This window comes from Mastigoproctus giganteus, chromosome 2 (genome assembly GCF_048544385.1).
Source record: "Mastigoproctus giganteus isolate SK-2022 chromosome 2, ASM4854438v1, whole genome shotgun sequence".
NCBI classification, from domain to species: Eukaryota; Metazoa; Arthropoda; class Arachnida; order Uropygi; family Thelyphonidae; genus Mastigoproctus; species Mastigoproctus giganteus.
In genome coordinates this window covers 167,124,468-167,397,305 of record NC_143576.1, presented here as the reverse complement: position 1 = coordinate 167,397,305, position 272,838 = coordinate 167,124,468, and the positions used below count along the sequence as shown (strand labels likewise).

The 272,838-nt window shown below is 38.5% G+C and overlaps 2 protein-coding genes and 1 non-coding gene across 4 annotated transcripts in view; 1 reads left to right on the top strand and 2 right to left on the bottom strand.

Moving 5' to 3' along the window:
• Positions 1–29,372: 29,372 nt before the first annotated feature.
• LOC150089728 (methionyl-tRNA formyltransferase, mitochondrial) lies at positions 29,373–193,843 on the bottom strand. Of its 2 annotated transcripts, XM_090368768.1 has the most exons (9): positions 193,432–193,843; positions 186,643–186,697; positions 132,381–132,529; positions 110,375–110,497; positions 91,451–91,553; positions 78,755–78,830; positions 60,293–60,384; positions 41,865–42,035; positions 29,373–29,595 (listed from the first exon to the last, which is right to left on the bottom strand). In XM_090368768.1, the coding sequence occupies exons 1-9, from the start codon at positions 193,629–193,631 to the stop codon at positions 29,458–29,460; spliced, it is 1,107 nt and encodes a 368-aa protein (XP_090224894.1). In that variant the 5' UTR covers positions 193,632–193,843; the 3' UTR covers positions 29,373–29,457. The 2 variants fall into 2 exon arrangements, with proteins under 2 accessions (XP_090224894.1, XP_090224896.1); XM_090368770.1 differs by lacking the exon at positions 41,865–42,035.
• A 19,902-nt stretch (positions 193,844–213,745) lies between these two features.
• TRNAV-GAC (transfer RNA valine (anticodon GAC)) lies at positions 213,746–213,818 on the top strand. Its single transcript has one exon. It is a non-coding gene; the product is annotated as a tRNA-Val (tRNA).
• A 29,086-nt stretch (positions 213,819–242,904) lies between these two features.
• Positions 242,905–272,838, bottom strand: part of Smu1 (Smu1 spliceosomal factor) — a 255,576-nt gene continuing 225,642 nt past the window's right edge. The window contains exons 10-11 of the mRNA XM_090368767.1: positions 266,991–267,143; positions 242,905–243,046 (exon numbers count right to left, since the gene is read on the bottom strand). Of these exons, the coding sequence (XP_090224893.1) occupies positions 242,948–243,046; positions 266,991–267,143 (252 nt within the window). The 3' untranslated portion in view covers positions 242,905–242,947. The remainder of the gene's footprint in view (positions 243,047–266,990; positions 267,144–272,838) is intronic.

The window sequence follows — 272,838 nt, the reverse complement described above, 5'->3', positions numbered from 1 at the left end:
TTTCTTGTACGAGTATATTGCAGTTTTCTTCATCTGGCCTGCCACAGCTTTGGCCCACTGTGCATTGATCTGCATGAAGCTGATGCCCTTGTGGTTATATTGTTTAGGCAGAGCCCCCATATTCAATTCTCTGCTGGTGGGTACTCTTGGCTTTAAGGTATACTGGGTATTTACTGTCATGAATGGAATGGGTGTGTGGGAGTTTCAGACTTTTGCAGTTTGCGCATGTTGGTTTTTGTTCTTTGTTGGGACAGTTTGCAAAGTTGTGCCCCTTCTTTGCACAATGGCCGAAGGTCAAGATTTGGGCACACGTGTGGGTTGTGTGTCCGAAGCGACTGCAGCAGAAGCACTTGGGTACTGCTACATGCTCTCTGTACCAGTGCGATCCCCAGTTTATGAAATTCTTGTCTGCTGTGTGAGAATCTTCCATTCGTGTGGAGTAACTCTACAACCCAGTTTATGGAGTTGCCATACCTGCTTCTTGTCTGATATTTAGCGATAATAACACTCACGGGGTCTTCGTTAGGTAGGTCCTGCTGTGGGTTGCATCTGTATATTTCATTGCAGATTGTGGCTGGACTAAGGTCTTTATCTATGTCATAGATGGCTATGGAGTGTCCTTTCTTCCTGGGTGGTTCTGCCATGAGGCCAAGTGTTGGGATCTTAGTATTACTCAGGACAAGGTTGGCGTCATGGCTGGATTCAGTTTCAATAATCACCCCAGTGGTGTGAGTCTTCCATATCGATTTTATTTTGGCTGTCCTAAAGTCCTTGGTTAGGGAGTCCATCACTGTCTTTTTTACTTCCTCGCTGGTTTGGTCAGTCTGGAGTAATGGGTTTAAGAACCACTAGGTGAGGTTTGGGGAGTAGTGTCTTTCTTGCCTCTGGCTTTGTATTGTTTGGTTTCGCAGTGTTTGTCCTCAGCACTTCAGCAAAAGTGGGAGCACACTGTGGCATTTTGTTCACCCCACTTTACAGATAGGCATCGAGTCCGGCCACTATTTTTTCATTTTCCAGTTGGGTTTGGTCCAAAATTGTTTCCAGTTTAGTCCACAGGGAAACTATTTCGGCTGTTAATCCTGTGGTAACTCTGCTTCTTGAATAGGTTTTCAAAGGTGGTTCGCAGGATCGATTTTTGTTGAGGGACAGTGCCATCAGGCAGAGTTGGGTCTAATGGTGTATCTTGTTTCTCCTCGGTGGAATTCCGTTGCGATGGGTGGGTCTCTTGAAATTCTCTCATGTCGGTTTGTGAGCGGGTTTCCCGCTCCAACTTGAGAATAGTGGGTTTATAATTTTTTTCTTATTACAGAAGAAGCTCCCACACGACGGTCTGCCGACCCTTCGTGATGCTCTATGACTAATGTCATCCTTGCTGGTTTCCTGCGTCGTGGTTTGAGCTTTGTCAGTTTTTCCCTGTATGTTGGGATTTCAGATAATCGAGGTAAGTTCAGATTTCTGAGACTGTGGGATGTTGATATGATAGAGCTTTGCTATTGGTGTTGAAAGACACTCACAGTTCGTAGCCCAATTTGGTGAATTTCTGTGCACTAAAGAAGATTTAGGCTGTTCCCCACAGTCACGTGGGGGAGGGGGGAACAGCTATTCACGAAAGAACCCCTAGAGGACCGGAGAAACTTTCTCCTGCGGGTTTTCAAGGATGGTGAGCACGAAGGTGATGTTTTTTCCGTAGGAGCAATAATTGTGGAGATCGCTTTGCATCATAGAATGTTTATGGAAGGGGGGGAACCAAATCATGTATGTTCTCTTCGTTGTATCCATATGGAAATCTTTGGGAATTGTTGGAGCAGTCTTTGCCCAAAATTCACTGTTTTGGATCACCTCCCCAGTCAAGAGCTGGATCCAAGCGCGGCAGCCAGAAATAATTGGACGCACTCTCTATTTCCCTGTTGTCGGCGGCATGAACAGTACCGTCTGGCAAACAAAGGAAACAGATAAACGCTTGTATCCAACTAATAAGCCCAGACAAACAGAAAAGTTTCTCACCTGGAGAATCCACTGGAATTTAAAATTTAATTGATGTACTTTTCCTGAAAGGAAACACACTTAATCCACATGTTATTAACTAAAATGACTGAGCGATGAACATGTCCGACATGGTTTGCAGCCATATTGGCAATCGTGAATGCAGCCATATTGGCGTAAGCATGCGCTACATACAAGCACAACACTATCATATATAGGAATTAAAGGCTCACATAAATTCATTAAATCCACACACAATTTTACATGTCACCTGGTGATCCAGTATCTTTAGTTCTTCGGGTTCAAATCTTTGGTGAACGGCAAATCCATGATTAATCAGTACTATAATCACTTAATCATAGCACATAGAAACGTGACCGCACGGTCAAGGCATAGGCGGCGTTCCTGATGTTTAGGTAGAGTGTGTTTAGTGTCAAACGGCACCGGGGGTTCCCCCCCATCTCCACATAGTATACATTGTGGGTGTGAAACAGACCAATGGCAGAGGTTTAAAAGTGTATGGATTATGTCATTTAGCTGGGACCCAACATTGTCCCCACTGCCTCGTGGAGGCAGACCAGGTACCCGGTATTTCAGATATTTACTCTGACAAGTCCTGCCACCTAGTTTCCTGAGATTTCAGTGGCTAGGACCTTAAAAAAATAATAAATAAATAAAATAAAAAATAAAAAAAATGAAAAGGGGGGAAAACGCTGGAATTGGTAGGTGGTACATATCAGAGTGCCTAGCACATGGATGACCGGACCAAGCGTATCCCAGCAGAACATCGCCCGAAGCATGACGCCGCTGCCACTGGCTTGTTTTTGTCCCACGGTGCACCCAGGCACCATCACTTCCCCAGGTAGACTCATGCGTACCTGGCCGTCCACGTGGTGCAACAGGAAACATGGTTCATCAGACTAGATGACCTTCCAATCACTCAAGGTCTAGTTTCGATGCTTGCGTGCCCATTGTAGTCGCTGTCGCCGGTGAACCATGGTTAGCATGGGTACTTGGAGTGGCCTGCAGCCACACAGCCCCATTTTCAACAGGGTTTTATGTACTGTGTTGTGACACATTACATCCCATCACCGTTGAGTTGCATCACAGTCGCCCTTCTGTTGCCACGTATCATCCGGGAAGGACCTTCGCTCACCTCGAGCATCGATCAGCCGTGGTTGTCCTACCTCTTGTGGGTCAGTCAATGGCCGCTGTAAAGTGTGCACGTGCGTATAACAGTTGTGATCTGATTTACTAGTTTAAAGTTAGTGCCACACTGTATTTGTGTTGGATCAAAGACATTAAGGAACTGGAACACCTTGGTGAGTTTTGTTTGAACTTTCTTCGGGTAGAAGTGAGATTCTGTTTGCGTCCTTTATCCAACGCTAATGACAATGGTCTATCGTTAAAAGCACCATTGTCTTAGAATTGGAGAGTCACCATGCCTGAATCATATTTATAGACAGGATTAATGCGCTCCTGTATGCTACTATAGTGTAGGATTATGTTCCCTCCACTCTCCGTGAAAACAACATAGTGAAGTAAATGTGTCTTCAAGTTCTCCCTACTAATACACATTACATGGGCGAGTTGCAACTTTTCTTCCATTGCTCCCACACCGAAATAACTATAATTTCTGTGATTGGCGTCACCCCAGCTCAACCAAACTGCACCATTTCAGTACTCCTGTTTCTGCAGGAGCATTTTCACCCCATGTGACCTGGGGGATAGCTGAAAACTTCAAAACCTCATTGCGCATCTCCAAATTTACTCGAGCTTGTGAAAGGGGACGTTCGAAAGCTCTTGAAGTCTCTACAAAATGGATAAACACTTAAACCAGACAACTCGATAATCTGAAATGTACGTGAAATAGAAGCAGAAGACAGAAATAATGAGGAACAGAAAAAATCAAACCCAGCTAGGTACCTTACTGACAACCCAAGACAGATAAACACACATTAATGAGAGGGCAGAAAACCCAGAAGAATAAAACCAAAACTTATTTTGGCTAAATCAGACCAAGAAACAAAAAGCACCAGAGAGGCTAAGGGCGCCAGGGACCTAGCAAAGGAGCGGAAGAGCAAAAACAAGGGGGGAAAGGGGGACCCCCATGACCTCACCCTCCCGCAGGGAACAGTACACGATCAAATGCTGGTACTCAGAGCGGAACTAAAAACCATGAGAGACAACAGCAGCAGTAGAATTTACTCTGAGATCAGAGCTAAAATAGTCCTACAATGGACAAAGCTCGAGACATTTCTACTGAAACCAATGTAGAATATCAGAAGGCTATTGCAGCTCTGGAAATGTACAAGGCTGATGGAGGTATTCAAATGCAACAACACGTCCCAGCCTATACCAATGCATTGAGGAGCACACCGCAAGAGGTAGAAAATACGACCAATGTTCAGACTCAGAAAAGGAAAACGCTATTACACACACCAAACCTAGTAACCTATATCCCACGGAGTGGGAAAACAACAACAGTGAACAAATTAAGCAAAGGTAATAGACAACATGAAGAGAGATTTTGAAAACACAAAGATTTAAGTCAATAAGAAAAACTAGAAACCCGGGGATATTAATAGAAAGGCAAGTAAAGAAGAAGCCAGACAGATCCTAATAAATACCAAAATAACAATCTCAGGTTAAGGGTGGAGATCCCGAAGAAAAAGGGTCCCTCCACAGTTGCATTTGACGTTGACTCTGAGATTACAGCTGAAGTTGTGTTCACACAACTGACCTTAAATACATGATGCACTCACTCCCAGACCTTCATTCAGGGTCCTAACTATAGGAACGGGTTTGCAATCCCGAACTACCCGAGTCCAACTACTTATCTCTACTTCATTCATCTTTCTGCTTTACTAGCCACTACTTCTTATGTCCTGTGAGCCATTAGTCTACCGAACGCAATATGCGGGACACTATCTTCTTACTTTACCCAATCTATTTTTTACCTTAACAAAGTTTAGCTGCTTTTCACTGCTACTTTGTAAGCTATTATATTTCTCAACTATCCTGGGCAGTTTTGACATGTATTTAATTGCGTTCATCACCACTTATTTCATTTCAATCTATACAGACACCATACCATAATTATTATAATTTTTTCAACACCTTGTAACGCTAGGAGCCACTAGCATACCCACACATAAATATACAGCCACGCCGCCATCTTGGTTAAATTCGTAATTTAACCACTTTTATTGGCACAATCTATTAGATCTTACTCTTACTGCAAAATTTTAAATAATTTTAATATTTCGTTCTCAACACGTGGCAACAGCTCACTTGCACCACAGCATACAGGACATGTCGGTAACAGAAGCAAGAACATTGCGGTCTTTTTCATAATTTCGGTGGATGGCCTCGGATGATGACACAGATTGTGAAAGACACCGCAATGTTATCTTATTTTGGTCGCCTTTTCACTTATCTTTATTTTCAATTTCCTGTCTATTTCTTCTTCATACCATATATCGCTACATTCCTTATTCATTCAGTCGAGCTCACAGTGTATACCGTATATTCAATAGGTTTAAATCAAAATCTTCACATTTCTACATACAATATACTTTATATTATATGTAGAATTGCTGTAGGGTACGTTTTGCTAATGCAGCTATGGCTGTACTAGCCACTTCTTGTCCTGTGAGCCATTAGTCTACCGAACCCAATACGCGAGACTACCTTAGCTGTAGGGTACGTTTTGCTAATGCAGTGTCCCTGATCCATAAGCTATGTTATCTTTCTTTTCGTACAATCACATTCCACCCCCATGATTAATTAGCTTCTTAATACAATTATTCTTTACTATATATATATATATTCCCCACTCAAGTTGTATAAATGTGTGAATTCCAGGTCAGCTGTGTAAACTGTGAGGTGGCCGAGTGAATATTTAGTGACTAGTATTATAAAAATAAATTTTTTAAAAATGTGATTTTTTCAGTAGTTACTCATATTTAGGTGCCACCACTTCCTGTCTGTTTGCATGAGGATGAGTGCACGATGGCAAATGGTGAGGAATGTAGTCTCGTGCTGAAAATCTGTCTGCCGCTAAATGTTTTGATAAAAAAAAGTGTACTTGTGTTGTTTTTCTGATAGCCCCTCCAATTAGACTGCAGTGGGGGCAACCTCTCAGGAATCCCCCCAGCCTTGAAGGCATTATTCCTCCTCATTTTAAGGCTTTGGCTGACCTGGTCAGTGTGGAATTTGAAATAGAGAAGTACTGCACATCTACAGTGCAATCTCCCCTTCCCACACAGAGCACTCTGGCCCTCTGAATTCCTTACCCTTCAATACCAGTTTTCTTTCCCCACCTATCCAAACTTTTTGCCTAGTGGACTCAACCACCACCAAACTTTCTCTGTTCTTAACCCCCCCCCCCTTTGGAGGTTAAGCTCCATTCACAGATGACCCTCTAACTTCTGTTTTCTAGGTGGAAGGCTTCCTACAATACACTGTCTTTATTTTCACCTTTTTCTCCAAAACTCGAACTGTCACCCCTGCATTCCTTTCCAATAAAAACTTCCATTGTTTTTTATGAGCCTTCCCTGGCAGGCTCAGGTGACAACCAGGGACTATTTGCATCCTTCTTGTTGCCTGCTTCAGGGAAGTAGGCCAGGAGTAGTGTAGATAAAAGGGACAACGGTGACTCCATCGGGGGCCCCGTGGCTAAATGGCTGGACAAAAAACAGACCACACAACCGAATGCTATGCTACACTACAGTACACAGACTATACTAAAACACATCATCCCTGGCCTTTAGAGAGTTTGTACTGCAACACAGTATACTCATATGTTGGGGGAACCCAGACTGCTTGATATTAAACACTGATGCTCAATATTTGTTTTTTAAAATTAATTTATTAAATTTGGCAGTCACAGCCAGCTTTCCTGGCAATCCCGCCATCTATATGAAATAAATTCCCGTTTTTTACGGTTTCCCATAGCATCCTCAACAAGCCTGCAGCATCAGCTAATGCATAGTGCAGAGATGGGAGGCACACGACTTCGCCGACTGTAAACTCACACAGAACACTTGGAGACGATCCATCGGTGGTCTTTAGTCTTACTAACTAGTGCTCATTGATATTCCGGACAAGCAACATCGACAAAGTGGTTACGTTCATGGCATCTCCTCTTGCAGTTTACACAACTTTGGTTTTCATCCTGATTAGGGCACTTATCATGTACATGACCACAGTAGTCACAGTGACCACAGGAATGGGAAGTGTGAGTGCAGAATTGTGAAGCAAACTCCAAAGCAAAAGCAGAGGAAACACCTTGCCACCACTGTAAAAGGGCAGTACTTGTGAGCGCTACATCCAAAGAAAATTCTGTCAAGTGACAGAATGCATTTGTACAGCCGTGGAGGGTGATAACTCTGCGGGTAGTTGTACTTAGTGAAGATGAAGATGATTTCATGCTTTACCTTGTCTAGAGTATCTGAAGTCAGCAAGATTTTTGTATTAATGGTCCTCCAGGAGTTCTTCGCCAGAGAACCTCGTAGTTGTTTAACTTTGACCTGTCTGAAGTTGCTTTTTCGGCGCATTCTCCATGAGCTCTTTAATTCAGAATTCTCTGTGGCACGTAGATGATGGGTTTCTTTGGTGGCCACTATTGGCCGAGGAGCTGGAAGTAGTCTCAGGAGATGGGATTGGGAGATCAGAGTGCAGCACACCAACATATGAGTTAACTGCAGATAAGAATTTTCTCCTTCAGGGGGCTCCGAGGATTTCGGGAGCTTTGAGGTATTAATCACTTTTTCTAGGATGGCAGTTCTGGATTTGAGCTCTTCACTCACCACCTGAAGCTTTTCATTATCAATGAGCAGAGCGGTGGTGGTTTCCAGTCCTGCCCAGAGCACCTGGACATAGCTGTCAGCTGACTTGGTAAATCTGTTATTACAGTTGAGGAATGCTCTCAGATTTTTGTGCAGCTTCCAAATGGCTTGATGAAGAGCAGGAGAGTCCTCAATATTTTTGCAGTTGATAAGCTCTGGAGCAGAAGGAATTCCAAGAGAAGTGGAGGGTTGAAGTCTGGAGGCAATGGACTGGTCAAGAGCAGGATGCCACAGGAATAGCCAAAAGAGCTTGGAGTTCGGAAGGAGCAGCTGGAAACCCAGAGTTGCAGCTTGGCAGCAGGGGATGGGATGGGTTTAGCATACAGTGACCTGCAGCTTTCTTCTGTCTTAGAAGCCCGAAGAGGTGGTAAGAAAGGGATTTCAACCCCTCTTTACTTTTCATCTCATTTATCATGGATCTGTTGAGTTTTCAAGAGGTTATTTAAAGCAGAAAGCTACGGGAGTGGCCAAAGGAGCAGAGAGGTGCAAATTCAGTGCCTTCAAATTAGTCAGTGGGGAAGTCTGAGCTATCTCTGGAACTCATGTTAGAAGCAGTCTGATGGAAAGCCAGGAAGAAAAACCGGTGGAACGGAATCGATTCTAAGGTTTATATGGCGAATAGAAATGGCAAGGCCGCTTATTGCAATAGTTGGTCAGTCAACAGAGTGCACAACTGAGGACTCAAAATTGAGAGGATTTTTCACTTCATGCTGCTTAGAATATGCCATGGAAAAAAAAACAATTTCTCCTGAATTATAGTACTACTGATTTTTTGTAAAGCTCCTGAAAGTCATTTTGTTAGTCATTTATTTGTTATTTGGTTTTTAGGAGCATTAGCAACTAAGGCCATATTGCTCCGGGAATATGCCGTGGTCGTTCCCTTGACCTTTCTGCATCCTCCGTATTTGGTGGTGACGGGGTAGAATCCCGGTCTAATCAAGAAGCGTGTGCTATGCACTCTTGCTCCTTCCCACCTGGCTATGGAGATGCCGAAAAAGTAGTGCTCAAGCAAAAGCTGGCAGGGGCACTGTGAATTTGCAGGGTCTGCCAGATGTAACAATAATTTCCGTTGAGCACTTAATTAACATCAAGAACCATCAAACTAAAATTGTTTGATGGTTCTTGCTGGAAAAACTAGGAAAATGTGTGCACATAGTGGTTTTATTAATTTACCAAAAATTCGCTGTTATGATAAAAATAAGCAGCCTCAAAGAGGGAGGTTGCCAGAGCTTCTGTACATTAAAAACAAGTGAGCCGTCTTTGGGAGTCACCATATTACCATATACAAATGGATTGACACAAGGAGTCAACGAGTGAAAATTTAAAATCAAAATAACAGTGCAATTCTCTAACAGTCTGACACAAAAATGATATCAAACAACTCCCCATTCACTACGAAAGCAAGGTTTCATATTTATATTTATCCACTATGCCGCAACTGGAACAACATTAAAAACAACTTTTGCATAGTACACAAATCACCACACAACAAACTAAGCCACCTGGCAGAACTCTTGGTCATTAATATACAAGGGGAAAAGAATGGGAGAAAGAACCTTGGGGAACACCAGCATTAATGAAGAAGTTAGAAGACAGAGTCATCTACCATCATCCGAAGTGAGCAAGCAGAGAGAAAACTGGATACTCAATTAAAAAAATAGTTGGCAAACGATAAAATGGAAGCTTATTTAGACGACCTTTATGCCAAACATGATCAAAAGACTTTGAAATGTCAAGAGCATCTGCTTGAGTTTCACCAACCTTTTTCACTAAATTTATCCATAGAGGGATGTAGAAACTGGCTAGATATGAGCAAATTTCCAAGCAGAAGGAAAAACACCATTGGAATAAGAAGGGGAAAAAATACCATCAGGACCTGTAGCTCTTTTAACATGAAGATTGATCAAAATCCTTCTGACGGAAGACCACTGGAGGCAATGTATGGAGTACACTGGAAATTGTGGGAAGTAGTTTACCAAGATCATTAATACATGAGTTGAAAGAAAAGTAGGATGCTTGCAGGTCAACTTTATCTTGGGATGAAGTAGCAATAAAACCATCTGGTTTTGACAGAGGTAGGAACAGAGACAGGAAAAAGTTGCATCCAATAGCTTTGGCAAGAGACGGGAAAAAGTTGCATCCAATAGCTTTGGCAAGAGACAAGAATGCTCGGCTACCATTAGGGCAAAAACCAAGTTTCTACTCTTAGCCTGTTCAAAATCTAGTTTGGACTGATTAATAACTGCTTTACAATTTTTGCAAGCTTTGGTGTAGGCAGAAAATGAACCTGAAGATTTGGAAACAAGCCAATTACGATATGCGGCATTCTTAATTTGAACAGCCTTAGCACATTTTATTGGATAAAGGATGAGAATTTAAGGTGGAGTGTGGAATAAATCCATAAATCCAAAATATTCTTGTATGGATTGAATCCATACAAGAATAATTTCACTTACATGATCTGACCAAACGTTGACATCAGAATATTTGAAACTGTAATCCAACCAAGGAAAAGAAATCTTGCAGATTCTATTTTGCATTATTTTAATGCGAAAACAACAGGAGGTTGAGAATGAACATGAGAGAAACGGACTGGAAGGTCCAGGAGAGTTGGACCACATCCGCCCACCGTGCCATCACTTTCAACATGCACAGAACAATACATCAGGAGCCCATTACCAGCTATAAGCTTCAGAGATATGCTGTGAAAAGGGCAGAGTGGAAAGAGTTTGAGAAAGCGATCATTACAAACGCACAGAGACTGTCGACTGAGCACTACCTGACCTCCACCAGCGTACAGTCACCAACGCAATTGTAGACGCAGCAAATCAGGCCATCAAGAGAAAATCCCCACGACCAAGGGCCATTCGCTGGTGGTATAGGGAACTGGATGCCCTGCGCAGAGAACTCAACCAAAAGAGACTAGCATTCCAAAGAGCCAGGCATTCCTGGCCTCCCCCAGAGCTGGAGGCCCTCAGGCAACAATACCGGGAAACCAGAAATGTCTACACTACAATGATCAGGCGGCGGAAAAAGCTATCGTGAGAGCACCTGGTCTCCACGGTGGGAAACTCAGACCCCCGGGCATATAGACTATATGCCCGGGGATCTGAGTTTCTGCCCAGAGGTGAGGTGACATCCCCTACCAGGACGCCCCAAGGAAGCATGACGAAAAATTGGAATAAATCAGTTAACAGCATCCTAAACACCATATTCAAAACACTGGACTGCCAAAACTCCCCTGAGAAAGAGCAAATCTGCTGGGAGAATGACATATCACACCATCCTTACAGAGGCACCCTTCACACAGCTGGACCTAATATCCGCAGTTGGCAAACTAAGAAACAAGAAATCTCCAGGAATGGATATGATAGAACTTGAAATAGTCAAAAAGGTGGCAGAGCTTGCCCCAAATCTCTTGGGAACCACTGTCTCCTAAGCGGCCACTTTCCCACAGACTGGAAAACTGTCAACATTCAACTGATTCTGAAAAGCTCAATGAAGCCACAACACAGGCCGATTCATACCACCCAATCGCTCTTCTCTGCGTACTAAGCAAATTCTTTGAGCAGGACCAGGAGCTATGTCTCCTAGACACAGTAGAGGAATACAGGGCACTGTGTTTAAGTGTCCAAAAAAGCAAGTACGGGGATATCCTATTAAATACAAAAATGTGCAGTACACAGATGAAACCCCATGAGCAATTGTGATAATCAGAAACTCCCATATCACGGTCACAAAAATCCCACAATTCTGCACTCCCTGGGCAGCATGTGCCCACCTGGTCACCTCCATGGGAAGTCTTATGTGGTTGCCCTATACTGCAGGCCAGGGGGCAGAAATCGACTACGTGAATACATACCTGGAGAATCTTCAAACTGCACTAACCAGACACAAGATACTAGTGGGGGGGGGGCGGACGTCAACTGCAGGTCCCTCCTCTGGCACAGTACCACACCCGAAAGAAGAGGCTCAACAAATGGGCAAAGGCTCGAGGAGCACCTGGCCAACTCCATATTTGTTGTTAAAAACCAACCCTTCTGCCTCCCGACCTGCAACATCTTGTGGGAAGCAAAGGTTGACATAACATCAGCCACAAAAAACATAGACACCCACATTACAAATTGGACGGTTAGAAACGCCTGAACGACCTCAGACCATCATACAATAACCTTCACATTAGGAAGGAACCTGCCAAGAATGACAGGCACGTGCTAAATAGATTCACCCTCAGAAAAGCAAACTAGGACACCCAAGAGACGCTACGCACAGCAGGCCACCAATACCTGCACACACTGAGGGAGCAAAAACCCAGAACAGCTCCAGAAGCATGTAACAAAAATAACTGAAGCAGCAGAAAAAGCCATGAATAGAAGAATCCCCACTGCAGGGGCCATGCCCTGGTGGACTCCAGAGCTCACATGAATGAGGAAATTAGTACAACATAGAAGGAAACAATTTCAGAGGGCTAGGAGGAATTGACCGCAACAAGAAGTCACTGAACTCAGGAACCAATATAGAATCACTGGAAATTATTATACTGAACAGATAAAGAAAAGAGAACCATGGGAGAGGCTGGTACAAGGGTCAGGGAACAGCAACCCCTGGGGGGGGATACAAAATTACCACTCAAATTCTTCAGGGGGGGAGGTCATGATAACCACCAAAACAGCACAAGGAAACTTAACCATAATCTGGGAGGAGTAGATTGGTGACATCCTGGACAACTTCCTTCAGGAGCTGCCAACAACACTAACAGATGTGCAGTAGGCTATCTGCCAAGCAAATAATTGCTATAATAATGACCAAATAGACCTTCACCTTAGAAGAAATTCAGGATGCAGCAAGCTATGCGAAAAATAAGAAATGCCCTGGAGTGGACCTAATCAAACCGGAGATGGCAAAAGAAGCAAAGGAACATATACCGGAATTACTGCTAAAACTATTCAATTGCTGCCGGAAGTAGGTAAATTTCCACTATGGTGGAAAACGGCAAATTTAAAACTGCCCCAAAATACCCAACAGGGCCACCGGAGATACCTAATTCCTACAGACCCATAGCCCTGCTACCAGTCCTTTGTAAAATATATGAAAGGCTGTTACATACCAGAATAACAAGGCATTATAATGAAGTAAATCCTAACATGACAAAGCAATACGGATTTACTCCTGGAAAATCCACTATCGAAGCAATACAGAACCTCCTCTCTAGAGTAACCCATTGTAAAAGGAAATACTTCCTCGTCATAGCAGTGGATTTTGCCGGGGCGTTCGACACCCTCTGGTGGCTGAGCGTCTTGACAAGACTCAGAGTTGCCAACCTTCCATTGAATCTATACAATTGCATGAAGGATTACCTGGCTGACAGAGAAGTGCATATAAATGCCAAATTTGCCCATTCTGCAGGGGCTGCCCCCCCCCCCTAGGGTTCTGTCCTGGGGCCGCTCCTGTGAAACTTTGTCTTAGATGAATTCCTCGCCGTGGATCTGGGTGGTGTGAAGGTCCAGGCCTATGCAGATGACTTTGTCTCGACCATCGAGGCTGACAGCAGGTCCTCCCTAGAAATGCAAGTAAATGATGCCCTGCAAAAGTTGCTACATTGGACGAAGCTACACTTGCTCAAACTAGCACCCGACAAGACAAAATTGGTGATGCCAAAAGGTAATCTAGACTTAAGGAGACCACTACAAATTAAGCTTGAGAACAAAACAGTTAAGCTGTGCAAACAGATTAAATACCTAGGAACAATCCTGGACAGAAATTAAATTTCAAGCCACACCTAATATATATTAAACAAAAGATAAGAAGCTACACGGCCATCGTCGCTAGTCACTCGCAGGGACTGGGGACTCAGCCGTACTACCCTGTCCATCTACTACAAAGCTCTCTTCATCCCTGCCATCACATATATGGCTCCCCTGCCTGTTACGTGAGGGTGGGGCTAGAAGTGAATAAACAGATCCTCGAAACCATTCAGAGGACCATCCTCCTTACCATGTCGAGAACGACTAGCACGCCTGCCCTCCAAGTCCTAGCAGGTGTTCTCCCCCTGGACCTCGAGGCTACCCGCTGCAGTCTGCTCTACCATCTTGCCAGAAATACATCGGCTACAATGTATGACCTCACTAATGACTGCAACTGTGAGAAGAGAAGAATCACCGACCACTTAGCCCAGATTTGACAGAGATGACACAGAAAAAGGCGCAGTGACAAAAGATTCCTCCCCACTGTCACCAAGCTGTACCCTAAGGTGCCAGCATGGTTTCACCCCCAGTCGAAATACCACCTTCGTCCTTACAGGACACAGTCCATTTAAAGCTAAGCATCATCAACGCGGACTGTCCCTGTGGCAAGCCGGAGTCCTGGAGACACTTAATGTTGAGTGCAATCTGTATGATGGATGACCTATGACTACGCCTAATAACGGCAGTCCAATATATATCAGACAACCAAGAACCCAGACTGTTAGACACTCAAGAGGACTACAAGGCACTCAGTCAATATGCCCAGGATCTATTTTCCAGAAGGAAATCAATGATAGCAATACACCAAAGGCAACCCAACTAGAATGACTGCACAACTCAAACAAGTACGTAATATACAAAAAACTCACCATACCACAGAAAGACAAGACTTTAGTGTGATTTGGATGGCCCAATTTCAGCAGAAATTGTGCGGCTTTGGTTTTTTTTTTTTTTTTTCTCGTATTTCCCGGGGAGGGGTGGAGGGTATTTGCTCTTCTTCCCTCCCCATATTTTCACTCTAGTGGGGCATGCCCATGCCCCACTGAAAATGGGGGCACTTTCCTATCCAACCCCTTCTTCCTATTTTATCCCCTCAGTCTTCACCCTCCCCTCTCAACACTTTCTCTTGTACAGCGACTGCCCCACATGTCCAAATTTAAATCACATCAAATTTTGCCTGACCTTTTAGGCTCTCTAGAAATAGTTCTTTCAGTGTAAAACCCATGCAGGGCTTTCTAAATGCAATTTTACTGAAATCAACCGCGATCACTCCAACCTTTATTTTAGGTCCTAGTCACCGAAATCCCAGGAAAGTAAGTGGCAGGACCTGCCAGAGTATAATTGGTCTCTTGGTACACCCGGCCGGCATCCCCATCGCTAGGTATGGTAATGCCGGGTCCCACTAGGGCCCCATTGGCCAACAGGCCGGATGAACAATGGGCACAACAAACTATACACCACATGACCCATACATTATTTAAACCTCTGGCATAGACAGTGTACTGTCACTCGATACATAGCACATGCATGGAGCCATCTGACTCTCAACATACCTATATCTATACCCCCCCTGTGAGAGTACAATCATAGCTGAAGGTCATTTACTGCTTTGCGCCACCGTAGCCAGGTGGGAAGGAGCAGCAGTGCATAGCACACGCTTCTTGATTAGACCGGGGTTCGAGCCCGTCACCACCAAATACGGAGGATGCGGAAAGGTCAAGGGAATAACCACCGCATATTCCTGGAGCAATATGGCCTTAGTTGCTAATGCTCCTAAAAACCAAATAACAAACAAACAACAAACAAACATTTACTGCTTAAGCTTCCCTTTAGCGAGCACTACTTGGGCGCACTCTATGCCTCTAGCAGTAATTGCCCTCCCGCGACCACCTGCTTCTCACAGCATTTATCTTGCCAGTAAATGAGAAAACAAAAACTTAAAAGCCATAAGTGAATGTCGTGTGCCTCTGCGCTACGACGAATATAGTTTCTTTTGTGATAAGGAAGTCGTCGGCGACACATTCGCAATATACCAAGATACTGAATGTGAACGCTAATTTTGTCCCTACAATTTCAGCAGTAATCAAAATTGTGCCGCCACCACTCACTTTGGTGGCCAAGCGTCCTGGTGAGGCTGAGGAAGGCCCGAGTGCCGATAAACTTGTATAAAGTCATCGAAAGTTATCTAACCCAAAGAAGAGTGGAGATAAACGTGCAGTACCAGAAACTTACGAGAGAGGTGCACAGAGGATGTCCGCAGGGGTCGGTTCTGGGGCCACTCCTGTGGAACATGGTCCTCGATGAGTTCCTAGAAATGGACCTGGGACCCGTGGGAGTGCATGGGTTCGCAGATGTTACCTTGACAGTGGAGGCGGACTCCAGGGCCCAACTGGAAGTGTTGACAAACCGGGCACTACAGCAGCTACAACAATGGGCTTCCAAAAACCAATTAAGAATTTCACCAGAAAAAAGCTCATCAATCCTCCTCAGAGGGAAACTGCAATTGCGGCGGCCCCCGCAAATAAAAATTGAAAATGTCACCATAAAATTCGCGAGCGAGCTAAAGTACTTAGGCGTAATCCTGAATAATAACTTGTCTTTCCAGCAGCACCTGAAATACATCCGGAGAAAATCAGGAGCTACTTGGGATGGTAGCCAGGATCACAAAGAAAGACTGGGGTCTCAAAAAGAGAACCCTGTCAATATACTACAAAACAACTTTCCTACCAGCAATCACCTATGCAGCAGCGGTGTGGTTTCCCAAAGTGGCACCAGTTGTGAACAGAAGAACACTTGAAACGATCCAAAGGACCATATTACTCACAACAACGCGAGCTTGCAGCACAGTAAGCACCACAGCACTGCAGGTGCTTGCCGGAGTGCTCCCCATGGATCTGGAGGTTATCCAGGCAGGGTTGCTGTTCCTGCTGTCCAGGGGAGTGGCTGCCACCCACCAGGGCTACACGACTGATCCGGCGAACAGCCTAAAGAATGAAAAAGTCAGGTTACAGACCCACCTCCTAAACCTTTGGCAGAGAAGGTGGACTGAGACCATCAAGGGAGAAGTGACAAAAAAATTCCTACCAGATATCTGCAAGATATATCCAAAACAACCGGTGTGGTACTTCCCAGGGTACCACATGACAACACTGTTAACAGGACACGGCCCCTACAATGAAAAGCTTTTCGGGCTGGGTCTCACCGACGATCCCAGCTGTACATGTGGGGAGAGCGAAAGCTGGAGCCACATAGCTTATGAATGTCCACAATATGAGGACCTCTGAGGGATTCTCATAACAAGGATCAGATACCTTCCGAAGGGATTGGAGTCCCACTTCCTGGACTCAGAGGAAGAATACAGGGCACTCTCCCTCTTCGTTCAGGATCTATTCGCTAGAAGGAAAATGTTAATTGCAATCTACAGCAATCAACACAGAGACTGACAAGAAACGATACCAGATGAAACAGAAAATCGAAATTTGCGGGATACCAGACTCGACCAAATGGAACGTTTACAACTGGAAGAGACGTTAGGCCAGGGATTACCCCATGAGTGACATTGAAAACAGAGAAGAGACAAAAAGCAGCATAACTGCCAACAGACTGATGGCGACCTGAAGAGGGCACTCTAGCCCCTTCACCTTTTATTCCCACATCCTTGGAGAGGACGACCTTCGCTCCCTCCCTTCTCACCACCCTACATCTTCTACTCTGGTGGGACATGGGCATGCCTCACTGAAAACTGGGGCTACCTACTCTATTGGTCCCATATTTCTGTCTCTCACCCCCCAGTCTTCTGTCTCACCCCCACTTCTATCTTTATGCTAACGAAAGCCCCACACAACAAAAATTAACGTGCCAAAAATCCTTTGAGCCCAAATTCGGCATAACCTTAGCAATCATACCCCCACGCATATGTGTATGTGTACATGCGTATGAAATTGTACATGTGTATATATATATGTGTGTGTGTGTGTGCATCGTCACTAACCTAATGGATTTTTTTTTTTATAGGTCCTAGCCGCTGAAATCTCAGGAAAGTAAGCAGCAGGACCTGCCAGAGTAAAACTGAGTCTACTGGGTTCCCGGTCTGCCTCCACAGGGAGCGTAAGTGGGGCAACGTTGGGCCTCAGCAGGGGTCTAGCGGCTAAATGACCAGATGAACAACGGTACACAACACTACACATGAACAAGTCCCTCACACTTTTAAATCTCTGCCATTTCCCAGTGAACTGGTTCACCCACAATGAAAGCAACACGGAGATGGGGGAAACCCCTGGTGCCGTATGACAATAACACACTTTACCACAAAGAAATATCCCCCAATATTCAGTCTCCCTCCCCCTACTCTAACTATATGCAAGCGAAAGTCTCACACAATCCAAATTTAATAATGAAAATAAATTTCGCCCAAAACTCTCGGCTTCTCATTCTAGCGCCTTCACCACGCAAACTAACCAATTGATGTATATGCATTTTTTGTATATACTGTCAATGTAAAATGTATGTACTGCCAATGTAAAATTTAAACAAAAACTATTATCAATACAAAGAATAATGTTAACTATTTTGCGTGTTTGTAAGACCGCTTTGACTAATGCTCTACAGGTGATTGCAGGGGTATTGCCTTTGGATTCAGCAGTCGTGTATAGAGCTTTTTGTTATTTTATACGTAAAGAAATACAAATTACATTTATGGGGATTACTAATGAAGTTTCTTCTGCAATCAGCAGACAGAAGAAAGAAATTTTGGTGAAATTAATTAAATTATGGCAGGACCGTTGGGATTCTAGTAGTACTGGTAGAGTAAATTATTTATACCTAGTGTCGAATTTAATTTTAATAACAAATTGCATTAATGGTTTTATCCAAGTATGGAATGCTCATATTTGATTACGGGCATGGTTCCTTAAAAAGTAAGTTGCATCAGTTTGGTTTAGTGGAAGATCCTTACTGTGTTAGTGGAAGGTTGGAAACATGGGATCATATCTTATATGAATGCAATTTGTATGATGAATTTAGATTAGACTTATTTAATTTGGTACCTAATTTTATTAGGGGTTCTGAATTAATTTGGCTGTCTAATGAAAGGAATTTTGCAGAATTTCAACGGTTTTGCAGGTTGATATTTAATAAAAGGAGTATACCTGTGGTTACTAATACTGACTAAAGACCTGTACTTTTTTTTTTCCTCTCCTTCTCGCGTCTCCGTAGCCAGGTGGGAAGGAGCAGCAGTGCATAGCACACGCTTCTTGATTAGACCGGGGTTCGAGCCCGTCGCCACCAAATACGGAGGATGCGGAAAGGTCAAGGAATGACCACCGCATATCCCGGAGCAATATGGCCTTAGTTGCTAATGCGCCTAAAAAAAACAAACAAATCCTCTCCTTCTCTGGATGGATAGGCATTCTGTCTTGGAGGCGGGGAGAAAACTTTTTTTTTTGTAGGCTTTGTGGAATAACCATGAGGCGGGATTGTTGCACTCACTAGTAAGAAGTATTCTCTTAGTGGGTGCATGTTTTTTTTTTTTTTCTGGCTCTTGGGTGTGGGCACCCCAGTAGCGGGACTGCTGGCACCCACCAGTCTTGCACCCTCACCGGTGGGTGTGGGATTTAGGTGCAATATGCACCGCCAGAGTTAGTAGACTCATGCTTAACTCCTTGTGCCAGGGATGGGCACAGGTGTTAATTGCTCAATGGACTATCACCTGGTGGCAGAGTAGCCTGTTTCACTTATAATACATTACACACACTTACACATGGTATTATATGATAAATTTGTGGAGATGTATGTATGTCCAGGTGCCACCCTTAGACAGTTAAGTACATACCACAAAGAAATATCCCCCCAATATTCAGTCTCCCTACCCCCACTCTAACTATATGCAAACGAAAGTCCCACACAATCCAAATTTAACCATGAAAATAAATTTCGCCCAAAACTTGCGGCTTCTCATTCTAGCGCCTTCACCACGCGAACTAACCAATTGATGTGTATGTATATGCATTTTTTGTATGTATATATATGTGCACTCTCTCTTTTTTTTTTTTTTAGGTCCTAGCCACTGAAATCTCAGGAAATTAGGTGGCAGGACCTGCCAGAGTAAATAATTATAATACTGGTATACCTGGTCTGCCTCCACGGGGCGAAAGTGGGGCAACGTTGGGCCTCAGGGGTCCAGCGGCTAAATGACCAGATGAACAATGGTACCCGACACTACACACATACAATATCCATACACTTTTAAATCTCTGGCATTTCCAGCAAACTGGCACACCCATCACAATGTAAACAACGTGGTGGGGGAAACCCTTGGTGCCGTATGACCCTAAATACACTACACTCTACCACAAAGAAATGGGGAAGTATCCCAAGCTGAGTAACCTTGGACAGTGATCCCCCCCCCCTCAAAACCAGTGGTTCTATTTGTTTTATTTTAAAGAAGTTTTATTTGTGTGCCTACAATATAAGAAACAATGACTTTGGTGCTTCCTCCCCTCTTCCATAGACTTAAGATGGACAACTTGGATCTTCGTAAACATGCATGTAATACAAAAATATGAAACCACCACGCTATCTGCGTCTTAGAAAACCCTCATAGAAATTAGTCCGACCTCTCTAGGGCTATTTTCACCCTTGGGTCCCCCCCCCCTAATCATTTGGTGGGGAATCAAAAAGTTTAGATTGACCACTGCTAGGCCCCCAAATTGTGCCCCAGACTTACGGTTGGCAACATTTGTAAACATTTCCTAGCCGCTCCTTGACTGTGAGGATCCGACCTTGATAATCCGGAGTAATCTCGATAAACCGAACCTATGATAAAATGAGTACCCAGAGTTAGAAACTGACTAAACTTCAGTCAGATGAACAATAACGAAGAAGGCAACAACCTAGAGCAAAATGATGATTTGCAAAGAATGATCATGACGAGGGAGCACAGTCACAACAAACTTCAAAAAAGAAGTGCAGGAAATATGTCGCCCCAAGTACGGGAAGGGAGACAAGATCACAAAGCGAATCAAAAGGCCAGCAAAACAACAAGGAACCCCAACCAGAGGACAGTGAAGAATTAAGTAAGCAGTCCCAGCCTACCATAGATCCCAGATTGCCAGAAGGAACGGTACTGGACCAGGTTTTAGCTCTCCAGGTGGAGCTTGAAACCTGGGGAGCTTGCAGAGTCTTTCAAACTGAAAGACTCTGCAAGTAGAATCTCAGCCACCCTTAGGGCAGATATTGTACGAATATGGACCAAGCTGGAGTTGGTCCTCCACAAGGTTCGCAGTGAGGAACCTTGTGGTCCACAAGGTTCGCAGTGAAGGAAATGCAGCCAAACTGGAGGCCTACCAGGAATGTAAGGTCATACAACAAATGCAACAGTGTGCCCCTACCTACTCAAATGCGCTGAGGAACCCACCAACTGTGACACAGATGCCAAGAAATGAATAGCCAAAGAAAAAGACACTCCTCCCAATGCCAAACCTGATAATACTAAGGCCCAAAAATGCTGATGAAATAGGCACAAGTGAAGAAATTAAGGCAAAACTAACAAACCCAAATCAGAGGAACAGGCAAGATGAGGAGCATAGGCCTAATAATAGAAATTGAGACAAAGCAAGAGATGCAAGGGATAATATAAAACCCCAAAATAGCCACTTTGTGGCTAACAGCTGAACCACCCAAAAGGAAAGGCCCATCCGTAATAATATAAGGCGTAGATAAAGACATCACACCGAACCAATTAGCGTACGAACTCTACCATAGGAACCTACAGGGTAAAATCCCTGACAAAAATCCACGAGAGATAGCAACGCCCAAAACTCCATTAAAGCAAGGGATGTGTCAAACATGTGCTGTGAAAGCTAGAGGGAAAAATTGTGTCATGATTTGTTTATTAGAGATCAGTTGTATCAAAGCAATATTAACTGATTAACTGACTATTCTGAACTACATAAACATGAAAAATCTGCAAATAAGATATAATTTCATTTCAATTGGATGGAATTATATTGTCTGGTGAATTCCAAATCACTGAAGTGTCTTCTTTCAGAGACATTCCAAAGTAATCTTCAGAATGTCTCTGAAAGCCAGACCTGAAGATTATTGTAAATAAGAAAAATACCTGTTCCTTTTTATTACAAAAAAAAAAAAAAAAGTTCAGAATTGGCATCATGGTTTTTAAATAAAAGGTTCTGATATTGTTGAAGATGACAGCTCCCACTTATTTTAGTCTAGTGAACCGTCCACAAGAAAGTCTTAAGCATGTTTCAGAGTTTTTATCTGTATCAGTATCTTTCTTACAACTCCAGTATGAAAATTATCTGAATTTTGATGCTGGAGTTGTAAGAAAGATACAAAGAAAGCAAAGCATATCTCTCAGAAACAGCATATCATAGCATCTTTACGGTTTATGAAATCAAGGATTGTATTGAAGACTGTGACACAGTGCTTTTTTATTATTAATTTATTTGTTTATGTTGCTTGTATTGGGCATATAAGTCTTGCTTTTAATTTTATGACAAATCAATATGCTTTTTTTATATATATATTACAGGAAAGTTCATGTGATATTACTATTTCAATTTACAGAAGACAACATATAATTCAAATCTTTCATATTAGGATTTCAAATTCCAAATTTCAAATTCCTTTCATAAAAGGAATTTGAATAATAAAGTGTGAAGTTTGTCCTTTTTTTAGCTAACTCAAATAAATAGTGATCTAAATGAAAGAATGTTGAAATTTGTTAAAGAAAATTAGCATTAGTAGAGGCATTTGATGCAAGAAAGCAAGCTTATGCGGCATCAGCCAAAAAAAATAAATAAATAAATAAAAAATAACCACTTCCACTTCACCCCTCTGTTCATTCGAAATACCTGTCCAGCTGAGCCTTAAACTTATTGAGGCTATCAACTTCCACGACAAGGGATGGAAGTCTGTTCCACCAACCAAGCACCTGCTGGCTAAAGGCAAATTTCCTCACGTCTATCCCACATCCGTCCTATCCTACATACGTATTTTCTAAATAACTAACTCAGCAATAAAACAGTCAAAATTTAGTCACATAATTGTATTCCAAATTTTTCATTGATTCCAGATTCTTTGTATTTTTGTGTAGTATACAAAAAAAAAAATTATTAGTGGCTATGGTTAGCAGCTATATGATGCACAGGATGCCATAGCAAAAGTAATAAATAAATAAAGGAAAAAAATTAAAATTAAATATCTGAAAACATGTAAATTACCATATGTATACTTAAGAAATTAAATTATAAGGGAGAAAAAAATGAGGGAAAAGAAAAAGGTTGTGGGGCGAAAACAGAGGGGGAAGAAAACGACTAGCTTTAGCATTTCCACACTGCTATCATAACATTAATTTAAAATTTGCCAATATTTTTTCTTATGTTTATATTTTGTTATTCTTCCATCTTACACTGTCTTTTTTTTGTATTTAAACAATAATTAAATGTGAATATTTCATACTAATAATTGGTGAATTGGTATATTGTCCATTGCAATTACAAAGCTGTAGAAAATTCTCCACGCACTCTTCGCAATGTTCCAGCCTGTTTCTTAGGTCCGAAATTGATGATGCCACTTTCTATGCATTTTAACGTATAACCAGAATTAACATTATCATCTATGGGAGTTGACACTGTATCTTCTACTCTGTGGGGTATCCATCTCTGAATCTTGACCGTATATTTAACGTATTTTACATTTAAGAGTCATCAGCAGGCATTAAAAAAGTTTAACTTTTCAGATATTAATAAAATTCATGGATAATAATACAACAGCATTTTTATTTTATTAATAATTACATATCAGTTACTGAAAGTATTGATCTGTGATGACTAAAGTAGGATATATCATTTTTACATTGAAGAGTTCATGACTAAATACACTGAATATCATTACGTGTAGTATTAATTGAAAGATCTGATGGCATGTCCAAGTTGAAGAATGTTTTCATAAATGTGCAAAACTCTTTTCCAGCCTCAGAGTTTAATTGTAAAGAAAAAATTACATTCAATCTGAAAACACCAGATGTCTTGAAACCAGATGCATTTTCAAATTAACACATTTCCCAGTTTTCGAAAGTTTTTGTATCTTTAAACCTTAATATTTTTGTTTCTCAACTCCTTAGCTTTCCAACGATATGCTATACATCCACATTATCCCGTTTATTGTGTGAGAAAATTTCCTTGATCACTTGTTCACATTTTTCACTATCCTGGAAAAACTACTGTAATTTTCAGAGGGTTGAAAGTCTTTCCTCTAGTATAGAGCTAAGATCTACCTCCGTGCAAACTTTCATTAAATTTGGTCCAATAGAAGATAAATTATTGTTGCCATCTTACAAGTATGAGTGCAACAATACAAGTTACAATAATTTGTTTATGGCTGAAGGTGATGTCACTTCCGTAAAGCTTTTTGCATGATGGTTTTTCGTTACAAAATTTTTGGAATAACGCCAGTAAAAACGTTTTTAATGTCAAAATTCCACATCGATCTTCATGGAAATGAGTCCACAGCATTCATTGTGAGTAATGGAAGGCTAACACGTTTTAAAAAGCGGCATGGAATAACCAAAATGGCTATATCAGGTGAGATATGTACATTCAGACTATGATGAAGCTGCACGCTCTTTCCCAACCCAGTTTCCGAAAATAATTGAAGATGGTGACTGTACCCAGAACAGGTATATAACTGTGATGAGACCGGACTTTGTATTATAAAATGTTACCCAATTTCTCTCTGGCTTGTAAGAATGATGCTCAAAGAAAACAAGGCTTCAAGCAAATGAAAGACAGAGCGACTGTGCTTTTCTGTGTAAACCAAACAGGAAATCACAAACTGAAGCTACTTTGCATAGGAAAGTTTAAATTAGCAGCATCCATCATAATCTCTATGCCATTTGCCTATGACTTTATAGCAAAAATGCATGGATGACCCAGTATTTTTGAAAACTGGTTTCATAAGCAATGTTTTACGTAAACATTTACAGCAACAAGGGCGGATAACAAAGCTCTCTTGCTGCTGGATAACTGTCCTACCCCTCCTCCTGATAAACTAATAAGCTGAGATGGTAAAATCCGAGTGAGCTATCAAAGAACGCATCACAGATACAGCCTCTAGATCATGGGATTATATTGTTTAAAATAAACTTCCACAAGACTCTGATACAGTAGGTAATCAATATCTCATTTTTAAAGAAGCTGAACTTAAAGGAAGTTTTTTACATTGGTGGTGAAGCGTGGGAAATCATGACGAAAACATTTATTTCCAAATGTTGGAGAAACATATTGGGTGCAAGACTGATAACCCAGATAACTCCAAGTAGCCAGTGATGAAGGGAATGACTTTGAGGGCTCTATAGAGGAAGGATGTTGCTGCTACTGACCAGTTCTTCGAAAGGTACACTAATGAAGGTCTGACAGATGATGTGGCCAATTCCGAGCGCGTACCGGCACATTTCATCGATAGAGAAAGAGGGTGCTACAACAGAATGTTGGATAGATGTGGACAACTCCTCCATATGAGCATGACTGACTCAGAAATAACTGAATATGCTACTGGCAAAAGTCATGATCTAGATGCAACTGAAGACGAAGATGAGGAGCCAGAGCAATCGAGGCACTTGCTGATTTGCAAACTTGCCTTCAATTTCTTGAAACAGAAAAGGTAGATTCCTTTCAGTTTTACAGTTAAAACACCTTATTGAAATTGTTAAAAAAAAAAAAAAGATGCAATGAAGCAGTAATAGTTTTTTTTTTTTTTTTAAATTTGAAAGTAACAACTAAAATGTGTAAAAGTTTTTTCGCTAATGTCTACTTAGTAGTTGAAAGAACACAGTGCATTATGTTTTTGTTTTTCTCCCGAATTTTTGACATTTTCTAATTTCAAAACACAAACGTAACAGTCAATACAATGTGTCAAAGCAGTTTTTTTGAGTATTGATTTGTTTTTGTGAAAAATGTGTTTTTATGTATATTTAGTGACATGAATATTGGTTTTTTAAATACTTTATTGTATTTATCAGTGCATCAATAAAATATTGAAACAACGCAATTGCATATTATTTCCATTATTCTTTGCATGGTTTTTCTTAAACGTAGTATTGCAATTATCATGCAAAAAAAGAGATGAGCAATATCGATAGTGTGTATAAAGTTTGGGTGACGAGAAATGGCTAGAATTTCCTAATGCGATCCCGCTTAGCATTAGCATTAGTAGAGGCATTTAATGCAAGAAAGCAAGCTTATGCAGCATCAGCCAGAAAAAAAAAAAAAAAAAAAACCACTTCCACTTCACCCCTCTGTTCGTTCAAAATACCTGTCCAGCTGAGCCTTAAACTTATTTAGGCTATCAACCTCCACCACAAGGGATGGAAGTTTGTTCTGCCAACCAACCACCTGCTGGCTAAAGGCAAATTTCCGCACGTCTATCCTACATCTGTCTTTCCTCAATTTGAATTTATGCCCTCTCAGGTGATTTTTCTGAGCTAGAGGAAGAATCCCATCAGCATTGAGCAAGCTCAAACCATTCAAGGCTTTATACACCTCTATCAGATCACCTCGCTGGTGCCTAGTCTCCAGACACTGTAATTTGCAAAACTTAGGCCTTTCTTCGTAAGAGCACCCCTTTGTTCCATTCACTAATCTTGTTGCCCTTCTCTGTACTCGTTCCAGTAGCTCTACATCCTTCTTGAAATGAGGCCTCCAGACCTGTATACAGTACTCTAGGTGTGGCCTGACCATCGCCTTATACAATGGAATAATCACCTCCTTATCCCTGCTGGAAAAATTCCTGTATATCATTGACAATACTCCATGAGCTACTCTTGCAGCCCGTCTGCACTGCTCAGAGAACTTCATATCTGCCTGCACAACCACCCCCAAGTCCCTTTCATTCTCTACCACTGTCAGTGTTGTATCACAGAGTTGATACGTTGCTCTGGGGTTGCTGTTTCCCATGTGTAGTACTTTACATTTGTCAATGTTAAACTTCTTATATTGTGATGTGATTGTATCCCCAACATCCTGTTATAATGGGTTCCACCTCTGTGTGTGTGTGTGTGCACGTAGAACACATTTTGACACACATGTATACATATTTTTTTAATATACAAATTCATATTGGATGCATTTGGATATCTTGTGAAGCAAAACAGTACTCTGTCAAGACCAGATAGTGTATGTTCGTGTTTGATTAGCGTGGGTTACGTTGTTCATCTGACCGCTTAGCCTAGAGTTTGTGGAGCACCACAGGCCGCTAGTTACCATCACTAGCACGAGAGGAGCGAGACCAGGGCAGCAGGAAGAGAACTTTGGCTGGCCAACCATGGGGATAGCCCATAAAAAAAAATAATAATAATAGTGAAAATAAATAAATAATAAAAAAATAAAGAGTAACAGCCTGAAGAATTTGAGTTATGGTAAGGGCAAAAAATGCATGCAGAAGGAAAGCATCTTCTGACAGAAGAGATGGGGGATGAAAGGGGATAGATGGAGTGAAAAGTGGGGGAGATGAAAAAGGCATCTTCCAGATAAAGAAAGATAGATAGGGATAAAGATTGGGTTCCTGAGATGATCACACACCGGGTAAGAGCCCAGTGTCAGCAATTAAATCTTCATCAGCCATGGGGAATTTGTGAGCAGTGTTCCTCACTGAGAAGATTTGAGTCATCTTCTCAATGTATTAAATGAGTGGTGACACAGAGATTACTGAGGCTCGAGGATTGTTTGGAGTTCTTGTTTTCCATGTAGTGAAGTTCTTCTGAGGTGGTGGGTTTGTAAGATTATTTCCTATGAATGTAGAGGGATTCCTGTTGTGGCAGGATAAAGATCAGTATCCTGTTGGTGGTTTGTTTGTTCCTTTCAGAAAATGTTCTGTAGGCTGGGTTTAGGGTCCATTATAAGATGGGAGTACACTGTATAGCTTGCTGTATGTGGACTTGATGCATTTCAAATATGTCTGAGCAAAAGCAGTGAAGGCTTTGTAGCTAGTTTCATCAATGACATAGAGATGTTCCTGCCAGCAGGATACATTTCTAGTTCTGGTAATTAGGAGACTTCTAGGTTATTGTAAAGAGGGAAATCATTAAGAGACAAGATTTCCCCTTAACAAACCCATGCTGTGTCTGAACTATAACTGCAGTCTTGTCTAGATGATGCTGAAGTGTGGCATGCTCTGGTCACAGCGAGTAAGATATTGCGTTACAAGTTAAAACTGTTAACACTTATTGAGCATTGTAATGCACTAAGGCCAGTCTTCATTGTCACCACAACTAGCAGGCACTGCATACATGAATGAGAAACCAAGAGCATCATAGCCACATTTCCAATAAGTCTGTTCCAGGATCAAAGAGAAGGAGACCTATTGGAATGCAGCTGACCCTAGCAGTAAGAACTGCCCAGATTTTGGGAATCTTGCCAACTCTTCTAATCCTTTCTGGGTGTTTGTTGTTTGTTTGTTATTTGGTTTTTAGGAGCATTAGCAACTAAGGCCACATTGCTCCGGGATATGCAGTGGTCATTCCCTGACCTTTCCGTATTTGGTGGTGACGGGCTCGAACCCTGGTCTAATCAAGAAGCATGTGCTACGCACTGCTTCTCCTTCCCACCTGGCTACGGAGGCGCCTCTTTCTGGATGAAGAAGGGTTACATTTTTCTGAATGCCTACTCTCTGGTGGAATGGAGAATGAGGAAAGGTAGTGTTGATGATGTATCATCTGTTCTGGATCTTTTTTGCATTGGTGTTATCACTTTCATCTGATCAGCGAGCAGGTGAACTGTATGGTTTGAATGAAAACAGGACAGTAGCATTGGTGTCGTGGTTTAGGAGATGTTTTCATGGACATCACTGGATCCCCTCATCCCCACTGAACACACCTTCACTGCTAGATCCTACCCTGGCAACATTTTGGACCAAGTTTTGCCCTACATGGTGACTGTGTATACAGATGGCACTGGACTCTACTCTTTCAACAAGCCAATGCCTCGCATCACAAGCCCCACATTGTGTAGGAACGGCTTGAGGATCATGTACAAGCATTTTGTGTGCTCCCCAAGACACTAAATTCTCCCAACATCAATCCCACCGAACATTTGTGGGACACAGTGGAATGCAGCATTTGCCAGTCCACACCAATGCCTTGCTCCACTGTGAACTCCAGATGTCCTCTTGTCCAGCTGGACACCTCTCGTGGCCTTGTGGAGTTGATGCCATCTCAAGTGCAAGCAGTGGCCCAAAGTGCTATTAGATAGGCTGTCATGTTTTGACTCATTAGTGTGTATAATTAAAACAAAACAAGATATGAAGTAACAGCAAGTAACGTTATGTAAATATAGAATACTATTATATAAAGTATATTTAACAGAACTGATAAGTGCCATTGAAACAGCAATTAAACATTAAACATTATACCTATAAACATTATAGGACTGTGATATAAGAAAATATGGAGAACTAAATAAATGTGTAAGGCAATGTGCATTAGAGAGAAGCATGTAAGCCAAGAATGACAATAGAAGATATCAGTACCCAGCAAAATAATTATACTGCAGGGAGAGGTAGGAGTGATTGAGCTAAAACAATGAAAAAGCCCTAAAAAAATATATTAATAATAAATAAATTAATTATTTGAATTTTAATCTGTATGCCTCTTCAGAGTTGATCAGCAACTAAAAGTCAGTCAGTATATGAATTTCAGATTTCACTTTTGTTTTTTTCACTCCATTGTATATGAATATTAGGGGGAAAAAAAAAAAAAAACCAATGCTGAACCAAGTCATTACATAAATTTCATTTAATGTTTTGCCTCAAAATTACTCCTTAAACTTGTTGTATACTACTGCTTTCCTTTCTTGCACAATCATTTAACAATCATTTTTCTGTTCCTTGCCTAAACTGTGGTATTCTGAAGGGACTTTTGAGAGAAAACCATTGTAAAAATCTTGAGCTGAAAGTTTTCTTCCTCCTGATATTACTAGAGCTTTAAATCCAACCCAGTCATCCTAAAATGAAGGAAATCAATATTAAAATTAACAATTATCAAATTTAATAAAAGAATAGGCTAATATAAATCTCCAGTCAATGTCTATAAAAATATAACATCTTAAATTATCATATGTGGTAGTGTTACATGTTTCAAAAATTTCTATGAGAAAATCATCCCATATAACTTATGAAATAAACTAAAAAATTTGTTGTCATTATATATAAGCTAAGTTACTAATGTTAGTTTTGAGTAACTGTTTGCAAAATTAACTTTCAACATTTACTCAACCAGCTATAAAAAATTAAAATCAATAATGAAGATCTTGTCTCCTTTGATGCTGGTAACATGAAACATTCACTAATGTCCCATTAGAAGAGCATCCTCCACCAAATACTACCTTCCCTTACCAACCCTGGATATTTCAGATATTCTTGACTTAATAGATTTGTCAACAGGAGGAAGTTACTTCAGTTTCAAAAATAACCTATATAAACAAAAACAAGGTTTAAGCATGGGTAGTCCATTCTCTCTCTCTGCCAGTAGGGGGAGAGAGTGGAACACCCCCCCCATTAGCAGAGATTTTTATGGATTCCTTTGAAAAGAAGGCCATAGAAAAAGCAACCTTTAAACCTAAAGTATGGATTAGATATTTGGCTTGCTTCCATAATTGGCTTGTTTCCAATCCTTCAGTTTCATTTTCTGCCTACACTAGAGCTTGCAACAAATGTAAAGCAGTTATTAATCAGTCCAAACTAGATTTTGAACAGGCGAAGAGTAGAAAACTTGCTTCTAGCCCTAATGGTATCCGAGCATTCTGGTCACTTGCCAAAGATTTGACTGCAACTTTTGCCCATCTCTGCTCCCACCTCTGTCAAAACCAGATGATTCTATTGTCACTTCAGCCAAGAGTAAAGCTGACCTACTAGCATCCAATTTTTCTTCCAACTCATGTATTAGTGATCTTGGTAAAACACCTCCCACCATGCTCCATTCAATGCCTCCTGTGGTCTTCCGTCATAAAGACGTCAGAAGGATTTTGATGAATCTTGATGCTAAGAAAGCTCCAGGTCTTGGTGGTATTTCTTCACTTGTTTTCAAAATCTGTGCTCCTGAACTTACTCTTGTTCTTTGCTGCCTTTTTTTCACTTTCTCATTCCAAAGGTGTTTTCCCTTCTGCTTGGAAATTTGCTCATATCCAGCCAGTTCCAAAAAAGGGTGACAAATCCCTCCCATCTAATTATTGTCCAATTGCAATTACTTCTACTCTGGGCCGACCGGGCTAGCCGAGTGGGTAAAGTACCTGCCCGGCAACCCGAAGGTCGCGGGTTCGATTCCCGCCTCGGGCTTGGATCAAAGTACTGCAGAAACCTTGGGAGGTGCAATATGGCCACAGAAGCCGATGCGCCAACAACTACCAAATCAAAAAAAAAAAAAAAAAAAACTTCTACTCTTTCTAAAGTAATGGAGAAATCAATTAACTGCCAACAACTCAAACTATCTAGAAACCTTCCATCTGATCAACGATTTGCCAGTAAGGATTCTGTCAGTGTCGATCCACAGGTGATATTCTGGCTTATGTTACCCATTTATGGACAAATTCAATGGAAAAGTTCGGTGAAACACAAGCAGTTGCTTTTGACATCTCAAAGGCTTTTGATCGTGCTTGGCATAAACGTCTTCTAAACAAGCTTCCATCTTATGGTTGTTAACTACTTTTTCTAATTGGTTATCCAGTTTTCTCTCTGATTGCCCACTATGGATGATGGTAGATGGCTCTCTAACTTCTCCACTAATGCTGCTGTCCCCCAAGGTTCAATTCTTTCCCCCTTGTATATTAATGATCTTCTTCCATTGACTGGAAATCCCATCTATAGTTTTGCAGATGATAGCACATTGCATTCCACTTTTCAGTTTGAGAAAACTCACCCTGCTCAATCAGCTTCAACTTCTTGAATATCTGCTACCAATTCCTTAAATGCCGATCTCCAGGCAATTTTCCAGTGGGGCAAAGACAACTTAGTGTTGATTTCAATCCTTCTAAAACTCAATCCTGTCTTATATCTCGCAAAAAGGATTCTTCTGCTCCTATACTTATCTTTGGTGACACTCCAATTTCTAGGAAAGATGCTATATCTCTTTTGGGGATTACCTGACTTTTAATCTCTCTTGGCACAAGCACATTACAAATATTGTTTCCTCTGAATCTAAGAAACTTGGTTTTCTCTTTCGCTCTCGGCATAACTTTTCTTACAAACAGCTGTTCACTCTGTACAAATCGAAAATCTGCCCTACCATGGAATATTGTTCCCACATCTGGGGCGGTGCCCCCAAAACCTCTCTCAGGCTTCTAGATTCCATTCAGAAGAGGGCAGTTAGGTTAATTAATGATTCCTCTCTAACAGAGTCTCTCCACTTGCCATCTCATAGATGTTCTGTTTCAGCTGAATGCCTTTTCTGCAGATACTTCCACGGGCACTGTTCTTCTGAATTGGTTTCTATAATTCCTGTTCTCTCTTTCAAAACAGTCCGAACACGTGCCGCCACCAGCCAACATCCATTTACTGTCCAACTTCAAACCCACAGAACCAACTTTTCATCGTCCTCATTTATTCATTCAACTGCTGTTTTCTGGAACAACCTTCCTTCCTATGTATTTTCTGAAAATTACAGTCTACAGAAGTTTGAGTCTAATGTCAACAAATATCTTTTTTTGTCGTCTCAACCTCTAACCCATGCATGGTACTAAGTACTATAGGTTCTAATACCTCTCTTGTTCAGGGTTTTCATTAAAAAAAAAAAAAATAGTTTGAGAACAAGTGGAGAAATACCATCAGATTCTGCATCTTTCTTGGCATCAAGATTGTTCAAACATCCTTTTGATGGGAGACCACAGGAGGCATTGAGTGGAGTATACTGGAAATGGCAGGATGTGGTTTTGACGAAGATTGTCAACAGAAAAGTAGGATGCTAGCAGGTTGGCTTTATCCTTTGCTAAGATAGCAATAAAACCATCAGGTTTTAACAAAAGTGGAAGTAGAGATGGGAAAAATTTGCAGCCAGTTTTGGCAAAATACAACAATGTTCAAGTACTATTCGGACAAGAAGCATGTTTTACACTCTTGGCTAGTTCAAAATCTAGTTTGGATGTTTAATAACTGCTTTACAATTGTTGTGAGAATTGGTAAAGGCAAAAAATGATACTGGACAGATCTGATTATAAGCCATCTATGTTATACAAACATTCTTATTTCATCAGCCTTAGCACACTTATTGGAAAACCAAGGTGTACATTAAGAACAAGATTTTAAGTTGAAGTGTGGAATAAAGGACTTAATCCCTATAAGAATAATTTCCCTGACACGATCTAAGCAAACATTGATATCATAATATTTAAAACAGTAATTCAATCAAAGAAAAAGAAATCTAACAGACCATCCCATTCTGCATTCTTGTAATGCCCAACAACATGAGGCTGAAAATGGTCACAAGAAAAAGGCTCCATTGGAGAAAAGACCATTGCAAAGTTGTGATCAGAAGTGCCTAAGGACCACTCACCTGAACCATGTACTTTGAGCGGTTGTTTACAGAAAAAAAGATCAAGAGTGTTGGCTGTGAAGGATTGTCTGTTATTCTGGTAGGTAAATGAACAATCTGTGACGTTATTAGTAATTGCAGGAGCATCAGCATCTCAACTAACTGGATCTATGTGACTAGAAAACCAAAGCTAGCTGAGGTTGTGAACATTAAAATCACCAAGGAAAATTACCTCATTGGTAGGATAGCTGGACTGGATAAAAGTTTCAAAGAAAGGAAGTCAAAAAGTTCCAAGTGATTAGTGGAACTCGGAGATCAATTATTAGGTCTCTGACAGGGAATATCAAAGCAGACGTGCACAAGTACCACCTTTGAAGAGAAAGGAACAGTAGAGTGAATAATTAGGACAACTGAGATGGGCCGTTGTTGAATCAAGTGATAATTGGGATTATGTCATAAAAAGTGGGGATTGGCAGACTAAGTGGAAATGGACATCATTAAGGTTGGAAGTGAGACCACGTATATTTATGATATGAACAAGGAAGTGTTTGATTTGTTAGATCTTTTTTCAGATAAGTTTGTTCTATAAATATGTCTATTCACAATGTATTCAATAATGGTAGAAGGAAATGGTAGAGGAGGTGACATGAATGAAGTAATGAAATTTATGGGTATGGTGTACATACAGCAAAAATATATCCAGCTCCTTGAAATAATGTTCATTCGAAAATGCCTCCACACCTGCACACACTACTAAGACTCCCTCCCATTACTATCTAGCAGAGTAGTGGCAGTGAGAATACAGACTAGCTGATCTGGATGTCTTTTAGATAGTTACCAATAGGTGCTGAATGCTGTTATAGCACTGTACCCTTGAAATATAAGGAAGATTAGATCTTGCCATGGTGCCCATAATAACCTCAAAAGAAAATCATACTACATGATGGGGGAGATGGGTGGGGGGGCTGCCAGAGTTTTTCTCTGGAAACAAAACTGTGCTTCACCTCTTTAAGCCTCCATTAAGCAAAGTGGTGGTATCGCACCTTGATGAGAGTCACCTTCCACCTAGTACTGCCTGGGTTGCATTCCTTTGTGTGGTGTGGATGCCACATCTTGACCCCCTGCTTACATTGGTTCACACCTGGGTGTGTTCACCACCAGGTGCTGTATTTCAGGACTTGCAACACAGGGATTACCCCAGGATTACTTACAGTGAAGGTGCAGCCAGAGGACAACCAGACTTTACAAAATTCAGTCCACTTCACTCAAATGTCACTGAATATTAGTTCCATCAGCATTTTGGCCTCCCAGGTAGCAAGAATACCTGGTAGCAATTTGAGATAGTACACTAACGACCAATGAGAGAATGTCTGTGACAAGCCACGTATATTCTGTTCTACAGCTGTAGGAGAACTTTGAGTTGTAATCTGAGAAGCTCAGTCATTACATAGCAAATTCTATCATTACCTGCTGCAGTATATTTTGACTCTCTGTGTGTGGGGGGGGGGAGCTGTTGCACAGTTCAGCCATTGTTAGTTAATTGCGGTAGTGAAGTTTACCTTGTATTTTTCAAATTACGTCTCACTAGTGGTCATTAGTGTAATATCTCAAATAGAGAGCTTTAAGGTAACTAAAAAAAAGTTTCTAGTACCCCGACTAGAAACTTTTTTTCAGTTTAAAACTAGGAACTAATGAAAACGTTGTCTATTTGAGTCTTTCCAGTTGTGAATGACAAGGGTGGGAGAAGCAATTAAAGTCTTGGGAGAAAAGCAACTGGCAGGTGAGGACCATGCAAGATTCTGTGCAGGTGCCTCCCCACCACCGCTGCCTCAACACTGACTCTCTGAGTACCTCCTTGCCGAGGCAATTCCAGCTTTGAAAATTGTTAAAAAATACTTCTTGTCGCAAAATTTATAAATGACCTTTATAGAATTATTAACTAACTATTTAGCAACCTTTTTGTCATCAAAAGGACAGTTACTTAGTACAAAGAAGAAAGCTATCGAATTGCAATAAAAAAATTGTTTTTTTAATTTTAACACAAAAAGTAAATGATAGATTTCAGTCGGAATGGTTTTCTCTTGATAAGCATCGAATAAATCATGGCTAATGTGATTTTTAAATTTTTAACTCCATTAGCAATGGAAATAGAGGAGAGGACACAAAAATTATTCACATTTTCCTATCTGGTGCCGCCATTTTTAATTTAAAAAATATTTTAAATTATATTTTAAACCTACTCATTGAGCTCTTTCCAACAGTGTATAATAAGCTATAGGTTGTCGACATTTTTGTCCCCCCCACATTTTTACCCACCCATTTCTCAAACAAATTTTTGTCAACAACGATCAATATGCCATTATGTTGGCCCACATGCTGTATAAACCCATGCAAAATTTCAAATCAATAGGTTGAGTGGTTCCAGAGATACAATGCTGTAACAGACAGATGGTCATACAGACAACTGAGTGACATTATAGGGGTCCTTTGTTAGACTACAGACCCTAAAAAAAGGCAAACTACAATTTCCCTGAGCAACAAATTATTTATTCAAATAAATTTCAGAATAAATTAGAGCCAAATATTTAATATTTAAATATTCTTCATGCAGAACTTTCCATTTTCGTTCATTGTCAATATCATTAATGACCTATCCGAGGATACGTAGTTGTCCTTAAAGTCCTATCTAATCCTATTAAAGCAAAATATGCAACAAATTATAGAAAAATATTTGATATTTAAAATTTTAATTAATATAACAGACATGTGCATACGTGCCCTTCAACTTTTAGTTCCTAATTCTCATTGATGGAGGAATTTATCCAGCGTACCCTGCCATGTTCTTATGATTGATTGTGAGTGAACAAAATCAGCACAGACATCTAGTGCAGATAATGGACTGCCTTTGTTGCCTTCCTGCATGAAGTATCTTCGTAACCCTTCAAAGAATTTCCTGGCATCCTGTGTAGTAATTTGTTCTAATTTAGATGTGTCACTTTCCTCGCCTTCTGACTCCTTGTCTTGGTGTTTTGATAGAATGCTTCAAAAATTGCATCCGCACAATCTTCATTTTTGTTCTAACATTCAATATTACTGTCAATACTTTCAAATTCTTCATAGTTCCTAACTTTTTGCCATTCTGAAAAGGCATCATATTCACTTTTGGTTGTTTCTGGCATCTCCAAGCCTGAAAGCTTAAAACTGCAGTGAGAAAAACAATTCTGAATTGTCTTACTGCTTATTTCTCACCAACTAATGGCAACAAACAGTACTACCTGAAGGTTAACCTTTGTACTCACATCCTTGGCTGTGGAAGATGATGTCAGTAGACAGTGTTACATGACTAGCACAGAAAACCATCTGGCATGGCACAATAAAACAGGCTTGTTTCACCAACACTATAAATATCATCTGCACAAAATTTCTGAAGTAAGAGGGGTAGTTTCTTGGATTTCCATTCTTCTGCATTTACAGCATTAGAGCTATCTTTTTCACCATGTGCTTTCTTGAATTTAATCTCATGCCTACACTTTCATTGAGACAACCGACCATCTGTTGCTTTAAAATCATCATGACTTAGCTTCTTAGCTAGCTCCTCTGACCTCTTTTTCAACGTTGGACCACTGACTTGCACTACTCGGAGAATAATTGATTTAGGGTGTCCTCAACGTTAGGATCCTTATCTCAATGTTCATGTTTTGGAAGGTGTCCTCAGGTATCCTGGACCATATGGACAGAAGAATGTCCCAGAGTTTGGCAACAGAGAAGGTCCTGGCACGAACTGGCAAACGCTGCATTCCACCGCGAATTCCACCTTGAACCAATACTGCACAAGTAGGGCCTTGTGATGCTAAATACACAGTCACCATGTAGAGCAAAACTTGATCCAAAACAATGCTGAGACAGAATCTGGCAATGAGGGTGTGTTTAATGGGTATAACGGAGTGGTGGTGAAAGGGGAGATCAATGCATCAAAGGTGGAAATTGTTGGGACATCAGAGACATGGTGACACACAGATATAAAGAATGCCAAACTGGAATTTGGTGAGTCAATGTGTACAGAAAGGATAGACAGGATAAGAAGTGAGGAAGGGTTATGCTTTTATTTAAGAAACACAAAATCAAGAGGAAGTACATCCAGTTGACAGAGATGGATAGTGCAATGTTGAGTCAGTTTGTGACATAAGCAATGGGAAAGTAAAAAGGGTAGGAGTTTGTTATAGATCTAATAACTCTGATGAGTACAATGAACAATTATACAGAGAAACAGAGTGGGCCTGACAATCAGTGTCTTATAATGGGGGATTTTAACTTCCCAGATAGGGACTGGAACTTGTGGTTTGGTCACTCACACACTAGCAAAGCTTTAGTGGATTTACTGGATGACTGTTTTCTACACCAGCATGTTAGAGAGGCAACCAGGGGGAGTAAAAATCCTGTTCTGATTATCAGCAGTGATTATTCATGCATTAAGAATTTACAGATAAAGGAACCACTAAATGGCAGTGATCACAGTGTACTGATATGGGATTTACTTAAACATATAACTACCATCAGGAGTAAAGCGAAGGTTGCTTTCATAAAGGTGACTACAGTGCTCTCAGAGATTTTTTAAATTCTATACAGTGGGACCAACTGATGAAGTTACCAACAGCAAATTCTAAATGGGAAGCATTCAAGGAAGTAATTTTTGAAGCTACTAGGCTTTTTGTTCCAATTAAGAAATACCATTCTAGGTTTAAGCCCAAATGGATGTCAGATGAACTAATGAGGCTTGTGGCAGAGAAGAAAAATGCACAGGATGCATATAAATTATCTGGCGACACAGAAACCTATCGTAGATATAAGCTAGTCTGTAATCAAGTCACAAAGGAGATTAGGCAAGCAAAGCCAGATTATAAGAAATCTTTGGCAAAGGATGCAAAGAAAAACAGCAAAGACTTCTTTACTTAAATAAACTCTAAAAGGAAGGGGATGAATCAGATTGGTCTACTTGATATCAATGGTTTGACTGTAGATGATTAGTCTCAGATAGTTGCCAAACTAAATGAGTATTTTGCAAGGAAGAGAGGGCCAGATGTTTATCAAACTCTAACAGGGAGTTAATGATTTTGTAATAACAGAGAGAAAAAGTGGAGGAGAAATTGTTGAAGAAAACCATAAGAAAGGCACCTGGGGTGGATGGGATCTATCCAGTTATATTAAAGGAGGGCAGCAAAGGAAGTAGGCAAACACTTAGCCATAATTATGAGAGCATCCTTGGACTCAGGGGAAGTCCCCACGGACTGGAGATGTGCAAATGTATCCCCAATTCACAAAGGGGGATCAAAGAGTGACACGAGTAATTACAGACCTGTTAGTTTGACTTCTGTTCCAGGGAAAATAATGGAGTCACTGGTTAAAGAAGTGACACAGGATCATCTAGACAAGACTGCAGTAATAATTCAGACACAGAATGGGCTTGTCTTGTCTGACCAATTTGATTGAATACTATGATGTGATCACAAAGGCAGTGGATGCAAAAAAATAATTTTGATATCATATACTTGGATATCAAGAAAGCTTTTGATACTGTTGCACATTGAAGACTATTCTACAGATTGGAGCAGTATGCCTTTAAGGGCAAGTTGCTACAATGGATAAAGGGATGGTTGAGTTCTAACCAATGGACACTGCTCTTCATGGACTAATGTTATTAGTGGTGTCCCCCGGGATGTGGTTTTGTGCCCATTGTTGTTTTGTATATTTATCAATGATATTGATGAAGTATATCAAGCTTAATGTCAAAGTTTACAGATGATACTAAGGTTGGAAGGGTTGTTAATAATAGTAATGACAGTATGCTGCTGCAACAAGATCTGGAGAAGTTGGGTAGATGGGCTGAGAAGTGGGAACTGAAGTTTAACATTGACAAATGTAAAGTACTGCATATGGGTAGCAGTAACCCCAGAAAAAATGTACCAACTGGGTGGTGTTACACTGAGGGTAGTGGAGAATGAAAGAGACCTGGGGCAATTGTGCAGTCAGATATGAAGTTTTCTGAGCAGTGCAAACTGGCTGCCAGAGTAGGTCATGGGGTCTTGTCAATGATATACAGGAATTTTGCAAACATTGATAAGGTGGTGATTATCCCCTTGTATAAGGCACTGGTCAGGCCACACCTTGAGTACTGTATATAGGTTTGGAAGCCTAATTTTAGGAAGGATGTAAAGTTGTAGAACGAGTAGAGAGAAGGGCAACAAGACTGGTGAGAGGAACAATGGGGTGCTCTTACGAAGAAAGGCTTAAGTTCTGCCAATTGCAGCGTCTGGAGAGTAGGCACCTGCGAGGTGATCTGATTGAGGTGTATAAGGCCTTGAATGGATTGAACAGGCTCAATGCTAATGGGATTCTTCCTCTTGTTCAGATTACAAACCTGAGGTGGCATAAACTGAAATTGAGGAAAGACAGTTGTCGAATAGATGTGCAGAAATTTGCCTTTAGACAGTGGGTAGTTGATTGCTGGAACAAACTTCCATATGTTGTTGTGGAAGTTGATAGCTTAAATAAATTCAAGGCAGAACTAGATAAATATTTGGAACGAATGGATGGGTGAAATGGGAAGGGTGTTTTTTTTTTTTTTTTTTTTTTTGCTGATGCTGTAAAGTTTGATTTTTTGCATCATATGCCTCTAATGCTAATGTATGTGCCAACCACTATTCCCTTCGACTCTAAACCAGTGGTGAACTCCCTATCCTAGCATGTTGTGGTGGTGGTTGTGTATCAATTTTTGGACCATTCCACCACACCATCACTAAGGAGGCCCTCAAACAGCCAACAATCCCTGTGCGGAGATTCTGGCTGCTGCCTTCATGGTACAGCAAATCTATCCCTGTTCAAATTTCATCAGTTCCTTCCCTTTCCCCATTGTATGGTCATCATAGTGACAATGACAGGTACTACCCATGCCATCACTCCTAGGTGCTGTGGTATGCATGCACTCGTGGAGACAGGGGTGGTCATAATGTTTTGGCTCGTGAAATCACATATCTGGGGGAGGAAACAGAAACATCTGTATGAATTGCTACTGTATCAACTTTTGATTGCTACTGCATAGGTTCAGATACTGTTAGGTAGTGATATCTGTTTTTTTGCCTCCTGATAAGTTATTTTATTCTTAATTTTATACATTTTATTTTTTTTTCTATATTTTCCAGTGCTGACATTCTTTTGAGTAGATAGGGTGGCCTTCTCCACAATTTGAGCATTTCTGTGATTCTGCAGAGCAGTATATAGGTGTATTACTTAGACCCACATTAGGCACATATAGCAAAGGCCCCTACAGACTGTTTGAGTGAACAAACATCTGACACTTAAAGCATCTAACTGGATTCAGAATATAGGGTCTAATTTTATGGCAGCCTGCTTTTGACAGATAAGTTCAGATTTCATTTACCAAAAGTTAGAATTATGATGCATGTAGGGACAAGCCCTCCATCTCTTTTAGTTATTATTCTTTTGATTTGGGCTAAGTTTTGGCCTAGGAGCTTGTTATTTATTTCTTCTTCAGTCATATCAAGTAATTCCCATTTGGTTATTACACCTTTAGAGGTATTTAAAATGACATGAGGTGTGGCTTAAGTGTGAAATTCCACCTAAAGTAGAAATTTTCAATAGCCACTCTGAATGAAGTTGGTTTGAGTGTAATAGATCATCTGATTATGGACTAAAGACTATTTGAGAAAATCCAGCAATATACTCAACATTTCTGCAACAAGAATGGTGATAATTTGCTCAAAGAAGATTCAGTTTGTGTGTGTGTGTTATTGAGGTTAAATGGTGCATAAGCTTCTGGGGCTATAGTGCACCTCAGTTAATGAGCACAGAAAAAATAAATGTTGGTTTTTACTACACTGTTGGTTGGTTTGGCATTAGATCTTTGATCAGATCAAGAAATCCATGTTGTGTATAGGGCTATTATGATCTATGTTTTCTCCTGTTAGCTCTGGCGATTAACTTTACCTCCCAGGTTTCTGGCCTTGCCACAGGGAGGTAGAAACAGTGTTGCCTACTGACTGAAAGTTAATGGATTACATTAGTGGTTAGTTTTGACCGGAAGTTAATGGATTAGTGGTTAGTTCTGTTAACGAATGAAGAAAAGCAAAAAAAGGTGGTTTTCCTTTTTAAGCCTCTGGGTTACTTGTTCATTAGCTATTAGACAGGGAGAGAACAGACTTTAAATTCTCTTCTGGAATAATATAGAACATTATTATATAGGGAGCTTGCAATATATTTTGCTCAGTCACCATAAATTGCTTAGCATTCAAGGCTGGTGGGTTAAGAATGCAGAGGGCAGAGTACCCAAAGCAGTTAGTGTTAATGAATTCATGGAGGCTGGGATTATCAGCTAACCAAAGGAACTCAAGAAGATAAAGATATGGACAAAGAAAATATCACACCTGGTCTTTCCTTTTAATTTGCTCATGCCTTTCATCTGGCTAACAAAGATAAGGAATTTGATATATATATTTTTTTGATATTGAGTAACGATTATATTAGCAACCTGTTAATAAAACTATATTCTTAAATTATTGTGCTTAATTTTTGCCAGGTGAAACCATAACTAAGCATAACATGGTTACTTAGGAGAATAATACAGCACAAGTAATAAAAAGCAGGCTTTTTATTACTTGTGCTGTACTATTGAACTATTGAACTGTTTTGTAGGAAGAAAACAATAAAAAAGATACTGTTATAAATCAAAAGTCTTACCTTACATTTGACAAAGAGAATTCTGCGTTTCTTATGAAAGTAGCAAAACCCAGGACATATAGATTTACTATCTTTTAACAAACTATTCACATTTGCTTCCCTTGCTGCTTTTGGTTTTATCATCTCTAGAAGTTTCACATGTGATCCCTTCCAATCACTATGTATTTTAACCTAACATTCAAATTGAAGTGAAATTAATATGCAACACTTAATAGAGGCACTTTTGATAATGTATAGGTCTACTAACTTCCTATTCAAAGCATGATTATATAATCAAATGTGCAAAAGCATCATTTTAACGTAGTTATCTACCAAAGTAGTTAAATTAATTAATTAATTAAATTGGCATCGTTTATGGTTATATCTCATATTGTGAATGCCTTCACAATGAGTTGCCATGGTATTGTACTACCTCAAATAAGTAACACTTCACCAGTGGAGAAGACTACTGTTATTTATTCTCAGCGGATACCACCACCCAGATGGCACCGTTTAAAAGCTTGGTGGCTTCTCTTCGGTGGTGGGTGTGGGCAGGTACCCTGGTTTTGCAATAGTGACAACCCAGTTATGAAGTATAACTTCACAATATGAGAGATGCCTGATGGTGTGTAGTGATATAGACTATAAAATATTTAAGGGCAAAGGCCTCATGCTATGAGGTAGAATGAGTAACATATAGGTTAGTGCAAAAGCATCATTTTAACATAGCTGTCTACTAAAGTAGTTAAATTAATTAATTAAATTGGCATTGTTTTGGTTATATCTCATATGAGATATAACCAAATTGAGATATATCATATTGAGATATAATATATAATAATAACCAAAATGATGCCAATTTAATTAATTAATTTAACTACTTTGGTAGATAGCTATGTTAAAATGATGCTTTTGCATTAACCTATATGTTACTCATTCTACCTTGTAGCATGAGGCCTTTGCCCTTAAATATTTTATAGTCTATATCACTACACACCATCAGGCATCTCTCATATTGTGAAGTTATACTTCATAACTGGATTGGCACTATTGCAACACCAGGGTACCTGTCAACAAACTTTGAAACGGTGCAATCTGGGTAGTGGTATCCGCTGAGAATAAATAGTAGTCTTCTCCACTGGTGAAGTGTTACTTATTCGAAGAAGTACAATACCATGGCAACTCGTGAAAGTATTCACAATATGAGATATAACCAAACCGATGCTTTTGCACTAACCTATATGTTAGTCATTCTACCTCATAGAATGAGGCCTCTGCCCTTAAATATTTTATAGTGTAAGCTTGATTAATGAGATATAAAATTATCTCACCCATCCTCCTAATTCCAAATGGATATTTCTTTAAAAACATTCAGAAATACCATCTCTTCACATTGAAAAGGTTCTCTCTTTTAAATACGCTAACTAATGTAATCTAATGCAACTAATCTAATGCTTAAATGAATCACTTCTAATCAATGTTCTTACCCGGCCCACATTTTCATCAGTTTTCACAAATACTGGACGGCCTGGTATCCATTGTCATCCACATTCGCTCTTCCTTCTTCTAAAAATCTCTTATGCCATTCAACACATGACAAGCCTCTTGCCATTCAAATGCACAACAAGCCCTTGACATATATTCCCCATAAACTTGACATAATAACTCATAACTTTCAGTTGATGTTTTCTTTAGTTTTGTTAAGAATTCAAGGTTGATTCGTTATTTGCTTCCTTTACCTGTCATTTTTCTGACAAACTGCAAAAACAAGATAAGTGAAAATGTGTCTCAATGAAAAGCAAGTGGATGTCTTGGAACATGACTTGGGAGATGAAAAGTGAAGTACCTCATCTTTCAACTACACTTAATGTGGTGGAAAATAAAAAGCATCTTAGCAAATGGTGGGTGCAAAAAATGTTCCAGTAGACAGAAGCCCTTTAAAAACTAAGGCTGAATTGTTTGCATATCAGATGAATAATGAAGATTAAGATTAAAAAATGTTTTGTTGGTATTGGGTTTAATGACACAAGGTTGACATACCTGCTTCCGGTTAAACATAGTTAAAGGTGAGAACTGTAGTAATGAAAGAGGAGTCTCACACAGTACTACAATGTAGTACTACACAGTTGGTACCACATTGAGTGTAGTACCAACTGTGTAGTACTACACTTAATGTGATGGAAAATAAACAGCACTTGGGGATAATTGTGTAGTCAGATATGAAGTTCTCTAAGCACTACAGAGAAGGTGTCTTGGCAGCCTGTTTGCAGTGCTTGTCAATGATATACAGAAATTTTGGTAATCACAGATAAAGACGTGATTATCCCCCTTTTTTGACTTGCAAACCCCTAAGCCTATATTCTCTGAAATCATATAATAGTTCTGAATTTTTATTATAGAATATTTCCAGTATTACGTTTTTATAAGCAATATTGCGTAATATTATAAAATTATTATTAAGTACCTATACACATAACAATGGGCTTTGAGAATGAAAAAAAATTTAGTATGGAAAACATTTATTTAACACGATATACTGTTGTTATGTTGTTGTTATTTGGTTTTTAGGAGCATTAGCAACTAAGGCCATATTGCTCGGGGAACATGCGGTGGTCATTCCCTGACCTTTCTGCATCCTCCGTATTTGGTGGTCACGGTTTTAAGGAGCATTGGTAACTAAGGCCATATTGCTCCGGGGATATGCGGTGGCCATTCCCTGACTTTTCCGCATCCTCCGTATTTGGTGTTCACGGGCTCAAACCCCGGTCTAATCAAGAAGCGTGTGCTATGCACTGCTGCTCCTGCCCACCTGGCTACAGAGGTGCCATGATATACTGTAAGATAATAAACTAATTATAGGCAATTGTAGATGTGGTTTCTTTTGTTGGCAGTGCTTTACTTTATATTTAATTTTATTTTACTTTTTTCTACCTTTGTTTATTATTAGTTATAATTTTTTATAACCCTTTTACCACAGCCCACAAGCTACCTGACTGCTTTGTAATGATCAGAAGGTCCAAGATATTTGGGTAATAAATGTCATTTACTACTTCTTTTTTTGGAAAAATGTGTATATCAATGGCTTATTTGCAAAAGAATAAGAGAAGTTTACCTCAATATGATATATAGAACACTTCCGTATTGTTAATTATTTCTTACTGTAATGTAAGATTTTCGATTTTTTAATTGTTTTCATTTTAATTTCTGCAGAGTATCGTATGGAAGTGTTCTACGTATCATATTGAGGTAAACTTCTCTTATTATTTTACAAATATTGATATCAACATAGAACGTATTTAGCATTATAGCTCTGGTTCATACTATCAAAATCAATAGCTTATGAAAAATTACGAGGACACCAATAATGTTCAACAAAACATCTATTATTAACACAAAATTTTACACATTTTTACAGAGCAAGAATTTCATAATATCTCATTCAAAAATTTTACAAGGTTTCTCTCTTCCTTTTCAAATGAAACACTCTTAATTTAAGACTAAAATTGTCCAATCATCACAAATTTAAATACAGTCTCTTTTGATTCAGTCCTTTGTCACAATAAATATTTTAAACTTTCATGATGAAAAATACAACTTTTGATCAATAATTCCTGTTTCATATATTGCTCCTTTCTAACATACTATCTTAAACAATCTCTTATACTGTTTTAAGTTGCAATATATCTCTATGGTTTATCATCCTAATAACTTTATCGCTAATAATAATAATTTTAATCAACTTAATAATTAAGTTAATCCTTTGTACCATTGGTTTCTTAACTTAGTTCAACATAAAATTATCCTGAAAAGACATTAGTAGAACTTTAATTCTTTTAAGAAGGTCCATTCCTAAATGTATGTTCTTCCTTTTACTCTCGATATGACTTCTACAAATGGTACGGAAGGACCTGAATTAAGATCACTCCAGCCGTGATGGAAGAAAATGTCACCTTCATAATGGCTATATTATATTTTCCAATGCACCAGGTGGCTCCTGTAACACTGCCGGATCCCATATTTACTCCAATTTTTACTTTTAATTATCTCACTCATTAAAAAACTTGACTATACTGCACAAGGTAAATGTAAGAAACTTATGGCCGTAATGACTTGGCACTATATCTATATTTTTGAAGCTTTCTTACCGAGCTCAACTCCCCGGTTAGCAGCTGAACTCTCTCGATCCTTCTACTCTCTCCTTTTTTCACACACTACTCACCTTTGTGCCAAAATTTCACATAATATTCCATATGATTGGCACGGAAGAAATACATTATATTTCTTCCATGAACCATTTCCCCCTTTTTACATGTCACAACCTGAGCAATCAAATCTCTCTCTCTCTATTTATTTCGCCTCATTTCTTCTTGCCTTTGTTTATTACATTTATACAAATTTATTTGTCAGCTCCTAGTGCAAAGTATCTTTCCTTCCCTACCTTTTTCACTGAAAACACTTCCCAAAGCTTTCAACTGTTATCCTTTATGATTCGTTTCAGTTAAGGGCACTCCTTTCTCTGGGAAACATAGAACTAAAATTATATCTAGTACTCATTAAGCTTGAAGAGAATATCATAGGTGGAGATATAGTTATCATGGGTGAACTGAATGCAAAAGTCGGAGTGGAGAGACAAGGACTAGAATACGTTATGGGTCTGCATGGTTGGGAACCTAGGAATAATGATGGTGACAGGCTGTTGGATTTCTGTTTACAGAACAGCTTGATCATAAGAAACGCCCGGTTCAAGAAGAGAAAGAGTCACAAAGTGACAAGATACAGTTGGGATGGTCAACAGGAATCCCTCCTTGACTAAATATTCATGGATAAAGAGCGACAACCATAGAAGACTAGTGGATTTCAAGGTCATTCCTAGTGTCTCCTCGGGTAGTGATCACAGGTTAGTTGTTGGAGTTTTAAGATTCCCTAAATTGAAGAGGATTATATATTAGAGAAAAGACATTATATACCTTGACCTACAGAAAGCCTTTGACTCAGTACCACACAAGTTGCTTTGTCTCAAATTAAAGCACATAGGTTTATCAAGTATTGCCTTATCACTTATGTCGAACTTCCTTGAAAACAGGAAAAGCAGAGTTCATTTTGAAGGAAGATACTCCTCCACTTTCCATATACAAAGGGGAGTCCCACAGGGTTCTCCTCTGGGGCCACTACTCTTTGCTGTATATATTAACGACATGCAACATGCTGACATCAAAGTGCTCTCATATGCAGATGACCTTAAAATATACAAAACCATCAAAACAACACAAGACTGTGAATCACTGGAAAATGGACTAGACACCATCACCCGATGGATCACAAACAATGGTCTAACACTAAACTTAAACAAATGCTGCACCATGTCTGTTGCAGACTATCACAAAAAACACAAGATTAATTATCCCTATAAAGCTAATAATCATGAGCTACCGAGAATACATGAGGTTTCAGATTTGGGAGTATGGTTTCTGAGAAGGGAAACTTCAACACACATGTAAATAAAACTACAGCTAAGGCCTCCGAATCCCTCCAAAACAGCTAAGGCCTCCAAAAAGAATCTGCTTCGATTTCACCAACGTACAGCTCATAAAAACAGCTTGCATAATGATAATCAACCCAATTCTAGAATATGCCTCACAAATCTGGTATCCTCACACCAAAATTCTTATAAAACAACTGGAACGTATTCAGAAATCCATAGAAAGATTCCTGATGTACAAATCTAGGTTGGAATTGAACACAAAATTCTACAATGAATGGTGCATTCACTTCGGGATTGTACCACTCTACCAAAGAAGAGCTGCGGCAGACTGCAAATTCCTAATTTTTGTGGATTTATTGGATGATTGTTTTCTACATCAGCATGTTCGGGAGGCAACTAGAGGGAGTAATACTCTTGATTTGATTATCAGCAGTGATTCTTCATGCATTAAGAATCTGCAGATAAATGAACCACTAGGTGGCAGTGATCACAGTGTGCTGAAGTGGGATTTACTCAAAGAGGTAACTACCATTAGGGGTAAAGGGAAGGGTTATTGCTTCCGTAAAGGCGACTACGATGGACTGAGACAGTATTTAAATTCTATACGGTGGGACCAACTGATGATGTTACCAATAGCAAATTCAAAATGGGAAGCATTCAAAGAACTTATCTTGGAAGCTACTAGGCTTTACATACCAACTAAGAAATATTGTTCAAGGTTTAGGCCAAAATGGATGTCAGATGAACTAATGAGGCATATGGCAGAGAAGAAAAATGCATGGGATACATACAAATTAACACATGACACAGAAGCCTATGATAGATACAAGTTGATATGCAACCAAGTTACAAAGGAGGTTAGGCAGGCGAAGGCAGATTACGAGAAATCCTTGGCAAGGGATGCAAAGAAAAACAGCAAAGAGTTCTTTACTTATGTAAACTCTAGAAGGAAGGGGATGAATCAGATTGGTCCACTTGATATTGATGGGTCAAGTGTTGATGATCCTGCTCAGGTAGCTAACAAACTAAATGAATATTTTGCATCGACATTCACACATGAGGAGTTATTCAGCGAGGGGAATGCCAGAGGTGTATTCAACTCTAGCAGTAAGCTACAGAATCTTGAAATAACTGGGAGTAAAGTGGAGGAGAAACTGTTGAAGATAAACACAAGAAAGGCACCCGGGGTGGATGGGATCTATCCAGTTATATTAAAGGAGGCAGCAAAGGAAGTAAGCAAACCCTTAGCCATAATTATGAGAGCTTCCTTGGACTCAGGGGAGGTACCCATAGACTGGAAATGTGCAAATGTGACCCCAATTCACAAAGGAGGATCAAAGGCTGACACAAGTAATTATAGACCTGTGAGCTTAACTTCTGTTCCAGGAAAATTAATGGAGGCACTGGTTAAAGAAGCACTGCAGGATCATTTAGACAAGACTTCAGTTATATCTCAGACACAGCATGGTTTTGTTAAGGGGAAGTCTTGCCTGACCAACTTGATTGGATACTATGATGCAGTCACAAAAGAACTGGATGCAGGGAATAACTTTGATATTATATACTTGGATCTTAGAAAGGCTTTTGATACTGTTGCACATGGAAGACTGCTACACAAATTGGAGCAGTGTGACATTGGAGGCAAATTGCTGCTATGGATAAAGGGGTGGTTGAGGGGGAGAAGACAGAGAGTGGTAATCAATGGACACTGCTCATCGTGGACTGATGTTATTAGTGGAGTCCCTCAGGGCTCAGTGTTGGGTCCATTATTGTTTTCTGTATTTATAAATGATATTGATGATGGTATATCGGGCTTAATGTCCAAGTTTGCAGACGATACAAAGGTTGGCAGGGTTGTCAAGGACACTACTGACACTATGCTGCTGCAACAGGATCTGGAAAGGTTGAGCAGATGGGCTGAGAGGTGGCAAATGAAGTTCAACATTGACAAATGTAAAGTACTACACATGGGAAACAGCAACCCCAGAGCAACGTATCAACTCTGTGGTACTACACTGACAGTGGTAGAGAATGAAAGGGACTTGGGGGTGGTTGTGCAGGCAGATATGAAGTTCTCTGAGCAGTGCAGACGGGCTGCAAGAGTAGCTCATGGAGTATTGTCAATGATATACAGGAATTTTTCCAGCAGGGATAAGGAGGTGATTATTCCATTGTATAAGGCGATGGTCAGGCCACACCTAGAGTACTGTATACAGGTCTGGAGGCCTCATTTCAAGAAGGATGTAGAGCTGCTGGAACGAGTACAGAGAAGGGCAACAAGATTAGTGAATGGAACAAAGGGGTGCTCTTACGAAGAAAGGCTTAAGTTTTGCAAATTACAGTGTCTGGAGACTAGGCACCAGCGAGGTGATCTGATAGAGGTGTATAAAGCCTTGAATGGTTTAAGCATGCTCAATGCTGATGGGATTCTTCCTCTAGCTCAGAAAAATCACCTGAGAGGGCATAAATTCAAATTGAGGAAAGACAGATGTAGGATAGACGTGCGGAAATTTGCCTTTAGCCAGCGGGTGGTTGGTTGGTTGGTGGAACAGACTTCCATCCCTTGTGGTGGAGGTTGATAGCCTAAATAAGTTTAAGGCTCAGCTGGACAGGTATTTTGAACGAACAGAGGGGTGAAGTGGAAGTGGGTTTTTTTTTTTTTTTTTTTGGCTGATGCTGCATAAGCTTGCTTTCTTGCATCAAATGCCTCTACTAATGCTAATACTAATCTCGTGGCTGGAAAGTTCGATGCCCCCGAGCTGCTCTACCTCATCAACTTCAGCTGTCCTCCAAGAGTCTTGAGAAGACAAAATATGCTGACACAAGAGCCATTTAGAACTGATCAACTCAGATTCCATTACTTCAACAGAACTGCAAAATTGCTGAATGACTCCAACATTGATATCCCTAATGAAAACATTAATATCAAAAAAGAGCTACAAAGGTTTTACAATCAAACTAATAGAGAATGAAAATAAATGACTAATTTAATAATAACAACAATAATAATACTATAAAGATAGGTATACTTAGCTTTAAAAAAAAAAAAAAAAAAAAATTCTTTTTCTTCAATGAACTAAGATAAGAAACAACAATTAGAAAAAAAAAAAAAAAAAAAAAATAGGGATAACAATAAGAATAATAACACGAATCAATCAATGCAACTACTTAATGTGAACTATCAAGAAAAGAAAACAACAAAATGCTTAGAAATACAAATTTCTCTGTTACCACAGCTTTGCTAAAATGCAAATCGCTTGTAATGCATGATATGCATTGTATATGTTGTAAATTGACCTTGTATATTTGAAATTGTATATTGATACCTGACATTGTGTACAGATTGTAAATAGAATGATTACTATATTGCTACTGTCAAATTCCTCCTCTGTAAGGCTTCGGCTGTTTTGGAGTAATAAATAAAAAAAAAAAAAAAAAAACAATGTTCAGAGAAGAGTTCAGGAAGGTTGTACCTAAGACAGTGGTGAACAGCGTGGAATCAGAATGGAGAGCATTCAAAGACTGTATAGTAGGACTGACAGAGCAGGTTTGTGGAAGGACAGGCAATAGGAGATGGAAAGAAACCCCATGGTGGAATGACAGGATGAGATGACTTGAGGCTGTGAAAATCAAGAATGATGCATTCAGGACCTACTTTCAGAACAGAAATGATGAGAATAAAGAGAGATATGAAACCATGAAGAGCAAGGATAGGAGGATAGTTAACCAGGAGAGAAGACTGTGGTTGGAAAAATGGAGCGAATCTCTACAACAAGATCGATGGTAATAAAAAGATGCTGTATGGTGTGGTGAGGAATAGAAGAAGAGGTGAACAGAGCAAGTACTTGATGGATGAGAATGAGAACCTAATAACTAAAGATGAAGCGAGATAAGAGAAACATGGAAGTATTTTGAAAGTCCGTTGAACGTGCAGGACAGCCAGCAAAAGGGACAAAGGCAGGTTGATCATAGAAGGGGGATGAAAGAAAAGATATGGAGAGAGAGAGAGCAGACAGACTTGACATGGAATGATGAAGTGCAGGCATGGAAATACAACAAGACAGGTAAGTCTGCTGGTATGGATGAGATAAATGGAGAGATGCTGAAGGCTACAGGCGAGGCAGGGATAGCGTGGACATACAGACTGTTCCATAAGATCTAGGATGAGAGACAGGTGCCAAAGGACTGGAAAGAAGGTTTGATCATCCCGTTATTCAAGAAGGGAAAACAGGAAAAAGTGTTCCAATTATAGAGGCATCACACTGACATCACATGTGAGTAAGCTGTATGAAAGAGTGTTAGAGCGGAAGATAAGAGGAATGATTGAAAATAGGATGACAGAGGAACGGTATGGCTTTAGGCCTGGCAGATCGACGGTGGATCTAATTTTCTGCTTCAGGCAACTGATGGAAAAGTGTTATGAACACAATAAAGAATTATGGATGGCATTTTTGGATATAAAGAAAGTGTTTGATGCCATAAAGAGAAAGTTTGGGAGGTTTTGAGAAACTTGGAGATAGAGGAACATCTTGTGGAGAGAATCGAGAATATGTGCACCAATACATTGAGCAAAGTAAGAACAGTTATGGGGGTTGATGGAGAGCTTCGAAATAACATCAGGGTTGAGGCAAGGAGGCATCCTGTCACCACTACTATTCATAGCTGTCATGATTGATGTGCAATGTAGAGTGGTGGAACAACTTGGACAGGACCAGATGAAAGTCATGCCCTTCGCAGATGACCTCTGCATATGGGGAGAGAGTTGTTGTTGTTTTGGTTTTTAGGAGCATTAGCAACTAAGGCCATATTGCTACGGGATATGCGGTGGTCATTCCCTGACCTTTCCACATCCTCCATATTTGGTGGTAATGGGCTCGAACCCCGGTCTAATCAAGAAGCACTGCTGCTCCTTTGGGGAGAGAGAGAGAAAGAGAGCAGGGGACCAGTGCAACGGCAAGTTGATATATGGGCTAGTATGGCCAATGAATTTGGACTGGTTTTCAGTCAGGAGAAGAGTGAAGTAATGGTTCTAAAGAGGAGTGGAAAGCTTGATGGATACATTGCAATGGAAGAGAAACAGCTAAAAATGTTTAACAACTTCAAGTATCTAGGAAGCACCATTACAAAGACTGGAGTGATAGATGAAGAAATAAGTAGAAGGATACAAGCGGGTGGGAATTTCTGTAGGCAGACAAGAGATCTGATCTGTAACAGGAACATACCACTGAAGTGTAAGAAGGCATCAGGCCTATTACGTACCAATTCTGAAGTATGTATCTGAAACTTGGACTATGAGGAAAAAGGATGAAAGCAGATTTCAGGGGGCAGAAATGATATTTGTGAGGAGCATAGCCAGAAAGACAAGACGCGACAAAATCAGGAATGATGTGATTAGGGAGAGAATTCAGGTTGAAAAACTCCAGAAATAGGATTGAAAGGTCTTGTTTGAAATGGTTTGGACATGTCAAGAGGATGAACGAGAGGCGTTTGCCAAGAAGACTATTTGATTTACAATTAAGAGAAAAAAAGACTAAGGCAAGACATGATAAAGACCGATGTCATTAAGAGTGGAGTGAAATCAACAACGGAGAGAAGTACACTGACAGGGCATGGTGACGAGGCTTCATACGTTGGCCTGTGGAATAGCAGAACAATGACAGATGATGATGACTCATTAAGTTACTTATTTTTCACTATCCAAAGTCTATTCTTATCCTACAACTTGTCTTAATCATTCTGCTCTTTTCATTTCAAAAGCTTGTTTCTTCAATCTTAATTGTTCCTTAACTGATCTATCTGTATTCTTTAATCTCATTCATTACACTTTTGACATTGAATAGACATTGCTCCTTCTGAGTTCTGAGAAGTGTTTCCTAAATTCTAGCTAAACTTGTATTGCATTCCTTTTCATAGAGATAATCAATTAGCTTTATTTTTACCAACAAGACCTTTCCTTTATTTCACTGATAACAATTTCAACTTTTGCAAGACTCTGTGTATTACAGAATGTATGTAATAAAATATTTAAACATAAATTAACATGTAGTTATAAATCATAAATTTAATGTGATTGTTGGCTTTTTTTTTTTTTTTTTGCCAAACAAAGTGTAGCAATATTTGGTTTGATGGATTTTCACAGCTTTTTTGCTACGTGATGGATATTCTGTTTTTAATCCAAGCCAAAAGATTTTCAGTCTTGAATAAGTTTGAAGTTCAAATGCTGTTGATATATCAAAAAAGGTTTTCTTTTCCTGTCTTTAGGTCAGCTATTGCCACAAGAGATTCATCAAATGGATTATGAATCCAGTTCAGATTTTTTGATATTTGTGGAAAATACTCTCTAAAAGTAACCTGTAGGGAGTTGAGATGCTCCTTAATATATTTTTTAACAACTCTGTCCAAAGTCCGTTCATTTTCAGTTAAAAAATCGTGTAAAGTGCTAAAGCAATCGGTACTGTTATCAATAACGTCGTCCTAAAATTTTAATTTTTTTATCATGCTTTCCACTCAGTCTTGAACAATGAAAACCGTCATATTTGCACCTTGTAATGATAAATTGAGTTCATTTATCTCAGAAAATAGATCTGACAAATAAGCTAAATTTTGAAGCCATATTTGGTCTGTTGTACACCCACTGAGATGAAGAGGATGATCCACGAAGAAAAGAATTACTTCTTTTCTTAATTCAAATAAACGTTTATTTTGCCACGTGACAGCCATCTGTCCATGCTCAGTTACATGCTCACTGCCCATTTCTTTACATAAAGAAGTGAAGCCTGGAATTTGTTGGTCTCGATTTTATAAAGTTAACTATTTTGACAGCATCATCAAGTATACTTTTAAGTTGTTGAGACATTCACTAGATCTTGTGTATGAATGCTACATGTCCATGAGATATTAGCACATATATTTTTGATGAGAGTAATAAGACCCACAAATTTTTCTGTCATTCATTTTGCTCCATCTGTACAAATTCCACAACACAAAGACCAATCAATTTATTTTTATTCAAAATACAAGTTAATTAAATTCACCTATTATACGGTACGCTATGTTAAAGGACGACAAAACAGCATATAGTATAAACAAGATCATTTGTTTATTTATATTTTCCTCCACTTTACCTTCATTCAAGTAGCGTGCAAATACAATTAAAATGACTAGATTGGAACCATCAGTGGTCTCATCTAATTGCAAAGCATAAAATGTATTTTTTTTTTACCATTTCTATAATAATGGATTCAACATCTTCAATGTGTCCAAGAGATATTAGCGCATATTCCTGATGTGAGTAATAAGGACCACAAATTTTCAATTCAAATTTGAATGCTCAATTTAGACCAATCGCTCTATTGCTAAACTTTGGAAAGTTGCTGGAGAGACTAATGTCACTTCACCTTGATAGTATTTTGGATGATAATAATCTTCATTCTCCTTATCAGTATGGATTTTGTCATGGACGGTCTGCTGAGGATGCTTTAGTAGATTTTGTCTATAACATCACAAATTCAACCAGTAAGTATACTCTTGATATCTTTGTTAATTTTGAGGGAGTGTTTGACTCCCTTTGGTGGGAGGGCCCTTGATCGATTTAGACTTGCTGGCTGCTCCAGACAGTTATTTCTCCTATTTAGAAGTTACACTATGGATTGAGCTATCTTTGTTAGGTCAAGTTATAATCAAGTACAAAGGAAGGTTTGTTGTGGTTGTCCTCAGAGCTCTATACAAAGGGTACTAGGAAAGTTTTGCAATATGACGCAACAATGAATCACAGGAAGCTGCTTGTTGCTGCATGTTGAGACATGTTCATATGTGCATAGTAGCCGCCGCGCCAAGTCGATGGGCTCAGTTATTCATTAGTAGTGAGAGTGTAAAGTGCTTGCGATGGCATTGTGGTCACGAAATGAGATAAGGACAGTTTTGCGGTATAATTTCGTGCATGGTTTAACCATAGACCAGTGCTTAGAAGAAATGACTCTTGCACTAGATGATGATTGTCCACATCGTACAGCGATATTCAGGTGGTATAGAGAATTCCAAAGGGAATTCTGGAGGATTCTGAGAGGCCGGGAAGGCCACGAACGTCAGTTACGGAGGAAAACGTTACTGCTGTGAGGAAAATGCTTGACGAAAACAGGCGAGTGACCTACCAACAGATAGAGGATACTTTGGGCCTAAATGCACCAGCAATTCGTTCGATTCTGCAAGATCATTTGCACGTGAAGAAACTTTGTTCTCTCTGAGTGCCGCATCAAATGACTGAAGAGCAGATGACACGACGTGTGACTTGGTGCCGGGAGATGTTAAAAAAGTTTGATAAGGGACAATCTCGGTATGTGAACAACATCGTGACAGGTGACGAGACTTGGCTGTACTATTACGATCTGCCGACCAAGGCTCAAAACAAAGTTTGGGTCTTTGATGATGACGACACACTCGTAATTGTCAGAAAATCCCGATCTGTAAAGAAGAAAATGATAGCTGTATTTTTCAAATCGAGTGGAATTGTGGAACGTGTCGTTTTGGACATGCAGAAGACAGTCACAGCTAAGTGGTATACTGAACAATGCCTGCCTAAAGTCATTGGATCTATGAAGAACCTGCGGCCAAAGTCAAGAATGGACACCTGGTACCTCCATCACGAAAATGCTCCAGCTCACCGCGCCAAAGCCTGCACCGAATATTTGACCATGACAGGACTGAAACTTCTCGAGCACCCTCCCTACAGTCCAGACCTTGCTCCCTGCGACTTTGCACTGTTCCCGCATGTGAAAATGAAGCTAAAAGGGAGGCGGTTTTCCAGTGATGAGGACCTTCTACGGGCTTGGGACAACGAGTGTGCTTTACTCCCTAGTGAAACTTGGCAGAACTGGTTTAAAGATTGGTTTCGGAGGATGGAGAGGTGTATTGAATGTAGAGGAAATTACTTTGAAAAAATTAAATAAACAAAGCTGTATTGCAAAACTTTCCTAGTACCCTTTGTATTAGGTCCTCAAATATGGAACCTTGTATTGCATCAGTGGATTTCAAGACCATTCACGGATGTAAAAATTATTGCACACACCAATTTTTCAGAACAATTCTTATTCTGGGAAATACTCATTTGGTACCTTGCTTCAGAGAACTATGCTGTTATCTGTGTTGAGAATGTGCAGAACTGTTTCTACGGTGGCTCTGCAGGTTACAGCTGGCCAAATGCCTCTAGATCTTTATGTGGCTTACAGGGGTCTTTGTTACCGTATCAAAAAGAGAATACCTACCGACTTTTTGGGCATAACGTTAAATTTACAGATGGATGTTAAAAAGAATGATCTTGTTGCTGGAATGAATGTGAACATTTCTGGTGACAAGAACATTTATTCCCGAGGTTTCCTTTCTTATTAATAAGAAGCAAAATTGTTGGTTTACTCTTGACATCTACTTATCTTACATCATAATGGGGCATGGATCCTTGAAACAGAAACTTTTTCAGTTCAGACTTTTCAGAATGGACTTATGCAGCTGTGGAGAAAGCAAGAGCTGGGAGCACGTATTTTATCATTGTCCTTTGTATGATGACTTTAGGGAGGAATTAAGATCCTCAATAAACGACTGTCACTAAATAGCTTTGCTCTGCACGATGAATATCTACTCATTCAAGATGCCAGCTCTTATCGGTCTTTGCACTTTCACCAGGAACACTTTCTAGTATAGGCGTGCTTTTCTGGTCAACACAAATGACACTAGTATAAGTAACGAGGTGTAATAAAGTTACTTTGTATCATAAGCTTTAAGTGGCTTTTACCTTGTAAATAACTGTATATTTCATGATTTTATCTTACTATTTATACCCGTGCATTCAATTCAGTTGCCGAATTAAGTATATAAAGGATGTAAGCATTTATGGTTGTGCAATTGATGGCTATGTATTCACAATTTCTATAAAGGTTAGATACACTGTTGAAATCAAATTTAGCTTTGATTTCAGCATTCATTTTGTTAGTAGTCATGTATCTATTTGTATCTACTTGTAAATTTTGATAAAGTTGTAAATAACAATGTCAATAATGTTAAATTTAAAGAAGTTGTTGTTACAAAGCTCTCTCTTTTTTTTTTTTTTTTTTTTTTAAGTTAACTTTAAAATGTTCAGTTAATAGTACACTGTAATTTTGTCCTCTATTTTGAGGATTAAGTATTAGCTGCTGATAACTATGTCATTGTTACTGTTAAATGTGGAGATTTCATTATTGTTAAATAGATTTTATTTTTTTGTGAAACAAGGAGGATTTGAACTAATGTTCTAGGAGCTGCCCTATCCTAAAACATACTTACTTACTTTTGCACATAGGAAAATTCAAATTTCCACATTAGTATGGGCTTCACCAGCTTTTGCTATTTCACAGCTTGCTAAGTATGATGCTTCAAGTGTCTTTTCACTGTCTTGATTTCTTGCAATTTCTGCTCAAAAAAATCAACTGCCCTTTCTGCATAATTTTCATGTTTTGTTTCTAAATGACAAGACAAGAGGGAAGGTTTCAAACTATTATTGGCCAGAACGTCTCCACAAATGACACATTGTGGACGTGGGTAGTCCTCATCGCCAAGAAATGAAAAACCAAATTTAATATAATCTTCACTATATTTCTTATTTTTACTATTTGTTTTCATGCCAATAATTTGAACATCTTTATGTAGTACTTGGGAAATTTGGCAAGCTGAATGGATTTTACTGGTTTTTTGAAGGTCATCTTGGGACAAATTTGAGGGATGATTTTGATTTTCATGCTTCTCATTAACTTGCATTTCAACATTACTGTTCTTCATGCTTCCAGTCTTCAACCAATGGTCCATAATGATTTTTAAAGTTTAAAAATATTATGAATAAACAATTTAATACTGCACAACATTCAGGCATGGCGCAGTGACTAGCAATGCTTACCGGAGTTTGTATGACATGTGACTGAACTGTGCGATACATATTGGCACCCAATCTCCCCACTAACACCTGTCGTGCATGCTCGCTATGTGAGGGCGCATGATCCAAACCACAACTAAATATAAATTTTGAACCAAACCACATATAAATTAATATTAAACTATTTTGTAGTTTACAAAAATATACCTATGTAAATCTAAGCAGATGCCATTACAGAATTTTTAGTGTGAACCCCCTGGAACACTTTTGTGAACCCCCAGGGGTTTGCGAACCACTGGTTAGGAACCACTGGTATAAGGAAATGGTCATCTTGAGTACTGAACCTGAGTCTGGAGGCCTCATTTTAGGAAGAATGTAGAGCTATTGGAGTGGGTACAGAGAAGAGCAATGAGATTTTTGAGGGGCACAAATGAGTGTTCTTACCAAGAAAGGTTTCATTTCCACAAATTGAAGTGTCTGGAGACTAAGCACCTGCAATTTGATCTGATTGAGGCATTTAAGGCTTTGACAAACTCAGTGCTGATTCTTCCTCTTATTCAGACTATACACATGAAGGGACATAAATTCAAATTGAGAAAGGATTGTGTATTTTGCAGAATAACGTGTTGTCTTCAGCAATGGGTGAATGATTGCTCACACAAGCCTCCATTCATCGTTATAAAGTGGATAGTTTGGATAAATTCAGGAAAGAACTACACAAACTATTGGAGAGGGGGATAGATAGGCAACATGGATTTTTCTGGCTGATGCTGTATAAGCTTGTTTTCTTGTATCATTTGTCACTACTAATACTAAAGCAAGGAAGTATTCATCTGGTGTTGTACAAGAAAGAGAAGAATGGTGATATCCAGCTCAGGACCCTGGGTTTGCCAGGGTCCTGAGCTGGATATCATCATTTCTTCTCTTTCTTGGTGATCCCTTTCTGCTTCTGACTCTCACTCTCTCTCTTAGGGTAACTCGGGAATTTTTTTTTTGGCTGGTGCAGCATAAGCCTCAGGCTTCCTTGTACCATATGGCTAATATTACTAATACTAAGTGAGTAGTTTGAATAAATTAAAGAACTAGGCAAACTTCAGTGGGAATAGGTGACAGGAAAATTTTTTTTTTTTTTTTTTGGCTGATGCTGTATAGCTTTCTTGAATTAATTGCCTTATGAAGAATTATACTAATGCATTACCCAGTTCTAAACTGCAACAAATTGGCTAATAACAACCCATTTAAAAACTACTCCAGGAGATTGGCTAGACTTTCAGCAAAGAAAGATGATACTGCATTTAAAACAGGGGCATATCATATGAATATACAGATAGGTGCGTATGATTCTGGAACACTGTGGTCCATGCTGAGCTTTTTTCAGTGAGCTCAAGTGCTTTTTTAGCACTTGAGCTCACTGAATCAGTAACATACCCAGGATTCAAAGCCAGTATTTAAGTGTTTGTAAAATGAGGCTTTCCCCAACAAATTTGATTAAAGGGCAAATTTCACCAGCACTCAACTTTGCTGGGCCAAACCACATGCTGAACCTCCTTTTATCCCAATGAACTGTACTAATTTATTTAAAAAGTTTTTGTTTACACGCCATTGCAAGATGAGTGGTAATAATTTCATTATTATGGTAGCCAAATTTAGTGCAGAGATAACAATGGGCAATTCATTTTATTTTTTTTTTGACTGCATGAAGATTTAAATATGAATATTCATCTAAAATCTTTAATTTTCAAAACAAGATAACATATTACTCTAAAACACAAATCTGGAATACCTAAAAATCTTTAAATAATTGCCCATTTTTATATTAAAAATCCATATTTGGTGATTGAAAGAAAATATTAAGAAAATTGAAAGAAAATAGTAATTAAACTATAATACAGTCAAGCATGTTTATAATGAATCTGAAGGGGCTAACCAAACTTTTTTCTACCTTTTAATTTGTTATAAATGTAACCAAGAAAATTAATGAAATAAAACTAATTCATTATATCCATAAATTCACTAAAAATGACTTTGTTATAGAGACTTAACTTTATATTTCATAATAAATAAGAAACTTACATTATCACAGAAAGCTCTATATAATCTGTATATGTCATCACATGTTTGCCCAGACCAGTTTATAAGCCCCATCGCTGAAGTAATTTTCGGTGCTGGAAGTTGTTTATTGTTTTATAATGTAGTTCATATTTGGGGGGGAAAAAAAACAAAACGGAAATTCTGAATAATTGCATAATGAAAAAACATCATTATCAATATTTTTATTGTCCTTAATGAATTAAATAAAATTTAGTAAGGTATTCTAAACAACTTACAAGGAAAGACTGCAAATGTAAATGAACTCAGAATATGCCTCTTTGTTCACCAGTGTAATTTTTAATTACAGTAGTAAATGAAACGTATAGTTTTTTTCATCCAAGAATAAACAATTTTCTAAACCAGTTTTGCATGGCAATTTCAAATATGTTTTTTTTTTTTTTTAGCACATGTACTTTTTTTAATATAATACAACTTCTGATAATATCAGAACAAGTTAATTACGATGATATCATTACAAAACACTGAAGACTGGTTAGAATTACATTTTATCATTTATTATTATTATTCTTAGCAACTTTTATGGTTTAAACCCAATATACTTTATATACAAGTTAAAATAATATGGTACACAATAGCAAAAGAGATATGTACAATTTAAAAATATTTTGCAGACAATTTCCTCTGGAATGTCAGGGTACACTTTGTCTGGAATGTCAGGGTACAATATTTAGCTGCAGTCTACCAACATATGTCTTGATGGAATTGTTTCCCTGTTTGTCACTCACTGTGCCAAATGAGTGACAAACAGGGAAAAGGAAGTTTCAGTAACACATGACATCGCATTTCTTAATGTGTATTAAGCAGTTTTTGAACTCCATCTTTATATACAGGAGGCCTGCGGTTACCCAAAAAAGTTTCCACAAAGCCAACTGAAAGCCTGCCATCCTTTTAGTTCTAATACACTGGGACATTTTTCATACTGCAGGTCTCTCATTTGAGGGCTCACAAATATTCCCCCTTTCACTTTCACGGCACTGACCTTTGGAAATTTTTCACTTAAGTAATGAAATCCTCTTGAATTCATCTTAAACATCGCTTTCACAAAACTCTTCACCAGGCCAAGTTTAATGTGAAGAGGTGTAACACCCCCCCCCCCCCGCTGAATACACATTAACATACTGATTAATCTGAGGTCACACAGATATCCAAATGATGAGTGCTGTACTGAATTGCTTTGAGTGGTGTCTTCATGCTATAGTACATGCCCTTTGGGTAAACAGAGTGGGATGGATGGCTTTAAGTTTCCACCATGCAAGAGAACATTTTTCAACCTTTTCTGTGAAAAATTTGAAAAATATTCTCAGTTGATGAAGAGGTGCCTTTCAGATAGAAAGTGTACTTGTGAAAATTCCATAAAAACTCCACTGATATCATGGCAATAGCAGAGCAGCAGACTTCTTACTGTAAAGAATGTTGCCAAAACTTGGTTACTTTTTTTAGATAGTGAGACACTAATGTTCTTCTTAATCAAGTTAAGAAGAACATCAGTGTCTGCATTAATCTTGAGGTGAGAAGTACAACTTTATTTCTGGAGAGGGCTAGATCTCTAATAAGGTCCTTTAAATCACCTTGAGTAACAGCTCATGCTACAATTCCTTTTCATTGAATGTGTACACAGAATCAGCTTGTTAGGTTTCTGCCAATCACACCTTCATCATATTCAATTTCATATTCTAAAGACTCTAGTCCATGCTGTAGTTACCAGAATGGGCACACTGTCATTGTGAGGGATTGGTAGTAGTAGTAGTGGCATGTGATGCAAGAAAGCAAGTGTATGAGCTTATGCAGCATCAGCCAAAAAAAAAAAAAAAAAAAAATCACACCATTCCCTCCAAATGCCTGTCCAGTTCCTCCTTAAATTTATTCAACCTATCAACTTCCACAACGACAGATGGAAGTTTGTTCCAGCAATTAACCACTCGCTGGCTAAAGGCAAATTTCCGCACATCTATTCTACATCTGTCCTTTCTTAATTTGAATTTATGCCCCCTTAGGTTCGTAATCTGAACAAGTGGAAGGATCCCATCAGAATTCAGCGTGCTGAACCCATTCAAGGCCTTATACACCTCAATCAGATCACCGCGCAGGTGTCTAGTCTCCAACCACTGCAATTTGCAGAACTTAAGCCTCTCTTGATAAGAGGATCCCTTCATTCCCCTCACCAATCTTGTTGCCCTTCTCTGTACACGCTCAAGTAAATCTACGTCCTTCCTAAAATGAGGCCTCCAGACCTGTACGCAGTACTCAAGGCGTGGCCTGACCATTGCCTTATACAGTGGGACAATCACCTCCTTTTCCCTGCTAGCAAAATTCCTATATATCATTGACAAAACCCCATGACCTGCCCTGGCAGCCTGTCTGCATTGCTCAGAAAACTTCATATCTGCCTGCACAATTACTCCCAGGTCTTTTTCATTTTCTACCACCTTAAGTGTAGTACCACACAGTTGGTACGTTTCTCTGGTGTTACTTCTACCCATATGCAGTACTTTGCATTTGTCAAGGTTAAACTTCAGTTGCCACTTCTTAGCCCATCTGCCCAAATTATCTAGATCCTGTTGCGGTAGCACACTGCCATTACTGTCATTAACAACCGTGCCAACTTTTGTATCATCTGCAAACTTCGACATTAAGCCATCAATATCATTGATAAATATACAAAACAACAGTGGACCTAACACCGAACCCTGTGGGACCCCACTAATAACATTAGTCCAAGAAGAGCAGCACCCATTGATTACCACCCTCTGTCTTCTCCCACTTAACCATCCTTTTATCCATTGTAGCAACTTACCCTTAATACCATTCTGCTCCAATTTGTACAATAGTCTTCCATGCGCAACAGTATCAAAAGCTTTCCTGAAATCCAAATATATGATATCAAAATTATTTTTTGCATCCAGTTCCTTTGTAACCACATCATAATATCCTATCAAATTTGTGAGACAAGACTTTCCCTTAACAAACCCATGCTGTGTCTGAATTATTGCTGCAGTCTTGTCTAGATGATCCTGCAATGCATCTTTAACCAGTGACTCCATTATTTTACCAGGAACAGAAGTTAAACTAACTGGTCTCATTGCTAAGAATCCAGTTACATTCACATTACAATTGCCAGCGTGGTCTTTCAGCTTCCTCCATATTATGAATATGGCAAACGCATTGACATTTTCCATTTGTTCAAGCAGTCATGTAATCCATTCAAACAAACAGTACAGATAACATGCAATGCCCAAGCCTTATTCTAATCATTTAGAGGTCAGCTAAAGTATAGCTGGTAAATTTTCCAAATATCTTTTTGATTGTACACCATTATGATTTATTTAGGAAAGAGCTGCATGCATAGCAAAATTTGTTGGGGCAATTTTTAGACTTTTGAAGTATAATGATGTCTGGGTTTTAATAATTCACTGGACCTTAACTGAAATTTATAATCACATAATTAAATAACAAAAATATAGATATATTCAAACAATTACATATATATGAATGTATAAATAATAATAAATACCCCCAACAAATTTTGCTATGCATGCAGCTTAGCAAATGATGAGACATTACATTGCAGCTTTGCAAATGACATATTTATGATGAGATTAATTACATTAAGGCTGATTGACAAGTATGTGAGTAGTATGATCACTCTCATCATGTTCAATGTTCATGTAATTAGTCTCATCATAAAAACCAGACATACTACAGGAAAGTTGAAAATAGATTTGAAATCAGTGTTTAAAGATCTATCCATCCTGAATATTTTTTGCCAGTGAAAAAATAATTGTTGACATTCCTTGTTAGCTCTTTTTGTTTTTTTTTTTTTAATTTCCTCTTGGAAAACTTGAGTTTTGATTAGAACTATTCAGATATCTTGAAATGATGTATTGTTATATATGCAGTTTTATTATTTATTAATGTGTCTTGAATAAACATCTCTTGCCAGCTTTTGTCTTCTGATTTCTTTACTTAATATGCAAAGAGTTATTTCACCCTCATACATTCAGAACAGTTCCACAATTAAACTAAATTTTAACTTTCCAAATGGTGATTGGAATTTGTGGGTTAGTCATTCACACACTAGCAAAGACTTTTGTAGATTTATTAGAAGACTGTTTTCTAAGCAGCATGTTACAGAGGCAACAATAGGAAGCAATACTTGATCTGGTTATTAGCAGCAATTCTTCATGCATAAATAATCTGCAAGTAAAAGGCCAACTGGGTGGCAGTGATCACAATGTACTAATGTGGAATTTAACATGTTGACTGCCACGTTGGCCGTATAGATCTGACACCATTAGGTTTTTCAGGCACTGTTGGACAATATATTTCCGACACCCTCTGTTTCAGTGGGAGCTGTGTTGGCTGTATAGTGCTGACAACTGTTGGAAATTTACATTATTTTTGAAAAGAATGGCCTCTGGTGATACATGTGATGAAATTTGCATGGCACTATGAGAAAAAATAAGCAAATAACTGCTTGTAATTTAAAAATTCTTTATTACATGAATTTTACAATTACAAAATTATGTAGATTTATGGTGTTGTCCAAAACACTCTAAACATATGAAAGGCTGATGAATACAGTCTGGGCAATAGGTAGAAACTCTTTTCACCTTTCTTCTAGCAACTGATCTTCCTTCACACTTTCAATTTTGTATAACAAAAAATGCACATTCTTTTAACTTTCTTGTTGTTTGCATAAATTTTTTAGTTAGCATATGAGTGTTACCACATTTTGGTTTTTCACGTTTCTCTTTCTGTTCTATATTTAGCAAATCTGTAACTATCTCCTCCCGAAAGCTTCTTATTTTTATAATTTTTTGCATGGCACTCTTGTACACCACGTATGCATTGACAAGTGATATACCAAGTATATATTCTATCAATAATTTTCGGTACCACTATATCCCCCTTTCTTAATAGTGTGGCACATGAACCCATTTGGTCCAACAGATCAATGGCTGCCGTTCCCTTAATTATATGCTAAAATAGGAAGTAGTTTTTTGTTTGGCTTCTTTTCATCTTCCAGCCGACCGGGCTAGCCAAGTGAGTAAAGTACCTGCCCGGCAGCCCAAAGGTCGCGGGTTCGATTCCCGCTTCGGGCTTGGATCAAAGTACTGCAAAAACCTTGGGAGGTGCAATATGGCCACAGAAGCCGATGCGCCAACAACTACCAAATCAAATCAATCTTTTCATCTTCCTTTACTGGCGGAGGGTTCACAACCACTTCTAGGGCATGCTTTGTTGTTAGTAGTCTCACACCTTGAACATCTCGCCACTTTAGAACAATAATTCCATTTTTTTCTTCCTTGGCGATCATCTCCCCTTTATTTAGCTTTGAGTACATGACTTTTTTAGGCATAAATTTTTTACTGGCTCGTAATATACCAACAACGTGAGTTTTTTGATGAAGAAATGATAATGCCAGATGGTAGCTAATATAAAAATTGTGTATGTACAAGGTGCGACCTTCATTTAGAAGTCCTTGCAATAATTCTTCGCAGACGTTTGCAGCTAAACCTATGGATTTTCTATTAATCTTACTAGACCAAGTATATCCTTCAGTGGAACATAACTTGAACAGCTTGATTCCATATCTGTGCACTGCATGCAATAAATTAATCACAAATGACCTTCATATGTGTGCTGTAATAGTATCACACATGTGACCGACATGGCTTCTCAAGAAATAAAAAGTAACCGACTGGGCCACATATATGTGAAAAAAAAAAATCTCTTTTTTGATATTTTAAGCGAAAAAACAATATGACAAAGAAATTACAATATTTATTTTAGAATTACCAATCAAAATTTTTCTTAAACTAGCTTGGCAGTCAACATATTAATTAAAGACTTAACTACTTGTGTTATGTTTTTAAATAAATAGTGCTTAAGGTACTTTAAGTACTTCGAGGGTAAAGGGAAAGGCTTTTGCTTTCGTAAGGGTGACTACAGTGGTTTCAGACAGTTTTTAAATTTTATGCAGTGAGACAAACTGATGATGTTACCAACAACATATTTTACATGGGAGCCATTCAGGGAAGCAGAGAAGCTACTATACTTTTCACACCAATTATGAGTGTTCATGGCTTAGACTTAAATGGATGTCAGATGAACTGGTGAGACTTGTGGCAGAGAATAAAATTGCATGGGATGCATATAAATTATCAGGTGATACAGAAGCCTATATACATAAATTAGTCTGTAATCAATTCACAAACGAGGTTTGACAAGCTAAGACAGATTATGAGAACTCTCTGGCAAAGAACAGCAGCAAAGACTTCTTTGCTCATATTAAAAGTAGAGCGGTTGAATCACATTTGGCCACGATGTCAATGTTTACATGCTGATGACCCTGCTTAGGTTGCTGAAAAACTGAAAAGTATTTTGGATCTACATTCACACGAGGAATTCTTTAGAGACGGGATGCCAGAAGTTTATTAAACTAGAGTTTGATAAACTTCTGGTACAGTGATAAACTAACTCCCTGTTAGAACAAGGAGCTATATTATTTTGTGATAACTGAAAGGAAAGTAAAACTATGTTTTATATTGAAGCTGAACACAAAAAAAAAGTGCTGGATGGATGAAATCTCTCCAATTATATTAAGGGAGGCAGCAGAGGAGGTAAGCAAACCCGTAGCCATAATTATAAGAGCATCCTTGGATTCTTGGAAGGTCCTCATGGACTGGAGATGTGCAAATGTATACCCCAATTCACAAGAGAGGATCAAAGGGTTACATGGGCAATTAGAGACCTGTTAGCTTAAAATTGGTAATATACCAAAGAAATGAAGTCCAAGGATAACACTAAAGTCCAAGATAATGGATTCACTGGTTAAAGAAGTAATGGAATTATACTGCATTACTAGACAGGAATGCAATTATACTGCAATCACAGACGGTATTTATTAAGGGTGGTTGTGTCTAACCAATCTGATTGGATACTATGATGCAGTGACAAAGGCACTGGATGCAAAAAATAATTTTGATATCATATACTTGAATTTCAGAAAGGCATTTGATACTGTTTCACATAAAAGACTGCTGTACATTCTAAAGCAATGTGGCATTAAGGGCAAGTTACTGCAATGGATAAAGGGATGGTTGAGGAAGAGAAGACAGAGAGTGGTTATCAATGGGCATTGTTCTTCGTGGACTAATATTATTAGTGGAGTTTCTGCAGGGTTCAGTGCTTGACCCCATTGTTGTTTTCAAAATTTATTAATGATAATGATGAAGGTATATTAGCATTAGTTGAGGCATATGATCAAGAAAGCAAGCTTATACAACATCATCAGCCAAAAAAAACAAAAAAAAAAAAAACCATTCCCAATTTCACCCATCCGGTCACTCCAGATATTTGTCTAGTTTAGCCTTAAATTTATTTAAGCTGTCAACTTCCACAACAACAGATAGAAGTCTGTTCCAACAATCAACTACCCGCTGGCTAAAGGCAAACTTCTGCACATCAATTCTATAACTGTCTTTCCTCAATTTGAATCTATGCCCCCCTCAGTAATCTGAGCAAGTGGAGCTATCCCATCAGAATTGAGCCTGCTCAAACCATTCAAGGCCTTATACACACACCTCAGTCAGATCACCTCACAGATGACTAGTCTCCAGATTCTACAACTTACAGAATTTAAGCCTCTCCTGGTAAATGAACTCCACTTGTTCCTATCACCAATCTTGTTGCCCTTCTCTGTACTTGTTCTAGCAACCCTACATCTTTCAAAAATGAGGCCTACAGAACTGTATGCAGTACTCAAGGTATGGCCTGACCATTGCCTTATACAAAGGTATAATCACCTCCTTGTCTCTGCTAGCAAAATTCCTATAAATCATCGATAAAACTCCATGACCTGCTCAGAGAACTTCATATCTGACTGCACAAATAACCATAGGTCTTTTTAATTCTCCACCTCCCTGAATGCAGAACCACACAGTTGGTAAGTTTCCCTTGGGTTACTGCTACCCATATGCAGTACTTTGCATTTGTCAATATTAAACTTCAGTTGCAACTTCTCACAGCCCATTTACCTAACTTTTCTAGATACCGTTGCAGTAGCATACTGTCTTTACTATCATTAATAACCCTGCCAACCTTTGTATCATCTGCAAACTTGGACATTAAGCCTGATATACCTTCATGGATACCATTAAGAAATACATAAAACAACAATGGCCCCAGCACTGAACCCTGGGGGCTCCACTAATAACATTAGTACACGTAGAGCAGTGTCCATTTATTACCACTCTCTGCCATCTCCCACTCAACCACCCCTTTGTCCCTTGCAGCAATTTGTCCTTAATGCCATACCGCTCCAATTTGTACAGCAGTTTTCCATGTGCAACATATCAAAAGCTTTCCTGAAATCCAAGTATATGATATCAAAATTATTTTTTGCATCCAGTTCCTTTGGGACAACATCATAGTATCCAAACAAATTGGTCAGACAAGACTTCCCCTTAACAAACCCATGCTGTGTCTGAACTATTACTGCAGTCTTATCTAAGTGATCCTGCATCACTTCTTTAACCAGTGATGCCATTATTTTCCCAGGAACAGAAGTTAAACTAACAGGTCTATAATTATTTGTGTCGCCCTTTGCACCTCCTTTGTGAATTGGAGATACATTTTCACATCTCCAGTCCATTGGGATCTCCCTGCCTCCCATAATTATGGCTAAGGGTTTGCTTACTTCCTTTGCTGCCCATTTAATATAACTGGATAGATCCTACTGACCCCAGGTGCCTTCCTTATGTTTAACTTCAACAATTTCTCCTCCACTTTGTTCTCAGTTATTATAAAATCACTTAGCTCCCTGTTAGAGTTGGATAAACTTTTGGCATTCCCCTCCTTGAATAACTCCTCATGTATGAATATAGATGTAAAATACTTTCAGGTTATTAGCTACTTGAGCAGGATCATCAATAGTCGAACCATCTATGTTAAGCGGACCAATCTGATTCATTCCCTTCCTTCTAGAGTTTACATAAGTAAAGAACTCTTTGCTGTTTTTCTTTCCATCCTTTGTCAAGGATTTCTCATCCTTTGTGACTTGATTACAGACTAGCTTATATTTGCCGTAGGCTTCTGTGCCACCTGATAATTTATATGCATTCCATGCATTTTTCTTCTCTGTCACAAGCCTCATTAATTCATCTGACATCCAGTTAGGCCTGAACCTTGAACAGTATTTCTTAGTTGGTATGAAAAACCTTGTAGCTTCCCATTTAGAATTTGCTGTTGGTAACATCATCAGTTGATCCCACTGTATAGAATTTAAAAACTGTCTGAGACCACTGTAATCACCTTTACAAAAACAAAAACTGTTCCCTTTACTCTTGCTGGTAGTTACATCTTTAAGTAAATCCCACATCAGTAAACTGTGATCACTGTCACCTAGTGGTTCCTTTATTTGCAAATTCTTAATGCATGAATAATCACTGCTGATGATCAGATCAAGAGTATATTAAGCCACCGTAGCCTAGTGGTCAGGCGCGTAAGTGCATAAGTACACGTGCCTTGAGTGACCGTGGTTCAAGCCCGTGACTGCTGAATACGGTGCTGTTTCTTGTATTCAATCTATCATGTGAACTCCTCTGACCGTTTGGTCGTCCCGGAGTATAAACAGAAAATTTATTTTATTACTCCCTCTTGTTGCCCCTCGAACATGTTGCTGTAGAAAACAATCCTCCAATAAATCCAAAAAAGTCTTGCTAGCATGCGAGTTATCAACCCACAAGTTCTAGTCAATATCTGTAAAGTTAAAATCCCCCATTACAAGACATTCTGATTTACTAGCTGCCCAACTGTTCATTGTACTCATCAGAGTCACTTTCATACTACTCTCATTTTCCAATTCCCAGTGTTTATGTCACACCAAACAGACTCAACATTGCACTGTCCACCCATGTCAACTTATACTATATTGATAGGCTTAACATCCAATAGTGCAGGTGATACAGATGTTGGCAGGATGGTTAACGAATGTAATCATAGAGAGCTATTGGAACAAGATCTATAAGAATTAAGCAGACAGGCTGAGAAATGGTAAGTGAGGTTTAACCTTGATAAATACAAGATACTGCAGTAATCCAAGATTAACATAACTACCTTAAATGTAGCACCAACTGTGTGTTGCTACACTTAAGGTAGAAGAAAATGAAAAAAGACCTGGGCAGTAATTGCGCAGTTAGGTATGAAGTTCTCTGAGCAGTGCAGATAAGCTACCAGGGAAGGGCAGCTCATTGGTTTTGTCAATGATATACAGAAACTTTTTATTAGCAGGGATAAGAAGATGATTATCCCAATGTAAAAGGCTATGATCAATACATATCTCAAGTACTATATACAGGTCTGGAGGCCTCACTTTAGGAAGGATGTAAATCTTCTGGAACTGGTGCAGAGAAGGGCAACCAGACTGGTGAAGGGAACAAAAGAGTACTCTTACCAAGAAAGACTTCAGTTTCACAAATTGCAGCATCTGGAAACTAGTCACCTGCAGGGAGATCTGATCGAGGTGTTTAAGGCCTTGAATAGATTGAGTAAGCTAAATGTTGATGGCATTCTTCCTTCTGCCAAAACTACAACACACGTGAAAGGGCATAAATTCAAATTGAGGAAAGTTGGTTGCAGAATAGATGTGCACAAGTTTGCCTTAAAGCAGCGGGTGGTTGATAGTTGAAACAAACTTCTGTCTGTTGCTATGGAAATCATCATCATCATCTATCATCGTTACGCTATTCCACAGGTCAACGTATGAACCCTCGCCACCACACTCTGTCCGTGTACTTCTCTCCGTTGTTGATTTCACTACTCCTCTCTTAATGACACTGGTCTTTATCACATCCTGCCATCTCATTCTTGGTTCTCCCCTTGGTCTTTTGTCCCTTAATCGTAAATCAAACATTCTTCTTGGCAAACGCCTCTTGTTCATTCTCTTGACATGTCCAAACCATTTCAAATGGGACCTTTCAATTCTATTCTGGAGTTTTTCTACCTGAATTCTCTCCCTAATCACATCATTCCTGATTTTGTCACATCTTGTCTTTCCGGCTAAGCTCCTCACAAATCTCATTTCTGTCCCCTGAATTCTGCTTTCATCCTTTTTCCTCATAGTCCAAGTTTCAGATGCATATGTCAAAACTGGTATGTAATAGGCCTGATATACAGCCTTCTTACACTTCAGTGGTATGTTCCTGCTACAGATCAGATCTCTTGTCTGCCTATACAAATTCCCGCCTGCTTGTATCCTTCTACTTATTTCTTCTCTATCACTCCAGTCTTTGTAATGGCACTTCCTAGATACTTGAAGTTGTTAACCATTTTTAGCTGTTTCCCTTCCATTGTAATGTATCCATCAAGCTCGCCACTCTTCCTTAGAACCATTACTTCACTCTTCTTTAGAACCATTACTTCACTCTTCTTCTGACTGAAAACCAGTCCAAATTCATTGGCCATACTAGCCCATATATCAACTTGCCATTGCACTTGTTCCCTGCTCTCTCCCCATATGCAGAGGTCATCTGCGAAGGGCATGACTTTCATCTGGTCCTGTCCAAGTTGTTCCACCACTCTACATTGCATATCATTCATAACAGCTATGAACAGTAGTGGTGACAGGATGCCTCCTTGCCTCAACCCTGATGTTATTTCAAAGCTCGCTGTCAACCCCACCACTGTTCTTACTTTGCTCTCTGTATTGGTGCACATATTCTCAATTTTCTCCACAAGATGTTCCTCTATCCCCTAGTTTCTCAAAACCTCTTCTCTCTTTATGGCATCAAACGCTTTCTTTATATCCAAAAATGCAATCCATAATTCTTTATTGTGTTCATAGCACTTTTTCCATCAGTTACCTGAAGCAGAAAATTAGATCCACCGTCGATCTGCAAGGCCTAAAACCGTACTGTTCCTCGGCCATCCTATTTTCAATCATTCCTCTTATCTTCCACTCTAACATTCTCTCATACAGCTTACTCACATGTGATGCCTCTATAATTGGAACACCTTTTCCTGTTTCCCCTTCTTAAACAATGGTATGATCAAACGTTCTTTCCAGTCCTTCGGCACCTGTCTCTCATCCTAGATCTTACGGAACAGTTTGTATGTCCACGTTATCTCTGCCTCGCTATGGAAATGGGTGGTTTTAATAAAATCAAGAACTACACAAATCCTTGGAGGGTATGAAGGGGTGAAGACTAGTTTTTTTTTTTTTTTTTGATGATGCTTTAAGCTTGCTTTCTTATATAATTTGCTACTACTAATATACTAAAGCTGTATAATAATAATAACACAGTCAATTCTGCTATAACACAGTACATGTATTCCTAAAAATCTCCGCGTTATGGTATTTTGCATTTTAAAAAAACAAGGCTTATAGGAAAAATAGGGATAGGGGAAGAGCAATCAAAAAAAAAAAAGTTGATGTAGTAAGCAAAACACTAAAAAAAGTTAGAAACCCAATAAAATTGTTAACACAGGTTTAAACATCCAAAATTTCTAATAAATAAATAAATATTGCAATAAATATAGCACTTTACCTTGAAAAGATATGTTTTGCTTGAACTGCGTAAACTTGTCTGACAAGTTTACGCAGTGTAAAAAATAGGAATGAAGAGAAGATTCTGAAAATTTATTTGTTTTTTATATAATTGAAGATTTCACAGAAGGGGAAAAACATTTCACCATAATAATGTAAAAACCCACAGAAATCCAGCTCTTGGTATTATCCCAAATGCAGTAAGATCGAGTTTACTACCCATTTATAATTAGATTGCTCTAACAGAAAAACCCAATAAACCGAGAACTGCAAATTTTTTTTATTTTTTAATGGCAGTGACTTCCAGAAATGTGTTCTTCTGCTCACGCTATATCCCGCCTCACGATATTTCTGTTCTATTAGTTAAGAAATACATAAAATCCAAGGAAGTGAAGCCAGTCGACATTGCTGGACAGTGCAGTGTTGAGTTGATCTGTAACCAAGTTACAAAGGAGGTTAAGCAGGCGAAGGCAGATTACAAGAAATCTTTGGCAAGGGATGCAAAGAAAAACAGCAAAGAGTTCTTTACTTATGTAGACGCTAGAAAGAAGGGGACGAATCAGATTGGTCCACTTGATATCGATGGGTCAACTGTTGATGATCCTGCTCAGGTAGCTAACAAACTAAATGAATATTTTGCATCGACATTCACACATGAGGAGTTATTCAGCAAGGGGAATGCCAGAGGTGTATTCAACTCTGGCAGTAAGCTAGAGAATCTTATAATAACTGAGAGTAAAGTGGAGGAGAAATTGTTGAAGGTAAATACAAGAAAGGCACCTGGGGTGGATGGGATCTATCCAGTTATATTAAAGGAGGCAGCAAAGGAAGTAAGCAAACCCTTAGCCATAATTATGAGAGCTTCCTTGGACTCAGGGAGTCCAAGGAAGCTCCAAGGGAGTCCAAAAAGGAGGATCAAAGGGCGACACAAGTAATTATAGACCTGTTAGTTTAACTTCTGTTCCCGGAAAATTAATGGAGGCACTGGTTAAAGAAGCACTGCAGGATCATCTAGACAAGACTTCAGTTATAGCTCAGACACAGCATGGTTTTGTTAAGGGGAAGTTTTGCCTGACCAATTTGATTGGATACTATGATGCAGTCACAAAAGAACTGGATGCAGGGAATAACTTTGATATTATATACTTGGATCTTAGAAAGGGTTTTGATACTGTTGCACATGGAAGACTGCTGCACAAATTGGAGCAGTGTGGCATTGGAGGCAAATTGCTGCTATGGATAAAGGGGTGGTTGAGGGGGAGAAGACAGAGAGTGGTAATCAATGGACACTGCTCATCGTGGACTAATGTTATTAGTGGAGTCCCTCAGGGGTCAGTATTGGGTCCATTATTGTTTTCTGTATTTATAAATGATATTGATGATGGTATATCAAGCTTAATGTCCAAGTTTGCAGACGATACGAAGGTTGGCAGGGTTGTCAAGGACACTACTGACACTATGCTACAGCAACAGGATCTGGAAAGGTTGAGCAGATGGGTTGAGAGGTGGCAAATGAAGTTTAACATTGACAAATGTAAAGTACTACATATGGGAAACAGCAACCCCCAGAGCAACGTATCAACTCTGTGGTATTACACTGACAGTGGTAGAGAATGAAAGGGACCTGGGGGTGGTTGTGCAGGCAGATATGAAGTTTTCTGAGCAGTGCAGACGGGCGGCAAGAGTAGCTCATGGTGTATTGTCGATGATATATAGGAATTTTCCTAGCAGGGATAAGGAGGTGATTATTTCCTTGTCTAAGACAATGGTCAGGCCACACCTAGAGTACTGTATACAGGTCTGGAGGCCTCATTTCAAGAAGGATGTAGAGATGCTGGAACGAGTACAGAGAAGGGCAACAAAATTGGTGAATGGAACAAAGGGGTGCTCTTACGAAGAAAGGCTTAAGTTTTGCAAATTACAGTGTCTGGAGACTAGGCACCAGCGAGGTGATCTGATAGAGGTGTATAAAGCCTTGAATGGTTTGAGCATGCTCAATGATGATGGGATTCTTCTTCTTGCTCAGAATAATCACCTGAGAGAGCATAAATTCAAATTGAGGAAAGACAGATGTAGGATAGGCGTGAGGAAATTTGCCTTTAGCCAGCAGGTGGTTGGTTGGTGGAACAGACTTCCATCCCTTGTCGTGGAAGTTGATAGCCTAAATAAGTTTAAGGCTCAGCTGGACAGGTATTTCGAACGAACAGAAGGGTGAAGTGGAAGTGGTTATTTTTTATTTATTTTCTTGGCTGATGCTGCATAAGCTTGCTTTCTTGCATCAAATGCCTCTACTAATGCTAATGCTCGAACAGAAAAACATGAGCTCCTAAAAATTGAGTGAACCTACAATACAGTGAATGACAACAGTGTCTCTCCGACCAATACAACTACAGTAAATGGGAACTATAGCTCTCGCACATTTTACATTTGACATTTTTAAAGCTTCGTAAACTTGTATATATTGCTATGCAGGTTGGCACCAAGCTACGCTCAGCTTGGTGCCAAGTTTTGTGTTCAAAACTTGGTGTTACTCGCAGACGAAATTGCGCATGAGCCAACGTGAAAATCGTGTTATACTCGCACTGTTCCCTAATATATCAGTCGCATTTGGAGCAAATTCACATTGTGAAAATGCATGTTATAGCAGAACTGACTGTATCTACAATTCACATCTTGTTAGTTTCCCATCTGTTTTTCAATTTTTGGCTAAGGTAAAGAAAGCCAACATGAGAACGACAAGAAACGTCAGGTAACTTATGCAGAAAATTAGTTTCCCGACATTGGGCTCTAGCGCTGCTCATTCGGTAAACAGACGGTAGGTGCTATCGGTCTAAAGCCAAAATCGAGAAGGATATATTGATTGACAGGTAGGTGTGGCAAACGATGACAAGCTACCGTGCAGTCATTGGTTGGCATTATAATGTCTATTTATGAGTAAAGAACGGTGCATAATAGTTTTGTGATGAACAGTAAACAGGTAATAGCAGCGATGAATCTTTTAAAGATGGAAGAAATTTGTAAGGAAAATAAAACGTTGGTCGATTTTTTGATGAAAACTGAATTAATAAAAGTTTCATTCCGTTCATTTTTATGTTCTTCATTATGTTTTTTATTCATTATTAAAAGCAGATTTTTGGAGTTCATGAGTGTTTTTACTATATTGTTGATTTAGGTTTAGTTATGAAAAAGGAAAAGGTTTATTTTTTTTCGTTATATTTTGTAACCTGACCTTAAACGTTAGGTTAGGAAATAATAGGAAAAGAAAGAAAGATTCTTTCTAAATATATAAGCTAAAATAGGATATCTGCCTTTTATCGTTGATATTGTTTTTTATCTCTCCATTTAATTTTGGATTAATTGGATTATATATATATAGTGAATAGCTATTAAGGTGTTGATTGATGTTATGATACATCCTCCATCCCAGTAGAACTTACCATCACATGGGCAAAGCAACTCTTAGATAATGACGAAACCCTTGGTAGCAGAACCAAACTAACACCAGACGATATCTCTACTGCCCTCAGACTGTGCTTAACAGGTGGTGCAATCATGTTTAACGACTCCATTTACCAACAAGTACACGGCAGCCATGAGTTCCCCGGTTAGTTCGGTCACGGCAAACATCGTGATGGAGGAATTAGAGGGTCATGCATTTACAAACGTACCAGATCCCATTGCCTTTTGGTGTTGCTATGTGGACGATGTGTTCGTAGTTATCCCCAGAAATTCAGGTGACCAAATCTTAGACCACCTCGATTCTGTCACCTTTCATAAAATTCACGATCGAGCTAGAGTCGGACAACACCATACCATACTTAGACACCCTTGTCCAGCACGAGGGCACGTGCTTGAAGACAACTGTCCATCGTAAACCTATGTATGCTGGCCAATTTACCAACTTCCGGTCAGCACACACACAAACATTCATCTTCTTGCCACTGCACATACCTTGCTAACTCGTGCCTGGACACACTCTAGCTCTGTAAATGAGAGTCGCACCGAAATCACTAAAGTCAAGGCGGATCTTACGAGGTGTGGCTATCCCATCAATACCCTTAACAGGTGTGATCTACAGACATGCGACCAACAGAAACATCCAAGGTGATGACTCAGCCATGAGCACCTTTATCCCATACAACCCAAACCTATCACAACAGGTTTGTAGAATCTTAAAATCACATGGGATAAAATGTGTACAACTCACAGGCAGAAAATTACAATCCCTCATCTCTAAGGTAAAAACACCTGTCCCCACCCTACTACAAAGCGGATTGGTCTACCGCATCTCTTGCTGTGACTACACTAGCTGCTACATCGGGGAAACTGCGAGATGGCTCGAAAAATGCCTTTCCGAACACAAAAGAGCAATCCGCTTAGTGGATGTGGAGCACTCAGCTATTGCCAAATAAGTTTGGGCAACCCACCACGACATTGACCCACACCGTGATGTTGTGATTGTGGATAAGTCCCGCCATTATCGGCGATGCACCTGGTTGGAGTCGTTAAACATCAAATGCTCCAATACCTCAGTGAACAGGAACAGTGGTTGCCAAGTCCACCCTATCACCGAAACAGCAATCCTGTCCACTGACAAATGCTGGCGACATCCACATACATCACAGCCACAGGCTTCAACATCCAACAATTAATCACGCACTTCACGTACAAGATTAGCAGTACACGCCCTCATGCTCCATTCTAACTGTCAGTTTAACTGAAGAAGATTGACTAAACAACCAAAAGCTTTATTTGTATGTATCTAATCTAATATATGTATATTTCCTATTATTAAATTTGTCACAATCTATATTTTTGTATCCCTTTCACTCTGGGCAACTGCAATTTAATAACGATAATAAATCCAGAGCGCACAGGCCTCTTTAATCATAATGTGAGGTTTAGCCAATTATGGACAGTAATTTACAAGTGACTAATATTCACTAATAGCAAAGCTATAACATAATGTGTTAATGTTTTTGGTCATAATGTATCCCATAACTCTCACAGATAACTTAATTCTCAGTGTATGAATGAGAATGATAAGCAGAAATGTCTGATATACTGGTTGATCTTGCAGATTCTTTGGGGCATTGTTTACTTTAGTGCATAGCTCATCACAGATTTTGGTAGTAATTACGATCTTTGATCTTACTGTCCATTTGATCTTGTATATCATAAATTCACAGTTCAATATGATGACTGATGTACTCAACACTTGTTAAAGAAATTAAAAAATTATGCTGAAGTAACAAAATTAGTGAAAGTTTAGGAGAAATTTTTCACTTATTTTGCATAATCCCAGCTACTGCTCTTGAAACTACATGCATACTTGCTTAATGAAAGTTCCCTTAACAACACTATGATAATGCTTTTGCACGTATCTTAATTCTCGGTGTGTGAATGAGAATGATAAGCAGAAATGTCTGATATATTGGTTGATCTTGCAGATTCTTTAGGGCATTGTTTACTTTAGTGCATAGTAAGATCAAATGCACAATAAGATCAAAGATCATAATTACTACCAAAATCACAGATTTTGGTAGTAATTATGATCTTTGATCTTATTGTGCATTATATTTGTACAAGTGTGTATTCATTAGTTGTCTGCATGTTATATGAGGTAAAAAAAAAAAAAAACAAGAATAATTAATGATATGAAAAGTCTACTCCCTTCACCACTGCTTGAATCTTCAGTCTCCAATGGGGGAGTGAGCCTCTATTTCTCTAAACAAGTGACGAATCCATTATACTGTTAGAGAGGAAGTATCTGCATCAGGCGTGACCATTACAGTCTGAGTAGAATGAGTTAAAAAACAATCTGAGATACACAATGCTAATTAAGTGAGATTAGTTATTAACTTGACTTTCTTTACCTTGTGTGATACTATCTTGTGGCTGAACCCAACTTCTCTCAAAGTGGAAAGGCAAATCTTGTAAACACTGCAAAATCTAATAAATTTAAGGAAAGAATCTGAAATTGTTGACAGATAATATTTTATCTTATTTATAAAAAATACTGGTTTTGATAACTACATGATGTACATGAAGACTAAGAGTACAAACTATTTTTGCAGTTTGCACCTTTATATTAAGGGTGTTCAATTAAAATGTGTTGAATGTATGATAGCTCATAGTAGCATGGGGTAAATGGACATGCCTATGTGCTTAAACCAACATGTTGATATTGTAGCTCATAACAAATACTAAAGATGACTTAAAAAATTTTAAAAAATATATACAACTTTAAAAGACTTAAACAGTTTTAACTGAACAACTCTTGTACATAACATATTCAAACAGCCAATTAAAATAAAATATAGATAATTATTTCAATGCTCTTGATTGAAACAGCGGCAAAAGTTTCACACAAATGGCTAAAAAAAATCTGCATATAGTATAAGTTAAAAGAAACCCTATAAAAAAGAACTAATATTAACAGGATGTCTCAGTAGGTCCAGCCATCAACAAATTTTTGATGGTCAGCTGAAGACTGGGTTGCATCTTCTATACATTGGAAGAAATTAGTCAACTTATCTAAGTCTGTGGGCAACAAAGCTAGGGAGAAGGATAGACTTGAAGTGCACAAGAAACCCTCCTAGCACACTGCCCAAACAGTTTGAGTTAATGCTGCCACCTTCAGGATTTAACATCTTTAACAGGATTTTTGCAGAGCAAAAATCCTGTTAAACTGGTTTGTATAAACCAGTGAGCAAACTGATATTCATAAGATATGACTGTCTTGAAACAATCATATCAGAAGACATGTAGGCATTGTTTAGTATGCCAGCACTGCCTTAACTTCATGACAAAATCTAAGCTTGGTATCAGAGATAACCTTAAGTTCTTGAGGAACCATCAATATCAGAACAGCACTGTAGAATCTCACGGTAATGGTATGTGTGTCTACTATAAGGTATAGTCTGTGTGCAAGATTTGAAGTGCAGTGGACTCTTGGCTAGCTAACATGAATGAGGTGTTATATTTTCAGCTGATAAAAAGAATAATTTAAAAAATGTTTACAGTGCAAAATTCATAACTAGATATTTATTGTATATAAATAACTAAACTACCAAAATTTATTTTGCACCTCTCTTCTTATTTTTCTTTACTTTCTCTCTCTAATGAAGATCCCAAACAAAAGGCTGTAAGATTTTATAGTACTTTAGAAAAATATATGGATGAATGTTTTACAGAGAACAGAAAAGAAGGGTAGAAAAAACAAGTATAACTGAATAGTTAGAGTGATTAGTTTGGAGAAACTGCAAATAAATACTGACTAGTTGATGCCTGTATCTGGACTGGTTTTAAGGAATGAAATGGAATTACAAATGTCAATTCAGAAGAAGTGCATCCATGGAAATATCTGCAAAAATTGAATGCCTCTTTGATAGGAAGTGAAATAAGTTGAGAGAGAGATGCTGGAAACAAAGGAGAAAGCCTAGTTGAAGGATGCAGAAAAAGCAATATTTGATATATACTTATTCAAAAAGAAATCAGAAGTTTAGGTTACTTCTGGTAAAGAATGTGCTCCTTTCCTAAAATCTTGAGTGCTTAAGATGTGCATGGGAATGGAGAATTATATCTCTTTTGCAGGGTTTTGGAAAGACTACAGTTAAAGGTGTTAAATGACTTGAGAAACTGCATGCAGAATATCCAACATTATGCAACAAGTTAGTTAAAAGTATATAGTGCATTACATTTCAGGCACATTAGCAATAATTCATGATTTATAACAACAACAACAAAAAAGAAAATGAGTGAGAGAGAGCAAATGTGTGAACCGAGAACATTGCTTCTGCATATCTGCCATGCTGCCCATTCATTACTCCAATCAGTGAATGGCAACAAACAAAAATCCATCACTTTAGCTCAATATATGGTATATGGGTAGCCTATGTGATATGCATAAAAACAAGTTAGTTAATGTATACACAGTGTGTTTGTTAATACATTTCAGATGCATTAGCAAATAGTAATAATTCATGAATTATATTATATATATATGTATTAATAAAAAAAACAACAACTTTTGTGTGCAAACAAAAACATTTCATTTCTTTGCATCCACCATAGTGGATGCAAAGCACATGGCTACAAATCCAATGCTTCAGTTACTACAATACACAGCATATGGATAGCTTGTGTGACATCTATGCAAAAAATAAATAATAATTTCTGTATTTCCACTGGTTTTATTTTAATGAAATTTGATAAAATTTCACAAATTGTTCTAAAAAAGCCAAATATAAAATTTTGCAAAAATCCATTCACTGAGAGTTAAGTTCATTACATGCAGACAGATGGATAGACAGACAGACAGATAGATCTGCTGGAATGGCTGCAGAGAAGAACAAGACTCGTGAAGAGAAGGAAAAGAATTTTACCAAGAAAGGGTTCAGTTCTGCAAATTGCAACATCTGGGGACTAGGCACCTTCAAGATGATTTGATTGAAGTGTTTAAGGCTTTGAATAGATTGTGCAAGCTCATTGCTGAAGGCATTCTTCCTCTTGCTCAGAAAACACACGAGGGAACATAAATCCAAATTGAGGAAAGATGATTGCAGGATAGATGTGCGGAGGTTTGGTTTCAGAAAGTAGGTGGTTGACTGTTGGAATAAATTTCCCTTTGTTGTGGAAGTAGACAGGTTGAATAAATTCATGGAAGAACTAGACACGTTATTGGAGGTGAAGGACAGATAATGTGGGAAAGTTTTTATTTTTTTCCCTATGCTTTGTAAGCTTGCTTTCTTGCATCTTATGCCACTCCTAATACATGGATTAGAAGAATTAAAAAATTTTCACAGTTATCTAGGTACTTTACACCCACATATAAATTTAAAATATAGAGGAAGACAAAAATATACCATTCCATATACAGAAAACCAACAGACACTGGTGCTATTATAAAATTTACCTCAAATCACCCCATGAATACAAAAGTAGGCATCCTTAAAAATTTCATTCTTAGAGCTTTCAGACTATGCAGAGATCAAGCACTCAAAAAAGAAATAAACAGGATTTCCCAAATATTTAGAAACAAGAGATATCCACAAAAAACTCATAATGAAAGCGATTAAAACAATGGAAGGGAGATATTTCAATGCATATTCATCTGATAAAGAACGATAAAAAGAAAATGAGTACATTACCATGCACTATATACCCCAAATTAGTGAATAGATCAAAAAAAAAATGTCTGTACACCAGAAAGTAACACCAACAAAAATATGGTTAAAACTCCTTTCCCTGCTTTACCCCTGATAAAGTTCCTTTCCACTAAACACCCAGTGTAAAAGCTACAATGCAAAAATCATATACTGGGTAAACTGTAGAAGATTATTCAAAAATGCTTAAAGAACAAAGATTTTTTATTAGGCCCACAGCCTAATAACAAATTGGATCTTGCATCCTATACCTGATATGAGTATCAATAACACTTCTGTTCTAACAATTGAGAGGTGCAGGAAACAGAGTGAGTACAGAAAATCCTTCATTGCTGGTATAACTAACTGTAAGCAGCTAGACATTAACCAGTACATATTTTCAAAAATAGAGTAATAGAACAGATAAAAAACAAAAACAGAAACCATGATAATTATATCTCAAAAAAAAAAAGAAATCCTCCCTTCACACATAATTTTAAGCCCACCCACACAAGGTGCTCACAAAGATCAGCTAGCCACTGAACAGATGTCTAATTCTACAACATCCAAATCTCTCTCTCTCTCTCTCTCTCTCTCTCTCTCTCTCTCTCTCCAAGTTATTCAACAACATTCTTGCCTACAGTGTGGAAACATTTTGACCTATACAGACCTATTGCTGATCCAAAAAAACAAAACCTCATCCCCTCCCCACCCTTAAAAAGTAATCTTGAACTCATCCACACGAGGTGCTCACAAGATTATATGCCAAGCAGATGTCTAATCCTACAACTTCCAAACCCCTATTTCTCTCTCTGAATATTCTTATTCCTCATTCTCAGGTACAAACTGTGATTGGCCTGAGGAGACCTTAACCAGAGTTGTGATTAAAAAATTCTTATTAACTAATTTAGTTAATAAGATTAACTGATTTAAAAATTTATTTAATTTTTACCAGATCTGTACTAATACCCTTTTGTTGACTAAATCAGGTTCTATTACGCATAAAAACTAAAGGCCCACGGGGGCTCACATCTGGTGAGTGTGGACTTGGCACACCCAGGGTCCTGAGCTGGATATCATCATTCTTCGCTTCCTTGGTGAATCCCTTCCCTTCTATTTCTCTCTCTCTCTCTCTCTCTCAGCGTAATTTGGAAATTTTTTTTTTTTTTTTGGCTGGTGCAGCATAAGCCTCAGGCTTCCTTGCATTATATAGCTAATAATAATAATAATAAGGGGCATGATGGCCCAGTGGTTACAACACTGGACTACCAGCCTGAAGGACCCGGGTTCGAGTACCGCCTTGGCGGAAGCGAACGCGGCTCCATCAACGCTGGGAGACCGGTATAATAATAGTAATAAATTTGAATAACAATAATAAATAAATTAATAGTAATAAAAAAAATTAATAAAATAAACATCGTGAAAGCTGCTCCAAGGGACCTACCTACCCCAAGATCAGGGTGGTGGCTGAGGCAGATTGTGGTGCCATCTGGCATCACTCACGAGACCCACCACTGGACATAAGCCGAAGCTAAACAGGTCCACCTCCATAGATGGATGATGTTGCAGAGAAAAATTAATCATACTGCAACGAGTGTGGTGCAGGATAAAGTCACTCACATTCAGGCCTTAGGCAGAGGGGCCAGTTCAAAAAGTTGGAGACAGTCTCCCGAGCAAGACAGTGGAGCGAGTGGCGCTGTCACCCACCACTCGCTCACTCGACAGCAATGGTCTTGCCCTTCTCTTGTGGTATGGCTACCACAAGAGAAGGGCAAGACCATCCGCTCCACCAACTGGAAGTGCTTCCTGTGCAAATGCACTAGTGACCACCCCCAGGAAGGAAGAAAATACCAACGCATGAAGTGAAGCATCTAAATGAATACGTACATCATGCAAGCATACTACAAAATAACGAAGCTGGAGACCGATATGACAACTTACAGGGCAAGACTGCATACCAAGTGGCTGGTATGATTCCCGGATATTCAGGTCACTGAACAGCGTATAGCGGACCAGAGAAGGACCATCATCACAAAGAACCTGATAGCTCCTGCAATCTTGGAAAAAAATCATGCAGGATGTGAGCGATCAACTGCAAAGGATAAAGAATAGGGAACCAGAGGAGGAAGAACATGCCACCACCGATCCAAAGGAGAAAGATCAAGAAGAAATATAACTCATATCAGCTGAAGTGGAAACAGACGAGATCATGATATCCAGAATAGAGGACGAGTCGAAGAAGACCTTAACAGAATTCGAAGGAATGGATCCCACAAAGACTCACATGATACCGAAGCAGAGGCCGAATAGAACTTTGTGGAGAGTCACAGACTACCTGAACCGGCACATAATACCGCATTACCTCGACAGCAATGGTGCAACACTGGAGGCCATCCACACAGCCGTGTATTGTGCTGCGGTAGCAGCCAGAGATTAATAGAAGAGAAGCGAGAGACCAGCAGCAGAAGAACCGAAAACAGAAGGAACCACCAGCTTGGGAAAGAAGACTTCAACAGAAGAATTAAGATAGGCAAATTGACCCAGTACCAATGGGGTAATAGAAGTAAGAAATTGATTGGAAAAGTGAAGAGCATCCACAGCAAACATGAGACAAAGAATGAGAGAATAGGGGAGTACTTGGACACATTGAAGCAGAACCTCCTTGCACTCAGCAAGAGACTATGCCGACACAGAGAGCTCCCAGAGGAAAATAAACAACAGAATCTTCGATGAGGACTAAGGAGGCTTCTACGAGTCTCAGAAAAGATGGGAAAGAAGGGAACGGAACATCCGAACAGAAGACGATTGAGGAGTTCTGGGGAAACACATGGAGCAGGGAAGTAAGACATAACAGCCAAGACCCCTGGATAGAACTAGAACGCAAGAAAACCAAGGACATGCAAGAAATGAGAGGGTGGGAGATTCATGAAGTAAAACAGATGATCAAGAACTCTCACAACTGGCGAAGTCCAGGAATAGATAAGGTCCACAACTACTGGTACAAGAAGCTCACTTGCACACACACAAGCACCTGGCTGAAAGGCACCCAGAGACAGTTCCGAAGTTTTTCACTCAAGGAATCACATATCTGAAACCTAAAGACGAAGATACAAGAAACCCAGCGAAATATAGGCCAATCACCTGCCTCCCAACAATGTACAAGATCCTGACCAGCTGCATAACCAGGAAGATATCAGACCACTTCGAGAGCCAGAACATAATGGGCAAACAGCAGAAAGGATGCAAGGAGCAATTAACCATAGATGCCGCGGTTATGGAGCAAGCATACAAGTGCCGCAACATGTACATAGCCTACATCGATTACCACAAGGCCTTCGACTCTGTGCCTCATAGCTGGCTAATAGAGGCGCTGAACATCTACAAAGTCAATCCGATAGTGACAAACTTCCTAGGCAAAACGATGGTGAAATGGAGTACCACCAATAAGGTCGAAAACGTCACAACCAGGCCAATCCCCATCAGGAGAGAAATCTTTCAGGGAAATGCCCTGAGCCCATTGTGGTTCTGTCTAGCACTTAACCCGCTATCTACCGTGCTCAACGGCAGCAAGTATGGATATAACCTCAAAGAAGGAAGGAAAAACCTGTACACCCTCACCCACCCAATGTACATGGATGACATCAAGCTCTACGCGGGAACTGAGAAACACTTTCAGCAACTACTCCAGATCACCGAAGAATTCAGCAATGATATTAGGATGGAATTTGGTCTAGGAAAATGCAAGACCTACAGATTGATTTATTACCTACAAATACTTGGTAATTAGACTCAGAAACCTGCTGAAAGCAAAGCTGAACGGAGGGAACACAGTTAAAGCCATAAACACCTATGCAGTCCCAGTGCTAACATACCCCTTCGAGGTCATAGATTGGACTAACACCGAGCTGGAGGATATCATGAGAAAGACAAGGACAATGATGACCAAGGGCCGCCAACACCACCCAAAATCTGCCGTGGAGAGACACAATTGCCCGGGAAAGAAGGAGGAAGAGGCCTGATAGACCTGATAGAGCAACAGAAAACAGGGATAGTTAGCCTCAAGGATTACTTCCAGAAACACACGGCAGCACTCCACCAGGTCATAAGGAAGATAGACAAGCAGTACACCCCACTGAACCTAAGTGAGGATCCCCCCCAACCAGGAGGTACAAACGAAGATAGAAAGATGGGCAGAGAAGACACTCCATGGCAGACACTACAATAATCTCCATCAAGATCACATAGATAAAAGTGCTTCCAATGCATGGCTCACATGTGGGACGCTCTTCCCCGAGACTGAAGGATTCATGCTCGCCATCCAAGACCAGGAATCAACACCAGGAACTATAGAAAATACATTGTCAAGGAGCCTGGAGTGTTCGATGACACGTGTAGATGATGCCACCTGACCTCCGAAACGATCCAACACATCACTGCTATGAATACACTCATAGACATGACCAGGTAGCCAGGATAATACATCAGAAGCTAGCAAGGAAATACCAGCTGGTGGAAGAAAGCATACCTTACTACAAGTATGAACCCCAGTCAGTACTGGAGACCCCAACCCACAAGCTGTACTGGGACCGCCCAAATAATAATGGATAGGACAATCCCACACAACAGACTGGACATAACACTTGTGGACAAGAAAGAAAAGACTACCTATCTGATTGACATAGCAGTACCCAACACTGGCAACCTGCAGAAAACCCATGGGCAAAAAATCAGGAAGTACGTGAACCTAAGACAGGAGATCAGAGAGATGTGGCATATGCAAAGTAACAACCATCCTGATCATCGTGTCAACCACAGGTATGGTGCCAAAGACCCTACATAACAGCCTAGCAGCAATAGGTCTCCCAGTGAACACCTACAAGGAACTCCAGAAAGTAGCAATCCTGAACACCTGTAGGATAGTCAGAGAATTCCTCAACCAACAGTAACAACAACCACCCTGTGTACTTGGTAGCAATACCCCCCAATCAGGGAGAAATAATATAAGAGAGCAACAATAATAATAATAATAATAACAAGAAATGTGTAATCAAATTAACTCTATGTAAATAAAGTCACCATAATTTACTAGTTATTCAGTCACTGAAGAAGTGATACAGGAAATACTGTGAAATGTCTAATAATTCGTTACAGAAATACAACACAATTGAAATAATACAGATTTGCTACAGAATTGAGATGTAAACTTCTGTATTTGCTACAAGCCGATAAGTTTTCATTAAGATTTTATCATATTTTTGATTAGTCAGCAGATTAATTTGTGTTTTACAAATAGATTAAATAGGCTTAGTGGCATTCATTAGCTTATTTTTTAAATTTAGCCAATGATTTTGTAAGTTACAACTCGCTACTCCTACCACTATCATAGCGGTGTTTTTGGCGGTAATATTGTAGCAAAGAATAGTAGGATTTAATTTGTAATAAATAAGTATTTTGATAGGTTTAATCACTTTGGGCATATATCTGTTGAATTTTTTGATTAATTAACGGATATTAGTTAATTAAATGTTATATGTTAATATAACATCTCAGATGTTAATATAACATCTCAGTTATATTAACTTTCAAGTGACATTTGGTGAGAATGAAGTTAGAAAATTGAGAATTAGGTTTCACTTAAATGAAAAAAGATACAATTTGTGGATTTTGGGAATACCTAATTGAACAGACTGTTTTGGACGAATTGAAGCATTGGATGAATTCCCTGAGTACAATACCAATTTCATCAAGTGAATGTGAACGAGGATTTTCACAAATGAATGTGATTATCAGCCCAACCAAAGCTTCGTTGATGACAAAAACAATTTCTCCATTACTATTTCTTAAAATTGTACGCCCACCGCTGACACACTTTGATACAGCAAAATATGTTGATTCATGGCTGATTCAGAAACATCATTCAGCAACAGACACAAACAGTAAGAAAAGAAGTCAGCATAGTGTGTCAGATGAGAACTTAATAAAAATTTGGAACAGTCTATAAAAATTTTATTATGAAATTATTTTTACTTATTTTTTTACTTATGTTTACTTATTACTTATTTTACTCACATTTTACTTATTGTTTTATATACTTGTATAATAAATTTATGCTTAATAAACTGTGTTAATATATTTAATTTGTTGCCCTTATTCCAAAAACATTACTACTGAAGTAACAATATCAGGAAATAATTTTTTAATTTACTTTTCTTAACTTTTTAAAAAAAATTTTTTTTTTTTACTTTTAATTAATTTACTTTTTTTAATTTTTAATTTTTCGTGATAGCAAAGAATGAATTCCAGCACCTATTTTTTTACAAAGAATGCACTGATAATAACAATAATATTATTATCACTTTATTGGTCATTGGGCTCATAGGTACAAAACACATACTGAGCAAGAGGAGACCTGTTCTGAACAGCACACACAATTAGAGGGGCTAACAAATAAAAAAAAATAATAATAATTACAAACACCTACCAATCCATGAATAGACAAATCATTACTGCTCATTTTCACAAAAATAAAATAATAATAAATAAATAAACCAATCTTAAAAATGTCCAGATTTCAGTTGATTCCCATTTTTGGACTGCAGAATTTCAGACAATCTACCTGTATATTGTTATAAGTTCGTTTTGGGCAAGCTAAGGCAGATTATGAGAAGTCTCTGGCAAAGAATGCAAAGAAAAGCAGAAAAAACTTGAAGGAAGGGGTGAATCACATTGATAGTTGTTAACAGTTTAACTGTTGATCTGCTGAAGCTGCTAACAAACTAAAAAGGTATTTTGAATCTACATTCATGCACCATTAGTTCTTTAGGGAGAGGAATGCCATAAATTCGTTAAAATCTAAAAGGGAGCTATATAATAAATGAATCTTGACAAAAAAAAGTGCCTGGGGTGGATGGGATATATCCAACTATATTAAGGAAGGAGGTAAGCAAACTCTTAGCCATAATTATGAGAGCGTGTTAGGATTCAGGAGAGATTCCTATGGACTGGAAATGTGCAAATTTATCCCCAATTCACAAAGGGAGATCAAAAGGTGACATGAATAATTACAGATCTCTTAGCTTAATTTCTATCCCAGGGAAAATAACAGAATCACTTGTTAAAGAAGTAATGCAGAACCATCTAGAGAAGGATTCGACATAATGCAGTCTCAGCATGAATTTGTTAAGGTGCAATCTTGTCTGACCAAACTGACTGAATACTACAATGTGGTCACAAAGGAACTGATGCAAAAAATAATTTTGATATCATATACTTGGATTTTAGGAAACTTTTGATACTGGTGCACATAGACTGCTATATAAATTTGAGCAGTGTGGTGTTAAGGGCAAGTCACTGCTCTGGATAAAGGGATGGTTGAGTAGGAGAAGATAGAGAATGGTTATTAATTGACACTGCGCCTCATGGACTAATGCTATTAGTGCAGTCCCACAGGGTTCAGTGCTGTTTTCTGTATTTATTAATGATATTGATGATGGTATATCAGGGTAAACTACTGCAACAGGAAGTAGAAAAATCAAACATATGGCTGAGAAATAGCAACTGAGGTTTAACCTTGACAAATGCAAGGTACTGCATATGGGTAGCAGTAATTCCAGAATAATCAATTATATTGTACTACACTCAGAGTGGTGAAAAATGAAAAAAACCTGAAGTTCTCTGAGCAGTGCAGACAGGCTGCTAGGACAGATCATTGGGTTTTGTCAATGATATACCAGAATTTTGTTAACAGGAATAAGGAGATGTTTATCCCATTTTTTAAGGCAATGGTGCATCTTGAATACTGCATACAGGTTGGGAGACCTCATTTTAGGAAGGATATAGAGCTGCTGTAGCAGGTACAGAGAAGGGTAGCGAGATTGATGAGGGGAATAAAGAGGGTGCTCTTACTAAGAAAGGCTTCATCCTGTAAACTGCAGCATCTGGAGATTAGGCACCTGTGAGATAAATCTGATTGAGGTATTTCAAGCAGTGAATGGATTGACAATTTCAATGTTGATGGCATTCTTCCTCTTGCTCAGAGTATACATGTGAGTGGGATAAATTCAAATTGAGGAAGGATGGTTGCAGGATAGATGTGTGGAGTGTGCAAAACTTAAGGAACAACACTATTTCTAAAGGTCACAACCACAAAATCTTTACCTTAAGATACTCTTTACTGATGAGAGTAGATTCAGTCTCAGCAGCGATTCTGGATGTCAGCTAATCTGGCGAGAGGTTGGCACGCGGTATCATCCTGCAAACATCACTGAAAGGGATCAATATGGCGGTCGAGGTGTTCTCGTCTGGGGAAGCATTATCTTGGATGGACGTACACAACTCCAGATACTGGAAGGCGGTACTGATGGGGTGCACGCTACTGTACTGAGGTAATCCTTCCCCATGTGTGTCTGTTCCGAGGTGCCATTGGCCCAGAGTTCGTGTTTATGGATGATAACGCCACGCCCCATCACATTGCAGATGTTGATATGCCTTTGGAAAGTGAGGACATTGTTCATATGGATTGGCCTGCCTGTTCCACCAATCTAAATCCCATCGAACACATATGGGACATGCTGAGGAGATGCCTAATGGCACGTCCACACCTGCCAGAAAATCTTCACCAGCTGAAGATGGCGCTGACAGAGGAATGGATGATGTTACCGCAAGAACTTATCAACAACATTGTTCTAAGTATGGACAGGTGGTGCAAAGCCTGCATCGACATTAGGGGTGGCCATATCTCCTACTGAGGACCAGCTCTTCCCTTTGTTCCATCTTTGGCAGTGATGCATCTGTATCATGGCAGCCAGTGCTATGTTGCCATTTTTGAATAAAGTCCCCCTGTACCAATTTGTTTCCGTTGTTGTGTCCTTCATAATTTCTGTACCTCACAAAGTTCCTTTGGTATGCTTTTCCCATATCCAGGTCACTCCTATGAGAAACTACAGGTGAAAACCTGACTGGTCCTTAAATTTTGCACACCAGTGTACTACTAATAATATAATAATGACTAATTTGGAGATGCATGCTCAGTCTGTCTCTGCAGGCCAGGAAAGTTAGATATCTTGCATGGTCTTGTTGCTGTATTAAGCTATATTCTTTTGTGTTGGCAAAATATTGTATCCTGCTTTCCAAAACCATCAAACTCCCTCTATCTACCTCTTCTAGTCAGTTCCTATTTCTTTGAATGAAACAGTTTCCTAAGACAATGACTCAAGTCTACATAGAAGATGGAACATGGTACAATGGAGAAATGAGGTAAGTTAAAGGCAGGAATGCTCCTGGCAATGTTCTTTCCATTAGCAGAATTGCAAACACTGTAAGGGAACTCTAAAATGGCAGAAGTTCCAGAACTTTGAAAGTCTATTACATATTCATATGGGGAAAAAAAAAAAAAATACAAACACCCAAGCCCTTTGCTCAACTTACCATTTTTCCTGCAAGGGGAGCAAGTGCCTTGTTTAAATCTTCTGAGGTGGCATCAGTTGGGATTTTGTACTTTTTTTGCAATAAGATTCGTCCAACATCAAAACTAGAAATAACAAAAGTCTATATATTCATTTACACTTCAAAACTATCAGAGTAAAAAAATATATATACCACATTAGCATTAGTAGAGGCATTTGATGCAAGAAAGCAAGCTTATGCAGCATCAGCCAAAAAAAAAAAAAAAAAAAAAACCACTTCCACTTCACCCCTCTGTTTGTTCAAAATACCTGTCCAGCTGAGCCTTAAACTTATTTAGGCTATCAACTTCCACGACAAGGGATGGAAGTCTGTTCCATCAACCAACCACCCGCTGGCTAAAGGCAAATTTCTGCACGTCTTTCCTACATCTGTCTTTCCTCAATTTGAATTTATGCCCTCTCAGGTGATATTCTGAGCAAGAGGAAGAATCCCATCAGCATTGAGCATGCTCAAACCATTCAAGGCTTTATACACCTCTATCAGATCACCTCGCTGGTGCCTAGTCTCCAGACACTGTAATTTGCAAAACTTAAGCCTTTCTTCGTAAGAGCACCCCTTTGTTCCATTCACTAATCTTGTTGCCCTTCTCTGTACTTGTTCCAGCAGCTCTACATCCTTCTTGAAATGAGGCCTCCAGACCTGTATACAGTACTCTAGGTGTGGCCTGACCATTGCCTTATACAAGGGAATAATCACCTCCTTATCCCTGCTAGAAAAAGTCCTATATATCATTGACAATACACCATGAGCTACTCTTGCAGCCCATCTGCACTGCTCAGAGAACTTCATATCTGCCTGCACAACCACCCCCAGGTCCCTTTCATTCTCTACCACTGTCAGTGTAGTACCACAGAGTTGATACGTTGCTCTGGGGTTGCTGTTTCCCATATGTAGTACTTTACATTTGTCAATGTTAAACTTCATTTGCCACCTCGAAGCCCATCTGCTCAACCTTTCCAGATCCTGTTGCAGCAGCATAGTGTCAGTAGTGTCCTTGACAACCCTGCCTACCTTTGTATCGTCTGCAAACTTCAACATTAAGCTTGATATACCATCATCAATATCATTTATAAATACAGAAAACAATAATGGACCCAACACTGAGCCCTGAGGGACTCCACTAATAACATTAGTCCACGACGAGCAGTGTCCATTGATTACCACTCTCTGTCTTCTCCCCCTTAGCCACCCCTTTATCCACAGCAGCAATTTGCCTCCAATGCCACACTGCTCCAATTTGTGCAGCAGTCTTCCATGTGCAACAGTATCAAAAGCCTTTCTAAGATCCAAGTATATAATATCAAAGTTATTCCCTGTATCCAGTTCCTTTGTGACTGCATCATAGTATCCAATCAAATTGGTCAGGCAAGACTTCCCCTTAACAAAACCATGCTGTGTCCGAGCTATAACTGAAGTCTTGTCTAAATGATCCTGCAGTGCTTCTTTAACTAGTGCCTCCATTAATTTTCCTGGAACAGAAGTTAAACTCACAAATCTGTAATTACTTGTGTCAGCCTTTGATCCTCCTTTGTGAATTGGGGTCACATTTGCACATCTCCAGTCTGTGGGTACCTCCCCTGAGTCCAAGGAAGCTTTCATAATTATGACTAAGGGTTTGCTTCCTTCCTCTGCTGCCTCCTTTAATATAACTGGATAGATCCCATCCACCCCGGGTGCCTTTCTTATGTTTATCTTCAACAATTTCTCCTCCACTTTACTCTCAGTTATTACAAGATTCTCTAGCTTACTGCTAGAGTTGAATACACCTCTGGCTTTCCCCTCGCTAAATAACTCCTCATGTGTGAATGTCGATGCAAAATATTCATTTAGTTTGTTAGCTACCTGAGCAGGATCATCAACAGTTGACCCATCGATATCAAGTGGACCAATCTGATTCATCCCCTTCCTTCTAGAGTTTACATAAATAAAAAACTCTTTGCTGTTTTTCTTTGCATCCCTTGCCAAAGATTTCTCGTAATCTGCCTTCGCCTGCCTAACCTCCTTGGTAACTTAGTTACAGATCAACTTGTATCTATCATAAGCTTCTGTGTCATGTGTTAATTTGTATGTATCCCATGCATGTTTCTTCTCTGCCATATGCCTCATTAGTTCATCTGACATCCATTTAGGCCTAAACCTTGAACAATATTTCTTAGTTGGTATGTAAAGCCTAGTAGCTTCCAAGATAAGTTCTTTGAATGCTTCCCATTTTGCATTTGCTGTTGGTAACATCATCAGTTGGTCCCACTGTATAGAATTTAAATACTATCTCAGTCCATCGTAGTCGCCTTTACGAAGGCAATAAGCCTTCCCTTTACCCCTAATGGTAGTTACCTCTTTGAGTAAATCCCACTTCAGCACACTGTGATCACTGCCACCTAGTGGTTCATTTATCTCCAGATTCTTAATGCATGAAGAATCACTGCTGATAATCAAATCAAGAATATTCCTCCCTCTAGTTGCCTCCCGAACATGCTGATGTAGAAAACAATCATCCAATAAATCCACAAAAGCCTTGCTAGTGTGTGAGTGACCAGCCCCCAAATTCCAGTCAATATCTGGGAAATTAAAATCTCCCATTATAAGACTCTCTGATTTACTGGCCCACTCTATTTCCCTATACAGTTTCTTATTATACTCATCAGAGTCATTAGGCCTATAGCACACTCCTACTCTCAATTTTGATCTCCCAATGCTTATGTCACACCAAACTGACTCGACACTGCACTGTCCAGCGATGTCCACTGGCTTCACTTCCTTGGATTTTATGTATTTCTTAACTAATAGCATAACCCCTCCTCCCTTCCTATCCAGTCTATCCTTTCTGTAGACGTTGTACTCCCCAAATTCCAGTTCTGCATTCCTTATATCTATGTGACACCACGTCTCTGATATCCCAACAATATCTGCCTTTGATGTTTTGAGCAATACCTCAAATTCATCAAATTTATTTACTAAACTCCTAGCATTGGTGTACACGCAACTATACATGCAACTATTTCTATTCTTAGCTACCCTAACACAACCCATGTGTTTACTTGTACCGCAATGACTCCTAGCAGTCTCTGAAATATCCTGCATCTTGTTTTTCAGGCTTCTGCTCATTCCAATAGAAGCAGTGCAAGAATCTCTTTCACCTCTGCCAGTGGCTACTGTTAATCTATTCGTCTTTGTCTATTATTATTAGATACCACATTATTATTATTATTAAATTATTAGTACATTATTATTAGATACCACATTATTAAAAAATAAAAAAAAACATAACTTGTTCTAAATAGGATGATGATAGCTATTTTAATCGCTTGTTTTTAGTAATTATCACTTGGAAAAACACATTACAAAAGACATTTCTTTAAATTGTTATTATCAGCGTATTTTAAACAAAATTGATTTCTAAAATGTATTCTCAGAGTTGAGTCATATTGGGCAAATTATGATGGACCATATTTTGATATTCCACTGATACCACATTATTAAAAAATAACAACTTAGATTACAGGTATCCCATTATTCATATAAAATTAATAGATTCCTAACATATTGGAAGTGTTTTTTTTTTTTTTTTTTTTGGCTGATGCTGCATAAGCTTGCTTTCTTGCATCAAATGCCTCTACTAATGCTAATACTAATATCTCAGAATATTATTTTCCCATATAAAATAATGTAATAAGGGTGGGTTACTTTATTTTCTCCCATGGATGTACTTGTTCATATTAATGTTTAAATTAGAATTTAATTATAATAACATAAAAAATCATATAATAAGACTGAATACTTAGTGCATATATTAAAACAAAAAAATAAGTTTTAGGCCTATTTTCAACAAGAACTGTTAGAATGCAAAAAGCTAATTATTAATATGGAGGACACAATACAAATTATGAATAAATTAAATGAAGGATAAAATCACAGTTGTGTATGTGTACTCCAAGATATCAAAACTTGACGAATGCCTAAAAACAGGCAAATGTGTATTACCTTGCAAACATGCAGTTGATCACTTGATAATCACAAGCTGACAGGGTTTTTTTTAACAAAAAAGTCCTACTCCAATGTGTCTTTCCCAATGTTTTTTCATCTAAATGTGTATAGTATGCACAGCTATGAAAATTTCTTAAAAAATGTCTCAATGGAAAACTGATCAGACAAGTTAACTCAAAATGTGATTACATAGCTCTTTATTCCAATGTACTTCACATCCATGTACAGAGGTCATTACTTGTATTTATGCTGAAGAAGAATTGGTAAATAAATTTGCTGTGTGCAAATTTATTTACCAATTCTTAAATCTTTTTATTTCGGAAGCTGATTACCATTGCAGACTAAACCAGATAATTCTGACTAAGTCATTGACAATTCTACTGCAATGGACAGATAGGCTAAAACAAGAGAAGATTCTGTTCTTTTGTTCAGTGAGCAAATACTTTATTAGTGGATGTGACCACATGGTGCACAAGTTCCAAATGACTAATTTCTTAGAAATGCCGTAATATCACAAATTTCATCAACTAGCAGTGCATCATTTTCAAATTTGAAATTTTTTGGACATGTTTTCGGTACTTGGCATTGTTAGAAATAGAGATACAGATGAAAAATAGATGTTTTGCAGCATCAGTCCATCAGTTTCAATGTGGAAACCTATGACATGCTATTACAAAAGAAGAAAGAATTGATCTGGAACTGAAAAGTGCACTCATAGCAATTTTGAGTGCAAGAGAATACTCAGCCAGGTTAGGAAAGCAAAAACTAATTTCAAATCTCTTTCTGCTGAAGCTTTCAAAATGCTGCTAGCAGCCAATTCTAGATATATACGGCTCATTGTTATGAATAAAACTGTGACTCAACATTTCTGAAGTCTGAAAGTCTGAAGTTTTCAACAAAGTCTGAAACAGTATCTTTCTTGAAGCAATCAAAATCAGTTGATGTCTAATAGAATATTCAAACAGAAAAATCATAGGTAAGCTAATGTTTGAAACCTTATTGTACTGGTAAACAATCCTTATTGTATATGTTATATGAAATGTATCTACTGTTAGTGAAATTTAACTTCAAGTGCAATGTAGACATTACAAAAATCTTCTGCTTTTCTGAAAAATCTTTTTTCCTCATGCTTTTTGCAATAAACTCCTGTTGTTTAAAAAAAAAAAAATCTGTTTTTCACTTGTTTTGGTCCAAAAGCATCCTGTTCTCCTCCTGCTTACAAATGCCTGATCTTCAGCTTTTGATATAAGCAACAGTAACTTTTTAGAGCAGTGTGATATATTCATTTTGATTTAGCATTTCTAGCATAGTGCTACAATTGCTAAACCAAATTTACTATAGTGGGGTAGTATAATTCCCTTATACTTCTAAATAATAATAATATTTAGAAGACTAAATGCACAAGGCATAATATTATTATTACCTACACCATTTGGCATCTCTCATATTGTGGAATTAACTTCACAACCGTGATGGCATGTTTGCATTACCAGAGTACCTGCCTGCCCACCAATGAGTGAGCCAACAAGCTCCGAAATGGCACTGTCGGGGTGGTGGTGGTGCCCACTGAGATAACTAATAACAGTAGTCAGATAATAAATAACAGTAGTCTCCTCTATTAGAGAAGTGTTGTTTATTCAAAGTAGTGCAATACCTGGTATCTCGTTGTGAAGGTAGCCACAATATGAGATAAAATCAAATGATGCTTTAAGACTAACGTTAACACTAACTTATGTAATAAAACTTATGGGTAAACTACGGTGTATTTACACCAATATTATATAATTAAATTTAGACTAAACCATATACTTAGGGAAGAAAAGAAAACAACTCAAAGCAGCTGTAATGATTTAGCTTAGGAGAGAAATGCCAACAGCAGGTCTCTTACAAATCTGGGCTTTATAATGTGCACTACTTGTTGCACAAATTGCTAACTATCTGTAGTGAGACATGATACAACCGAAGAGAATGCTTTTGTGTGTGCGTGTCCCTTATAAAGATTTAAGTGCAAATTCAGAATTCCGATGGGGTTATTATTATTATTATTATTATTATTATTATTAGCTATATGGTGCAAGGAAGCCTGAGGCATATGCTGCACCAGCCAAAAAAAAATTTTTGATTTTCTGATTCTCCTAACACTGTTAAGACAGTGTTAGGAGAATCAGAAAATTGTTAGGTTTTTTTTGGGGAGGGGCGGGAATATAGAGACTAATATATTAACAGAGGTGAAAATGATTCTTGTGATGTTTCTTGCTGGGACATGCAGCAGCCTGAAAACTTGGGTTACAAAAACAGGGACTTAATGAATACTTAAATTTTATTAAATTTGATTGCTGTACTCCTAACATTGGTGTTCAAGCAAGTATACATGCTTGAACACCAATGTTAGGAGCACAGCAATCAAATTTAATGAAATTTAAGTATTCATTAAGTCTTCAATTGCAAACACCATGATATTGGAAACATGGTGCTACTCAAATATAAGAGATGCAGTATTTGAATATGGTGAGTACAATGTGTATGGAAAGGAAAGACAGGATGGTAGGCACCCCATCTTCTCTCACGTGTTTGAGCCACCTGCACATATAAAGGTCGTTCCATGTCAAGTGTCTCAAATTTGAAGATGATCCTTGCCTGACCATCATCAATTTTTGTTCAAACTGTTTGTGCAAAATTTCAGCTCCATATATATATAGTTCAGGTGCTAGGGCCTTTTCTGTGGAGGTCATCCATGAAATGTTAATTTGACTGTGAAGAATTTGCAAATTTTTTCATGTTGCTATTCCACAACTACAGCATCTAGCACCCTGAAATTTGGTAAACTTTTTCAACTTCTCTGTGTTGAACAAGAAAATTCCAGGCAAAATTCACAAATCAATGTATTTTTTTAAAATTAGGTCTGAAAGTAGCCCCAAAAATTCACAAATATGAGCTATATTCTAGAAATCCATAACTTTAAAATAAAAACCTCTTGTAATCTTCTGTTTGGCCAGTTTATTAATCATCTCCATGCAACAATACTATGCAAGCTTCAGTCCAGAAGCTGGTTTCCTCGTTGAGATATTTGCCCATGAACATGTGGCCAAAATTTGAAGCACCAAATTTTACCTATGTTCAGAGTCAAATATCTCAAAAGTTGTCTCCTCCAATTTTTTTTCTAGTACCAGTGAAAACAGCAGTTTTATTTTATTTATTTATTTTTTATTATTATAAACCAGTTTTTCCATTTTGGTGACTTTCCATTTAAGGTATGAAAAAAAGCTTTAAAGATCATGCAATTTGTCACATGGTAGTATTAATTGAATTGGAAAGTTTAACATGTCATGCAGCCAAAACCCCAAAAGCTAGAAGCCTGATATTTGGTATACTTACTCAGCTTTTTGTGGCGAACACAGAAATTGCACTGCCAAAACTTCCAAGCATGTATATTTACCAAAATTAAGTATGAAAGTGGCCATGAAAATTCACTGTGAGCCAGGCAGGTGCAGCCATAGGTGGGTGGGCACCTAAGATTCCAAGCCTAAAATAGGGTCTTTATCTAGGATCCTAAGCCTTCGAGTTTTTGTCTAGGATCCCAAGCCTATGGTCTTTGCCTAGGATCCAAATCTGAATACTGCAAAGTATTATTGCTTTGAAATGAGCCGGAACTTCTCACTGATGCTTAACGTAACTTTTTCAGATAAACTGCATTGTTGTCCATTGCTGTTGCTGTGGGAGCTAGAAGAATGGCAATAATGTGCTGTTCAGGAATCCAGCAGGTGTCTTTTCTTGGAGGCCAATGGAATGAATGAGCAATTTCAAGAGGATGCATGAGGTTGATTAAAGCAACATGCTCCTCTCCTCAAGTGAAGTTTCACAAACATTGCCAACCCATCAGTTGTTGTCATAAATGCAGGCTATGCATTAGCATTAGTTGAGGCATATGATGCAACAAAGCAAGCTTATACAGCATCAGCAAAAAAAAAAAAAAAAAAACTTCCCATTTCACCCATCCGGTAAATACAAATGTTTGTCTAGTTCAGCCTTAAATTTATTTAAGCTATCAACTTCCACAACAACAGATGGAAGTCTGTTCCAGCAATCAACTACCTGCTGGCTAAAGGCAAACTTTGAATCTAAGCCCCCTCAGGTTCTTAATCTCAGCAAGTGGAAGTATCCCATCAGCATTGAGCCTGCTGAAACCATTCAAGGCCTTGTACACCTCAATCAGATCACCTCACAGGTGCCTAATCTCCAGATGCTGCAACTTACAGAACCCTTTGTTCCTCTCATCAATCGTGTTGCCCTTCTCTGTACTCATTCTAGCAACTCTACATCCCTCCTAAAATGAGGCCTCCAGCCCTGTACACAGTACTCAAGGTATGGCCTGACCATCGCCTTATACATAGGTATAATCACCTCCTTGTTTTTGCTAGCAAAATTCCTATATGTCATTGACAAAAGTCCATGACCTGCTCTGGCAGCCCGTCTGCACTGCTCAGAGAACTTCATATCCGATTGCACAATTATTGTCCAGTTTCAAGATTTAAAACCTGTAAACCAGTAGTGTCTAGAGAAGGAGTGGCGAACCCATGGCATGCGTACAAATTTTTTGGGCACACGGAATTTTCAGAGCATCCCAAAAAAATTTCAAACTTCGAAACAACATCACTCCAGGAATCCACCTTGAGGCATGACTTGCACATGGCCGTTCTCTCTGCCAGGGATGTAGTGACGTCACACCATTCAGTAAATAGCTGTATTCATGCAGTGAGTTGTTTGAAGTAGAAATGGTGAGACATACTGACAAAATTGTGTGATAATGTGTCTTGAATATTGCCTTCCGGGGGGGGGGCACACGAGGGTAGTTTTTTTTTAAAAGATTTAACCAATTTTGGCATGCACCCTTAAACAGATTCACCACCCCTGGTCTAGAGATTTCTTGATGTCAGCTATAAATGAGACTGCATCATTTCCCACTCTGCTGATCCAAAGGTACAAAGTAGTGGTTCCCCTTGTTCCAAAAACAGCATGATCATCTTTGAAACTTTCTTCTTGAAGTGGCCTGTCTGCCTCAATTTCATCCTTTGGAAAAAAGAAGAATTTAATTCCATTCAAATTCTCATCATAAAATGTGAATAAAGTCAGCTGGAGTCAGGATTTGATTTTTCAAAGGGTACTAAAGACTTTTCATGTTCAGTGCAAAAGGTTGAATAAATTTACCAAATTCCAGGCTGCTAGAAGCTGTGGAATAGCAACATGTGAAACTTTGAAAATTCTTCACAATAAATTTCACATTTCATGGATGACCTCCACAGAAAAGGCCCTAGTGCCTGAACCATATTATATATGGAGCTGAAATTTTGCAGAAGTTCATAGGACATATGTATGGAAAGCCATACCAAGTTTGAACAAAACTGAATATGGTGTGGAGACCCTTTGGTCACTTGACATGGAATGACCCAGAATGGAACTTGTGGGGGGGGATGACTTGCACAGTAGCAGAGCTCTTCTGGATGCAATGAATGACTGCTTTCTCCACCAGCATGTTAGATAGTCAACAAGAGAAAGCCATACTCTTTATCTGATTACTCATTCAAAATCCCCAGTAAAGGATCCATATAATGGCAGAAATCATTACAATATATTGATGTGTGATTTATTTAAAGATATAACTACTGTCAAGGGTAAAGGGAAGAGATACTGCTTTCATAAAGGTGATTACAATGGCCTCAGCCAATTTTTATATTCTTTTTAGCTGGACCAACTGATGACATTACCAACTACAATTTATAATTGGAAAGCATTCAGAGAAGTAATCATAGAAGCTACTAATAATTTTAATACCAACTAAGACACAGTTTAATCAATTTTGGACATGGATGTCAGATGAAGTGAAGAGCCTAGTAGCAGAGAAAAAAAATGAATAGGATAATTACAAATTATCAGAGGTCATAAAAAGCTACATTAAGTGCAAAGTAATCTGCAATCAAATCACTAATGGGTGGGAAGGTTAGAAAAGCTAAGGAAAATTATGAGAAGCCTTTAGCAAAGAATACAAAGAAAAGAATTCTTTCTTATGTATTAATGGGTTGAACCATATTGGCTTACTAGATATGAATGGTATAACTATTAATGATCCTGTTCAGTTTGCTAACAAGCTAAACAAAATTTTACATCTACATTCATGCATGAAAAAGTTTTTAGGGTTAGAATACCAAAAGTACACACAGTTATAACTGGGGATAAATGACTGTGTTGACTGAGAAGAAAGTGGAAGAGAAACTGTTGCAGCTAAAAGTAAATAAAATATGTGGGGCAGATGGAATCTACCCAGCTACATTAAAAGAAGCAGCAAGAGAAGTAAGCAAACCTTTGGCCATAATTATGAAAACACCCTTGGATTCAGAGCATGTTCCTATAGACTGGAGATATGCAACTGTCTCTCCTATTCACAGAGAGAGAGAGAGAGATCAATGGGCAAAGTGATGAAATTCAAACCTGTAAGCCTCTTCTGTTACTGGGAAAATAATGGAGTGAGGGTTAAATAAGTACTGCAGGATCATCTTCAAAGAAATATGGTTATAAAGAAACCACACTGTGGCTTAGTTAATGAGAGAGCCAATCACATTGGATGACCAATCTGATTGGCTACTATGACAGTAAAAAAGAACTGAATGCAAAATATAATTTTTACAATGTAAACTTAGACCTGCTATGTGGCATTAGAGACAAGATACTGCCATAGATAAAGGAATGGTTGCAGTGGTGGGATTCAAATAATTTAACAACCGGTTCGCTGCTCTAATGACCTTTCTAAGTATAAAAAAACTATATACCGAAAGGTAGTTTATTATTTTATGCAGTTAATACTTAAATAATAACAATAAAAGAGGTCCACAAAACTAGAGTATGTTATAAGTAAGAATTTTAAAATATTAATGAAAAAATATTAAATAATACCTGACAAAAAACAATAAAACTGTTATTTAAGATATTTCCATATTGCTTCTTGATTGGCGTCCTCACTTGCAATTTTCTTCACTTTTATCCGAGCATCATTGGCTGAGTGATTTATCCTTAACCATCTTTTCACTGTAGGAGTAGGATCCCATTCCTTTAGAGGTAGGCCGATTAGTCTAATAGTCATTGTGTTTGATATATTAGAAACAGTTAGGCGACTTCTCTTCTCTGAACACATTATGTTCATCTTTGAAAAACCCCTTTCCGCTTCTGCTGAACTTACAGCAATTGTTCTGACAATATTTTTAGCTCTTTGAACACTTTCAGGAATTGCATAATTCTGGGAATTTTTTAAAACGTTTTCCACTAAATCTCGATAATCATTAATATCAATTTGATAATTAAAAATGTCATTAAATACGAGCAATTGTTCTTCAGCTGCTTTCCATGGAATTAGTACTTCTTCAATATTCCAGTAATCTGGCTCCAAAAAATTGAGAAATTGTAATTTATTCCTATCTTTAAATTGGCTACAAATGCTCTTAAATGCTCACATTCCATTAGTCTTAAATGTTCACAATCCATTAGTCTTTTTTTTTTTAATTCGTTACGATGTTTTCTAAAAGTCTTCCCCGAGGAAGCCCAAATCGATGATTTTCTACAAATTTTATATTTTTGAAGGTTTCTGAAGTAATTAATTCATCAACTTTTTTTTCGTATGGACCCTTTTACTTTCCAAGCATTTGAAATGCTTTAATAGATCTTATCACGAGTTTTTCAGCCTTTATTATGTCTATATTTCTTGCTTGCAGTGCATTTGAAAGAAGAGAAATTTCGTTTAAAATATCAATCATCAATGCCAAATCAGTTATAAAATATATATTTTCAAGACGGGCAGCCATACCTAAGTACTTCTTATTTGACCTTAAACTACAGGCAGCCCATCTTGGTCCCAAAACTCTACCAATCTTTATAATTTCAATCCCAAGTTGTTCGGATATTTTGGAAAGTTCAATTTGGTTCTTATTGGATTGATGAAAAATAGTATATATCTTATCAATAAATATTTTAAAATGATTTACTTGCTTTATTTCCTTTATCGAATCATCTAAAACAAGATGGAGGCAATGATTTAAACAGTGCCATATTATTATGTTTGGAAACTCTTTTGCAATCCTAGTGCTCATTCCAGATTTTCTCTCAAGCATAACGCTGGCACCATCGGAGCAAAATCCTATTAAATTTTTTTCTAGGTAGTTCTTAGTTTTTTTCCATAACTGAAGAACATATTGTCTCTGCATCTTGTTTTTCCAATTCAACTAGTTCAACGAAAATTGTTTGTTGGTGATGTAACTGAATCCAAGGCCAATTCTAATACAACAAATTCTGATTTTGGTTTCTTATTGAAAAAATCTGTCAAACTCAAACTTTTCATCCTTTTAAGAGCTACTGCAAAAAATTTTAAAAATGTTTTATTTTAATATATTATTGAGCAGGAGCGGATATGTGCCTATATATTTGAATATTTTTACTGGTTCTGTCCACGTGTGGTCATATCATAAACTTTTATAAACAAAGCACTATGCTTATACCATTGATAAACATCAGTCAGAACATACATTTTCTTCATTTTATCGATACTAAACGAAATTTCTTGCTGAATTAATAAATGGCATAGGCTATGCGGATTAAATACGATAGAATACCAGGCGCCCACCTTAGAGAGAACCCTGATCACAAGTGCCATTTTAACAACCGGTTCGCCGAACTCAACAAAAAATTAGGTATCAGTTCTGCCGAACCGGTGCGAACCGGCTGAATCCCACCATTGGATGGTTGAGTGGCAGCAGGCAGAGAGTGGCTATTAATAGGTGCCGCTCTTCTTGAACTGATATTATTCATGGAGTAGCTAAGGGTGGGCCTTAAGAGACCCCACTAATAACATTAGCAAGTTCACTGTTCGGTCTCCTTACTATTGTTAAAATTTATTAGTCATATTCATGAGGGCATATATCAGACTTAATGTCTGCAATGATTAATGAATCAGGGTATGCTACTGTAACAAGGTCTAGAAAAATTAAGCATATGAGCTGGAAAAATGGCAATTGAAGTTTAACATTGACAAATGCAAGGTGCTGCATATTGGTAGTGCTAATTCCAGATAAACATATCTGGAGTTAATGCTACCAATATGCAGCACTTCTCTTGAATAGTCAGATATAAAGTTCTCTGAAAAATTCAGCCAGACTGCTAGGACAGCTCATTTTGTCAATGATACAGGAACTTTTTCAGCAGAGGAAGTGACTGTCCCATTGTACAAGGTAATGGTTAGGCCACATCTTCTGAGTGCTGCATACAGGTCTGGAAACCTCACTTTAGAAAGGATGTGGATCTGTGGGAACATTCACAGAAGGGAAACAAGTTAGTCAAGGACACAAAAGGTTACTCTTACCATAAAAGACTTTGGTTCTGCAAATTGTGTTTGGAAACTAGGCACCTAGGCAGAGAAATGATTAAAGTGCTTAGGGTTTACATGGATTCAGTAAACTACATGATGGCATCCTTACTCTCTCAGACAACAAAAATAAGGAAATGTAAATTTAATTTCAAGGATGGTTTTAAGACAGATGAGTTAAAATTTTCTTTCAGCCATTCAGTAATTGATTGCTGGAACAGACTTCCATCTAGTGCTGAGGAAGTGGGTAGTCTGAATAAATTTAAGGAAGAATTAGCATTAGCATTAGTAGAGGCATATGATGCAAGAAAGCAAGCTAATTCAGCATCAGCCAAAAAAAAAAAAAAAAAAAAACACACACACCACTCCCATTTCACCCCTCCGTTCGTTCGAAATACCTGTCCAGTTGAGCTTTAAATTTGTTTAGGCTATCAACTTCAACGACAAGTGATGGAAGTCGGTTCCACCAACCAACCACCCGCTGGCCAAAGGCAAATTTCCGCACATCTATCCGACATCCGTCCTTCCTCAATTTGAATTTATGCCCTCTGAGGTGATTATTCTCAGCAAGATGAAGATTCCCATTGGCATTGAGCATGCTCAACCCATTCAAAGCCTTATACACCTCTATCAGATCACCTCGCCGATCAGATCAGATCACCTCCAGACTCTGTAATTTGCAAAACTTAAGCCTTTCTTCGTAAGAGCAACCCTTTGTTCCATTCACTAATCTTGTTGCCCTTCTCTGTACCCGTTCCAGCAGCTCTACATCCTTCTTGAAATGAGGCCTCCAGACCTGTATACAGTACTCAAGATGTGGCCTAACCATTGCCTTATACAAGGAATTAATAATCACCTCCTTATCCCTGCTAGAAAAATTCCTGTATATCATTGAGAAGACACCATGAGCTACTCTTGCAGCTCGTCTGCACTGCTCAGAGAACTTCATATCTGCCTGCACAATCACCCCCAGGTCCCTTTCATTCTCTACCACTGTCAGTGTAGTACCGCAGAGTTGATACGTTGCTCTGGGGTTACTGTTTCCATATGTAGTACTTTACATTTGTCAATGTTAAACTTCATTTGCCACCTCTCAGCCCATCTGTTCAACCTTTCCAGATCCTGTTGCAGCAGCATAGCGTCAGTAGTGTCCTTAACAACCCTGCCAACCTTTGTATCATCTGCAAACTTGGACATTAAACTTGATATCCCATCATCAATATCATTCATAAACACCGAAAACAACAACGGACCCAATACTGAACCCTGAGGAACTCCACTAATAACATTAGTCCACGTTGAGCAGTGTCCATTGATTACCACTCTCTGTCTTCTGCCACTCAACCATCCCCTTATCCATAGCAGCAATTTGCCTCCAATGCCACACTGCTCCAATTTGTGCAGCAGTCTTCCATGTGCAACAGTATCAAAAGCCTTTCTAAGATCCAAATATATAATATCAAAGTTATTCCCTGCATCCAGTTCTTTTGTGACTACATCATAGTATCCAATCAAATTGGTCAGGCAAGACCTGCCCTTAACAAAACCATGCTGCGTCTGAGCTATAACTGAATTCTTGTCTAGATGATCCTGCAGTGCTTCTTTAACCAGTGCCTCCATTAATTTACCTGGAACAGAAGTTAAACTAACAGGTCTATAATTACTTGTGTCAGCCTTTGATCCTCCTTTGTGAATTGCGGTTACATTTGCACATCTCCAGTCTATGGGTACCTCCCCTGAGTCCAAAGAAGCTAAAGAAATTAGACACACATTAGAGGAGATAAAAAGATGTGGTGGTTCCCCCCACAGGCTAATGCTATATAAGCATACTTCCTTGCAAAATTTGCCACTACTAATATAAGCAGATAAATTACTGAGTTTCTCAGAAGTTAGAAGCATCAAGTGCATCATTTCTGTAAATTACACATGTTCTAAATCTGGTTAGCAAGTGATAACTCAGTACTGAGTTTCTTAAAAGTAACACAATTAAAACATGATGGTTCTATTGCATCCTCAGCTAAAGATAATGCTGACATACAAGCACATACTTTTCTTCTGACTTTTGTATTGACAATCCTGGTAAACTACCTCCTAGTATTCCAATTAAACTCCATTCAATGCCTCCTGTAGTCTCCTATCAAAAGCATATCAGAAGAATTTTGAACAATCTAGATTCCAAGAAAGCTCTAGGCTTAAAGTGTAAAATCCTGTTTGGTACAAATAGGAAGTGGAAAACAGCAATAAAATTCTAACTGCCTTTCCCAAAATTCATTTTGATCCAAAATTTGCTAATATTAGTGTTATTAAAGTGAATTTCCAGCAACTGGTCACTATGGATCTTAACCAATTTTTCTTCCTCTTGCAGATCGAGTTCTAACATTGGAAGGTTTCTTGTTGCAAATGGGTCTCATACCCACAAATATTCGGTATCAAGGGTACCAATAGTAATGCTCAATTTTTGTCTTCAACAGCTCTAATGTTTTGCTTATTAAATCAATTTAGTATAATTCGTTTTCACAGTCAAGGAAACATTTCTAAATTTTTTTCATTTACATATTTTTTCCATATATTCAACTTTTCTTTAAAGGTGAACAACTTGTCAGTAGAGGCGAGTAAATTTTCCTCTGAGCCTTGCACACATATTTAATTTATTAAGCTGCGTGAATAAACCTGCTAGAAAAGCTAATTTACAGCACCAAATTTCATCACTTAAATAATCAAAAAATTCTGAATGCTCCAGTGAAAAAAAAAAAAAATATGAGCATTTCCACATACAACTAGTGCACATGTATAAGTACATTTCCTTTCGATAGTCACTGAACTTCGATATGCATTATTAAAAAAAAAAAGACCACACTCCAGTTCCTGGCATCATTTTACAAAACTACATACTTTTTGTGGTCTAGTTTTGATATAATTGACCATTTTAACCACTTGATCAAGTATGAGTGTAAATTGGGTACAACTGTCTTTGCTGCTACTAGACCTTCTCTGTGTATAAAACAGTGTGTTGTAATAATATTTGAATTGTGTCGTTTAACTTAGTTTACAAATCCGTTTAGTGCTCCTGTCATCGAGGGACACTGTCAGTACAAATGCCGACACATAACTTTCATATATACCACACTTTTGTAAATAATTATTCATTATTTCGAAAATATCTTAGCCGGTTGTTCTTTAAGTGAGTTCTTTGCAAAAAAAAAACAAAAAAGATTAATAATTGTGTTGTTTTCAATAAACCTGGCAAATGCTATTAATTGGGCTTTCCCACTAATATCTGTAGATTCATCTACTTACAATTCAAACAGTCGCCCAAAATTATTAATATGTTGAACAACTTATTACACACCATTGGAAAGAACTCAACAAGTAGGTTTAAAATATAATTTTAAAATATTTTTAAAATTAAAAATGGCAGCGCCAGACAGGAAAATGTGAGTAATTTTTGTGTCCCCACCCTCTATTTCTGTCGCTAATGGAGCTAAAATTTAAAAATCACGTTAACTATGTTATTCGATGCTTATCAAGGGAAAACTATTCCAACTGAAATCTACGATTTACTTTTTGTGTTAAAATTATAAAAAAACAATTTTTTATTGTTTTATATTGCACTTCGATAGTGTGCTTCTTTGTACTAAGTAACTCTCCTTTTGGTGACAAAAAGGTTGCTAAATAGTTAGTTAATAATTCTATAAAGGTCATTTATAAATTTTGTGACGAAAAGTAATTTTTAACAATTTTCAAAGCTGGAGTTGTCCCGGCAAGAAGGTGCTCAGAGAGCTTGTGTTGAGGCAGTGGTGGGGAGGTGCCTGCATGGAGTCTTGCATGGCCCTCACCTGCCAGTCACTTCTCCCCCAAGACTTTAATTGCTTCTCCAGGAAGAAGTTAGAGTCACTTCTCCCACCCTTATCATTCACAACAACTGAAAAGACTCAAATAAACAACGTTTTCATTAATTCCTCAGTTTTAGGCCAAGCCGGGGTACTAGAAACTTTTTTCAGTTACCATAAAGCTCTCCATTTGAGATACTACACTAACAATCATTCATAACTATGGACCCTTCATCCTGAGTGCCCAGCACTTAGTAGTTGACCGATTTTTATTATAAAACTTCGGATTTATTATTATTTTTTTTAAATTTGCATTTTCTGTAGCACCCTTGAAGCATACTCGCAGCACACTAATGTGCCATAGCACACAGGTTGAGAAACACTGACTTATTTGATTTCAATCCTTCTAAAACTCAGTTCTATTTTATGTCTCACAAAAAGGATCCTTCTGCTCCTAAGCTTTTCTTTGATGACACTCAGATTTCTAGACAAGATCACATCTCTATCAGGGATTACCCTACTTCTAATCTCCCTTGGCATAAGCACACCACACTTCCTCTGCATCTAAACAACTGAATTTTCTCTTTTGCTCTTAGCATTACTCTGCTTCTAAACAATTTCTCACTCTGTGCAAATCTTAAATCTGATCTACCATGGAATATTGTTCCCACATCTGGGGTGGTACACCCAAAACCTTTCTCAGGCTTCTAGACTCTATTCAAAGGATGGCAGTCAGGTTAATTAATGACTCATCTCTTGCAAAGTTTTGCTGCTCTCTGTGTCATAGGCGTTCTGTTTCTGCTGTATGCCTTTTTTATATCCTTCCATGCATAGTGTTCTTCTCAAATGGCTTCTATAATTTCCCCTTTCTCTTCTAAAACAGTCTGAACACATGCAAAATTGAGTCAGCATACATTTACTGTCAAACTCAAAACTGAATCAACTTTTTCTTCTTCTTCATTCATCCCTTAAACTTCTGTGTTCTGTAACCTTCCTTCACACGTGTTTCCTGAAAATTACAATCTGCATAAATTAGTCTAATGTTAACAAGTATCTTCCTCTTTCTTCTCAACCTTCATCCCATGCACAGTACTAAGTATGATAGGTTCTAATACCTTTTGTGTTTTGAGCTTTCATAAACAAAATTACAGTCACTAATGGATTGCCATTTTTGGATTGGTGATAAATGACTTAGGCTATGAGGCATCAGCATGCCATGTCTGTAAATTATATGTATTTTAAATCTGGATGGGAAGTGATAAATTACCTCAGGCATAGGATACTGCTGAGTCTTTTCTACTCAATATCTGTGTGTCCACAATCAACAGAATGACTGTTCAGTTCTGGACTCAGTAGAATAATGTCTTCAAGATTTAACAAAATTCAGAAGTGTTCAAAAAGATTTGGACATCGTAGACAGATAAGATAGATAATGGTGTGCAAGAGAGGTTTAGCACCATCTGCAGATAATAGGCAATTAATGCTCAACTCAGTCAAAAATTTTACAACAACATTAACAAAATATTTGTGGCTTTTCCTCCTATTAATAAACTTAAGAACTTTTTTTGTAAAATAATAAGAGAAGTTTACCTCAATATTGAGCATTACAGCTCTGGTTCATACTATCTAAACCTAAGAACATAATAATAATAAGGATCTAAACACATTTACTGTTTTGGAGCAACTTCTATAATTGTGACTCCAGTTTCTTCATCTCCATTGAGAATAGCATGAATAATTGGTGCAGCTCCTCTCCACCGTGGCAGTAAACTAGCATGAGCATTCAACATTCCACTAAAATGAAAAGAAACAATGCAATGAATTTTAAATATTCTCAAGTTTTATATCTTATATTATAGATTGACATTAAATATTAAGCAAAATAATAATAATAATAATTTTTAAAATTAAATGTTTTCTGGTATCAGGCTATAGCCTAAATAGTTGAAATCACTATTTTTAGAGTTAAAATTTAAATAGAGTAAATTCTGTAGGACTGTAAAAAAATTTACAAATAATTCCAAATCTAGAAATTACTTTGCATTACAGACCCACCAGGGAAAACATTAGCATCAGTTGAGGCTTATGATGGAAGAAAGCAAGCTTATAACAGCATTAGTGAAAAATAAAACCTCCCCATTTCACCCATCCAGTCACTCCAAATGTTTGTCTAGTTCAAGCTTTAAATTTATTTAAGCTATCAACTTCTGTTCCAGCAATCAACTACCCGCTGGCTAAGGCAAACTTCCGCACATCTATTCTACAACTGTCTTTCCTCAATATGAATCTATGCCCCCTCAGGTTCTTAATCTGAGCAAGCGGAAGTATCTCATCAACATTGAGCCTGCTCAATGCCTTGTCCACCTCAATCATATCACCTCGCAGGTATCTAATCTCTAGATGCTGCAACTTACAGAATTAAGCCTCTCCTGGTAAGCGAACCCTTTTGTTCCTCTCATCAATCTTGTTGCCCTTCTCTGTACTTGTTCTAGCAACTCTACATCCTTCCTAAAATGAGGCCTGTACTCATTTTACTTTCTAAAATGAGACCTGTACTCAGTACTCAAGGTGAGGCCTGACCATTGCCTTATATAAAGACAGTGGCGGCATGTGACTCTGATGTTTGGGGGTGCTGCATCTTAAAGTAATATTAAATTGGCCTTGGTTATAAGACATGTAAACATACACAGTAATATTAATAAGCAAGTTAAAAATACTACAAAACATTAACTAGACATTTACCATTAACAGACTTGAACTTTTATTTAAAAACAAAATCCATTCTTCAGTTTTTATTTGTTGAAAATAAATTAGTAACTTTTTCATTCAAGTTCGGTGCACTGCTGACCAAGCTTTTCTCTATTGAAAGCACTGCTTGAGCATTTAGCCTTTCCTGATTCATAGTGCTCCTTAAAAATGTTTTCATTCTTTTTAATGTCGAATGGCAGCATTTTGGGCTCTGAAGTAGTCATCGGAATGGTCAAAATAACTTTTATGAGTTTAGTTTTGTAAGTTCACCAAGAACTTCAGCTAGATTATTTTCTGAGATAAATTTCAGCAAGTCAGTTAACTTGCAATAATTGTGTATCATGTCTGCTATAGAAAACTTGTAATTCCGTAAGAAGTTTTTCTCTTTCAATCATGGGATATGCCTCAGTAGTCTCCCATACCTCTTCCATTGCATTTTCATATGAAAAATAACAGTTTTCCTTGTTAAACAATTTAGCAACAATTAATTGCTTTGTAAAAGAATATCTCTCACCTATGTCAACACTTATAGTCACATACTTCTTTCACTTCAATCATGAGTATTTTTGAAGGATTTTCACAGTACACTGAATTCCTGATTTTTAGAATGGTATTCTTAAAGTTTCCTATATATTCATGTATTTTAACTACCTCAATTTCTCAAGATTGCATTTGATTATAAATAAATTCCACATGAGGCATTATCTGATGGAAAAGTTCTAACCAGAACTTGAATTTTTCATATCTCGAGATGTGCAAAATTCCAGTTGCTTCTGAAATTGTCTTATCTGTGTTTGCTGTTGCTTGTAGTTCCTCCATGCACTTTTTTAAGGATTTAAAAAACGTTTTCATAAATGCTGTCCACAGTGCATATATTGAAGTTCCATCTGGTATCGACATGAGGTTCGAAAAGAATATTCTTGAATCTCTGATACTACTTGCTGCATTTCTCATCATCAGATTCAGTTGGTGTGCATAGCAGTGAATAAAATGTGCATTTTTGTACACTTATTTTATTTTAGCCTGAACTCCCCCTTTCTTGCCTTTCATCACACTTGTGCTATCAAATGTTTGAGCAACCAGTTTTTGAGTATTTCCTTCGAGGAGTATGTCTAACTGATCTAGAATGCACTTCGATATTCTGTCTGCCATTTGGTTTTCAGGAGTAAAAAAACACTCAAAAATGTCTCCATTCAGTTCATATCACAGAACTATTACCATTTGTATATGTTCTGAAACATCTCTTGTGTCATCAGCCATGACAGCTACGAATGAAGCTTCTTTAATTTCTCTTTTTATTTCAACCAGCATATTTGCAGCAAACAGTCAAGAATATCATTCTGAATAGTTTTTGAAATGCCTTTAAATGCTGCATAACTTTCTAAATGGCTCTCAAAATTGGAATCTAATGTAAGATGAAATTTATCAATCCTCTGAATGCTCCTGGATTTTTAGAATTGTCTTTTTTTTTTTTATGTCCACGTAAAGGAATTTCAAACTGTCCACAAAACTTAATGCAGTCTATTATTTTAGATAATACCTCACGATTCTTGGTAACTTTTCTGTTATGTTTACAGATCAAAAGTCTGCAGGCTATTCTTTAATATATTTACTCTAAACTGATCTTTAATATTTACACTTCCTAAAAGTGATAGTGAAATCACATTATCAATGTTTCTTCAAACTCTCATGTTTTAGAGTTTTTCTTTCATTCTGTTTATGTTTGTAAAGCCATTTTTTGTTCACATTAAGTCACCTGCAAACAGTAAACATGGAAAACAAAACAATGCATTTTTAACTTCACAACCACAAAGCCAACTTTTCCTTTGGTACCATTCAGTTTTAAAACTGCAAATATATTTCTTATTATTACTTATTCTCCGCTGAAAAATCTGAATCTTTGGTGTGGGGCAGAATTCTTTTTTAATTGCATTTTTTTTTCTTAGAGAGAGAGATATGTGTGAAAAACTAAGTTGCTGAAGAATATATGTTGAGAGCCTTGTCGATCAATTCGGCCCTGGAAAGATTGTGCAAGGCTCAAGGGGTAGAATTTTTTTCAGCCTAGACTGTACTTGTTAACAGGAGAGATTGCTTCTACAGGGATGGGATACACTTAAATAGAAAGGGTGCACGAATATTTGCTGATGCTATCGAGGCAGTGTTAGGTGGGTCGGAAAACTGCTAGCCTGGGGGGAGACAAAGACCAATAGATTGACAGTAGCCACTGGCAGAGGTGAAAGAGATTCTTGCACTGCTTCTATTAGAATGAGCAGAAGCCTGAAAAACAAGATGAATGATATTTCAGAGACTGCTGGGAGCCATTGCGGTACAAGTAAACACATGGGTTGTGTTAGGGTAGCTAAGAATAGAAACAGGTGCAGGTATACTTGCGTGTACACCAATGCTAGGAGTTTAGTAAATAAATTTGATGAATTTGAGGTATTGCTCAAAACATCAAAGGCAGATATTGTTGGGATATCAGAGACATGGTGTCACACAGATATAAGGGATGCAGAACTGCAATTTGGGGAGTACAACGTCTACAGAAAGGATAGACAGGATAGGAAGGGGGGAGAGGTTATGCTATTAGTTAAGAAACACATAAAAATCAAGGAAGTGAAGCCAGTCGACATCGCTGGACAGTGCAGTGTTGAGTCAGTTTGGTGTGACATAAGCATTGGGAGATCAAAATTGAGAGTAGGAGTGTGCTATAGGCCTAATGACTCTGATGAGTATAATAAGGAACTGTACAGGGAAATAGAGTGGGCCAGTAAATCAGAGAGTCTTATAATGGGAGATTTTAATTTCCCAGATATTGACTGGAATTTGGGGGCTAGTCACTCACACACTAGCAGGGCTTTTGTGGATTTATTGGATGATTGTTTTCTACATCAGCATGTTCGGGAGGCAACTAGAGGCAGTAATACTCTTGATTTGATTATTAGCAGTGATTCTTCATGCATTAAGAATCTGCAGATAAATGAACCACTAGGTGGCAGTGATCACAGTGTGCTGAAGTGGGATTTACTCAAAGAGGTAACTACCATTAGGGGTAAAGGGAAGGGTTATTGCTTCCGTAAAGGCGACTACGATGGACTGAGACAGTATTTAAATTCTATACAGTGGGACCAACTGATGATGTTACCAACAGCAAATTCAAAATGGGAAGCATTCAAAGAATTAATCATGGAAGCTACTAGGCTTTACATACCAACTAAGAAATATTGTTCAAGGTTTAGGCCAAAATGGATGTCAGATAAACTAATGAGGCATATGGCAGAAGAAAAATGCATGGGATACTTACAAATTAACACATGACACAGAAGCCTATGATAGATACAAGTTGATATGCAACCAAGTTACAAAGGAGGTTAGGCAGGCGAAGGCAGATTACGAGAAATGCTTGGCAAGGGATGCAAAGAAAAACAGCAAAGAGTTCTTTACTTATGTAAACTCTAGAAGGAAGGGGACGAATCAGATTGGTCCACTTGATATTGATGGGTCAACCGTTGATGACCCTGCTCAGGTAGCTAACAAACTAAATGAATATTTTGCATCGACATTCACATATGAGGAGTTATTCAGCGAGGGGAATGCCAGAGGTGTATTCAACTCTAGCAGTAAGCTACAGAATCTTGAAATAACTGGGAGTAAAGTGGAGGAGAAACTGTTGAAGATAAACACAAGAAAGGCACCCGGGGTGGATGGGCTCTATCCAGTTATATTAAAGGAGGCAGCAAAGGAAGTAAGCAAACCCTTAGCCATAATTATGAGAGCTTCCTTGGACTCAGGGGAGGTACCCATAGACTGGAAATGTGCAAATGTGATGCCAATTCACAAAGGAGGATCAAAGGCTGACACAAGTAATTATAGACCTGTGAGCTTAACTTCTGTTCCAGGAAAGTTAATGGAAGCACTGGTTAAAGAAGCACTGCAGGATCATTTAGACAAGACCTCAGTTATAGCTCGGACACAGCATGGTTTTGTTCAGGGGAAGTCTTGCCTGACCAATTTGATTGGATATTATGATGCAGTCACAAAAGAACTGGATGCAGGGAATAGCTTTGATATTATATACTTGGATCTTAGAAAGGCTTTTGATACTGTTGCACATGGAAGACTGCTACACAAATTGGAGCAGTGTGGCATTGGAGGCAAATTGCTGCTATGGATAAAGGGGTGGTTGAGGGAGAGAAGACAGAGAGTGGTAATCAATGGACACTGCCCATCGTGGACTAATGTTATTAGTGGAGTCCCTCAGGGCTCAGTGTTGGGTCCATTATTGTTTTCTGTATTTATAAATGATATTGATGATGGTATATCAAGCTTAATGTCCAAGTTTGCAGATGATACAAAGGTTGGCAGGGTTGTCAAGGACACTACTGACACTATGCTGCTGCAACAGGATCTGGAAAGGTTGAGCAGATGGGCTGAGAGGTGGCAAATGAAGTTTAACATTGACAAATGTAAAGTACTACACATGGGAAACAGCATGTGGTACTACACTGACAGTGGTAGAGAATGAAAGGGACTTGGGGATGGTGGTGCAGGCAGATATGAAGTTCTCTGAGCAGTGCAGACGGGCTGCAAGAGTAGCTCATGGAGTATTGTCAATGATATACAGGAATTTTTCCAGCAGGGATAAGGAGGTGATTATTCCCTTGTATAAGGCAATGGTCAGGCCACACCTAGAGTACTGTATACAGGTCTGGAGGCCTCATTTCAAGAAGGATGTAGAGCTGCTGGAACGAGTACAGAGAAGGGCAACAAGATTAGCGAATGGAACAAAGGGGGTGCTCTTACGAAGAAAGGCTAAGTTTTGCAAATTACAGTGTCTGGAGACTAGGCACCAGCGAGGTGATCTGATAGAGGTGTATAAAGCCTTGAATGGTTTGAGCATGCTCAATGCTGATGGGATTCTTCCTCTAGCTCAGAATAATCCCCTGAGAGGGCATAAATTCAAATTGAGGAAGGACAGATGTAGGATAGACGTGCGGAAATTTGCCTTTAGCCAGTGGGTGGTTGGTTGGTGGAACAGACTTCCATCCCTTGTGGTGGAGGTTGATAGCCTAAATAAGTTTAAGGCTCAGCTGGACAGGTATTTTGAACGAACAAAGGTGTGAAGTGGAAGTGGGTTTTTTTTTTTTTTTTTGGCTGATGCTGCATAAGCTTGCTTTCTTGCATCAAATGCCTCTACTAATGCTAATGCTATTCACTGTTGTGTGATTTACTTCATGGGGAAGCATGGAGGCCATGATTGAATCAAATTAAAAAAATCATGTGTCGTAGAAATAATGTTTTACTTACACATCACCTCATATAATTTCAACTTAATAAGTTCAAGCTCAATTTGCAATTAAGCTGTAATTATATAATTACACTATTGAATGTTGAGTATTGACTTAACACTGATATTATTTAGTTAATTAATGGGAATTCAGGCGAATAACAAACAGACACCGACATTGTGGCTACACACCCATCAAGGTCAGCAATGAAATCTGCACTGCACGCTTTACACTGACTTTGATTCATTTCACCTATAAAAAAATGTATATTGGCAAGCTGCCAACATGCTGGTTGCCAATAGCAACCAAGTACCAGATATTCACTGGAGGCAAAATTCCAAACTCCATGACCTGCATTGGCTGCACATCTGCACTACTCAGAGAACTTCATATCCAATTACTCAATTACCCCCAAGTCTTTTTCATTCTTCACCTCCCTGAGTGTAGTACCACACAGTTGGTACGTTTCCCTTGGCTTACTGCTACCCAAATGCAGTACTTTGCATTTGTCAATATTAAACTTCAATTGTCACTTCTCAGCCCATCTACCTAGCTTTTCTAGATCCTGTAAAGACAGTAGCATATTCTTTTTACTATCATTAACAACCCTGCCAACCTTGGTATCACTGCAAACATGGACACTAAGCCTGATATACTTTCATCGATATCATTGATAAATACACAAAACAAAGTGTCCAGCACCGAACCCTGAGGAACTCCACTAATAACATTAGTCCACATAGAGCAGTGTCCATTTATTACCACTCTCTGTCATCTCCCACTCAACCATCCCTTTATCCATTGCAGCAACTTGTCCTTAATGCCATACCGCTCCATATTGTACAGCAGTCTTCTGTGTGCAACAGTATCAAAAGCTTTCCTGAAATCCAAGTGTATGATATCAAAATTATTTTTTTGCATCCAGTTGCTTTGTGACCACAGCGTAGTATCCAATCAAATTCATAAGACAAGACTTCCCCTTAACAAACCCATGCTGTCTCAAATATTACTGCAGTCGTATCTAGATGATCCTGCATCACTTCTTTAACCAGTGACTCCATTATTTTCCATGGAACAGAAGTAAAACTAACAGGTCTATAATTATTTGTTTCACCCTTTGAATCTCCTTTATGAACTGGGGATACATTTGCACATCTCCAGTCCATGGAGACCTCCCATTAATCAAAGGATGCTCTCATAATTATGATTACGGGTTTGCTTACTTCCTCCACTGCCTCCTTCAATATAACTGGATAGATTCCATCTTTTTTATGTTTAACTTCAAAAAATTTCTCCTCCACTTTGCTCTCCATTATTACAAAATCATTTAGCTACCTGTTAGAGTTTAATAAACTTCTGTCCTCCCCTTCCTTACAGAATTCCTCATGAGTGAATTTAGATGCAAAATAATCATTCAGTTTGTCAGCTATCTGAGCAGGATCATCAACAGTCGAACCACCAACATCAAGTGGACCAATCTGATTCACCCCTTTCCTTCTAGAGTTTACATAAGTAAAGAACTCTTTGCTCTTTTTCTTTGCATCCTTTGTCAAGCATTTCTCGTAATCAGCCTTCATTTGCCTTGTGGTCCTTGAGGTTCTCACAGACTTTCTCTCAGATATGCCAGACAAGCTGTACTTGCTACCTGGGAGTCTAAAACGCTGATGGAACTGATATTCGGGTGACACTCAAGTCAAATGGACCCAATTTCGGTGAAGTCCGGACGGTCTGTGACAGCCAAATCCTCTGCTTGCACCTTCACAATAGTGGGACTGTTAGTAATCCTGGGTATAACCTCCATGCATAAGTACATGGTGGGTGCCACCCAGGTGTGAACCAACGTAAGCAGGGGTCGAGGTGTGGCGCCCACACCACATGGAGGAACGCCGCCCCTCTATGTTACCAGGCATTACTAGGTGGTAGATGACTCTCATCAACTGGTGAAATACCACCACTCTGCTTATTGGAGGCTTGAAGTGGTGGAACCCATGTTTAGTCTCTAGAGCTAAGTTCCGGTCAACCCTTCCCTATCTCTTCCATCATGCAGTATGATTGATGACTTTTGAGGTTATGATGAACGTCGTGGCAAGATCCAATATTCCTTACATTTCGAGGGTACAGCTCTAAAACGGTTTTTGCAGGCCGGCCGCTAGTTAGTACACCGGACCGAACCTATTGGTAACTCTCTAGGAGGCTTCCGGATCAGCTAGTGTATAATCTTGCTACCTCTACTCTGCCAGATAGTGACTGGAGGGAGTCCGAGTAGTGTGTATGCAGGGAGCATTGTCGAGGCCACGTTATGTCAAGGATCTGGGTATATTCTTACCATGTGTACACCATATCCAAAAATTTCATTACTTCATACAGCATGTCCCACCCACTTTTTCTTACTATTGAATACACCATGAATTGTCAAACTAATAGAGCAAGCTTATCTGCGAAAAGATCTAAACCTCCCAAGGACTTCCTAATTCATTTCACAAATATATGTGGTCTCAATTCTAATCTCAGCGATATCCATTTCCACTTGCAGTCTGCCAAACCCCATGTACTTTTTCTGACAGAATCACAGTTATCGGTTGATTCAACTACTGCTCATCTCAGATGCCCAAATTATTCGCTGTATGATTCCTTTCGCCTCAAAGGTGGTACTTGTGCATATGTCTGTTCTGATATTCTCTGTCAGACACTTGGCAATTTGGAATCTCCTCTCTTTGATCTTCTCTGGCTTAAAATCTCTCTACCTCATTGTGTCAAATTCATCTGTTGTCTCTACCGTTCTCCCAACTCCACTAATCACTTGGAGCTCTTTGACTTCCTCTAGTTGCAACTTGACTTTCTCCAGTCCAACTTTCCTAACAGTGAGGTAATTTTCCTTGGTGATTTTAATGTTCACAACACCAGCTGGCTTCCGTTTTCTAGTCACACCGACCGAGCAGGTCGAGATGCTGACGCTTTTGCAATTATTAATGACCTAGCACAGATTGTTCATTTACATACAAGAATACCGGACAATCCTAATCATACAGCCAATACGCTTGATCTTTTTCTCACAAACAACCCTTCTAAGTACACAGTCGAAGTGAGAGGTCCTTTAGGCACTTCAGATCACAACTTGGTGATTGTCTCTTCTCTTCTCCAATGGAACCTTTATCTCATGGCTATTCCCAACCTCGTGTTGTTTGGCATTACAAGAATGCAAAATGGGATGACCTGCGAGACTTCTTTTCTTCTTTTCCTTGGTTGAATTACTGTTTCAAAAGTTCTGATGTCAACGTTTGCTCAGATCGTGTCAGTGAAATTATTCTTGAAGGAATGGAATCGTTTATCCCACACTCCACTTTAAAATCTCGTCCTTTATCTAAACCTTGGTTTTCCAATAAATGTGCTAAGGCTGTCCAAGAGAAGAATGTTGCATATCGTAATTGGCTTGTTTCTAATTCTTCAGTTTCATTTTCTGCCTACACCAAAGCTCGCAACAATTGTAAAGCAGTTATTAATCAGTCCAAACTAGAGTTTGAACAGGCTAAGAGTAGAAAACTTGCTTCTTGCCCTAATGGTAGCCGAGCATTCTGGTCTCTTGCCAAAGCTATTGTCCGCAACTTTTGCCCATCTCTGGTCCCACCTCTGTCCAAACCACATGGTTCTGCTGTCACTTCAGCCAAGGATAAAGCTGACCTGCTAGCATCCCATTTTTCTTAAAGCTCATGTATTAATGATCTTGGTAAAACACCTCCCACCATTCCCAACACGGTCCTTTCAATGCCTCCTGTGGTCTTCCGTCAAAAGGATATCAGAAGGATTTTGATGTATCTTGATGCTAAGAAAGCTCCAGGTCCTGATGGTATTTCTCCTCTTCTTCTCAAAATCTGTGCTCCTGAACTTACTCCTATTCTTTGCCGCCTTTTTTCACTTTCTTATTCCAAAGGAGTTTTTCCTTCTGCTTGGAAATTTGCTCATATCCAGCCAGTTCCTAAAAAGGGTGACAAATCCCTCCCATCCAATTACTTCTACTCTATCTAAAGTAATTGAGAAATCAATTAACCGCCAACTCTTAAACTACCTAGAAACTTTCCGTCTGATCAACGATTGCCAGTATGGATTCCGTCAGTGTCGATCCACTGGTGATATTCTGGCTTATGTTTCCCATTTATGGACTAATTCAATGGAAAGGTTCGGTGAAACACAAGTAGTTGCTCTTGACATCTCAAAGGCTTTTGATCGTGTTTGGCATAAACGTCTTCTAAACAAGCTTCCATCTTATGGTTTGCCAACTGTTTTTAGTAATTGGTTATGCAGTTTTCTCTCTGATCGCTCACTGAGGGTGATGGTAGATGGCTCTCTGTCTTCAAACTTCTCCACTAATGCCGGTGTTCCCCAAGGTTCAGTTCTTTCCCCCACTCTTTTCCTCTTGTATATCAATGACCTTCTTCCATTGACTGGAAATCCTATCCATAGTTTTGCCGATGATAGCACATTGCATTCAACTTTCCATTTTGAGAAACCTTGTCCTGCTCAATCAGCTTCAACTTCTTGAAAATCTGCTACCAATTCCTTAAATGCCGATCTTCAGGTAATTCTCCAGTGGGGCAAAGACAACTTAGTTGATTTCAACCCTTCTAAAACTCAGTCTTGTCTTATATCTCGCAAAAAGGATTCTTCTGCTCCTATGCTTATCTTTAGTGACACTCCAATTTCTAGGCAAAAGGATATATCTCTTTTGGGGATTACCCTGACTTCTAATCTCTCTTGGCACAAGCACATTACAAATATTGCTTCCTCTGCATTTAAAAAACTTGGTTTTCTCTTTCGCTCTCGGCGTTACTTTTCTTCCAAACAGCTGCTCACTCTGTATAAATCGCAAATCCACCCTGCCATGGAATATTGTTCCTAAATCTGGGGTGGTGCCCCCAAAACCTCTCTCAGGCTTCTTGATTCCATTCAGAAGAGGGCAGTTAGGTTAATTAATGAATCATCTCTAACAGAGTCTCTCCACTCGCTGTCTCATCGACACACTGTTTCTGCTGCATACCTCTTCTACAGATACTTCCATGGGCACTGTTCTTCTGAATTGGCTTCTATAATTCCCGCTCTCTCTTTCAAAACAGTCCGAATACATGCCGCCACCAGCCAACATCCATTTACTGTCCAACTTCAAACCCACAGAACCAACTTTTCACCTTCCTCATTTATTCATTCAACTGCCGTTTGTTTTCTGGAACAACCTTCCTTCATACGTATTTCCGGAAAATTACAATCTACAGAAGTTCAAGTCCAATGTCAACAAATATCTTCTTTTGTCTTCTCAACCTCCAACCCAAGCACGGTACTAAATACTACAGGTTCTAATACCTCTCGTGTTTGGGGTTCACATAAAAAAAAAAAAAAAAACCTCCTTTCTCACTTGATTACAGACTAGCTTATATCTGCCATAGGCTTGCTTCTATGTCACCTGCTAATTTATATGCATCCAACGCATTTTTATTCTCTGCCACCCATTTCTTTCTTTTTTTTTTTCTTTATGAAACCCCAAACACGAGACATTAGAACCTATTATACTTAGTACCATGCTTGGGTTGGAGGTTGAGAAGACGAAAGAAGATATTTGTTGACATTAGATTTGAACTGCTGTAGACTGTAATTGTCAGGAAATACGTATGAAGGATGATTGTTCCAGAAAATGGCAGTTGAATAAACGAGGAAGATGAAAAGTTGGTTCTGTGAGTTTGAAGTTGGACAGTAAATGGATGTTGGCTGGTTGCGGCACGTTCGGACTGTTTTGAAAGAGAGAGAGAGAGAGAGCGGGAATTATAGAAGCCAATTCAGAAGAACAGCGCCCATGAGAGTATCTGTAGAAAAGGCATGCAGCGGAAACAGTATGTCTATGAGACAGCGAGAGGAAAGACTCTGTTTGAGAGGAGTCATTAATTAAAATAACTGCCCTCTTCTGAATGCAATCTAGAAGCTTGAGATAGGTTTTGGGGGCACCGCCCCAGGTGTGGAAACAATATTCCATGGTAGGGTGGATTTGCGATTTGTACAGAGTGAACAGCGGTTTGGAAGAAAAGTAACGCCGAGAGTGAAAGAGAAAAACCAAGTGTTTTAGATGCAGAGGAAGCAATATTTGTAATGTGCTTGTGCCAAGAGAAATTAGAAGTCAGGGTAATCCCCAAAAGACATATATCATTTTGCCTAGAAATCGGAGTGTTATCAAAGATAAGCATAAGAGCAGAAAAATCCTTTTTGTGAGATATAAGACAAGACTGAGTTTTAGAAGGGTTGAAATCAACTAAGTTGTCTTTGCCCCACTGGAGAATTACCTGGAGATCGGCATTTAAGGAATTGGTAGCGGATATTCAAGACGTTGAAGCAGATTGAGCAGGTCAAGGTTTTTCAAAATGGAAAGTGGAATGCAATGTACTATCATCAGCAAAACTATGGATAGGATTTCCAGTCAATGGCAGAAGGTCATTAATATGCAAGAGGAAAAGAGTGGGGGAAAGAACCGAACCTTGGGGAACACTAGTATTAATGGAAATATTAGAAGACAGAGAGCCATCTACCATCACCCTCGGTGAGCGAACAGAGAGAAAACTGGATAACCAATTACAAAAACAGTTGGCAAATCATAAGATGGAAGCTTGTTTAGAAGACCTTTATGCTAAACATGATCGAAAGCCTTTGAGATGTCAAGAGCAACTGCTTGTTTTTAACCGAACTTTTCCACTGAATTTGTCCATTAGTCAGAGTTCAAGATTTAGGCCTAAATCTTGAACAGTATTTTTTATTTGATATGAAAAGTCTAGTAGCTTTCATAATTAATTCCTTGAATGCTTCCCATTTAGAATTCACTGTTTTTAACATCATCAGTTGATCACACTGTATAGAATTTAAAAACTCCATGAGACCACGGTAGTCATCTTTATGAAAACAAAAATCCTTCCCTTTACCCTTGATGATATTTACATCTTTAACTAAATCAGTACACTGTGATCACTGTCACTTAGTGGTTCCTTTATTTGCAAATTCCTAATGTATGAGTTGTCACTGCTAATCATCAGATCAAGAGTATTAACCCCCTCTGGTTGTACCTCAAACATGTTTCTGTAGAAAACAATCCTCCAATAAATCCACAAAAGTCTTGCTGGTACGAGTATGACCAATCCACAAATTCCAGTCAATATCTGGAAAGTTAAAATTCCCCATTACAATACATTCTGATTTACTGGCCCTCTATTTCTCTGCACAACTGCTCACTGTACCCATCAGAATCATTAGGCCTATAACATGCTTCTACTCTCATTTTCCCTTTCCCAGTGTTTATGTCACACCAAACTGACTCAACATTGCACTGTCCACCCATGTCAACTGGATGCACATCCTTAGATTTTATGTTTCTTAACTAACAGCATAACCCCTCCTCCCTTCCTGTCCTGTCTATTCTTTCTGTACAGATTGTACTCCCCAAATTCCAATTCTGCATTGCTTATATCTGTGTGACACCATGTCTCTGATATCCCAACAATATCTGCCTTTGATGCCTTGATCAGTACTTCAAATTCATCAAATTTATTTACTATACTTCTAGCATTGGTGAACATGCACCTATTCTTACTATTAGTTACCGCCTATGTATTTACTTGTTCCATGATGACTCCCAGCAGCTCTTGAGATCCCCAGCAACTTGCTCTCTAGGCTGTTGCTGCTCATTACAACAGAAGCAGTGTAAGAATCGCCTTCACCTCTGCCTGCAGCTACTGTTAATCTTTCAGTTTGTGAATCCCCCCCCAAGCTAGCAGTTTTCCGACCCACCTAACACTGCCTCGATAGCATCAGCAATATTCTTGCACCCTTTCTATTTAAGTGCATCCCATCCCTGTAGAAGCAGTCTCTCCTGTTAGCAAGCACAGACCATGCTGAAAAAAATCTACCACCTAGTATTCTCTGGTAACACAGAGGGGCAGCATTCCTTCATGTGGTGTGGGCGCCACACTTCGACCCCTTCTTTCGTTGGTTGATACCTGGGTGGTCACCCAGTGTGCTTGTGCATGGAGGTTATACCCAGGATTACTAACAGTCCCACCATCATGAAGGTGCAAGCAGAGGATTTGGTTGTCACAGACTGTCCGGACTTCACTGAAATTGGGTCCACTTGACTTGAATGTCACCCGAATAACAGTCCCACCATCATGAAGGTGCAAGCAGAGGATTTGGCTGTCACAGACTGTACGCACTTCACGAAATTGGGGCAACTTGACTTGAATGTCACCCGAATAACAGTCCCATCAGAGTTTTTAGACCCCCAAGTAGCAAGTACAGCTTGTCTGGCATATCTGAGAGAATGTCTGTGAAAACCTCAAGGACCAGTTCTCGTAGGACCAGCGCATTCTGCCTTGGAGATTGCCGCTGTGTTGCCTGATGTACAGGAGCGAGCGCTGGCATTGAGTCCGGGAAGTGAGAGCTTGATGGGCCACTCTTATTAATTTTCTCGAGGGTATCTACCCTATACCTCAAACTCTCATAGATGCCCATCAGAACGCTTAGTTGGTGCCTAATTTCCTCACAGTCTCTGCACCTATCACACACACAAAGACATCCTCCTTGGCTAGATCATGTCCTGTTTTGGACAGATCCATAAACATTTCACATTTTGCACATTTTTTTAGACTGTGATGCATTGGAGAATTACCCTCTTCAGTCCCCCCCCCACAAGCCACAGCACTCAGGCTAATCTGTGAGCATTGCTTTACTGCTCTAGTCTGGTCATGATTCCATTTGAGTACAATTTAATTAACAATGAAATTTAATAATTATAGGCAGCAAAAGAGTCTGATTAAATCTTAGTGAGAGTTCAATTAACATCAAGAAACATTAGCATTAGCATTAGCATTAGTAGAGGCATTTGATGCAAGAAAGCAAGCTTATGCAGCATCAGCCAAAAAAAAAAAAAAAAAAAAAAAAAGTAACATAAATAAATAAAAATAACCACTTCCACTTCACCCCTCTGTTCGTTCGAAATACCTGTCCAGCTGAGCCTTAAACTTATTCAGGCCATCAACTTCCACGACAAGGGATGGAAGTCTGTTCCACCCACCAACCACCCGCTGGCTAAAGGCAAATTTCCGCACATCTATCCTACATCTGTCTTTCCTCAATTTGAATTTATGCCCTCTCAGGTGATTTTTCTGAGCTAGAGGAAGAATCCCATCAGCATTGAGCATGCTCAAACCATTCAAGGCTTTGTACACCTCTATCAGATCACCCCGCTGGTGCCTAGTTTCCAGACACTGTAATTTGCAAAACTTAAGCCTTTCTTCGTAAGAGAACCCCTTTGTCCCATTCACCAATCTAGTTGCCCTTCTCTGTACTCGTTCCAGCAACTCTACATCCTTCCTGAAATGAGGCCTCCAGGCCTGTATACAGTACTCTAGGTGTGGCCTGACCATTGCCTTATACAAGGGAATAATCACCTCCTTATCCCTGCTAGAAAAATTCCTATATATCATTGACAATACACCATGAGCTACTCTTGCAGCTCGTCTGCACTGCTCAGAGAACTTCATATCTGCCTGCACCACCACCCCCAGGTCCCTTTCATTCTCTACCACTGTCAGTGTAGTACCACAGAGTTGATACGTTGCTCTGGGGTTGCTGTTTCCCATATGTAGTACTTTACATTTGTCAATGTTAAACTTCATTTGCCACCTCGAAGCCCATCTGCTCAACCTTTCCAAATCCTGTTGCAGAAGCATAGTGTCAGTAGTGTCCTTGACAACCCTGCCAACCTTCGTATCGTACGCAAACTTGGACATTAAGCCTGATATACCATCATCAATATCATTTATAAATACAGAAAACAATAAAGGCCCCAATACTGAACCCTGAGGGACTCCACTAATAACATTAGTCCACGATGAGCAGTGTCCATTGATAACATGTTGTTTCAGGAAGCAAAAACAATTTCTTACACTTGTATTCAATTCACAATTGCAACTATGGTAATTTATATATATATATTTTTTTTTTGCTTAACAAGAAAAATCTTTTTAAAATCAACACCAAGGTTTAACCCTCAGAAATGTTTTCCAAACTGAAAATATGCTACAATTGCAGCAGTAATATAGCATTACTTTTCCATTTTATCAGAAGCAAGAATAATCTTACTAGTATTTGAATGTCAGGGCACTTTACTACCATACCTATACAGTATTAAGTTTATTTTAGAGGTGAAATTTAATAACTTTGTAAAACAGTTACTTTTTAATGGCGTCCGTAGCCAGGTGGGAAAGAGCAGTAGTGTGTATCACATGCTTCTTGATTAGACCGGGGTTCGAGCCCGTCACCACCAAATACGGAAAATGCGGAAAGGTCAGGGAATGACCACTGCATATCCCGGAGCAATATGGCCTTAGTTGCTAATGCTCCTAAAAAACCAAAACAACAAACAACAACTTTTTAATGGCATAAAAGGTGATATACACGTTATTATAGGTGATGGTTTAAGTAAATCATCAGATCACCTATAGGTGATCTGATGATGAGCATTATGTGGGTTGAAAAACTGCTAATCTGGGGAGGAGGAATACACAACTAATAATTTCACTGCAGCCACAAGCAGAGGTAAAACTGATTCTTACATCTGCTTCTATTAGGATATGAGGCAGCCTAGAAATCAAGAAGTGGTGGATAACCGGATCTGTTGCATAAGGAGTCCTCATGAGAAAAGCAAATATGTGGGTTGTTCTAGCACACAGATATAAATGTTTGTACACCAATTCTAGGAGTATGGTAAAAAATCTCTAATATATTAAACATGTGGTTAAGATAGTGAAAAAAGTTTCTATTGGATTTCCCAGCTGTTTAACACATAAATCATCCAACTGAGATTTCCCAACCATTTTTACTATGTTGCAAATGTCAATTCAGACTGTGATTATCAATCAGACAATAATTAAATAATTAAATGACATAACAAGCATTTCAAAAAAAATAATTAAGGAACACAGCTTACTGTCATAAGTTAGTGAAATAGGATAATTTCTATACACAGTAAACCAAAGGAGGTTGAGCAGTGCTATCATTACATAACATCTGATATTGTGAATTCTTACACAACAAGTTGCCTATCTCATTATACTTTGAATAAGTAACGCTTCTCCAGTAGGAAAAGACTATTGTTTCTTATTCTCAGTGGATACCACCACCCAGATGGCCATTTCAGGGCTATTTTAGCCCTTCATTGGTGAGTGAGTGAGTGAGTAGGGTAGTATTATACCCCAATGGTATGACAGTCTACTTGAATGAACTTGAATGCAATTAAATTAATCTTACTTATATACTTTTATTTTTAAGAATAAATTATGTTTTCTTTAGAGAGTGAGTGATTGTTTTCTATGAAAAAAAAATATATAATATAAAAAAAAAAAAAAACTACAACTTCATTCCAAATTTTATTCTCAAGATTCATTCCAAAAACAGAAACAAAAATCTACTCTGTGAATCATCCAAAGCACTGTTCTTACAAACAAATAGCTTCTTGCTAAAGCTAATGACTGTTTCAAACTCTTAAAAAACATTGTCATAAGAGCTCTTTTCTAAGACCCCAACTCTATTTTCACATTAGAACCATTTCCAGCTGGAAGGTAAATAGCAATGCATTCTAATGGTGACATACAAAAACTGTACTACTAATTTTAACCCTTCACTGTGCCGATGTTGTAATTTTAACAATTTTAGACAGGCAATGTTGGGTATACAAGTGTTCTTCTTAGTACTAAGGCTTTAACTGTCAGCTTGTTTGCAATTTTAAAGTATTCTTTATGCTTGTTAGAAGTAGTATAAAGCCCATTTCAGTTCCACCACATTTAAATGTTAATACTTTTCTGAGGCATTTTATGGAAGAGTACTTTTTTAATATTCACTAAATATTTTCTGAAAAATAAAAAAGTTTTTTTTTTTTCCATTCCCTGTAATCATGACTGTGATGGTGAAATTTGCCACCTTCTCGAAGATTTTTTTCTAGTGCCAACGGGGATGAAAAATTTCTTCTGAAACTACAGATTCTACCAATGAAGAGCATCTTTTTTCATATTGACCATGTCTTTTTTCAGAGGAAGATGCTAACAGTGAAGAAGATTCATTCATTTAACTGTCCAATTCGACTACAAATTCAAGCCACATTTTAAATTTTGCAAGAAATTTAAGATGTTAATATCCACTGCACGAAACACCATCATTCAAGAAAATTTTGAAAGTCTGCAACAGATTTTGTTTTGTTGAACTAACCATATTTGTATTTTAAATTTAATCTCATACATTGTAATTCGAAGTTCAACCACAATTGCGATGTCTCTCTACTCACGTTAACACTAGATAACAAATAAATTAGCTGAAATCAATTTTGCAATGAAGAAATAATTCCACTGCTCGTATTCTGAATCACTCACCTGAATGGGTCCACCCCAAGGATCGGAGATCACTCTCGCTTCATCCATAATATCCAATGACAAATTAAATACAGGAGTTACACCAGTTCCCTCGATACACAAAAGAGAGAAAATAATCGTATTGCCAGTAGATAGCATTTATTATTACATCTCTTTCGTCACCACTAACCATGGTCTTACTTTCCCTAAAGATAAGTATTGTGTCCTTGCGAAGACAAGTTTTTCAATTAAGCAACAAAAAGTTATGTATTGCAACACCTTCAAAGATGATATTTAATATTCAAGGTGATAATGCTTAATGATAACCTCTTCTGGAAGCAAAGAATAAGGAAGTTATTTAAAGATTCAAAATTACTGTTATCTCTGTGAATGGACTTGCTTTCCTTTATGGCATTAAATACAACGATAAATGAATTGCAGCTTTTCCTTCAAAAAGAGTCCTAGCGATATTGCATGTGCTACTGAGGAAGAATTATGAAATTGAACACAATTGGTTTGAACTACCTATTAAAGCATCTCTTTCCTTGTTGGAAAGATCAAAGCAGCCAAAAGCATTGTTTTTCAATGTTATCAACAGCTATACAGTATAGGATAAAAGTAAATAACTTGTTTCTTCGTTTGACTGCGTGTGTTGTTAATCGGAATCGCCATATTGATTCCGATTAACAAAAGAGGGTTAACATGAGGAATCAATATATTCTGTCTGTAATTGCGTCTATTTTGCGGTCGGTTTGCTGTTTTCGGGTGTTTTGGACGAAACGCCCGAACATTCAAAGAAAAACTATGCAGCCTTCAAGTGATACCGATTAATTTAGCCAATTTTTGTGAGAACATTTCTTACGTCTCCCGTAATCCCTTATGTCATTTTCCAACCAGTGTTTGAAAATGGTGATTTTATCCACCATTGATATTCGTCATCATGGGCTTGGCACACCCAGGGTCTTGAGCTGGATATCATCATTCATCTCTTCCTTGGTGATTCCCTTCTATTTCTGACTCTTGTTCTCTCTCTCTGTTTCTCAGGGTAACTCAGAATTTTTTTTATTTGGTACAGAATAAGCCTCAGGCTTCCTTGCACTATATGGCTAATAACAATAACATCACAATCGACTAGTTGGTTCAACTTCATTTTGTTTCTTTTTTTTTTTTTTTTTTTAATTTTCAAAATTTTTCGTATCATTCAACATTATTTTGTTGAATTTTATTTGTTTCCATACAAATTTTAATTCTAACATTACTATGCAGCTTTATCAAAATATATGCCTAAAATGAATTGCATAAATTTCACAAAATACAAGGGGACTTTGATAAGTTTCTAGCTTCTCAAAGAAATGCTGAAAGTTGTGCCAGAAAGTGTGTTGACTTAAGGGTGGGGGTAAGGGGGGGTTTATGTTGAAGCAGTCATGAACTTTCTATTTGAAATTAGAAAGTTCACGACTGTTTCAATGTAGATCCCCCCCCCCCTTAAAGTCAACACACTTTCTGGTACAACCCACTACCTTTCGTAACCTGCTCAAATAAATTTCAGAAGATTCTGACTCAAACCAGTTGCTGACTGCATCCATCACATCATTGTCGCTGTTGAATTTCTGTCCTTTGAAGTCCTTTTTGAGATTTTGAAACAGAAAATAGTCCAATGGAGCCAAATCCAGTGAGTACAGCAGATGCCATAATAGCTCGAACCCACAGTCATGCAGCATTGCCTCACAAAGGCTGTGTGCACCGGTGCATTGTTTTTATGCAAGATGACTCCTTTGACTAATTTCAATGCCAAGTATTATTCTAATCTACTGAGATATTTGTGAGGAATTGAAGCTATTGAGTGTCAATTGCTGAAAGAAATATCTCAGTAGATTAGAATAATACTTGACATTGTTAGTGGCACCTCACTGCAGGAAATCAACCATGATTACCCCTTCTGCATCCCAGAAGATGGATACCATGACTTTTACAGCTGACTTCTGCACTTGAAACATTTTAGGAGGGGGGAGAAGAGGGATGCTTCCACTGTTTAGAACGTTCTTCTGTTTCAAGGTTGAAGTGGTACACCAATGTTTCATCTATAATGTCCCCAAACTGAGCTTCATTAGCTTCAAAATGCTGCACAATCGCACAATAATACCCCACTCTTTCCTGTCTCTGATCTGCATTGAGTGCTTTAGGGACCCATCTCAAAGAAACCATCATTCCTAAAATATTCACCACAATATCATCAGCTCACTCATGGGAAACCCTGAATATCGTCCCAATGTGATTCAATGTTATTCTGCGGTCTGCATGATCAAGTCACGAATGGCATTCACATCTGCAGGTGTTGACATGGTAACAGACCTCCCACTGTGAGGTGCATCTTCAACACTGTCTCATCCATGCATATAGTCTGCAACCCAGTTTTTGATTGTGGCATATGAAGGGCAAGAGTCCCCTAATGTTTGATACATGTCTTCATGCATTTTTTCAGTGACATTCCCTTTAAATTAAGGTACTCAATGATTGCACAGTGCTTGATTTTCTCAACAGTCACCAACTTCATTCACCTTCCACACTTCAACACCTTCTGTAAAGGAGAAGAATATAGCTATTCTGTGAACACACAAGAAGAGTTGCAGCATAGATTGATAATATTGCCTTTCATGAAAACCTTTGTGATCTACATTGGGCAAAAACTTTTCAACCCCTTTTCGTATATATGTATTATGCTCTACTTCTGTGCCAATATATAAGTTTTATAAATAAAACTGACTACCTCACATGTTAGTAGGATATGTAGACCCCCACTCACATAAGAGATAGCACAAATTTTTATGGAACTTGCATCCTGGAAAAAAATAAAATAAAAATCCAGTCATATACTAGTGGGGTCGGACTGACTCCATTGCCATGTTAGTGCCATTTTTTCCAGCAGCATAAGTAAGTATTAATCAGCATTAATGTATTCCTCCCCCACTTGCATGCCCATTCACCAAACTGAGTTTTCCAGAAAATCTTTATCTCCCTCAACAGATGTTACTGTACCCCTTCTATTCCAGTGTATCCTGTCTTTATAATTTCATCTCCTTCTGTTAACAAGTGGGCTGTTACTGAGAAAAAATTCTTCTGCACAATCCTTCCAGGCTGGAACTGAATGAATAGACTTGGGATTATGATGCCTAAAATTGATAAAATAAACTTATTAATTTATATTAAAATACTTACTATTTACATGCTGAAATAGCTGTACTAGGAATCAGATGTCCAAAAGAAACAACAATGCCAACATCATAGACAGCTTTGGGCACAACAAAAGGCCAGGCCAGAAGGTTCATTTTGGAAGAAAGAGCATAAGATTTTACTGGACCATCTGCCTAAATTTTAAAGAAATTTAATTTATATTATTAAAATTTAATAAATGTCTGTATATTTATTTGTATCTCTTTGTAATTTAGTGAATGCATATTAAGAAATAATATGTATGGAAGTTGACAAGCCTAATTAATTATAAAGTGCGGCAGTCACTCTCGACAAGTGTGCCTGAATCGACTGCTGGTACAAAGCAGGTAAATGAAAAAATGAAAAGTGCAAATGAAAAATTAAAAAAGCCATACTATAGCTCTTTCAACAAAAGAAAAACCTTTCAAGGAAAATTATAACCTTTAAACAACATCAGATTGCTGCATACAAAATACTACTTTCTTCCGTATTCCCATGATTAACTGATTCTTTCACAGAGCAAGGCTCAAGGGATAGAATTTTTTCAGCCTGGTCTGTACTTTTTAACAGGAGAGACTGCTTCTACAAGGATGGAATACACTTAAATAGAAAGGGTGCAAGAATATTTGCTGATGCTATTGAGGCAGTGTTAGGTGGGTCGGAAAACTGCTAGCTTGGGTGATACAAGGACTAATAGATTAACAGTAGCCACTGGCAGAGGTGAAAGTGATTCTTGCCCTGCTTCTATTGGAACGAGCAGCAGCCTGGAAACCAAGATGCAGGGTATTTCAGAGACTGCTGGGAGTCATTGCGGTACAAATAAACACATGGGTTGTGTTAGGATAGCTAAGAATAGGAACAGGTGCATGTATACTTGCGTGTACACCAATGCTAGGAGTTTGGTAAATAAATTTGATGAAAGTGAGGTATTTCTCAAAACGTCCAAGGCAGATATTGTTGGGATATCAGAGACATGGTGTCACAAAGATATTAGCATTAGCATTAGTAGAGGCATTTGATGCAAGAAAGCAAGCTTATGCAGCATCAGCCAAAAAAAAAAAAAAAAACCACTTCCACTTCACCCCTCTGTTCGTTCAAAATACCTGTCCAGCTGAGCCTTAAACTTATTTAGGCTATCAACCTCCACCACAAGGGATGGAAGTCTGTCCCACCAACCAACCACCCGCTGGCTAAAGGCAAATTTCCGCAAATCTATCCTACATCTGTCTTTCCTCAATTTGAATTTATGCCCTCTCAGGTGATTTTTCTGAGCTAGAGGAAGAATCCCATCAGCATTGAGCATGCTTAAACCATTCAAGGCTTTATACACCTCTATCAGATCACCTCGCTGGTGCCTAGTCTCCAGACACTGTAATTTGCAAAGCTTAAGCCTTTCTTCGTAAGAGCACCCCTTTGTTCCATTCACTAATCTTGTTGCCCTTCTCTGTACTCGTTCCAGCAGCTCTACATCATTCTTGAAATGAGGCCTCCAGACCTGTATACAGTACTCTAGGTGTGGCCTGACCATTGCCTTATACAATGGAATAATCACCTCCTTATCCCTGCTGGAAAAATTCCTGTATATCATTGACAATACTCCATGAGCTACTCTTGCAGCCCGTCTGCACTGCTCAGAGAACTTCATATCTGCCTGCACAACCACCCCCAAGTCCCTTTCATTCTCTACCACTGTCAGTGTTGTACCACAGAGTTGATACGTTGCTCTGGGGTTGTTGTTTCCCATGTGTAGTACTTTACATTTGTCAATGTTAAACTTCATTTGCCACCTCTCAGCCCATCTGCTCAATCTTTCCAGATCCTGTTGCAGCAGCATAGTGTCAGTAGTGTCCTTGACAACCCTGCCAACCTTTGTATCGTCTGCAAACTTGGACATTAAGCTTGATATACCATCATCAATATCATTTATAAATACAGAAAACAATAATAGACCCAACACTGAGCCCTGAGGGACTCCACTAATAACATTAGTCCACGATGAGCAGTGTCCATTGATTACCACTCTCTGTCTTCTCCCCATCAACCACCCCTTTATCCATAGCAGCAATTTGCCTCCAATGTCACACTCTCCAATTTGTGTAGCAGTCTTCCATGTGCAACAGTATCAAAACCCTTTCTAAGATCCAAGTACATAATATCAAAGTTATTCCCTGCATCCAGTTCTTTTGTGACTGCATCATAGTATCCAATCAAGTTGGTCAGGCAAGACTTCCCCTTAACAAAACCATGCTGTGTCTGAGCTATAACTGAAGTCTTGTCTAAATGATCCTGCAGTGCTTCTTTAACCAGTGCCTCCATTAATTTTCCTGGAACAGAAGTTAAGCTCACAGGTCTATAATTACTTGCATCAGCCTTTGATCCTCCTTTGTGAATTGGGGTCACATTTGCACAATTCCAGTCTATGAGTACCTCCCCTGAGTACAAGGAAGCTCTCATAATTATGGCTAACGGTTTGCTTACTTCCTTGGCTGCCTCCTTTAATATAACTGGATAGATCCCATCCACCCCGGGTGCCTTTCTTGTATTTATCTTCAACAGTTTCTCCTCTACTTTACTCCCAGTTATTTCAAGATTCTGTAGCTTACTGCTAGAGTTGAATACACCTCTGGCATTCCCCTCGCTGAATAACTCCTGATGTGTGAATGTCGATGCAAAATATTCATTTAGTTTGTTAGCTACCTGAGCAGGATCATCAACAGTTGACCCATCAATATCAAGTGGCCCAATCTGATTCATCCCCTTCCTTCTAGAGTTTACATAAGTAAAGAACTCTTTGCTGTTTTTCTTTGCATCCCTTGCCAAGGATTTCTCATAATCTGCCTTCGCCTGCCTAACCTCCTTTGTAACTTGGTTGCATATCAACTTGTATCTATCATAGGCTTCTGTGTCATGTGTTAATTTGTAAGTATCCCATGCATTTTTCTTCTCTGCCATATGCCTCATTAGTTCATCTGACATCCATTTTGGCCTAAACCTTGAACAATATTTCTTAGTTGGTATGTAAAGCCTAGTAGCTTCCAAGATAAGTTCTTTGAATGCTTCCCATTTTGAATTTGCTGTTGGTAACATCATCAGTTGGTCCCACTGTATAGAATTTAAATACTGTCTCAGTCCATCGTAGTCGCCTTTACGGAAGCAATAACCCTTCCCTTTACCCCTAATGGTAGTTACCTCTTTGAGTAAATCCCACTTCAGCACACTGTGATCACTGCCACCTAGTGGTTCATTTATCTGCAGATTCTTAATGCATGAAGAATCACTGCTTATAATCAAATCAAGAGTATTACTCCCTCTAGTTGCCTCCCGAACATGCTGATGTAGAAAACAATCATCGAATAAATCCACAAAAGCCCTGCTAGTGTGTGAGTGACTAGCCCCCAAATTCCAGTCAATATCTGGGAAATTAAAATCTCCCATTATAAGACTCTCTGATTTAATGGCCCACTCTATTTCCCTGTACAGTTCCTTATTATACTCATCAGAGTCATTAGGCCTATAGCACACTTCTACTCTCAATTTTGATCTCCCAATGCTTATGTCACACCAAACTGACTCAACACTACACTGTCCAGCGATGTCGACTGGCTTCACTTCCTTGGTTTTTATGTGTTTCTTAACTAATAGCATAACCCCTCCCCGCTTCCTATCCTGTCTATCCTTTCTGTAGACGTTGTACTCCCCAAATTGCAGTTCTGCATCCCTTATATCTGTGTGACACCACGTCTCTGATATCCCAACAATATCTGCCTTTGATGTTTTGAGCAATACCTCAAATTCATCAAATTTATATACTAAACTCCTAGCATTGGTGTACATGCAAGTATACCTGCACCTGTTTCTATTCTTAGCTACCCTAACACAACCCATGTGTTTACTTGTACCGCAATGGCTCCCAGCAGTCTCTGAAATACCATGCATCTTGTTTTTCAGGCTTCTGCTCATTCTAATAGAAGCAGTGCAAGAATCTCTTTCACCTCTGCCAGTGGCTACTGTCAATCTATTGGTCTTTGTCTCCCCCCAAGCTAGCAGTTTTCCGACCCACCTAACACTGTCTCGATAGCAACAGCAAATATTCTTGCACCATTTCTATTTAAGTGTATCCCATCCCTGTAGAAGCAATCTCTCCTGTTAACAAGTACAGTCCAGGCTGAAAAAAATTCTACCCCTTGAGCCTTGCACAATCTTTCCAGGGCCGAATTGATCGACAAGGCTCTCATCATATACTCCCTCCTATCGTGTCTGGGCAGAATTGCAGACACTTTCAAATTCAACCCTAAGTCTCGGCTTTTGTTCAACAGTGACCTGTACTTGTTAAGTAATTCTGCTGGTCTCCTACTCTTAATATTATTAGTGCCAACGTGTACAACTATATCACCTTTTGTGCCCTTAAAAGATGATATTCGCTCTACAACGTCATCAACCTTTGCCCCTGGCAGACATATCCTGGTCCTGTTCCACCTATCTTTTTTACAAAGCATGTTCCCCGTTTCCCTGACAATAGAGTCACCAACAACTACTAGTTCCTTCGGGACCAGCGCATTCTGCCTTGGGGGTTGCCTCTGTGTCACGCGATGCCCAAGTGCAAGCTCTGGCGTTGATGTCGGCAGCTGAGAGCTTGATGGGCCCCTCAATTTAGTATCTTCGAGGGCATCCACCCTGTCCTTCAAGCTCTCATATAGGCCCACAAGAACGCCGAGTTGTTGCCTGATATCGATACACTCCTTGCATCACGCACACACAAAGACATCCCCCTTGGCAGTATCATGTCCCGTACCCGATTGCTCTGCAAACATCAAGCAAACAGTGCATTTTATAAGGCTGTGAGTGAGAGGACAACTGCCCCCCCTCAGTTCTGCTCTGAGCCACAGCACTTCCATTAGCTTGAGCCTTTTGCTTTGCTGCTCTGGTCTGAGTCATGATTCTATTAATTTATTAATTAATTATAATTAATTATGTTATGTTATTAATTATGTTAAATATAATTAATTATATTACGTTTGTAATCTAAGTCGTTATATGTATTTATTTAAACGTACAATTTAACTGCTAACGAAGTTCAACTAACGCTATCTAGTACGGTATATAACTATCGTATCACAAAGGCGGGAAAATTACGAACCGTGGCGGAGTTGAAACATGTGGAAACCCTTACCGATACTTTTATGCAATTACAAGGCCGAGTAAAGAATAAATACACCAAATTAATCAGAAAATCACAAAATAATGTTATACTACTAAATTTAAATCAAAAGTTTTAGAAAAACAATAATTTCAATAAATAAGAAAAATCCACTTAGCGGCTTTGAACATGACCGTCTCTAGTAGCCTCGTCAGCAGGTTATACTGATATATATAAGGAATGCAGAACTGGAATTTGGGGAATACAATGTGTACAGAAAGGATAGACAGGATATGGTAATGCTATTAGTTAAGAAACACATAAATCCAAGGTAGTGAAGCCAGTTAACATCGCTGGATAGTGCAGTGTCGAGTCAGTTTGGTGTGACTTAAGCATTGGGAGATCAAAATTGAGTGTGTTATAGGCCTAATGACTCTGATGAGTATAATAAGAAACTGTAAAGGGAAATAGAGTGGGCCAGTAAATCAGACAGTCTTATAATGGGGGATTTTAATTTCCCGGATACTGACTGAAATTTGTGGGTTGGTCACTCACACACTAGCAAGGCTTTTGTGGATTTATTGGATGATTGTTATCTATATCAGCATGTTCGGGAGGTAACGAGAGGGAATAATACTCTTGATCTGATTATCAGTAGTGATTCTTCATGCATTAAGAATCTGCAGATAAAGAAACAACTAGTTGGAAGTGATCATGTTGAAGTGGGATTTACTCAAAGAGGTAACTACCATCAGGGGTAAAGGGAAGGGTTTTTGCTTTCGTAAAGGCGACTACGGTTGACTGAGACAGTATTTAAATTCTATACAGTGGGACCAAATGATGATGTTACCAACAGCAAATTCAAAATGGAAAGCATTCAAAGAATTTATCTTGGAAGCTACTAGGCTTTACATACCAATTAAGAAATATTGTTCAAGGTTTAGGCCTAAATGGATGTCAGACGAACTAATGAGACATATGGCAGAGAAGAAAAATGCATGGAATACATAAATTAATGGGTTACATGGAAGCCTGTGATAGATACAAGCTGGTCTGTAACTAAGTCACAAAGGAGATTAGGCAGGCAGATTATGAGAAATCCTTGGCAACGGATTCAAAGAAAAACAGAAAAGAGTTCTTTACCTATATATAAACTCTAGAAGGAAAGGGATGAATCAGATTGGTCCTCTGGATATTGATGGTTCAACTGTTGATGATCCTGCTCAGGTGGCTAACAAACTAAATGAGTATTTTGCATCTACATTCACACATGAGGAGTTATTCAGGAAGGGGAATGCCAGAGGTGAAGTAAACTCTAGCAGTGAGCTAGATGATTTTGTAATAACTGAGAGGAAAGTGGAGGAGAAATTGTTGAGGATAAACATAAAAAAGGCACCCGGGTTGGATGGAATCTATCCAGTAATATATTAAAGGAGGCAGCAAAGGAAGTAAGCAAACCCTTAGCCATAATTATGAGAGCTTCTTTGGAGTAAGGGGAGGTACCCATAGACTGGAGATGTGCAAATGTGAACCCCAATTCACAAAGGAGGATCAAAGGCTGACACAAGTTATTATAGACCTGTGAGTTTAACTTCTGTTCCAGGAAAATTAATGGAGGCACTGGTTAAAGAAGCACTGCAGGATCATCTAGACAAGACTTCAGTTACAGCTCAGACACAGCATGGTTTTGTTAAGGGAAAGTCTTGCCTGACCAATTTGATTGGATTCTATGATGCAGTCACAAAAGAACTGGATGCAAGGAATAACATTGATATTATATATTTTCATCTTTGAAAGGCTTTTGATACTGTTACACATGGAAGACTGCTGCACAAATTGGAGTAGTGTGGCATTGGAAGCAAATTGCTGCTATGGATAAATGAATGGTTGAGGGGGAGAAGACAGAGAGTGGTAATCAATGGACACTGCTCATCATGGACTAATGTTATTAGTGGAGTCCCTCAGGGTTGTGTTGGGTCCATTGTTGTTGTCTCCACAGCCAGGTGGGCAGGAGCGGCAGTGTGTAGCACACGCTTCTTGATTAGACCGGGGTTCGAGCCCGTGACCACCAAATACGGAGGATGCGGGAAGGTCAGGGAATGACCACTGCATATCCTCGGAGCAATATGGCCTTAGTTGCTTATGCTCCTAAAAACCAAATAACAACAACAACAACAACCATTGTTGTTTTCTGTATTTATAAATGATATTGATGATGGTATATCATGCTTAATGTCCAAGTTTGCAGATGATACAAAGGTTGGCAGGGTTGTTAAAAACACTACTGACAGTATGCTGCTGCAACAGGATCTGGAAAGGTTGAGCAGATGGGCTGAGAGGTGGCAAATGAAGTTTAACATTGACAAATGTAATGTACTACATATGGAAAACAGTAATCCAGAGCAACATATCAACTCTATGGTACTACACTGACAGTAGTAGAGAGTGAAAAGGACATGGGGGTAATTGTGCAGGCAGATATGAAGGTTTCTGAGTAGTGCAGATGGGCTGCAAGAGTAGCTCATGGTGTCTTGTCAATGATATACAAGAATTTTTCTAGCATGGATAAGGAGGTCATTATTCCCTTGTATAAGGGAATGGTCAGGCCACACCTTGAGTACTGTATACAGGTCTGGAGGCCTCATTTCAAGAAGGATGTAGAGATGCTGGAACGAGTACAGAGAAGGGCAACAAGATTAGTGAATGGAACAAAGGGTTGCTCTTACGAAGAAAGGCTTACGTTTTGCAAATTACAGTGTCTGGAGACTAGGCACTGGCAAGGTGATCTGAGAGAGGTGTATAATGCTTTGAATGGTTTGAGCATGCTCAATGCTGATGGGATTCTTCCTCTTGCTCAGAATAATCACCTGAGAGGGCATAAATTCAAATTGATGAAAGACAGATATAGGAGAGATGTGCGGAAATTTGCCTTTAGCCAGCAGGTAGTTGGTTGGTGGAACAGGCTTCCATCCCTTGTTGTGGAAGTTGATAGCTTAAATAAATTTATGGCTCAGCTGGACAGGTAATTCAAACGAATGGAGGGGTGAAATGGGAGTGGTTTTTTTTTTTTTTTTTTTGGCTGATGCTGCATAAGCTTGCTTTCTTGCATCATATGCCTCTACTAATGCTAATGAAAGACTTTTGTTGAAAAAGTACAGGTATGAAGATTAACTCAGCAGAGAGACAAGTTTCTTGTTCTGTTCCTGCAGAGTGACTTCATCTCCCTGCATTTTATTTGTTTTGGATTGTCTGTGTTTGATTAATTTGACTACTGCACTTGATAAATATATTAGACATGTATGTTTCTGTAAATAATGTACAATGTTTAATATAAAAGGGTATATCCAAACTAGTGATGCAGAACCCTCTATCCAAATGTTTATAAAACATTAACCACCTTTAGGTTAATGTTTCAGGCTAATCATGGCAGCACATTCATTCAACTATCTTGTATGCAGTTTCATTCCATGGCTGCAATGAAATAATATACCAAGAAAAACATGTAAGCACTTCATTTTCTGAGAGTTAAAGGCTCGATTGTGAAGAAAATTCAGAAGGAACTTGCACGTACAAGGACACACGTTGGGCTGACAGCCCCACATGTGTGGTGATATCTGCTCTTTCAAAATAGGTAGACAAATGTTGTTCAGAGAAGTAGCCATTAAAGATCCTGTCATACAAGATGATGCAGACATTTATGGAAATCATCATGCAAGTCTGTATGACATCCAAAAACAATTCAGCTGCTGTTATGGTACTGTCTGGAATACAGTCCATGAAGATCTGAACTACAAGAAAATTTCCCATCAGTGTTCCCAAGGAACTAACTGCAGATAAGGAATCATACTATGTGGATGTAGTAGGTATGATGCACTGCCACTTGTTAGGAGCAGTCTGGGTTCAATTCCTGATGACTGGAGGAATTTGTAAAGCTCTCTTCAATGGTCCCTGAGGCTTGTCACAGACATTCTTCCAGGTATGGAAGTCTAGGGTGTGTTGCCTGGGAATCTAAAATACTTATGGAACTGATGTGGTCCAACTTGTGAGTCAAGTGGGCCGAATTCCAGCAAATTTTGATCTTTCTGCAACAACAAATCCTCTGCTTACACCTTCATGATGGGACTATTAGTCCATAGGACTAATAGGACTATAACCCTGGGGCATCCACATGACATAAAGAAATGCTTCCCTCTGAGTCACCAGACAATGCTAGGTAGTTAATGGTATGTTAACTGTGTACAGCTACTCAGTTTTTCTTTGGGGACTAAAACAGTTTTTGCCACTTCAAGCCTCCAGTAAGCGAAGTGACAGTACTTCACTGCACGGTGACAGTCACTTTGCTTACTGAAGGCTTGAAGTGGCAAAAACTGTTTTAGTCCCCAAAGCAAAACTGAGTAGCTCCATCTATTCTACCATGCAGTATGAGAATGTCATTCAAGGTTATGATGGGCATCCTGGCAAGATCCAATATTCCTTACATCAAAATAGCTCTAAAACAGTTTTTGTAGACCAGCTGAACCCATTAAACATTCTCTAGGAGGCATCTGGATCAGGTGGTGTATAATCTCACTATCTCTACTTTGCCAGCTAGTGACCAGAGGGAATCTGAGTATTGTATATGAGTGCAGCATTGTTGAGAACATGTTATGTCGAGAAGCAGGGTACATTCTTGCTGTGTGCACACCATATCCAAAAATTTCATTAGGTGATATATGTTCCCCCCCCCAACTTTTATCTTATCTACTGAATGCATAATGAATAGTCAAACTAACAGAACATAAATATCTGTGAAAAGATCTAAACCTCCCAAAAACATCCTCAATCACTTCACAAATATACTTGGTTTCAGTTCAAATCTCAATGTTATCCATTTCCACCTACAATCTGCCAAACCCCCCCACTTACTTTTTTTTCTGATAGAATCCCAAGTATCGGTTGCCTTAACCACTATTCAATCTCAGGAACTCTAATGATTGAGTCTACAATTCCTTTCACTTCAAAGGTGGTACTTGTCTATATGTCTGCTCTGATATTTCTTGTTAATAATATGAAACTTCAGAATCTCCTCTGGCTTAAAATCTCTTCATCCTATTCAGTCAAATTCATCTGGGGCCTCCATCCTTCTCCCAACTCCACTAATCAGTTGGAGCTCTTTGACTTCCAGTCTTTGAAACTCAAATTTCTCCAGTCCAACTTTTATTTACTGTTAGGAAATTGTCATTGGAGATTTTAATGTTCACAACTCCAGCTGCCTCCAATTTTCTAGTTACATGGACCAGTTGATAGAGATACCGAGGCTTTTGCAATTATTAATAACCTCACACCGTGTTCATTTACCTACAGAGTACCAGAAAATCTTAATCACATACCAATGCCTCTTGATCTTTTTTCTTAGCAACAACCTTTCAAAGTACACAAATCAGTATTAGTGGTGGTGGTGGTCCTCTAGGCATCTCAAATCACAATTTAGGGGAAGTCTCTTAAACAATGGAGTCACACTCTTGTGACCATTCTCAACGTCATGTTGTTTGCATTACAGGAATGTAAGATGGGATTGCTCTGAATGATTTATATTCCTCTTTTCCTTAGCTGGACTACTGGTTTCAGTCTCCTAATGTTTGCTGAGGTCATGTCAATGAAATTATTACTGTAATTACGGTAAGGCTGTTCAATATAAGAACACAGCATATCACAATGGCTTATATTCAAATCTCCAGCTTCATTTTCATTAGCTTGCAGCAATTCTAAAATAGTCATTAATCAATCAAAACTCAATTTTAAACAGGCTAAGGGTGCTTACACATAGAATGTATAGCCTACTATATGTCAAAAGCACTCAATCTGGACTCAATCTATGGACACATAGAAAGCTGTTGACCGGTGTCAGTTCCAGAAACTTGCATTACTCAAAGTTGACACACATACTAGTCTGTATATGTGATTTTGTGGTACCTATACATTCATAACTTTGAAAAACTTTTGATTGAAGCAAAAATTTTTTTTGCTTCTGAGTAGAGGTAATTGCAATGTGGCGAGGTACGATTGCTATATGGCAATCAACGATTGCCATACTGACAATCATTGATCAGATGGAAAGTTTCTAGATATTTTAAGAGTTGGCAGTTAATTGATTTCTCCGTTACTTTAGAAAGAGTAGAAGTAAGTGCATTGGGATGATAACTGGATGAGAAGGATTTATCACCCCTTTTTAGGAACTGGAAAGATATGAGCAAATTTCTGAACAGAAGGGGAAAACACTACTGAAATAAGAAATAGAAAACAGACAACACAGAAAATAAGTAATTTCAGAAGCATGGGTTTTGAGAACAAGTGGAGAAATACCATCAGGGCCTGGAGCTTTCTTAACACAAAGATTGATAAAAATCCTTCTGGCATCCTTTTGACAGAAGACAAGAGGAGGCATTGAATGGGAATGGTAAGAGTTTTTTTTCCAAGGTCATCAAAAAATGAGTTGGAAGTAAAATACAAAGCAAGCAGGTCAGCTTTATCTTTGGCTCAATTCACAAGAGAACTATCAGGTTTTTACAGCGATGGGAACAGAGATGGGCAAAAGTTGTGGCCAACAGCTTTGGCAAGAGACCAGAATGCTAGGCTACCATTTGGACAAGAAGCAAGTTTTCTACTCTTAGCCTGTTTTAAATCTAGTTTGGGCTAATTAATAACTACTTTACAATTGTTGCAAACTCTTGTGGAAGCAGGAAATGAACCTGGAGATTTGGAAGCAAGCCAGTTACAAAACATAACATTATTCTCTTGAACAGACTTAGCACATTTATTGGAAAACCAAAGTTTAGCATGAGCTTTAGAAAAGGCACATGATGCAAGAAAGCAAGCTTATATAGCATCAGCCAAAAAAAAACATCCTTATTTCACCCATCCACTCGCTCCAAATGTTTGTCAAGTTCTGACTTGAATCTATTTAAGCTATCAACTTCTACAACAACAGATGGAAGTCTCTTCCGGCAATCAACCACCCGCTGGCTAAAGGCAAACTTCCACACATCAATCCTACAACTGTCTTTCCTCAATTTGAATTTATGCCCTCTCAGGCGATTATTCTGAGCAAGAAGAAGAATCCCATCAGCATTGAGCATGCTCAAACCATTCAAGCCTTTCTACACCTCAATCAGATCACCTCGCAGGTGCCTAGTCTCTTTCTCGCAAGTGCCTAGTCTCCAGAAACTGTAATCTGCAAAACTTAAGCCTTTCTTCGTAAGAGCAACCCTTTGTTCCATTCACTAATCTTGTTGCCCTTCTCTGTACTCATTCAACAGCTCTACATCCTTCTTAAAATGAGGCCTCCAGACCTGTATACAGTACTCAAGATGTGGCCTGACCATTGCCTTATACGAGGGGATAATCGGATAATCACTTCCTTATTCCTCCTAGCAAAATTCCTGTATATCATTGACAAGACACCATTAACTACTCTTGCAGACCGTCTGCACTGCTCAGAAAACTTCATATTTCCTTGCACAATTATCCCCAAGTCCTTTTTATTCTCTACCACTGTCAGTGTAGTACCACAGAGTTGATACGTTATTCTGGAGTTACTTCTTTCCATATTTGTCAATGTTAAACTTCAAGGCCGCCGTAGCCTAGTGGTCAGGCGCGCGGGTGCATAAGTACACGTGCCTTGAGTGACCGGGGTTAAAACCCGTGACTGCTGAATACGGTGCTGTTTCTTGTATTCTGTCTATCTTGTGAACTCCTCTGATCATTTGGTCGTCCCAGAGTATAAACAGAAAAAAATTTATTTATTTGCCACCTCTCAGCCCATCTGCTCAACTTTTCTAGATCCTGTTGCAGCAGCGTAATGTCATTAGTGTCATTAACAACCCTGTCAACCTTCGTATCGTCTGAAAACTTGGACATTAAGCCTGATATACCATCATCAATATCATTTATAAATACAGAAAACAACAATGCACCCAACACTGAACCTGAGGAACTCCACTAATAACATTAGTCCACGAAGAGCAATCCATTGATTACCACTCTCTGTCTTCTCTCACTCAACCATTCCTTTATTCATAGCAGCAATTTGTCTCCAATGCCACACTGCTCCAATTTGTGCAGCAGTCTTCCAAGTGCTGCAACAGTATCAAAGGCCTTTCTAAGATCCAAATATATGATATCAAAATTATTCTTTGCATCCAGTTCCTTTGTGACTACATCATAGTATCCAATCAAATTGGTCAGACAAGACTTCCCCTTAACAAACCCATGCTGCGGCCGAGCTATAACTGAAATCTTGTCTAGATGATCCTACAATGCTTCTTTAACGGCCAACCTGGCTAGTCGAGTGGGTAAAGTACCTGCCTGGCAACCCAAAGGTCACGGGTTCGAATCCCGCCTCGGGCTTGGATCAAAGTACTGCAAAAACCTTGGGAGGTGCATTATGGCCACAGAAGCCGATGCGCCAACAACTACCAAAAAAAAAAACAAAAAAAAAAAACAATGCTTCTTTAACCAGTGCCTCCATTAATTTCCCTGGAACAGAAGTTAAACTAACTGGTCTGTAAGTACCTGTGTCTCCCTTTGATCCTCCTTTGTGGATTGGGGTCACATTTGCAGATCTCCAGTCCATTGGTACCTCCCCTGTGTCCAAGGATGCTCTCATAATTATGGCTAAGGGTTTGCTTACTTCCTTTTCCGCCTCCTTTAATATAACTGGATAGATTCCATCCACCCCAGGTGCCTTTCTTATGTTTATCTTCAACAATTTCTCCTCCATTTTACTCTGTTATTACAAGATTCTGTAGCTTACTGCCAGAGTTTAATTCCCCTTTGGCATTTCCTTCCCTGAATAACTCCTCATGTGTGAATGTAGATGCAAAATATTCATTTAGTTTGCTAGCTACTTGAGCAGGATCGTCAACAGTTGAACCATCGATATCAGGTGGACCAATCTGATTCATCCCCTTCCTTCTAGAGTTTACATAAGTAAACTCAAGGATAAGAATTTAAGGTGGAGTGTGAATTAATTTCACTGACACAATCTGAGCAAACACTGATATCAAAGATTAGAAACAGTACTCCAACCAAGGAAAAGAAATCTCGCAGATAATCCCATTTTGCTTTTTTGTAATGCCAAAGAATACTATGTTGAGAATGGCCATGAGAGAAAAGCACCACTGGCGAAGAGGCCATCACACACCAAATTGTGATTTAAGGTGCCTAAAGGACCACTCAACTTGACCATGTTTTATAAAGGGTTGTTTGTGAGAAAGTAGGATGGTCTGGTATTCGGGTAGGTAAATGAACAATTTGTCCAAGGTCATTAGTATTTGAAAAAGCCTCAGCATCTCGACCAGCTGAGTCCGTATGACAAGAAAATGGAAGCCAGCTGGAGTCGTGAAGATTAAAATCACCAAAGAAAATTACCTCGCTATTAGGAAAGTTGGATTGGAGAAAGCCAACTTTTAAAGAGAAGATGTCAAAGAGTTCCAAGTGATTAGCGGAGTTGGGAGGACGATAATGGCAACAGATGAATTTGACAGAATGTGGTAAAAAGATTTAAGCCAAACAAGAACCTTAAAGAAGAGATCCCAAATTTCAAAATCTCTGACAGGAAATATCAGAGCAGACATATTCACAAGTACCACCTTTTAAGCAAAAGAAATCATACAGTGAATAATTTGTGTAACTGAGAAAGCAGTGGTTGAATCAACCAATAACTCAGATTCTGTCAGAAAATGTATAGGGTTTGGCAGACTGCAAGACGAATCAGAGACATATGATGCAAAAAAGCAAGCTTATACAGCATCAGCAAAAAAAAAAAAAAAAACTTCCCATTTCACCCATCTGGTGACTCCAAATGTTTGTCTAGTTCAGTATTAAATTTATTTAAGCTATCAACTTCCACAACAACAGATGGACGTCTGTTCCAGCAATCAACTACCCGTGGCTGAAGGCAAACTTCTGCAAATCTATTCTACAACTGTCTTTCCTCAATCTGAATCTATGCCCCCTCAGGTTCTTAATCTGATCAAGCGAAAGTATCCCATCAGCATTGAGCCTGCCCAAACCAATCAAGGCCTTATACACCTCAATCAAATCGCCTTGCAAGTGCCTACTCTCCAAATGCTGCAATTTGCAGAACTTAAGCCTTTCTTCGTAAGAGCACTCCTTTGTTCCTCTCACCAATCTTGCCTTTTCTGTAATTGTTCTAGCAACTCAACATCCGTCTTCTTAAAATGAGGCCTCCAGACCTCTACACAGTACTCAAGGTGTGGCCTGACCAATCACAGAGAGCTGATTATCCCTTATTTTATTTATTTTTTTTTTATGAAAACCCCAAACACGAAAGGTATCAAAACCTATAGTACTTAGTACCGTGCATGGGTTGAAAGAGAAGTATGGGGGATGATGCCGGAAACTTTGCTCTAGAGACTAAACACGGGTTTCACCACTTCAAGCCTCCAATAAGCAAAGTGGCGGTATTGCACCGGTTGATGAGAGTCATCTACCACAAAGGGATAAGCACCTCCTTGTCTCTGCTAGAAAAATTCCTATATATCATTGACAAAATTCCATGACCTGCTCTGGGAGAACCCGTCTGCACTGCACAGAGAACTTCATATCTGACTGAATAATTACCCCAAGGTGTTTTTCATTTTCCACCTCCCTGAGTGTAGTACCACAGTTGGTACATTTCTCTTGGGTTACTGATATCCATATGCAGTACTTTGCATTTGTCAATGTTAAACTTCAACTGCGACTTCTCAGCCCATCTACCTAACTTTTCTAGATCTTGTTGCAGTAGTATACTGTCTTTATTGTTGTTAACAATCCTGCCAACCTTCGTTTCATCTGCAAACTTAGACATTAAGCCTGATATACCTTCATCGATATCACTGATAAATACACAAAACAACAATGGGCCCAGCAACAATCTACTAATAACATTAGTCCATGTAGAGAAGTGTCCATTTATTACCACTCTCTGCCATCTCCCACTCACTCATCCCTTTATCCATTGCAGCAACTTGCCTTTAATGCCATACCACTCCAATTTGTAGAGCTGTCTTCCATGTGCAACAGTATCAAAAGCTTTCCTGAAATCCAAGTATATGATATCAAAATTATTTTTTGCATACAGTTCCTTTATGTCCACATTGTAGTATCCAATCAAATTGGTCAGACAAGACTTCTCCTTAACAAGCCCATGCTGTGTCTGAACTTTTATTGCAGTCTTGTCTAGGTGATACTGCATCAATTCTTTAACCAGTGACTCCATTATTTTCCCAGGAACAGAAGTTAAACTAACAGGTGTATAATTATTTGTCTCCCCCTTTGTGAATTGGGGATACATTTGCACATCTTCAGTCCATGGGGACCTCCCCTGAGTCTAAGGATTCTCTCATAATTATGGCTAAAGATTTGCTTACTTCCCTTGCTGCCTCCTTCTATATAACTGGATAGATTCCGTCCACTCCATTTGCCTTTTTGTATGTTTAACTTCAAATTCTCCTCCACTTTATTCTGTGTTATTAAAAAATCGTTTAGTTCCCTGTTAGAGTTTAGTAAGCCGACCGGGCTAGCCAGGTGGGTAAAGTGCCTGCCTGGCAACCCAAAGGTCGGGGTTCGAATTCCATCTCGGGCTTGGATCAGAGTAAAATGCATACACTTTGGGAGGTGCATTATGGCCACAGAAGCTGATGCGCCAACAACTAACAAAACAAAACAAAACAAAAAAAAAAAAAAGAGTTTAGTAAACTTCTGTCCTCCCCTTCCTTACAGAATTCCTCATTTGTGAATGTACATGCAAAATATTCATTCAGTTTGTCAACTATCTGAGAAGGATCATCAACAGTCGAACCACCATCATCAAGTCAACCAATCTCATTCATCCCCTTCCTTCTAGAGTTTACATAACTAAAGAAGTCTTTGTTGTTTTTCTTAGCATCCTTTGTGAAGGATTTCTTGTAATCCTTCTGTTTTCCTATCCTGCTTTGTGACTTGATTTCAGACTAGCTTATATCTGACATAGGCTTCTGCGTCACCTGATAATTTATATCCATCCCACACATTTTTCTTCTCTGCCAGGAGCCTCATTAGTTTATCTGACACCATTTAGGTCTAAATCTTGAACAGTATATCCTAGTTGGTATGAAAAGCCTAGTAGCTTCCAAGATTCCTCATGAGTGAAGTTAGATGCAAAATAATCATTCAGTTTGTCAGCTATCTGAGCAGAATCATCAACAGTCGAACCACCAACATCAAGTGGACCAATCTGATTCATCCCCTTCCTTCTAGAGTTTACATAAGTAAAGAACTCTTTGCTCTTTTTCTTTGCATCCTTTGTCAAGCATTTCTCGTAATCAGCCTTCATTTGCCTAACCTCCTTTCTGACTTGATTACAGACTAGCTTATGTCTGCCATAGGCTTGCTTCTATGTCACCTGCTAATTTATATGCATCCAACGCATTTTTATTCTCTGCCACCCATTTCTTTCTTTTTTTTTTTATGAAAACCCCAAACACGAGACATTAGAACCTATTATACTTAGTACCATGCTTGGAGGTTGAGAAGACGAAAGACGATATTTGTTGACATTAGATTTGAACTTCTGTAGACTGTAATTGTCAGGAAATACGTATGAAGGATGATTGTTCCAGAAAATGACAGTTGAATAAACGAGGAAGATGAAAAGTTGAGTTTGAAGTTGGATAGTAAATGGATGTTGGCTGCACATTCGGACTGTTTTGAAAGAGAGAGCGGGAATTACAGAAGCCAATTCAGAAGAACACCGCCCATGGGAGCATCTGTAGAAAAGGCATGCAGCAGAAACAGTACGTCTATGAGACAGCGAGAGGAAAGACTCTGTTAGAGAGGAGTCATTAATTAAAATAACTGCCCTCTTCTGAATGCAATCTAGAAGCTTGAGATAGGTTTTGGGGGCACCGCCCCAAGTGTGGAAACAATATTCCATGGTAGGGTGGATTTGCGATTTGTACAGAGTGAACAGTGGTTTGGAAGAAAAGTAAAGCCAAGAGCGAAAGAGAAAACCAAGTTTTTTAGATGCAGAGGAAGCAATATTTGTAATGTGCTTGTGCCAAGAGAAATTAGAAGTCAGGGTAATCCCTAAAAGAGATATATCATTTTGCCTAGAAATCGGAGTGTTACCAAAGATAAGCATAAGAGCAGAAGAATCCTTTTTGTGAGATATAAGACAAGACTGAGTTTTAGAAGGGTTAAAATCAACTAAGTTGTCTTTGCCCCACTGGAGAATTACCTGTAGATCGGCATTTAAGGAATATTTGAGAAGTTGAAGCAGATTGAGTAGGGCAAGGTTTTTCAAAATGGAAAGTGGAATGCAATGTACTATCATCAGCAAAACTATGGATAGGATTTCCAGTCAATGGAAGAAGGTCATTAATATACAAGAGGAAAAGAGTGGGGGAAAGAACCGAACCTTGGGGAACACTAGTATTAATGGAAATATTAGAAGACAGAGAGCCATCTACCACCTCGTTGAGCGAACAGAGAGAAAACTGGATAACCAATTACAAAAACAGTTGGCAAACCATAAGATGGAAGCTTGTTTAGAAGACCTTTATGCTAAACATGATCAAAAGCCTTTGAGATGTCAAGAGCAACTGCTTGTTTTTAACCGAACTTTTCCATTGAATTTGTCCATAAGTCAGAGTTCAAGATTTAGGCCTAAATCTTGAACAGTATTTTTTAATTGATATGTAAAGTCTAGTAGCTTCCAAAATTAATTCCTTGAAGGCTTCCCATTTAGAATTCACTGTTTTTAACATCATCAGTTGATCCCATTGTATAGAATTTAAAAACTGTCTGAGACCACTGTAGTCACTTTTAGGAAAACAAAAACCCTTCCCTTCCCTTTACCCCTGATGGTAATTACACCTTTAAGTAAATCCCACATCAGTACACTGTGATCAGTCACCTAGTGGTTCCTTCATCTGCAAATTCTTAATGCATGAATATATTTGTGAAATGAATGAGGACATGTTTGGGAGGTTTCGATCTTTTCGGAGATAAGTTCGTTCTATTAATTTGAAATTCATGGTGTATTCAGAAGTAAGAAAAGATGGCGAGGACATGCTGGATAAAGTAATTAAATTTTTGGATATGGCATGCACATGGTAAGAATATACCCAGTTTCTCAACATAACGTGGCTCAACAATGCCCCCCCCCCCAACATACACACTAGAGGCAGCAACATTATACAATAGCTGATCTGGAAGTATCCTAGAGAGTTACCAACAGGTTAGGTCCACTGGACTATCTAGTGGCCCTCCTGTGAACACAGTTTTAGAGCTGTATCCTCAAAATGTAAGGAAGATTGGATCTCACCATGATGTCCATCATAACCTCAGAAGCCATCAAATCATACTGCATGGTGGAAGAGATGGGGGGTTTGGTGAGGCTTTACTCTGGAGACTAAACATAGGTTCCACCACTTCAAACTTCCAATAACCAAAGTGGTGGTATTACACCAATATGGTTACCAATAATGCAATGTTACCAGTATTGCCTGGTAACACAGAGGGGCGGCACTCCTCCGTGTGGTGTGGGCACCACACCTCTACCCCTGCTTACGTTGGCTCACATCTGGGTGGTCATCTCCAGTATTGATAGGTGCTGTATTTCAGGATTTGCATGGGGGTTAGTTATACCCAGGGTTACTAACAGTCCCATCATTGTGAAGGTGCAAGCAGAGGATTTGGCTGTCACAGACCGACCGGACATTGTGAAATTAGGTCCACTTTACTTGAGGGTCACCCTAACATCAGTTCCATCAGTATTTTAGACTCCCAGTTAGCAATCACAGCTTGGCATATCTGAGAGAATGTCTGTAAAAGCCTCAAGTACCAAATTAGATGGAAGTAAATTATTTCATTAAATTATTAAATTATTTCAAAAATTATTCGAAAGTAAATTTTTTCACGAGAACACAGAGGAAATTGGAAGAGAAACTGTTGAAGCTACAAGTAAATAAGGCAGATGGAATCTATTTAATTGTATTAAGAGAGGCAACAAAACAGAAAACTTTTAGCTATAATTTGTTGAGCATCCTTGATTCGGGGAGGTCTTTACATAATGGAGTTGTATGAATATCTCTCCAATTCACAAAGGGGATGATTCCCTTTGTGAATTGGAGCATATATTTTATTGCATTTACATGTGCAAACTGAAATGACAAGTTAATGTAATAGTACTGTAAATTAGCAAAATAAGTCCTCAATATTTTGTTGTTCTTCCTCGAGCTGCAATTACAGCCTTGCAACTATCTGGCACAGAGTTAATCAACTTCTGGATATACGGTTGCCCAATTTCGTGGTACCACACCCTTACAATGCTCTCCTGCAGCTGAATCTTACTTGTTGGCTTCTTATGAGAAATTTTAGACAATATTATGTACCAGAAATTTTCAATAGGGTTCAAATCTGCACTGTTGCCAGGTCAGTCTAATGCCAGAATTTCTAAGGTATGACTGCACCTTAAGGGAGAAAAACGAGGGAAAACATTTGTGTAAGTATGTTTTAAGAATTGTGAGACAAGAAGACAAACTCATCATTAAATCTAAATGGCATAAAACTTACCAATTTTGCTGTGGCAAGGTGCTGAGTTCTGTTGAAAAATGCAGTTCTGTTGAAAAATGCATCTAAATGGCATAAAACTTACCAATTTTGCTGTGGCAAGGTGCTGAGTTCTGTTGAAAAATGCAGTTTTGGACATCTGTGTGGTGATTCTTAATAATGGGTTTCAGGCACTCCTCCAATAGATTTCTGCATTCACCGTTCCATTAATAAACTTAATTTGCCCCATCCCTTTGCTTGTTATGCATCCCCAGACCATCTGACCGGCAGGGAACTTGACAGTTGGTGTTATGCAGTCGGGATGGTATGCCTCCAATTTTCGTCTTCTGACATATCGCTTCCCATCCAAGCCATGCAGGTTGAATTTCAATTTGTCAGAAAAGATGACGGTGTTCCATTGCTCTTTTGTCCATGAAACATGCGTTTTAGCCCATGCAAGTCACTTCCTCATTTGTTGGGTCAACAAAGACCTTCTTGGGCTGATAGGCATGCAAGACCACCCAAAAGCAGTCATTAGATAGTTTCAACACCAGAGGCCATCCCAAAATCTAGTTTTAAATCAGGAGCACTAGCACAGCGATTATGAAGGGCATAGCCGTTTCAAATATCGATCTTGGGAAGGCATATATCACTCTCTCTTATGAAGAGAAGACCTGATCCAGGTCTTCTCTTTGCATCACTGGTTTCACGCTTTAATTTCAGCACCCAGGATACTGTTGACTGGTGGCAGCCTATTTTATCAGCGACAGCAAGTGTAGAAAGTCCTTCCTGGGATAGAGCAACAGCTACACTTTTTTTCTTGGTGTCAACTGAACATATGGAGCCATCCTTACACCTCCGCAAAACAGGATACTAATGAGCGTATATACCCTTCTAACGCTGTATATATATAAAACGGCTGATGCAAAACCTTACAATTACTTAAGGTTATCAAACAAAATGACTGTAATTTCTTGGTGTCAACTGAACATATGGAGCCATCCTTACACCTCCGCAAAACAGGATACTAATGAGCGTATATACCCTTCTAACGCTGTATATATAAAACGGCTGATGCAATACCTTACAATTACTTAAGGTTATCAAACAAAATGACTGAAACCAAACAATATCTTATACATTTCACTACAAATGTTACTTTTTTTTTTTAAGGTGATGCAGTTTTTTTTTGTCTGCCACTGTATGTATACATTTTCCAGGTTCTGTCAATGCAACACAACAAATTATGTCTCCATATGTACAGATGCTCTTGAAACTCTATAGAAATTCACTGTCCTCTATCAGTCAACTGTTTACAAGGAATAGTAGTATTTTTTATATTTAATCAAAGCATTTTATCAAAAATCAGAGAATTTTTAAAAATTAAATATAAGAGCAAACCACACCACTGTGGCCCATTTAACACGCTTCAAGACAATGTGGGCTTATATTAGACAATGCTGGTGCAATTGTCTGCAATGCTGATGTTTTTGATTCTGTATAATTATAATAGTATATAAAACAAAATATTATTGCATAGAAAATAAGGGCAAATTTTAATTTTTTTTTTTTTTTTTAATTTTTTTTATTTATTTTTGGCAAAAATCCTGCTCTAACGTTCAGCTACAAAGTCGAAATCAGAAAAAAAATTAATACTTAGATGCACTTATGTACATAGGTTTCCAATTTTTTGAGTTTTTTAAACTTCCAGATTACTCAGAAAAATAATAAACATGAGTACAGTTCTTTGCAGGAGGCAGCAGCAGCTCACAGTCACCTAAATTCAATTGCACAAAGATAATGCAACAACAAGAGAACAAATTAAAGTTCAGACGCACATTTTAGGATTAAACAATTATTATCAAACTGAACCAGAAAGTACACACGCAAATGATGCTGCAGTTGAAAAAAATTAAAAATAATAAATGTCCCCAGACATAATAGTAATAGTATTTACCATATAGTGCAAGGAAGCTTCAAGCTTTTGCTGCACTGGCAAAAAAAAAAAACATGTAGATAAAAATATAAATTATGCATTTCCCTCCTCATATAGATAACTATCCAGTTTACCTTTGAATTTATTCAAACTGCCAGCCTCAACCAGTGGTGTATTTGGGCCGGAATGCGATGGAACAATGTTCCGGTACTTTGTCATAATAGAAAATCATTAAATTTATACACCTAATATTATGATACAATGGCATAATCAAAGGGGAGGGAGAAATATCTATTTTACCCATTGCTACTAAAAATATATATTAATAGTCATCTTTAAAATTAATAGATTTCTTTAAAAATTTATTTATAAACAAAAATATAAATTTTGCAATGAAACTTGAACATTTCTTACTAAAGTACAATATGTTAGATAAAGAGATCCAACGAATGAGATAAACTGTGATGCATGCGAACACTACATTTTGATTCACCATGAGCTGAATGCTAGAACTGGTTGTTCTATGAACTGTGAGTCTGAAGTCTGATTCAGTTACCGTACAATCGATGTGGCGTTATCATATAGTCTTCTGGAGAACGAGCATTCCGGTACTATTTTTTTTACGACGAGCATTCCGGTTCTATTTTTTTTATGACGAGCATTCCGGTACCTATTTTTTTTATGATGAGAATTCCAGTACTATTTTTTTTAGCAATACACCTTTGGCCTCAACTACCTGAAAGGGAAACTTGTTCCAGCAGCAGCAATCAATGACTTGCTGGCTAAAAGAATACTTCCTGCAATCTAATCTTAATACCTAATACCTAATCTTTCCCTTGTCATTTGAATTTACAGCACCTAGTTCTGGAATTCTTTATAACAGTAAAATTCCACATTCATTCTTTTTCCTAATCCCTCTCAGAGCTTTATGAACCTTAATCAGGTCACCTCTGAGATGCCTGGTTGCCAAGCTCTGTAGCCCAAATAATAATCAGGGTCTTCCTTATATGATCATCCTTTTGCTGATCTCACCATTCAAGTTGTCAATCTTTGGAGCCTTTCAAGAAGCTCAATGTCCATTTTCAGATAAGGTCTCCATACTTGAACACAGTATTCCAAATGTAGTCTTACAATTGCCTCCTTATCTCTACAAGATAACATTTCATGGATAATCATGGATAATATTCAACAGCACACCATGGGCTTCCCCGGCTGCCTGTTTATGCTATTCAGAAACTTCGTATCTGCCCGCATCATAACTTGCAGATCCTTTTTTCTCCACTGGTTTTAATTCAACTCCACCAAGTGTAAAATTTATTTTGGAGTTGCTATTCCCCAAGCATAAGGCCTTGCATTTATTTACATTAAAACATAGCTGTCACTTCTCTGACCATCTTTAAAGTCTGTTCAAGTTATTCTGAAGTAGCACTGCTTGGCACTGATCAATAGACTCAATATTTACATTATCTGCAAATTTTGACATCATGCTTTTATTCCTTTGTCAATGTCAGTTACAAAAATGAGAAACAACAGTGTTCCAAGCACCAAACCTTGGGGGAACCAATTCCTGACATTACACCAATCTGAAGAATATTCATTAATCACAACTCTCTGCCTTCTGCCATGCAGCCACCCAGCAATCCATCTTAGAATCTTTCCAGTAATCCTAAGCTGTTCCAGCTTATATAGTAATCTCTCATGATGGACCATGTCAAATGCCTTGATAAAATCCAAATAAATTCTGTCAAAATTGTTCCTTACATCCAGCTCTGTCAAAATAGCATACTAAGTTAGTTAAAAATGATTTTCCCCTTAACCCATGGTGTGTCCTTCAGAATGCCATATCTATCTAAATGTCCTTGTTTATACTCCGGCACAACCACCAGATCAGTCAAGTTTACAATAAATCAATCAATACAAATTGTTAATCGTATTTAGCAGTCACGGGCTCAAACCCCTGTCTACTCAAAGAGCATGTGCTACTGCACTCGTGCTCCTGACCGCTTGGCTAAGTCAGGCCTCCTTGGTGTGTACTCTTAATCATTGCCTCTAAGATTTTTCCTACCACTGAAGTCAGACTAAGCAGTCTTTAGTTACCAACTTCACTCTTAGAACCGCTTTTAGCACTTCTCCAATCCAAAGGAATCCCCCCCCCACCCCGGAGTCCAAGGATGCTCTTAAATAACCTCAATGGTTCAATACACTCCCTTGCACTCTACCTCAAAACTACAGGGTATATGCAATCCACTCTGGCAGCTTTACTTGCGTTTATGCTCGAAAGTTTTTTTGATAAACAATCATCTGTAATTATGAAATTACTAATTTCATATGGCCCAAACTCACTCGCACATCCTCTTCTCAGCATGAAAGGACTTTCTTCAGTAAAGACTGATGCAAAGTACCTAATTCATCTGCAACATCAACTGGATTATCTGAAACATTCCCACACCCAGTGCACAAGGGTCCAATTTGATTAGCTTTCTTCTTCGTTGTATTCACATATATGAAAAATTCCTTTTCCCCATTCTTTGCTCTCTTAGCCAATGCTTTCTCATATTATTATTATTATTATTAGCCATATGGTGCAAGGAAGCCTGAGGCTTATGCTGCACCGGTTAAAAAAAAATTCCCGAGTAACCCTGAGTGAGAGTGAGAGAGAGAGAGAGAGAGAGAGATTGAAAGAAGTAGATTGAGACAAAAGGTAAAGGCCGCAAGGATAGAACTTATATCAACTTAAATTTCAAATTACCTTAATCTAATTTCAACTTAACTTATGATTTATACCAGGAGTGGCCTACTTAATTTGTGATGTGATCTACTTTTTTTCTTTCAAAATGTGCCACGATCTACCATCTCAAAAATTATATTGCACAAGGTGCACAAATCGAGGGATGGCTGCATATTTAAAATTGGTTGTGATCGACTGAAATTAAAGCCATGATTGACTCATTGGCCACCCCTGGTTTATACCATATTCAGTATAACATAAATATGGTCAGGCTGAACATAAAACTAACAGAAAGATAGTTTTGGTTGTTAATAATGGCATATATTGAGAGGCACTAACCCCATGACACGCCCCTCAATGCAAGCCCTATTCAATAATAACTGGTAAAATTTGGTATTTTCGGTATTTTTTTGGTATTTTAGATTTTGTATTTCGTAAATATGGAATTATGATTATTACCAGCTCCGCCTTATATATAGGAGCTGATAGGGTCCCTTGCATGTTGCAGACATTCACTGCCAATTCCGTATTTGAACCCTAATCTGTAATGATAGGTACCATTCCATGCCATATCTATTGAATTTGTGTGTATATATATATATATATATATATATATATTAATATATGAGTAATAAGGAAAGAAAGTTAATAATTGTAACAAACTGTAAATAATATTTATGAGTCAATGCACTTGCGGAGCAATTATGTATTACAACCATAATGTATATAAAATGTATAAAATTAATATTAAAGACAACAATATAGAAAGCAAATATGCAGCCTTGACCTCTCTGAACTTATTTGTGGTACTATTACAAATCAAACTGTACCTGCTGTAGGCTCCAGTGCTTTTCATCGCTTTATAACTGTCCCATCCTATCTTTTTCTGCTCTATTTGATCAGTCAGCTCTGCAGTCATTCATTTGGCCATCCTCCTCCTCCTGCAATTTTTTTTTTTTAGAGGCATGTATGCATTTGTGACTTCTGTGATTTTTGCTTTAAAAAAGTATTCCATAATTCAGAGGTATTCCTATCCCTTGGCAATCCGCCCAATTCCCAGATGCCATGTAGTGCCTTAAACTGTCAAAGTTCTCTCTTCTGAAGTTAAAACACGTGCCTTTACCTTTAAATAGTGCAACATCTTTCTTCATCTTCCAACTGTTGATTGAATGATCACTTTCTGATGATAGTTCCTCTACTTTAAGCCCTGTTATGTCATCTGATTCATTAGTAATAATAAGATCAAGAATATTCTAACACCTACTACTTTCTCTAACAAGCTTATACAAATAATCATCATCTAGTTTATTTTAAAAAGTTTTTCCCCATGGTGAGTTTCCTCCCACTTATTCCAATCAATCTGGGGCAGATAAAATCATCCATATTAAGACATTTACACTTGCTTGTCCATTCCACCTGCACATAAAGATTCTCATCATATTCTTCACAATCTTCTGGTCTGTAGATTAATGCCACTCTCATTGTTCCTTTGCTTCAAACTAACTAACTCATACCACACAGATGCTAGCAAGCAGACAAAACATCTGACTCAGTAATAGCTCTTTTTGCACTCAGTCTGCTTTTGATAAGAAGCATGACTCCACTAGAGCTTACAATACCGAGATTCAGGGATAACGAATACAGGGATCCTGTCATTTTTTTCAGGAATTCAAATACCGGTATTTATACAAAAATACTAGTTTTTCGGTACTAATTTAAAAAATAACTGTTTATGATTTATTCACAAAGGTTATAAAATCGACAACAACAACAAATCATATATAATACTGAATTTGTAAGTGAGGGATTGTTATACACAATACAAATGTAACAGAAACCTGAAAATGTCATGAAACCATAAGACAAAGTGTTACAAATATATTTTTCTTAATAAGTATAGTGTGTGTGGGGGGAGGGGGGGAAGTAAAGCACTTAAGGAATAAAGAAAATATCATTAGGGAAATATTTCCATTAGTCAGAGGAAGCCTGATAAGGCACTTAAGGAATATGGTAAACAATTGTATGGCAGGTGCAGGATTAAAATTAAAAGCTTCAGAACAATATTTTAATCCCTCTATTACAACACTACTTGAGGATGCAACACAGTGCATTTTGGGAAAGTGTGTCAGTATGGAGCAGTTCAAAAGTATTGAGCAGGTCATTTAGAGGTAAAAGATGAACCAGTTCCATCATGTGGGAAAAACAATGTTTTTCCCACACGATGGATATAAATAAAGAGTTCTGTTGTGTGGGAAAAACAATGTTTTTCCCACACAACAGAACTCTTTATTTATATATATCCTACCCTACCATTAATATCTGGACACCTGCCTTTAGACAAAAAAAGTGCTTTTATTGTATCATTTAATATATTGTGCTGAAACCTTTTGCTTTTATGGCCGCCTTCAATCTTCGCAGAATACTCTCAACCAGCTTTTTATAAATGTCAGGTGATATGTTCCTCCACTCGACATTTAATGCAGCCACCAGTTCAGCCTCTAACGCAGCCACCAGGTCGCACTTGTTCTTTGAATGATTTTGATGTAGCGTTGCTAGAACAAGTACAGAGAAGGGCAAGAAGAGAAGGATTGGTGAGAGGAACAAAGGGGATGTATTTGGGAATGTATTGGATGCATCCAATACATCCCAAAGATGCTTGACAGGGTTCAGATCAGCATCTGAACTGGCCAATCCAACTTTTCCACACCCATGTCCTGAAACCACTCTGTTACGACCCGAGCAGTATGGCATGGCGCATTGTCTTGCTGATACAGATATAGGCCTTCCCCAAAGTATTGCAATAATGTTGGAAGTGCATAATTGTCCAGGTTGTCCTGTTATTGCACAGAATTCGCAGTTTTGTCGATAATGACTAATGGGCCCAAGCCAAACCATGAAAGGAGCCCCATACCATGACACTGCCTCCACCAAACGTCATGGTTGGGAGGATACATTCAGGAAGGAACTGTTTCCCTGGCATTCACCACACTTAGGAAAGGTCATCACACTGGTAGTGTGTGATCCTTGACTCATCTCTCCATAGGTCTGTTTTCCACTGCCCAACAGTTCAGGATTTGCACTCCTTACATCATGTTAATCAGCATCTAGCATTTGTTGAGATCGATTCCTCCAGTTCCTCCTTAAATTTATTCAACCTATCAACTTCCACAACGACAGATGGAAGTTTGTTCCAGCAATTAACCACCCGCTGGCTAAAGGCAAATTTCTGCACATCTATTCTACATCTGTCTTTTCTTAATTTGAATTTATGCCCCCTTAGGTTCGTAATCGGAACAAGTGGAAGGATCCCATCAGAATTCAGCGTGCTCAACCCATTCAATGGGTTGAGCACGCTGAATTAGGGCAGTGTATAAATTACAGTATGTATATGAGAAAATCCCTCGGCTCCTGGAAATTCTGATATTTTAACTCATTCAGGTAGTTTGTGGGTCTTAGTGCTTGAGAGATGTTGTACGAAAATAATAACAATTGCCACTGATGGCAATACTAAGGTACAGGGAAATGAAAATAAAAATTAATAAATAAATCCGCCACCCACACACAACTCAGATCTGATTTCCTCACCAAGCTTAAAAGTTAATCCCTTTTTTTTGTTAATACTGATATACTACCATAAAAAGGCAAAAATTAAATATTTTTTTATTTGTGATAAAAAGGAAATAAGATTTTTTGAAGATGAGGGAATAAGGGGATAAACCTGCGACTTGTCTATGACTATCTCAGTACAACAGCACCATTCAGCACGGCATCCAAAAGGGCGTTTTCTTCCGCTAATTAAATAGGTACCAAAATTAGATCCATTTTGAACATATTACTATTGATTGCTTATGTTTCTTAAGAATTCACTTTATTTGTACAGGTAGAGTGGATACTTAAACATAACTAAATTTGCAGTATCAATATAGTTTTTCGTTTTTAGAATAACTATATGTTTAATAATTTTTTGTTAGAATATTTATTATTGTAATAAAAGTTTGATTTAAAACATGAATTCAAGTAATTTCTTGTTTTTTCCTTACTTTATTGCAGCTAATTGTCATCAAAATTTATTGAGAAAATTGCTAGTAATACCGGTATCCTGGTTTCATAAATTAAAAATACTGAAATACCGGTATTAAGATTTTGACCAGTATTGTGAGCCGTACCCTCCACCCCTTCTATCTTCCTTATCTTTCCTAAATACATTATACATACCGTAGTGGAACTCATCATCACCAATTTCCAGGTGGCACCACATTTCTGTTAGCTCTACTATGTCAGTATTAGTTGTCCTAACCAGGAACCCAATTCAGCCATTTGATTAGCATTAGTTGAGGCATATAATGCAAGAAAGCAAGCTTATACAGCATCAGCCAAAAAAAAAAAAAAAAAAAACAATTTCACCCATCTGGTCACTCCAAATGTTTGTCTAGTTCAGCCTTAAATTTATTTAAGCTATCAACTTCCACAACATAGGCAACTTCTGCATATCTATTTTACAACTGTTTTTACCTAAATTTGAATCTATGCCCCCTCAGGTTCTTAATCTGAGCAACCCGTCAGCATTGAGCTGGCTCAAACCATTCAAGGCCTTATACACCTTGATCAGGTCACCTCACAGGTGCCTAGTCTCCAGATACTGCAACTTTCAGAACTTAAGACTTTCTTCATAAGCATACCCCTTTCTTCCTTAGAATACATGACACAGGCTATACAAACGACAAGCAACTCACACCAGAAATGCCCACAGGCATTTCCTTCTGAGTCACAATGTCCTTGGACTTTGTATTGTAATGTGAGTGGATCTTGCAGCAACCATTACATAAGTAAAAGTTGAACTATAAATTTATCCACTGGATTCAGTTCTGGAGAATTAGGCAACCAGAGTCCATGTCAGATACCATGGGTATGTTCCTCAAATCATTCAGATACAATTTTGGCAAAGTGATTAGCTGCATTGTCATCTTGAAAAAATTGCTGTGAAGTTGGTCTGATATGACAGAAAGATATTCACTGGAAGTAACACAACTTTCTAACGTGAAAAGGGTCGCTTCATATCAACAAATATACCTCCATACTGTGATACCACCTCAGCCACTTGAGTGGTGGACACAAGACAGTACGGATGCATGGTTTCACAAGATTCATGTCGTGCTTTCACCCTGCCACCAATGAAGAAAGGTGTAAACTGAGACTCATCAGGCCACATCATCTTTTTTCACTGTTCCACAGTCCAGTCTTGGCACTGGACTGTGGAACAGTGCCAAGTGGCCTGTGGGCATTTCTTACAAATTTTTAGAGAAAAATTTGGCTTTCATAAAAGGTGCACAATTACCAAATCACATTCTTCACTCACATCATATAGTTTAGTTGGAAATTGGCCTTTCTTACCTAAATTGAAATTTTTAGTCATTTGTTGCAAACATCGGCCCTTCTACCATTACACACATTTCACTTTAAATTTCTGTAGTCTTGTTCTTGGAGTACGGACTTTTGCTGCATTTCTCTCTTTTAGAGCTTCATTATCCTTTTGTCTTCCACTCGTATAATTTTCAGGTGGTTGCTTTCAATACATCACTGATTTCTATTGTTTTTCTCAATTGTGGCTGCTCTTGCTCAACGTAATTCAACAATAACAATTTTCTGAAAATCTTTTTTAACAAAGGCTTCTGACACAGTCCTATATGGATATTTTTATTCACATACATATAAGTTGTTGTTGTATTTGGGTTTTTGGCACAAGGACCTCTTGGGCCATATTGTGCCTGTTCAATATTTGCTTATCACAAATTTCTCATGAAATTGTGATCATAGGCTATTATAAAGATTTATCTTTTTCAAATAAGTAAACAGTTCCTCCAAATTTGCGTCATTGCCAAGAATCTGTAATAAGGTTATCAGTTCCTTCAAGTGGGATAGGGAGGTAAAGCTTGATTTTCTGGTAGTTGAAAGTTGGGGACATTCAATGAGAATATGATTTATTGTTAACTGCGACTAGCAAAAGAAACACTGAAGAGGGTTCTCTCCCATAAGAAAATACAGATGAGTTGAATGTGAATGACCGATGTGGAGCCTTTCTAGAATTACTTCTTGTTGCCTGCTTTTCCTGATACTAGATGTCCACAGTTTTGGCTCTTTTTTTTATCTGCAGCAGTTTATTATTTATTTGAGCTTTCCAGAGGTCAGACCATTGCTTCCTACATGATGTTTCAATGATGGATTTGTAGTCGGTGTAGGGCACTTTTTGTTGCATGGAAGAGCCTGAGTCAGGGTGTTTAGCGGCGACGTCCACTTGTTCATTACCTGGAATGCCTACATGACCAGGTATCCAGCAGAAGGTAATCTTCTGGTTGGCTTTTTGACAGTAAAATAACTTAGACCGTATCTCTTTAAGAATCGGATGAGATTTGGTTTGGTTTTTTTTTTTTTAGGAGCATTAGCAACTAAGGCCATATTGCTCCGGGATATGCGGTGGTCATTCCTTGACCTTTCCGCATACTCCGTATTTGGTGGTGACGGGCTCGAACCCCGGTCTAATCAAGAAGCGTGTGCTACGCACTGCTGCTCCTTCCCACCTGGCTACGGAGACGCCTAATCGGATGAGAGGGCGACATGGTAGATTGAATGGCAGTGATTGTGCTTAAGGAGTCTGTGTATATCAGAGATTGCTTTATACGGCTGTTGTGTATTCTATCTAGACCTAGTTTTATTGCAAATAATTCTGCACTATAGATACTGCATTCCGTAGGAAGAGACACAACAACTGAAAAGGTGAAAGAAACTGCTGCAGCATCAACGGCTGCATCTGTTTTGGAGCCATCAGTATAGATTGGTACTTTTTCTGAGTTTTCCAACGAATGAGTTTTATGGAGCTGTTGATAGTTGATATTTGCCAGAGAGGATTTTCCCCATCTTAAAAAGAAATTGTCGCATAGAGGTGAGAATTCAGTCCAGGGAGTTTCAGGAGTAGCAAGGTCTTGGAATATGTTGTGAAATTTAATATCCCAACTGATCATGAGTTCTTGCAGTCGAATCCCTGCGGGGCAGTTTTCATTAGGCTTATTGTGATATAATTCAGCATATTGAGGATCAAACAGGTATTGCCAGCTGGGGTGGGATGGTATGCTTTTAATTTTTGCTGCATAATTAAACAATAAGGATTTTCTCCTGAGATGCAAAGGGAGTTCTCATTTGCCTCAATATACAGGCTGTGGACCAGAGATGTTCTGAAGGCTCCCACAGCTATCCTAAGAGTACTATGCTGTATGGTGTTCAGATGTAATAGTGAACTTTTCCTAATGGAGTCATAGACAGGTGATCCATAATCTAAGTGTGATCTTATTAAAGCTCTATAGAGATGAAGGAGAGAGCTTCTGTCTGCACCCCAGGACTTGGCAGAGACTGCTCTTAGGATGTTCAGTTTTTTAAGACATGTAGTTCAAAGGAAAGCAATATGGGAAGCAAAATTAAGTTTATCTAAATATAACCCCAAAAGACGAAAATTGTTAGTGACAGGAATCAGGTTGTTTTTTAAAAATATTTCTGGATCCGGGTGAAGTTTGCGTTTTTTTCAAAAATGAATTGCACTAGATTTCTTTTCTGATAGGGAACAGCCATTCCACAATGCCCATAATTCGATTTTAGCGATGGAAATTTGAAGTTGTCTTTCAATGGTGTTCATGGTTTGGGATTGACAAGAAACAATGAGGTCATCACCGAACATATACGATTCTACTGTATTCGGTACATCCTGTGTCATCTTTGTAATTCTTATTGAAAATAACATCGGACTAAGAATGGACCCATGAGGAACACCCTCCTCTTGTTCAAATGATTTGGATAAATTGTTCATGTATCTAACCTGAAATGTTCTGTGGCATAGAAAGTTTTGTATAAAGTGGGGTAAAATGACCTCTCAAGCCAAAAGAATGAAGATCTTGAAGTACACCATATCGCCAGGTGTTATCAAAGGCTTTTTCAATATCGAGATTGATCATGACCAGATGTTGTCCCCCTTATGAAGGCATTTCGGATGTTTGCTTCTGCTTTTATCATTACATCTAACGTGGACCAGTTCTTTCGAAACCCGTACTGATTGCTATTTAGCAAGTTGTTAGTTTCCAGGAACCACGTTAGCCGCCTGTGAACCATTTTTTCCAGGACTTTGCCTAAACAGCTGGTCAGTGAAATTGGCCTGTAATTATGCGGAAAGCTGCGATCCTTTCCTGGCTTTGGAAAGGCTAGTATAATTGAGTGACGCCAGGAGTTTGGGTAAGTATTTTCTAGAAATATTCGATTATAATATTTTAACAATGCCCTTTTTGTTCTGTTGTTTAGTTGGCTTATCATGACGTAGCAGATTCCATCTGGACCAGCAGCACTACTGGATGTTTTATTGAGTGCCCCTAAAAGTTCTGTTAATGTCAATGGCTGGTTGTACGGGTGTGAAACTCTAGTAGAGAAATTGATCTTATGCTGCTCTGATGATTCTTTAATTTGCTGAAAGATTGAGTTGTAGGTGGATATGCCTGATATACTGGCAAATGATTCGGCTAAGGCATTTGCAATTTCTGCCGGAGAGGACAACTCCTTTCCTTTCCAGTTTAATATTGAGTATTGAGGCTAGGGAATGGACATATTTGCCATCAAGTGTTTGTATTTTCTTCCAGATGAGTCTGATATCTGTGTCCTTGTTTATACTAGAGGAAAAGCTAATCCATGCTTCATTTTTTGCTTTCCTTCTTATTTGGCGGAACTTGGCTTTCATTCTTTTAAAACTAATTATGTTACTGGTTGTGGGAAATTTATGGAACAAATTCCAAGCCCTATTTTTTTCCTGTTTAGCATATGTACAATCCGGATTCCACCAGTAATTATTGTGTTTGCATTTCCCAGGCAAGAACTTTGGTATTGTAGAGTTGGCAGCTTGTAATATTTGATTAGTTATATGTTGTGTGACACAATCTATGGGCTGGAGTTGAATTATTTCATCATCTAACTGAACATTGAAGCGTATTCATTCCAGTGTGCCCTACGAAATTTCCATTTGGAGTGACCCAGCAAAGGGGAGTTTACCCGTGTTTGCAGCTTGCAGAGAATTGGTAGATGATCACTATTTAGTCGATTTTCAAGAACAGACCACTCCGTATTAGTACATATGGAGGGAGAGCAGATTGAAAGGTCTATTGCACTCATGGGTCCTGTAGAAAAATGAATACAGGTAGGCTCACCAGCGTTCAAAAGGCTAAGCTGACACACATCGAGAAGAGTTTCTATTAGTTTACCTCTTTTGTCGATTGTTGGAGATCCCCACAGCGAATGATGAGCATTGAAGTCTCCAAGCAAATAGAAAGGAGGTGGTAGCTGGTCTATTAGATTTTCTGAGGAGAATGAGGAATTTGGGGGAATATATATAGATGCTATTGTAATAGTCGTGCCAATTTCTGCAGTTGGGGTTGTTTACTTTTGCCTATTACCAGTCATATTTGCACCAACCAAAACTGTAATTCTCTCCTTACTATTTTTACCACCTAAACATTTACCACCTTTAAAATTCAATGTCTTGTTCTGTAAACATTTAGAAAATATATGTTCATCAATGTTGAATGTCTTTGGGCTCATAGTCTTCCATAATTTTTTCAAAACTGTTTCTTTCCAATGGGTGTTGTCTTCTTCAATTTAACTCCACTTTCAGCAGAAATAACTTTTTCGAGTAAGCCATGGCACTCTTTAAATTTGTCCAGCCAACCAGAACCGGCTTTGAATATTTTGTACTCCAGAAAAGATACGTACTCAATAGCCTTTTCTTTTACTAATGGCTCTGATATCAGCACGTTTTGATCTCAAATCAACTTCATCCACTTAAAAACTGCTTCACCTACATCTTCACACAGGCATAATTTCGCACGCTTCCGAATGGGTCTCGTTTCCTCAAACAGTTTTTCGAAATTTTAACACACTAATGGCAGGAATACCAAATTTTAAAGCTTTTTTTTTTTTTACGCCCCGATCTACACTATTAAGCACTTGCACCTTTTCACACTACACTCGAGGATTTCCTCTTAGGCACTGTAAAGTTACTTACACAGCAGCTAACATAAAACTGATTTAGGAACCACTTGTAGCTACCATGTAAACAGAGACAAGTGAAATTTAGTGAAAGTGTGGATGACTCATTTCTTTGAAGCAACAGATGAATTTCTGTGATAAAGTAAAATCGCTCTATCCTAATTCTCTAATAGGATGCTTAGTAGAAAACAGGTTGACCAGAGCCAATGGCCATGTCGGGAATATGCCTTAATCTTTGCCAATGGACTTCTCGGCACAGTAGTGAATAGGTTTTACTACTTTTTAGGGCACCTCCGTAGCCAGGTGGGCAGGAGCAGCAGTGCATAGCACCCGCTTTTTGATTAGACCGGGGTTCGAGCCCGTGACCACCAAATATGGCGGATGCAGAAAGGTCAGGGAATGACCACCGCATATCCCCAGAGCAATATGGCCTTAGTTGCTAATGCTCCTAAAAACCAAATAACAACAACTACTTTTTAGCCACTGCTAACCCACTGCTGAGCAAAGGCCTCTCCCAAAACCTTTCAGCTTTTTCTATCATGCACCATGGTTGACCAGTTTACTCCTGCAGTGTTTTACGGCACCACTAATTGTTGGCCAGTTTCCTACTGCAGGGTTTTACATGTGCCACTAAATTATAGAATGTTTTAGCTCTTAATTCATGAAATTAATCCCTTTAGCACTTAAAAGCTGAAGGGATTAATTCTTAATCCTTTTAGCTCTTCATTCATGCTTTCTACAGCATCAGCTTTATTGCCTAAAGGCCAAAGGTGGGAATAATGTGTACCGAGGTCTCTCGAAATCAGTTCGTTATGTGGAAACTATTTTCAATGTAATGACAAAGAGGAAATCAAAAAATTTTGCTACATAGAAAAATTCACTATATGGAAGTTTATTAAAGAGAGGTCCGACTGTATAAGCATATGGGGCCTAAGTGACTTTGCATGCTTAGGGGAAGAACAATCCCTTTCGTGCCTGCTGACAGGTTAAATTTATTCAAACTACACACTTCCACAAAACCAGATGGAAGTTTGTTCCAACAATCAACTACACATCGACAAAAAAGCAAACATGCACATCTATTTTGAAACCATCCTTCCTAAATTTATATTTAAACCCATTCGATGTGTTGTCTGAACACATCTATACTGGGGAAATAACTTCTTAGGATGCCATCAGAATTTAGCTTACTCAATCCATTCAAAGCATTAAACACCTCAATCAGATCTCCTCTCAAGTACCTAGGTTCTGGATGCTGCAAAAGCCTTACTTGGTAAGAGTAACCTTTTGTTCCACTCACTAAACTTGTCACTCTTCTCTGTATCCTTTCCAACAGTTCCACATCCTTCTTAAATGGTGTCCAGATCTGTATGCAGTACACAAGAGTGACCAGGATAATTAACTCCTTATCACCACTGGAAAATTTCCTGTATATCTAAGCCAATATTCTACAAGCTGTCCTAGCAGCCTGTCTGCTGTTCACAGAACTTTAGACCTGAAGTATACCCATCAGTGCAGACAGGCACTGTTCTACATATATGCAGTATGTTACATTTGTCAATGTGAAACTTTAAACACCATTGCTCAGAACATTGGCCTAATTTTTCTAGATCTTGTTGCAGTAGCTTACCCTGATTACTGTCATTAACCACCTTACTAACCACTGTATCATCTGCAAACTTAACATTACACCTGATATGCCTCAATATTATCAATAGATACAGAAAACCATGAACTTAGCAGTGAACCTTAGGAAACTCCACTAATAATATTACTCTGCAAAGAGCAGTCCCCACTAATAACCACTCTCTGTCTTCACTCAACTGTTCCTTTATCCAGACCCCTTAATGCCATACTGCTCCAATTTGTTGCACATTAAAGACTACAAGCAGTCTTTAATGTGCAACAATATTAAAAGATTTTCTGAAATCCAAGTAGTTTGATATCAATTATTTTTTGCATACAGTTCCTTTGTTATTCCAACACAGTATTTAATTAAATTGGTCAGACTAGACTGATCCTTATGCTGTGACTGCGGTATAACTGCACACTTCAGTCTAGACGGTCCTGCATTACTTCTTTAACTAGTAACTCCATTATTTTCCCCAGTACAGAAGTTAAGCTAACAGCTCTGTAATTATTCATGTCTCCATTTTATCTCCACTTGTGAATTGCAGATATTCACACTTCAAGGAAGGTCCCTATGCACATCTCTAGAGCATAGGGACCTCCCCTGAATCCAAAGATGCTCTAATAATTATGGCTAAGGGTTTGCTGCCTCCCTTATTATAATTGGTTGTTATGTTATTTTGGTTTTTAGGAGCATTAGCAACTAAGGCCATATTGCTCTGGGGATGTGCGGTGGTCATTCTCTGACCTCTCCGCATCCTCCGTATTTTTGTGGTCACGGGCTGGAACCCCGGTCTAATCAAGAAACGTGTGCCACACACTGCTGCTCCTGCCCACCTGGCTAGGGCAGCACCTATTATAATTGAAGACAGATACCATCTACCCCAGGTGCCTTGAATGGATTGGGCATGCTCAAAGGTGATAACATTCTTCCACTTACTCAGACTATACATGAGGGGGAATAAATTCAAATTGAGGAAGGATGGTTGCAGGATAAATGAGTTAGTTTGCCTTCCACCAGCAAAAGGTTAACTGTTGGAAACAAACTTTCATTTGGAGTTGTAGAGGCAGGCAATTTGAATAAATTGAAGGAAGAACTATACAAATTATTGGAGGAGCAAGTAGAGTGAAAGGTGGTTTTTTTTTTTTTTGCTGATGCTTTATAAGCTTCCTTCCTTGCCTCATATGCCACTAATAATAATAATGAGAAAAAGATAAGAAGAAAAAAAAGAATGCCCTAGCAGAATTCAAGAGAATAGACCCCCACAAACACCCACACCATACAAAAACAGAATCATGTGACAAGTTACAGATCCTCAATCGGCAAATAATACAGGATTACCTGAACAACAACAACAAAACACTAGACACCATCCAAACAGCAATTTATTATGTCACTATAGCAGCCACCAGGATGACCAGAAGACAAAACCAGACACAGACAAAAAACAAAACACAACAACATGGAACCACCAGCCTGGGAAAAAAGGCTACAGAAGATAGAAGAGACAAGAGCGAAGACAGGCCAACTGATTGCAGTACCAACAGGGTAACAGAAGTAAGAAGCTAATCAGAATAGTGAAAATCATCCTCAAGAAAGACAACATTCACACCACATAGGAGACCTATAATCAGAAGATCAAAGAACGCCTTGACATCCTCAAGCAGAAATTCCTTGCAATCAGCAAGAAACTTTGCCATTACTGGAAGAGTGACCAGAGGAACACAGACAACAGGATATTTGATGAAAGCCAGAGTGCCTTCTACAGGAAAACTGGACAAGAGGAGAAGGAAGACAAGGGACCCCCAACCAAAAGGCACTCTAAGAATTCCAGGGCAACCTCTGGAGCATCAAAGTTACCCAAAACGCAAATCATCACACAACACAGCGGCAGCCCCCAAGGCAGAATGTGCTGGTCCCAAAGGAACTAGTAGTTGTTGGTGACTCTATTGTCAGGGAAACGGGAAACATGCTTTGTAAAAAGGATAGGTGGAACAGGACCAGGGTATGTCTGCCAGGGGCAAAGATTGATGACGTTATAGAGCGAATATCATCTTTTAAGGGCACAAAAGGTGATATAGTTGTACACGTTGGCACTAATGATATTAAGTGTAGGAGACTGGCGGAATTACTTAACAAGTACAGGTCACTGTTGAAAAAAAGCCGTGAATTAGGGTTGAATTTGAAAGTGTCTGCAATTCTGCCTAGACACGATAGGAGGGAGTATATGATGAGAGCCCTGTCGATCAATTCGGCCCTGGAAAGATTGTGCAAGGCTCAAGGGATAGAATTTTTTTCAGCCTGGTCTGTACTTGTTAACAGGAGAAACTGCTTCTACAGGGATGGGATACACTTAAATAGAAAGGGTGCAAGAATGTTTGCTGATGCTATCGAGGCAGTGTAAGGTGGGTCGGAAAACTGCTAGATTGGGGGGATACAAGGACTAATAGATTAACAGTAGCCACTGGCAGAGGTGAAAGTGATTCTTGCACTGCTTCTATTGGAATGAGTCTCAGCCTAGAAAATAAGACGCAGGATATTTCAGAGACTGCTGGAAATCATTGAGGTACAAGTAAACACATGTGTTAGGATAGCTAAGAAAAAGAACAGGTGCATGTATATTTGCGTGTACACCAATGCTAGGAGTTTAGTAAATAAATTTGATGAATTTGAGGTATTGCTCAAAACATCAAAGGCAGATATTGTGAGGATTTCAGAGACGTGGTGTCACACAGATATAAGGAATGCAGAACTGGAATTTGGAGAGTACAATGTCTACAGAAAGGATAGACAGGATAGGAAGGGAGGAGGGGTTATGCTATTAGTTAAGAAATACATAAAATCCAGGGAAGTGAAGCCAGTCGACATTGCTGGACAGTGCAGTGTCGAGTCAGTTTGGTGTGACATAAGCATTGGGAGATCAAAATTGAGAGTAAGAGTGTGCTATAGGCCTAATGACTCTGATGAGTATAATAAGAAATTGTACAGGGAAATAGAGTGGGGCAGTAAATCAGTCTTATAATGGGGGATTTTAATTTCCCAGATATTGACTGGAATTTGGGGGCTGGTCACTCACACACTAGCAAGGCTTTTGTGGATTTATTGGATGATTGTTTTCTACATCAGCATGTTCGGAAGGCAACTAGAGGGAGTAATACTCTTGATATGATTATCAGTAGTGATTCTTCATGCATTAAGAATCTGCAGGTAAATGAACCACTAGGTGGCAGTGATCACAGTGTGCTGAAGTGGGATTTACTCAAAGAGGTAACTACCATTAGGGGTAAAGGGAAGGGTTATTGTTTTCGTAAAGGCAACTATGATGACTGAGACAGTATTTAAATTCTATACAGTGGGACCAACTGATGATGTTACCAACAGCAAATTCAAAATGGGAAGCATTCAAAGAACTTATCTTGGAAGCTACTAGGCTTTACATACCAACTAAGAAATATTGTTCAAGGCTTAGGCCTAAGTGGATGTCAGATGAACTAATGAGACATATGGCAGAGAAGAAAAATGCATGGGATACATACAAATTAACACGTGACACAGAAGCCTATGATAGATACAAGTTGATCTGTAACCAAGTTACAAAGGAGGTTAGGCAGGCGAAGGCAGATTACGAGAAATCTTTGGCAAGGGATGCAAAGAAAAACAGCAAAGAGTTCTTTACTTATGTAAACTCTAGAAGGAAGGGGATGAATCAGATTGGTCCACTTGATATCGATGGGTCAACTGTTGATGATCCTGCTCAGGTAGCTAACAAACTAAATGAATATTTTGCATCGACATTCACACATGAGGAGTTATTCAGCGAGGGGAATGCCAGAGGTGTATTCAACTCTGGCAGTAAGCTAGAGAATCTTGTAATAACTGAGAGTAAAGTGGTGGAGAAATTGTTGAAGATAAATACAAGAAAGGCACCTGGGGTGGATGGGATCTATCCAGTTATATTAAAGTAGGCAGCAAAGGAAGTAAGCAAACCCCTAGCCATAATTATGAGAGCTTCTTTGGACTCAGGGGAGGTACACATAGACTGGAGATGTGCAAATGTAACCCCAATTCACAAAGGAGGATCAAAGGCTGACACAAGTAATTATAGAGCTGTTAGTTTAACTTCTGTTCCCGGAAAATTAATGGAGGCACTGGTTAAAGAAGCACTGCAGGATCATTTAGACAAGACTTCAGTTATAGCTCGGCCACAGCATGGTTTTGTTAAGGGGAAGTCTTGCCTGACCAATTTGATTGGATACTATGATGCAGTCACAAAAGAACTGGATGCAGGGAATAACTTTGATATTATATACTTGGATCTTAGAAAGGCTTTTTGATACTGTTGCACATGGAAGACTGCTACACAAATTGGAGCAGTGTGGCATTGGAGGCAAATTGCTGCTATGGATAAAGGGGTGGTTGAGGGGGAGAAGACAGAGAGTGGTAATCAATGGACACTGCTCATTGTGGACTAATGTTATTAGTGGAGTCCCTCAGGGTTTCAGTATTGGGTCCATTATTGTTTTCTGTATTTATAAATGATATTGATGATGGTATATCAAGCTTAATGTCCAAGTTTGCAGACGATACGAAGGTTGGCAGGGTTGTCAAGGACACTACTGACACTATGCTACTGCAACAGGATATGGAAAGGTTGAGCAGATGGGCTGAGAAGTGGCAAATGAAGTTTAACATTGACAAATGTAAAGTACTACATATGGGAAACAGCAACCCCAGAGCAACGTATCAACTCTGTGGTACTACACTGACAGTGGTAGAGAATGAAAGGGACCTGGGGGTGGTTGTGCAGGCAGATATGAAGTTTTCTGAGCAGTGCAGACGGGCTGCAAGAGTAGCTCATGGTGTATTGTCGATGATATATAGGAATTTTTCTAGCAGGGATAAGGAGGTGATTATTCCCTTGTATAAGGCAATGGTCAGGCCACACCCAGAGTACTGTATACAGGTCTGGAGGCCTCATTTCAAGAAGGATGTAGAGATGTTGGAACGAGTACAGAGAAGGGCAACAAGATTGGTGAATGGAACAAAGGGGTTCTCTTACGAAGAAAGGCTTAAGTTTTGCAAATTACAGTGTCTGGAGACTAGGCACCAGCGAGGTGATCTGATAGAGATGTATAAAGCCTTGAATGGTTTGAGCATGCTCAATGCTGATGGGATTCTTCCTCTTGCTCAGAATAATCACCTGAGAGAGCATAAATTCAAATTGAGGAAAGACAGATGTAGGATAGACATGAGGAAATTTGCCTTTAGCCAGCGGGTGGTTGGTTGGTGGAACAGACTTCCATCCCTTGTCGTGGAAGTTGATGGCCTGAATAAGTTTAAGGCTCAGCTGGACAGGTATTTCGAACGAACAGAGGGGTGAAGTGGAAGTGGTTATTTTTTATTTATTTATTTTTTTTTTTTTTGAATAAGTTTAAGGCTCAGCTGGACAGGTATTTCGAACGAACAGAGGGGTGAAGTGGAAGTGGTTATTTTTTATTTATTTATTTATTTTTTTTTTTTTTTTGGCTGATGCTGCATAAGCTTGCTTTCTTGCATCAAATGCCTCTACTAATGCTAATGCTAAAACTGCAGTTATACAGCAAGCCAACATTGATTACTGCAAGCCTTCAGCTCTGTGCCCCAAAGCTGGTTTATAGAGACACTGAAAATCTATAAAGTCAACCTGACACTGACATACTTCTTAGAAGTAACCATGGCAAAATGGAGAACCGCCATCAAGGTAGAGAACATCATGACCAGACCAATACCCATCAGAAGAGGGATCTTTAAGGGAATGCCCTGAGCCCGCTATGGTTCTGGCACTCAACCAACTGTCCACTATGCTCCCTAACAGCAAGTACATTAATACCCGAAAAGAAGGTGGGATGAACACTGGATGACATCAAACTGTATGCCACAAACGAGAATCATCTCCAACAGCTACTATGGATCACCAAAATTCAGCACTGATATCAGGATGCAATTTTACCTAGACAAATTCATGACCCAAGGATATCCAGTTGGACAAAACTACCAGCTAAAGACCAGTGATGAGATTGAAGCCATGACAGATGGAGTGACTTACAAATATCTTGGGATGATGCAGGCTCACCAGTTAGAATGAAAGGAGATCGAGGCCCGCTTTACTGAGAAATACCATCAGAGACTGAGAAGCCTGCTAAAAACAAAGCTGATTGGAGTGAAAACCATAAACAAAAGGTGTCAGAACCTATTTAGTATTATGCATAGGTTGAATGTTCAGAAAACTGAAGATACTTGTTGAGAAATATATGTGAAGCAAGGTTTTACCAGAAAAAAGAACTTGAAGGGATAAATGAGGAAGAAGAAAACCTGGTTCTGCAAATCTGAAGTTCAATAGTAAGTGTTCAGAATGGTTTAGAAGAGAGTGGGAAAGTTAGAGATGCCGATTCAGAAGAGAGTCCCATGGAAATATCTATAGAAAAGGCATGCACTTGAAAAAATGTCAAGAGAATGTAAAAGATGGGTCATTAATTAACCTGACTGCTCTCTTTTGAATGGAGTCTAAAAAGCCTGAGAGAGGTTTTGGGGCACCACCACAGATTGGGAAAAATATTCCATGGTGTGGCAGATTTGAGATTTGTATATAGGGAGAAGTTGATTAGAAGAAAAGTAATACACTGTTCCCTCGATATTTGCAGAGGATGCATTCCAAGACACCGCAAATAGTGAAAATATGCGAATAATCGATGCCCCCCTCCCCTGGTTACTCCCCTCTCAGAAAAACATTTTTTTAAAAGTAAATGTACACCTAACTGTGAGTGTTCAGTATTCAATAGAAGTTCAGTGGCTCATTTCTTCCACACTTTATTTTAAGGGATATTTTCCTTCTTGTTAATGTTAATAAAATAAAAATAAGAGAAATCGATAAAATTTATTATTAAATTTGTCATCGCATTTAAATCAAAACTAAATAAAATTAATTTTTAATTATCCTATGTATATGAACACACATATCTTATTACTTAACATAACAGAAAAATAATTTTTTTTACGAAAAAATAGTGTTATAGGGAGCTGCTTCTTTTTTTGCTTCATTTCGTTGCATGGCATAGTGTACAGTGAAAATGCCTGTTCCAATTCTCGAGCAATTTTCATATTTCCACCGAAGAATCTAATTCATGGATTTGCTTTAAATTTCTAAAGTCTTTAAATAGATCCACAAAAGATTCTAACACCCATTAGTTCAGGATAAAACATTTTTATTTCATTTCCTCTTCCTCTACTTTTTCTTCTACATCAGTTGAACTTTGTATAAGCTCATCAAGATCCTCTTGTGTTAACTCATAATTAGGCTCTTGTAAGAGTTCTTATACCTCCCCAGGTACCATGTCAAACAATCCCTCCCCTTCAATACAATGTGCCATGTCAAACGATTCCTCCCCTTCAATACAATGTGCCATGTTAACAATTTCTTGGTCAGCAGAAGGGATTTTCGTGGAACTTTTCACAGCATCTGCCCACAACTTTTTCCAGAATGCATCGACCGAGTCCTGTTTTAGTTCCTTCAGTGCTTCTTTAAATGTGGCAATGCAAATCTGCAATATTGAAATTTTTTCAGCTCTGCATAACTCCAACATTTGAATTTTCTTCCATTGCATTGAAAATTTGACAAAAAGACAATTTTGTGTAATGAGCTTTGAACATCCAAATTATACCTTGATCTAACGATTGATGAGAGAAGTCGTGTTAAGTGGCAGAAAGATGACTTCTATATATATTTTTATTTAGATGTTTCAATTCCTCTGGATGTCCTAGCACATTGTACAGGATAAGCATAACTCTGAACGAAAGAACGAAAGATTTTTTCAGCCGCAGGTACTTTTCTACTTCAGGTACAAAGCAATGCTTAAACCAATCCAGGCACAATTCTCGTATTGTCCACGCTTTTTTGTTACTTTGCCAGTAGGCAGGGAGTTCATTTTTGTTTTATCCCTTTAAAGCTCTCGGGTTTCAGGAATGGTAAAGCATAGCGGGTTTGATCATATTGCCTACTGCATTTGCACAAAATAAAAGTGTCAACCTATGTTTACTTGCTTTAAATCCTGGCATCTGTTTTTCCTCTTGGGTAACATAGGACCTGTTAAGCATTCTCTTCCAGTAAAGCCCAGACACATCTGCATTAAAGACTTGTTCCAGCACGTACCCCTTCTCCTCAATTACTATTTTGCAAAATTTTTCAGGGAAAACTGCTGCTGTTTCTTGGTCAGCAGAAGCCGCATTGCCAATCACCTTTAAATTTCTTAACAAAAATCTTCTTTTAAATCCTTCAAACCAACCTTTACTGGCAGCGAAAGTTTTTATTGAACTTTCAGAAGATGATCCTTCTCCACCTTGTTCCTCATGATAATGGTTATAAAGAGATTTTGCTTTCATCCTGTTCAGCTAGCTGATAATCTGAATGAGTATTTTGCATCTACATTCACACATAAGGAGTTAAGGGAGGAAAATGCCGGAAGTTTATCAAACTGTAACAGGGTGCTTAATAATTTTGTAATAACTGAGAGCAAAGTGGACGGGAAATTGTTGAGTTAAACATAAGAAAAGCACCTTGGGTGGATGGGACCTATCCAGTTATATTAAAGGAGGGGGCAAAGGAAGTAAGCAAACCCTTAGCCATAATTATGAGAGCATCCTTGGACTCAGGGGAAGTCCCCACGGACTGGAGACGAACAAATGTATCTCTAATTCACAAAGGGAGATCTGTAATTACAGACCAGTTAGCTTAACTTCTGTTCCAGAGAAAACAGTGGAGTCACTGGTTCAAGATGCATTGCTGGATCATCTAGACAAGACTGCAGTAATAATTCAGACACAGCATGGGTTTGGTTTGTTAAGGGAAATTATGAAGTGGATATTATGAAGTGGTTACAAAGGAACTGGATGCAATAAGTTTGATACCATATACTTGGATTTCTGGAAAGCTTCTGACACTGTTGCGCATGGAAGACTACTCTACAAATTGGAGCAGTATGGTATTATGGGTAAATTGCTACAATGGATAACAGGGTGGTTGAGTGGGAGAAGACAGAGAGTGGTAATCAATGGACGCTGCTCTTCATGGACTAATGTTATTAGTCCATGAAGTTGAAGTCTTCCAGGGTTCAGTGTTGGGCCCACTGTTGTGTTATATATTTATCAACGATATTGATGAAGGTATATCAGGTTTAATGTTGAAGTGTGTAGATGATACGAAGGTTGGCAGGTTGTTAATGACAGTAATGGCAGTGTGCTACTGCAACAGGATATAGAAAATTTGGGCATATGGGCTGAGAAGTAGCAACTGAAGTTTAACATTGACAAATGCAAAGTACTGCAGATGGGTAGAAGTAAGCCCAGAGAAATGTACCGCTGTGTGGCAATACACTTAGGGTGGTAAAAAAGTTAAAAAACCTGGGAGTAATTGTGCAGCCAGATATGAAGTTTTCTGAGCAATGCAAACAGGCAGCCATAGTAGGTCATGGAGAATTGTCAATGATATACAGGAATTTTGCTAGTTGAGAAAAGGAGGTGATTGTCACTTTGTATAAGGCAATGGTCACGCCATACTTTGAGTGCTGCATACAGATCTTTAGGCCTCAAATTAGGAAGGATGTAGAGTTGCTTGAGCATGTACAGAGAAGGGGAACAACATTGGTGAGGGGAAAGAAGGGACCCTCTTACCAAGAAAGGCTTCAGTTCTGCAAACTGCAGTGGCTGGATACTAGGCACCTGCAAGGTGATTGGATTAATGTGTATAAGGCCTTGAATTGGTTGAGCCTGCTGAATTCTGATGAAATTCTTCCACTTGCTCAGATTACGAACCTGAGGGGGCAAAAATTTAAATTGAGGAAAAAAAGTTGTAGAATAGATGTGGGGGAATTTGCCTTTAGCCAGCAGGTGGTTAATTGCTGGAGCAAACTTCCATCTGTCATTGTGGAAGTTGATAGCTTAAATAAATTCAAGTAGGAATCGGAAAAACTTTTAGAGGAAATGGATGTGCAAAATTTTTTTTTTTTTTTTTGGCTGATGCTATATATAAGCTCATATGCTTGCTTTCTTGCATCACATGCCTCCATTACTATTAATCCATTTTTTATATTGTTTTCCATCCACACACTAAGTGCTCTTTTCATTTTGCTTAAAACTTTTTTGTGTACACGAGAAACAATCTTCGCACTCTTTGGCACACTAGTCCCAAAACATCTGCGGATTTCCTTCTCCTTTTCATAAATGTACCCTCTGTAGACTGGTTAATGTGGTATATCTTCCGTATGGCTGCAAAAGATTTCAGATCTTTAATCTTGTCTAAAAGTTCTACTTTCTCTACAAGTGTGAGAACTTTTATCTTCTCTTGGTTTCACAAAATTTATCACATTTAGGGTACCATTTTTAGTAGATAAGGGTGAAAAAAAGAAGTACTCATAAAAGAAAACACGTGAATGGCACAATAACAATCTTGCAACTGACGTAAAAATTTGACTAGACCATTGCGTGCGGTGCTTCTCTCAGAATTAAAAAAAATCACAAATATAAAATTTCTCTATAAAGAAGTTGGTTAAACAGAGACTTGTATATATCAAATTTTTTTGCCACCCTCCTGAACTGCCGCCCATAAGCGACGCTTACCTCACCTACCCACTTGAGGCGGCCCTGCCCCCAATAGAGATATGCGATCCTGTCTAGATATGAATGTCATTGAAGATGAGCATAGGAGCAGCAGACTCCTTTTTGCAAGATATAAGACATGGCTGAGTTTTAGAAGGACAGAAAACTACGTTATCTTCAACCCACTAGAGAAGTACCTCAAGATCAGCATTTAAGGAATTCACGGAGGATAGCTGAGAAGTGAAGATATTTGTTGAGGGCAAGGTTCCTCAAATTGAAGGTGGAATGCAACATGCTATCAGAAGAAAAACTATAGATAGGATTTCCAGTGAGCAGAAGATCAATAATATTGGTTTACAATAGTGAAATTATAGTAACCTTATAATACCGTGATAAATCTGACTAAAAAATGAATAGCAAATGCTTAGAAAATGGTACTCACCTTGTATAAATCTGCAATAAATTTTTTTTTGGTAGATGGTGGTTAAATTTAGGTTGGAAGAAGCATTAAAAAGAACTAAGGCGGGGAATGGGGTGAAAATATTTTAAACAGATTTTAAAACGAGCACAAGGAAGTAGAAATGCAGATCTCCAATCCTTGGTTGTCATAAAGAGGTTAAAAGATGTAAATAAAAAAAAAGAGAAGGCCGGTGGTGCCAATAGTCGTTACGAGGGACTTTCGTAAGTAAACCATCATCAGTTGGCAAATGGAAGAGAAGTGAGTGCGTGTTGTATTTAAAGTTTATCTAAACTCCCATGATGCTCTTTTTGACATGTGAGAACTTTAGCCACGAGAGGTTCCAAGCCAGTGAAAGATTGAAGGGAAGTTTAGCGTTAATAATGTTGAGATCAGAATGGTGTCGGTACCATTCGATGGTGAGGGCTTCATATTGAGGAATTCTGTAGCTCGATCTAAGTTTAATAATAGTGATGGCAGAGTCAACAAGGGGGGTGTGGTTGTGGGTTTGAGCTTGGGTTGTTAACTCAGTGCAGGATTGACTTGTCTTGAAACTGTTGAAGTGGTAGTATGTGCAGGTATTGGAAGTTGTAGAGGAACCGAATTTGGTGGTAGTGCTGCCGATGTAACAGGTGTCACAGTTTGGTTGGCATTTTATGAGATATATTATGTTATTGAGATCATTGATGGGATATTTGTGTGTATCTTTATAAGAATTAAATAGGGAACCTAGTTTATTGTAAGTGAAGAAGGTGAGGGAGATGTCGGTATCTTGAATGTACGTCAGAATTGTGCTGCGAGTTCACTATGGTAAGGGAGAACTATGTAAGTATTTGTCTTGTGACTGTGTCTGGTGGGGTTATTAATACTGTTTTTAACGGTGGATATTGTGTGTTGGATGAGTTGAGGGGGGGGTAGCTCCTGGCTATGAATTTATCAGTAAGGTATTGAAGTTCATTGTGTAGATCGTTTTGTGAAGAGGTGAATTTGATAGCGTTGTAGATTTGGTTGTGTAGGAAAGCTTCTTTTGGTACTAAGGGGATGATGTGAAGTGAAATGTAGATATTTACCGGTGTGCGTGTTTTTTCTGAAAATCTTGGTATTTAAATTTGTGTCTGTTGTATAAATAATGAGATTAAGAAAATTAATCTGGTTGTCCGTTGCGATTTCGAGGGTAAGGTTTAGCTTGTCATGTATTGTATTGAATTTTAAAAAAAGATTGTCTATGGTTGTTCTGTTGCCTATTATTAGGATATCATTGGCATAGCGGATGATTTTCAGAAAAAACACGCACACCGGTAAATATCTACATTTCACTTCACATCATCCCCTTAGTTCTTTTTAATGCTTCTTCCAACCTAAATTTAACCACCATCCACCAAAAAAATTTATTGCAGATTTATACAAGGTGAGTACCGTTTTCTAAGCATTTGCTATTCATTTTTTAGTAATATTGGTTTATTACTAGAACAAACTTCCATCTGTTATTGTGGAAGTTGATAGATTAAATAAATTCAAGGAAGAACTAGACAAACTACTGGGGAAATGGAAAGTTTTTTTTTTTTTTTTTTTTTATCACAGCCGATGCTGTATAAGCTTGTGTCTTGCATCATATGCCACTACTAACGATAATGCTAATATACAAGAGGGAAAAAACGGAAGAATGAACGTTGGGGAATACCAACATTAGTGAAGAAATTAGAAAGCAGAGAGCTATCTACCTTCACATGCAGTGAGCAGTTTTCCAGAGGTAAAACTGGCTACCTATTGCCAAAAGCACAACATAACCAATATGATGGAAGATTGTTTACAAGACCTTTATGCAAAACATGATAAAAAGCCTTAGATGACCAAATGACTGCTTGTGATTCGTAACACTGCATTTGTAAAAATGGGTTGCATAAGCCAAAATGCCACCAGTGAATCGACACTGACAGAATCCACTCTGGTGATCATTGAAGAGATGAAAGGTTTTAAGACGGTTTTGGAGTTGGCAAGTAATGGATTTTTCCATTATTTTGGATAGAGAAGAGGTAAGAGCAGTGGGACAATTACTTAATGGGATCTGTCATCCTTTTGCTTGATATGAGCAAATTTTAAAGCAGAAGGAAAACAATAGAGGAATAAAAAAGTGTAAAAAGATGACACAGAACAGGCTCAGGAGTACAGGTTTTGAGAGCAAGTAGAATTATAATATCAGGACCATTTGGTGGGAAACTACAGGAGGCACTGATTGGAGTTTAGTGGGAATGGTAGGAAGTAGTTTACCATGAGTGTCAATACAAGAGTCAGAAGAAAAGTAGGATGCTAGTAAGTTGGCTTTATCTTTAGCTGAGCACGCAATAAGTCTATCAGATCATAACATATAGGAATATAGAGTTGGTTTTCTCCTCTTAACCTGTACAGCATCAAGTTTGGTTTAATTAACAACTGCTTTTAATGCGAGCAAAAAAATTAACATGGAGATTTGGATGCTTTAATGCTGGCCAAAAATTAACCCAAAGATCTGGGATTATTGCATAACTGTTTGCATCCAACTGCAATATTTGCAACATTTTTATCTTTAACAGCATTAACACATTTATTGGAAACCAAGTTTACTTAAAGGATGAGATTTTAAGGTGGAGTGTGGAATAAAGGATTTCATTACTGCAAGAGTGATTTCACTGATATGTTCTGAGCAAGCACTTACATCAGAAGATTTAAATTGATAATCAAACCAACAAAAAGAATTAATATTTTGCAGATCATTCCATTTCGTATTTTTGTAATGCCAAACAATGAGGCTGAGAATGACCGGGAGGAAAAAGGCTCCACTGGAGAAGAGACCATCATGAAGTGAGCTTTCTCACATGGTATTCTCAGCCTCTCATTGTTCACATTACAAGAATATGAAATGCAACAAACTGCCAAATTATTCTGGCAGTTCATTGGAATTATGGAATACTGTTTTAAAACTTCTGATGTCAGGAGTGGTCCGGGTGAGTGATCTAAGTTGCTTAGCAAACCACTCACCTCAACCATGTACTTTGAAGGGTTGTTTGTGAGAAAAAGATCAAGGATGTAGGGTTAGGACAGTCTAACACCACATATTTGTGAAATAAATGAGGAAGTTTTTGGGAGGTTTATTTTTTTTTGTTGATAAGTTTGTTCTATTCTAGTAGTGTAACTCTTTGTGATATGCTAGGTAGATAAAGTGGGAGGAGACAAATAGTGGGAGGAGAAGAATATATCCAGCTCTTCAAATAATATAGCCTCAATAATGCCCTCTCCACATACACACTACTCGGACTCCCTCCAGTCACTAGATGGCAGAGAATAGACATCGAGATTATACACTAGCTGATGCTAGTGTGTAATCCTAGAAAGTTGCCAATAGGTTCGGTCCAGTGGACTATCTAGCAGCCGACCTACGAAAACTGTACCCTTGAAATTTAAGGAGGAATGGATCTGGCCATGATGCCCCTCATAGTCTAAAAAAAGACATCAATGATACTGCATGATGAAAGACAATGATACTGCATGATGAAAGAGATGGAGATTGCCAGAGCTTTGCTCTGGAGACTAAACACAGGTTTTCCCACTTCGAGCCTCCAATTAGCAAAGTGGTGGTACTGCACCAGTTGATGAGAGTCATTTACAAGCTAATATTGCCAAGTGAAACAGAGGAGAAGCACTCCTGTGTGGTGTAGACAGCACACCTCAACCCTGCTTACATTGATTCACACCTGGATGATTGCTTCCAGAATGTTAGGTGTAGGCAGAGAATTTGGTTGTAGCAGAATGCAACCGGACTTCACCAAAATTTGATCCACTTGACTCATGACTGTCAACTGAATATCAGTTCCATCAGCATACTTGACTCCCATGTAGCAAGCACCAGCTTGTCATACCTGAGAAAATGTCTGTGACAAACCCCTGGGCCTATACATCTAAAGTACTAATAACATTTCTAATGAATAACAGATTCACCTTCATGGTGATGTTATTTAATTAAAAATTACAGTTACTTTAACTCACAGATAGTCATTTCTAAAGAGCCCAAGCCAAAATCACTGTCACAAGAAGGTCAATACTATCTCCAGGCAGTAAACACAGAAAAGCATAACACAGAGCAGTGTTCTTTTCTCAAATCTAACCTTGTAAAGTCAGTTACCTGTTGCAAGGCAATTCTTGCATTTTCTTGATGAATAATTCAAGAATTTGATAATAGGAATCAAAATCAAGAGGTTGAATGAAGAGGTTGAATCACATTTGTCCACTTGATGTCAATGGTTTAACTTTCATGATCTTGCTCAGAGTGCTGACAAACTGAAGAGGAATTTTGCATCTACAATCAGCATTAGGGAGGAGAATGCCAGAAGTTATATGATTTTGTGATAACTGAGAGGAAAGTGAAAGAGAAATTGTGAAGCTTAACACAAAACAGGTACCCGGGGTGGATGGAATCTATACAGTTATATTAAGCAATGCAGGAAAGAAGGTAAGCAAACCCATAGCGATAATTATGAGAGCATCTCTAGATATCAAGAGAGGTCCCTGTGGACTGCAGATGTGCAAATGTATTCCTAGTTCACAAAGGGAAATCACAATCAAAGGGGATGATATGTGTAATTACAGACCTTTTAGCTAAACTTCTGTTCCAGGGAAAATAATGGCATCATTGGTTAATGTAGAACTATCTAGATAAGAATGCACTTACAGTGTAGTCTCAACATGAATGTTTAAGAGGTAATCTTGTCTGACCAATCTGATTGGATACTATGATGCAACAACAAAGGAACTGGATACAAAAAATAATTTTGATATCATATACTTGGATTTCAGGAAGGCTTTTGATACCGTTGCACATAAAAGACTGCTGAACACATTGGCGCATTGAGGGTATGTTACTGCTATGGATAAAGGGATGGTTGAGAGGGAGAAGACAGACAGTGGTTATTAATGGGCACTGCTCTTTGTGGACTAATGTTATTAGTCAAGTCCCCCAGGGGTAGGTGCTGGGCCCATTGTTGTTTTCAATATTTATTAATGCTATTGATGAAGGAATATCAGGCTTAATGTCTAAGTTTCTAGATAATACAAAAGTTGACAGAATGGTTAATGACAGTAATCAAGATGAGCCACTGCAACAAGATCTAGGAAAATTAGGTCAGTTGGTTGAGAAATGGCAGCTGAAGTTTAACATTGACAAATGCAAGGTACTGCATCTGGGTAGCAGTAATCCCAGTTTAACACACCAACAGGTGGTACTACTACTACACTCAGGGTAGTGGAAAATAAAAAAGACTTGGGGTAATTTTGCAGTCAAATATGAAATTCTCTGAGCAGTGAAGACAGGCTGCCAGGACAGCTCATGGGATTTTGTCAATGATATACAAAAACTTGGTTAGCAGGGATAAAGAGGTGATTATTCCTTTGTACAAAGACCATGGTTAGGCTGCATCTTGAGTACTGTATACAGTACAAGTCTGTCTGGAGGCCTCACTTTTAGAAGGATGTAGAATGGATGCAGAGAAGGGCAACCTGGTTGGTGAAGAGAACAAAAGATGCTTTTACCAAGAAAGGCTTCAGTTCTGCAAATTGCAGTGTCTGGAGACTAAGCACCTGTGGGGAGATCTGATTGAGGTGCTAAATCAGATCTAAAGCCTTGAATGGTTTGAGCATGCTCAATGTTGATGGGATTCTTCCTCTTGCTCAGAATAATCACCTGAGAGGGCATAAATTCAAATTGAGGAAAGACAGATGTAGGCTAGATGTGTGGAGGTTTGCCTTGGTTGGTGGAATAGACTTCCATCCTTTGTTGTGGAAGTTGATAGGCTAAATAAATTTAAGGCTGAACTGGACAGGTACTTGGATCGAACAGAGGGATGAAATGGGAGTGGTTTTTTTTTTTTTTTTTTTTTTTTTATGGCTGATGCTGCATAAGCTTGCTTTCTTGCATCATATGCCTCTACTAATGCTAATGCTAAATGACTCACACCCAGCAAATTTTTTTTGAAGAGTGAGACTGGGTTACAATACTCATCTATGTTAAGGTATGATAGTGACTAATGCTATTTACCTTGTAATTTTTAAGTCAAGAAATGCTTACAAATTTAATATCTTACCTGTGTACAAACATCTATCTGCTGAACAACTTGAGTCCCACTTGAAATTCCTAATCTGTAAAGTGATCATGGATTTAAAATGCATTATAATACATTCATTATATTGATGGAACAGTTATGTTTCTGTATTTATATTAGAGATGTTATTAGTTGACATTTCCAAGGCATATATAAGGACAGTCAAATGAAAATGAACTTTTTTTTTAATAAATAACTCTTTTCTATAAATAAATACCTTTTTTTTTTTCCCAAAAAAAAAAAAAAAAGTTAACTCTGCTGCAGTTTGGGTACTTTTTAAAAATCCACACAGATTTTTTTATATCCTGCTCATAAAAGTCTTTTGGTTGTTAACACTGCTGTTTTTCACCTCATTTGGAAAATCTTAAAACAAAAGACTACTTGAAGAATAATTTATATGAACAAAATCTCTAAAGGTGCAAACATTCTTAACAGTTCTTTTCAACTTACAATACATTAAATGATGAAACTTTGTTAGTATTAATACAATTAAAACAAAAAACAAACCTAAGCCAAAATACATTGCATAGAAACCTTACCTTTTAGCCATTCACATGCAAAATGTAGGTGGGGAAGTCAACTATTGCTAACCATAGGGAGATAGACCCTACTATCCAGCTAATTGGCAATTCAACTGTTTCCTTCTTTTACAAATCTTAATACAGCCAGATAATGCCTGATAACTCATTAGGTTCAGTAGAGAATTTTTCAAGACAAAGTCTACAGAAACAACTAAGGAAGCAGTATCCAATTTTCTTCTGTGCAGAATAGCAGAGATCAGTGTCCAAAACTTACTTTAAACAGGCCATGAGTCATAATATAATAGGTCTCATCCAAACCACTGGTACTGCTGTTTGACAGATAACTTCATTTCATTATCTGTGTGATCAAACATACTTGGCAATCATTTCCAAGCCATCTAAAATTATGAAATCACAAAGCTAAGTCTAGGTTGTATTGCAGGATGCTTCATACTTCCCCAGTGCAGTTTGGGGAAGACTGTCATAGCATACTAAGCTGGTGCATAGCTGTAGTGTCTAAGCTGCAGTGTGTAGATGGTATGTCAATTCGTTACAAGAACTGTCATGTAACAAATTGACATTGGCAAAACACCTGAGCTTGTTGATGGCATGTTAAAGTCTACTTTGAAGATTGATGCACAATTTTGTGAGTTTAACTGTTCCACCACAATACATGAAACAGCACAGGAAGTCTCTGTGATTCAAACAACAGCATGAGCATAACCTTCCCAGTGTTTCGAAAGTCTTGAATTTCTTCAACTGTTTAACTGTGGTGATAATTGATGGTTCTACTGCATGTTGCATTACTTGCTCTCTAAATCCAAGTGCCAACACCCTGTCTCATCCAGTCACTATACAATCAAAGAAATTGTTTCCTCCCTTTTCATATGTTAAGTGCTAAAAACAGTCCCTTCCCAAATGCTTGTGTTCATCACTTGGAAACTCATTTTGTGCAAACTTCCTATACTGAAATCTGTCGTGGATGATGCCATTCAGCTTCCTGGCCACAACAACAACAGTTGATGTTGCCAGGAAGCTGTATATCAGTCATGGTTCTGCAATACCAATTTCCCCTGATGGCACTGTCCATCAAGACACCATTTTCATTTTTGACAATGTGAGTCTCTCATGGGTGTGGCTCACCCTCCAGTTTTTCTTCCTACATAGCAGGTTGTCAAAAAGAGACAGGGGAAGACAAACAGTTAAGCTGGCCCATACCCAGATGTCAAGGTGAAGAGTACCCAGTGAAGCCATTTACTCAGCAGTCTGTTCTTGTTTATACTCCGGCATGACCATCAGGTCAGTGGAGTTTACAATAAATCATCAATACAAATGTTAATCATATTTAGCAGTCACAGGCTTGAACCTGGTCCACTTGAAGAGTGTGTGCTACTGCACTCTCTCCTGACCACTCGGCTAAATCAGGCCTCTGGCTCTTGCCACCCGCCACTCACATTTAAAGTACAAGCTGTCCATTTATACTCTCACAGATATGACAACATATACCTTCTCCATCTGTTGGTAAATTTCTGGTGGAGAGAAGCCCTCTGCTGTATGCCACTAAACAGCATTGTACAATACCATCTTCAATTCACAAATTCAATTTGAACACCATATTGTCTCTGCAGCTGCATATCATTCCCTAAGCATAGATAGGCAGTGTACTCTACTATTCAAGACCATTAATATGACTTCTTAATATACATTGACAATGGGAAATTTAAATTGAGACTACCAAAATCCTGTTTTCACTTACATCACTCTCATATTTAGCATCAGTAGAGACGTGACACAATAAAGCAAGCTTATATATAGCATCAGCCAAAAAAAAAAAAAAAAACCTTCCCACTTCATCACATTTGCTCAAAAAAGTTTGTCCAGTCTTCCTTGAATTTATTTAAGCTATCAACTACAACAACAGATGGCTGTTTGTTCCGGCAATCAACTACAAGCCGGCTAAGTGCAAATTTCCACACATCTATTCTATAACTGTCTTTCCTCAATTTGAATTTATGCCCTCTCAGGTTTGTAATCTGAACAGGAGGAAGAATCCCATCAGCATTGAGCCTACTCAAACCATTCAAGACCTTATACATCTCAATCAGATCACCTCATAAGTGCATGGTCTCCAAACATTACAATTTGCAGAACTTTAGCCTTTCTTTAAAGGCTAAAGTTCACCTCAATCTTGTTGCCCTTCTCGTAACTCTACGTTGTCGTTCTAGTAACTCTACATCCTTCCTAAAATGAGGCCTCCAGACCTGTACACAGTAGTCAAGGCATTGCCTGACCATTGCCTTGATATTTGCAATGACCATTGCATTATACAAAGGTATAATCACCACTTTTTCACTACTAGAAAAATTCCTGTATATCATTGACAAAGCCTCAAGGCCTACTCTGGCAGCCTGTCTCCATTGCACAGAAAACTTCATATCTGACTGCACAATTAACCCCAAGTCTTTTTCATTCTCTACAACTCTGAATGTAGTGCCACACAGTTGGAACATTTCTCTGGGGTTACTGCTGCCCATATGTAGTACTTTGCATTTGTAAATGTTAAACTTCAGTTGCCACTTCTCAGACCATCTGCCCAACTTTTCTAGATCCTGTTGCAGTAGCATGATGTCATTACTGTCATTAACAACCCTACCAACCTTTGTATCATCTGAAAACATGATACAATGCCTGACCATTGCCTTATACAAAGGGATCATCACCTCTTTTTCCCTACTAGCAAAATTCCTATATATCATTGACAAAACCTCATGACCTGCTCTGGCAGCCTGTCTGCACTGCTCAGAAAACTTCACATCTAACTGCACAATTACCCCAGGCCTTTCTCATTCTCTACCACTCCGAATGTAGTACCCACAGCTGATACGTTTTATTGGGGTTATTGATACACATACACAGTACTTTGCAGTTGTCAATGTTAAACTTCAGTTTCCATTTCTCAGCCCATCTTTTCTAGAACCTGTTGCAGTAGTATACTGTCATTAACAATCGTGCCAACCTTTATATCATCTGCAAACATGGATTTTAAGCCAGACATGCCTTCATCAATATCATTGATAAATATACAAAACAACAATAGCCCCAACAGACTCCACTAATAACAGTTCACAAAGAGCAGTGTCCATTGATTACCATTCTCTCTCTACTCCTGCTCAACTATCCTTTTATCTATTGTAACAACTTGCCCTTAATGCCATACTGCTCCAATTTGTACAAAATTATTTTTTGCATCCAGTTCCTTTGACCACATCACAGTATCCAATCAAATTGGTAAGACAAGACTTCCCCTTAACAAACCCATGCTGTGTCTGAATTATTATGGCAGTGTCTAGATTATTCTGCAATGCTTCTTTAACATTGCAGTGTCTGCTTTATTTTCCCCAGAATAGAAGTTAAACTAACAAGTCTGTAATTACTCATGTCACCTTTTGATCCCCTCCCCTTTTGTGAATTGAGTATACATTTGCACATCTCCAGTTCATGGGGACCTCCCCAGAGTCTAGACTTCACAAAGTCTAGTAGTAGTGCCAGAATCTATGAAGTTCATGACCTACTTGTATGTTTTGGATAATCATGCACTACCTATGCTATGGAAATGGAATATGTAGTGCATGCCATTTCCATAGCATAGGTAATTTATGGAAATGGCCTTGTCATAGATTCAGTGCTTGGTTTTTCAGCCAACTCAATGAAGGCATTTGTTAATTCTAAAATTTCATTTTTAATAGCTTTAACTCTTTCAACTTTGTGTTCCCGCTCGTGGGTTAATTTTGCTCCAGGTGACTGGCCAAGTTGCCCAATGCTCAGGTAGGCTATGGTTATAATCACTGTCTGCACTATGTGTAAAGATATGGATAGTAATGGCAAGAACCTTTTTCACACTATCGCTAAGTCAGTCTCAGTATATAAAATAACAAGTTTTATCCACCTGAAATCCTCTCTTTTTTTTTTTTTTGTTTTTTTTTTTTTTTTGTCTGGCAAAACAAGCAAAGTAACCAATGAACAGACAATTTAGCATTAGTAGAGGCATTTGATGCAAGAAAGCAAGCTTATGCAGCATCAGCCAAAAAAAAAAAAAGAAAAACCCACTTCCACTTCACCCCTCTGTTCGTTCAAAATACCTGTCCAGCTGAGCCTTAAACTTATTTAGGCTATCAACCTCCACCACAAGGGATGGAAGTCTGTTCCACCAACCAACCACCCGCTGGCTAAAGGCAAATTTCCGCACGTCTATCCTACATCTGTCTTTCCTCAATTTGAATTTATGCCCTCTCAGGTGATTTTTCTGAGCTAGAGGAAGAATCCCATCAGCATTGAGCATGCTTAAACCATTCAAGGCTTTATATACCTCTATCAGATCACCTCGCTGGTGCCTAGTCTCCAGACACTGTAATTTGCAAAACTTAAGCCTTTCTTCGTAAGAGCACCCCTTTGTTCCATTCACTAATCTTGTTGCCCTTCTCTGTACTCGTTCCAGCAGCTCTACATCCTTCTTGAAATGAGGCCTCCAGACCTGTATACAGTACTCTAGGTGTGGCCTGACCATTGCCTTATACAATGGAATAATCACCTCCTTATCCCTGCTGGAAAAATTCCTGTATATCATTGACAGTACTCCATGAGACAATACTCTTGCAGCCCGTCTGCACTGCTCAGAGAACTTCATATCTGCCTGCACAACAACCCCCAAGTCCCTTTCATTCTCTACCACTGTCAGTGTAGTACCACAGAGTTGATACGTTGCTGTTTCCCATGTGTAGTACTTTACATTTATCAATGTTAAACTTCATTTGCCACCTCTCAGCCCATCTGCTCAACCTTTCCAGATCCTGTTGCAGCAGCATAGTGTCAGTAGTGTCCTTGACAACCCTGCAACCTTTGTATCGTCTGCAAACTTGGACATTAAGCTTGATATACCATCATCAATATCATTTATAAATACAGAAAACAATAATGGACCCAACACTGAGCCCTGAGGGACTCCACTAATAACATTAGTCCACTTTAAGGCCAATACACATTGGTGGATGGGTTTCCCCTCTCAGGTAATCATAATATGATTTTTTTTTTTTTTTAATAAAAATTTCTGTAAAAAGAAAACCTAGCCACCTTTATTATTACATGAAAAAACTGAATTGCTCCACAGTACATTATTAAAAGTAAAAAAAAAGGTAAACTGATTAATTATCAGTTTATCTTTTTTTGATACATTAGTTTTTATGAAGATGCAATTTTTATCATAAAACATTTTAACCATTAGTACTTTCTTTTAGTTGATACAGGCATTTACTGGTGTAGGATAAGTGCAGTTTTTAGTGCATGATATTCACTGAAATATATTTCTCCTCACCCAATGGTGAAGCATGTTTCAGTGAATCTCTAAAATACAAAAAGTTTTAAAATCCACCATTTCTCATCCTTGAGGGTGCTGGATTTTACAGCATACTGTACTTTAACTAATAACTATACATTATCATCCATATGTTTTGAAACACCATGGTTCCATCTTCTAATAATTAAAACTTAAAATAAAATTTATGGCTAAAGGCTCAAACCACAAAATTTACTAGACATACAAATTAGTGCAATGCATCAATCTGTACATAGTAAATCAACAAAGCTGGTGAAATGGCATTGGTTTCATTACTTCTCATAATGTGAATACCTTCACAAGTTGCCTGCCATTGTACTACTTCAGATAAGTAATGCTTCCCCATTAGAGAAGACTACTGTTACTTATTCTAAGTGGATACCACACCGAGAAGGCTGTTTCAGGGCTATCTGGGCCCCTTTATCGGTGGGTGGGCGGGTAGATCTCAGGTGGTATTTCAACTGACAACCCAGTTATGAAGGGCTGTCATCCATTTCCATCTAATTGGGTGTGCTGTATTGTGTTATTTTTTAAAGATTTTCAGCTCCTTTCCTGCAGGGATTCATTACAGACAGAACTATGGTATCTCTGGAGTCAGATGACGAACGGTTTTTGAGTCCCCATAATTTTCATAACAATTTAACAAATGTTTTAGGTACTTCTCACTATTCCCCCTTCTTTCGTATAGTCTGTTAAAGATAATGATATGCTAAACATATTACAGCTCACGTGCTGCCTGGTCAACTAGAATCCTTCCTTCTCGGTATCTCAGAATTCATATTCAAAAAATGCTCTTAACTTCCGATTATGTAAAGATATCGGGCTTTATATCAGATATCTTGGAAGCAATTAATACATTACCTATTTGCATTCAAAACTTTTAATGTCTCCAAAGAAAATTTGTCGGTACCATAAAAGAGTATTCTCAAACTTGAAAGTGAAAGATGTCTAGTTCCTTCTACTGTGGCAGCTACTATTGCATAAGTTTTACGGATTATACTTGAACTGCATTTTAGAGAGAAAACTGTCTCTCTAACGTAACACAAAATAGGTAACGTCATAATATTACTTGACAGAAAATGTTACAACAGAAAATAACACACGAATCATACATTCTGATCGGCCAGAACAGAGCTGAATGAGTCCATTTCTTTTTGTTTTATTTATTCAAATCTATGCGTTGCCTACAACCAGAGTAGTAAGATATCTTATTACTCTGTGTTGCCTACAAGTTACACCTCGGAAAATAAGCTAGTTAACTTCAGTAATTGTTCAATTAATAAGAGCAACATCTCCTTTGGCACGAATCGCATCATAAACTCTCGTTGGCAGGTGTTCAACTTAAATACAGCCACTCCACGGCTTACGTAATACTCAACTTACAGAAATTCGACTTTTGCTGGCCGGTTTGTTCAATCAATTTTGAACGCCTTTGTGATATTTTTATAAAGCACATTTCCGAAGGTAGTATCTTACTACTCTGTGTCCGTGACTACCATAAAACAATAAAAAAAAAAAATAACAAAAAAAATTTGCACTTTCTGGTTTATTGGGCTTTTTCTGTTAGCGCAATACATTATAAACGGGTAGCAAACTCGATCTTATTGCATTTGCGATAATACCGATAACTGGCATTCTGTGGGTTTTTACGTTACGGTATTATCACAGAGTAGTAAGATATCTTTCTACTCTGTAGGTATTATAGTGAAATGAGTTCCCCTTCACTGAAATCTTCAAGCATACAAAAAACATAATTAAATTTTCAGAATCTTCTCTTCGTTCCTATTTACTTACTACCACAGAGTAGTAACATATCTTACTTCTCTGTGCTTATTAAAATGGTGAAGCGAAAGAGACCATTGTATAAGGCCTTGAATGGGTTGAGCACGCTGAATTCTGATGGGATCCTTCCACTTGTTCAGATTACGAACCTAAGGGAGCATAAATTCAAATTAAGAAAAGACAGATGTAGAATTGATGTGCGGAAATTTGCCTTTATCCAGCGGGTGGTTAATTGTTGGAACAAACTTCCATCTGTCGTTGCGGAAGTTGACAGGTTGAATAAATTTAAGGAGGAACTGGACTGGCATTTAGAGGGAATGGTGTGATTTTTTTGGCTGATGCTGCATAAGCTCATACACTTGCTTTCTTGCATCACATGCCACCACCACCACCACCACCACTACTACTACTACTAACTGCTGGCAGGGCTAGGAAACGAAACAAAATTGATTTAGAAAAGAAGATGAAAATACATTAAGGGCTTATGTCTCAGGCTGCAAGAGAATTAGACTACGTACAAGTTAGTGCAAATGCACCATATTAGTACACAGCTAAACACTGAATTAGCAATTTTTTGCAAATGCGGCATCGTTTAAGTTATATCAAATATTGTGAATACCTTCACAACGAGTTGCCATAACTGTAACAGTTGTTACAACAGGCTTCTCCTTTTGGTGAAGCGTTACTTATTCGAGGTAGTGCAATATCATGGCCAACTCGTTGGACACAGTGTGTCATCTATTGCACGGAATTAGGTCTCGCTACTTCAACAGGGAATACTATTTTAAGGGATAGTCCGCGTATAAAAGAACAGGTTAAATGATCAACGCAGATGCTTCACGAGGCTACTAGAGACGGTCGTTTTCAAAGCCGCTAAGTGGATTTTTCTTATTTATTGATTTGAAATTATTGTTTTTCTAAAACTTTTGATTTAAATTTAGTAGTATAACATTATTTTGTGATTTTCTGATTAATTTGGTGTATTTATTCTTTACTCGGCCTTGTAATTGCATAAAAGTATCGGTAAAGGTTTCCACGTGTTTCAACTCCGCTAACCGTTCGTAATTTTCCCGCCTTTGTGATACGATATACCGTACTAGATAGCGTTAGTTGAACTTCGATAGCAGTTAAATTGTACGTTTAAATAAATACATATAACGACTTAGATTACAAACGTAATATAATTAATTATATTTAACATAATTAATTATATATATAACCACTTAGGTTACGTAACACAAATAATTAGTAAAAACAAATAATTAATACATAACTTGATACGAAAGTTATATAAAGGGATTTCGCAGATAACACTCGTTACTGAAACGTAAATATTTCGTAGATAACACTCGTTACTGAAACGTAAATATTCCGTAGATAACACTCGTTACTGAAACATAAATATAGCGTTATAACTGTGTTTGGATACAAGTTTAGGATTTAATTTTGTACAGAAATTGAAATTTTATTGAAAGTAAATCTAAATCATGACTCAAACCAGAGCAGCAAAGCAAAGGGCTCAAGCTAATGGGAATGCTGTGGCCCAGGGGAGAACTGAGGGGGGCAGTTGTCCTCTGAATCACAGCCTTGTAAGATGCACTATTTGCTTGATGTTTGCGGAGCAGTCAAGTATGGGACATGATACTGCCATGGGGGATGTCTTTGTGTGTGTGCGATGCAAGGAGTGTAAGGAGATAAGGCGACAACTCAGCATTGTTATGGGCCTATATGAGAGCTTGAAGGATAGGGTGGATGCCCTCGAAGGATTACAAGTGAGGGGCCCATCAAGCTCTCAGCTGCCCACACCAATGCCAGAGCTTGCACTTGGTCATCGCGGAACACAGCGGCAACCCCCAAGGCAGAATGCGCTGGTTCCAAAGGAACTAGTAGTTGTTGGTGACTCTATTGTCAGGGAAACGGGAAACATGCTTTGTAAAAAGGATAGGTGGAATAGGACCAGGGTATGTCTGCCAGGGGCAAAAGTTGATGACGTTGTAGAGCGGATATCATCCTTTAAGGGCACAAAAGGTGATATAGTTGTACACGTTGGCACTAATGACATTAAGAGTAGGAGACCGGCGGAATTACTTGACAAGTACAGGTCACTGATGAAAAAAAGCCGTGAATTAGGGTTGAAATTGAAAGTGTCTGCAATTCTGCCCAGACACGATAGGAGGGAGTATATGATGAGAGCCCTGTCAATCAATTCGGCCCTGGAAAGATTGTGCAGGGCTCAAGGGGTAGAATTTTTTTCAGCCTGGTCTGTACTTGTTAACAGGAGAGACTGCTTCTACAGGGATGGGATACACTTAAATAGAAAGGGTGCAAGAATGTTTGCTGATGCTATCGAGGCAATGTTAGGTGGGTCGGAAAACTGCTAGATTGGGGGGATACAAGGACTAATAGATTAACAGTAGCCACTGGCAGAGGTGAAAGTGATTCTTGCACTGCTTCTATTGGAATGAGCCGCAGCCTGGAAAATAAGATGCAGGATATTTCAGAGACTGCTGGGAATCATTGGGGTACAAGTAAACACATGGGTTGTGTTAGGGTAGCTAAGAAAAAGAACAGGTGCATGTATACTTGTGTGTACACCAATGCTAGGAGTTTAGTAAATAAATTTGATGAATTTGAGGTGTTGCTCAAAACATCAAAGGCAGATATTGTGGGGATTTCAGAGACGTGGTGTCACACAAATATAAGAAATGCAGAACTGGAATTTGGGGAGTACAATGTCTACAGAAAGGATAGACAGGATAGGAAGGGAGGAGGGGTTATGCTATTAGTTAAAAAACACATAAAATCCAAGGAAGTGAAGCCAGTCGACATCGCTGGACAGTGCAGTGTCGAGTCAGTTTGGTGTGACATAAGCATTGGGAGATCAAAATTGAGAGTAGGAGTGTGCTATAGGCCTAATGACTCTGATGAGTATAATAAGAAACTGTTCGGAGAAATAGAGTGGGCCAGCAAATCAGAGAGTCTTATAATGGGGGATTTTAATTTCCCAGATATTGACTGGGATTTGGGGGCTGGTCACTCACACAGTAGCAAGGCTTTTGTGGATTTATTGGATGATTGTTTTCTACATCAGCATGGACGGGAGGCAACTAGAGGGAGTAATACTCTTGATTTGATTATCAGTAGTGATTCTTCATGCATTAAGAATCTGCAGATAAATGAACCACTTGGTGGCAGTGATCACAGTGTGCTGAAGTGGGAGTTACTCAAAGAGGTAACTACCATTAGGGGTAAAGGGAAGGGGTATTGCTTTCGTAAAGGCGACTACAATGGACTGAGACAGTATTTAAATTCTATACAGTGGGATCAACTGATGATATTGCCAACAGCAAATTCAAAATGGGTAGCATTCAAAGAACTTATCGTGGAAGCTACTAGGCTTTACATACCAACTAAGAAATACTGTTCAAGGTTTAGGCCTAAATGGTTGTCAGATGAACTAATGAGGCATATGGCAGAGAAGAAAAATGCATGGGATACATACAAATTAACACGTGACACGGACGCCTATGATAGATACAAGTTGATCTGTAACCAAGTTACAAAGGAGGTTAGGCAGGCGAAGGCAGATTACGAGAGATCCTTGGCAAGGGATGCGAAGAAAAACAGCAAAGAGTTCTTTACTTATGTAAACTCTAGAAGGAAGGGGATGAATCAGATTGGTCCACTTGAGATCGATGGGTCAACTGTTGATGACCCTGCTCGGGTAGCTAACAAACTAAATGAATATTTTGCATCGACATTCACACATGAGGAGTTATTCAGCGAGGGGAATGCCAGAGGTGTATTCAACTCTAGCAGTAAGCTAGAGAATCTTGTAATAACTGAGAGCAAAGTGGAGGAGAAATTGTTGAAGATAAACACAAGAAAGGCACCTGGGGTGGATGGGATCTATCCAGTTATATTAAAGGAGGCAGCAAAGGAGGTAAGCAAACCCTTAGCCATAATTATGAGAGCTTCCTTGGACTCAGGGGAGGTACCCATTGACTGGAGATGTGCAAATGTGACCCCAATTCACAAAGGGGGATCAAAGGCTGACACAAGTAATTATAGACCTGTGAGTTTAACTTCTGTTTCCGGAAAATTAATGGAGGCACTGGTGAAAGAAGCACTGCATGATCATCTAGACAAGACTTCAGTTATAGCTAGGACACAGCATGGTTTTGTTAAGGGGAAGTCTTGCCTGACCAATTTGATTGGATACTATGATGCAGTCACAAAAGAACTGGATGCAGGGAATAACTTTGATATTATATACTTGGATCTTAGAAAGGCTTTTGATACTGTTGCACATGGAAGACTGCTGCACAAATTGGAGCAGTGTGGCATTGGAGGCAAGTTGCTGCTATGGATAAAGGGGTGGTTGAGGGGGAGAAGACAGAGAGTGGTAATCAATGGACACTGCTCATCGTGGACTAATGTTATTAGTGGAGTCCCTCAGGGTTCAGTATTGGGGCCTTTATTGTTTTCTGTATTTATAAATGATATTGATGACGGTATATCAGGCTTAATGTCCAAGTTTGCAGACGATACGAAGGTTGGCAGGGTTGTCAAGGACACTACTGACACTATGCTGCTGCAACAGGATTTGGAAAGGTTGAGCAGATGGGCTTCGAGGTGGCAAATGAAGTTTAACATTGACAAATGCAAAGTACTACATATGGGAAACAGCAACCCCAGAGCAACGTATCAACTCTGTGGTACTACACTGACAGTGGTAGAGAATGAAAGGGACCTGGGGGTGGTGGTGCAGGCAGATATGAAGTTCTCTGAGCAGTGCAGACGAGCTGCAAGAGTAGCTCATGGTGTATTGTCAATGATATATAGGAATTTTTCTAGCAGGGATAAGGAGGTGATTATTCCCTTGTATAAGGCAATGGTCAGGCCACACCTAGAGTACTGTATACAGGCCTGGAGGCCTCATTTCAGGAAGGATGTAGAGCTGCTGGAACGAGTACAGAGAAGGGCAACTAGATTGGTGAATGGGACAAAGGGGTTCTCTTACGAAGAAAGGCTTAAGTTTTGCAAATTACAGTGTCTGGAAACTAGGCACCAGCGGGTTGATCTGATAGAGGTGTACAAAGCCTTGAATGGTTTGAGCATGCTCAATGCTGATGGGATTCTTCCTCTAGCTCAGAAAAATCACCTGAGAGGGCATAAATTCAAATTGAGGAAAGACAGATGTAGGATAGATGTGCGGAAATTTGCCTTTAGCCAGCGGGTGGTTGGTGGGTGGAACAGACTTCCATCCCTTGTCGTGGAAGTTGATAGCCTAAATAAGTTTAACGCTCAGCTGGACAGGTATTTCGAACGAACAGAGGGGTGAAGTGGAAGTGGTTATTTTTATTTATTTATGTTACTTATTTTTTTTTTTTTTTTTTTTTTTTGGCTGATGCTGCATAAGCTTGCTTTCTTGCATCAAATGCCTCTACTAATGCTAATGCTAATTTAAGATCAACAGTGATCACAAAACAGCGTTCCGATGTTAAGGTATCGAAGGTAGAAAAGCTATTAATAAGATGGATGGAAAATCAGATCCAGGAGGAAGTGCCCCTAAGTCCATTGGCCATTCAAGCAAAAGCAAGAAGTATTTAAGAAGATATTAAGGATAAGTACGCGAACCCCAAGTCAAGTTCGTGGCAAGAAACGGGTGGTTTAATAGATTCAAGCATCGCGCTGGTTTCCGAAACATTAAAGTATGCGGTGAAGTCGCCAGTACCGATTCTGCAGATGCAGAGAAATTTTGTGATGAGTTGGAAAAAAATCCTTCTAAATCTGCATGGCCTTCAACTTCCGCAGCGGCGTGTTTATCAGCTGAAGTTAATTCTGGCAGCGATGCTCGAAAGATAAAACTTGCTAATGTTATTATTATTATTATTATTAGCTATATGGTGCAAGGCAGCCTGTGGCTTATGCTGCACCACCCAAAAAATAATAATAATAATTCCCGAGTAACCCTGAGAGAGAGAGAGAGTGAAAAATGATGATACATAGCTCATAGGTATCATCATTCTGGGTGCGCAAAGCCCATACTCACGAGATGTGAGCCCAGTCTCTCTTATTGTAATTTTAGAATTCTTAAATTTTTGTAATTTTTCCTATGCATGACAAAAAAAATTGAATAAATAATTCTATTTACATGTTTAGTCGAACATTTCTCTTTCTTTTTTTTTTTTTTTTTTTTTTTATCAATCAAATTTGCGAATGCTGCATAAGCATTTAGGGAAATTCAGACTTAAAAATCCATAAGTCGGGGAGTGACTGTAGTCCATTTCAATATTAGATTATTCAAAAAAAATAAGAAATAAAATAAAAAAATTGAGCAAGTAATTCATTCCGGTGTTGTGCATGCTGCTGTTTTGTTTTTACTTCCGTTCAAACTAGCCCTACAAGTTCTCTATAGGATTTAATTATTCAAAGCAGTGTAGACAGGCTACCAAGACAGCAAATGGGGTTTTGTCAATAATACGCAGAAATTTTGCTAGCAGAGATTAGGAGACGATTATCCCATTAAATAACGCAATAGTCAAGAGACAACGGGAGTACTTCATACAGGTCTGAGACCTCATTTTAGCAAGACTGTAGAGCTGCTAAAATGAGTAATGAGAAGAGCAACGAGATTGGTGAGCGGAAGAAAGAGCTGGTATTATCAAAAGAGCCTGTGATTCTGAAAACTGCAAAGTCTGGAGGATAGGTACCTGCGAGATAATCTGATTGAGGTATTTAAGGATTGGAATGGCTGGAAAAAAATCAATGCAGATGAGATTCTTCATCTTTCTCAGACTATGCAAATCATCATCTGGATGAAGGTAACTACCCAAAAATTTTCCAGTTCCTTCTGTTTTGAGCACTGGCTATCCATTTACCACTCACAAACTCATGAATTTCATCTATACATCTCCGCCTTTGTCTTCCAGGTTTTCTTCTAGCTCCTCTTGGGTACCATTCTGTGATTTTTTTTTGTCATCATGCCTTCCAGCTATGTGTCCTGCCCAAGACCATTTTAGTTCTTTAGTTTAGATAAGTTCGCTGCCTAATCCATGTGTTTCTCTTCTTATCTAACAGTCTGATTCCCAACATAATTCGTTCCATTCTTCGCTGTGTAGTTCTCAGCTTCTCTTCCATTCTTTTGGTGCGTGCCCAAGTTTCACTTCCATTAGCCATGGTTGGGAGAATACATTGGTTCATTATTTTACGTTTCAGACAAACTGGGATATTGCTCTTCAGTATGTGTCTATATATTTCCTGAATGCTATCCATCCAAAATTTATTCTTCTCTTGACTTCCAGCCATTTATCATTATTACAGCTAATAACTTGTCCCAGATAAGTATATGACTCCATCTTTTCAATTACTGCTCCTACAATCATTATTTTCCTTTCTCTGGCATACTTGTTCCCCATTACTTTTGTTTTAGCCATATTCATCTTTAGTCCAAAATCCTTACTAACTGTGTATAACTGATTAAGATTTTCCTCCAATTTTTCAGATCGTGGCTTATGGCCACAATGTCATCTGCAAATAGAAAATGGTTTAGGTACTCTCCGTTCACATTGACTGCTTTCTGCGTTAATCTTCAGAAAGCTTCCTCAAGGGCAGCAGTAAACAGCTTCGGAGATATTGTGTCTCCTTGTCGAACCCCTTTCTCGATTTTAAATTTCCTACTGTCTTTGTCTAGTCTAATAAAGCAGGTAGCATTCTCATAAATTTTCTTCAAAATCATCATTAGCATTAGAATTAGTAGAGGCATTTGATGCAAGAAAGCAAGCTTATGCAGCAACACCCAAAAAAAAAAAGGAAAAAAAGCAAATAATTAAAAAATAACCACTTCCACTTCAACCCCTCTGTTCGTTCGAAATACCTGTCCAGCTGAGCCTTAAACTTATTTAGGCTATCAACTTCCACGACAAGGCATGGAAGTCTATTCCACCATCCAACCACCCGCTGGCTAAAGGCAAATTTCCTCACGTCTATCCTACATCTGTTTTTTCTCATTTTGAATTTATGCCCTCTCAGGTGATTACTCTGAGCGAGAGGAAGGATCGCACCAGCATTGAGCATGCTCAAACCATTCAAGTCTTTATACACCTCTATCAGATCAACTCGCCGGTGTCTAGTCTCCAGACAGTGTAATTTGCGAAATTTAAGCCTTTCTTCGTAAGAGAACCCCTTTGCTCCATTCACTAATCTTGTTGCCCTTCTCGGTACTCGTTCCAGCATCTCTACATCCTTCTTGATATTAGGCCTCCACACCTGTATACAGTACTCTAGGTGTGGTCTGACCATTGCCTTATACAAGGGAATAATCACCTCCTTATCCCTGCTAGAAAAATTCCTATATATCATCTACAATACACCATGAGCTACTCTTGCAGCCCGTCTGCACTGCTCAGAAAACTTCATATCTGCCTGCACAACCACCCCCAGGTCCCTTTCATTCTCTACCCTGTTAGTGTAGTACCACAGAGTTGATACGTTGCTCTGGGGTTGCTGTTTCCCATATGTAGTACTTTGCATTTGTCAATGTTAAACTTCATTTCCCATGTCTCAGCCCATCCGCTCAACCTTTCCAGATCCTGCTCCAGTGGCATAGTGTCAGTAGTGTCCTTGACAACCCTGCCAACCTTTATATCGTCTGAAACCTTGGACATTAAGCTTGATATACCATCATCCATATCATTTATAAATACAGAAAAAAATAATGGACCCAATACTGAACCCCGAGGGACTCCACTAATAACATTAGTCCAGGATGAGTGTCCATTCATTACCACTCTCTGTCTTCTCCCCCTCAACCACCCCTTTATCCATAGCAGCAATTTGCCTCCAATGCCACACTGCTCCAATTTGTGCAGCAGTCTTCCATGTGCAACAGTATCAAAAGCCTTTCTAAGATCCAAGTATATAATATCAAAGTTATTCCTGCATCCAGTTCTTTTTGTGACTCCATCGTAGTATCCAATCAAATTGGTCAGGCAAGACTTCCCCTTAACAAAACCATGCTGTGTCTGAGCTATAACTGAAGTCTTGTCTAGATGATCCTGCAGTGCTTCTTTAACCAGTGCCTCCATTAATTTTCCATGAAAAGAAGTTAAACTAACAGGTCTATAATCACTTGTGTCGCCCTTCGATCCTCCTTTGTGAATTGGCGTCACATTTGCACATCTAGAGTCCATGGGTACTTCCCCTGAGTCCAAGGAAGCTCTCATAATTATGGCTAAGGGTTTGCTTATTTCCTTTGCTGCCTCCTTTAATATAACTGGATAAATCCCATCCACCCCAGGTGCCTTTCTTGTATTTATCTTCAACAATTTCTCCTCCACTTTATTCTATGTTATTACAAGATTCTCTAGCTTACTGCCAGAGCTGAATACACCTCTGGCATTCCCCTCGCTGAATAACTCCTCATATGTGAATGTCGATGCAAAATATTCATTCAGTTTGTTAGCTACCTGAGTAGGGTCTTCAACAGTGGACCAATCTGATTCATCCCCTTCCTACTAGAGTTTACATAAGTAAAGAACTCTTTACTGTTTTTCTTTGCATCACTTACCAAAGATTTCTCGTAACCTGCCTTCGCCTGCCTAACCTCCTTTGTAACTTGGTTACAGATCAACTTGTATCTATGATAGGCTTCTGTGTCACATGTTAATTTGTAAGTATCCCATGCATTTTTCTTCTCTGCAATATGTCTCATTAGTTAATCTGACATCCACTTAGGCCTAAACCTTGAACAATATTTCTTAGTTGGTATGTAAAGCCTAGTAGCTTCCAAGATAGGTTCTTTGAAAGCTTACCATTTTGAATTTGCTGTTGGTAACATCATCAGTTGGTCCCACTGTATAGAATTTAAATACTGTCTCGGTCCATCGTAGTCGCCTTTACAAAAGCAATAACCCTTCCCTTTACCCCTAATGGAAGTTACCTCTTTGAGTAAATCCTACTTCAGCACACTGTGATCACTGCCACCTAGTGGTTCATTTTCCTGCAGATTAGTAATGCATGAAGAATCACTACTGATAATCATATCAAGAGTATTACTCCCTCTAATTGCCTCCCGTACATGCTGATGTAGAAAACAATCATCCAATAAATCCACAAAAGCCTTGCTATTGTGTAAGTGACCAGCCCCCAAATTCCAGTCAATATGTGAGAAATTAAAATCCCCCATTATAAGACTCTCTGATTTCCAAGCCCACTCTATTTCCCCGTACAATTTCTTATTATACTCATCAGAGTCTTTATGCCTATAGCACACTCCTACTCTCAATTTTGATCTCCCAATGCTTACGTTACACCAAACTGACTCGACACTGCACTGTCCAGCAATGTCGACTGGCTTCACTTACTTGGATTTTATGTATTGTTTAACTAATAGCATAACCCCTCCTCACTTCCTACCCTGTCTATCCTTTCTATAGATATTGTACTCCCCAAATTCCAGTTCTGCATTCCCTATATCTGTGTGACACCACGTCTCTGATATCCCCACAATATCTGCCTTTGATGTTTTGAGCAATACCTCAAATTCATCAAATTTATTTACTAAACTAGTAGCATTGGTGTACACGCAAGTATACATGCACCTGTTCTTTTTCTTAGCTACCCTAACACAACCTATGTGTTTATTTGTGCTCCAATGATTCTCAGCAGTCTCTGAAATACCATGCATCTTATTTTCCAGGCTGCAGCTCATTCCAATAGAAGCAGTGCAAGAATCACTTTCACCTCTGCCAGTGGCTACTGTTAATCTATTAGTCCTTGTATCCCCACAATCTAGCAGTTTTCCGACCCATCTAACACTGCCTCGACAGCATCAGCAAACATTCTTGCACCCTTTCTATTTATGTGTATCCCATCCCTGTAGAAGCAGTCTCTCCTGTTAACAAGTACAGACCAGGCTGAAAAAAATTCTATCCCTTGAGCCTTGCACAATCTTTCCAGGGCCGAATTGATCGACAAGGCTCTCATCATATACTCCCTCCTATCGTGTCTGGGCAGAATTGCAGACACTTTCAAATTCAACCCTAATTGACGGCTTTTTTTTCAACAGTGACCTGTACTTGTTAAGTAATCCCCCGGTCCCCTACTCTTAATATCATTAGTGCCAACGTATACAACTATATCACCTTTTGTGCCCTTAAAAGATGATATCCGCACTACAACGTCATCAATCTTTGCCCCTGGCAGACATACCCTGGTCCTGTTCCACCTATCCTTTTTACAAAGCATGTTTCCCGTTTCCCTGACAATAGAGTCACCAACAACTACTGGTTCCTTTGGGACCAAGGCATTCTGCCTTGGGGGCTGCCGCTGTGTTCCGTGATGACCAAGTGCAAGCTCTGGCATTGGTGTGGGCAGCTGATGCGCCGCTCACTTTAAACCTTCGAGGGCATCCACCCTGTCCTTCAAGCTCTCATATAGGCCCATAATATGTGGTGTATCTATGCCTTGTCTTTCCAGTGCCCGAAACATTGCCTTATGCTGTATGGAGTCATATGCCTTTTCATAATCCACAAATGCCAGGCATAATGGTGTTTTATATTCATTTGCTTTCTCCATTAGCTGTGATATTACGTGAAGGTGATCCATAGTTGAGAATCCTGTCCTAAAGCCAGCTTGTTCTTTCGTTTGATTCTCATCAAGTATTCTTTCTAATCTGTTAGTAATGACCCTAGTGGACAACTTCTAGATGTGGGATTACAAGCTAATTGGTCTATAATTTCTGATTAACTCCTTTTTATGCAGCAAAACTATGATTGTATTATTCCACGGCTTAGGCATCACACCTTTTCTAATGCACTTAGTGAAGCGCCTTCCCAGTTTTTGTGTTATGTCTCTTCCTCCCAATTTTAACAACTGTACTGTAACTTCATCTTCCCCCAGGGCTTTCTGATTCTTCATTTTCTTCAATGCATGTTCTACCTCATCAGGAAGAATATCGGGTATGTTGCGTGTTGCTAATTTGCAATCCATCTTCCCCACTGCTGGCATCATTCCCTCGCTCATTTTACAATTCTCTACAGCAGTCTCCTGCTATTTGAATTATGCCTTCTGTGCTGTTTATAAGTACACCATTCTTCAGTTTCAGTATCATTTGTCTTTCTATATTACTGCTCATGGTTTCTGATTTAAATCCTTTGTTTTCCCTTAATGCTTGTTCTACGTTTCTTGTGTTAAATCTTCTTATGTCCTCTCTGAGTCTCTTTCTAATGGCTTTGCATAACTCAATAAACAATTTTTTCCTTGTCAGTTTTTATCTTACTCTTCATTTTTCGCCTTCGATTCATCCTAACAAGTGTTTCTTGACTAATTGAATATGCAAATACAGGGTCATAAATTCAAACTGAGGCAGCATGGCCGCAGAACAGATATGCGAAAGTTTGATTTCAGCCAACGGGTGGTTGATTTTGGGAACAAGCTTCCCTCACTTGGATGTAAATCGGTAGTGTGAATAAATTAAAGAAGAACTAGACAAACAGAATATCTTTGTGTGTTAGGAGTGCGGAGAGTGTGAAGAAATTATGCGTAAACGGAGCGTGTTTATGGGCTTCCGTGAAAGTTTGATGAGTTTGATAGATGCCCTCCCACAGCACCAATCTTCAAGGCAGAATCCGCTAGTCCCACAGGATCTAGTTATTGTCAGGCACTCAAAAGAAAAGGAATGGGGAAATCTATTGTGAGAAAAAGGAACTTTGTCACAGTCTTCCCCACATCGAGTAGAAAAGGCCTAGATTTTTTAATCACGTGAATGATTCAACGAACTTTTATGGGATTTTTTCTCTCTGTGGCTGAATTAATCGGTCTCAGACGTAGATAACAATATTCTTTTCCCCATAAATTTGTTATTAGACGGGTTTTTCGTCCAATAACAAAGTCAAATCGGCAAATCGACCAGACATCACACGCAATTTACGGACAATACAAATGGCTGTACGTAATAACTTACCGGGTGATCCTAATGCAATAGTTTTTTTTTCAAAAAGGACAGGTGCAGTATTGGGATTCAAACAGTTCATGCGAACTTTTTCTTAGAATTTCCCGTTCGTTGACCAGGTCCCTTTTCACACCGAACCCAATGCGAGCTACGCTACTTTTGGACTATGTTCGGTGTTTTTTTTTTTTTTTTTTTTTACCTTGAATAGGGGGAGATAGAGAACCGGTTTAAATAAGGTGAAAGGGAACCGGTTTTTAAAATTTGTGCTCCCCAACACTGGATAGGTGGAATTGGACCAGGTACACTTTATTCATGGCGACTCCCGACACCCCACCAGTTGAGCCGTTTGGGAAATCGAAGCATCAGCACCCACAATCTGTCTTTAATCAAAATCCGATAAATCCTTCCTTTTACACACAACGCTCGGAATTTTACTACCTATTGAACCACTGATACCCTATCCATTCTACATAACATTAGTTTTAGCAAGGGCACAAGACGCAAGAAAGCAAGCTTATATAGCATCAGCCATAAAAAAAACCCCTTATTTCACCCATCCACTCGCTCCAACTGTTTGTCAAGTTCTGCCTTCAAACTCCTTACGCTATCGACTTCTACAAAAACAGATGGACGTTTGTTCCAGCAATCAAACACCGGCTGGCTAAAGGCAAGCTTCCGCACATCTATCCTACAACCGTCTACCGTAAATTTGAATTTATGCCCCCTCAAACGATTGAGCATGAGGAAGCATTGCGCATTCCCAACCACTCAAGGCTTTATATATCTCACTCAGATCACCTCACAGGTGACTAATCTCCAGACACTGTAATTCGCAAAACTTAAGCTTTCTTTGTAAGAGCAACACTTTATTCTGTTCACTAATCCTGTTGCCCTTCTCTGTACCCATTGCAACAGCTCTACATCCTTCTTAAAATGAGGCCTCCAGACCTGTATACAGTACACAAGGTGTGGCCTGACAATTGTCTTATACAAGGGCATAATCACCTCCGTATCCCTGCTAGAAAAATTCGTGTATATCATTGACATGACACCATAAGCTACATTTGCAGACCGTTTGCACTACTCAAAGAAATTCATATCTGCCTGCACAATTACCTCCAGGTCTTTTTCATTCTCTACCACAGAGTTGATACGTTACTCTGGGATTACTGGTTCCCATATGTAGTATTTTACATTTATCAATGTTACACTTCAGTTGTCGCCTCTGCCCATCCGCTCAAATTTTCTAGATCCTGTTGCAGTAGTGCACTGTCAGTAGAATCATTAACAACCCTGTCCACCTTCGTATCGTCTGCAAACTTGCCCATTAAGCCTGATATAACATCATGAATTTCATTTATAAATACAGAAAACAAAAATGGACCCAACACTGAACCCTGAGGGACTCCACTAATAACATTAGTCCATGACAATAACATTAGTCCATTAGTCCATTGATTACCACTCTCTGTCTTCTCCCGCTCAACCATAGCTTTTTAGCAGCAATTTGCCTCCATTGTGACACTGCTCCAATTTGTGCAGCATTCTTCCATGTGTAACAGTATGAAAGGCCTTTCTAAGATCCAAACATATGATATCAAAGTTATCCTTTGCATCTGGTTCCTTTGTGATTACATCATAGCATCCAATAAAATTAGTCAGACAAGACTTCCCCTTAACAAACCCATGCTGTGTCTAAGCTATAACTGAAGTCTTCTCTAGATGATCCTGCAATGCTTCTTTAACCAGTGCCTCCATTAATTTTCCGGGAACAGAAGTTAAACTAACAGGTCTATAATTACTTGTGTTGCCCTTTGATCCTCCTTTATGAATTGGTGTCACATTAGCACATCTCCAGTCCATGGGTACTTCCCCTGAATCCAAGGAAGCTCTCACAATTATGGCTAAAAGTTTGCTTACTTCCTTTGCTGCCTCCTTTAATATAACTGGATAGATCCTATCCACCTCAGGTGCCATTCTTGTATTTATCTTTCTTGAAACAAAGGATTTGGCGGGAAAAACGTGGACGCTGTAGACTTCGACTAACATACGGGTACTTGGGGGCCACAACAGTTTGCGCACGGAGATTACCATGACAACGGAAGACCCAAAAAACTGTGTCGCCATCTGTTGAGCCATTCTGAAATTTGAAAATCTGAAATTAAAGATTTTATTTAAGGTGTTTAAATTTATTTTTTTCCCAATAGCTATGACTTTGACGTTTAAATATATATATATCCGTAGCTTTGCAAGATGCGGCGCCAACTCGAGCCATTCTGAAAGTTGAAAATCTGAAATTAAGGATTTTATTTAAGGTGTTTAAATATATATATTTTTTTCCCAATAGCTATGACTTTGGTCTTTAAATATATTTCCGTAGCTTTGCAAGATGTGGCGCCACCTGTTGAACCATTCTGAAATATGAAAATCTGAAATTAAGAATTTTATTTAAGGTGTTTAAATATATATTTTTTTCCCAATAGCTATGACTTTGACATTTAAATATATATATCCGTAGCTTTCAAAGATGTGGCTCCATCTGTTGAGCCATTCTGAAAGTTGAAAATCTGAAATTAAGGATTTTATTTAAGGCGTTTAAATATTTTTTTCCCAATAGCTATGACTTTGACGTTTAAATATATATATATATATATACATAGCAACGCAATGTAGCAATGTGGCGCCATCTTTTGGTTCTATCTGCAACTTTGATTTTTTTTAAATTTCATTTTATGTCCTTTTGTTTAATGTTATGTGTTTTTTTATGGCTAAATTTATATCTATATATTTTTACCCATAACTATTTATGATGGTTCTATTTTCCTCTGCAGTAATTTCCGCAGAGTCTGGCTTTGAAGTTGCATATCGGGGCCCTGCTGCTGATAAACAGATATTTCTTCTCAACCACGATGGACATTATGATTTTGTGCGATCTTTGAAAGCTCTGTTTGGCAGTAATTACTATTGTCCCCTCTGCCTTGAAGTTTTACCTACTCGTGAGAAATTAAACACTCACAATTGCTCTTTCAAATGCAATAGATGCAGAGCTGTCGCCATTCATAATGAAGACAACCTTCTCTTGTGTAATTTTTGTAATTGCTTTTTCCAAGGCGAAGCATGCATTAATGCTCACAGGGCAAACAAAACTTGCTCTGAAGTGCATCGCTATAGCGTTTGTATGTGCACTTTTCTTACCAATACAGCACACAAATGCAGCAATCCCGACTTCTGTAGCCACTGTAAGACCACGCACAAAACACAATATTGTTTTGTTCAAAAACCCGAGGACCCGAAGCACGATGTTTCTGTTGTTTACGTTGACACAGAAACAGTCTTGCTGGACGGCGAACACATGGCTGTGCTCTGCGTTGCTTCTTTTGGCGATCAGGAACGCGTTTACTGGGGCCGAAATTGCATGGCAAAGTTTTTGGATGAGCTGTTAGGAGTCCGAGAGACCTTGAAACGAGGTAGTGATGGCCGAAAACTTTGACACACAGAGTCAAAATATAAGAATGTGCGAGTAATCGCCCACAACCTTCGTGGTTTTGATGGTTACTTTGTGCTTTCTTATATTTTCGCGAAACACATAGTTCCTCACACGATCTATGATGGGTCGAAGATTTTGGGCATCTTTCTGTCATCGTTAAACATAGTCTTCTTGGACTCTTATTCATTTCTATCAGTTCCGCTCCGAAAGCTGCCATCGATGTTTGAGCTGCCAGAGGTGTGTAAGGGCTTCTTCCCTCATGAATTCCACAAGATAGATACATTAGATTTTGTGGGAGCTTTGCCTGATCAAAAATATTTTAAACCGGAATTCATGAGCGAAGAAACACAACCTGAAATGTGAGCTTTTGGCCTATGCCTTAAATGACGTGAGGGTTTTGCGAGATTCTTGCAATAAGTTCCGTTCTCTCTTCATAGCAGTCTCACAAGTTGACCCTTTCTGTCAGGACATTACTATCGCCGGTGCATGTAGCAGTATCTTCGCCAGAAACTATTTAGAACCAAACACAATGGCTATCCTGCCACCTGGCGGCTACATAGGGAGCAACACACAGAGTAGGAAGGTGTTGGCTTGGCTTTCATGGCAGGAACAACAGAACAACATTAAAATTCAACACGCTTGATCACTGGGAGGGGAAGTTAGAGTAGGTCCTTTTTTATTAGATGGGGTAGCGATAGAACAGCTTACGAATTTTACGGTTGTTACTATCATGGGTGCAAGAAGTGTTTTCGGTCTATCACTATACAGACACAGAGAAACAAACCTATGGGCCTCCTATACGCTGAAACCATGGACCGTGAGGCCTTCATTAGGTCTCAAGGATATGATGTGGTTTCCGTATGGGAATGCCAGTTTGACACCCAACAGAAAACGACCCTGCCATGAAAGAGTTTGTGCAGCATTCATAACATACGAATCAATTACACCACGTAGTGCTCTCAGAGGCGGTAGAGTTGACTGTTTTAAACTTTATCACCAGGTGGCGGATAACGAGGAGATTCACTATGCGGATTTCTGTTCGTTGTATCCGTGGGTTTGCAAATATGGCGTATTTCCCCGCAGCCACCCTGAAGTCATTCTTAGCGACTTTGACTATAGTCACAATGCATATTTGGTATTATCCATGCTAGGGTGACAGCACCCGAAAAGGAGTTCTTATCCATCCTCCCAATAAGCTCCAATGGCAAGCTAGTGTTCCCACTATGCGGTGCTTGTGCCGAGCAGATGTCGCCCACTTGTAATCATGAGGATCGGAGCTTTTCGGGGATCTGGTGCATGCCTGAGTTTTACCTGGTCGTTGAGAGCAGTTATAAAATTGATAACATCTACGAAGTTTGGCATTTCAAAGAGAGCCATAAGTCTATATTTGGTGGCTACATAGACACCTTCTTGAAAATCAAACAGGAGGCGTCGGGCTGGCCCGAGGGGGTTGAACCCGACGTGTACATCACCGAATTTAAAAGTAGGGAAGGTATCTCTATGGATAGGGACGAAATAAAGGCGAACCCCGCTAAACGATCGCTCCCAAAATTATGTTTGAATTCTTTGTGGGGTAGGCTCGCAATGAGAACTAACAGGGTGAGCACACAGTATGTAACACTTATGAAAGCATTGTAGAGCTTTTCATGGATGACACAAAAATCATACGCGACGCCATGTTAGTGTCGGAAGAAATAATGCAAGTTGCATTCGCCCCGATCGAGGGAACGGAGGAACCCTACCGTCGGGGAAATGGTCATTGGCTGTTTCGTTGCTTCCTATGGCCGAATGAAGCTCTACAAAGCTATGGCCCCTCTAAGCCAATCTTTATTATATTGCGATACCGATAGCATAGTGTTCATCCAAAAACCGGGCGACGAACGTCCACCCATAGGACACTCGCTGGGCCAGCTCACAGATGAATTGTCTGGGGATCATATTGTCGAGTTTGCTTCGACTGTACTTGGTCCCAAATCTTACTCCTTCCGCACCCGAGGGGGTAAAATGGTGACCAAATGCAAGGGTGTGACCCTTAATGCCAAAAACGCGAAGATAGTCAACTTGGACGTAATGATCGCTGCAGAAAAAGGCGAACATGTTGATGTTCCTGTCGAAGTACCTTTTTCTGTCTGGAGAGACAAATGTACTTCTCATCTCCTTGAGTTCTCAGTAACAAAAAAGTTTGGATTTACTTTCGCTAAACGTGTGGTAGGAGACGACACACGCACTTACCCTTATGGATATTTCCAAGACACCTAGTGAAAGCTAACCACCTAGACATCAAACTGTCAACATTAGGAAAAAACCCAGTGAAATCTCCATGTTTTTTGACACTAAGCAGTTTTCAGTGGCTACCTCTGGTGACGTCTCCTTTTTTTTCAGGATGTTGGTGGGGTCGATTGGGCACGTACTTCCCCATCCTATTCCCTCCGATGTCACATTCGTGATGGAACTTGAATGGGAATCGCAGGGCACAGGAGCGGGTGCTGGGGGATTGCAGCACCCCTCCCACACGTCACGTTGTGACGGGCGCGCACTGGGGGGATCGCGGCACCCCTCCCACCCATCACAAAGTGACGGGCGTGTTACATGAGGGGAATGCACACAACCCTTTTTCCATGTTGTCACGAATGGCTTCATGGAAAAGACAACTTCCAAAAACACCTTTTTCATAACTCACAGTTTTTTTTTTTAAAAAGGGGACAATGTTTCGTTTTTCTGGAGACGTCACCTGGCTTTACCATTACTAGTCCTGCCTCTCACATCAGTGTGCGAACACACAAATACTTGGTCCAGACTTGCGTGCGATCATTTACATAATGCTCAATCACCCCTTCACAGCGATAGTCTCGGGAGCAACGCAGAGTGGAAAGACGTTTGTGTTGTCGCTATTAGAAAATAGTGAAAATTTAATTTCGCCACCACCTCAAAGAATCATCTGTTGCTATTCAGAATCTGTGGTGTAGTGGTTATCACATCCGCCTGACACGCGGAAGGTCCCAGGTTCGCGCCCTGGCAGGTACAAGTTTTTTTGGTCCTTGAGGTTGTCACAGACATTTTCTCAGATATGCCAGACAAGCTGTACTTGCTACCTGGGAGCCTAAAACGCTGATGGAACTGATATTCGGGTGACACTCAAGTCAAGTGGACCAAATTTCGGCGAAGTCCGGATGGTCTGTGACAGCCAAATCCTCTGCTTGCACCTTCACGATGGTGGGACTGTTAGTAATCCTGGGTATAACCCCCATGCACAAGTACATGGTGGGTGACCACCCAGGTGTGAACCAACGTAAGCAGGGGTTGAGGTGTGGCGCCCACACCACATGGAGGAACGCCGCCCCTCTATGTTACCAGGCAGTACTAGGTGGAAGATGACTCTCATCAACCGGTGAAATACCACCACTTTGCTTATTGGAGGCTTGAAGTGGTGGAACCCATGTTTTGTTTCTAGAGCTAGGTTCCGGTCAACCCTTCCCTATTTCTTCCATCATGCAGTATGATTGATGACTTTTGAGGTTATGATGAACGTCGTGGCGAGATCCAATATTCCTTACATTTCGAGGGTACAGCTCTAAAACGGTTTTCGCAGGCCAGCCGCTAGTTACTACACCGGACCGGACCTATTGGTAACTCGCTAGGAGGCTTCTGGATCAGCTAGTGTATAATCTTGCAACCTCTATTCTGCCAGATAGTGACTGGAGGGAGTCCGAGTAGTATGTATGCGGGGAGCATTGTCGAGGCCACGTTATGTCAAGGATCTGGGTATATTCTTACAACATGTACGCCATATCCAAAAATTTCATTATTTCATACAGCATGTCCCACTGACTTTTTCTTACTATTGAATACACCATGAATTGTCAAACTAATAGAGCAAGCTTATCTGCGAAAAGATCTAAATCTCCCAATTACTTCCTAATTCTTTTCACAAATATACGTGGTCTCAATTCTAATCTCAACGATGTCCATTTCCACTTGCAGTCTGCCAAACCCCATGTACTTTTTCTGACAGAATCTCAGTTATCGGTTGATTCAACTACTGCTCATCTCAGATGGCCAAATTATTCGCTGTATGATTCCTTTCGCCTCAAAGGTGCTACTTGTGCAAATGTCCGTTCTGATATTCCCTGTCAGAGACTTGGCAATTTGGAATCTCCTCTCTTTGATCTTCTCTGGCTTAAAATCTCTCTACCTCATTGTGTCAAATTCATCTGTTGCCTCTACTGTTCTCCCAACTCGACTAATCACTTGGAGCTCTTTGACTTCCTCTCGTTGCAACTTGGCTTTCTCCAGTCCAACTCTCCTAACAGTGAGGTAATTTTACTTGGTGATTTAATGTTCACAACCCCAGCTGGCTTCCGTTTTCTAGTCACACCGACCCAGCAGGTCGAGATGCTGAGGCTTTTGCAATTACTAATGACCTAGCACAGATTGTTCATTTACCTACAAGAATACCGGACAATCCTAAGGATACAGCCAATACGCTTGATCTTTTTCTCACAAACAACCCTTCTAAATACACGGTCGAATTGAGAGCTCCTTTAGGCACTTCAGATCACAACTTGGTGATTGTCTCTTCTCCAATGGAACCTTTATCTGAAGGCTATTCCCAACCTTGTGTTGTTTGGCATTACATGAATGCAAAATTGGATTACCTGCGAGATTTCTTTTCTTGTTTTCCTTGGTCGGATTACTTTTTCAAAAGTTCTGATGTCAATGTTTGCTCAGATCGTGTCAGTGAAATTATTCTTGCAGGAATGGAATCCTTTATCCCACACTCCACTTTAAAATCTCGTCCTTTATCTAAACCTTGGTTTTCCAATAAATGTGCTAAGGCTGTCCAAGAGAAGAATGTTGCATATCGTAATTGGCTTGTTTCTAATTCTTCACTTTCATTTTCTGCCTACGCCAAAGCTCGCAACAATTGTAAAGCAGTTATTAATCAGTCCAAACTAGAGTTTGAACAGGCTAAGAGTAGAAAACTTGCTTCTTGCCGTAATGGTAGCCGGGCATTCTGGTCTCTTGCTAAAGCTATTGGCCGCAACTTTTGCCCACATCTGCTCCCACCTCTGTCCAAACCAGATGGTTCTGTTGTCACTTCAGCCAAGGATAAAGCTGACCTGCTAGCATCCCATTTTTCTTCCAGCTCATGTATTAATGATCTTGGTAAAACACCTCCCACCATTCCCAACACACATACTCCATTCAATGCCTCCTGTGGTCTTCCGTCAAAAGGATATCAGAAGGATTTTGATGAATCTCGATGCTAAGAAAACTCCAGCTCCTGATGGTATTTCTCCACTTGTTCTTAAAACGTGTGCTCCTGAACTTACTCCTATTCTTTGCCGCCTTTTTTCACTTTCTTATTCTAAAGGTGTTTTTCCTTCTGCTTGGAAATTTGCTCATATCCAGCCAGTTCCTAAAAAGGGTGACAAATCCCTCCCATACAATTATCGTCCCATTGCAATTACTTCTACTCTTTCTAAAGTAATGGAAAAATCAATTAACCGCCAACTCTTAAACTACCTAGAAACCTTCCGTCTGATCAACGATCACCAGTATGGATTCCGTCAGTGTCGATCCACTGGTGATATCCTGGCTTATGTTACCCATTTATGGACTAATTCAATGGAAAGGTTCGGTGAAACACAAGTAGTTGCTCTTGACATCTCAAAGGCTTTTGATCGTGTTTGGCATAAACGTCTTCTAAACAAGCTTCCATCTTATGGTTTGCCAACTGTTTTTAGTAATTGGTTATCCAGTTTTCTCTCTGATCGCTCACTGAGAGTGATGGTAGATGGCTCTCTGTCTTCTAACTTCTTCACTAATGCCGGTGTCCCCTAAGGTTCAGTTCTTTCCCCCACTCTTTTCCTCTTGTATATCAATGACCTTCTTCCATTGACTGGAAATCCTATCCATAGTTTTGCCGATGATAGCACATTGCCTTCAACTTTCCATTTTGAGAAACCTTGTCCTGCTCAATCAGCTTCAAGTTCTCGAAAATCTGCTACCAATTCCTTAAATGCCGACCTTCAGGTAATTCTCCAGTGGGGCAAAGGCAACTTAGTTGATTTCAACCCTTCTAAATCTCAGTCTTGTCTTATATCTCGCAAAAAGGATTCTTCTGCTCCTATGCTTATCTTTAGTGACACTCCAATTTCTAGGCAAAAGGATATATCTCTTTTGGGGATTACCCTGACTTCTAATCTCTCTTGGCACAAGCACATTACAAATATTGCTTCCTCTGCATCTAAAAAACTTGGTTTTCTCTTTCGCTCTCGGCGTTACTTTTCTTCCAAACAGCTGCTCACTCTGTATAAATCGCAAATCCGCCCTGCCATGGAATATTGTTCCACACATCTGGGGTGTTGCCCCCAAAACCTCTCTCAGGCTTCTTGATTCCATTCAGAAGAGGGCAGTTAGGTTAATTAATGATTCATCTCTAACGGAGTCTCTCCACTCGCTGTCTCATAGACGCACTGTTTCTGCTGGATGCCTCTTCTACAGATACTTCCATGGGCACTGTTCTTCTGAATTAGCTTCTATAATTCCCGCTATTTCTTTCAAAACAGTCCGAACACGTGCTGCCACCAGCCAACATCCATTTACTGTCCAACTTCAAACCCACAGAACCAACTTTTCATCTTCCTCATTTATTCATTCAAGTGCCGTTTTCTGGAACAACCTTCCTTCATAAGTATTTCCTGAAAATTACAATCTACAGAAGTTCATGTCCAATGTCAACAAATATCTTCTTTCGTCTTCTCAATCTCCAACCCAAGCACGGTACTAAGTACTATAGGTTCTAATACCTCTCATGTTTGGGGTTCACATAAAAAAAAAAAAAAAAAAAAAACTTAAAGATAAGTTTCGGTGTTACCCGCAAATCGAGTTCGTGGAGGGTTTAAACATCCCCGAATTCGATCCAACAGTAAACAATTTACTCGTTTTAGATGATCTCATTAACCAGGCAAAAGATAGTATTGTTGTGTCAGAGATATTTATAAAGGGATCACATCATAGAAACCTAAGTGTTATTTTACTAACGCAAAACCTGTTTTCGCAAGGCACCCAGTTATGTACTATTAGTTTGAATTCGCACTATCTGATTGTTTTTACAAACCCCCGCGACTCGAACAAATCTCACATCTAGCAAGTCAAGTGTTCCCCAGAAGGTCACGTGTTCTAGTCGATATATGTAAAGATGCAACACGCGATCTGCATTCATATTTGCTATTTGATTTTTGTCAGAACACTGATGATAGACTGAGACTGCGTTCACACGTGTTGCCAAGTGAAGGATCTACGATTATTTATATACCCACATGGCTGTGCATCTAAAATGCAACGCTAACTTTATAAAGTATCTGTCAGAAGTTCGACCGAAACAGGCAACCGCTCTATTAAAGAGTTCAGACCAAGCACAAATAAATTCGCTCTGTGAAATCTGTAAAAACATAATCAAAGGCAGCATTCCTTTGCCAGACAGAGTGAAAACCAAGTTATTGCGCAAAAAACGTCTGCTCAGAACACTAGCAGATAAAAAAGTAGCATTTAAAACTAGGTGGAAATTAATACTTCAACAAGGAGGTGCACTTTTCCCCCTGATAGCAAGCATCGTAGCTCCACTCATTACAAGTTTGATCAGAAGATGAGGGAATCTTTCCGCAAATTCTTGCTTGTAGCTGCACCGCCAGAACAAAAACAGATGCTCTCTTTAGACGAGCAAATGTCTGCAATCTTAAAAAGACAGGATTTTCAGCCCGAGTCTAAAGTTAAAATGTATCTTCAGATACTACAGTCATATTGAGGCCTGAAAACTATTGCCGCAAAACAAGCAACTTCGTCGGCATCAAGCGACAGCGAGACCATCGTATCGAACGTAACGGCATCGCTACCCACAATTCACTCTGCACAGTAACAGCAGTCCGAGAGCGGAGTTATAAAATCCCGTAAACCGGTCAAGCGAAGATATACTGCTTTGATTTCTCCTCGCCGGCTGAGACGTAAACATACGTGGATATCGTTATGGTAAGTTTTTTTTCAATTAAACAGACACTTTTTTTAAAAAATAAAAAAATTTTATTTTGTAAGTAAATGCTGAATTACACCTAGTGTGGCAATTACATCATTTGCCCACAAATCTTTACAATAATATTTGTTTACAATCTTTGGCATAGAAATGCCTCTACATCTATGAGTTAGGAAAAAAATACAGTGTAGTCCACAACCTATAGATTCTGGATGTTGAATTACCACTTTGTTATAAGTCCATTTCTTACTCTTCTGGTTAAGGAACTCTGCAATGTCCGGTGTCGGTGGTCTTGCAAAGCTGTCGAAATATTGACTTTCGTTTTTTCCCAGGAAAATACACACCCAGTGGGTACCGGGCATGTGTGAAAAGTCAGTATTGATGACTAGAGTGCCGGTTTTCTCTGTATTCTTGATGGTAAATCGTCCCTGGCACAGACACCGATCAGGAGTTTTCTCGATTCACTGTCTGCTTCTTAAACCTTCAAAATCTGATCAGTGTTCATAGTTTATGAGAATTGATTGGTCTTTAGTCACAGAAAGAATGTTTTTTAGAATTTGGCATACAAGATCACTGTTACGTTTTCGGGAAGAGGTTCTGCGAATCTCAGTTCAAGTCAAACTCCACCTCGCCGTAATGAGCTGATGTGTTCCCCACTGCATTTTGGTCTGGAGTCAGGTTGAAAGCATAAAACACATTCCCTTCAGTATAATCCAAGAGTGATATGTCGTTTCCACAGTCTGAATTCCACTTGTTTAGTGATGTAAAAAGAGAAACGTAGGACCTGGTATAATGTCCGTTCTTATAATCGGGTGTTAGCGGTATGGAAGGATGCTGGACACCATCAGCCGTCAGAAATAAATAACACAGGTTGTAGTGGGCAAAATTAAATGGGTTGGTTTTTGAAGGAGCCATTGAAACCATCACTGGACACAATACCGACTATTAAACGAGCAGGGATCTGGCCTAGATATATATTGTCTCTTGAAGAGTCTGACATACCTTTGGGAATTGAGAAGTAAGTAACATTAACTCTGTTAATTGGGTATACAAGTGGGTGCTTTTCAAGAACGCTCATGTGGGCTAGCTGTATGCTGGGATTAAGCTTAACTTTACGCACAAAAAGACAGGCTTCGCGTATGTGAATCTTCGCCGTATTGTCAAGAGACAACAGACAGAACTCGGGAAAACTGCGAACCATTCTCAGGCGGAGCAATACGTTGTTAATAATATATTTGGCCTGATGGCACAAATCTAGTCTGAGACGACCCAGAAGTTCCACAGTTTTGGTTTTCGAAAAAAACTTCATACGCTGATTCATACCGCTGTCGGGCTGAGAAAACATTTGCGAAACATCGCAAACATTGTCTTTTATGAACAGTTCTGTAGTGAGTTGGGACCTTTTTGCTCCATTGTCAAAATTCAAAAGCATTTCTAAATAAGCTCTATAGGCGTATGTGTCGCTGCTTGGATTTATTAATTTGTCTTGAACAAAAAATCCACATGTTTAAACAAGGAGTGGAAAAAGTTGTTGACAATGCCCACGCTCGATTGCAGTTCTTTTCCATCGCTTTGGGTTAACTGTACTTTGAGTCGCAAATAAGTTTTTCCCAGGTCCAAATATTCTTCCGATGTTCCTGGTATGGAAAATTCTATTGGCCCTGGTGTGTCCACAGAAGCTAAAGGCAAGAAAGTAATGTAAGAAGATAGTTCGATGCACAGATTATTAGCAGGCTGTGCAAACAGGTCTAATTCTGACATCATTAACTCCATCATGGAAAGATGTCCTGATATTTTTTTCGACACTTGCCTCCACTCTGACTACGGACGTTTTGCTTAATGGCCCGTCCCACTTCAGAAGCTCGATTTATAAATGATCGTTTCACGGGTGCTCCCGAAATGACATCATCGATCATATTACGACCTGCTGACAACACTTGGTGACCGATGAACTTGGCAGCGGGCTTCAGAAGTGGGGAGAGAAATGTAAATGCAGATCTGAATATACTACCTAAGCCCTGACCCCTCTGGATCACTGCTCCTGCAAAGTAGGGACTTCCCCCTGCCTGCACTGTGTAGTATTCCACGTAAGCGCTCATTGGGGTCGAAAATGCAACTTAATTAGAGTTTTACCTCCTCTAAAAGGAAAAACTGACCGCTGTCTGTGCGAATTTGAATAGAAATGGATTGAATGTTTGAGAGAAGTACAGGGTAATAATCTAAATGTAAGAATTCACCTCTACTTCTGAACGGTACTACCGCAAAAGAAGTGCTCTGGTATCACCCACAATCTGATCTTCGATCACGTTACTATAAACGAAGTAAGAGCCGACACATCTATTTATATCGCACGGGAATTTCGATCTCGCAGTTCCTTCGAAACCATCGGGCATACGCTCAAAACTGAGTAACTCGCCAAGTCCTGTCTCAGGGAAATGAAGGCGCACACTGCTTTCTATCTCGAAAGAAACAAAACCATGGGTATTAACAGAACCTTTCATTTCGGGGGCTATAAAAGTCATAACCATTAGAATTTCGGAGACGCTATTGTAATGACCATAAGGAATTTTATGCTCGCGAATATCACAAGTCGGTGGTTGTACGAGCACAAGCTTCCTATCAGCACACTCACTGTTAGGCTTTATTGATGGTAACACTATTTTACCTTTAGGTATCCACTTTCCGATGTACTCCCCTTTGAAAGTTCTAGATTTGTCAATAACAACAACATCACCTGTTGCTTTATGGACTAACCCTAGAATTCTGGCACTTCGTAAAGTCATACGCAACTCACAACCATTTTTAACACGAATTGTGAATCTCACATTGAATTGTGTCTCTTCTACTTTAAGCTCTAAATTGGCATTAAGACCACATATATGTTCAATCAATTTGGTCGAACTTTCGTACTCGTCGTGCAGTATGTAAACCTCGGGGTTCCTAACTGTCGGTTCTTTCTGCATAGTTTCAAACTCAGCCCAGCCTTCGGTAATATTGTCCCAGGACTTTGGTATATGTATTTCTGCCAGTGCGACTTCCCATTTGCCCTTGAAGGCTATAGTGTCAGGTAAGACGATAGTAAAATTAGATTGCGTATTCTGGGGATGGAAATCCATACACGCATTACTCGGTTAAGAAGAACATCTTTAGCCGAAACCCAACTGTTGTAGGAAGTTGGATATCCTAACCACTTAACACGCAATTGACACTTTCCACCCACACGTCGCTCCTTAAGTAATTTTTCAATAAGATATGTGTCGAGTGGCAACTTGTCGTGGATATTAACAAGCTGTAGCTGTTGTCCATAAAAGGTACCTTCGATCGTATCGCCTGTTTTGTCTTGTACTCTGTACACAACTGGCTTTCTTCGTTTCAATACTTGAGATATAGTAAAAATCTCACGACTCCAACTACCCCAGAATCCTTTGTGGAAAAGATGTGAACCTGTACTTAGAACGACACGATCCCCCAGTTTAAATTTAGGAATCTGTTCTTTGGTTTTTCCAAGTACAATTTCCTGTAGACGTCTTCTTCATTATGCAAAGTGACATCAGCTGGTAGCATTCCTATGGTTCGATGTGGCGTTCGATTATAAGTAGCTACAATGTCGGGAAGAACATGTACATATTTCTTACTTTCAGAATAAGTTATCCATTTAAATATATTTTCTTTCAGAGTTTGGATGAATCGTTCAGCTATTGCAGCCTTTTTTTTCAGATCTAGTAGTATAGAAATTAATGTTAAGAGACTTAAATAAGGCCCTCACAAGGCAAAGAGTTTACAAGAGTTTGTAAACTCTTTGCCTTGGTCGCTGTTAAGACTGAATGGTGTTTCTTCCTTGAAAATTGATTTGAATGCTTTTACCATCTGCTTTGATGTTTTATTTCTAAGTGTTCTCACCCAGGCATATCTAGAAAAGGCATCTATACAGATGAGTAAATAACGCACTCCATCATTATCATCAGACAGATTGGAAACTTCTGCTAAGTTGCACTGAAACGTATGGTGTAGTCCAGGAACTATTATTTGGTTTCTAGGAAAATTAACTCTTTGAAGTTTGTGTCTCACCAGGTTGAGATGACAAGTACTCTTTCACGATATGCCTGGCTAATTTTGTATGTTTTTGTAATGCATTAATACCACTAAAACTTCCCACGACACGTGGATCATTGTAATCTTCTAACATTTCTTTTTTTTTCTTTTCCAGATGGCCTTAATATACGACAACCAAGAATACTTATGGCTGTTATGATTTTTCTTTGCGCCTTATGTGTGGTTTGGATGTTACTATTCAAAGAGGTGGTAAACCTGATAATAATCCCCTAAGTTGTAATTTTTATTTTTATTTTATTTTTTTTATTATTTACAAATAAAAACATATCTATCTGAAAAAAATATTGTCTGTCTTTTTTTCTTTAGAAAGTAGAAATTAAGTTTTAATTTACCTTTAATCAATAACCCTTTTTTAAAAAAAATTGAGAAGTTACTTTTAGGAAAGAAAAATACATAAAATGATTTCAAATATAGATTAAAAAAAAAATTCAAAGTTGCAGATAGAAACAGAAGATGGCGCCATCGTTTCACGAAGACGGTAAATAAATATACACACATCAAGACATTTACTTTTCAGGTTTTTCCCCAAGATAGAAAGGCTCTAAACATCAGGATAGAAATTCAACTTTCAGAGGAAAATGGAACCATCATAAATAGTTATGGGTAAAAATATATACATATAAATTTAGCCATAAAAAAACACATAACATTAAACAAAAGGACATAAAATGAAATAAAAAAAAATCAAAGTTGCAGATAGAACCAAAAGATTGCGCCACATTGCTACATTGCGTTGCTATGTATATATATATATATTTAAATGTCAAAGGCATTGCTATTGGGAAAAAAAATATTTAAACGCCTTAAATAAAATCCTTAATTTCAGATTTTCAACTTTCAGAATGGCTCAACAGATGGAGCCACATCTTGGAAAGCTATGGATATATATATTTAAATGTCAAAGTCATAGCTATTGGGAAAAAAAAATATATTAAAACACCTTAAATAAAATTCTTAATTTCAGATTTTCAACTTTCAGAATAGTTCAACAGATGGCGCCACATCTTACACAGCTATGGAAATATATTTAAAGACCAAAGTCATAGCTATTGGGAAAAAAATATATATATTTAAACACCTTAAATAAAATCCTTAATTTCAGATTTTCAACTTTCAGAATGGCTCAACAGATGGCGCCACATCTTGCAAAGCTACGGATATATATAAATATATATTTAAACGTCAAAGTCATAGCTATTGGGAAAAAATAAATTTAAACACCTTAAATAAAATCTTTAATTTCAGATTTTCAAATTTCAGAATGGCTCAACAGATGGCGACACAGTTTTTCGGGTATTCCATTGTCATGGTAATCTCCGTGCACGAACTGTTGTGGCCCCCAAGTACCCGTATGTTAGTCGAAGTCTACAGCGTCCACGTTTTTCCCGCCAAATCCTTTGTTTCAGATCTTGGGAAAGAATGTCTACTGTTCGATTTTCTTGTGTTTGTGTGTGTGTGTGTGTGTGTGTGCGTGTGCGCGCCGAGCGCGAGCGCGCACTTGTGTATGTGTGTGCGTACGCGAACCCACAATTCATTGCGCACCCTCCAACGCTACCTTGAAATCCAACGTGGCAAAAAATAGACGATTTCTACGGCATCAACCGACCAGAAATCACCGGCAGACTCAGAGCCGTACTCGGTTTATACCCCCAGACCAATCAGCACATCGGTTCATACCCCCTCCAATCAGAACAAGGCGAAATACAAACTTCCTATATGACACTCACACACACTCTTAACTATAACAGGTACATTTACACATATTCTTATAACTGAAAGTGTAGCAGTGGGGATAAGCACCAGGCTGTCAGTAACGACGACAGGGGTTCGAGCCTCGCAAAAAGAGCCTCGGCGCAACAGCTAAGTCTAAACTTCGGCTCGCCTCACCGGCATGCACTCAAAACTGAAACAGCAAAACAAACGACCGAGGCGGCAGCATACACGAAAATTGATGCCAAAATTCATAGAGCCGTACTTGGCTAGAACCCTCAACCTTATCTGCTAATCTGTATATTTTTATTTATGCATATTTTAAATTCATATTTATGCATAAATATAAATCTACAGACTTGTAACATATACAAACCCCAGGGGCTCACATCTGGTGAGTATGGGCTTGGCACACCCAGGGTCCTAAGCTGGATATCTTAGAGGTGTATAAAGCCTTGAATGGTTTAAGCATGCTCAATGCTGATGGGATTCTTCCTCTAGCTCAGAAAATTCACCTGAGAGGGCATAAATTCAAATTGAGGAAAGACAGATGTAGGATAGACGTGCGGAAATTTGCCTTTAGCCAGCGGGTGGTTGGTTGGTGGAACAGACTGCCATCCCTTGTGGTGGAGGTTGATAGCCTAAATAAGTTTAAGGCTCAGCTGGACAGGTATATTGAACGAACAGAGGGGTGAAGTGGAAGTGGGTTTTTTTTTTTTTTTTTTTTTTTGGCTGATACTGCATAAGCTTGCTTTCTTGCATCAAATGACTCTACTAATGCTAATGCAATCATCATTCTTCTCTTTCTTGTTGATAGTAGTAATAGTAATAGTAATAGTAGTGGCATATGATGCAAGAAAGCAAGTGTATGAGCTTATGCAGCATCAGCCAAAAAAAAAAATTAATTTTTTAATTTTTTTGGCTGGGCACCATAAGACTCAGGCTTCATTGCACCACATGGCTAATAATAATAATTATAATAATGTAAATATTAAATAATAAAAATATATACTACATGTACCCCCCCACCCCGATGTTTCCTTTCTTCCCCACCGGGGGCAAACGCTCTGAATTCAGCACTGCCCCCAGTTGACATTAGTGGACAATGCAATCTTAAGTCAATTTAGTGTAAGATAATCACTGGGAAAGACAAATAACAATAGGAGTGTGTTTTAGGCCTAATGACTCTAATGAGTACAACGAACAATTGAAAAGGAATAAGAGTGGGCCAGTAAATCAGAATGTCTTACAATGACATGATCTTAATTTCTCAAAAATTGATTTGAACTTGTAGATTGATCACTCGCCACTAGCAAGATTTTCATGGATTTATTGGATGATTGTTTTCTACGCAGCAAGTTCAAGAGGGAACCAGAGAAAGTAATACTCTTGATCTGATTATCAGGAATGATTATTCGTGCATTAAGAATATGCAGAAAAATGAACCAAGCGATGGCAGTGATCATGGTGCACGGATGTGGGATTCATTAAAGATGTAACTACCATGAGTGGTTAAGAGAAGGATTTTTCTTTCGTAATGGCAAATGGGAAGCATTGAAGTAATTAAACTTGGAAGATACTACGATTTTAGGCCAAAGTGGATGTCAGAATGAGTCAGGCAGAGAACAAATGTGCATGGGAATCATATAAATTATCAGAAGACACAGAAGCCTATAGTAGATATTAACTAGTCTGTAATCAAGGCACAAAGTGGGATTAGACAAGCGAAGGAAGGTTACCAAAAGATTTTGGAAAAGGATGCAAAGAGGCAAAGACTTCTTTATTATTATTATTATTATTATTATTATTATTATTATTATTCATATGATGCAAGCAAGCCTGAGGCTTATGCTGCACCAGGCAAAAAAAAGTTCCCGAGTAACTTGGGAGGGAGAGAGAGAGAGAGAGAGAGAGAGAGAGAGAGAGAGAGAGAGAGAGAGAGACAGAGAGAGAGAGAGAGAGAATCACCAAGAAAGAGAAGAATGATGATATACAGCTCAGGACCCAGGGTCCTGAGCTGGATATAATCATTCTTCTCTTTCTTGGTGATTCCCTCAGGACCCATACTCACCAGATAAGAGCCCCCGGGGTTAATTATGTAAACTCTAGAAAGAAGGGGATGAATCAGATTAGTCCACTTCATAACGATGGTTCGACGGACGATTATTCTACTCAGAAAATTCATACATGACGAATTCCGCAGGGAAATGGAGGCCAGACGTTTATCGAACTCTAACATGTACAGAAATAATATTGTAATAACTGAGAGCAATTTGCAGGAGAAATTCTCCTCCGATGAATCAATGCAAAGCTTCCACTGCTCGGGGCCATGCATCAGATGTAACTATTTCATTAATTTCTGGATGTTACATTAATTAATTGATTAATTCATACCGGAACAAGTAAACACATGGGTTGTGTTAGAGTATCTAAGAATAAGAACAGGAGCATGTATACTTGCATGTACACCAATGCTAGGAGTTTGGTAAATAAATTTGAGGTATTGCTCAAAACATCAAAGGCATATATATATTTGGGATATCAGAGACATGGTGTCACACAGACATAAGGTATACAGAACTGGAATTTGGGGAGTACAATGTGTACAGAAAGGATAGACAGGACAGTAAGGGAGGAGGGGTTATGCTATTAGTTAAGAAACACATAAAATCCAAGGAAGTGAAGCCAGTCGACATCGATAGACAGTGCATTGCAGTGTCGACTCAGTTGGGTGTGACGTAAGCATAGGGAGATCAAAATTGAGGGTAGGAGTGTGCTACAGGCCTAATGATTCTGATCAGTATAATAAGATACTGTACAGGGAAATACAGGGGGCCAGTAAATCAGAGTCTTATAATGGGGAATTTTAATTACCCACATATTGACTGGAATTTGTGGATTGGTTGGTCACTCACACACTAGCAAGGCATTTGTGGATTTATTGGATGATTATTTTCTACATCAGCATGTTCGGGAGGCAACTAGAGGGAGTAATACTCTTGATCTGATTATCAGTAGTGATTCTTTATGCATTAAGAATCTGCAGAAAAAGGAACCACTAGGTGTCAGTGATCATATTGTGCTGAAGTGGGATTTACTCAAAGAGGTAACTACCATCAGGGGTAATGGGAAGGGTTTTTGCTTTCGTAAAGCGACTACGATGGTCTGAGACAATATTTAAATTCCATACAGTGGGACCAACTGATGATGTTACTAACAGTAAATTCAAAATGGGAAGCAGTCAAAGAACTTATCTTGGAAACTACCACGCTTTACATACCAACTAAGAAATATTATTCAAGGTTTAGGACTAAATGGATGTCAGATTAACTAATAAGACATATGGTAATGAAGAAAATGCATGGGATACATACAAATTAATGGGTGACATGGAAGCCTATGATAGATATAAGCTGGTCTGTAATCAAGTCAAAAAGGAGATTAGGCAGATTATGAGAAATCCTTGGGAAAGGATGCAAAGAAAAACAGAAAAGAGTTCTTTACCTATATAAATTCAAGAAGGAAAGGGATGAATCAGATTGGTCCACTGGATATTGATGGTTCAACTGTTGATGATCCTGCTCATGTGGCTAACAAACTAAACGAGTATTTTGCATCTACATTCACACATGAGGAGTTATTCAGGAAGGGGAATGCCATAGGAGAGGTAAACACTGGCAGTGAGCTAGATGATTTTGCAATAACTGAGAGGAAAATGGAGGAGAAATTGTTGAGGATAAACATAAAAAAGGCACCCGGGGTGGATGGGATCTATCCAGTTATATTAAAGGAGGCAGCAAAGGAAGTAAGCAAATCCTTAGCCATAATTATGAGAGCTTCCTTGGGTTAAGGGGAGGTACCCACAGACTGGAGATGTGCAAATGTAACCCCAATTCACAAAGGAGGATCAAAGGCTGACACAAGGTATTATAGACCTGTGAGTTTAACTTCTGTTCCAGGAAAATTAATGGAGGCACTCGTTAAAGAAGCACTGCAGGATCATCTAGACAAGACTTCAGTTATAGCTCGGACACAGCATGGTTTTGTTAAGGGGAAGTCTTGCCTCACCAATTTGATTGGATACTATGATGCAGTCACAAAAAACTGGATGAAGGGAAGAATTTTGATATTATTTATTTGGATCCTAGAAAGGCTTTTGATACTGTTGCACATGGAAGACTGCTGCACAAATTGGAGCAGTGTGGCATTGGAGGCAAATTGCTGCTGTGGACAAAGAGGTGGCTAAGGGGGAGAAGACAGGGAGTGGTAACCAACGGACACTGCTCAACGTGGACTAATGGTATTAGTGGAGTTCCTCAGGGTGCAAGGTTGGGTCCATTGTTGTTTTTCTGTATTTATAAATGATATTCGTGATGGTATATCAAACTTAATGTCCAAGTTTGCAGACGACACAAAGGTTGGCAGGGTTGTTAAGGTCACTGTTGATGCTATGCTGCTGCAACAGAATCTGGAAAGGTTAAGCAGATGGGCTGAGGATTGGCAAATTAAGTTTAACATTGACAAATGTAAAGTACTACATATGGGAAACAGTAACCCTAGAGCAACGTATCAAGTCTGTGCTACTACACTGACGGTGGTAGAGAATGAAAAGGACATGGGGGTAATTGTGCAGGCAGATATGAAGTTCTCTGAGCAGTGCAGACGGGCTGCAAGAGTAGCTCATGCTGTCTTATCAATGGTATACAGGAATTTTACTAGCAGGGATAAGGAGGTGATCATTCCCTTGTATAAAGCAATGGTCAGGCCCCACCTTGAGTACTGTATACAAGTCCGGAGGCCTCATTTCAAGAAGGATGTAGAGCTGCTGGAACGAATACGGAGAAGGGCAACAATGTTAGTGAAGGGAACAAAGGGTTGCTCTTACGAAGAAAACTTTAGTTTCGCAAATTACAGTGTCTGGAGACTAGGCACCGGCGAGGTGATCTGATAGAGGTGTATAAAGCCTTGAATGGTTTGAGCATGCTCAATGCTGATGGGATTCTTCCTCTTGCTCAGAGTAATCACCTGAGAGGGCATAAATTCAAATTGAGGAAAGACAGATGTACGATAGATGTCTGAAATTTGCCTTGATCCAGCGGGTAGTTGTTTGGTTGAGCAGATTTCCATCCCTTGTTGTGGAAGTTGATAGCATAAATAAATTTAAGGCTCAGCTGGACAGGTATTTCGAACGAATGGAGGAGTGAAGTGGAAGTTTTTTTTTTTTTTTTCTGGCTGATGCTGCATAAGCTTGCTTTCTTGCATCATATGCCTCTACTAATGCTAATCCCTTGTTGTGGAAGTTGATAGCCTAAACAAATTTAATGCTCAGCTGGACAGGTATTTGAACGTATGGAGGGTTGAAATGGGAGTAGTGTTTTTTTTTTTTTTTTTGGCTGATGTTGAATAAGCTTGCTTTCTTGCATCGTATGCCTCTACTATTGCTAATGCTAATGTTGTTACAAGAAATCAAAACACCATCCATGGAGTAATGGATGGTGATGGAGTCATATTTGATTGCCTCTTCCTAATCTGCTGAAGTCGTGATGTTAGTAATTGAGCCTTGGTTTTGGAGAGGTACCAATCTCTGACCAAATTGTTCAATTCCGCATATGTGATTAACTTCTGTATCACCCGATATCGCATGCATCCCATGCGTTTTTCTTCTCTATAAGGATCCTAGTCTCATTAGTTCATCTGACATCCTTTTATGTCTAATCCCTGAATGTAATTTCTTAGTTGGTATGAAATGCCTAGAAGCTTTTATGATGATTTTAAAGCTTCGCATTTTGAATTTGCTGATGGTAATATAGGCTGGTTCTACTGCATAGAATTTAAAAACTGTTTGACACCATTACAAAACAAAAACCCTTCCCTTTCCCCTCGAAGGTAGATACATCTTTAAATAAATCTCACATCAATACCTTCGACTCCGTGAGCTAGTGTTTCTTTTATCCGCAAATTCTAAATGCATGAATAATTAGTGCTGATAATCAAAGCACGAGTACTACTCTCTTGTTGCCTCTAACATGCTGCTCTAGAAAATTTATTCAATAAATCCACATCTTGATAGTGTGTGTGTGTGTGTGTGTGTGTGTGTGTGTGTGTGTGTGTGTGTGTGTGTGTGTGTGTGTGTGTGTGTGTGTGTGTGTGAAAAACCCTAACAAACTAAATGAGTATTTTGCATCTGCATTCACACATGAGTTATTCAGAGAGGGGATTGCCAGAGGTGAACTAAACTCTGGCAGGGAGTCTAGTTCATAAAGGAGGATCAAAGGTCGACACAAGTAATTATAGACTGTTAGTTTAACTTCTGTTCCAGGGAAATTAATGGAGACATGGTTAGCGAAGCACTGAAGGATCGTCTAGACAAGACCAGTTATAGCTCAAGCACAGGATGGGTTTAAGGGGAAGTCTTGTCATACAAATTTGATTGGGTAATATGATGTGGTCAGAATGCAACTGGATGCAAGAAATAATTTTGATATCATATATTTGGATCTTAGAAAGCCTTTTGATACTTTTGCACATGGAAGACTAATGCACAAAGTAGAGCAGTGTGGCATTGGAGGTATATTGCTGCTATGGATAGAGGGCTGGTTGTGTGGGAGAAGACAGAGAGTGGTAATCAATGAACTCTGCTCTTCGTGGACTAATGTCATTAGTGGAGTCCCTCAGAATTCAATTCAGTGTTTTCTGTATTTATAAATGAAATTGATGATGGAATATCAGGCTTAATGTCCAAGTTTGCAGACGATACGGAGGCGGTAGAGTTGTTAATGACACTAATGACAGTATGCTGCTGCAACTGTATCTAGAAAAGTTGAGCAGATGGGCTGAGAGGTGGAAATGAAGTTTAACATTGACAAAAATATTCGGCCCTGGAAATATTGTGCAAGGCTCAAGGGGTAGAATTTTTTTGAGTCTGGTCTGTACTTGCTAACAGGAGAGACTGCTTCTACAGGGATGGGATACACTTGAATAGAAAGGGTGCAAGAATATTTGCTGATGCTGTCGAGACAGTGTTAGTTGGGTCGGAAAACAGCTAGCTTGGGGAGATATAAGGAGTAAGAGATTAACAGTAGCCACTGGCAGAGGTGAAAGTGATTCTTGCATTGCTTCTATTGGAATGAGCAGCAGCATAGAAAACAAGATTCAGGGTATTTCAGAGACAGCTGGGAGTCATTGCGGTACAAGTAAACACACGGGTTGTGTTAGGGTAGCTTAGAATAGGAACAGGTGCATGTATATTTGCGTGTACACCAATGCTAGGAGTTTGGTAAATAAATTTGATGAATTGAGGTATTTCTCAAAACGTCCAAGGCAGATATCGTTGGGATATCAGAGACATGGTGTCAAAAAGATATAAGGAATATAGAACTGGAATTTGGGGAGTACATTATGTACAGAAAGGATAGACAGGATAGGAAGGCAGGAGGTATGGTTATGCTATTAGTTAAGAAATACATAAAATCCAAGGAAGTGAAGCCAGTGGACATCGCTGGACAGTGCAGTGTCGAGTCAGTTTGGTGTGACATAAGCATTGGGAGTTCAAAATTGAGAGTAGTAGTGTGTTATAGGCCTAATGACTCTGATGAGTTTAATAAGGAACTGTACAGGGAAATAGAGTTGGCCAGTATATAAAAGAGTCTTATAATGGGGGATTTTAATTTCCCAGATATTGAATAGAATTTTTGGGTTGGTCACTCACACACAACAAGGCTTTGGTGGATTTATTGGATGATTGTTTTCTACCTCAACCTGTTCAGGAGTCAACTGGAGGGAGTAATACTCTTGATCTGATTATCAGTAGCGATTTTTCAATCATTACGATTCTGCAGATAAAGGAACTAGGTGGCACTGATCACAGTATGCCGAAGTGGGATTTACTCAAAGAGGTAACTACCATCAGGGGTAAAGGGAAGGGTTTTTGCTTTCGTAAAAGTGATTACGGTGGTCTGAGAGAGTGATTAAATTCTATACGGTGGGACCAACTGATGATGTTACCAACAGAAAATTCAAAATGGGAAGCATTCAAAGAATTTATCTTGGAAGCCACTAGGCTTTACATACCAACTAAGAAACATTCTTCAAGGTTGAGGTCTAAATGGAGTCAGATGAACTAATGAGACATGGGGTAGAGAAGCAAAATGCATGGGATACATATAAATTAATGGGTGACATGAAAGCCTATATAAGCTGGTCTGTAACCTGGTCACAAAGGAGATTAGGCAAGCAAAGGCAGATTATGAGAAATACTTAGCAAAGGATGCAAAGAAAAACAACAAAGAGTTCTTTACCTATGTAAAATCTAGAAGGAAAGGGATGAATCAGATTGGTCCACTGGATATTGATGGTTCAGCTGTTGATGATCCTGCTTAGGTGGCTAACAAACTATATGAGTATTTTGCATCTACATTCAGCGATGAGGAGTTATTCAGGAAGGAGAATGATGTAGGTAAAGTAAACATTGGCAGTGAGCTGGATGATTTTTTAATAACTGAGAGGAAAGTGGAGAGAAATTGTGGAAGATGAACATAAAAAAGGCACCCGGGGTGGACTGGATATATCCAGTTATATTAAAGGAGGCAGCAAAGGAAGTAAGCAAACGCTTAGCCATAATTATGAGAGCTTCTTTGGACTCTGGGGAGGTACCCATAGACTGGAGATGTGCAAATGTGAACCCCAATTCACAAAGGAGGATCAAAGGCTGACACAAGGTATTATAGACCTGTGAGTTTAACTTCTGTTCGAAGAAAATTAATGGAGGCACTCGTTAAAGAAGCACTGCAGGATCATCTAGACAAGATTTCAGTTATAGTTCAGACACAGCATGGTTTTGCTAAAGGAAAGTCTTGCCTGGCCAATTTGATTGGCTACTATGATGTGGTCACAAAGGGACTCGATGCAGGGAATAACTTTGATATCATATATTTAGATCTTAGAAAGGCTTTTTTTTATACTGTTTCACATGGAAGATGGCTGCCCAAATTGGAGCAGTGTGGTATTGTAGGCAAATTGCTGCTATGGGTGAAGGGATGGTTGAGTGGAAGAATATAGAGTGTGGTAATAAATGGACACTGCTCATCGTGGACTAATGTTATTATTGGAGTCCGTCAGGGTTCAGTATTGGGTCCGTTGTTGTTTTCTGTATATATAAATGATTGATGGTATATTTAGCTTAATGTCCAAGTTTGCAGACGATACGGAGGTTGACATGGTTGATAAAGACACTGATGACAGTACGCTGCTGCAACAGGATCTAGAAAAGTTGAGCAGATGGGCCGAGAGGTGACAAATGAAGTTTAACCTTGACAAACGTAAAGTACTACCTATAGGAAGCAGCAATGCTAGAGTGACGTATCAACACTGTGGTACTACACTGACAGTGGTAGATTTCGAAGAGGACTTGGGGTAATTGTGCAGGCAGATATTAAGTTTTCAGAACAGTGCATATGGTCTGCAAGAATAGCTCATTGCCTTGTTAATGATATACAGGAATTTTTCTACCAGGAATAAGGAGGTGATTGTCCCCTTGTATAAGGCAATGGTAAGGCCACACCTTGAGTATACAGATCTGGAAGCCTCGTTTTAAGAAAGATGTTGAGTTGTTTGAACGAGTACAGAGAAGGGCAACAAGATTAATGAATGGAACAAAGGGTTGCTCTTACGAAGAAAGGCTTAAGTTTTGCAAATTACAGTGTCTGGAGACTAGGCACCTGCGAGGTGATCTGAATGAGGTGTATAAAGCCTTGAATGGTTTGAGCATGCTTAATGCTGATGGGATTCTTCCTCTTGCTCAGAATTCCCATAAATTGAAATCGAGGAAAGACAGTCGTAGGATAGATGTGTGAAAGTTTGCCTTTAGCCAGCGGGTAGTTGATTGGTGGAACAGACTTCCATCTTTTATTGTGGAAGTCGATATCGATAGCCTAAATAAATTTAAGGCTGAGCTGGCAGTTATTTGGAACGATTCGAGGGGTGAAATCGGAGCTTTTTTTTCTGGCTGATGCTGCATAAGCTTGCTTTCTTGCATCGTGTGGCGTTACTAATGCTACCCCCCCCCAAGTTCCAGTCAATATGTGGTAAGTTATAGCGGTGCACTGTGCCACTGTTTTCCTTGTAGTTTTGTCATATTCGTGAGTCATTAGGCGCATAACCAGATGCGGACCAGGTCAAAAATTCTAATTGGCAGCCACTTACACTCTCTTTTTCTTTTCCGGTGCTTATCTCATGCCAAACTGAACACTAAAGTTAACTTGATGCTGGTTTGGTTGTTATTTGTTTTTTTTTTTTTTTTTAAGGAGCATTAGCAACTAAGGCCATATTGCTCCGGGATATGCGGTGGTCATTCCCTGACCTTTCCGCATCCTCCATATTTGGTGGTGACGGGCTCGAACCCCGGTCTAATCAAGAAGCGTGTGCGACGCACTGCTGCTCCTTCCCACCTGGCTACGGAGGCGCCTTAACTTGATGCATCGCCTTAGATGTGATGTGCTTCGTAACTAAGAGCATAGCTCCTCTCCTCCATTTCCGAGGAGGGAAAGTTTGCTATCTATGCCTGAGACCGACTAACTCAGCCATGGAGTGAGAAAAGGCCATTAAAGTTCCTCGCATCGACGGGATTCGAACCCGGGTCTTTTTCAACCGGTGTGTGGAGGACGGTGATGGTGCTACCGCGCAGACCCTCGATAGCATGAGGGAATCACACAAAATCCAATTTGAATCAGCAAGTTTTTAACACAATCAGGGGGGGTTAGATAAGAAACATGACTCCACCACCCTAACTATATTTCTTGTCCTTTCTAAATACATTGTACATACCATATTGGAATCATCACCCCAATTTCCAGGTGGGATCACATTTCCATTAGCCCTGTTATATCAGCATCTGTTGCCATAACTAGGAGTTCAAATTCAGCTGTTTTATTGACAACACTCCTGACATTTTAGACTACGTATTATTCTTCTAGTTAACCAGTCTGACATACTGTTTGAAGTTTATTGCTCATTTCTCTAGCTTCATCTTTCTGCTCACTTAAAAGTTTTGTCAGAATAATCACCTTCAGAACATCCAGCCAACACTAGCTGTTGCGGCAACAAACAAGAATTTGAGATATGTGTGCAGGAATTACTTTGACCTATATCACCAGTTAAAACCTTCTTATCTTCTGCTCCTAACTAGCAGTATTTAGGAGAAACCCAACACACACCTTGCCCCTAACTAGCAGTTTTAACTGAGAAAAAAGTGGAAATTGAAGCTAAACAAACATAATATAATTGGGTAGATCACAATCAACGCCAGATGCTGGGGTCGATGTGATCTACCCAATTATATTAAGAACAACAGCAAAAGTGGTAATCTGGCCTTTGATCATAATTATTAGATCATCCTTGATTTAGTTGACATTCCTAGACACTGGAAATGTGCATGCCTCTCTCTCCCATACACTATTTATGTGGGATGTTGACACTGGCCAGCATGGCTTAACACGTTTCCAATCACCTGCAAGTGCTGTTGAGGAAGCAAAATGATCCTTATGATATAACTTTTTTAGAATTCTGTCATCCCAAACAGAAGAAATCCTGGGATGGCCACTTCTAGCCTTCACTTCTATAGTTCCTTCTTGCCTAAATCATTTCAACAATCTGGAAATGGTAGCTTCCGAAACTGGCACTGGTTAGCTATTCTAGCATTAGTAATGCCCTCATTGTGCATCATTATAAGAGATTTACATTTTCTTGGTGTTAATTCAGCCATGGAACAGGAATTAGTGCAAACTATCATTAACACCTGACTTTAACTGCTGACTGACCTGATATTTATAGTTCAAAAGTAAGGTTTATGCAAAAAATGTCTTGTGCAATATGCATGTTGATAGCATAATAAGAAAATTGAAGAATTAAGTTGGAAAAATGTTTTAACCAAAAATTAAATTTTTCTAAAATCTGAAATTTTATTATACATGAATAGCAACTTGCAATACTTTTGGCCAGGAGGTAATATATATGTGTGCACATGCACACATGTGTATGTACTTGCATGAATGTGTATATAACAAATACACATGTTCATAATAGAACTATCAGTGATATTTCACAATACTTTGTTCACAGTAGTAAACTACAACAGTAGTATGTATAACATCGATTTAATTGTATCTCATATTGTGACTACCCTCATGAGTTATCATGATATTGCACTACCTTGAGTAAGTAACGCTTTCGCCAAGTCTTCTCCATTGGTGAAGCATTACTTATTCGAGGCAGTGCAATATAACGTTAACTCGTTGTGAAGGTACTCACAATATGAGATATAATTAAATTGATGTTATCCATACTACTGTTGTAGTTTACTACTATGAACAAAGTATTGTGAAATATCACTGATAGTTCTGTAGTGAATTTCTAATTTGTAGTATATTATGCCTTGTGTGTTTATTTTCTTAGTATTATTACATGTTTATAATAAATTTAATTTCCTAAATGAAACAAAGAAATATCTTTAATATTTATATTTAAATCAGTTTAGAGGCAAACTGCTGTCAGCAATTCAAGTTATTAGTACTGTATGGCCAAACGAGTGTTCTTTACAGTAAAGAAATATTTTATTTTGAGAACTTTTCATTAAATTCGCTTTTCATTAAATTAATTTTCATTAAACTCACTTCAAAATGGAATGAAATAAAATAAATAGAACATTTTAAGTTATAACTTTTATATCATTCAGTTATCTTTTATACCTAAAAAGTTAAATCAAACTCTATATTTGTTCAAAATATAATGTTTCTGATTTCACGAATAACATACAATTTTAGTCCTTACTCATCTGGGAATTACAGATGTATTAAAATAATTTCTCAGAATGGCATTAATCTACAGTCAAATGCATTAGCAATATATGCATAATGTGTCTATTTTCTTCACCATGTCCATCTGTCTGCATGTAACAATTTGCCACCCAGTGGAAGGATTTTCATGAAATTTTATATTTGGGCCTTTTAAAAAAAGATTTGTTGAGCTATTACAAATTTCATTAAGACTGAATAAACAGAATTATTATTCCTTCCCCCTTTTTTTCTGTCCCTAGTTTAATAATTCAACTACCCTTGGATAAATTTTCACGAAATTTTATTTGGGCCATTTAGAGTTTTGTAGAGCTCTTCCAAATTTCTTTAAAATCAGACCAACAAAAATGTGACAATTATTATTATTTCTTTATTTGTCCATTCTCATGTAATAACTCTGCTGCTAGTGAATGGATTTCGTGAATATTTTATATTTGGGCTTTTTAAAAAGGTTTATCAAGCAAGCCCAAATTTCAGTAAAATCAGACCAATAGAAATCTGGCAATTATTATTTATTTATTTTTGATGCATATCAAATGGGTTATCCATATACTGTACGTTGTAGCTGAAGCTGGATATTATGTTTCTTGCCACATGCTGGTTGGAGAAATGAATGGGGAATGTGGCAAACAAATTCAGAAACAAAATTTTCTCAGTTTGTGAATAAAAATAATTTTTTCTCAATTTTTTTGTTATAAATTATGAATTATTAGTGTTTGCTAATGTGCCTGAAATGCGATGCACTGCATATATTTACAAACTTTTTTTTTTTTCATGTTCATCTGCTGGAATCAGAACATACAACCCACTAGTCCATTATTATAACTTTCCAAACCCCAACCATGCCCCCTCCCCACACACAACACTCATATGGCTATCCACACCCCACCTTGTGTGATCATGTTGTGAATCTGATAACATCAACACCAGAGACATCTGAGCTGTGTATTTCTAGATGCTGTTGGTCCAACTCACTTGCAAGCTAGGGCATCCTGAATCTACTGTATATATTATTTTATCTGGCAATAATGGAAGTCCTATTGCTTTGAACTGTGTAAATTAGTTAACAGTAATAGCCAGGGATGGACTGGCCATAAGACTTACTGGAGAAACCCTGGTGGGCTGGAGGCTGGTATGATTTTTAATATTACACTCTGACATCCAATACATTCTATTATATTCGATACATTCAATAGTCTCCATATATATACAGTGGGGCCTCGTACCACGAACTTTGTTCGTGGTACGAAACGCGATTTCCCATAGTATCCTATGGGAAATAAATTAATTGGTACCGGACCCTCCACAAAAAAAAAAAAAAAAAAAAGCCACATTTACATACACTATTACATATTCTTCTTCATGGTTACAGGTTCTTCATGTTCAGAAGATTCAGGTTCTTCAAGTTCTTCTACCTGTTTCTGCTTTTTAGCATTGAAGAATCTATCCAGTGTTGATTGCTTTTCTCTCTTTTTAAGGAGGCTCTTGAAGCAGTGAAGTGCTATGTCATTGTAGAGGTCCCCCCGCCACTCCGTTCACTTCCGCTGTGTTGGAGTGCCACTCCAGCACCCTGTTGTGAAGCTTCTTCCAGCCCTGAAGAATCTCCTTGATAGTAGCTGAAGGCATTGGACATTTGGTGATGTTTTCCTCTTTTTCCTCCTCTGAGGAAACATTTTTTTCCGTTTCCCCCACCTGATGTTTATGCAGTTCCTTCAGTTCTTCCATGGTCAGCTGCACTTCATGTTCCTCTACTAACTCCTCCACATCTTCTTCTTCCACTTCCAAGTCCAGGTCCTTAGCTGCTGCCACAATGTCCTTCATGACTTGGGCTCCATTATCAGGTTCTTCTCCTTGAACACAGGCTGGCCACAGGTTTCTCCTGGCAGAGTTCAGGTTCCTGACTGACACTTCATGCCAAGCTTTTTCTATGAGTCTAATGGCATGCACACTGTTAAATTCTTCCTTCCAAAATTTCTTCAATGTCATGAAGCTGGAAGCATGGCAAACTTCAAAGCACCTGGTGAAAAGTGCTTTGGTGTAGAGCTTCTTGAAGTCTTGCTATGACATGTGGTGGTCATTCCCTGACCTTCCCGCATCCTCCGTATTTGGTGGTCACAGGCTCGAATCCCGGTCTAATCAAGAAGCGTGTGCTATGCACTGCCACTCATGCCCACCTGGCTATGGAGGTGCCTAGAGGTGTAGTGTTGGGAGGTAAGAAAACAATCTTCAGGAAACTGAACTCCAATTCCAGGGCATCTTCTAAATCAAGTAGGTGGCCAAGTACATTATCCATGGTGAGGACAGCCTTCAGTGGCAAGTTCTTTTCCTCCAGGTATTTCTTCACTGTAGGTGCAAAGACTTCAAGCACCTAGTCCTTGAAAAGAAGCTTAGTAACCCAAGCTTTTGGGTTAGATTTCCAGTAGACTCCAAGTTTACCTTTGACAATTGAGTGCTTCTTAAATGCTCTTGGTGTTTCAGAATGATACACCAAGAGAGGATTGATCTTCAGGTCTCCACTAGCATTGGCAGCAAATAGGAGGGTCACCTGTCCTTCATAGGCTTGTGGTCTGGCAGAGCTTGTTCTTCCTTTGTGATGTAGGTTTTACTGGGCATTTTTTTCCAGAAAAGCCCAGTTTCATCACAGTTGTGGCAGACATCCTTCATCTTTCATGAGCTTCTGAAATTTCTTGGCAAATTTATCAGCGGCTTCATCAGCACTGATAAAGAAGCCCCATGCCTTATGACACTGAATGCCAGTCCTCCCCTTAAACTTCTCAAACCACCCCCTGCTTGCCTTAAATTCAGATTCTTCAGAGCTTGGCCCTAGAGTTTTTTCCTTCTGGTCAGCACAGATGTGCTTAGGTTTCAGACAGATGACTTCTTTGTTGATGGTATCTCCTGCCATTTGCCTTTGGTGGATCCACAGTAGCAGCAAGTTCTCCATTTCTTCAATGATGGGGTTTCTTAGAGTACTTAATCTGGTCACTCCTTTTGCAACCTCAACATTCTTGATGGTCTCCTTGTTTTTCAAGATGGTTCCAATGGTGGATTTGTTGACTCCATATTCAATTGCCAGATCAACTACTCTAGCGCCTTTTTCATGCTTGGCAATGATGTCTTTCTTGGTTTCAATAGTGATTTTCTTGAGTGTTTTCTCGGGCTGACTTACACTGACACTTTCCTTAGGACCCATTTTTTGAATCTTTACAAAATCTTTTTTAAACTCTTTTCAAAAGAAACTTTCTAAAAACAAATTTGGAACTTTCCTGAAACAAAAGAAATACATGGTGAATAAAACAGAATGTGTATTGTGTTTGTATTAACTACTACCCTGATTATCCCGAGTTAACTCGGGTTAGCATTTTAATGTCATAAATTATTATCCCGAGATATCTTGTGGTCGTGTATGAATTTGTGTTCTTTCAATACTTACCCGAGTGAAGCCATCAGAAGCAGTGAAGGGTCACCCGAGTGAAGCCATCGGCATGTGGTAAAGTAGTGCATTCATAGCAATATGGCTCTTGTGGCCATTTGCCGGTGGGCACATTTCTTTGAATATTTTTATCTGAGACAAGCATCAGATGACGCCTGCTGATACCTTGCATATCGTTGTCACCTGGTGTTCTTTCCAGAGCACTGTGCTGTACGAGGTTGTTTGTTTCGTTTTCAAGAATTAATTATGGATGATGACTGAAGAATATTGCAGTTCTGATTGGGATAATAATTCTAGGAATATACAACATTGAATATCTCATTGAATACTTCAATTTGTTCCATAATCAAGAACCATATTCCATGGCATAAAAGCAATAAAAATCATTATTTAAAAAATTTGTATTTTTTTGACACGAAAATAGGCAAAAATAGTAAGGGAAGAGGTTAAAAACCCAGGCCCACGAACCCGGGTTTGTGGTACGAAAAGTTTGTCGAACTTTATATATATATATATATATATATATATAATCTATATATAATATCGGTGTAAATACACCATAGACAACTCTTAAGAAACTATGAAGTAGTTGTTGTTGTAGTAGGCATCATTTGCTCTATTTTTCATATTGTGCTCTGCCTTCATGACGAGTTGCCACGATATTGCACTATCTCGAATAAGTAATGCTTCACTAATAGAGAAGACTATTGTTACTTATTCTCAGTGTATATTATCTATATTTTATTATATAGATAATAAACTCTGAACTCTTAATGTATTATGCCTTGTGCATTTAGTTATTTTAAATATATATATATATATATGTGGAGACTATTGACTGTGCATATTAAAACATCTAAATTCTTTTGTAAAAATATTTTCAAAGCTTCATTTTTTCCCCCTGTTTCGTTAAAAAAAATTGTTTGAATTAAGTGAAATATTCATTTGTCAATTACAGTAGAACGTCGGTTATCCAGAATAATTTGAAAGGCTGACATTTCTTCTTTTTTTTTTTTTTTATTAATGGTAGTATTTGAGACAAATGTTTATTATGCTATGAGAGTATTTCTGTCTGTTTTCTTTACGTCGTATATCTGGTGAAATGTTGGATTAGGACTGATGGGTTTTCTCGGAAACCACAAGTGATAAAGTTTAGCCATTCGCTTCCATGAATCCAATTTTACATGATATATTTTGTTCTCTTCATTTCATGTTATATTTAGTTTAGTTCCATATTCGGTAAGAATAATATAGGCCCAAAACTATGTGATTTATTATTTTTCTCAGTTTTTTTACACAAAAATATCAACAAAAAGAAACACTGAAATGGGCAGAAAACCAGGAAGAATGAGATATAATCAAATGGATATTATTAAGGAACTTGAGAGATTCAGCAGCAAAAAAATAGGTCACAACAAACAAAAAAATGATCGAACATTTTAAAAAATTACTTTACATTTTTTGCACATAAAATACCTATCCAAATATACATACATATGTAAATGCAAATTTTTATGTATAAGTTAAATGTTTTCTTGAAGCTATTTAAAGTCTTTTTCTTTAATACATTATAACTTGATTAGACTGGGGTTCGAGCCTGTGCCCACTAAATACGGAGGATGCAGAAAGGTCAGGGAATGACTACTGCATATCTCCGGAGCAATATGGCCTTAGTTGCTAATGCTCCTAAAAACCAAATAACAAACAAACAATACATTATAACAGAATTTATTTAATTTTACCTTATGTTCGGTTTGATTATCTGGGAAATTTTGCTATCCGGAAGAGGGCTGACATTAATTATTCTGGATAACTGACGCTCTACTGTATTAAGAAAATAATCTTTAAAAATAACAATTTCACACAGAATCCAGGAATGTCTGAAATGTATACTCAGTAAGCTAGGAATTTATGAAATAAACATTTTTACTGGGGAATTCATATTCCATCTTTTCAGGAAATGAAAGAATTACATTATAAATATTAGACATATAACATTGTACAATTAACACTTATAAAATTATGGTTTCCACAATTTAAGTAATCCATCTTCACTGTATGTAGCAATCAAGTTTTGGTGTGGGTGGTGGCTGATTCCAATTACATCTTTTTCATGAACCTAAAAAAAAAAAAAAAAACAGAAGCATATAGAATGAAAGCTATAAAAACCAATCAAAATAAGTACAGTAAACCCCCGCTATTCGCGGTTGCTGATTTAATATAAAATGAAACCCGAAAAAATGTGAATTTTAAAGTGCCGTGAACATTTTCCGCCATAAAAAAAACATGGGCGTGGCTAAAATGAACTTTCCCGGTCAAAACAGCGCAAGTAGGTTGGGGGGGGTGACAAAATCGCAAGCGTCAATGTTTCTCGCTAATCCTTGTTCAGCATGTGTTATGCGCTTGTCATGGAAGGTTTCATCATTTGTTTTTAATTTATATGCTTATAAATTGTTTAAATTTATAAATGATATGCTTACAAAAGTGATAAATCTACCGTTTTGCAGTGTAAAACAGACTTTTTCGAGTGTGTTAACAGAAGAAAGTGATTTTATTGCGGACAAGTTCTTTCTAACCTGTACAAAAATATGGCTACGAATAACAAGGGAAATGTGAAAAGATCAAAGGTGATGACATTAGCGAATAAAATTCAGTTATTAGACAAAATTTCTAATGGTGAAAGTGTCTCCTCAGTGGGAAAACATTATAAAATCAATGAGTCAACGGTACGATCAATCAAGAAATCAGAAGAAAAAATCCGCCGTAGTGTCCGTGAAAACGCACTAATTGCTTCAAAAATTTGTTCTGTAACTCGTGATGTTAAATTAGAAAAAATGGAAAAAGCTTTAAATCTGTGGATAGAAGACCGAACTCAAAATAAAATTCCATTAAGTTCATACATCATTCGTGAAAAGGCTTTTAAACTCCTTTATCAACACTTTAGCGAAACTGGTGATAGCACTGGCGGGATAAGTTTTTTACCTAGCAAAGACGCTGGTTTGAAAGATTTGTTTGAAATTTCTAATAAATATTATATTTAATATTAAATTGTTTCTTATTTTCATTTCGATGCCATATGCTTGCATTTCACTACGTACTGTCTATGTACATAGTCATATTATGAAGGTACATATAATACATACATAGACAAAATTTTAGACTAGTTTTTCTTATATATTTCATACTTTGGAACGGAACCCCTTTATTACTATGGGAGCCATAACTCAGTATTCGCGGCATTTCTCAGGAACGTAACCCCCGTGAATAGCGGGGGTTTACTGTATTGTGCTGCAAAATCTGGCCCACTAGCCTTACAGAGCCCATAATATGCTAAAATCATTAATGAACAGCTTAGTTTATGCTCGTATATAAGAAACCGGTTCATAATGCATATGTACTCTGTCTACTGTGACAGACAGAACATTTTAACAGATGGACAAACAGCAATCTGTTAAAGACACTTGAAGGTACACTGTTTAATCTTGCCAAAGAGTTTGTAATTTTTTACATTACTGTCGATGTTATCAAGACAGTCATGAGAATTTTAGATGCCGTGGACTAATAACAAGATGCACCTCTTATAGTTGGTGGAATCACATTTTTAGTGTTATATTTTAGTTTCAGTATTTAGAATATTTATTTTAAATTAATTTTACTTTAATAGTTATTACTGTTTCTAAGCAAAAAAGAAATAAATTCTTATAAAAACAACAAAATAAAAAAATATAAAAAACACTAAAGAGGACGTTAAATAATCACTTTACAAATAAATAAATAAATAAAAAAATTATTTGAATGGGCTTCTCCCTGCATTTACCTTCAGAAAGTTCTGTCCAATAAGAATATGCTTAAATTTTTAAGATTACTTTTAAGAAACTGTTTCAACTTATTCATATTAAAATAAAAAAATTAAAAAAAATAAATTTTTTTTTTTGTCAGAGTAGAGAGTAGCTGATGATGAATAATGATGCATGCCACGGCCAGTGCCCCAGGGATACAGCCCAATTAGCCCAATGGTTAAAGCAGCACTGGATGTTATGCAACCACAGTATCTGAAAGTACAGATATTTCGGGGTAATGCTTTCAATTTACAGTGGACAGCATACCAAGCAACTCGCATGAAAGAACTCAGAAGACTGAGATTGATGCAATTAGTAACAAACTTAGTTTTTTCAATGCAGTGTACAAGAATGAGGCTATGCACTCATATATATTTTCAGTCAGTTTCATCAATAAACAGCAAGCATCAATAGTCAGTTTCATCAAATAACAAATTTTCATCAATTAACAGCAAAGTTTCATCAATTTCATCAATTAACAGCAAAGTTTCATCAATTTCATCAATAAACAGCATCATTACTTTCATCAATAAACAACAAAAACACTTCCTTGTTCATTTCACAAATACACATGGTCTCAGTTACAGATTCAACCACTGTTCATCTGTTATCCTAATTATTCACTGTATGATTCCTTTCATTTCAAAGGTGGTGATACTTGTGCATATGTCGGCTTTGACATTTCCTGTCAGCGACTCAGTAATTTGGTCCTTGAGGTTGTCACAGACATTCCTCAGATATGCCAGACAAGTTGCACTTGCTACCTGGGAGTCTAAAACGCTGATGGAACTAATATTCAGGTGACACTCAAGTTGAGTGGACCCAATTTCGGTGAAGTCTGGATGGTCTGCGACAGCCAAATCCTCTGCTTGCACCTTCATGATGGTGGGACTTCTAGTAATCCTGGGTATGACCTCCATGCATAAGTACATGGTGGGTGACCACCCAGGTGTGAACCAACGTAAGCAGGGGGTCGAGGTGTGGCACCCACACCACATGGAGGAATGCCACCCCTCTATGTTACCAGGCAGTACTAGGTGGTAGATAACTCGCCATGATGTTCATCATAACCTCATGGCGAGATCCAATATTCCTTACATTTCGAGGGTACTCTTTCTAAAGTAATGGAGAAATCAATTAACCGCCAAATCTTAAATTACCTAGAAACCTTCCATCTTATCAACGATCGCCAGTATGGATTCCGTCAGTGTCGATCCACTGGTGATGTTCTGGCTTATGTTACGCATTTATGGACTAATTCAATGGAAAGGTTCGGTGAAACACAAGTAGTTGCTCTTGACATCTCAAAGTCTTTCGATCGTGTTTGGAATAAAGGTCTTCTAAACAACCTTCTATCTCTAAAACGGTGTTCGCAGGCCGGCCGCTAGTTAGTACACCGGACCGAACCTATTGGTAACTCTCTAGGAGGCTTCCGAATCAGCTAGTGTATAATCTTGCTACCTCTACTCTGCCAGATAGTGACTGGAGGGAGTCCGAGTAGTGTGTGTATGTGGGGAGCATTGTCGAGGACACGTTATGTCAAGGATCTGGGTATATTCTTACCATGTGTACGCCATATCCAAAAATTTCATTATTTCATACAGCATGTCTCACCCACTATTTCTTACTATTGAATACACCATGAATTGTCAAACTAATAGAGCAAGCTTATCTGCGAAAAGATCTAAACCTCCCAAATACTTCCTATTTCATTTCACAAATACACGTGGTCTCAATTCTAATCTTAACGATGTCCATTTCCAAATGGACATCATTAAAAATAATCTCAGAAATTATTCACTGTATGATTCCTTTCCCCTCAAAGGTGGTACTTGTACATATGTCCGTTCTGATATTCCCTGTCAGAGACTTGGCAATTTGGAATCTACTCTCTGTCTTCTCTGGCTTAAAATCTCTCTACCTCATTGTGTAAAATTCATCTGTTTTCTCTACCGTTCTCCCAACTCCACTAATCACTTGGAGCTTTTTGACTTCTCTCTTTGCAAATAGATTTTCTCCAGTCCAACTTTCCTAAGAGTGAGGTAATTTTCCTTGGTGATTTTTAATGTTCACAACTCCAGCTGGCTTGCGTTTTCTAGTCACACCGACCCAGCTGGTTGAGATGCTGAGGCTTTTGCAAATACTAATGACCTTGCACAGATTATTCATTGACCTACAAGAATACCGGACAATCCTAATCATACAGCTAACACGCTTGATCTTTTCTCACAAACCCTTCTAAGTACATGGTCGAAGTGAGAGGTCCTTTAGGCACTTCAGATCACAACTTGGTGATTATCTCTTCCCCAATGGAGCCTTTATCTCATGGCTATTCCCAAACTCGTGTTGTTTGGCATTACAATAATGCAAAATGGGATGACCTGCGAGATTTATTTTCTTCTTTTCCTTGGTCGGATTACTGTTTCAAAACTTCTGATGTCAACGTTTGCTCAGATCGTGCCAGTGAAATTATTCTTGCAGGAATGGAATCCTTTATCCCACACTCCACTTTAAAATCTCATCATTTATCTAAACCTTGGTTTTCCAATAAACGTGCTAAGGCTGTTCAAGGCAAGAACATTGCATATCGTAACTGGCTTGTTTCTAATTCTTCAGTTTCATTTTCTGCCTACACCAAAGCTCCCAACAATTGTAAAGCAGTTATTAATCAGTCCAAACTAGAGTTTGAACAGGCTAAGAGTAGAAATCTTGCTTCTTGCCCTAACGGTAGCCGAGCATTCTGGTCCCTTGCCAAAGCTATTGGCCGCAACTTTTGCCCATCTCTGTTCCCACCTCTGTCCAAACCAGATGGTTCTGTTGTCACTTCACCCAATGATAAAGCTGACTTGCTAGCATCCCATTTTTCTTCCGACTCACACATTAATGATCTTGGTAAAACACCTCCCACCATTCTCAACACGCTCCCTTCAATGCCTCCTGTGGTCTTCCATCAAAAGGATGTCAGAAGGATTTCGACGAATCTTGATGTTAAGAAAGCTCCAGGTCCCGATGGTATTTCACTATTTGTTCTCAAACCCTGTGCTCCTGAACTTACTCCTATTCTTTGCCACCTTTTTCCCTTTCTTATTCCAAAGGTGTTTTTTCTTCTGCTTGGAAATTTGCTTATATGCAGCCAGTTCGTAAAAAGGGTAACAAATCCCTCCTATCCAATTATCATCCCATTGCAATTTGTTCTACTCTTTCTAAAGTAATGGAGAAATCAATTAACCGCCAAATCTTAAATTACCTAGAAACCTTCCATCTTATCAACGATCGCCAGTATGGATTCCGTCAGTGTCGATCCACTGGTGATGTTCTGGCTTATGTTACGCATTTATGGACTAATTCAATGGAAAGGTTCGGTGAAACACAAGTAGTTGCTCTTGACATCTCAAAGTCTTTCGATCGTGTTTGGAATAAAGGTCTTCTAAACAACCTTCTATCTTATGGTTTGCCAACTGTTTTTAGTAATTGGTTATCCAGTTTTCTCTCTGATCGCTCACTGAGGGTGATGGTAGATGGCTCTGTCTTCTAACTTCTCCACTAATGCCGGTGTCCCCCAAGATTCAGTTCTTTCCCCCCACTCTTTTCCTCTTGTATATTAATGACCTTCTTCCATTGACTGGAAATCCTATCCATTGTTTGCCGATGATAGCACATTGCATTCCACTTTCCATTTTAAGAAACCTTGCCCTGTTCAATCTGCTTCAACTTCTCGAAAATCTGCTAGCAATTCCTTAAATGCCGATCCTCAGGTAATTCTCCTGTGGGGCAAAGACAACTTAGTTGATTTCAATCCTTCTAAAACTCAGTCTTGTCTTATATCTCGCAAAAAGGATTCTTCTACTCCTATGCTTATCTTTAGCGACACTCCGATTTCTAGGCAAAATGATATATCTCCTTTTGGGATTACCCTGACTTCTAATCTCTCTTGGCACAAGCACATTAGAAATACTGCTTCCTCTGCATCTAAAATACTTGGTTTTCTCTTTTGCTCTCGGCGTTACTTTTCTTCCAAACAGCTGCTCACTCTGTATAAACCACAAATCCGCCCTACCATAGAATATTGTTCCCACATCTGGGGTGGTGCCTCCAAAACCTCTCTCAGGCTTATTGATTCCATTCAGAAGAGGGCAGTTAGGTTAATTAAAGATTCATCTCTAACAGAGTCTCTCCACTCGCTGTCTCATAGACTTACTGTTTCTGCTGCATGCCTCTTCCACAGATACTTCCTTGGGTACTGTTTTTCTGAATTGGCGTCTATAATTCCCACTCTCTCTCTTTCAAAACAGTCCAAATACGTGCCGCCACCAGCCAACATCCATTTACTGTCCAACTTCAAACCCACAGAACCAACTTTTCATCTTCCTCGTTTATTCATTCAACTGCTGTTTTCTGGAACAACCTTCCTTCATATGTATTTCCTGAAAATTACAGTCTACAGAAGTTCAAGTCCAATGTCAACAAATATCTTCTTTCGTCTTCTCAACCTCCAACCCAAGCACGGTACTAAGTACTATAGGTTCTAATACCTCTTATGTTTGGGGTTTACATAAAAAAAAAAAAAAAAAAAAATTTGGAATATTCTCTTTTCAATTTCCTCTGGCTTAAAATCTCTCTGTCCCATTCTGTCAAATTCATATTCATGTTTCCACAATCGTTCTCCCAATTCCACTAATCACTTGGGACTCTTTGAAACTTGACTTTTTCCAGTCCAACTTTCCTAACAGTAATTTAGATGCTGAGGCTTTTGCAATTACTAATGACCTCGCACAGATTGTTCATTTACCTACCAGAATACCAGACAATCCTAACCACACAGCCAACATGCTTGATCGTTTTCTCACAAACCACCCTTCTAAGTACACAGTTGTGATCTGAGGTCCTCTAGACACCTCAGATCACAACTTGGTGATGGTCTCTTCTCTTGTGGACAATCTCACCCTCGTATTGTTTGGCATTAAAAGAATGCAAAATCGGATGATCTGTGCAATCTCTATTCCTTTCCTTGATTGCATTACTGTTTTAAGTCTTCTGATGTCAATGTTTGCTCAGATCATATCAGAGAAATTATTCTTGAAGGGATGAAATCTTGTCCTTTATCTAAACCTTGGTTTTCTACTAAATGTGCTAAAGTTTTTCAAGATAAGAATGTTACATATCAGAATTGGCTTGCATCCAAATCTCCAGGTTCATTTTCTGCGTACACTAAAGCTTGCAACAATTGTAAAACAGTTATTAATCAATTCAAACTATATTTTGGATAGGCTAAGAGTACAAAAGTTGTTTCTTGGCCAAATGGCAGTCAAGTATTGTTGCAAAGAAAGCTATAGATCCTGATCTTATTTCTCCACTTGTTCTCAAAACCTCTGTTCCCGTGCTTATTCCCGTTGTGTTGCCTTTCTACACTTTCTTATTCCACTGGTGTTTTCCTTCTGTTTGGAAATGTGATCATATGCAACCAGTTCCTAAATAGGGGAAACTTTCCTCCCATTCAATTATCATTTCATTATACTTACTTCGACTCTTTCTAAAGTAATGCATTACCACTCCTAAACTATCTTAAAAATTTTCATCTGATCAATGATTGCCAGTATGGATTCCATCAGTGTTGATCTACTGGTGATATTCTATCTTATGTTACTTGTCTGTGGGCAAATTTAATGGAAAAGTTTGGTGAAACTGAAGCAGTTACTTTTGACATTTCAAAGGCTTTTGATTGTGTCTGGCATAAAGGTCTTCTAAATAAGCTTTCACCTTATGGTTTGCCAACTGTTTTTTGTAATTGGGTATTCAGTTTTCTTTCTGACTGCTCATTGTGGGTGATGGTAGATGGCTCTCTGTCTTCTAATATTTCCACTAATACTAGTGTTCCCCAAGGTTCAGTTCTTTCTCCCACTCTTTTCCTCTTGTATATTAATGACTTGTTTTCATTGACTGGAAATCCTATCCATAGTTTTGATAATGTTAGCACATTACATTCCACCTTCCAGTTTGAGAACCCTTGCCCTTCCTGAACAGCTTCAAGTTCTTTAATATTCACCATCAATTCCTTAAATGCCGATCTCAAGGTACTTCTCCAACGGGCTGAAGATAACATTGACTGAGTTTTAGCATTGTTGAAGCATTGTTGTATGTAGTCACAACTTGGTTAGTGACTCATCTAGACACAGTAATGCAAGAATTATCCATTTATCTGTAATCAGTCTGAATCAGCATCTGATTTTATTTAAAATTAGGAAAAAGAGAAACAGAAACCCAGGAAATGTTAAAAACGGTTTTCAGAGAACAACATGCCACATATTGCAACATGCAAAGATTTATCAGTGGTTTGCCAGTTCCCCACTGAAGATGATCTGTCTTTCAGCTTCAAAAACCAATGACTCAATTGTTTGTGTTTTTGATCTGATCAGGAGTGACTGATGTTTTAACTTTTTGGTTTAGACAAACGTATCCCCAAATAAAACTTTTAAATGTTCGATTAAACTTTTCGGCATCAATTTTCTCCCTAAAATAATTTCGATAGATTCTCGTAGGAAATATGTTCAAAAACTCAGATATGTGCTTAAAAAGTTTTCATCACCCTCAGTTTTAAAATATCGCAGGTTAATGAGCGAAAAACAAGACCTGTAGTTGGTTTAATCATCTTTTCTAAATATTTTATCTATTTATTTCTTATATATTTTTTCTAGAATGTTCCGCAGATTTCTAGGAGCTCTCTAACAACATTCGAGAATGTTCCGGAACGTTCTAGAATATTGTTATGTGTGAAAGAAATGTTGGGTGGTTTCTGGAAGGTCCTAGAACTTTTGATGGATTCTCTAGAAACACTGAGCTTTCTAGACACCTCTCTACCAGTATATATACAAGTGGATATATACCAGTATATAAAAATAAATAAATAAATTTTCTGTTTATACTCCAGGACGACCAAACAGAGGAGTTAACAAGATAGACAGAATACAAGAAACAGCACCGTACTCAGCAGTCACAGGCTTGAACCCCCGGTCACTCAAGGCATGTGTACTTATGCACCCGCGCGCCTGACCACTAGCTATTGTGGCCTCTATATATATATATATATGTATAAAATATTTTAAGTATAAAATATTGTAGGTAGAACATGTTAATGAGCTTTATGTATAAAATTAAAACTAATGAATATACCATATACCCTGGGAGTGATATATGTTGTGAAAGAAAAAAGTGGGGGAATGAACCGGAAAATAAAACGATAAAATTTGCACAGATTGAAACAATACCAAATAAATTTTGAAAAAACGACCAAGGTGGAAATAACATTGCAGTGTCTTTCATAATTTTTGTGTCATCATCAGAGGTCTGTTTCTGACATGTTCTGTATGCATAGGTTCATGTGTGAAAAGCCACATGGTAATTTATAATATAAATTTAAAAATTATAAATTTAACAAATATTGAATATAATTTTAATAAATTTGAATTTACGTTAGTGTGCTAATAACAGTGCTTCATACAGATCATGGATGACCTTACAGAAGTAAGTGAAACGCTAAGAAAATGAAAAAAGTAAAACCAAAAAAGTAAAACCAAAATCAGTATATACCGTAAGACAGGGACTTACCATTACAAGCCAAACTGAACAAAAGACTGATTTGGAGGGTTACCAGTATATTTATGTGTGAGTACGCTAGTGGCACCTAGTGTTAAAAAAAAAAAAAATTTTTTATCGTGCATGATTTGATTGAAATGAAATGGGCGGCGATTTTTTTTTTTTTTTTTTAAAACGTTAGGAGCCACTAGCGTACCCACACATAAATATACTGGTAATCCGCCAAATCAGTCTTTTGTTCAGTTTGGCTAGTAATGGTAAGTCCCTGTCTTACGGTATATGCAGATTTTGGTTTTACTTTTTTCATTTTCTTAGCGTTTCACTTGCTTCTGTAAGGTCATCCATGATCTGTATGCAACACTTTTATTTGCACACTAACGTAAATTCAAATTTATTAAAATTATATTCAATATTTGTTAAATTTATAATTTTTAAATTTATATTATAAATTACCACATGGCTTTTCACATGTGAACCTATGCATACAGAACATGTCGGAAACAGAAGTAAGAGCATTGCTGTCTTTTTCATTATTTTGGTGGATGACCTCTGATGATGACACAAAAATGATGAAAGACACTGCAATGTTATTTCCACCTTGGTCGTTTTTTCAAAATTTATTTGGTATTGTTTCAATCTGTGCAAATCTTATCGTTTTATTTTCCGGTTCATTCCACCCCCCCACTTTTTTTTTCTTTCACAACATATATCGCTCCCAGGGTATATGGTATATTCATTAGTTTTAATTTTATACATAAAGCTCGTTAACATGTTCTACCTACAATATTTTATACTTAAAATATTTTATATATACATATACACATTATGGCTGTAGGGTACGTTTTGCTATAACAGTGTCCCTGATCCATAAGTTATGTTATTGCAATTCAGACTTATCTAATTTCAAATTTAAATTCCCCCCATATCATATAGCTTCTCTATATCATTATTCTTGACTATATATATATATCAGTATATATTCCACACCAAGCAAGTACTTTCGTATTTCAAAAATTGTATGTTTCAAAGAGTGAGTGATGAACAAAGTGAACAACTGTTTTAGTGAATTAGTGTAAATCGTGAACTGTATTTATATTAGAAATAAAAATCTATAATTTCTTAGCTGTGTTATTATGTGCACATACCTTAACTATATATGAAATATGTTGTGGTCTTGCCGAACTAAACCTGATATTTTTGCTACTTTTGCAGAGAAGTGGTATTAAAATTGCAGCTGAGGCAATTGTCAGAACTTGCGAGAAAAGCATAAGAACTATATTTTGGATTTAAGGTTGGAGATCAAGATAAAGTATGGGTTCCAAAGATTTCCTGTAGCTTCTGTTCAAGGACATTAACAGGATGGCTTAGAAGTAGTCATAAATTGATGCCTTTGGCTGTTCTGGTGATATGGCGAGAACCTCGAGACCACAAAAATGGTTGTTACTTTTACATGACCAATATTTCTATTTTTTCTTGGAAATCCAAGCAAAGTAGAGTATCCCAAATGCTCTAAGGTCGGTTCTTCATGATAATACAATGCCACCAGAAGATGCAGAACCAGAATGAGTACAAATCCAGACTTTTAAACTCTTGACACTGCAAAGCTGCATCTAATGACTCAGGTGGAATTGAATGAATTAGTCAGATTTGGACCTCTCCTAAACCAAGGCTCAATTACTAGGATCAGGACTTCAGCAGTAGAACCTTCTTGAAACGGGTGTCAAGGTGTCTTTATAGGAAGAGGCATTCTAACATAATAACCTATTACTCCGTGGATGGTGCTTTGGTTTATTGTAACAATGTCCAGGAATTAACGAAAGAGTTACATCTGAAGCATGGCCCTGAGCAGTGGAGGCTTTTCATCGATCCATCCAAGGTTAGTCTGAAAGCAGTTTTACACCATATAGGAAATAAGTATCCATCTATATCATTGCTCATGCAGTTCACGTGAAGGAAACGTACAAGAACCTACAGGTTCTTTTGCAAAAAAATTTGCTCTCAAGAATACAAATGGAATACTGTGCCAACCTAAAAGTGATAGCTTTGTTGACTGGGTTGCATGGTGGATACACTAAATACTGCTGATTTTTATGTGAGTGGGACAGTCGAGCTAAGGATTGCCACTACAGGGTAAAAAATGGCCAGGCTGTTCAGAAACTTAGCCAGAAAAATGTAGCACATCCTCCTTTGGTGGATAAGTCAAAAATCTATTTACCTCCACTGCACATCAAGCTAGGCTTGATAAAATTATTTGTGAAAGCGATGGATAAAAAAGGAGAAGGATTTTTCTGTCTGAGGCAAAAGCTTCCTGGAATCAGTGAGGCCAAGATAAAATAGGGAACTTTTGTGGGTCCTCAAATCAAACTCTATTCCAAGATAAGAAATTCATTAAAAAAATTAAATGCTACAGAAATAAGAGCCTGGAAAATGTCTGCAAGAACTTTTTAGGAAATGAGAAATCACAACATTACAGTGAAATTGTAGATGAGCTAATTTTAGAGTACAGCGAGTTGGGATGCAACATCTCATTAAACCTTTATTTCCTACATTCCCATTTAGACTTTTTTCCTGAAAAATTGGGAGCAGTCTTCGATGAACCCGGTGAAAGGTTTTACCAAGATATTTCTCAAATGGAAAAAGATACTCAGGAAAATGGAATCCAAATATGTTGGCATGCTACTGTTGGAATTTCGTACAGGAGAAAATCAACAGGCAAAAAACAACAAAATAAGTGTTTTGTTATTAGATAGGCATTTTTGTAATAGAGTAAGGTTAATAGACCCATTGTTCAATACTTAGTATTGTATGTAACATTTTCTTAAAATATTTGAAATCTTTTTTTACTAGAAACTTAGTTTTTGACTTAAATCACTTCTCCCTTAAAACTGGTAGGGTAACAGCAATATGGTTGCTATATTTGAATTCAGCAATATCAATTCTATAAGAATTACCCTGAATTTTAACAGGGAGCAAAAAAAAAAAAAGTGTTTTTTTTTGCTGACCAGTGTTACTGATGGAATTTTTAAAAATCTAAAACAAGTCTTATTCAATTATCGAGTCAAGTAATTATGTCTAAATTAGGTGATTTCTTTATATCATTTAAGTTAATCTCTTGAATTATTTGGCTACAGTAAAGTACGAGGGCAGGAAATAATAATAATAAAGGAAATAAAATAATAATAATTCATAGTGTGGGATATTATTAAATTGTTAGACATTCATTTAACTGCAAGAGAATAAAATCAGTTCCAAATTCCTACCCTCAGTTAAAAATGTATGGTATGGAAAACCTGATATGATTAATGAAATTCTCAATGAACATTGATGAAAAGCTAATATTCACATGTGAAGCTGAGGAAAGTCAAAGTTCGAATTTTTTTTAACTTAACCAGACAAGAGAATAAAATAATGACAAAATACCATAAATCAACTACTAAAAGAAATTACCTTCATTTTATAGTTAATAGTTAGTCCATAAAAAAAATACAACTCATCCCACTATAATATGACATTTTACAATGTGCATTATGCACACAAAATATGAAGTTGCATGCCAAAATACATGCGCCGCCACATTACACATTTCATCATTTCAGTTTATCGTTGCCTGTGAGTGTTATGTTGCATATTTTGTTATATACTTAAGGCATTAATTATTATAAAAAAAGAAAAGTTTACAGTTTTGGTGAAAATGGTTTCTGATGTGGATTTGGACACCGAAAAAAAGCTGATTTGATTTGATTTGATTTGATTTAAGAATTCTTGGCGCAAGAGCTACTGCGGCTAAAATGCACCTGTAAAATTTTATATTTTATATAATGGTTTTGTTCTAATTCGTATATTGCTGCTAATGATTTCCAAGAGTAACACAGAATGACTATAGCTTGCTTTAGAGATAATATTTAGTTTTATATTTGATTGTAGTAATTTATTTTCTTGAGGAACTGAAAAACATCTGCTATATTTTTTCTATCTTCCAGTATGGTTTTGAGAGTGAGGGAGTGATGTTTGTTTAGCTCTTTGAAGGAGTTTCGGCACTCATCTGCAAAAGCTGGACAAGTAATCAGTACATGTTCTACTGTTTGTTGCGTGTGACAGAAAGGGCATAGAGGGGGATCCTCTCCTCGCAAAAGATAAGAGTGACTGAAATACGTGTGTCCTATCCTTAACCTAGCAAGTATCACTTCATCGTGTCTATTTTTCTGTATGCTGGATTTCCATGGTTGGAGTAATCTTTTAATCTGATGCAATTTGTTAGTGGTAAGTACTTGCCATTGCTGCTGCCAGTGATGTATCCCACTGTGATCAATAACGTGTTTATAGTCTGAGAAAGGGATATATTCTGATGCAGAAATATTGTTGTTAGCTTCTTTGGCAGCTCTGTCTGCTTGCTTGTTACCATGTATTCCGACATGGCTTGGGATCCAGCAAAATCTAATGTTACGACGTTGTTCAAGATATTTTGTATTGAATCTGCTGTTGTAGTGGATGTTTGTTAGAACTGATATTTTGTATTGCCATCATGGAACTACGGGAGTCAGTAAAAATTATGCTGTTTTGAAAACTTGAATGGTCAATTTCGTCTAGTGCTAACATAATGGCTTGCAGTTCTGCGGTATAAATGCTACAGTCTTTTGGGAGTTTTTGGGCCAATGTGATGTCAGAAAAGTAAACTGCCGCTCCCACATGAGAATCAGTTTTGGATCCATCTGTATATAGAAAAAAGATCTGTGTATAGAAAGCAATGATCTGAAAATTGTGCCTTATAAGCAGCATGCAGCTGTTGATGGTTTATATGAGAAAGGATTTGTTTGCTCGAAATGTGGAAGGAGGAGTCACATAAAGGTTGTCTGATTATCCATGGTGGAGTAGACTGCTTCGTCAGCGGATTTATGTTATCTAGGTTAAGCTCTCTACCGAGAAGAAGGTTTTTTAATCTCACATTCGCAGGTTTATTGATTCTTTGTTGTTGCTGATAATGTTGTTCCCATTCAGAAGCAAAAAGTTTTCTGTAGAGGGTGGTCTGGTAAGGATTTTATTTTAGCTGCATAAGAGAGTAATTGATTTTGTCTTCTGATTTGCAGAGGAGGTTCTTGAGCTTCGCCGCACAGGCTCTGCACGGGTGAGGTGCGGAAAGCTCCAAGGGCTAAATGTAGTGCACAGTGATGTACTGGGTTGAGCCATCTCAGGGCACTAGGTCTTGCCGAGTCATAGACTGGGGGCACCATAGTCTAGCTTAGACCGAATAAGAAGGCGATATAAACGTAGTAGGATTGTCCTGTCTGCTCCCCAGGATATAGCGGATAGGACCTTCAAGATGTTCATTTTCTTCAAACAGTAGACTCTTATGTGACTGATATGCTCTAGGAAAGTCAGTTTTTTGTCAAAAACTAATCCTAAGAAACGGACACTATTTTTTAACTGGGATGATCTGTTCTTTCAGCCTGAGTTCTGGGTCAGGATGGAGATTCCTTTTTCTGCAGAAATGTATACATGCAGTCTTTTGTACCGATATTCTATATCCATTTTTTTCTGTCCATTTTATGACTCTGTTAATGGCTACTTGCAATTGCCGTTCTATTGTCCTCATAAGCTGCGCTTGATAAGAAATGCTAAAATCATCAGCATAAACTGTTGTAAAGATATTGTTTGGGATTTGTTCTATTATTGTGCTGAAGTGGACTGCAAAAAGTGTGGCACTAAGTACAGATCCTTGAGGGACCCCTTCTTCTTGATAAAATATATTGGAAAGTGTATTGTTCATTCGAACTTGGAAGGTCCGATTCTTAAGGAAATTGCATATGTAGAGGGGTAGATGTCCTCTAAGGCCAAGTTGATGTAACCTTTTAAGTATACCATATTGCCACGTGGTATCATATGCCTTTTGGATATCAAAATTAACCATGACTTGGTGTTGTTTCCTGAGAAAAGCATTTCTTACTTGATTTTCCAGTTGTATAAGTACATCCAAGGTACAGCGATTTTTTCTAAAGCCAAATTGTTCTGAGTTGAGAAGATCATTATTTTCTAGATACCATGTTAGTCTATTATTGACCATTTTCTCTAAGATCTTGCCTAAGCAGCTAGTCAAAGCTATGGGACGGTAGTTCTGTGGGTCTGATAGATCTTTTCCCTGTTTTGGGGAAGCTAGTATTATTGCGTGGTGCTGCAGGAACAAAAGAAAATGAGATGATCTGAGGAACAGTTACAGATTTATTTTAGAAGAGAAAAATAAAAGAAGCTCGGCAACAGACCTTATATTCATTCTTAAAAAAAAAAAAAAAAAAAAAAAAATATCCCCCCCTTCAACTCATCAAAAAATTAACCTCAAAACAAAACAACGTAGCTAATGCATGTTTTATTTCAGTTGTTTTATTTATTGAAATAAAAAATTTCAATAAGTTTAGTAATTTAATAAGTTACTTACCAATCATAGTGTAATATGTAATGACAATTTACAGCTTTTATGGAGCATATACTTGACTGTTATATAAAAACATGCATGCTATAAGGGTACATTTCGACTATGTACTGTTTTTTCAGAATTTTTGTTTCACATTATAGCAGGATCTACTGTACACAGAAAAAAATCTATGGTACAACTCATAGCTCAGTTTATCAATGCTTTTAAATATTCTCCAGATACAGATTTAAAACAAAAAATAAATTTTACTAAATTTCCAAAAACGGGAAATACAGCTTTAAAAATCTCAGATAAAAAACAATTGATGAAAAGAAAAAAAAAATAATAATTCATGGATTTGATTGCCTTATATTGGAACGTATCAAAGATAGTTAAAATAGTGTTTAAAAATTCAGGATTTAACTTGACTTCTGCTGGTATTAGAAAAATATTTTCATATTTAAAATCGAGAGGAAATGCAAAAAAGCACTGCCTTCAACAGGAAACCAATGTATATTGCATATGATATCCCATTCAACTAGGATGGGAATGTGTATACATTGGAAGCACAAAATGTCTTGATGGCATTTCTCCACTTGTTCTCAAAACCTCTGTTCCTCAACTCACTCTTGTTTTGTGTTTTTGCACTTTTCTCATTCCACTGGGCATTTTAACCTTTGTTTGGAAATTTGCTCATAATCAGCCAGTCTCTAAAAAAGGTTGAGAAATCCCCTTTCCAACCTTCTCATGCACTTGCTCTTGGCATTTCTAAGGTCTTTGATCATGCTTGGTATAAAGATCTAAACAAGTTCCCACCTTATGGTATCTGTTTTTTTGCAATTGGATAGCCAGTTTTCTTTAAATAAGGTCAATAAACCCCAGGGGCTCACATCTGGTAAGTATGGGCTTGATATACCCAGGATCCTGAGCTGGCTGGATATTATCATTCTTCTCTTTCTTGGTGATTTCCTTTTCTCTGTGTGTGTGTGTGTGTGTGTGGGTGGGGGTGTAACTCAAATTTTTTTTTTTTTTTTTTTTGGCTGGTGCAGCAAAAGCCTCAGGCTTCCTTGTGCCATATGGCTAATAATAATAATAATAATGATGATGATGATGATCTTCTACTGGCTGGAGATTGTATCCATAGTTATGCTGATGACAGCACATTACATTTCACCTTTCAGTTTGAGAAGTTAGAGCTGTTTGTGCAGGCACAAACAGCCTTAACTTCTCAAACAGCTACCACAAATTTCTTAAATAATAATCTACAAGTAATTCTCCAATGGGGAGAGGAAATCTTAGTTTACTTCATTTCCCCTAAAACTCAGAACTTATAAGAACTCCTTATTCCTTTTTGCAAGGAATAAGGAGTTCTTATTTCTGCTCCAATGCTCATCTTTGATGCCACTCAAGATTTCCAGACAAGATCACATGTCTCTATTAGGGATTACCCACCTTTTAATTTCTTCTGGCATAATTACATCACAAATACTGTTTTATCTGCATTAAAAAAAAAAAATATATATATATCCCCCACAACCCCATTGAATATAATTCTCACTACCCAGAGCCCTCAACTACGAGGATGGGCAGTCACACACTCCACCCAGATTTCTAAATGAAAAATGCAATATTTTCTTCAATCCTTTTTGATTTTCTAAACTCTATGGTATTTTATCTTCCTGAATTATTGGTGTCCCAAGGAAGGCTCTGCCATCCTCTTTAATTTTCCCATTTTTTCCTTCAGCTCCTCCTACCAAAAGTAATACAATGGAACACCCAATGGGCATAAAAACCCATAGAGTACTTCTTATTGCCCCTTTGAAGATGGATATTTTCCAAAAAGTCATATCCTTGCTTTGCATTGGCATCTCGTTAGCTTTCTAGTCTCTTCAAACACAGGTTTTTCATTGCTTATGGTGAACATGTCAAAGTTCAAATTGATGAAGTTCTTACTAATATGATATAGCTTTAAGAGTTCACTTTCACTATTGGGATGGATATCATTTTGGTATACAAGTTTTTCTTCTCTGATGCATTAAAATATGCATATACTCATCTTACACATTCATGAGTTATGAAATAGATTTTATTCATGATTTAGTGCTTAATCTTGTTGGCATAGCTTTGTGTATAAAGTAAATGTTATTCTGATGTCTTAATATGTGCCTTTGTTTTTGTTGAACATTTAACAGATCTCTTGGAACAGAAGCTTTTGCTCAGGTTATTAGGAAATTTAACAAGTGTATGAGATTATAGGAATTTATTCATAATTCACATTTTTCTTTTTTTCTTTGTCAAAAACAAAAGCTATGAAAGACAATGAAATTTAGAGTGTAATTTAATAATGGCTAATAAATTGAAAAGTCAGTAATTTTAATGTATCTAGTAAGTTTTTAATGAAAGTGGAAGATTAGTCATGAAAATAAATAACAGAATATGTAAAGGAGGATGTACAGGAAGTCAATTATATAAATTTATTTTGAGAAAAATAGAAATTATTCCAAAAAATTAAAATCAGAGTTTTTTGGACATTGTACAAACATTTCTGAAACCTATCTTTCAAACTAGCACATGCGCCAAGATATGCATGAAATAACTGTATTATAGTTTTTTTTTTTTTTTTTAACTCTCTTCAGTTCTGTTCAGTTATAGTATTAGCCATTTAAAATCTTTATGTTCCAAGACATTGCTGAAGATAACTATAAGACACCACACAACTTAAGTAAATCATTAAGGCCCTATCATATCACTCAATACATTAAAAGTAACCCAACCTTTTCATAAACAAATTCTCTTAAAAAATGAAACATCTATTTATTTAAAGTAACCTATTTTATTACACATATAATACATAACACAAAGCGAACAAACTAGGCAAACACCAGCAATAATGATGTTGCACTAAAGTTGTCCACCAGAGTTGTTAATGCTACTTACAAAAACAAACTGGAAAAAAAAAAAAAAAAACAAGCACTGAAATTAAGATATTAAAAAGTAAATATTCATAAAAATAAAATATGTAAATGTACCTTATGTTACACAAAATCCAGAAAAAAAAACCTAATGTAATAAAATCTTTTTTCTGTTACTTGGTTTTTTATGGGATGTTTTCTCTCATGAATGTGAATGTGTTTTATGCACTTATATGGTCAGCACTGTTAACTTTTCCCCACCATGCAATATATTAATGCTATATCAGTGCAAAATCTTTTTCTAACTTCAAAACACAGAGGAACGTACCCATATACACCAAGTTGGCTTTGCATTAGCAACAACTCTTTATGTAGGAATGGACTGATCTGTAACACTGGTGAAGGCTTCAAAGTCAGGAATGGCTGGCAGAAGATTGTAGCAGGCCACATCCAAAAACTGATTGGTGCATGTGGTGATCACTTTTTGAGTGTCTGCAAAGAAGAATGGGTGGGTAGGTGTTGAAATCTTTTAGACTATGAATGTGGAGATAAGAAGTGCATGTGCCAGTATCCTGACAACAGCCAGCATGGTTAAGTGCTCCCATTCTGTGGTGGTTGACACCAGTGATGAGTACTGCACATCTCCTCTCATAACACAGCAGAGGCATAGCACAGTGTCCCAGCTTACTACCCAGTTCAACACAGAAATAGCAAGACCAATATCCACATGGACTATGCACCAGACATTAGCTCATATATGCTATGGTAGTCAACAGCCATAATGGGTATCCACACTGTGCGACACAAGACAATGAACTTTAAATGGAAAAATCTGCACCACCGCTGGACCATCACATGTGGAAATCTGTCACCTGGTCTGATTAATCCCATTTCCGGATTAATCCAGGCGCCAGTTCAGCTGCTTTCTGATGGCAAAGTGACCTGACATAAACAACATACTACACTCACAAACATCTCTCTTATATTTACTTTTATTCTTTCCTATTCAAAATTTCTTGTTTATACACTTAACTTAAAATTTTTTTTTTTTTTTTTACTTTACTTCTCTTTTCAAAAATATGTTTTGTCTTCTTATTTCTTAGCTATCTTTTTATTTATCAGGTAACCTTTACAGATTTTCTGTTTTAAATGATTTAGGTGGAGATGGGCATTTGCCTGGGAACCACCCTGAACCAGCGCGCGCGCGCACACACACACACACACACACACACACACACACACACACACACACACACACACACACACACACACACACACACACACACACACACACACACACACATTCTTAGGCCATTGAGAAAAGCTGTGAAGAATGTGGTCAGCCAAAACTCAGATGTATTTCTCAACACTAAACATAAGATCTCTTTACAAGCCCAGGAAAATAAAACTGGTAGAAGAATTGAAAATGATCAAATGGCATATCGCAGGAATGGCAGAGACACAATTGGACAGAAGAAGGAACACTGCATATGACAGAAGGAAGAATATTTTACTCAGGGAGAAAAGACAACATACATACAGAAGGAGATTCTTTCATAGTAAAGAAATATCTATTAAATTCAATAATAGAAATTCACCTACAACACAGCACAAGAATGATAAGCTTAAGAATAAAAGGAATCTTCATAAAAATAATCCAGGTATATGCCCCAGGCTCCTCACATGATGACATGGAGACAGATTCCTTCTATTCAGACCTACAAGAAACCATAGATAACAAAAACAAAAAAGATATTTTAATAATAATGGGAGACTTTATAACGCAAAAATTGGAGGCTTTTTGACAGACTTCAGAGAAGTATTAGGAAAATTTGGGATAGGAGATAGAAATGAGCAAGGAGTAGATTTCTCGAACTTTTGCAAAGAAAACAAACTATCCATCATCAACACACTGTTTTACTACAGATCTCAACATAAATATACATGGACATCACCAGATGGAAATACAAAAAACTGCATTGACTATATTTTAATAAATAACAACTGGAATCATTCATTCAAAATGTTAACTCTTAGAAGTACAGATTTTGACATTGACCATGAACTGCTAGCAGCAACAATTAGGAAATTTAAAAATACAAAGCCAATTAACAATAGAACAATGCTAAATTATCAACATTTCAAGAAGATAAAATAAAGGAAATTTATGGAGAAACACTACAAGAAAAATAAGATATAAACTATTCATCATCTGTGGAAAATATATGGGAGAAAACTAAACAGATGACTAAAGATGCAGCCTTAGAAACCTTGGGAACTAAACCAAAACTAAATAATCCTTGGATTAAAACAGAAATTTTAGACATATGGACGGAAAAAAGACAAACGAAAATCCCACTAAACAAACAAACAAACAAAAAAAAATAGTGAAGAAAAAAGGGAAAAATATAAAACCCTAAAATGAAATGGTTGGAAGATAAAGCAAAGCTGTGTGACTCAAAACACATGACTCAAAACAGCTTACCGGGTTATAAATTAACTCTCTAAAACACTGATGACAAAAAATAAAAACAGGAAACGTGCAAGAAATTAAAAAAATATGGAAAGAATATTACCAAACCCTGTTCAAAGGGGAAAGAAAAAACAATCTTCCTTAGATAATAGAAGAGATAAAGCACCCTCGATAACAAAAAAAAAAAAAAAAAAAAAGTTCAGAAAGCAATTAGCCAAATGAAGAAAGCCAAGGCACCCGGAAATTATGGTATCCAAGCAGAACTATGGAAATTCAGAGGCGATGCAATGTAAAAACACTTCGCACAATTCTTTAATCTAATATTATTTACAGGTGATATACCAAAAGATTGGAAAAGTGGAATAATAGTACTTATACACAAAAAAAGGAGATAAAAAAAATTGTCAGAATTATAGACCTGTTACCCTTTTAAACCATATAATAAAATATTTATAAGGATCTTAAAAAATAGGATACTTAAAATATATGAAGAAACAACAGGGGAAGAACAAGCAGGATTTAGAAAAGACAGATCAACAATAGACCAAATATTCACACTAAACATCATTTCAGAAAAATATTGGAATCAGAAGAAACCTCCATCTGTGCTTCATCGATTTTAAGCATGCAATTGACTCTGTAAACAGAGAATACTTAATGAAGTAACTATAAAAAATCCCACTTGATCAAGAAATAATCATTTTTTTTTTTTTTTTTTTTTTTTGGTAGTTGTTGTCGCATTGGCTTCTGTGGCCATAATGCGCCTCCCAAGGTTTTTGCAGTACTTTGATCCAAGCCCGAGGCAGGATTCAAACCCGCGACCTTTGGGTTGCCAGGCAGGCACTTTACCCACCCGGCTAGCCCGGGTCGGCAATCATGTTTAAAAATACACAATTTGTACACAATTTCTACAAAAGTAAAGAGCAATAGTAAAATTCAACAACCTTAAAACAGAGAAATTTGAAATAGAGAAAGGAGTCATGCAGGGATGTCCTTTATCCCCCCATATGTATTTAATATCTAATGACCTCCATTAGATATTAAATTGATGTTGATATTTTGATTTTAACAGAAATCAAAGAACAACTAAAAGAAATATTAACAAAACCAATAAAGGAAGCAACAATTATGGAATTAATATTAATATAAATAAAACCAAAGTAATACAAATCGGAAAAAACATAAAAGACAAACATCAAAAATCAACAGATAGAACAAGTACAAAAATTTGTATACCTGGACTCTCTAAATACCGGAAACCTAAGTAATATGACCAAATTAATCACAGACTGAACATTGGATGGACAAATTCAAAAAAATATGGAAGAGCAATAAAATATCAAATAATCTAAAAATTAAACTATATGTAACTGTCATCATACCCACAGCAACTTATGGATCAGAGACATGGAGAATTAATAAGAAAGAAAGGCAAAAAATAATGGCATTCGAAATGAGATGTCTAAGGAAAATTAATAAAACAAATTGGAGAGAACATAAACCTAATGAACAAGTAGAAAAGATCTAAATTTTGAAAGCAGCATAATAGAACAAATCTACAAAAAACAACTTCAGTATGAACCGGATAAAACAACACAGGCTGCCTAATGTAGTACTGACAGGAAGAATTGGAGATAAGAGACCACCAGGAAGACCCAAAAGAGAATGGCTACAATGCCTAAAGGAAAATACAGACTTTCAGAGCTATCAACAAATGATGAAAGAGTCAAGAGACTGGCAACAATGGAGGTCAATATCTAAATAGGGACTCAACTCGTGCCAAAGGGAACAGTAGAATGTTGAGTCAAAATCATATGTGAAGGTCATGCTGGTTGCAGGTTTTTTTTTTTTTTTTTTTTGAGGGGAAGTGTTATGAGAATTTGTTACACAAAGTGTCACTATTAATGCAACATACTTCCAAAAAGTTTTTAAAGTGGTTGAGAGATGTAATTCATCATAAATAACCTGAAAGTTGGCAAAATGGTAGGCCCTTCCACCATGATGATGATGTGCTGTGTCACATGTCACTTGGCCATCTGTTTTTTTTTTTTTTTTTGAACTGATGTATTGCACAACCCTCATTTGCCTGATTTGACATCAAGCAACTTTCAGCTATTACCAGAATTAAAACAAGACATGAAATGAAAATGATTTGAGCCAATTCAAGAAATCTAATCGAACACAAAAGACTATCTAAAAGCATCCACAGAAAAAAAAAGAGAGAGATCAGTGGTAAGCATGATGGAAAAGTATGTAGTTGCAGAAGGAGATTATACTGAAAAATATTAACAATGTAAACATGTATCTCTGAATAAAATTAATTTTTTTACAACATTCAACTAACTTTTTGATCAAATCTTGTATATCATTTTGTCACTATAAGTGATCATAGATTGCTAGAAAAACCTTGTAAATGACTGTAGATTATGTTCTGGATACTTCCAATTGAAATCAATCAGAAGTCATGGCAAGTATATTTGAAAAAGAAATACAGTTCTACCACAAGTGTTAGCTGCTCACATGTCCAATATGCAGTCTCCAGGGATTATGTTTTAATTTAAATCTCCAGTTTGTTCTCTACAATCTGAAAATCAAAAGTTAATAATACCACCACAGTTGCCAAATAATTTTATCCTAAAACACATATGAAATATCCCAAATCCCATTAATCTTTTATATTTTTTCTGTGATACTTTTCCTCATGAATAGAATTTCAAGGTCCAATGGAATATATTTCAAAATCTATCGATTAAGCATAAGGTAACAGAAATAACATAAGTTTTCAGCAAATTCTTGTTATCCATAATGGAGTACAAGAATTTCATATCATAGATATATGTACTTACTGTTAATGTCCTTTCCAGTTTACCAGTGGAAGTGGAGAAGCAATAGAGCACAAAATCTTCACCAACACAATAAATCCATTCACCTCTTGGTGAAACGGTGCAGCACAGAAAGTCACCACCTTCACGTTTGCCACTGGAAAAACTTCTCACTATCTATATATAGAAAAGTATGAAATTTATAAACAAAAAGCAATACTGTTCTGCTTTAATAGTAATTTTGCATTTTTGAGGGGAGGAGAAGACATACTAATAGAAAAATAGAAATGAAGTGGCAGACTGATGTATACTGTAATAACATTAAGGAAAATGAGAGAGAGAGAGAGAGAGAGAGATACATTATTTTATGAGAGATGCATTAGTTTAAGTGTGATTTTGGACAGAATAAAAAAAAAAAAAAAAAAAAATCCATGTTTTTTTTAAGCTAAAAACAATTAAATTTGTCTTTGCTAAATTCCTGACATTTTGGTACTGCCTTATAATAGCAAATTACATTTGCAATAAGAGAAGCATTTGTTATTTTCATAAGAGTGTTTTTCAACAGCATTATAGCTACATATTGATAGTCACTGCCATTTCATAAGTGAAGAGGACCAGAGATGAGATCCTCTCCCACCTCCCTCAAGCAACAGGAAAAAAACACCAAGAAGTGAGTAAATATAAGAATGTTAGTACTGAAACTTATATATATATATATATCTAAGGTTACAAATGCAGCCGCAACTAGATTGTTTGGCTGCAGGCAGGTAAAAGCAAACAAAAGGTCTATAAAAGTGAAAAACATTTCTATCACTCACCGTTTGTTAAAATCAATTTAAAGATTAGTAATTCTTTTACAAGAAACACAACGTGCATTTTGAACTTATAGCTGTCCCATTCTTCGACAAACCTGTAAGTACATGGGTAAGTATTAAAGGTTTGTAGATATATAAATTCACTGTTCACTTCCAAAGTCACCTAAATTTCTTCCTCTTTCTTTATCCCCTTGAATTTCAGTTTTTGTATTAAAAAATTGTTGTACAGTCCAAAGTTAAGTTTCTTCTCCCCGCTCCCCAACACTGATAGCACAAGGTTTGTTAATTTAAAAAACATTTAATGCAGGACAGCTTTCAATAAGGTGAGGAGAATGGATGCATGTATGTTAAAAACAAGGATAATGACCCATAAGTTCTGCTGATTTATGAAAACAAAAACAGCATAACTAATAAAGACATATTTTATTTCATTCCATATGAAGACATGCTTCATTTCTTTTGGGACAGTTTCAACAGGCAAAATCCACAGAAAATGTGGAATTTCTGGAAACTATATTACGCAAAAACAGATGCACAATAGTTAGCTTTAAAAATTGCTGAACATCAGCACATGAGGTGTCCATCACTTCAATGGTCCAGTTTTGGCAGTCATGCTGTAAGTTAAGAAACACAAAATCTAAGGAAGTTCATCCAGTTGACATGGATGAGGTGGACAGTGCAATGTTGAGTAAATTCGGTGTGATATAAGCACTGGGAAAGCAAAAATGAGGGTATGTGTATGTTATAGGCCTAATGACTCTGATGATTACAATGTACAACTATAGAGAAAAATAGAGCGGGCCAGTAAATCAGAATGTTTTATAATGGGGGATTTAAACTTCCGAGATATTGATTGGAACTTGTGGATTGGTCACTCGAACACTAGCAAGACTTTTGTGGATTTATTTGATGATTGCTTTGTACAGCAGCATGTTTGCGAGGCAACAGGAGGGAGTAATACTCTTGATCTGGTTATCAGCAGTGAATATTCGTGCATTAAGAATTTGCAGATAAAGGAACTACTAGGTGGTAGGGATCACAGCATACTGATGTGGGATTTACTCAAAGGTGTAACTACCATTGAGGATAAAGGGAAGATTTTTCGTTTTGTAAAGGAGACCACAGTGGTCTCAGACAGTTTATAAATTCTATACAGTGGGACCAACTGATGTTATCAACAGCAAATTCTAAATGGGAAGCATTCAAGAAATTAATCTTGGAAGATCCAAGGCTTTTCATACCAACTAAGAAATACTGTTCAAGTTTTAGGCCTAAATGGATGTCAGATGAACTAATGAGACTTGTGGCAGAGGAAAAAAATGTGTGGGATGCATATAAATCAGGAGTGGCCAACTTAATTTGTGATGCGATCTACCATTTCAAAAATTTCATTGCACAAAGTGCACAAATCGAGCGATGACTGTATATTTAAAATTTGTTGTGATTGACCGAAATTAAATCCGCAATCGACTGGTAGATCGTGATTGACTCGTTGGCTACCCCTGATATAAATTATCAGATGACACAGGAGCCTATGGTAAATATAACCTAGTCTGTAATCAAGTCACAAAGGATAGACTACGAGAAATCTTTGGATAAGGATGCAAAGAAACAACTCTAGAAGGAAGGGGATGAATCAGATTGGTCCACTTCATATCAATGTTTAGACTGTTGATGATCCTGCCCAGATAGCTGACAAACTGAATGAGTATTTTGCACACATGAGGAATTGTGTAGGGAAGTGGAGGAGAAATTGTTAAAGTTAAACATAAGTTTTGCCACCTCTTTTAACTTTAAACATAAAGTTAAAAGAGGTGGCAAAGGAAGCAAGAAACCCTTAGCCATAATTATGAGAGCATCCTTGGACTTAGGGGAGGTCTCCATGAACTGGAGATGTGCAAACTTATTCCCAATACAAAAGGGGGAGGATCAAAGGGTGACAGGAGTAATTACAGACTTGTTAGTTTAACTTCTGTTCCAGGGAAAATAATGGACTCACTGGTTAAAGAAGCATTGTATAATCATCTAGAAGAGACTGTAGTAATAATTCAAACACAGCATGGGTTTGTTAATGGGAAGTCTTGTCTAAGCAATTTGATTGGACTGGATACTATGATGGAGTCAAAAAGGAACACTACTGTACAAATTGGAGCAGTATGGCATTAAGAGCAAGTTACTATAATGGATAAAGGAATGGTTGAGTGGGAGAAGAGAGAGAGAGAGAGTGGTTATCAATGGACACTACTCTTTGTGGACCAATGTTATTAGTGGAGTCCCCCAGGGCTCAGTGTTCAGCCCACTGCTGTTTTGTATATTTATCAATGTGATGTAGATATATCAAGGTTTATTGTCCAAGTTTGCAGATGACATAAAGGTTGACAGGGTTGTTAATGACGGTATGCTACTCCAACATGATCTAGAAAAGTTGAGCAGATGGCTGGGAAGTAGCAACTGAAGTTTAGCATTCACAAATGAAAAGTACTGCATATGGATTGCAGTAACCTTCAGAGAAATGTACCAACTGTGTAGCACTATACTCATGGTAACAGAGAATGAAAAAGACCAGGGGGGTAATTGTGCAGTCAGATATGAAATTTTCTGAGCAGTGCAGACAGGTTGCCAGAGCAGTTCATGGGGTCTTGTCAATGATATACAGGAACTATGCTAGAAGGGATAAGGAGGTGATTATACCTTTGTATAAGGCAATAGTCAGACCACACCTTGAGTACTGCATACAGGTCTGGAGGCCTTGTTTTAGGAAGGATGTAGAGTTGCTTGAACAAGTATAGAGAAGGGCAACAAGATTGGGGAGGGGAATAAAGGGGCACTGTTACCAAGAAAGACTTAAGTTCTGCAAATTGCAGCTTCTGGAGATTAGGCCCCTGCGAGGTGATTTGATTGAGGTGTATTAGGCCTTGAATGGCTTGAGTAGGCTCAATGCTGATGGGATTCTTCCTTTAATTCAGATTACGAACCTGAGGGGGAATAAACTCAAATTTAGGAAAGACTGTTATAGAATAGATGTGCGGAAATTTGCCTTTAGCCAGTGGGCAGTTCATTGCTGGAACAAACTTCCATCTGTGATTATGGAAGTTGATAGCTTAAATACATTCAAGGAAGAACTGAACAAACTTTTGGAGCAAATAGATGGATGAAATGGAAATTTTTTTTTTTTTTTTTTTTTTTAGCTAATGCTGCATAAGCTTGCTTTCTTGCATCATATGCCTCTACTAATGCTAATGCGAAAGAAAATGCAAAGTTTTAACATGCTGTGCTGTAAATGGCGAATTTAGTGATCATGAAACCATTTAAGACATTTTATATTTTTGATGAAGAGAACTATCCACTTTTGTTTTTTAATGCATATTCTACTTATTTTTAGGAAATCCTATTAAATACGTGAAAGGTGGTAGTATTAGTAGTAGCAGTGGCATGTGATGCAAGAAAGCAAGTGTATGAGATTATGCAGCATCAGCCAAAAAAAAAAAAAACACAAAATCACACCATTCCCTCCAAATGCCTGTCCAGTTCCTCCTTAAATTTATTCAACCTATCAACTTCCACAATGACAGATGGAAGTTTGTTCCAGCAATTAACCACCCGCTGGCTAAAGGCAAATTTCCGCACATCTATTCTACATCCGTCTTTTCTTAATTTGAATTTATGCCCCCTTAGGTTCGTAATCTGAACAAGTGGAAGGATCATATCAGAATTCAGCGTGCTCAACCCATTCAAGGGCTTATATACCTCAATCAGATCACCGCGCAGGTGCCTAGTCTCCAGCCACTGCAATTTGCAGAACTTAAGCCTCTCTTGGTAAGAGGATCTCTTCATTCCCCTCACCAATCTTGTTGCCCTTCTCTGTACACACTCAAGTAAATCTACATCCTTCCTAAAATGAGGCCTCTAGTACTCAAGGCTTGGCCTGACCATTGCCTTATACAGAGGGATAATCACCTCCTTTTCCCTGCTAGCAAAATTCCTATATACCATTGACAAAACCCCATGACCTGCCCTGGCAGCCAGTCTGCATTGCTCAGAAAACTTCATATCTGACTGCACAATTACTCCCAGGTCTTTTTCATTTTCTACCACCTTAAGTGTAGTACCACACAGTTGGTACGTTTCTCTGGGGTTACTTCTACCCATATGCAGTACTTTGCATTTGTCAAGGTACTGCCCAAATTATCTAGATCCTGTTGCAGTAGCACACTGCCATTACTGTTATTAACAACCCTGCCAACTTTTGTATCATCCTCAAACTTCGACATTAAGCCTGATATACCTTCATCAATATCATTGATAAATATACAAAACAACAGTGGACCTAACACCGAACCCTGTGGGACACCACTAATAACATTAGTCCACGAAGAGCAGCACCCATTGATTACCACCCTTTGTCTTCTCCCACTCAACCACCCTTTTATCCATTGTAACAACTTACCCTTAATACCATTCTGCTCCAATTTGTACAATAGTCTTCCATGTGCAACAGTGTCAAAAGCTTTCCTGAAATCCAAATATATGATATCAAAATTATTTTTTGCATCCAGTTCCTTTGTAACCACATCATAATATCCTATCAAATTTGTCAGACAAGACTTTCCCTTAACAAACCCATGCTGTGTCTGAATTATTGCTGCAGTCTTGTCTAGAAGATCCTGCAATGCATCTTTAACCAGTGACTCCATTATTTTACCTGGAATAGAAGTTAAACTAAGTGGTCTGTAATTACTCGTGTCACCCTTGGTTCCCCCTTTGTGAATTGGGGATACATTTGCACATCTCCAGTCCGTGGGAACCTCCCCTGAGTCCAAGGATGCTCTCATAATTATGGCTAAGGGTTTGCTTAGTTGCTTTACCGCCTCCTTTAATATAACTGGATAGATCCGATCCACCCCAGGTGCTTTTCTTATGTTTAACTTCAATAATTTCTCCTCCACTTTGCTTTCAGTTATTACAAAATCCTTAAGTATCCTGCTACAATTTGATAACCTTCTGCCATTTTCAAACCTTAATAATTCCTCATGTGTGAATGTAGATGCAAAATACTC

What these genes read in the sequence shown, in the direction of transcription:
- LOC150089728 (XM_090368768.1), bottom strand. Translation starts at nt 193,631, where the DNA reads ATGACGTTACCTATTTTGTGTTACGTTAGAGAGACAGTTTTCTCTCTA. An exon ending in ACAAGATAGTATCACACAAG is followed by an intron (nt 60,385 to 78,754) that starts GTAAAGAAAGTC and finishes AACAACTTCCAG; the next exon opens with CACCGAAAATTACTTCAGCG. An exon ending in ATAGAGCTTTCTGTGATAAT is followed by an intron (nt 42,036 to 60,292) that starts GTAAGTTTCTTA and finishes TTTGAATGTTAG; the next exon opens with GTTAAAATACATAGTGATTG.